At 38.2% G+C, this 243793-nt stretch overlaps 1 protein-coding gene across 2 annotated transcripts; it reads right to left on the bottom strand.

The window, feature by feature from the left end:
• Positions 1-973: 973 nt before the first annotated feature.
• VWA8 (von Willebrand factor A domain containing 8) lies at positions 974-190602 on the bottom strand. Of its 2 annotated transcripts, XM_040054627.2 has the most exons (46): positions 190443-190602; positions 178439-178516; positions 168638-168768; positions 166402-166512; positions 152088-152255; positions 150086-150250; positions 149637-149686; positions 149209-149317; positions 146248-146352; positions 139016-139147; positions 137588-137722; positions 137430-137507; positions 132679-132839; positions 131413-131526; positions 123973-124141; positions 123600-123677; positions 120527-120642; positions 119465-119571; positions 117456-117562; positions 112739-112810; positions 102359-102435; positions 90096-90171; positions 89339-89474; positions 87893-88012; positions 85813-86018; positions 77816-77967; positions 69054-69162; positions 67972-68110; positions 66159-66361; positions 59404-59517; positions 58868-58932; positions 58640-58765; positions 57914-58023; positions 55700-55854; positions 53768-53969; positions 47228-47309; positions 45088-45292; positions 29839-29947; positions 28894-29050; positions 26088-26196; positions 20281-20406; positions 18252-18410; positions 13099-13197; positions 11674-11912; positions 9240-9382; positions 974-1122 (listed from the first exon to the last, which is right to left on the bottom strand). In XM_040054627.2, the coding sequence occupies exons 1-45, from the start codon at positions 190585-190587 to the stop codon at positions 9274-9276; spliced, it is 5715 nt and encodes a 1904-aa protein (XP_039910561.1). In that variant the 5' UTR covers positions 190588-190602; the 3' UTR covers positions 974-1122; positions 9240-9273. The 2 variants fall into 2 exon arrangements, with proteins under 2 accessions (XP_039910561.1, XP_039910560.1); XM_040054626.2 differs by lacking the exon at positions 974-1122 and having other exon boundaries at positions 7465-9382.
• Positions 190603-243793: the final 53191 nt, after the last annotated feature.

Here is a 243793-nt window from a genome sequence, read left to right as displayed (position 1 = left end):
AGCCAACATGTTTGCCATGCCCACTAGGAGAGGGAAGAGAGCCCCCCAAATCCTCTGATAGCTCTCTTCCTGTTATTTTTCTAAAAATATGCATAAGATACAAATAGCATAAATTAACAAAGCCCATCAGCCTAAATGAAGAGACTTATCTTCAGGTGGGCCTGCAAGATGGAGTTGGACTTTTCCTAGAGCGCCTTGTTGCAATTAGATTGTGTCACACCCAGTACAAACATGTACCATTGTCTCTGGTGGTGCAAGGGTTAAGGTGATTCATAGGATGTTTCATGCTTTTAAGTTTTTTCCATAAGTAAATGATCATCACAAATCTCTTGGTATGCTTTGCAGCAATCACCAACAGATCAAATAAATATTAATAAAATAACAAGCTTTTCTGCAAAGAGTTAAACCACACTACCAGCTGTGTCTTCACAAACACCACAGCATCTGAACTGCAAAAGTAATGTTCAAACCCCATCTCTAATGGAACAAGTTACTTTTATGCCTATGCATAGAATTTCTGTCTTTGACTCCCTGAGGAGTTTGCTTCATCTTTGCGTTTTTCAGTGTTAACCAAGGCTCCACAGCTGATGGATGCTTGGGAGTTTCAGTTACTAGAAAGGGATACTCAAATACTTAAATATTTGTATGCATTAGCCCTCGTTAAATTAAAACTGTTGTAATCATGGGTTTGTTGCAAGAATCTTAATTCCTGTCTTGACTTAATGTAATCCTGTACCATAATACTTTAACGCTGAGAAAGCCTCTGCCTGCTCCATTTTCCACCACCCTTTCCTGCTTGGGAGCGCATTGGCATATCCTCCTTGGTGTCGACAAGGCTGGCTGATTAACGTGCACGAGAAAACAAATCATCAATTAGGTTAAAACCAGCAAATTCTTCCCACCTGCAGTGATCCTGCTGAAGCTGGAGATAAGAAATGGGAAGGAATGCTGTAGGATGGGAGCTGTTACCCTAAGGCAGTGGAGGACAACCTTAGTGGCTACATCATTTATTAGGTGCGTGGTGGAAAGTCAGCAGCAGTGAGTAATGCAGCCTGGAGGGAACTGGAGATTCAGGCCTGGAGACTGCTCCCTTATGGTTTGGATCCAGATCCACCTGAAACTCTGGAGATTAAAAAAAAAAATTAAGGGCTGAAGAAATGGACAGGGTGTAAAACTTGAGTGATTCAAAGGGGATTGGTTAACTTTTTTTTCCTAAAGCCATGAAGTGTTGAATTCCTGTTTTAAGGAAAAATTGACTAAACTTTGACCTTCATTGCCTTGCCAGTCTGAATTTCCCACATTCAAAAGCATGCTTTTCCTAGAAGAAGTCATCCAGAGGAACAACGTGCCTTTTGTTAGGAGCAGCCGGCTGAGTTAAATAATGCTGATTTCAGATCCCTCCACGGCACAGAAAGAGCTCAGTGCCCTTTTGGTTTGCTGTCTCACATTATCTCAAGTTAGGCTGGGCTTTGCAGGCTGTGAGTCGACAGACAGAAGGTCCCAAGCCCTCTGAAGAGGTGTGTTTGTTTTCTGAAGCATGCACTGAGCAGGTCTCAGCTGAAAGCCCAGGGAGATGCTGCCCTGCAAAGCTTGGGCCTCCAAAGGGCTGCTGGGGAAGAGCTGCTGGGTGGGACGAGGAGACACCAAGTCTGGAGCCTGACACCTATTCAGAACCACTCTCCACAGCACTTGAGAGGAATAGAGATAGAAAAGAACTCTTTTTAGGATATCTTCTGCCTCAGTCTGTGCCTGGGCATACTTATTCTTGGCCATTTGCTTTTCTTTGTGTCAGCTTGACTTTGACTTGTTTTGTGCCTCCTTCTAGCCAGCCCCTCATATCTACTTCTGCTCTCATTTATTTTAGACAAGTAACTTCTCTCCTGGTTTCCCTCTTCATTTTAGGTGGTGGTGGTGAAAGGAAGGATCTTTTCCCTTTTTGTTTTTACAGAGAATCACCACTGCTTCCTGTTTTTTAATTTTTGTTTCACCCTGCAAATGAGGCACACTAATGAGGGCACACACCAGTGCTCGAGAAGCAGGAAGTGTTTAAACCCTCCCGTGCGCTGGCTCCAATTTGTGTAACGGGTTTTGGGGCAGGTGTGCCGTGTGGAGGGTGCAAAAAACGCCCCAAAAGGCTCACGTGACACTTCTGTGCAAGGGTGAAACTTTGGTGTCAGTGCAGAGACCTGCTGCAGATGCTTGGTGTACATTATAGAGGCGTGCTTTAGCAAACCACTTGTGCAATCTTTTAGCCGAAACATCTGGGTGAGGCTGAGAAGGGAGTGCAGGGTCCCGTAGGGGGGACTTGCAGGTGCCAGTGGGTGAGATTTAACTTGTGTTAAGTGACTGTGCATCTGTCTGTCAATCCTGAGACACCCCGGTAGGGTATCCTTCCTGCACTAACAGGAAGGATGATTACAAAAAGATAAAGGCTAATGGGTTGTGAGCTGCTTTTGACCAAACACCGGGATCTTTCAGCTGCTTTGTAAATCAATCAGATGCATTTATGGAAATGTTTTGCTTCTATTTTGTGATTCCAAGTACTGGATTAATGGTCTAAGATGTTACTTTTAAATGATATTTTGGCCTTTGTTACTGTCTAGTTCTAACTGAATGATTTATCTGTGGTGTGCATGTGGATAAAAACTCACAGTTGATGAAGTAAAAAGCAGAGGAGAAAGGACACTCTATGGTTTCATTGCAATATAAACTCCTTAATGACTTCAGAGCTTTACTACCACGTGATTAAAGCTTTAATAAAAGACTTCTCTGCAACCAGTGCACAAGCAGCATTAATGCTGGCCCACGTTTGGGCACGGATGCTGCAGTTCAGGAATTGGCTCCTGAGTGTTGGGGCGTGGGGCTTCTGCTGTGTTAATCCAGATCTTGTGTATTTTAAGACCTTCTGCTTCCAATCTGTCCTGCCTGCAAAACACCAGATTCCACAGGCTCCTTGATCTTATAGTACTTTTTGCAGCAGAGAGAGGAGTGATTTGAGGGGATGATGGTATTTTTTTCTGCGCTGGTGCTAAAGGAGAGGAGAGTTTTGAGGTCTTAAATGCATTATAACACAGGGAAATCTGCTGTTTTGTGGGCACGGAGACCTTCCTGAGTGCAATGGCAATTGAGATGACTTTAAAATGTAAGAATGTGTGAGAATAAGGCAGCTTCTCAAAAATTCTTTTCACCGGCACTTCGAGTGACTGCCCCCACTTCACTGCTCCATCAGTCCATGCCTATTCAGTGCTCAGCTACAACCTTTGCAGCAAATTTTTGAAATCACAGCAGGAGCAGGAAACAATCTCTGCCCTCTTCAAACAAGAAGATAACAGCAGAGGAGGAATCAGGGATGACACGAGGAGCAGCTGCAGCGTGGCAGACCCATGTGTTCCAGGTCAGCATGGCCCTGGGCGAGCATGGGCTCCACTGCTTGCTCTTCCTAATACGACTGCTGCCCTCAAGATACCAAGCTGACAGCCAGTTCAGAACAACTCCTCACCAGGGGCTCGTTTGCCAATCTGTGCCTGCCTGCTCAGCCCTTGTCCCATGAAATCTGTGCTTAAACATAAATATGGTCCTTCTCCAGGGTCTTAATTGCAAATGGACTGATCAATATGAGGTCCTTTTCCTCTCGCATCCAGCTCGCTCTCTGGGAACTGTGCCACATTGAAAGCGGGTCATGTCAGAAAACTGAAGGGGTGAGGAGGACTATGGCAGCTGTATCACTACTCTGATTTTGCTGTTTTGGTCACATTATATGACTTCTTTCTAAAGGGATGCAGTGGGGTACTCAGTCCTCAGCACAGCAGAGAAGGAGGACAGAGTCTCAGTGTTCCCTGTTCACCCCCCTGAAAAATGTCAAAGGAGCTGGAGACAGCAGGGAGTGGTGGAGCCCTGCAGAGCAGTTTCAGATAATTCTGATGGAAAAAAATATATGGTCATTTTGGTGCATCAAAATTCTGCCACACGTTCTGCTGCTGAATGCAGCACTCAAGGGGAGCATCCTTGCTTCTAACAAAATGCATTTCCTTAAAAACCTCAAACTTATTTATAACTATCAACTGGGAAACCAAAGTAGGTGACCTTGCAGATGTCGAAACAATCCAAGCTGAAATGCAGATGTTGGTGCAGATGGCATGGCGTATGATTTAGTTATGACGACAGCAAAAAGATGTGGGACACCATTCTTTATATCACCCTTCAGTATAACACATTTTCCTAACCATGAATGTTATTTGTGGACTTTTTCCAGACCACAGTCTGCATATAATATTATTATCTTACTCAGCCTAGCCGGAGTAGTTCATATAAAATATACATTTAATGATTTGAACTGAAAAGGCTGTTGCTAAGAATGGGCTTTGTATCAAGTCCTGATATAAAAATAACTTTTTTTTCTTCATATTTGTGAGATGTGTTTAGTTTCTAAGTGCTGAGTGAATATTTCCACCCTCAGTAAGAAGTTCCAGGGACGAGTGAATTTTGGCTTGTGCTAGAATGAACTTGTACGTATTTAAAGAGAAAGAAAGCTCCTGCAATTTGTATGCAGGGAACATAGACGATGTATTCTAGCCCCATGCCCCTGTTCCATGAGGTTAACAAGCCCCAATTCGTTCTGAGCACGTGCCTGGGAAGTTTATTTGATGCCTGTTGCTGATGAGGAGGCTTAAGCACAAGGGCTGAAGGCTGAGGCTCAGCCCTGGTGGCTCTGATGTGGCACCGACTTTGGCAGCTGAGCTCCATCTCTGAGCCTGCCCATCCTCAGCCAGGGTGGGTTTGTGCTGCTTGGTGCTCACAGCAGGGCTGGGCCAGGACATGGCAGCATGTCACTGCAGCTCTGGGAGCCCAATGTGCCTCCCTTGACCACCCTCTCCCAGCCTTGCACTGGGGGTTTCTGTGGGGGTAATTTACTGCTGTGGCTGTGCCTGGTAGATCTTTCTGGCTGCTTCATCTGCTTTTCTCTCCTCCATCCTGCTCAAGTCAAGCCAGTTCAGAAAGCTGAGCAGGTTGAAATTGAGGATTTTGTCCTTTTTTCTCCTGTCTGCTCTCTCTTCTTATGTTTCTTTTGGAACTGAGGGAACTCTGGTGCCAGATTACACCCAGCTGATAGGGATCCACAGCTTCAGGCAACCAGGGTCTGGGTCTAGTTTCCAGCCCAACCGGGATTTGCACAGCTCAGCTGGTCCAAAGAAAAACTGTATGTGATGGGTGGAAAAGCCAGGGTCAGTATCTGAGATTTTTTTCTTTTACATTTCCAGCTCTCAGTGTATTTACTGCAATGAGATTTTTTTCTTGACTAGGATCACAGTACAAGTGTAGTAATAGATCTGTGTTTTGATACACAGAATTTTTCTGCATGCAGTCACACCAGATGTTCAGACTAAGGATGTTGTGAGTAATGTTAAAGTATCTGTTTTTTAAAAATAGATTTTCATTTTCATATGCTTAATTGTCCTGTCAAAAGGTGGATAATAGATGGTCATGAACATGAAGTTATTCAAATTTTATAATTTTGTCCTTGTCTTTGAAAAAACTCCACTATCATCTTCATCCTGAAGAATGTCATATCTCTTCTGCAATCTTCCTCCATACACTTATCTCCCAGAAACCGTAGTAGACTTTAAAACATTTTATTCAGTGACAGTGCTGTTGACATTGACACAGAAACCTCAAAAATAAAACCAGTTCTGAATTAGGCAATTTGTTACCTGTTTATTTTGCTGGTGTAGAGCCTGTCTCCTAGAAGAGGAAATCCCTCAGCTGAACAGCTTGCTTTGCAAGCAATTTTTTTTGAGGGGAATGTGTTTGCTACAAATTGTTGTAAACAATCTCACATGCCTGAGTGAGACATCACTTGCATTTGCTCTGATTGAAATCTCATCTGCCTGGACTTTCTTTCTTCTTTTTTTTTTTTTTTTTTTTTTCCCCCACCAAATTTAAATAATAATCCCAAATGACTGTGTAGTGTTACTAACTGGCTAGTGGGTACGAACTCATTACATATAGAAACAGAAATAGACCAAAATCTGCATTACAAGACGTAATTAAAAGCACTACTGCTGATGTGACTAATGCTATTAAAGCACTAGTGATAGGTCAGGCCCTGCTCCGACTGGCAGCTCTATTCATTTGCCAAAACAGGGCCTTTCCATAAAAACTGACGAGTGCAAAAATGCCTTATTAAACTGAGAAGAGTTGAAAAATACCTTAGCATGCTTTCAGAGGGGATGAGTGACACACAAAGCTGGTGCCTGCGTTGCAATGGGAGCAGCCGCTGGTGCTGCTGTTAGCCAGACAACCCCTGTTACTCTTCAGCATTCAACTAATTAAAAATAAATGCATATTAGGAAGCTCTGCAAATCCCAGGAACATGAAAGAGGAGTGTTTGCTGAATTTTGAGCAGTAAAATAACACTGCAAGTCCTGGTGAGAAAGGGAAAAGCACAGTTTCTGCTTTGATTTCCCTGGGGTAGCGATGGGCTTTAGAGCAGGTGAGAGATGTACGGCCTAGGGAAAACTTTGCCCTGAATTTTTATAATTTAGAGAGATGCTGTCAGGTCAAATATGCTCTGCAGTGAAATGTTATTAAAGCCAAAAACTCAAATTCTTTCCCTCTGAATTGAAAATGTAAAAAAAGGTTCACTCATTTCTTCTCCCTTTCTCTCAGAATCTACTGAAGTGCCTCTTCCCCTCCACTTTTGACAAACTCCACCTACAGTGCTTCATCCAGCTCTGGGCCCCGGCAGTAAGGACACGAACCTGTGGCAATGATTCCAGGGCACGGACGCAAAGATGGTCAGGGGGCTGGAGCACCTCTCCTGCGAAGACAGGCTGAGAGAGCTGGGGTTGTTCAGCCTGGAGAAGGCTCCAGCGAGACCTTACAGCACCTTCCCGTACCTAAAGGGGGCTCAGGAGAGCTGGAGAGGGACTCTTTACAAGGAGATGTAGCAATAGGACAAGGGGGAATGGCCTTAAACTGAAAGAGGGCAGGTTTAGAACTTCCAGCCACTCCCATGCACCCTCATGGCCATGCCTGGCCCTGGACATGGCTCTATCCTATGGGCCCACGGAACAAGAACTGAAACACAACAGACATGTCCTGAAACAAAGACTAAAACCAAACGCTACAGAAAGGTAACTGTAAAGGATGTAACTGTAATGAAAGGTAACTGTAAATGATACTTATACATGAAGTCTAATTTAGAGGCATAATCAAACAAAAGATTAAAAATGGGATTGATCATGGTTTTTCCCTTAAATAGCACTATTTTTTAATGACAAAGATAACAGTATTTTACTGCATGTAAATCTGGGGTGAGAAAGTTTATCCACACAAGTCACGTAGAAAGTGTATAGTGCATGTGCTAATTAACTGCAAGAAAAAGCTTTTTTTTTTCAGGACTGCTGGCAATAAAGGCAGACTTGCTAAAGGAATTTCCATGTAAACAGACAATTAGTAAGAACCTTATTAATATATCAATTCTTTATTGCATTTAGTATTTCACCATATGTTTCAGCATATAGAACCAAGATATTTTTATTTTGAAGCACACTTCCCATTAGCAGCATCTGTGTGTATGTGCATACACGTGCATTTGTCCCAACCAGGGATAACATTCTCAACCTTCTCCTCCCAGTTCCCTTCTCTCCAAACAGGAACTGCATCTTCACTTTCTTTGTTTCCACATATATAGTTATCATAACAATGCTAACAAGACTTTGAAAAATGTCTTCCGTCCCCTCTTGTCATAAAGAGTTTGCAAGCTGACCAGACATTGAAACGCATCCCAAAGAGGGGACATTTCTGATGCTCTGGTGAAGATTTTTGCTGCAGGACTGATGGAGTAAAGAATGACCACCATAAGCTGGACTTTAAAAAAAACAATGGTTGTATTTAATGAGTCCAAATTAATCTGCCTCCTCCTTTCCAAAGATACTGCTCAAGGTGCAGCCTGATCAACTGCAGGACTAAGAGAAATATTAAAAGAATGCAATTCCTCCTTCGGATTTTTATAAGCACTCTTTCTGAATGTTCTTCTATTCAGTTACCCTCTAATTAATATCATCAGAGTATCAGTGATGATGCATATCCTCTACATCAGCTTAATTAAATAATACATTCAATTCAACGAGTTCCCAATTCACTGTTCCCAAAGAACAACAAAATATCTCTTCTTCAGTAGACAAAGAGGAACTATTGCCTCATGGGACAAGCCAAACGCCAACTGAATCATACAAACCTTTACAACTAACTTGGATATTAAATACATTCTAACACATAGATCTTGCTAAAATATTTTTCCTCTTCCTTTATAAAATATAACTTACTTTTTCATGCCTAAATCTCTCCTCCAGTTTCACCTTCAAATGACTCAAGAAGAACAGACCATGAATACACTCTAGCAAAGCACAAGTAACCTTTTTGTCTCCTGATTGAAGAGCCACCCCCATGAGCCGAGGCCATCCCAGGCATTCTGCGTCGCAGCGCAGTGGGTGCAGCAGCGTTGGATGTGCAAAGGAGACATGGCAGGAATTCCCTCCTTGGAAACGCTGCCTCTTGGATTCTTTAGAGCTTGGGTTCTTTAGGTTTTGACCCTTTCCCTTTACTTTTCATAGGCAGAAGGGAGCTGATCTATTTTTGTGCTGTTTTGCTTCATAACAGCCCCTTTCTCTGGATCTGATAACGCAGAGCACCATGCCTGATCAGACAATGAACGTTTACATGTGACTCAGTTTGGAGTGTTTCCAAACTGCTCCATTGTTCCCAGCGTCAGGGTGAAGCCCCGATGCCCATCAAGACAAGAAAGCAGGAGAGGAAGGAAGGATTTCCTGCCTGGCAAGAGCAGTCCTGTTTAAATCAGAGATTCAGTTAACCACCTATTCAAACATATGCATGTGAAACACTGACACAGATTGCCTGGCTCTGCCTTGCACAGGATTACCAAATCCCAGTGAACCATGTTTAATGAAACAGGGTGAGATGATTCCATAGTGCTGGCAACAAGGCAGGCAGAGGAATGATCACAGACTGTCCTTTGTTTGTTTGTCCCTCCAGAAAAACATTCATTCTGTCGCCATCCTCTGCCCCAATGCAGCTCTTTGAATGCGCTAAGGTGCTTGAGAGATTCTGGGGTTAAATTTACAGCCTGGCCATCATATAAATTTTAGTTGCTTGGCTGATTAGAGAAGGGTATGTATCTCATTAATAATTGTGTTCATCCTCAGCTTTAGGGTTTGTACCTCCAGCAGGAGTCCAGTGACATCCGTGACATGCTTAGGCACTTGACAGCATGGTAGATGTGAAGATCTGCTGCAAAATCTGAGGGATCTCTTTGGTATCCATGGCAATAAAAGACCGACCTGCTGGCAGCGTCCTCTGCAGCCTAAGGAGCAGAATGAGGGACAAGACACAATTACCACCTCAAATTATCTTCCCTACCACAAGACAGGACTACTCACATTGCTGTCACCATGAAATCAAAGGTTTGGGAAAGCAATAGAGGGAGAAAACACTGAGAGCAGGTAGGGCACAGAGCTCCTTTCAGCAACACAAAGAAGAGTGTTTCCAGAGATTTCTATCCATGTCCTCTATGTCAGAACTCCATTTTGATCAAGGCACCAGTGATCCCGTGAGGTGTCACCACAACTAGTTTGCTGAGGACAGCTACAGATTTACACTGGAAATGAAGGTAGTTATCCTAAACTGACTACCATGAACTCACAGTTCTTTCAGTTCAACAAGTCCAGTGATTCTATCTGTGTTCTTTGTATTTCTTCCTTGACATTGTTGCAAATTACACAGAAATGTATTCTTCTGTCAGTATTAACAGCTTAACCCTTAGAAGCCAAACTAGATGCATGTTACAAACCCCATCTCCCTCATGTCCAGTTAGCAGGCTTGGGATTTATTTTTTCTCTGCTTTTTACATGAATTTTTGCTCTAAACTATTCCTCCAATGCTAAGTAAACTTTCACTTTTAAAATTAGTTATAGAAAAAGCTGCAACAGAGAATTCCCTTCTCCTTCCCCCACAGCAGTCACAGGAAGGCTTTGTCTATTTCTGTACTTTCACATACATAGAGATGCATTTCAGTGGCAGCATTGTGCGCATTTTCCACACCCAGTGAACTAGGCCATTATCTCTCATACAGCAGGATATGGTCAAAGATTTTTCTTTTTTTAATTCCTATCAAAAGTAAGGGGACTTTCTGTAATTATAATCTTTCAGAATGGATTCTCTTTTCATGAATAACACAGCTCTGATGTACAGACCTGCAGCCACAACTCATAGTGTCTAAACAGTTGTATCTTTGAACCCCTTACTGCTTAAAATGATCTACTGAGGACCAACTCCCTTTCAGATTTCTCTCATTCTCCTCTAGTTGAAGATTCAAACAGAAAAGACACTGTTGATATTTGTGGCTATACCAGTTTTTTGCTGCAGGTACTGGTCCTCAGTGGATGTAGAACCTGGAAGAATACCTGGGACAGAATTTCTTTTTTTCCTCTTGTGCGCAAACATTTTAAACTGAAGTTATGTAGTAGAACTAAACCCAGGCACTCAGACACTCCAAAGAATTTATGTCTCTAACACAACGGGGAGTATTTGAGTCAAATTTTTGGCTGTTTGGAGGACCTATTAAGTCCAGCATCTTCTGTTTTAATCTCTTTTCTGAGGCCTACACACATTGAAATCATATACTGGGCAATAACAAAGGCTCCACAACTCTATTATGATTACATGGTGACACACTACATAAGGGTATAGTGCACATCCTGCAGCTGGAGGATGGCATCAGCTGCTCCCTTTGAATGCACAGGATGCTCTGAACTTGATGGATATTAAAGGATGTCTGCAGGATCCACAAGCCAGTCTCTTCCCTGACACCACTCAGGAGCTATAGCATTAATAATGACAATAGTAAAATAAGGGTGAAAACTTGGACATGACCCATGAATGGGCACTTGCAGCCCAATTGTACCCTGACTTGCTTTCATCAAAAGGTGATTCTGCCCCTCTACTCCACTGTGGTGAGACCCCACCTGGAGTGCTGCGTACAGCTCTGTGGTCCTCAGCACAGGAAAAGACAAGGACCTGTTGGACTGGGTCCAGAGGAGGGCCACAAAAATTGTCATCAGGATGGAGCACCTCTGCTATGAAGACAGGCTGAGAGAGTTGGGGTTGTTCAGCCTGGAGAGGAAAGTCCAGGGAGACCTTATTGAGGCCTTTCAACGAATACAGGGAGCTCAAAAGGACATAGTGAGAGTTTTTACTGGGGCCTGTAATGACAGGATAAGGTGTAGCAGTTTTAAGCTGAGAGAGGGTATATTTAGACTGGAGATATGGAAGAAATTTTTACAATGAGAGTGATGATGCCCTAGCGCAGGTCATTCAGAGAAGTTGTGTTTGCCGTATCTCTGGAAGTTTTCAAAGTTGAGTTGAATGGGGCTTTGAACAATGTGTTCTAGTGAAAGATATTCCTGCTCATGGCAGGAGGGTTGGAATAGTTGGTATTTAAAGGTCCCTTCCAACCTAAACCATTCTATGGTTTTATGATATTATCAAAACCTCAGTGCAGAACAACAGCATGGGCAACTCACTGCAATAAAAGCATAATTTAGATTCATGCTGAGTGAAAGCAAACAGTACTAGGCACAAACCAAACACACTTACCTATCTGCCTGGTCTCCCAAGGATCCTATAAATATGGCAAAAGCATTGACTTGAGTGTCGGTGGTCAAGACCTTTGCAAACCTCGATGGCTGAATTCCGTAACGCTCAAGATTTGCGTCACTTAAGACGATAACAAAATACTCGTCAGCCTCCTCCTTGGCGATTTCCCGAATGGCATGTTCTGTCCCCTCCAAGGTGTGGTCTCCACTCATACAGAACTGAGCGTGGGCATGCATGGTCTGTGTGCACAGCATAACCACATGGAAACACGTTAAGACGACTTCGGGAACAAGCATTCATTTCAGCTAGCACAAGAGGGAGGAAATATTCTGTACTGCTGTATTAGGGGATCCATCAGAAATGCAGACAGTGCTCCAGGTACAAAAGAAGATGCAGCTCTTTGTACAGAATATGTCATATTTTAAGACAGGCAGCACTTCTTAAAAACCCAGCTGGTCAAATAATCAAAACACACACCAGGACCTAATTAGACTGGGCCTTAGGGAAGGTAAAATATTTTGGTCAACTGCAGTGTGAGTAGGTACATTCTCACGTATTTTAGGAAGAAAACAGGGCTTAGTTTCCTAATGCTATGAACAGCTCCTGCATGTTCATAATTTGCACTGGGCTTCCAAATCCTAGTAGTGTCTTAGTTATTACCAAATATCTGATTCCTGACAGTGGCAGGCACATTTAAAAATGATAAAACATTTTGTTTGAGCTGTTACAAAATAAATACACCATATTAATCAGTTAAGGTGTTACCTATGTAGAAGGTCAGGAATTTCAGATGTTATTAAATCAGCTTCTTCTAATCAAAGGAGCTATTTTAAAAATAGTTTTTAAAGGAAGCTCAAATACATGCTTCTAGCCTATCAAGCTGCCAACCAGGTAAATTCTACAATATACTAATTCTTTTCTTCATCCTACTACGGAAACATTTTGGTGAATACAGTCACCTTGCCATGAAATTTTGGCATGTTTCTAATTTAGCATTGACACATTTTCCCAATGCTACTGTGATGCATAATTTCTTGAAGGTACCAGGCTAAATCACTGACCTGGGATCCCTCTACAGTTTTGAATGAATCACTTATGCACTAATAATATCACATGATCTGGGCAGAGCTATCTATATCACTGTATAATCTTTGGAACTTCCTTTGATAGGTAGTCAAAATGACACATTTAGGGTGCAGCAGTCCAGAATAGGCATACCCAACTTCTACTGCTCTGGCACAATTTGTTTTCTGCCATGTCTCTGAAAGGTCCCGTTTCAATTTTATGCAAATACACAGATTTTTGCTTTCTTGTCTTTCTTTTATTTTACTAGCCTCATGTTTTGCATTCTGTGACCTGCCTACAATTTTATCTTTGCAGTCATAAAATCCTTAATTACCAGCATCACTTATCAGTAGGATTTACCTTAAGAATCTCTAATCTTTGCTTATTGTTCTTGGGAACTTTGTCACTCTCAACCAAGCCGATGTTGAAGCCATCTCCTGAATGTCCAACAATGTCATACTAAAAGAAAGAAACATCATCAGTCACCTGTTAGTCACAAATAGCCCTTGGCTCACAATGACTTAAGACAGATCAAAGACAATTTGCAATTTTCGACAAAAGACCCCAGTACTGTTCCTGTTTCTGTTTATGAGCTACTTAAGGGAAGTACTTGCAATTTCTCATAGACACAAAAACATAGGAAAGAATTGCTAAATACCAAAATTAAGGAATAGTTCCTTATTTCCATGGTCTGTTTTTCACATCATCCCACCAACTGCACAGCGGTGATGTGTAAGATCAAGACCTTGCCCTCTCATGTTGTCCATGTATTTCTTTTAAAGCAGCAATTTTCATCCTCTTGAGTCTGACAAACAAGAAGCACATTGTTTGAGAGTAGCTCCTATGTTTGATGAATCTTTTCGGTGACCTCATTCTGCTCTAAAAAAAAAAAGTATTACAAGTCCCCTTTCTTGAAAATCAGCACTCCTTATTTTTGTGCATAACAGATCAAAGCCATTGCAGAAAGTATGTAGTGAAGAGAATTCCAAGAGCCCCTGTGTGTTTTCAAAGGAGATGGTGTGCACATCATTCTCCTGTGAGACGCTGCAAAACTGACGTGTAGAACCGCAATAGTTCAAATATCCTGTTGAACAAATAACACAATATTGCAAAGGCCTCTTCTTATGTGAGAGCTTCATTGTTTTACATGAAAACCAAGACAAGCTGAGTTATGGCAAGGTCCTGACCTGCCCTTTGTGCTGTGGATGTGGCAGTCACCCCAGGGAGAATTCATGAGCAGGACAAAAATGGCTTTAAGAGCTGTCTACACCAAGCAAGAGAGCACAGTGTACAGAATCTGAGCCCAGAGAGACCTGGGCTGGCAATTCCTCAGCATGAACATGCCTGTATTTCCCCCTACCTAGCTGGCACAGATCTGCCTTTACTTGACAGGGAGCCCTGATGCAGTATTTTACCTTTCTGTTTTCTTTTTTTCAAGTACTGCTACAGGTTCCTGCTGGGTTCACCATCCCTATTTCCCACATAATCGTTTGGTAAAAGGCAGGTCTATTCCTCAGAGTTTTTCTGTCTTTTCTTTCCTATTAAAAGACACTTTATTTGGTGTAAGTCAGGTAGGTCCTAGAGAGAGAAGAAATGGCAGTCCTTACAGACAAAGCTCTTTTGGTTTCCATGTCCCTAATTAGCTTAAGAATATACCAAAAGAAAGCTAGAGCAGCTTGAACAACACTTTTAAAGGTGACACCTCACTCTGTAAAAGAGCAAACATGCCACATACTGTAGATTATTTCACCCAGGGTCAGACTAATTTCTGACAGCCCCACACAAAGATTTCCTCCCCCTAGGAAATCTTTATATATATCTAGTCCCCACATAATCCCATTTCTTTCTGCTCTGTTGGCTTTTCCCATTTCTGCTCTCCTCAGCCCTCACATGCCTAGCATTTGCTACCCAGCCTCATGTAAAGCTTTCAGTCTGCCACATGCTTTCTCTTCAACACCTATTTCTTAACACAAATAATGCTTCAGACTCTCTCTTTCTTGATGGATATGAAGACATGGCAAATGAAAATACACAAATTTTGAGAATAATGTTGAGGTTACATTCAGCATACTTCCTAAATAAAACAGGAATATATTAAATAATATATTTAATAAAACCTGAACCATGCACAGGGAATGTGTGCATGACTACTGTTTTAAAAAATTAGAGACTATTTAAATCAGAGGAACTAAATAAAGCAGAGGTTTAATGGAGCAGAAAATATACAGTGCTTGTGGTTCTTACGCAATGTCAGAAATGCCCACACATCTTCAGGGCAGGCTCTTAATTATGAAACCTTGCACATCCTCTGCTGAGCAGCTTTGCATTTGGTATCACTTCTAAATCAACAACCTAACTGTAAAGCAAAATGCTGCCATTCTCCTGTGTAAAAAGGCTGATCCCTTCGTAAAAGGCTCCTTCCTGGCTTCCTGGATATTGGCTGTCCTTGTGTCAGCTCTGCCATACTGAGTTCATGGGAATAGGCCAAACTTTGCTGTTTAGGAATATCACTGTGGCTCTTGATATGCACCAGAACAGACCAAGCTTTCACCTCAAACAGCTTGAGTTTAAACTCAGGGTGACAGCCTGTGTAAGGGGAATTGCTGTATCTCCTAGATGAAACACCAGATGTTGACCCTACAGCAGGGCCCCCTCCACATTCTTGCACAAGGCAGGAACAGACAACCTGGGTACAGACAAGGTGAGGCTGAAACGATCTGAGCAAACTATTGCAGGCACAGAAAGGCATCCACCTGGGAACATCATGTGCTGTCTGCTCTCTGTTCACAGAGCTGCTTATTATTCTTTGTGTGTGCCCATGCATGCACCTGATACGTATGCTTATCTTTAACAGATGTTATCAGTTTCCTTGTTTCTTTGCTGACAGCTTACTACGCTATTTGTGATTTAAAAATGTTTGGTGAGGCAGCAGGGAAGAAGTAGCTATTTGATTCATCCTGACTGCTGCGTTCTGGGTCAAGTAGGGCTTCCTGAAAAACAGAGTGAGATCCTGCTGCACTGTGGAAAAGAGAAGCTGGGCTCAACAACTCTTGTGTGCTGGTCCTCATGGTGCTCTGATCCCTCTGGAAGCCAAGTCAAGGACCAGGAGCAGACAAAATCTAATGAGTGTGAGCTTGCTTTTGGGAAGCTCACCTCCCCAAACTGTGAGGCTGGACGAGTTCACAGCAAGGGAATGTAGCTGCACTGATTTGGACTGACTTAAATCAACATAAGACTTGCAGGCTGGGAGACCCTCCCTGGGAGGGGGGTTGAGAGTAGGCTCACAGCAAAGCTCTAGAGGTGACAGAAGGGAGATGTTTGCCCAGGGGAATGTAAGGAATCTGTCACAACTTAGGAAAACAAGGTTTGGGACAGGAGCAAAACTGGAGCAAAAAAGCTCACTCTGAAATGGCAAAGAATTAAAATCTCTCTTGCAGAAGATTATTACCTCCTCCTGATTTATGTTCTAGTAAAAGAGCCCTTAGTGATTTCATATCATCTTGGTGCACTTATTGTAAAGAAAAGGTGCAGACAGCTCCACAGTCTTGGTCAACTGGGAACCCCAAGACATGCAGGCACATGCAGATTTTGTCAAAAGCAGTTTCAATCCTTTGTGGTAGCTAAAGACAAGCACAGAAGGGCCTCCGAAAAGCAAGAATCCAATCTGATGTTATTTTCCCTATAAATTCCCTAAGAAGGATTTATGAGGATGGAGTTACAAATGAGAAAAAACTGTGATACAATCTTACTTGGAACTGACTTTGGTTTTGTTTTTCAAAATTGCAAGCGAAGGCTCTCAGGACAAATCCAGCAGCAAAATACATTTGCTCTAGTGCAGCTTAATTGAAATAATAGATTATTGTGGTACACAGGAACTTGTTTTCCAATAGCCTCAGGTACACTGAGACAAGGGCTCCTCTATTCAGGGTACACAACGTAAACATGTATCTTGAAATAGCATCATTTTTGTTGAGTTCTTTCATAGGGAAATGTTAAAACAATCTCTGTTCCACAGTCACATTTTGCACTGAATGGATGGTTGCTGCTCCCTAAAATGGGTAAAATGGAAGACTTTGTCTTCTGCAGCTGCCATGCCAAAAGGTTTCATTTCTGAAGGCATTTAAAAAGCTGAAAGAAGATGTGTGCTGAATGTAAAAGGCAGTGTGAATTAGACTCTGCTGGAGGGCTAGATCTTTATAAATTCATCTCTTCTTTGGACAACACTGAACATTCTATTTTTCTGAATTGATTTCAAACCTTTTGTTTGTTATTTAAAAGAAACTATTCTGCCAAACATGTGGACCATTTCTTCTTTTCCTGAATTAGCAGTACTGCCTCCAAAGTAAATTTTATAAACACAGAATGCTAAAAGAGGCATATAAAATCTTCAATATCCCTTTAATACAGCTGTAAATAACAATTCAGGCTTTTTCTACCAGTTACATAATATGCTATTTATTGAGTCACAATATTTTTAAGGCTTCATAAAATTGCTGTTGGATAATTTACTAGATATGCCTCCTCAAACTGCCAGTATGTGTGCAAATCACAGTAATCTGGGATGATATAAAAACATACAGTTTTTGACAGATGTAGTACTATCTCAGATTAAAAAAGAGAACAAACTGCCCTTCTGTGCATTTTCAAACAATTGGCACCTAAAATGGGATGTTTAGAAGATGGGTATCCTGTTTTCCCCTTGACAAGGAATGATTCACTACCTGAACTTACGGGAAATAGAAGTAGGGAATTATGTTGTTGGAAGAACAAGGTGAAGCAGACCTGACTGAGTTAATCTGGACTAAGTTTCTATTAACTTTGTTTAAGAGATTTTACATTTTGTTCATATGTATTCTAATTCTTATGTTTGATATGCTCTTCAGCAAAGGTAGTGAACATGTCTGTTCTTCTGTTAAACACAGGGTATGTCCAGAATTAACGGGAGACTGCCATTCCTAACTTCTTTATGGCTAAAGAAACATGGCCTAGACCTTGTTTGGGCTTACTGAGACAAAAAGAGTGTTATATTTATTTACATTTCATTTGCAGGCTAACATTAAATAACATTTGGAACATAGCATGTTTCAGTACAAGAAATCATTTCTTGCTTTCAGTTAACTAGGAGAGAGAAGAGACAAAGAAGTCTGGTCTCCTCCCATGATCAAGTACTGCTGTGTGCATTCTGGGTGGATGGAAGGACGTGGTATCTCTGCATGTCCTGAAGCTCACATTTACTCAAGTGTTTCTCCTCAAAGAAACAGATAAAACCAGAAAAAAATCCAGCAAATCTCACTAAATCAAAATCTTAGATTGAATACTCCCCTGCTGAAATGTGTAATGTTTCTTACCCTTTCATAGCATTCTTTTTCAGGTCGCTAGAAATAGATGAATGTCTTTATTTCCTTGTGGGAATGAATAATATTCTTTGGCTAGGCTGACTGCTGAAACACTTTTTCCACTGCTGCACACAGCCTGCGCAATAACCACAGAGCTCCCAGCCCAGCTGCAATTACCTTGAATTTGTGCTCATAATTCTCAAAAGCTTCCATGACCATGCAGACGGCCTCCATGGAGCGCTCCAGCCGCCCATCCACCCCGTTGAAGCGGTACATGCTGCCGGAAACATCCACCACCAGGCGCAGGCGCTTGGGCTTCTGCTGCGGGCTCCCCAGCTGCCAGGGAAACGCAACACAACTAAGCCCAGTAGAAATGGGAAAGCCAAACACCAAGAAAGATAAAACATTCCAGAAAGAGAATCCAATGTACTTTGCAAATCAAGAAAATTTTGTCCAGCAAACATTGTTTGGTTTCATTGTGGTGGTGGGGTTTTTTTGTTGTTGTTGTGGTTTTTTTTCCCCAAGAACAAAAAACCCAACTATTTTTCTATTTCGAACCAGTTCTTTGACAGATAACTCAGCTCATTGTTTTCCCTCACCTTCAATGACTGGAAACAAAATATCTCAAAAAATTCCACGTATGCTTGTCAGGAAAACACTTTTTCTGCTTCAGTTTTGATTCTTAACATTTCATTTCAGTAAAGAAACTCTCAAATTTGCTTTTTCTGCCAATGTTCATAATGGAAATGCTTTTCCTTGGCATTCAGTACTAACAGGGACTGTATATGACTAAAAACTTGTCTCCCGAGGTTAACAATATTCCGAAAATGTTGGAAATCTTGTTCTGATTAACTACTAGTTCCATCTTCATTCTAATGCTGAAACCATTATTTTTTTTTCCTGAAAACAAATCCCATATGTTCTAACAATTTTTGGCACAGTATATTCAAGGGAGGTGCTTTATTTAGCATGCAATGAGATGTGTCTGGATTCAAGTATGAAGCTATTCAAGATGATTTGACAAAAAACCAGTCACAATATAAACAAATAGCCAAAATGTTCCTTTTACCTATAAAGGATTTGTGTACTTTATTCTTTTAATTATTCTTTTAATAGACTGTGGCATCCCTGCCCTCCCAGAAACAAAATAAGAGAAAGCCCATTAAATCCTACATTTATTTTGGTCATTATGCACACTTAAAGATGTCCTTTTTTTCCCTAATTGAATTATTTTTATAAAGCCTTAAAACTGATATATTGAGCAAACACATTTTGAAACAAATGAGAATTGAGGATTCAATCACTTCTCCCTTACTGATCTTTCACACAAGCAGTGCCAAATTCCATAAATCACTCAAAACAACATGAGGACCCAACAGCATAAAAATATTACCAGGGATTTAGCACATGTGGGTAGCTGACATGCAAAAGGATGCCTTACTCAGCCATTCAAAAAAAACCAACTTAGTGTACTTAAAAATTGCAATCTGTCATTAAGTATTACTGTTAAGTATTATGGACTAGCTCCACTAGTTGGAGGTTTAGTTTAGTTGGTCTGATTCAAGTGGTTTCTCTGTTGCTGCCTCACATAGGTCTAATTGCAAAGTCTTCTAAGGAATGGCTGAATCAGGCCATAGGAAAGTCAACTTTATCATATCTTAATGGCTTTTCCTCACACTTTTTTTTTTCTATCCTAGTTTTTATTCTTGTAAATCCAAGTATCTGTGGAAGTTGAAATTATTTTCATACTGTGTAATAAGGAAAATACATTTGTAAAGCACTTTAAAAAAAACTTCCCAGCATATTTGTTAACAGAAATTAGTTTAGTGAGAAAATATTTTCCTTTTTTCCATAAAAACAAACAAAATAAATGTTTTCTGCTTATTACCTTCTGATCATTAAAATATGAAATAAGAACATTAAAAACTGTTGCATTGGGTCAAAACTTAGCACTGCCTAGATTGGTGTCCTCTTTCTGAGGGTGGCCAACAGGAAATATTTATGCCAGACTGTATGAAGAAGTACAGCAAATTTTTCATCCTGAGGTTGCCTCTGTGTCAGAGACATCCCAAGCCAGAGATATTTTTCTGAGTTTCTCATCCATATAATGTACTCAAACTCCAAACACAGACACTGTACAGCCACTAGGAAATCAGCAACCTGGTTAAGCTCTTCTCCACCTTTCCGTTTCTTGTTGGATACTTACTTGTGGCTCATGTTCTCCACGTCGTTTATATATGGCTTTTTCTCCTGTCAGCCCATCAATGATTTTGGCATCATCTAGCTCTCCAACAGCTTGATGTCTCAGCCATTGTCTCTCTTTACCCTTGGCCTACAACAGAAAATAAATCTTCCTCAGTGATGGGAGTGTATGTTAGACAATTTAAGACCTACTGCAGATGATATACACATTCATTTCTTTGTAATGATGTGATGGCTTTGGCATAAGTCAAATCCAAACCTGTTCACAGCTGTACTGGTCTTCTTCTCTGAAAGAAAAATCAACACTGACAAAGAACATGTTCCCTCTATAATTTGGTCATTTTCAGTAGTTCCAGTATATGGGAGTTGAACCGCGAACTGCAGAAATGTTAACCTTTCTTCTTGCAAATATGCTGAAAACGTGTGTGGAAAGCCTGTTCAGAAATACATACAACTGCAGGGACACACATAACTGACCATTTGTTAGGTGTTTTCAATCCACACAGAACAAGAAAAAGCCATTAGGTTACTTAAAAAATGAAACAATATGCACTTTAACCACTTCAGGCAATGGTAAATGGTTGCTTTTGAAACAGTAAAAACTAATTACATATTAAAAAACCCCCCTACTTTTAAAATTATGATACTCAAGAGACAGTTCAATAAACACTTCTTTTGTTTTAGTTAAAAGGATATTAGTTATCTACAGCCTGACTTGATGAAAATACATTACAATCCATGAACTCAAATATTCATGGAACTCCTGTACACAGAGCATGCAGTTAAGATTGAATACTCAAGTGTTATAATATTTAAAAGCAACATATTTAAGCATGTTTTCAAAGGACAGCTTCATCACAGCTCGTAATATGTAAGATCCCTCTAAAGACAGCAAACTCTGTATATCTGGGGTTTACGCTTTATTTAATTTTTTAAAATCTTCTTGTTAAAATTGCTCATCCTAGCAGTAAGCCCAACAAGGAAAGACAAGTTTAAATTTGTATACATATAATGCTTTTGCCCTCTCAGCAAATTGCTGGTCAGCAACTGGAGGAAAGTCAAATATCCAACAGGACACAAACTGCCTTAAACATTGACTTTGAGTAATGAAAATCAATTCCCCTCTGATGAGCAGAAAGTCTTATATTACAAATCCTCAGTAAACTGCGGGCCTGAGACTTGAAAGGATAGTCTCAACCTTTACAGCTTTGTACAAGCAGGTAATGACTTCTTCAGGTTCAGAGAATCTTTGAATTTGCTTCGGACTAAATGTATGAGTTTTTGTTTCAGTGTGTAGAGAAGGAGATCTATACTTTAGACTATTGCCTATAATTACTCAAGATTAATGGACTACTGACCCACGAAAATAAGTGGGCAGAAAGACTACAAAGCCACAGAAAAATGTTTTGATTAACAAAAATCAAAAACTTTACAGATGCTTCTTGATGGGAAGCAAAAACAATGTTTCCCCAAAAGCCATGGAAACCTCAGCCTTTTCATAAATCACAGAAGTGAAAGTGGAAAACACTTTTAAGGTTGAGAATTCAGCCAGTTGTGTTCTCTGATACATTTCCATGGTGCTACAGTCAACTGGGCTTCAAGCTGCTTTGACAGTGGGGCATCCATGAGTTTGTACCACCAACTAGGAATTTCTATTACCATTAAATATGCCTGAGATGAAAGTTAAATCCCTTCTTCCTTGGGATCACTTATTCCTTAGGTGCCTTCAGAGCTGTGTAACATTATCTGTGAATTTCCAGTAACCTCTACATGTCCCACCAAAATGTCACACTGTAGGGGTTTTCCTGCTGTGAAAAGCCCAGAGGCAAATTTTAACACTCCAACTAACAATTAAAAAATACTCCTGGAGAAAATATGCTGCTGAGTAAACAAAGCCTCTCTAAAATGAATCATGCACCTTCCAGGGTGATGCAGATTGAGATGGCTTTGTTCCTTCTCATCTTAGCCACTCTAAAGGGTGGAACAGAGGTACATCCTTATCACTTCCTTAGTACTGGTGTTTTGTCAAATTTTTGTCAAATTTTTGTCATTTGCTTTCTTTTAGTAGGCAGGAGGGACAAACAACACAAGATTATAGACTCTGAGCTTCAATGAGCAAATTCTCAACTAGTTTCTAACTATTCTTTTAATTTACAATGCTTTATCTTTGCAGCTATTTGATGCTCAAGGAACAGCAGAGTAAGAAGAAAATGGCTTTTAATTATAGATGTAGCTAAAAACAGTTCAATACCCTTGGAAGATTATTCAACAAAAGCCAGAATTTGAGCTGAAATTTTATTGGATCAACATTGAGTTGACATCCTATCCTAAAATACAAAAGAATGCTGACAAAATCTCCTCTTACCTCTTTCCAAAATAATGCTAAAATCAGGCTACTTAGTGTCTGCCTCTTTCACACTGAATTACCAAGAATTTTTTTCCTTTTATGAATGTCGAAAAAAATAATCCCCTTAAGCAAGGGTGTTATGCAATGCACACATTTTGCATATTACAGGGAAACTTCAAATCCTGCTTCATAAGCAATTTTCATACATTTAAAACCAACTTAAGTTTAAAAGCGTTTACAATTTTAAGAGAAAACCGTAACTAATACATACACACCTTGTTTTGAAATTTGACTAGAAAGGACATACAACATACTACAATTTCAATATACTGCAACCATATTGATGGAAAAATATATTAATTGTGCTGCTTTAAAAATTAGAAAAATGTGCTAGATAGTGTATCTCATCAGTATGCCAGTGTCTGATCAGAGTGCACCACTACAGTAATTCTTTCCACTGGAAGATGTCATACATGTATTTACAAAAAATTACAGCTGTTATGTCTGTAAATGTCAGAGAAAAGGTTGTGTATGTGAAGTTGTAACATCTAAATATGTAGCTCATAATGGTAGAGGATGTATTAAACACTGCCAGTTGTGGTCAGCATTTGTTTCTGGGAAAACATTACACAAATGTTCCCTTAGCTGGTGAGATCACAAAACTACTACTGACAGGGCACAGGGCTTTTCATCCTTCCAGCTCTCCAAGCCATGCTTATTATAGAACTGCTAGTATTTTATTCTTGCTGCTATGACCAGAGCATTCCTACATGGTCAAAATCAGACAGTGCCCAGCAGGCTCAGTAACTCAGGCTCAGTTTGCCCAGTTTAAATGTAGGGGCCTAAATGATGCTCAGAAGCTACAGGAGAGTTTCCCCAAATTCTCTCTGCAATAATCAATAATGAGAGAAGTGCTTTCTGGAAAGCAAAGTCACCTAACATTAAAAAAGGTCTTTCTGAGTGACTGAGTGAATAACCTTCTGAATTTGGAGTTCAGACAGACAAGCTTCGGGGGAGAGAAGAAAGAGCCCATCAGTGACAGGATTTCCTGGACTTCTGGCATTGCTACTTCTACATAAGATAAACAAAAACTCATTATGTTTTGATAATGTTGTTCAAAGAGCTGACAGAGATCAGCAAGTTATAAAAAGCAAAATGAACAATGAAATGACATTCTCAGACTATGTTTATGTATCACTTTCAAGGATCTGCCTATTCCAAAAATCTCTTTCTGCTGCTACTAACTTTTGGCAAGCCATAGACAACCGGACCTTAATCACAGCCTCTTGATTCTAGAGAGATAAAATTTAATCAAATTAATATATTTTAAACAAACCCACAAACCAACAATAAAAAGGCATATACTGAAGAGAAAATCTAGGTTAAATAAACATGGGCAATGTGTTTTGATTATGTGAACACAGTTTGAAACAAAGCAAACTCGAACATTTTTAAAAAGGCAAACACGTTCTCTACTGAAAAGGTCATTCGGGATTTTCACAAAGTTAAAAACACAGAGACATCTGAGTTGCAAATTTTACTGCAATGAACTTTGCCATTGGTTTCTTTTTTGAGACAGGAGGAATGACTGACTGCTAACAGAAAGCAAACTGTTGAGAACTCATGGTGTGCACAGGACTATACAGAAAATAATGGGAGGCAGATGCACAGTGCTTCGTGAGGGCTGGATGAATTACCATGCTGAAGAATTCAAGCAACTTTTTTCCCTTCTCAAAAATATCACATGAAATGTGTTTGTACTCAGCTTCCTTATTAACAAAAGGCATTTTGCAACTAAGTAACTCCTATTATCATTTATCTTCATTTTCCTAGTTCATCTTCTAATAAAATTCCTACCAAAATCTAAAAATTCATAAAATAAAAATTTTTCTTTCACTATTGCTCTTATTCCATGCCTAGCTTTTTCAAATTCAGTAATCTGTTTTTTTCATCATAAATTACATTTCCTAACTTTGTGGTTAGCTGATACACATTTTGGAAGGAAGTTAGCAAAGTCTCGTAAAACACTGTGGCTTGTAAGACTTTGCCTCGATATTGAAATGACCTTTTTTAAAAAAACAAGAAGATATGCCTCCTTATATTAAAATATATTACTTTTTAAAATATGATTAACACAATCCCTAACATAACAATTTTGGCTCCAAGGGACAGATAAGGCAAAAAAGGCAAAAAAGGCAAAGTAAGGCAGATAAGGCAAAAAAAGACTTTGAACTGAAGATTCACTTATTGATTTCATACCCAGAGTGTGCTTCCAATAGCGTGTGTGATAAAAGCATGGCAAAACCCCCATCTAGATATAAATGTTGTAGAAAAAAAAGAGATTTACATCCAATTTTTTCTCAACAGAGACCTGTCTTTATAAGTCAAAAGTCTGTGTCCTGAACTGAGACATATATTAAGTGCATGAATCACCTAATCATGACCAGCTTAAATATTCATTACAGTAGGAGTTCTCTGAATTGGTATGTTCATAGTAAAACTGGCTAATGGTTCTCTGTGGGTATATGTGATTATAGTAATGCTGTTGTAGGTACAAAGGTTTAAAGGTATAAATAAGGCAAAGAAAATATTATCCTTCTTACTTGCAATACCAGGGGATTGGATTTCTTTGTCCAGGAGGAGGCTGTTTATCATACAGAGTGATTTCTTTCTGTATTTCAGCTTTATTCCTTAAGATACAGCACAGTGACTAATAAACTAAGGTATATATACACTAGTGGTTAGTAACCCTCAACAGAAATTTGATAATCAAATATGTCTTATAAGGAGTAAATCACTTTTCCTTTAATTTTAACTGAAGATTAGCAGATGCCTCCTAGAAACAATGCACCTACAATTTTATTTACCCTGTATATGAACACTAGTATCAAAAAACCCCAGAATAACCACTATGCCAGTTACCAGAAGAAAGGCAAACTGGTGGTTTAAGTGAGTTTCCACTTAGGAGATTTGGGCTATACCTATTTCTATTAGCTAGAGTTAAAAACAAACCTGAAAAAAATCCATGTTTTCAGCTGCATATGCAGTAAAGCTCCTTCCTGGAGTGGGAGCCTCTTTTAATACCTATAGTGTTTGCACTTCACAGCTGAAAAATACCCTTTTGGACTGGAGGTAGACAGAGACTGGGCTCTACACACCTTCACAAATTCTTTTCATATTGTGTAGTAGTATTTTCTGTCACAAAACTGTGCATCTGAGTAAGTAATCTCTGTAAGGTGTGGAATGGGAACACTGTAACTTGTAGAGATGAGCACTGGGTTCCACTTGTAGCCTGCCTTTTAAACAGTAATATGAAACTGTTTTTCCTAACTGATTATAACCTGAACATGCTTTTAGCTTTCAAAGATATGACCAGCAGATGTTAACAGAACATTAGCAGGACAGTATTTGGGGCCTAATGCAATGACCTCCCTGTGTTCCTTTATCAGAGAATCTAAGATTACCTGCAGATTGTCCAGGATGATGCGGAGTGACTGAACTTGACGTCGGACTGCTCCAGAGAACCTTTCATAAGTTGATGCATCATATTCACTCATCTGAATCTCTTTCAATCTAAAGGAAAGAACAAGGAGCTAAGAACAGTTTAGAAAACAAGCATATCTTCCATTTACTTATGCAAACCAGCAGTTTATTTACTTGACAACACAGAAATTTAGACTGCTACAAGCACACAGAAGAGAGGAATCCGAGAAGTGGCAGCTGCTCTTGTGAATTTTTGATAACGCAGATGTTCAACAATGTCTACAGGGACTGTATCACATTAAAACTTATTAAAGTTGCTAATCTATGACTTTCTCCTAATCTGCTTTAAAGTTTGAGAAGTAAATGAGAGGTTCTGAAAAACGTCATCAAATCTGAAAGGTTTTGTTGGCTCAGGTGTTGCTATCTGTACATAAAAGGATCATGAATGTCTATTCATTACTTCACTGTCAGGGCATTTTAAACATATCCTGAATCATGCTTCAACACAAAGGTTAAGTAAAGACACACTACAAAATCTGTCCTTGAAGACCTACAAATCGTAACTGTCTCAAATGCTTATCTTTGTGCTTCATTAAATAAAGAAAACTTGAAACAAAGAAGTTTTAAATGAACATTAACAAAAATGTACTCCCCCACAGAAAATGAGTCATGCACTATCTTGTCCAGAGGCCTGTAACAGAGAGCACACCTGCATCATGAAAACAGATACATGCTTTCTTTATAAGCAAAGATGTGTCCATTTCAAGTTCCGCATCAGCTTTTAAACAACATAGCTTAGCATAAAGGGCGAAATTGGCCATTGGAATGTAATTACAGAGGTCCAACAGTGAAGAATGAGCTAGGGGACAGGCAAACATGCAGGGAGTGCTCACTGTTCGGTATTTGCCATGACCCAACATCATGCAGAGAGGCAACAGCTGTCTACCTGCCCACCCCACCCACCAGCATGTGGCTGGGTTCAGCCCTGAGCTAAAACATCTTCAAACAAGCACCTTGTAACAGCATAATCTCACTCAAAGTGTTGAAAAAATACTGTGTTTTTAACTGAACTATAAATGGATAGTAAAGTATGTATAGGCTAATTTTATTTCTGATGGCAAATTTTATAACATTATCACAGGTTAATTGCCTGGATCATAAAGTACACCTGAGAACTGCTGTTTAGGCCAACCCTTTGAAGATAATATTAAAATCAATCATCAAGTCTTTGTTGTCTCTATCATGATGTCTTTTTCTATTTAAAGTTTTGCATACACGTAGTCATTATAGCCAACTCTTATTTATTAGAGGTAGGAAAAAGTAACTTTCAGTGATGCACATTTAACTTCATGAATCCTGCCCACAGAGTTCTGTATCTTCAGATCTATAAAAGAAACATGTTGTTTCAAACAAAAAGAACCTCACATGCTGTTTTACTTTGTTGCACTGTACACCAATAAAAAGAGAAAGGTAGTTCATAAAAATACCATGAAAAATACTGCATTTATTCCAGAGCAGTAGTTAATTTCATTTTTGTAAAATAGGGGAATTAAAAATGTTTACCACTAGAAATACTATCTAGCCAGGAAAGCATCAATAACTTTTATATGAAATCTCTCCTTTCTGTATAGTCCTGTATTAAACAAAGCAGTAAAATACACAGTTTCCCCCCTCTTTTTTTTTTTTTTTTCCCCCTCAGTCTGAGGATTCCCACCTCTATTCTTATCTGTTAGCTCCCATAACTATTCAAGCGGTACAGAATAATGATCCAAGTCAAATGTGGTTTCATAATAGACTACATTTGCAGCTGGTACATGCCAACCCACTTGGATTTTTCAGGACAGGAATTGTTACCTTATGTACAGATAGATAGATTTTGCAGGGCATAGCTGCACTGTTCCCACAGCATGTAGAATTACCCAGGAATTTCCTCTTTTCTCTATTTTAGTAAATCACCACATAGGCAGTAGAAACTCATCAAAGCATGCCAGGTGTGTGTATGGACATATGCACAGACAGATGTACAGTATCCAAGACCATACATATCCATTGTTTCTACTATGAAGCAGCTCAGAAGCAATTTTGAAGAGAGGGGATGCTTTTTTAAATACAAAGTACCAGAGATTTACTTGAGAGTTCAGCTGGTGGAAGAAATCTGAATCTCTTTGCACATTCTGGGAAAGAGCTCATCAGTAATCACACATTACACTCATGCCAGGAAGACCTGCTGTTCGTGTTAATTAGCTGCTGAAGCTTAATAGTTCAAATTACAGAATCACAGAATATTCTGAGGTGGAAGAGACCCACAAGGATCATCAAGTTCAACCCTTACGTGAATGGCTCATACAGGGATCAAACCCACAATATTACTAGCAACATGCTCTAACCATTTGGCTACAGATCTTTCAAACAGAAGCAATTTGCTTGCAGTGGTCCCTTTTGAAAGACACTTGTTAAATGATTAATTCCTAACAACATACAATCTATATTCATCATAACTCAAAGAAATTTTCATATAATCTATTTATTTTTAAAAAGATAAATATTTACCTCAATCTCTTCCATCTAGGTACGTTTTACTCTACCAAACCACACAGTCATTTTAACACTATGGCTTAATTCAAGAAAACATTCTGCACATCTTGTCAAGAACAGCTAAACATGTCTCTGTTAAGTGATAATGAACAGGGTAAGGTAGGTGATAAATTCAGTTAAGAAAATCCTTTTCAACCAATTTTTTTCAAATTCTCTGGGAAATGGAAAAGAAAAGAAAGACTTTCACATTACCTCCGCTTAAAGGCCTTTTCACCCATCTCTCGAGCAGCTCTCTTAACTTCCTCAGGAACAGCGTCCTTTTCAGCTTGAGATACTTGGTAAACCCTGTGGCCAGCGTCCAGTCGATACGGCCCACCTTTGCCACCTAACCCAGCAGTGTCTCTCCCACCTAAGATGGTTGAGATAAAAAAAACATTAGGAATATACATTTGAAAAAAACCCAACAAAAAACAAAAAACAAAACAAAACCAAAAGAACACACTTTCTTTAAAGCTTCCACTGTCTTCCATCAACATGTTCCAAAAACGTTGCTAACAATCCCCAGTTGAAATATTTATCACCAAAGGTTTTCAAAACCAAACAGCTATCATGGTAAAGAAGAACTTCCATGGAATACTTGTGTTTATAGTTCCTTGAGTCAAGATTCATAATGGTTTGTATGCCGTACAAAGGGGACCATAGAACATATAAATCTTGTACATCTCCTCAAAGTTTCTGGTCCCAGACTCTGTCTTCTCCCTAGAATTTGTTGGTTTACACTGCTTCTAAATCACTTTACCTAGTTACCACTATTATGACCAAGTAGAATTAGGAGGTACTTTGCCTGTTCTATGTACCTCTTGCCTACACTACCTACATTTTTGCAGCTACAGGGACGTGGGAGAAGAGAATGGCAAATTAATCAGCCTAGTTTCTGTGGCTGCAAGCTTCTTGTTGGCCAGTAAAAAGAAACAAAAAGAATATAATTGAAGAAGACATCTGCTACATATAGTTTCAATTAGACATTGCAAATACTTCCTTTCTTTTATTGGCAAAAAGCAACCCTGTATTGGGTAAAATAGCTCTAGGCAGAGGACAGCTTTGTATAAAACCATTTCTGACTGGCACAGCATCTCCCTTATATATCTGTCAATGATGCACTAAGAAACCAAACCAGAACAAAAAACAATGATAAACCTGTTCCACCAGCCCACATATTTCCACCAACATGTGGCATGTTGTGTGGATCCACTTTTCCATGTTTAGGGGAGCTGACATCCAAACCACTTTCCCTCTCAATGGTTATCTGTAAAAGAGAGAGAGATGTAAATTTCCCTTACAGTAAAGAAAACATCCTCACAACTGAATAACATACCAGGTGTGCTGAGTAGCTGTAGGACCAGCATTAGTTGAATAAATGCAACATTCCACCTCAGAACAGAGCAAAGTAAAACAGGGCTCCTGCGTGGTACATTAGACCCACACTCGAACTAAGACTACTGCCACATCTGAATCCCTCTGCATTCTGTTCATACCCACACTAGAAATTGCTTCCTGATAACTGCCCAGCACAACTCATAATCCCCTGTAGACAGAATCACCTGCAGTTCAAACACTTCTCAGAGTATTTATTGTGTATCCACAGCACTGCACTTCCATTTACACATTTCATGCGCTGCAGTCCCACATTCCCTACTGATGAGTAGATCGATGCTCCTCTCATGAACAGGGACCAAAGAGATGAGACTGGTCAGCAAATGGCCAGTTCAAATGACAGGCTCACACAAGCCTCAGCGTGGCTGCCTGGACCACAGAAGTTCTCCTGTGTTGGGTTTTCTAGACCTGTCCACTGACGGCACTTTCACCGCTGATTCACGGCGCAGCTGAACGCCCAACAGGTGCCAGATGGTCAGGGCTGAGACGCTTTAGCTGGGACTGGATTTCAGTGGGTGACTGAAGGCAAAAATACTCCTTCCCGTTATGAACTCTGAGTCATGTAGTAAATCAATGAATCATCTTTGAACTGCCCCTTACTAATCGTCTATAATTTAGTGCCATTTTATGTTGGGGTTGGTTTTGGGTTTTTTTTGACAAAACCCAATGACTGAGATGGAAAATTAATGTCTCTAACCACTTAAAATTAACTTTCTTCTTATCTACCATAATACATTTAATTCTCCAATGAGAGAGAGTGTTATGTGTCCTAATAACTACAATTTATTGCCTTCTCAGAAGTTCACTGGCATTATCAGGGTTTTCACTTAGAGCAGCTTAATCCTTGAATTCACTGTCTTGCAGACTCACTTCTGACATGAATTCCACACATGTTTTTGAACTGAAAACATGTGCTCTAACAACACTGTCCTGGCAGCTATTCAAAACATCATTTTCTTTCCCTTTACAGAATTTCTATCAATTCAAAGAGGTACAACACATCCTCTGTGAACCATACCATTAGTGTAAAATCAAGATCTAGTCTGATAAATTACATCCATTTAACATTTGTATAGGGAGAAACATGTAACCACAACAGCATGTTACCCTTAGGGTTATATATACTTTTTTGGTTTAAGGGATTTCCTCCAGAATAACCCATTCTTCTCTTTTTTTGCATAACTGGTGGCTTTAAAAACTATCAGAAACATTGGTTAATAAAAATTGCTGAGTTTAGTTATAAAACCAAAATGACAGTTCCAGCTCCATGAAAGAAACAAACAAAAATTATTCTATAATGAGAAACACAAAATTAGGCAAAAATTTTACATGTTCATGCTTACATACTCTTTATAGAAAAATATTCCTTCTGTAAAAGAAAGCTCTATGAAACAAACATTACTATAACCAGTGATGTAAATGTTGTATTCCACTTTTGTCAAGTTTTTCCATTAAAAAATTTCACTAAACACTTTGAAATACAAACATGTTTTAAATCTTCAGTGAAAAGGACTGTAGACAAAAGAGCTTTGTTGCTCATATATCTTTCTCAAGTATAAGTTGTTCACAAATAGTGTTTCTAGTACACATGCACTAGACAAGTTTCTAATAGAAACCTATTTTACAACAGTATTGATCTGATTAGATCTGATTAAAGTAGGTATTTGTAACTTTGAAATGGCATGTGGTTAATAGAAAACTTTCTATCTTATAAGGATTATTTTTTCTGTATCTTCTTAAAAGAACACCAAACATCCAACATTGAATTTCTGTAATTTCTGTTAAAACTTTGAAAAAAATTAATTGAGAAAAAAGAAAAAAAAAAAAAAAAAAAAACCCACAAGGGTTACAATCATAGCTTCAGAATGCAAGTACTTCACTATTTTTCTCATTATGTACAGTTAATGGCTGAATGGATAACACGGAAAATTCAATGATACTGAAATGGAACACCACCAGCAGATGTAAATGTCATGCCAGTGAATTGCAGCAGTTTTATTTACTTTTCTTTTAAGTATCACCTATGCAGACAAAAGGTAGTAGAATTTTGCTAAGTCTGAGTACTTTAACAACCAGTTTTTATTACCACTGGTTTGCTGGGGTAATTATTTTTCAAATTTCCATATACTTGGAAACTGCAGTATCTTAGCACACCGTACAATCCTCTGAAGAGAATCTTCTGGATGTACTTTCCTGGTTTTTCTTTGGCTCTTAGATAATTAATGCCCTTAGTGACTTGTCAGACTTTTCACCTTCCCATTCCCGTACCTATGGAAGGTAATTTTACAAGTTTCAAGGTAATTCTAAACAAAAATCTTGCCTCTATTCTGAAAGCATCTCTACAAACTAGGAGTTAGACTAACAAATACCTACGTTAGAATTGAAAATATATTTTACAAATAAATAAACAGTAAATCAATGAGCCATGACATGAAATCAGAGGGGGGATGGGGAAAAGACTGAGAGAAAAACTTTTGGACTATGATACATACTTCAACATGACAAATATAAAGACATGGAAGAGCCATAGGTAAACCACCCCTCTGAGGACTGGAGGAATTCTTGACATTAGAAACAATTGGAAAAGTAGATTTAAGGGCCAGAAATCAAAACTGGATGGATTCTGAAACCTGAGAAACTGAAGAACACTCAGCAGGAAATATCTAGTTTATCTGGAGTGAGAAGGAAGACAAAAACAAGTGCTAAAAGCAGAGAAGGGACTTAAGCAAACCTAAAATCCACACTAGCTTTGCCAAGCTTGTCTGACTGTAATTTCTACAATGAGTTTTTTATTACTGTTATGATTTATATATATATTTAAATATATAAATTATTTCCTTGCTTAAAAAGTTGACTTGTCCCCTCCTGAATACTTTCCATTTGAATCTAATTGCAAGACTTCTATGAACTTTGTTTCTTTCAACAAGTTTTGATCAATCAGCCCTTCTTGAGAGAAATCTGTGCTCTTCCTAGCTATACATGCACTGAAAGGCACTATTCATTACTGCATCATTGTGCAGATTCCATACTGCCTGGTGTGCATATTATGGCTGTGTGAAACAACACACAAATTCAGTCTTGCAGCCTTGAGCTCCAGCTATGACGCACAGGTCAGAACAGAATAGCTGGATAAACTGAATTTTTCCCTCTGAAAGTTCCTTTTGATTTCCACTATTTTCAAAACATCCAAGGCACACATGTTTCTATTGTCAATTATCTAAACTTGTTTATACATATTGGTGATTCACAATTAGAATGTGAAAGCACTTTTCCACTCCCTGTTTGGGCGGGTTTTTCTTCAAAGTCTTCATCACACAAGAAGCACAACTGCCATCCTCTCCTGGAATATACAATTCTTATTTTATTCTCTGTAGAGAATAAATGATAATTGTCAGTATTCATCAATGATCTTAATCTCTGGTTTCAAATACTTGTTTTCTCTCATTTTCTTTCTATATTCTCAGGCACTTACAGCAATAGGTAATGGGTACACTCATAAGGACTTTGTGATGCAGGCTCTGTAGGTCTTCCAAATTCAATTAAACATACAAAAAATTTGCATGAGAAGAATACGAACAGTTCAGGTCAGAAAGATGTCAATGGAATGTGCTTTTCTTAAGAGCCAATGGCATGAAAGAGTGCTGAAGAAAAAGGGAAATTAAGAAACAACCACAAATACCACGACTTGTTAATGCCTTGACTTAATTTTCTGGTCCTCCCCTCTTACACATCCATTAACTCCTGACAGCAAGGGTAGCCAGGCAGGAATAGAACCATTGATTTTACATTCAGTGAGAGGTAAATGCTATCTGAACAACTTGCTCTAGATCAGTTCCTTCTGAAATACATGAATGTACGCCAAAATGGTTTTACATATTCAGTTTGGAAAGTAAGTGATCTTATCATCCTTCATGAAGAAGATAAAGAGGCTCAAAAAAGTCTATTACATGATTTACTGCACTCAACAACACAGTGAAACCAGGTGTTTCACATCTGTGCCGTATTTATGCAAACACATACCAATCTGTAATAGCGGCCACTGGGAAGCTGAGTTAAAGGCTGGAAGTTTTGTCTAGACTTCAGCTGGTCAGACAAACTATTATATATTGTGTACTAAACAAATCTTAACTATTTTGGAAGTGGTTCTAGAACCACATTCATGCCAGTTAAGTGATTATGGGATTGAATTCTATTGAATTCTGATGTGAAATAATCTAATTCAATAACATTAACCCCTGGAGAGTGAAGAAACACTGGCATACTTTTGACACTTTTATAATCGCTCAGTAAGAGACAGAGGCTGTATTTGTTGAGGATCACACAGCTGACCCAGATACACTGTGCATTGCCCCTACAAGACACTGTCACAGCTATGGGAAGAAAAGAGCTTGCATGAACTCCTTAAAAAATAACCCACAATAAAAGCATGGGAATTATGAAGACTGATGCTGTCCTCTGTTATTAAAATTATTGATGCCCCACACATATCCATATTTCATTCTAACATATGAGTTATTTTAACTATACAGTACTTCCCTTTTGAGTTCACAATTAATTTTCTTACAATGTATTGCGTGAAAAATCTCTCTGGCTCTCTGAGTAAAGCTGAACAAAAGCATTATCACATTCAGCTTCAGCTGATTTTGTGGAAGTGATCTTGATGACATTTTAGCATCCAGTATTCTTAATCCTAGATTGCAGCAAATGAGAAGGGAAAAAAAAACAACAAACCCACCTTTAAAAAGAAAAATAGAATCCCAAGCAGCACAACTGTGCACTTCTGTATCTTAGCAAGGACTATTCAAAACACATCTGCATTGAATGTATATCAATAGCTCTTATTAACGTGTTTATAATAATATCCAATGTAATGAGTAAAAGACACTTAGCAAAGTCAACTGAAATGAATGTTTCAGAAGGTCTATTATTCAGTCATTCATGTTTCAAAGTATTAACAACATTTCCCCAAGTATTTTAAGCCATACATCAGCTTTTCTCTCTTCAAGTCTGTTACAACTAACTAAAGACTATAATTCCTCAACTTGTATTTATTGTGGAGACAGGGAAAGAGAGGGAATTTAATCTTCTCCTGTCTCGTCCCACTTGAAATTTTATTTGTTCCTGGCAAGTTTAAGCGAAAGATTGAGCCAACAGCTTTCACTGTCCAAACCTCCATTACAGTTGTGTAAAAAAAAAATAAATAATTACTCTCTAAAACATGGGCCAGAACATGTACTCAGAGTTAACTGCTGGCAGAAAGAGAACTCATGGTTACAGGTTAGGAAATACCTTTTAGAATTTGTAAGCAGAAATCAGACAAGCTTGAAAATATTTCTAGCTTTGAATAGAAAAGTAATCAATAAATGACAGCTTTCAGTAAAATGTGAAGGGCTTTTTCCTTAACGCCTACTGTGTAATTGAAATGCCGATTTTTTGGTTTTTTGGTTGTAGATATTCCTGCCCTGTAACTGACACTGCAGCACTGCAAATTGGCCAGAGAGTGGATGGTCTTTTAATACAGCAGCTTACTTTTGTATTCCGACAGGGTTAACTTCATTAAAATTTCTGAAGGGCGCAGGAGGTGTCAGTGCCTCCCATTCAGGACTGCTCGCCAGAAAGTTCTTTTGTGGGGCTCACAGCAACAAAAGCAAGTTTCTGCCTCAGGAATGGCAAAGAAACTCTGCTTTCTAATGGGGTTGAGCTGCCTCATGTACAGGGGAACAGACCTTTCACCTCTTAGCTTTATTTATCTCTGGCACTGACAGGGTGAACTCCTATCTAATCCCCTCACATAAAATGCAATGCTTATTTTAATACTCCAAGTACAAAAAGGTGGAAAAACCAGAAAACCCCACCTTGATGCCAGGCTAACATCCTGCAGGTGTAAAGGGATGAAATTTTTACTTTATAAAATAGTCTATGTTTCCATTCTTCAAACCTCCCCAAATCAAGTATTTCATATCCTTTTGGGAATGTTTAAGCAGAGCTGGGCATTCCTTACAGACTTTTAAACCTCCATAATAGAAATAAATGGAATTCCTCCTTGTTGCATGCAGTGACAAGAAATCAATCTCTCTACTAAGCCCTTTTAAGCATTCAGTGGATCATTCCACAAAGAACACATTTACTAAAAATGCAACTAGCATGATTTCATGCGCCACAACTGAATAAATGCATACAAATTATACAAGCAAACAGGGACACAGCCGCAGTATTTACAGCTGTAAAGAACATTTTTGGAGGAAAATCTTTAAGAAGAAAATTTTAGGTTGTCCAAATATTGTTTTCACAAAGCGCTTATTCTACTATTAGTAATAATACTGCATTACTGGTTGTGTCTTACTGTCGATCAGAAGAAAATAGGGAAAAGAATGTGTGCATTAAGATTTGAGGTAGAATTCAATTCGTACAATCCAGGAGCTTAGTTCAATGTAAATTAAGAAGGTGTGCATTAGCTTAATTAGTTGCATGATTAGACAGTCCTGGAAAATAGGCAGATGTAGGCTGGCAAGATCCCATACTTCATTTACATTTTTTATCATAAAGGAAAGAAATCTTCCAAGATCCAAATGAGAAGATATCCACTCTTACCGTAACATATCTGAGATGTGGAAGGAAAGAGGTAATCTGATATTTTGCCTTTTCTTTAACATAAAACACATTAAACAGGGCAGTTTCTAGTCCGTGAAGAATATAGGTTACTTTCCATAGAAAGCACTAAATTATTGCTGAAAAATATTCATTGTATGAATATAAATGCACTAGAAACACTATGAAGTATCTAAACTAGCTTTCTTCATTAGTGCTGTAGACAGACTGAGCATGCATCAGAAGAATATTGCAGGAAAAGAAAGGAAAACTTTGCACATTTTTGCCTTTGGGTGATTTGAGGGATGGTAATTTCTTTATTAAAATCAGTAAAAAATCTGCTTTCATTCTCATACATTATTATGAAAAAAGATTGACTTTGACTGTACCAAAACACAACTGTACTCCATGTGAAAAATGCATTAAGTAATCCATCCCACAGTGGCACAAAGGATTAGGAAATGTATTCCATGGAATGCAGAATGTACTTCTGCAGATGTGCAGAAGACTGATGTTTCCCTGAAGCAAAATAATTGCTTTTCTTTTATTCCTGAGCTTCTCCAACCTTAAACCTTCAATATTAACCTAGGTATGTTAAACTTTCAGTATTGTCCTACCTGCATTTAACAAATCACAAGAACATACCATCCTTTAACATATTCTTTATCAGCAGCATGAGTATATGCATTACATTCTCAAAGAGCAAAGAAGCTCCACATCAGGCAGATCACAGGCTAACCTCCCTGCTCCATTGTGGTTTTACACTCTACTGTGAAATTGATTCTACTAAAGAGAGAAAGAAAACTTATTATAATCTGCTTACACAAACTAGTGAGAGAAAGGCATAAACAGACAAAACCTCCTCTAATGGCTTCTATTATGTTCACTTGTACCATATCATGTACAGCTTTTTTCTATGTACTAAAAGTTGATAGCATAATTTCTTTTCACATCAACAGCACAAAATTGAGTCCACAAGTAATTTTTCCACAGAAAAGATATTCAGTCTTAGACAAGACAATGGAAATGTGTGAAATGCTCTGTTTCTTCAATTGTATCCTGAAATGAAAAAAACATTTATCGTACTGCAGTATTAAACTTTTAATATGTTTTCTTTTTTTCATTTTACTTCATTTTGATTTTCTATCTTGTTTGCAAAACTTTGCAAGAGTTCGGACTGAACTAATGAAGCTTCATGCATCATCTGACTCCTGTGAACATTTAATTCTAAAAGTAGCATCTAAAATTCATGCAGGCATTAAGCTTTTGTCTTGAATACCAGAATTATTGAAAGCATCATAACTTCGATGGAATTTTAGAAAAATGAATCTGGATGGGGAAGAAGTGGAGATTTGGAGTGAGATTTATAAAAAGCTGTATCTGGCTTGCAAATGAAGTTTATATACACCAACTAAAAAGACCAAACCACTGTACAAAATGCTGCTCTGGACTCTTTTCTGAACTAAATGCTGTCACTTGAAGAACCAACTCAGAAACTGCACAGCAGATGTATTAAGGTATTTTGCCCACAAATATACACTGTACAGCTTAAAAGCTGGAAAACAAAATAAAGTAATATGACAATATAATACATTTATTTCATCTAATGGATCTTCTGTTATGCAAACACCTATGTAAAGTCCATTTTCCTCTCATTATTTAAAATTCCATAGTCAATTCTATTGAATTATATGATGTGAGGCCATAATCTTTTTAGTATTCTAATCCACCATGAAATATTATCAGAGAAGACAGATAATGTCTGTCTAGCTTGGTTATTTATTATGATTATTATGCACCTCCAAGATCAATGAACTCAGAAAACACTGAATTTGACTTCTCCTGGAGTACTGTGAATAATCAACAGCTAGAAAGATGGGATAAGTGAACACATCATGTCAGTTTGGAAAGGTCCGGACTGAAGACCTTAGGGTAAAAAGAAAGTTGAAAAAAAATTATATGTGGAATGAGAAATGCCTGATTTTATGTATATCTCAGACCTTGTCAACATTGACCTTAAGAAGCAGAGGCAAAAGTTATTTAATATCTACTACACTGGTTTCTTTTCTAAAGGAAAGCCTCTTATAATTTGCATTACTGTAACATGTCAGATTATTTAGATTTTCCCTATGTTTGTCCTTTTGATAATCAGGGAGCCACTTAATTATTAGTATGCATTTGACTTGCTGGGGCAGCAGGATTTCACTGGTGGTAGGAGCTCCAACCTTTATGCCAGTAATGTGCACCACTGCAGACTTTTTGAGATCTTCAAGACGGTGTGTTGGGGTAATAATATTTTCTCCCATGAGAACTTTGGCCTTCTGCAGGAAGGTCAGAGGAAGAAAAGGGAGCTTTGTGCTGGATCTGCTCTAATAGAAAGTCAAGGTTACTTCCCTCCTGTTCTTTGTCTGCTCTAATTAGACTGGAAGATCTCCTTAGGAAAGGAGAATGTATTTTAGCCATGTTTGCAGAGTGCTTCTAACAAGGGCCTTACTCAAGCTGACAAAATTTACAGAAAAGGTATCTGACAGAGAGCCAATGATCCTTATCTGAGTTGCTTTATCCCATAAATACTTTCAGAGACATGCATTTATTAAGCTCTGTGAGTTTGCAGCTTTCCAGTCTCATGCTTCCCCATACTCAGATGCCTTAATTCAAGAGCTGCTACACAGCTGATAGTCCTCAGCTGAATAAATTACATGGTCCATGAGGAGGTCACAGACCTAAGCTGTGGATTTGGGGCTCACGGACCTCAGAACTGGAAACGCTACCAAACTGTACCTCGCAATCCACCTATTGACTAGACAACTCTGCAACCTGCAGTGTTTCAAGATTTTCAGGATCCTGTGCAGGTCTGCAGAATGCCATCATATGGTTATTCCAAACTTAGAGAAGCTCTCCGCTACACGCATTTCTCGTAATTTACGGCGTTTCTACCGACAGCATTTAAAAGCGGAGGGAAAACACTGTGATTAGGCCACTACTGCCCTCGTGTGGTCAGAAAGACGGCTCGGTGCAAAGCGGAACTAGAGAACGGGGCGCTGAGGGGAGAAGAAGCGGCCACTCAGTGCTTTTGTCTCGGTTAAAGAACTGTAGCTTTGCCCCGCTCAGTCTTAACATCAGGAAAAGGCTGGATTTTTGTTACGTTATTAAGTGCAATGTCATTTTTTAAAAAGAGAGAAAACCCCCGAACTATCAGTATAGATTAAAAGAGATTCTGAGCAGCAAACATAAGCGAGTTGGAATCACTGAAACTCCTGAATTATTCTTTAGATAAACATCCAACCTAAAAAATTATATTTCATCAGGTGAACTTGCATTAACCTGAACTTTAAAGTACAGCTTCAGAAAATAAGAAGAGGGGAAAAAAAAAGGATGCATTCAATTAAAAAAAAAAAAAAAAAAAAAATCACCTAAGGGGTGGATAATGTAGAGTTCTACATGATTAGCTGCATTGAATACAAATGGAATAAATGAGACTATTCAAGGAAGGGAATAAGACAATCATTATCCAAATCGACTTTCAATTCTTGCTCATTATGAAATACAGTCCCTGTGGGACTGGCTACATGCAAAGTTATGATGATCTCTTCAGGTAGTTCGAATTCAAGATAATCAATGCCTAGGTATGACAACTGGGGGAAAAAAAATAGCGTGTGTGTGTGCAAATATATACATGTAGCTACGTGTGAATACATACAAGATACACTCAGCTGTATGTATTTGAATACATACAAGATACACTCAGCTACATTTGCACACCCCTCACCTAATTTAACATGATTCTTTTAACAGTAAATGTGAGATTTTTTGGCATTACGAATACTTCAGGAATGCACTCAACTTTGAATCAAGTTCAACCTTTACGTCAGGTGAAGCCACAAAAGCAAAGTGAGGAAAAAATGGGAGAAAATGTTTCTAGGCTGATCCTTTTCATTGGAAGGGCCAGGTTTCATACTAAAGTGTCAGTGTCTCTCCTACACAATTCCTTTGGACTGACAGACCTACAAAGAAGTACACCATTTTTTAAGCTGGGTGTTGCCCATCTGTCTTTGGACTAGAGAGCTGGGATAACGTAGGTATTGTATTATTCAGGTTCTACACAGCACATGCACTTGCTCGTGGGTAAATGTACCTTGTCTGTTTTTCAACAGCTGGTGCCCACTCAATTCACACGTGCTATATCCTTGCTCGGCTCAGTCCTACACTCTCTGATCTTGACATCACATTGGCTGAATCATCTAGGAAATTCACCTGAGCTTCCTAGAGTTATAGGAGACATAAACCTGAGTCAAACGTTTCAGCTTTTTAAGTTTCTGAGGCAAAACACACATCACACCGAACACTTATGTAACAGTGGGGCTCTGTCACAGGCCAAAGAGAAAGAAGCAATATCCATCCTTGAAGAAGAAGTGTAATGCAGAACAAGCAGGCCTTGACCTTTAAGATCTGGGACATATCAGGAAATTGTGACCTTGTTTTAGGACAGCAGAAAGACAGGAAGATGGAAAGAAGTCTCTTTTTCTTCCTTCTTAACTATTCACTTAGATGTAAATATGAATTGATTTCCAATCAAGTACCTGAATGTTTATGAGGAAGGCTTCCTATACCAAATATGAGAGAACAGTCCATAGGAAAGCAAAATAGTTATAATCACAACTACCTAACTCAATAGGCCTTTATATATAGCCAAAAACAGAGGGCACCACTGCAATTTCTAAACCCGATCTCATACACTTAAGAGATGATACAATTACTACAGGTTCAACAAATACATTTAAAACCAGACACAAAACCCCCACCCCAACCAAATAAACCCCTCCAAAGTCTTAGTTTACAAGAACTATTATTTTTTTTTTTTTTAAATCAATCAGATTACTTCTTTGGACAATCTTGGTACTGAAATGACAGGACTATCCTCAGCTTTAGGAAAGGAAATTACTATCCTCAGCTTCAGGATGTCACTTTGCATGGTGATTATAACAGAGATCTAGACTACACCTGTATTTCAAAAAATGTTGTGAATTTGAGTTCAGATACATATTAGCATAAACTAGATGACAAAGCTTTTGCAATCTTTGACTAAGCCCATTTTTATGTGCTCTACAGGTTTGGATATATCCTGGGACTTTTGAAAATGATGGCAGTCTGAGTCCATAGCATGAAACATTTTGGACAACAATCTACAGCAGGAGAACATTTAGTGGAGTGAATACAGAACAAAACTATTTTTGCTAATAGCCACAGATAAATGCCTTAACATCTATTGAAATACCTCTAAATGACGCACCTTTTAATTACTTTTATCTAAGCATTGTACTTTATCTAAATGAGACATACCACTAAATAATGCTTACTGAAAGACAGTACCTGAACTATATCAGAATGTAATCAGTGCTGTTCTATTTAAATTCCATCAATAACCCTTGGATGAAAAAAGTAACACAAGCTTATCAATGTCTGCCTATTGCCACAAAACTTTTAGGGCAAGATTTTAAAACTAAATTGTCTTTCAAATTCTCTTCAGGTAATTGATAATGAAGTGACCTTTTCGTCAGAGACATCAAACAGTGAAAAATGGTTTTTGGAGTAGAGTTCACAGCTTTAGAAAATGCAGTATTTTGTTTAGATTTTGTGTTTTAGACACTCCATTTTAATAATTTCAGAATACTGTAATATTATTTTGAGTTTAAAACTTCAATAAATGACAAAACATTCTGACTCGCCTGTATAAATGCAGGATTATGTAAATACATACCATATTTTGATAAACTGATTTGGTAGCCTCAAGACTTCAGCAGTTTGAACTCTGCTGAGTATGTCAGCAATACAAAACAAATGTTGACTGTTTTGAAGATTGCCACAAATTATATCACGGGAGCCTAATTACTGATTACAAGTGGAACAGCTGGTTGTTTTCCTCTGTTTCATTGCTTATGTATATCCAGCCTCCTTCTCAGAGCTAATATGTTTGGAAAGCAAAAAAGCAGCCCTAGAAGATAGTACCAATAGTTCCAACTGAAGCCTGGTTAAAGATTTGATTCCAATTATTTGAAACGATATTTATATTGAAAGTCCTTCTTTTTTCTCTAAAGGGTCAGGAAGAGTCAAAGAATTTGTGCGTCTTTCTGCAGGTCAGTGGTTCCCAAACACACAGACAGGTCTTGGACTGGTCTAAGAACATCACCATGAAGCTTTGCTAAGCCTTGTGGCAGTTTTGTGGGATTCAACAATGGCAGTTTTAAGGGAAGGGGAAACTGGAGGTGGGTGGGTGATATGTGGAACACTGACAATTCTCTTAAAATGAGTCTCTGCTTACAAGATGATTGGGAATGATGGGTTTAGTCAAAGAACTACAGAAACCTCATTAGACTCCAAGTTACTTAACACAAGCATGCACATGAAACATTATACAAAAGAAGATAATTTTCATACACTTGAATGATCAAATCAATATATGGCTGCAAAATTTATCAAATTTTGAAAAAACAGGTATTAGGAAATACTTAGCTGCACCATTCTTAGCAAAGTAATTGTCCCTGGATCAGGAGACACGTTCTTGCTATGCTCAATTACACAGGAAGCTACATGAATATGTTTTTAAGGTAATAGGACCCTTTCATTTCCAGAAATGAATGCCTTAATAAAGTACTGCTTTTATGTCTAGGCCTATTGAGAAATTAAGTAGGAAAGGTGAAGGCCATCATATCTAATTAGCAAAATACAGAGTTTACACAGCAACTAAATATCTATTATCTTATTGGAGATTACATAAAATTAAAGACCTAATTCATTTCTTATTGCTCTGCAATGCCTTTGTAAACAAAGCCTTCTTAGGTCTCGTTATCATTCCATTCAAAGCAAAGGTGAAAAAATAAAGTAGGGAAACAGAAGTTAGTGGTAATCATGCAAATCAGAAGATCACATAGGAGGCTATTTTCAAGCCCTTCAGCACAAATCAAAGAGCATGTAATTTCAGTTCTGACAAACCACTGGTTTGACACAGGAGAAAAAGAAATATATTCTAAGGAGACTTTACCCTGGAGTGTGCCTAGCAGTGAGGCAGGCTGTCAGTGAAGAGAATTTGTACAGCAGATTTTGAAAACTGCTTTGTGACTGTGGGAAAACTTCTTAGCCTTCTTTAAAATGGCTGCTTGAGATTTCTAGTTAAATGACTTACATTTTCTTATGGCATGTACTTTCCAAGCCAGTCTAATAATTTGTTGTCTATTATTGATAATACAGTAATATTGTCAAACAGAGAACTAGTTATTTAAAAAAAAAAAAAAAAAAAAAAAAAAAAAAAAAAAAAAAAAAAAAAAAAAAAAAAAACAAAAAAAAAACCAAAAAAAAAACAAAACACCTATTAAAACTGGTCAAACTCCCTGGGCTGTAAACCATCTACATCTGACCATAAGATGGTGCTAGTGCTACTGAACTGGCAATGAACATGGCACTGGCAAAGCCACACGTGGCAAGCACAAAGATGCTACTGGGTAACAGTTTCCTTTTCTCATGAGTTTTATGAATGGCATTAGCTGAGGTCCAGTAACAGGAACATGTCAGTTCTTGCCCAAGTCTCTGTAGCCCACAAACATCTTGTAGAAAGGGAGCTAAGAGTGGGAAAAGAAAGTAAAAGACGTTTTGGCCTAATGTATCTCATTCACAAAAAAACCCATCCCAAACCAGAGAGAGATCTAATTAAGAATAGCCTCATTTTGTTTTCCTATTCTAATTAAAGATGCAACTGAATAGTCCTGAATGTTCACTCTGTGTTGCAATGGTGATCACACATACTAGCCAGTACATTAACACTCATATATACGTACAAACATACATGCACACACAGCATACAAGTGTATGCTGTGTATTTTCAGCATCTACCTAAACATTCCACATATATATATCCTATGTATAAATATCCTTGCAACTCTGCTCAGGCAGGAAAATTATCAGGATTAGCCAAAGGCTCTACTGTGAATTCAAGGCATTTTTCACCTAGGTTTCAAGTTTGTTTTTCAAAGTAAAACTCCATTTTTTTTTTCCGAGAATTTAAACTCTGGAAAAGTATATAATTTTCTTAAAAATTAATTTCATTATTGTACATTCTGAAAGCTGCAGTTAAAAAATCAGTAGGAGATAAAGAATTTATTTGCATTTAATTGCACCGGAATTTGGCAAAAATACAAACAGCGTAAGACAAAAAGTCTGTCAGTAACCATAATTACAGGGGTTACAAAGTGTTTTTAAATTAAGCTACTGTGCCTCTATTTTTCAGGAAAGAAGTCATTAAATTTTTCTCACAGGTGCACTTCTACTTCACAGAGTTTTTCAGCACAGCTCTCCCTCAACTCCTTTCCAAGCTGAAAACGCATCCATAGCTCATTTTGTGACATTTTCCAGTTGAGCTTTGTGAAGTCCTACCTGCACAGGACGACCATCTTCCTGGCCAATCATGTTCCTCCAGTCCTGCAGGGACTGCTGGAGGCTTTCCAGCCCAGTCTCCCAAAGCCTCACGCCTCCTCCCATGTCCACAGTAACCAAACCTACTTTGCCCAGCGGTGCCAGCAGGGCATCAGCATCTGAGATCTTAGAGAGCCAAGATGTATACGGAGAGAGAGACTGTGACCTGAAAAACAAGAATTAATGTGATCTTTCTTGAAGCTGCAATTAAAAGGGGTATGAGTATTGCTGCAGTTAAGGCACCAGTTAAATGAAATTACACCCTCATTTCATGAGAGACTATAACTAAGCCCTGTGGACCCATTAGTTTATTTGAAATTTTCACCTACTGAAACTGGACATAACCAAAAGACACCTGACTGTATAAGAAGCAGTATAAAAGAACAGGCTGAAAGGTAGTATGTTTAGTATGTTGCCAAAAGCACTGCTGTAGTTCAGATACATTGCTGTATCTGATCTATCTAAAATTAGTCCACCTTTAGAAAAAAACCAACCCATTAAGAATATAAAAAAGTAAAAAGACGCTACAGAAAAAAAAAACAAACTAAAAAAGAAACAGAGAGAACATGATCTGTGCACTGAGGAAAATACGTTTCCATCAACTTAGAGTAACACCTTTCTCTAGTGCTTTAATAAAATATTAAGATTTAAACACTCATTTAATGATGACAGCCTTATGTACAGAGAATTGTAGAACATTTTTAAACAGTCAGTTTGCTGACAAAAATTTACTGCTGAAAGACGGGGCCTAATGAGTACATGATATGAAGAGAAAATTAGACAATGTAGGGAAGAACTTATGCATTTTTCAGTACTGTTAATTACATGCATAAATGACTTGGCAACCTTACTGATGGCAAAATTAATAATTTTCAAAAATATAAGTAGGAGCAACACATATGCTTCTACCTACGACTGAAACCACCATGTACTAACTCAACTGAAAGAATTACCTCAGCATTTGACTGGGCTAAATTTGCCAGAAGGCAGGAAGGTTGTTAGATTTTAACAGAGAACTATTCATATATATAATGAAAACTTACCTTACTCATCAGTTCTCACTGGAGTATGTTTTAAAATCTGAATTAAACTTCTGTTCAGATCCATACACAGCTTAAATCCTAATGCTATTTTAAGCGTCCTAATGCTGAAATAAGGCTTTGTAACTTCTGTTATTTGCTATAAAATCCTAGTGAAAAATTAAGTGATTCCTTAATATTTTTATGGTAATGTCTTTCATTTTTGAATGACTGTGTAGGATGTAGGCCAATGGTGAACAGTGCAAAAGAATTCTCAATTAAAATTTTCCCCAGATTATTAATGAACTAGGATGAATTTAAGTGATAATAAGTACTGTCAAAATCAACATCAAGTGAACAGAATTAAAAAAAAAAACTTTGTGTGTGAGTTTCATACATGTGCTATTTAAATATGCAAAGTGGAGAGAGTGCTACTTAAAACATTTATTTTTATTATTATTATTACAGTAGAAAATGACAAATTGGGACTAAAATATATCTTGATACAATAAAATATTTGCAAATACTCTCTACAGTTGTGACAGACAGATGTTAAAACCAAACAGAAGCCATCAAATCTGGCTATTTTAATTTATCATACAAGATACTTGGGAATGTATACTTTCCACAGGGAGAACCACAGAAAAGCTCAAGCAATTTTCAAAGTGAACTTTATATAGAACCAGAACTTGATTCCCAGTTTCCTAACACTTAGCACTGGATCATTTTGCCTGTCTTTCTCAGATCCTAAGGATAGGGAAAAAGGAAAAGAAAATAAAGACTGCAAACCACAATGAAAGAGGGTTGAGAATAAGTTGTTGGAAGAGGGGGAAGGAACAAAGGGAATGAAAATCAGAAGAAAAAGATACTTTTCATATTTACTAATTAAGAGCTACATTTTCATCAGCATTACCTAGTAAAACCAGATAAATAATATTGACAAAATATTTTATGCTAGGTATGAATTAGTCTTACTTTCCACATCAAAAGAAATATTTGCTTATCCTGAAGAAATAATAGACACTAAATTCTCTTTGCTCTTCTTCTAAGATGACAGTGTTCTAATCAATAAAATCAGTTACCTAGGAATTGCGATGTATTTGATTTTCTTTGAATTAAGATCTGTTACTTCCAAGTATCCAGCAGCTGGTGGAGGAGTGACATCTGAAAACAAGCAAACGTTATTTTCCAGCTACATGATTAACTGGTTATTGCATTTGCATTTAGCAGATGAAATGTTAGCATTTTATTATACAGTACCTGTCAGAAAATGATAAGCTTTCACATTCAGTTCAGGAATATAACTTGGAAATAAGGAATTGTTTTACTACTATGACAGTGAGTAATCAGACAGTCACAGTTACAAAAGAACAATATATTTGTATGGCAAATGTCAAAATTACACACAAATATAGCTCTGCTCACAAAAGCACTATTCAAGCATTTCTGCAATCCCTAACTCACTGCTTTGATCTGTTACTGAAAATAATGTCAGTTGTTTATCTGACTTTAAAAGCGTATTGAGGAGCATTTCAAAACATTGTGTTTATGACTTTCATTTGAAAACTTCTCAATAACACTAACCTAACACTGTTTCCTGAAACTGTACCACACTTTTGCAGGCAGATTCTCAGTGTGCAGAGATTTTATAACTTACAGGCCCTAGACTATCAAGCATTAAATATTCTGTTTATGGACAGTTCAATGAATGCAACTAGTATATGGTCCTTCCCTCAGAAATAAATTTGTGTTTATGTGCCTACACTGGCTTTTGCCAATTTATGAGTACACTGTGCCTGGGCTCAGAAGTGGCTTCCAGTTAGGAGCTGACTTTCATCTGTGTGGAGTAATTGGAGGCAGTTTTTCAGAGAACAAACCACAGGACGGAATCACAGCGCCCAGCATGGATACAAAATGGATGAAAGCAACTCCAGATTCTCCTCTGAAACAACGTATCTTTCACCTCCTTGAAATGAAGGGATCTGACCTTATCTGTAGAAGTGCTGATGCTTGCATAGAATGCACACAGAAAAGACCGGTAAGATCAGCAGCATAAGGACATCGAATATACAAAGGAGCACACAGGATAACCCACAGCAGCACTTTATGCATATCCAATGTACTGAAATATCAATAGTATCCATGCCTACAGCAGCACATCTACTGACTTTACTCATCTTCATAAAAATGGGAATATCAAACACATCAGAAACAGGGGAAAAAGGTCTGGAAAAATGCAGGTTTGTGGGCCAAAGACCACCTTTGGTTTCCCCTACATTTTGTTACTGTTTTAAAATGTGCTCTCTCTTTTAGCAATGAAGAATAACACACACATTAAAAATTCTAATGAACATCTAGAACAAGGGCAGATACTGAACTAGAAAGCGTAGAACTTTGGGATAAGAATTAAAAATTAAGTTAATAAATTAGAGAAAGAACACAAATCAAACAAATTAAAGACAATAAAAGGACAAAGGATTGCAGAGTAGGAAGCCAACAAAAAGGCAATCAAATGTTTAAATGCTACACAAGAACTGCTAGCTAGGCCCCAGAACCGCAGTCAAGAATCTTGACGATGAAACATGAACATCAGACATGAACAAGTGCAGTTTTTTCTTCTTTTGCCAAAGCCTGACTGAGAAGAACGGCTATGCACAGCTCCAGACATCAAAAACCTTAAGGAACACAGACAGAGTGTTTAGTTCTGGGCTCCTCAGTACAAGAGAAACATGGAGCTCCCAGAGTGGGTCCAGTGGAGGGCTACAAAGATGAGGAGACTGGAGCAACTCTCTTATGAGTAAAGTCTGAGGGACCAGAGCCTGCTCAGCCTCAAGAAAAGAACACTGAGAAGGGACTTCATCAATGTCTGTCGGTATCTAAAGGAAGGGTGTTAGAGGATGGACCAGGCTCTGCTCTGTGGTCCCAAGAAATAGGACAAGAGGCAACAGACAGAAAATTATGGCCAGAAAGTTGCACCTGAACACGAGAAAAAACTTCTTTACTGTGATGTTGACCAAGCACTGGAACTGGATGCCCAGAGAGGTTGTATAGGTTCCCTCCCTGGAAAAGAACTATTTGGACACAATCCTGAGTAACACACTCTAGAGGACCCTGTTGAGCAGGGAGATTGGATTGGATGACCTCAAGTGGTCCCTTCCAACCTTACCCATTCCATGATTTTGTGATATGAAATAGTCCTGAGCGGTCAGAACAGATGGGTTATAAGGACAAATGCAAGGATTTTTTTTTTCTTTTTTGGCTAAACAGAGGGTTGTTTTTCTAAAAACACATCCAATGCCATTGAGACGATTGTGATAAAGAGAGCAGTATTATCCTGAGTGAGTGAAGTATTCAGTTTTGTTTAGAGAAAGAAAAGATGAATACCATGAAAAGCTTTTCTTCCAAGGAGAATGAAGCAATGCAATAGGCCAATTGTTTGACAAACATGAGTTAAGAAGAGACTAGATGTGTCATCCTGTCCCTATATAAACAGGTGGAGCAGATGATGTGTCAAGACTATTTTGGTAACATTGTGCATTACACTACATGTTGTTACAGTTACTGTCATATTCACAGAGATACACCCTCAGTAATTGGCTGTTATTTTATGTTCATCTATAGGAAGTGCTGAGAATCCAAGTAAATATTTGATCTCAAGTAATCCCTCATCTCACAGTCTTGTTTTTAGAATAAACATTAATTTTTCTTTGCTGGATTTTGCAATGATCTCTTTTCTGAGTTTATATTTTGTGTCCATACATCTATTTGGCAGTCTTTGGGGAAATTATTACTTGTTATAATTTGTTTTCAAATATAACTATCATTTGGTTTAGAGTTCCAATAAAACATATAGGCAATTATTTCTTTGCTTATTGTTCCTGGAACAGCTTCAGCAATACATATTGGAGTATTCTAGAGTTTGGCTGAGTACTTTTGAATTATTTATAGAAATGGAAGGCTTTATGCCAGAACTGACCATTTGTCCAAGAAAGAAAATCTGATGGATATGGAAACAAAATCAGAAATATAGAACAATTTCTCAAAGGCAACAGAAGACAATAGTGCAAGAACCTCAAGGGACTGGCACACACTTGATTTCACATAGCAGGATGCCTTTGCTTCACTTTACCATCTCCCAGGGAAGGACACAACTTTCACGGGTGACTACAGGTTTCTAATACAGAAACAACGGAGCACCATTAGAAATAAGCAACACTGAATTTCAAGGGACCAAGACGGTTAAGCAGCAATTGGTAGCAGTTAAATGTATATTCAATCAAATATTCTGTCAATCAGTGAGACTGAGAGGCAAATTCCAGAAGAAATAACAGCCCAGCAGAGAGGGTTGCAAGAACAGAATCTCAAATGCGCATCCTAAGGGCTACTACCTTACTATCGCACCTTCCAAGCGAGCACAAAGACACATGCTTCTTTTTCTGTCTTCCCTTTTTTGCTTGGAAATATTTTTGATTTGTGCCATAACAAGGGCAATACTGGGTCCCTCTAATCCAGTACCCTGTCTCCAAGAGAAGTTAGGTGCTTGAAATGTGTAAGAACAGACAAGTGCGCAGGGTATTTTCCTCAAGTCACCAACCAGCTCCAATTCAGGGGCTTCTTAAACTGAATGTGGTGTCTGTGTTTTTTTATCTATATATTTAGTTAACTTTCCAGGAGTTGGTCCAGTTTTCTTTTGAATCCACATTTCAGCATTCACAACATCGCTTTGGAAGCGGTTTTGCAGGTTAATACTCTATGAAGAACTACATCCTGTTTGTTTTGATGAAGTTCCTAACAGCTCCATTAGCTGTTCCCTAACTCTGGCACTGAGAGCAAAATTATTGGTTTTTTTCCACATCTCCATGCCATTCATGTTTTGGTAGAACTTGCTTTGTTTTTGTAGAATTTTGTAGAACCATATGTCCCTTTCCTGATCTTGCCTTCACATACTGAAGGATTGGCCAATGCAACCTTGCTCATCCTTGTTGTCATTTTCTGAACTTATCTCAGTTCAGCCATCTCCCACCCTGAGATGGAAGACCAAAACTGAGCAGTGTTATGGACACGTGGATTTGTACAACAGCACAAAAAAGTTCTCTTCTTTTTTCAGTTTCTTCTCTAGTAATTCTTAACATTTGATTTTCTTTTTTCAAGTGTTACAGAGCTTTGAACTGCTACCTTAATGAAGTTAAGATAGCAGTTCATCTATGGTGAAAGCAAAATAATGCTTGTAAGACGCTCTCATCATCCCCATCTTTTTTGATGTAGAATTAGGATTTTTTTCTTCATCCACATATTCATCTATACTGAATTTCCCCTGCTACTTCCATTGCATTCACAATTGTAGTCCTTCACATAATTCTTCATGGTAAACCCTTCCTAACATGTATAATAACCACTATCACCAGCAATGTTACCTCAGTGTTAATTCAATTTTCAACTTTTTTCATGACATACTAAATAGCACAGGTCACTGTAGGATTTCCCTCATAGCTCCTCCTCCACTAGAAAATCCAGTCATTACTTGATAAATGGAAATGTCTTGAAAAAGTCCTGAAAAAGGCTACGGTACAGAAAAACCAGAATCTTGCTCAGGTCCTATTTAATTGAAGCAGTAAGGTTACATTAAGCATGATTCAGTTAAAATTAGTCTTTGTAATGCATAAATTATAGCATCATTCAGAAAAGAAAAATCAATGATAACGATCTTCAAGGCATGAAATCTTTCAACTTAAATGGCCATAAAAGACTGTTTAAATCTCATACAATTTTCTATACATTTAAAGCCATCAATCCCTATTCATAAATACAGTTCATCACAGCTGAGAAAAATAATTAAACTACTTGGTCAGAAAGAAGCTACTTCTCAGATTGATAATATGCTCAGGTTACTGGTATCCTGGATTCATGAAGAATGTCCCCTGGCTTTTAATTATAACAAACTAGCAATACAAGGTGTTACACAGCACAGCAACTTAAAAGGCTTCTAGAAATAGCAGTCAAGATCTCAATTTAGATATCATTTGGAAGCACGGAGGGAAGATACCTCCTTCACTCTCAAATTAGCAAACTAATTTTAACAAAAGCTCAGAAGATCTACCTTCTAAAACACTTACTTCAGATTGAGATTTTTTTTTCTGTGAAGGCCTGAAAAAAGTGACCCAGTCTGACCCTTCTGCAGTTTATAAAGTATGAGAAGATTACAGCCTGAAGTCGTATAATTAGTTCCAAGATTCTAACTCCAACTAATTTTATTAAGTTTAATCTTTTTAATATTTTTAAGAGGCAATCTTTCCTTCAGTTACAAAACAAGGTAACTGAAGTTTTCTACCTTGTTGATATCCTTGACTTGGCTTCTTTAGTCAAGTAAATGTTTTATCCTCTTGGTAATAAATAAAAAGGTTTCTCTGCATAGGGAAGTTGATTCATGTTAAATAAGGACAGGCAGATTAGATCATTCATTCTGTTTGAGTTAATTTGAAAGAAAATGTTATTCTAGGACAGAGAGTTCACACAGAGATTAAATCAGGAATAACTTCTTGTGCTGATGAAATCAAGCCATTCTACCATACACAAATATTTTGGGCATTTTCTCTTTTGATAGTAAACTTTGGAGATTCCTAAAGGTAATTCATGCAAAACTCACAAATGCTGTTATTTAGCACTAATATGTATATTTTAATTATTGGCTGAAGAAACTAAAAGTTATAATGGTAACAGAAAGCTTGGCATGGCAGCACAAAAATGTCTGAAGATGTGTAGTCTACACCTGCTTTATTAATGTCAGAATGCAGGAAGGTTTTGCTGTATGTGAATGTTGTTCATTGCAACATTCTCTTGGACAGACAAACTAAGTGGTCTGGGTTCTTCAGTTTGGAGAGAAGGCAAGAGTGACTGAAGTTTGCCAAGTGATGAAGGTGATGGTTAAGGTGAATGCAGAACTGTTACTCATCCAAGCCTACAATGCTAGAAAATGGGGATCTGATAAACTGGGTAAGAGATCAGATGATCACAAAAGACCACGAACTTGTGAGATTGCTGTGAAGATGCACACGTTCAAAGAGGCACCAGATAAAGTTGTGGACAACTGGTTCATAAAAGGAGACTTAAAGACTTAGGCAGGGATGTCCTCTGCAACATCCCCAGCAAAACAAGTGCAAATATTGAGAAAGTATGAAGAGAAAGACAAAGAAGTGGACAGGCTCACATGCATTCCCAAAATAACCTCTCCTATTGTCCCTGCTGGGGATAGAATTCTGAGTTAGTCATACAACAGGTTTATCACTGCATCTTCGTGTGACACTGAGCAGAAGCTAGAAATACTGGTGAAGGACAATTGCTGAACTGGAATGGTCATATTCTATTACTGGGTTTCCTCTGCAGACAGGGGGAAATCCCATCTACTGAGATATCCACAGTGTAGACACCCTGTTAATTCCTCAGAAGTATAATTCAGCATGCTAATAAGATTCAAGTTAATTTTAAAACTAAGTGCAACTGCACTAATTTCTTCTCAAATACCTGTTCTGTGACTATTTAAGAACATTCTAGAAAAATTAATGAGTGATAGCAGATTACAAAACAAAAAACAAGTGTGTTGCAACACAAGCATATGAACCTCTTACCTTTTGGGTAAATGTCTTTCAGAGGCACATCTCCAGGTGCTAAAATTCGGACTATTTGATTAGAAGCCAATAAAGTAACACAATTGGTTTGTTTCGCAGCTCCTGTTTTCCTCTGGGCTCCATAATAAAATGGATCAGAAGGAGAAGCACGTTTGTGACTCAGAGAAGAGTTTCTTTTCCAGCTATATACTTCACTGGGAGACTGCAAAAGAGAAGGTGTCTACTGAAGAGAGCGTTACTATTATTAAATCTAAGAACAAACACTTCTTGATAAGTTCCATTTCTTATTTAATTTCAAATCCAATGTAGCTATCGTGGCCATTTCTTATGCTACCACATGACAAGGAATGACCTGGATTATTTTGTCATCAAAAACTCCTATAGGAGCGAAAACCAACAAAGCATCTACATGAGTTTTGGGCATCAAGATGTTCTGAAGATCTGAAATTAAATTGCCTTTTTTTGTTTGTTTGTTTGTTTTTACCTTGAACCAGGAGCAGAAAGCATTGAAATAACATAAGTTGGAATCAAACTGTGCAAAAAACGTTAGGTTTCCTCTAATATATAGACACAGGCAAACAGATATTTCAGTAATAAATTCAATAAGGCTGGGACGCAGCTCCAGATTCAGAGATTTAAGTGTAGGTCTCCACATGAAAGCCAGTGGCTTCATCTCCCACTGTGGTTGAAAGAGCCTGGAGAAAAAATCATCTCAAAGGTCTCGGTGTTTGGTACACTGAGCATTGCTATTATAAAAAAGAGCTCAGATACTTTGTTCATACGAAACACCTACACCACCAGCACTAAACACTGAATCAGAAGTTTTGCCCCATCACTCTTACATCCACCCTCAGCACTCCCTCTTTGAAATTCACATGGATATCTGAAACTATGTCTGAGGAAAGATGGTACCTCACTCTAAATCATTCCGAACCAAAAATGCTTCATCACCCACACTGGTGTCCTAGTATTGAAGTGTGCAGCTTCTTTGGTGTTCTCTACTCTAGACCACCTCCTTTTGCCAGCATTAAAATCACATCTATTATAAGTAATATGAAAAGCTTGAATAAACCATCTGGTAATATAAAATCAAACCAAGGAAAACTCAAAAGCTAATTGCAAAGACGAACTTATTGACAAAGACATATTTTTGAATAATTTTGAATTGCAAAGAATTTTCTTCTGTCATTTGGCTTTCCCAAAATTCATGTCTGTTAACATTTTCTAATTTGCCCTAATTTATCAAACAAACATGACATACAATTACTTATTCCATAATCACTACCCTTTTTACATACCATTAGGTGGAAAATATTAAAAAAAGTCCAAAGAATTCAACATACTGCTTGTATTTTCCCCGTGTTTGCCTTTATTCTTTGCAACAGCCCTAGTCATTAAACTGCTAAGTTTCACTTTCTTTTCTGGTCCTTTTCTAACTATGTCACGGCAGTGAGTACATTTACATGTTGTATTTACACTTAGTTACATCATTGAGTAGTGAAGAGGATTTATAGTTTTGCTATAATTTTTTGTATCTTTTATTCTTTTTCCTTAATCTAGTCTTGCACACTGGGCAGGTTCACATGGAACAGTTAAAAATGATAACGATATCCTTTTTCTCAGATATCATACTTAATTAAAAAACTGTAAAAACACATTATATAGAAAATATTACTCTAGTCAGCACTGTTCAGAGCTCACCAAAAGTGGATTTTACCTGTGCTAGACACTGTATTGTCCCATTTCCTACTACCTAAAATACCACTGACAACCCTCTAGATTAGATTATCATAACAAATGGTGTACACTACACAATTTGTCCCTTGCTGTCATTCTCTTATATTTCCAAATTATTTGGTAAACAGGTACTTTAACGGGTTACAGAATAAATGAGACCACATTATTTCATTGTACAATAATGCTGATATTTACCAAGAGGTCTGGGAAACCAATAACAATAGTAGCGTAATTATGCTCGTCTGAAAAGATCCTGTTGGGGGAGCTGATCTTTTGTCCCACAGCAGCACTGAGGTTTTCTGAAGATAGCTGGTCAGCTGAAACTGCATGAGGCACACACAGTTCTGACACTAAACAGGAAAATTAAACAAAATGAAAGTCATTAAATCCAGATGTGCAATAGGAAATTACATTAACTGTAAGAGTGCTGAGCACTGAAGGCTGGCTATTACTTTGAGCATAGAATAACTAAAAAGCAGAAGATCTGATTATACTATACTATAACACAGTGGAGAAGGAAGTAATCCTATTTTTGTAAAGTCAAGTACTTAAAATCAGGAAATAGTAGCTTTGTAGTTGTTTATACCACTTAATTTTGCCCTCTACTGTACAAATGAGGCAGGAAGCCTATGGAATAGAACAGAACAGCATGTGATCTCATTGAAAATTGTTATAATGCAAATGCACCAAAAGACAAAACACAGATTTGCACAGGTAAGTGTCAATGTGACATTTCTTGGTGACTCTATTGTCTTTGTAATTTAAACAATATTGTTTGTAATGCATTTCTGTTAAATAATGTTTTTCTTTGTCTTTAAGCTAAGAAAAACTGATTTTTATTCTGTGTATCTGTGAGAGCCCTTTACCTTGCCTTGAACTACCAACACAATCAGAACCTGCTATCTTTAGTTCTGCACTGTTTCCACTTCGATGGGCTCAAGACTATCTTGTTTGCATGGCAGTGGGAGAAAACCTTTGCTCCCTCAAAGGATAAATGGTCTGGGTCAGCAGTAAACCCACACTGGTCTATGTTTTTTTTAGTTCTCTTGTCACAGATTCTGCCTCAAAGAGCAGGAACAGGCTGAATATGTTACATTTGGGGTTTGCTGGATGATTTGGAAAAAGGTAGACAGGGGATATGATATTTCAGAATGGAAGAGAAGAAACAAGATAACAAATGATAAAAATAGCACAGAAAGCATGCAGCAATAAACTGCCCACAACTACTTTGAGACTGGAAATTATAATAACATTTATATCCATCTGAGGAATGATACTCCAGAATGTTTTCTAAATAAGGCAGTAAGAGGAAGGAAACTACTGTGCTCTGATAGCGCTTGATAAGTTGGTAGAATAAACTGTACAAAAGTTTAAAAGGATTCTGGATATTTTGGCTGTGGTTAGTTTTTGGTATCCACCTGGTTGCTGTTTATGTAAACAAAGCCCTATTACTTGTCAATAACATTAGTTTGTACCATGTTTACACTGTGTTAATCTCATTTTTCTTATTTACGCCAGCCACAAGAACCAGAACAAAACTTGTTCCTTCTTTAAGAGATAGAAAGTGGTTTCTGTGTTTGTTTCTTCTGTCTCTCTGATATATAATGACCAAAACCTATGAACCCTTATGTGGGATGCACATGTACTTCCAGTCTTATTAGACCAAGTAGAGTAAAGTTTTCATGCACTGTGATCAAATACTCAGTGTTGAAAATGCTATCAGATTTGAAGATAGACAGATCTTACCAGGCAGAATGACAACCATTGCAGATTTCTGCCTTACTGTGTAACTAAGACATGCCTCAATGCCTAGCACCATCTGGTAATTTTACTGATCAAATTCCCCCTATCTTTTAACACAAGTGTTATGATCCCAATGGCCTCCTGCACACTATCAACAGATCTACAGAAACAGAAACAGATCTACAGTTCTACAGAAAAATCTGTAGAACTGTAGAACCTACTGTTCTGTTCTAACAGTAGGTGGTTTGCATTTTTCTGAGGGTTGGGAAATGTTTTCTAGCTCATCAGAGTGTGAGTAGCAGACCTGCAACAGTCTACGGTTTGAAATCATTAGTATATTTGTTCCCTTCTATCCCTGTTTTAATTCCTGCCTAGTCATCTTTCTTCCTGTTCCATTCAACATGCTTGTCTGTTTGCTGAAAGTCCATGACTGAGGGTGTTGAACACTACAATGAAATGAAAATGATTTATTCAAACAACTTGAAGTTTGAGTATGGAAAGTGCCTTGAGAAAAGTTATTGTTATTAACAAACATGATAAGGGGGAAAAAACCAGAATCAGAGATGGTTACTCATACTTTTTAAAGAGTCTAGTTTATGCAGCTGCAAACAGAAATGAAAAAAAGAATAATAATAAAAAAAAACTAGCCAAGCTTGCATCCAGTACCTGTTGTTAAGCCAAATCCCATGTCAGCTGGCTCTTCACTCAATGCATGCAGCTGGCAAAACTCACTGTCTTGAGCTTCCATATGGGCACGCTTGGTTAAAAGAAATTTCCTGTAAAAGATATGTGTTTATAATAATTCCTGATTAAACTTGTCACTCTAAACAAGGACTTTTATCTTCTGAAACAGTGAAAACATTCTACATTTATATAAACAAGGTTATCAACACCTTTTGCTAAAACTAAATCGTGTATCCTGTGAGATAGGAAAGGATAGGCCAGCAAGCGGCAGATTTGTCTTCTGGTAACTATGTACACACTTTCATTTGCTGTGCATTTATAAAAATGAGACAGCAGAGTAACATTTCTTTCATGTGACCATGAAAGGAAGCAGGCACTAACTCTGGACAATATATCTGTATTTCCACAGATAGGTCCACCAACATCCTCATTTCTAAAGTATAATATCACCTTAGTAAAATTAATATTAACACACATATGATCAAAGCTAGTCTAGACTTTCAGAGGCCAGCACATCCTCTTCATTTCCTACTCTAAAAGTCTACCTGCATTTTCACCACGACAAATCTGCATATTAAACACCCACTTTTTAAGTCCATCCAGTTTCACAGACAGAAAAAAACATTTTGAGACCAGAAGCAAAACTCCTGAACACAAACGAGACACAAAGAACAAATAATGCCATCAAGAAAACTAGGCTGAACGAACTTATTTGTTTCATTTTCCACCAAGAGCCACCGGTCTTCAGCCACCAGGAAAACAGATTTCAGACAGATTGGAAGTGAGATGGTGTGAGTTTGACCCTCCAATACATCCAGTACAATAAGGTGGTTTCTATAAAATTAGAAGCCAAGAAAAGAATAATCAGATAGGGATATACACAAGGAGATCTGATATAAATCAATTTAATACAAGGATATAATTATTTACTCTCACCCTGTTTCTTTGTAGAATACCAGCCAGTTTTTGTGTGAAAACTCTCGGCACATTTTGTAGTTGCCCTGTATAGAAATAGGTCACAGGATAATTAGTATTTGTTAAGGTTCATCTGAGTGAGTTTCCTTTGACTCCTCTGAAAGCGTACTAGTTTTCTTTTTATTTAGAAGAATCCACAGCCTTAATTATCTCTCAAAATGCTATCTTGCTTGCCTTGTTTCTAGTCAAAAATTGTATAATAACATTATTAATTGTATAATAACATTATTTTGGACATAATTTGTTGTAACAATATGTTCCAGTTCCAGCCCTAAAAAGGGATATCTTAAAGACACACATCTACAAAATAAATTTATATTTTTATATCAATATTCCATAACATTGCTATTTCATGTGTAAGACATTTAAACATACATAAAAGTAAACAATTAAATGCTTGGGCTGTAAAACCAGAAAAAACTTAATGATCCTGTTTTTCCAGTACTGACATTTGCTTTTAAAAATTATAGTCTAATGGGGTAGGTGCTATTCCTCACCACATCTTCTTTGTTGCTCCACCAAGATGTTCTCTTAGGAGAGTCTTGAGCATCTGAGAGCAAAAGTCGGCGAAGGGCACCGTTGCTTGTATCCAGCAGCAAAACAACATTGCTCTGTAAATGAAAAGCAGATCCATTTACATCTCAAGCTCATTTAAGAGACTATAACAAATCTATCTGAAGCACTTTTGCAGCTCAAGCCATTTAGGACATTTTGAAAAGATTATCTAGATTTTGCTGCAAAAACGTAAGCTGGATTTTCTTGGTTCATTTCAAAGTTCATGGAGAAACTAAATTGAAGAGGTTAAGGACATGCAAGGGCTGGAATGATATTACAGCTTTTCCACAGCATTTTTTCTATACATCCAACATTCACTTTTGCATAACCTCTAGGAACTGGACTAGTATGGCTTACATGTCTAAGATGCAGCTACAGATAAGAGACATACCAATTAATTCTGTCAAGTCACTAAAATACTTAATTTAAGTTTTTATGTTTTCTTACCGATTTTCTGTTGGGCTAATTGCTTAAGTCCCACTGAAGGGGGAAACTGGTGAAAGAAGAAATGGCTTAGTACTTTCTCTCCAAGTTCATAGTTCTGATACTGTAGAGCCTATTAAATATCCCAAGGTGTGACAATCCTTCTGCACTCTCTCACAGCTTATAGTGTCACAGGTAGGATAGCAGGATGACTCAAAAGGATGGAGACCAGAAGCAGATGGGATGGTGCGAATCTCTTCTTACATCATGTGAAAAAGTGGTGTGCTAAATTTCAAGCTTTGTCAGATTTCTAATTTGTTACTCAAAGCCCAAGGGTCAACACATACTATCAAATGATAGGGGCTTTTTAAACATTTCTTTTTGTGAAGTACTATAGCTGTGTCTAATGTGTTTAACTAAGAATTCAAGACAACAGTCATTCAGGGTCAGCCTTAACTGCATCAAATGAGATTCAAAAGCTACAAAGGAATAAGTTAATTAAGCCTTGGGTTCAATTTTTTTGTTTGCCATTCAAGGAAGCATTCAGTTCTGCAAGGACATTAGGTTCTGCAAGGACTTACTAAAAGTAAACTGCCTACGTACAACATGTGCAATAACGCACAATAGACGTTAAGGAAGTAAAACATAAATTCCCACAAATTCCCCTAAATAAAACAAATACAAACAATCTGAGTCACAGCAGTTTTGTTCTTTTTGGGTATTCTTCATACTTTCGCTAGAAATATTTGTGAGAGTTAACTTTAAAAATGACAGTAATTTGAAACTAAATATGGTAAAGTATTTAAAATATTATCATGTTATTTGGAGCATTTGGGAATTTCAGTTCAAGTTCAATATTTCTAAAAAAAGAAACTTGCTTATGTACTACAAACAGATTATAGAAATATGGGTCAGAAAAAAAAAATAGGACATTTGCTTTGGATTTTGGTTTTCTGCCATATTTCATTTAGACAATTCTGAAACAGCATTAGCCTTCCACGTGAGATAAAGAACACATATGAATCAATTATATTCTTCCATTTAGTGTTAAATTTATGAGAGCAGTTGGTAGTATAAAAAGCTTCTCTACTCCACCCCTTTTGATGTTAATGGTTTCCTTCTGTGCTAAGTGACTGATGTATATTCTGTCTGTGTTTAAGAATAGATTTTTGCGTCACTTGTGAACACATCCAAGAGCAGCTCTGGCAGCTCTTCAAGTGGGCTGGGAGAAGACGTTGGTGTGCAATTCCGCTCTGTTTGTTCTTGACTGGGAGAAAAGTAACCTCTGGGCGACCTCCCGACCCCAGTGTCTGGAATTCCAAACCCTGGGCAGATGTAATAACCAATCTTGTGAAGTGGTGTGACTTTATTTTTAGTTACAAAGTTTCCCTTTCCTTACTGTTGTTTTTATTTTAGCTAGCATTTTCCTCTAAAAAGTTCTTAAACCAAACAGGGCTGTGACTTCATTTTGCTGGTATTGAAAGTTGTTCCTTATGGTTCTGCAGACAGAGTGGAGAGCTTGGGGAAGTTTCAGAGTGGGACAGTGCAAATAACTCAGTTTAATGTTCTTGTATTATTCTCCCCAAACTCACTGTCAGTTTTGATCTGTTCTGCCCTCAATGTTTATGTCTTGAGCAAGCAAGCCTGCAAACACACAGTCTGCTTCAGACTGGGGCTCTTCCTTAGCTTGGCAGGGTAATCATACAACCTCTTGCCTCCTGTCCCAGTTCTTCTATTAGAGCTACTCAAGGATCCCTTGAGTGATAGACACATAACAATCCTGACACTGCAAATATTAGGCACAGATACAAACATAAACACACTGTTCATCAGGTTCAACTGGATAAAGTCTGTGCAGGAATTTATGGTTTGGGGCTCAAACCATCACATCTTCACAGGTAGGGAAATGTATGCAAGCAGACTACTGGTGTTTAATTAACGCAAGTGGTGTCTTTCAGGTGATTTGGGAGACACTGTATTCAAGATTTCAGTGAGAACAACTAATGGTATAAGCTTTGTGCTCATGGAAAATGAGCCTCCTCCCATTCTACAGAAGGTGCACACATCTCTATATAAGCAGACCTTTACTGTAATGTGTACTCACAGAAAAGGAAAGTCTTATACAACACTAAAAAAAAAAACAAAAAAAAAAAAAACAAAAAAAACACCTAGTTCTTGAAGAAAATAAGAAAATACACCCTTTGTTCTGAAGACATACATCAGAATATCATGGGGACTGGAAGTTACAGAGGTTACTACTACTATGTTACTGTTATTTCCATATTCAGGTCCTCACTTGTGCTTCAGGCTAGATCATAATAATGTGCGGTAAAAAATGGCTGCCATCTCCTACATATGGTGAGAGAGGCGGATCTCTGTGTCAGTTTCTGTGCCACAGACTCCCTCACTCCCTTGTTATCAGAGAGCTTTGACAGAACTGCAGCAGCACGTGAGATGGGGAGAAGCATTTCCCTCCTTCCCCACCCCACTTCCTGACCAAGAAAGATAAAAGCAGAGTTAAAGGATGCTGGCAGGACACTGCCTGAACAAAGCCTGTTGTGCTCCCTGAGGTAGACTGTAGGTTACTCTGTTTGTCTGGTTGTAGCCTTTCAACACAGTAAAGAACTTGTAAAAAATTCTGGAAGTGTCCTGGTTATTTATGGGCAAATCAATTCTCCATGTGCAGTTTGCTCCTACAGCCCCATATAAAATCAAGCATAAAAGTTATCAAAATTCTTTTTTGTCTGTACTTGTTCTCCTTCTGAGCAGTAGAAGTGATAGATGCAGAAAGAAAAATGCATATGGGAAGGCACAAAGCTTTAGCAGGAAATAAGAGTAGGCCCTGAAGTATTTGTGGGGAGGACAGATGGCAGAGGCATTGCTTCTTTGAAAAGATGAATGCAATTCCCATCTTACAAAGAAGTTACTTGAGATTTCTGCAGAGTCCTTTCAAAGTATTTGAGTTTATTCTGAACAAAAAAGATGGAGTCAAAACAGCTCGCACTCACTGAGACACCAATGGCCACCATGAGAAATAAAATCAACCACCCTTTCTTCCAAGATCTAAATGTCGCCTAAAAGCAGATAAATCTCCCACTTGTGCCATTAAGTTAAATCCCTGAGGAGTTTACTTTCAGTAATTTTGTATTTAAAAGGACAGGAAGAAACAGTTATTTTTCATTTTATTTCACTGTAGGGCTCTTCTGAATCTAGATGGATGTCATCTGGGAACAACAGAAAACACACAAGCTTATCTGAAGAGCCACAATGTCATGATTTCATCTTTTACAATAAGGTTATTTATTGTAAAATTGTTTAATTCACTTAAAATTGCTCCTTTTTATAACTTATTCAGAATCATTAATCTCCAAAGACCTTTATTAAAAAAAAAAAAAAAAGAAAAAGCTGCTTTTGGTATTGTCTAATTAATTAATGGGTTATATTGACTATTATAAAATAGCAGTTGTCAAGTGGCCCTTTTATTTAATAAATGCAAGTTCTTATTTCTACAAATATTTTTAATACTTCTTAGTCTTTTTGCAACTAAACACAGATGAATCTCTAAAGCACCAAATATGTGATTTATATTGTTTTTCTTGTTTTGTTTGATGCACTCCAGCACAATTACCTAACCCTTGTAGCCCTGCCCAAAATGCAGATGTGCCACTAATCTACTCTTCTTAACACGTGAGTGCTGCAAGTTCTGAGTGTATGCTTGCCAGTGATCTTAGTGCACACAAATGTAGGCATCTTGACTATATGCCAAGCCTTCCTCTGGAGACAGTGGAAAGAGAGAGGCACTCCCAGAGGGCAATTAAACATGTTCTACTTTAGCTGAGTCTTCAGGTCACCTTTATTCTCCCAACAAATACAGAAGGTACTCAGGTGATTATCTCAGACCATATGCTTACCTGCTAACATCAATAATAATAGATTAAATTTCATACACACCAACATCCACCTCATTTCACAGGTGTACAGAGAACATGATTTTTCCATGGCTCCACTGCAGGAAGACATAGGAATAAAACCTAAGCTCTATGTGGAAAAATTAGACTGCTTGAGAATACCTCTTGTGATTCAGTGTGAACTAGAGATCCTAATACTTGAACTCCAACATAAGGAAGGATAGCAGTAGCTGTGAAGACTACAACAACAGCACTCATCTAACCTATGTTTTAGTGTCTCACTTGAGAACCAATCTCAAATAAATAACCAGTGTAGTCCATGGATACGAGCATGCAACATACAAGAGAATAATTTTTCTTCTTTTTCTTGTTTCCTGTCTAAGTTACTTGCTTAAGTTCTCAAGAAGTCTAAAATTACTTTTGAATGGTGCCCTAAGAATCAGACTTTTTGCAAACAAGTTTGTAATTAAATAAAACATATTTTCAGAAACAGTGAATAAGGTCTGCCTTAATGGTAAAAATATGAAAAAAGTCCTAAGATAATGCAAAACATTCAGAATATTTTAATTCTGTATTATTTTCCAGTGTAAAAAAGACTTATTTACAGACAAGTTGTAGTCACCTGTAGCACTTGCCAAAGAAGACAAGTCTGAAACTTCCTTAATATATTTTAGTTTCTCTAAAGGCTTCAATTCAACTCCTGTATCCTTCTCTCCCCCTGGGGAACCCAGGGGGACTTGTACTCCAACAGCAATATTTAAGCTTTGTCAGGGTAAAATGTGAGGTTACAGTGTGACTGAAGTCATCTGAAAAGGGACACTGAACTACCACAATCTCTCCACAGAATGAATTTTATTTCAGAGTCCAAAAAATGTATCTATCATACCATCACTAAAATGTATATTCCATGAGGACAGCCAAATCCAGACTCTTAGATAACCACCTAAAACTTCATGGAAAAACTTTCATTTCTGACACCAGATGCCACTGGGATTTGGTCAAAATCAAAATGTTAGGAATTTTTGAGATTTGGAATGTAAAGAATATTGCTGGCTGTATATTAAAAAGTGTGAGACATTCTTAACATTCTTAGATACAAGACAGACTGCCATCTGTTTTAGTTTCCTGCATCAACTTCGCTGAAGGAAGCCAAGAATTATTTAGAACCAAAAAAGTGCTATGTGCACCCCAAAATAGCCCAAATGGTATTTCTATAGCTGTTCAAAAAGCAGGTAACCTCAGAATAATATTGTTTCCAGTTTGCACTGGAAAATATCCAGTAGGCAGCTGCACTTGCATAGGCCATTCTACCAAAGGCAGAAGAATTGTGTTTCTCATAAGGCACTGAGCTTAACTGCAGCATCTGACACCAGAAAGTGGCATCAACACTTGACAAATATTCCTAGAACAACATTACTGCAGAAATACCTGAAATGACTGAAAACTATTACCATCCCAAATCAATGTAGGAAAAGTTCTTCTTAATTAGAAGTCTCTCACCTACGGAAAAACTGACAGAGGAAATTCAAAGAAAGGAAAAACCAGCCAACAATAATGACCAGATTTAATAATGGCCCATGTCAAATCATAATGACTGGAAGGTAGTGTAATAAACTATTATTAATATAAAAAAATGAACAGCAGCTGCCCGGTATATACTGTCGTCTCTTCCCACTCCTGGGCAAAGAAGTTTTGAATTGGAAATGTTACACTCAGCTCACAGATAGTAGGGGAAAGTGCAAAGTATGCAATAGTTGTCTTTAAAAAAGCATATGAGTAAAACCAACACTGAAATTGTTAGTGGTTCTCATTTTATATTGCTGATGTCAAAGCTTACCTAGTCTTCCTTCTAGTCTCAACACTTCTCAGGTTACAGAAGAAGAAATAAAAGGATTGACAAAACAAATACGGAGCAAATACAAGCAACATTTTACTTGGTGACTCAGAAAATGTCTCTTTTATAAACTAGTTGAAAGTAAAAGGGGGACAAGATTGGAGCAGAACTTAAGTACAAATAACACACTTTGTACTTCACAAACATATGCTGTTTGATGGATACTCTCAAACTTGACACAGTCTCCCTCACTCTCCCATAAAGCCAATCTTCCTCTGCCAATAAGAGAAGCAGGTAGAAATCAGCTTCAAGAATAGAAGAGGACATTGTCCAGGTAAAGACTGCAAGAGGAAAATCTCCATTTAAAAACTAAAGCTGAAGGCAACTCCCAAGCTACAAGTACAATAAAAGAGAGAACATTCAGCAGGAGGTAGCCTTGTCCAGTCTATAGAGGTAGAGTCCCCAGTGACATACCCTCATGATACTACTTTGTTCATGACTAAACATTTAGCTGGAATTTAATTTTTTTTACCTCCTCTTCATGTAGAACCACTTGACCTTTAAGTGGATTTCCCAGTGGTGCTGCTGTCACAAAAGGTTGCCAGACACTTCCAACTGTTCTTGGGAAGAGGTCATAAAGATCCACAAAGTATCCAGTCTTACTAGAAATGTTCATGAAGTATAAGGAAACAGGATTGCATGTAGTAACATAAAGAACATTTCCATGTTCCTCTTCTGAAATAAGAAAAAAAAAATAGTAGAAGGATACTGACCTTGTGCATTTCTCTTCTGGAAATAGATATGCCAATAAAACAGGCAGATGATATAGCAAAAAGTACTGAAAAATTACCACTGTAGACAAGGGAGATAAAGAGAAATGATCTCTTGATATTAACTAAATGTTAACAGGCAGAACCTTGCCACAACACTATTAATTCGAAACAAGTAGTCCAAGACACATTTGTGTAGGCATGACTGGAGTGTCTGCCAGTTGCTAGTATGTTCATCTGATTTTGTTTGTTTATAATCTTGTTTCTTCTTCTATCTCTATCCTATTCTCCCTTTAAATTCATGTATTTAATAATTAAACATAGGTTGAATACAAACCTTGTACAGAACTTTTCACATAAACCACCTTCCTGAAAAATTTCAGACAATTCTTGAAACCAATACAAAGCTACCTAATTTCTGCTTCTGCTGTCTAGTCTAGAGACTAGACAGAGTTAGAGAATAAAGCAGGTATTTATTAAAGGCCTTTAACAGATACACCTTGGCCAGTGCAAATGCCTTGCCGAGGCTATACCCAAGATGGACGATGGTCATGAGTTTTTCAGAGAGATATGTTTGGTCTGTTTGCATATCAGGGGTTAACTGTCCAATTACAGCTTCAGGTAATGAAGTAATATACCCCCAGTTTGCTTGCCCTGGCTCCCCATTCTGATTCACTTTTGTTTATACTTTTCGGGGTCTGAGGCCGTGAGGGTGACCTTGGTTCTTAGGTCTGGAAGGATTGTTTGTGTGACCAAAATGTGAAGAGAGCTTACTAGCACTTCACAGGGATTTCAGAGTTAATACACTAATGCAGTATAGGATCTGAAAAATATAAAAAGCTAAAAACTTAATTAAAAACATCAATGCTTAATGACGAACCCTAAAAACATTAATGAATATTTCCAATGTTGCAATTCCCTCTGGATATAAGCTGTAGAGGTAACTAAGGCAGATTTGGTCCAGTGAGAAAGAATCAGTAAGAGCACAGAGTAAAACAGCACAGAATGCTCCAAGTTAAAAGATTTGTATTAGAACTGAATTGAGAAAGGAAACAAAGATTTTTTTTTTGTCAAGTAATGCACTGTTAAACCCGCAAATTTATCAAACTTCTAATTTTGTGGTTGTGTTCTACTTTAATTATACTTCTTTCTCTTAGTTTGAGAAAGATACATATCCTCACAATGATCACAAGGCCTCAGTGGAATTATGCAACAATTTCAGTGGTTTATTTTTGTATTTCACCTACTATTTAAAAAAAAAAGCCGAAAAAGGTAAGTTACTCCTATAGTTCACTCCCATACTCCATATTTTTAATTCCATTAAAAGTTTTTTACAATCCCTAGTATTATTCCTATACTCTACTGCAAGCATATCTAGAAATGCACACTACTGTAAATGCACTGGAGTGTTGTTACTACACCTGAAATCCCCCATATTGCCCTTTTATATTCTGCCACCGGCTATTGGCAAGCACTTACAAAGTCAACAGCCCATTCCTTTGTCACCTTCAGGACATCTCATCTCTTTGTAATATTGCAGATCACTACAAAAGTCAGTAGCTTTTCTTACTGTACCTTTTGTTACCGTGACATCACAAACTAAGTTAATTTCATCTAAAGGCAGTGTCCAAAAAGCAAGTTCTTCTGTGAAACTGATGGACCTGGCTTCACGACGTTCCAGCGGAAAGCCTTGAATATTTAAGTACACAGGGCCCTAAAACAAAAAACAACCATGAGGGCTGCCTAAAAAATTCCACTCCACATTCATTAGGAAAATACAGAAGTCTTCTTCATGTTGTAATACTCTTAACAATAAAAAAACTACTAAATAATTTTTTATTTATTTCGAAACAAATTAAAGGGAAAAGGAAATGCCTTTTCTATAAACTCTCTGAATGCCTATACTACCATTTCCTTTATAGTATAGAAACCTCAGGCTTCTTCTCTTTAGTCTTTTCATGGTTTGAAAGCATTATCACTCAGTAGCACAAGGAGATACATGTACTGATAAAACACAGTTTATACAAGGAAACTACCAGAATATTTCTGTTCCAAAGAGATTGCATGGCAATTTCTTACTACATAAAGTTTAAATCTTATCCATACACCACATTAGAAGTAAAGGCTTTTCCTTACTCACTGGAGTAATAATTACTGAAGTTAAGCCAAGAACCCAGAGCTGAAAAGGACTTAGAAACTTTGGCTGCAGATGAAATTGTACCAAAGGTTCAGGTTCAAACTTGCCAGTGCCAAAGACCTGTAAGTCTTCAGCTGCAGGCAAAATAGAAACAGAAAACAGCTTTCTTTTCAGTCTCTGACCTTAGCCAAAAATTGAGATCTCGGGCCTGTAACTGGCCATCTCCAAACATCCAAAACAGCTAGAACATTTTTTCAGGAAAGGTATTTTCAATATCCTCATAAATACTTATTTTCAAGAACTTTTGGCCAAGTTTACTGATTTTCAAGCACATCTTGAGGGCTAGGTATCAAAAAATGGTAATTTTTCGAGTCAGTGTAAAATCTTCAAGAAGAAGTGACAAGGACCATGCCTTGTAGACACTCTTTTTCCTGAAGAAATTAATCACAGATTTCTCACATCCCAATACATAAAACCAATATTACGTGAATAATAATAAAAAAAAAATTAAAAGACAAACCTTTACATCTATTTTTTGAGTTTCGGATGAACACAGCATTTTCTTCTGTGCACTTCCTGGCTGATCGACTTTCCAGTACCCCATAAACTTAAGATCTGGTAATGGCAGTCTGTCAAATAATGTAGGAACAAATGAAGTTTGACATTTATTAACCAGTAAGTGATATGGAATAAATAATTTAGACAACTGCATTTTTCCAACAAAATATATCTGAAGACTCTCTTGCAGAAAGTGTTTCCTTGCTAAAACATTTAATTCCTTTTTAAATCACAAAAATTTTAGCCTTCTGGACTACTAATATAGACACAATCTAAGCAGTTTCATAAAAGAAGAAGCAATGCATATAATATGGCCTCAAAAGGAAAAGTTTTCCCATCTGAATTATGTGAGATATATCCAAACCATCTCTTTCTCTGCTTTATTCGGCAGATTTATTTATGAGGCAGGTTGTGACAGCACCCCTTAAAGGAATTCCTGTCAGTAGCTCACTCTTCTAAAACACTAGCAGAATAAGCACAGTAAGCTTATATTGCGGCTCATTAACCATGCAATAAAAGTCCTGCAAATTATTTCTGTTTATTTTACTACGGCACACATGAACAAAGGCAAAGGAGTATAGACATGAGAGTATCCCATTGCCTTCTGGCCAGTAAAATCTACAGAAAGGACAGGGACATCTTCAAAAGCCACATTTGCTTGCCTTGGTCTAATTTCCTCATTTCTGTGTCTTTTATCTAAGGAAAAACAAAACTCATTTATACAGGAAAAGAAAATGCTGATGTGTGATAATGTAGCATCACAGCAAAATACAGATAGCGCAATCCTTCTTTCTTTCTTTCTTTCTTTCTTTCTTTCTTTCTTTCTTTCTTTCTTTCTTTCTTTCTTTCCTTCTTTCCTTCTTTCCTTCTTTTCTTTCTTTTCTTTCTCTCCTCTAAAGGGATTTACAGCTGCTGATAGCAGTTTGACTACATTAACAGGCACGGATACCTTCAAGCTAACGAACTCATAACTTTCAGCTTCTTTTCTTTGGGCCCAGTCGCTCCTAAAGAGACCTCCTATCAAAACAGCATTCTGTCTTACATGCTGTTGCCCATTATTGTACAGCTACAGGACTTGGCAAGAGAATAGAAGACATTTCTTCTCTCAGTTTCTAAAAATATCTTCAAAGTCTATTTTAAGGAAGTTCTCTTACACTGTTTGTTAAAAGTATCTGCTTCATCTCTTCTATCCTGATGATGTTTGTTCCTACTGTCACAATTATTTTCCCTCTCCTCACCAACCAACACGGCACTTTTAGATATTAGAAGTTTTTAAAATTTCTTCTCTGTATTATTTTCAGAATAAGAAGGGATTTAAAAAAAAAAAAAAATCAGTTGGACTATATATAAACCACAGCATTTTAGTTTTATTTTATTTTCCCCCTAAGAACTTATTAGAAAAGTCAGGGAATGAATACAGATATCCCTTAATCTTTGCTACTCATTCAGGAAAGATGTCTTATCATTTCTTAATGGTACATTGATACCAAACCTCAAACAACTAGAAACCAGAAATCGCAGGCATTCACTCAGCCTCCATCACTATTCTGTGTTTGGACCATCTGCCAAGGCAGTCAGACAGCCAAAGACTGTTTTGCAAACAGAAAATGATTTGGATGCTATACACCATTGGTGCTCACAGATAAATAAATGGCCAGCTGCCAGCAATGTGCCATTGGGGCATGTAATGAGGAAAGAGTATCTCATTAATTCCCTCTCTTAGTCGAAGAACCAGGAAAGTCTTCATTGCCTGTTTGTTGCCTGACTAAAAACATCAATAGATATCAATGTTTGCAGAGTGATTAATTTTGCATTTTTCCTCACTTCATTCTGCATTTTTCCATTCCTACACCTAGCAAATATAGGCAAAATTCTGCCCAAATGAAGAAGTAAAATTAAGCCAGATTTAAAAAACCACCACAACAAAAACCCCCAAGTACATGGGGTTGTGTTTTTACATGGCAAATATTCAGCATCATCAGGAAAAAAACATTCATGATACAGTATTTCGACATATAAAAAATTCTTAGATACATTTATTCGCGCAACCAGAATAACAGGCTAACAGTCAAGTCACTAGACTAAATGTCAGTTCAGATGTCTATGAACTAGAATTTTACTTCAGGTTTTCATTTGGTTTTCTAAAGGATTTGTTGGCAAAGCATTGGTTATGTCTTGAACCACAAGTTGTTTTGTGTGCAAAAAGAGCCGTGGAGAAACCCTCTTTTTGCTCTATGACTCTGAGTAGCATAACCTCTGATATGCCTATAATCAGTTCTTCCCCATTAGCTCAGTGGAACATCAGCTCTCACAAAGATTTGGACTTTAGTTTTAATTCCTTACACATTACTCTCATGGACAACATCCTAGAAATCAACAACTTTACTAATGATCACGAACAGCTACTAAAATTTAAAACAAAACATATGTTAATAACCAGCTCTAACAGAATACCCTGCTTTTTATGGCAACAGAATTACAGATTGCATTCCCAAATAAACATTTCCACTATGTTTCAGCTTTCTGGAAATTTTCTTCGCTAATAGTTCCTCTCTTCCCTCATGAAAACTGATTTCTACTTTCTCCTAGATTTCTGAGGTTCTCTTCCCTGTTTCTGAATGATTTTTTTTCTCTGAGGCAGCAGAGAAAAAATAAATAGCAAAGAGGAGAGAAATTGAGATCTGAATTTCAGAATAAAACAGAAAGCAAAGTTCATAATATAAAGCTCTTTGTCAAGAGTAATACGGATCTCATTCTTCCAGGGCCTGACAATTTTTTTTCCTTTGCTACTGCTCTCTCATGGAAATCTGGTCTAAGAAAGACAGAGTATTGAAGAAGGTGGTGGCATTAAGGTCTTACAATCAATCAGCTTCCTGAATGACTTTCAGGAGGGAGTGAGGGTGCAGAATGGCTGGAACAACATATGCACACTGAACATGTGTATACATCTTAACAGCCTTCCCCTAGTGAATACATATGATACACACTGAAGTAAAGAAATTACCTTATTTTCCCAGGACTTATAATTATAACAAGCATATTTTGAAAATAACTTGAAGTGACAGGACTACTAAAAGCTTCACTAGATTCTCCTGCCACATTGCTGTATTTCAAATTAATTAACCAAATAGCATTTACATAAAAGGTAGATAGAACACAATGGAATAGTCAACACTGGCAAAAATCTGTAAGGCAAAGATAGGTATAAAAAAATGCAGTGGCTGGGTAAGAATGGTACTAAAACTTCATTGGTCTCTCCAAGCTGGGGTGTACCGGGTGTGAGCAAGCCATGATTTTTGCCTTCCTCAAAAGCTGGAAAGGGTTTCCAGAACAGAAAAACTACAGGTTGACTGCCTTATTCTTGTGAGAAATCCAAGATTTAAGAGCAAGTTCTAAGGAAGTATTCCTGATCATTTTTTTTATTATGGATGTGTCAAGACCTATTGCTTAAGGAAAATTCAAAATTGCTTTTACCTTTATTCACCCTTTATTTTAGATGCCGGTTTTCTATACGATTACTGCTGTCCATGAAATGTATACATAGGCAGGTAGTTTTCGGAAAAGTGGTTGCACAAGACCTACAGTTGATGGGGCAACTCTACAAAAAATTACTATTTAGCTTGAATTTCTGCATGCACAGCTGTCAAAGGAGAAATGATCTGTCAAAACATACCTCCCTTGTGCTGCTAGAAAATTTTTCAAAGTGACACGTATAGAATACAGTTTCTTTCCATTTAATATTTTTGATTTAAGAAAATAAATTCATTTTAGGGTATTTAAAAATAATCAAACAACAAAAAAAAAACTTAAATCACCAAAAACTGTGTTCAAAAAGTCAACAGAATCTGCTTTATGAAGTTATTTGTTCAGCTTTCAGATCTTCTAGCTATTGTTCATAGCTAGAAGATGGCTATGAATCTTGTAAAACTCAACTTCCACTGAAAGCAAATTCTTCACTGTCAGACATCGTATTAGTACAGCTGTGGACAAGAACTACGACAGACAACAAAGCTGCTTAATATATGATCTTGTAAACCAGCTCAGTGCTGGCACAGAATGTATTATTCAAGGCCTCCAGTAACAGCCTGTGCTCCATCTAGCTGAAAAGATTTCCATCCCACGTAACCTTTTTGGACTTAAGTAAGATACAGCTTGAAATCAGGAAAATTCCTTGCCAACCAGTTCTCCATAATTTATCCAAATGTATTTTGATTTGAATACATCTAGTAGACATTCTGAAGCAGACATTCAGAACAGTTGTATGTTAAAACTCCTGTTCCCTGACAATTCCCCTTCCTCAGCTGGCCCCTCATCACACAGGGTTTACAACAGATACGTATGTTATGAGACGTATCAAATAATTAACTACAGATTACCCGGGGGGAAAAGAAAGCCACACAAAAGAACAGTCTCAAGGGAAAAACAAAGCTGTTATAATTTACATATGTACATTACATATATACCACACACTTCATATAAAAAAAATATTGATGTTATAGGAAGAATCTGGAAGTGAATAGTGACAGGAGGAAAAATACAGAATGGCAATTTCATCTAGGATAAATGTCAGAATTAGGATTAAATGCTGTTTTACCTAGAAATTGCAGATGGTCTGAACTGTGCACGAAAATGGCAGATTAACATGAATTCAAAAAAATGTCATAACAGATGTCAAAGTGAAAAACAAAATGTAATTGTACACATAAAGAAAAATAATGAGTTAGTACCATGAATAATTCATTTTATCTACTATGTCTTGGCAAACCATCATAGACAATCCATCTGCTTTACATACAATACTGATAAAAATTATAAATTAGTGGACAGGTGGTAGCAGGAGACACAGACAGTATTTTAGCACCTGACAATACTGAATATGTCAGTGCCTTGAAGAATGGTTATCCCACCTGGGGAAAAAAAGACAACTGAAGAAAACAAAAAGACCAAGTAAAGCATTTCTTTACAGGTCTAATATATGATATTAAATTTGCTAATAAATAAATTAGATCAACAAATTAATTTCTCTTTTGAAAAAACAACTACCACAAGAATCATTCTGTAAATGGTCATTACACACCATCTGATCTTCCCTTCCAATACGAGGTATATTAATTCCAGAATCTAATCTAAAATTCCCGTAAGGGTCACTGCAAGCATCTGTACAATTTCCCCTGGATTTCAGTGATTTCAGCTGGATACATATCTAAATAATTCTTCTATTGACACTCTGTATTTTAGTCTGTTGCTTGTGTGTCTCGTGTTGTTTTTTTTTTTCCCCTACAACAGTTATGTTGCAACAGCGATTTAAATAATTCTGATTTATACAAGTTTTCTTTTTGAATCGTATTAGATGACAGACTCCTCCAAAGCTTATAAAGATAAGAATTCACAAATTGTTTGATCCAAGACATGTCAGATACCACTTGTATAAAGGAATTAGCATTTCACTATAACTGTTTTCCTGTCCCAGAATCTCCTGGAAATGCTTCTGTATTGCAAAATTTAATTGCACAGGATTTGTATTCTTATACAATGATTTGTTGTTGTATGACTAACATCCTCAGGCAGAGCTTGGTTTGGACTATTATCCCAGTTTTCATGTTACTTAATAAAACTGCTGAGCAATTTATTATGATAGCTAGTAAGCCTTTGAAGTCTACCAAAAAAAGACTGGGGCACAGAAGTCATCTGTGGGGATATGCTATTGTTGCTGCAACAACATAGAGATTACAACTTCAGATTGCCAGCTTGTGAGAGCCTAGAAGCAGGTAGGAAAACAAGCTTAAAACAGAAAGTGATCTTGACACGTCATAAAACCAATCTGAAAAAATCCAATACAGTAAGAAAAATGTAAGTGTGAAGAAAGTCGATCACATAAAGTGAAGACATAGTAAGAGCTATGGAGGGTTTTGTTAAAAGGATGTGGAGATTTATGTGTAGAAAACCAGAGATGAGTTAAATATTGCATTAAATGCAAACATACTGGGCTTTTAAAATGTCAATACATTTCTATTCTGTACTTTCATACTACTGTACTTGGCTCCAGCAAAAATGAACTTGACCAGTTCCACACCCAATACTTAATGATGGACACACATCAAATGAAGACAACAAGCATAAAAGAAAAATAAAACCAGAGGCCTTAAAAACAGGAAAGATTGAGAGGTGACTTTCTAGTGACAAGGTTACTTAGAAACAAGACTGACTTTCCTTGGGAGGTTATAGAACTTCATCTCTGAAGGTCTTCAGGCCTGAATCACAAAATAAATGAGGTAAGTTTTTAGAATAGCCTGCATCTTTTCTGAAGGAAGCGTGTCGGACTAGATTAACACCATTATCCTATTCTCAGATTGATGGAAAACAATAGAGAGGTCAGTACTCCAGTACCTTTTCTGCAGCAGCCCAAACAACATATACCCAATTACCTCCATGTGTCTGTTCATCATGGGAGCTTGCAATATGGGCTGGAACAGATTTGGAGAGATTGTCCCAATGTTCTTTAACATCATGACAGAATCAACTGTGCCTAAACCTGAAAGATACGGCTGTAATTCAAGGCGATCTACCCGTGACTTACAAGCTCCATAGGAGAGAATCTCATGACTAAAACGAAGGTTGTCTTACAATGGAGGGCTGAGAACCTGAAATACCAGCTGTAGTGGATGCAAGTGAGAGATCGAGACCAAGATAGCTAGATCATCAAAGCCAGGTGCTCAGCCCCGCATGGTGAGAGCTAAGAAAAAGTTGCTTCTATCAGTTGAGTGTGAACTGCTCCTGTAGTTTCTCCTCCCCTGGGCCTTAAGTGTACAAATTATGTGCTCACAGCTGCCTATCTAGTGAAGTTTTTGATGAGCATCTTGTGGGGATCTTGTAAATCTGTCATCCTTGGTGTAACCTGTCCTAGAAAACCTCAGTGATGAATTCAAAATGATCAGGTGATTATCTTTAATTCGATATAATTACATTTTTCTTTTAATCTTCTCACTTCTAGACTGAGCAGTCCCCAATTACAGCAATCTTTCTCTTATGCTTCCTAAAACTTTGAATGTCTCATTACTAAAGAGTCCTCTCCCACATCTAGTACTTCTAAAATTACACAAAGAGCGAATCTCTCAAAAACTATGACAAACACTGTAATTCTTTAAAATAGAAATTACCAAGTGATGTTCAGCAAAGAAATTATGGCAAGAATTTCAAGTGTGTTCTGTCAATTTGACAGGCTTTGTCATTGCTCAAATACTGGTTCCCCAGGCATGTAATAGTCCTGTCATCAATATTAAAAGGTACACCACAGGCACAACACTGCCAATCTTTTTCAATAGTTATATGTAGGATGTTAGATATGGTAACAGTGGTGCTGCAGCAGGAGAAACCTACACATGGACACTTAACATCACAGAATGCATAAGGCTGGAAAGGACCACAGTGGTCATCTGCTCCAACCACCCTGCTCAAGCAGGGTCATCCTAGAGCATGTGGCACAGGGTTGCATCAAAAGGTCCTTGAATATCTCCAGTAAGAGACACTCCACCAATTTGTTCCAGTGCTCACCCACTCAAACCAGAATCACCACCAATACATCATGCCATAAAAAATCAGTCCCTCCTTAGCAAATTTCAAGTATGGATGCCACGTGGCAACTCAGTTTTCCATATATCCATAAAGCTTTCTCCATGAAAGGGAAATATTTGTTTCTTCATAAATAATTTATATATTAGAGACACAGTAAGTTTCCTAATTGCTTTTTAATATGTTCTACTTAATCATGTTTTCTGTGAATTTTGGAAGAATGTATTACATTCATTTCACAGAATCACAGAATAGTTTGGGTTGTAAGGAACCTTAAAGATCATCTGGTCCCAACCTTCCTGCCCTGGGAAGGGACACCTTCCACTAGATCAGGTTGCTCAAAGCCCTGTCCAACGTGGCCTTGAACACTTGCAGAGAGGGGGTATCCACAACTTCTCTGAGCAACCTGCTCCAGCATCTTAGCACCCTCACAGTAAAGAATTTCTTCCTAATATCTAATCTAAGCATACCCTCCTTCAGTTCAAAGCCATTCCCCATTGTCTTGTCAATAAAGGCCCCTGTAGAAAGTATCTCCAGTTTTCTGGTAAGGCTCCTTCAGAGAGTGGGAGTTGACTTGAAGACAGGAGGGCATTAATGTAGCTGTTTAGATTCTTACCTCTGCAAAAGAAGTATATGGTGTAATATGTCAATGAGTAACATAATTAAAGCATAACAGTGAGTTACAGACACATACCAAAGTTGTGCTTGGAGCTTATATGCACTGCTCCACTCTGGAGAAATACTTTTACAGAGCCCTCTATGAGCATCAAAGGCAAAACCCAACTACGACTGAAGACAATTTTTTTTTTCTGCAGACTTAGGTGATAAGTAACAGGACAGAAGTGTACTGCAATTCAATTAAAAACACAGGAGAAGAAACAAGTATTTCCCTTTATTAGATATACCTGTTTACCTTACAAGCTATTAATATGTACATGGACATTATAGATTAAATATTAATAATAAGCAAATACTTGATCATGAAGTAATTTATATTGTTTTAACTTATTTGGAAGTTTATAAATTTGAACCTGTGGAGGATTGTCTTCCAAGAATTCCAGGTTGCTTTTAAATCACTTAGCAGCAAGATAACACACTATAAAGAGTGATCATGAGAAACGTGTCTTCGTAATATACATCTTATGTTATCCTTACTCCTTGGCCAGCTGTACATTGGTCGGTTTTGCTCCAATAGGTATCCCATATTTGTGCAAAGTGTTGTATAAAATTTCACGCATCTCATTGTTGTAGGCGTCAAAGTCAAATACGTTTCGAACAACATTTGCCAGTCCTTCAGATGGAAATTTCTGTAAAGAAACAGACCACAAATTTATTTTAGCGACTATTAAGTTACAGCATATCATGATGTACTTCTAAAATGAAAAATTGTAACAGTAACTTTGATTGACAGATAAATGCTGAAGTAATCTTTACTTTTCATCTCCAGGACATCATTTCAAGTCAGAATGAAATTACTGACGCTAAACTTGATTTAAACAAAAAAAGCATGTGACAATTATTTAACACTAAACACCATTAATGGTTTAAAGAATTACTTTCATTATACACATAACAAGATGGCATAATCATTGAAGAATATAATTAATACTAGCCTGTACTTTTAAAATTTGTTTTCTGTAAACCATGAAGATCTGACACAAAGACACATACCTATATAATTCACCCATATAATTAATTTAAGGATTCTGACTTCTACGTTGAATAATGTTGAATATAGAAAAGTAGACAATACACTGCTTAGTTAGCAAAAACTATTTTAGGTCATGATGGATTTGAGAAGATACAGAAGTTCACTTAAGAGTCACAATGTTGTTTTTTTTTTCTTAGGGAAAACGACTAGTTGCAATGTGCTATGTACATTTAAAACCCCCAAATATTTATCAGACTTTCATTAGTATCTTGAACACAGATTGAAGTTTTGTTACTGTGATGGACTGGTTATTCTAGATGAGGAAATAAATGGTTGGATGGTTGCATCCAGAGGGTAGTGACCAATGGCTTAAGGTCCTGATGGAGATGTGTGACAAATGGTCAGTACAGACCTTGGGAGTCTGTACTGGGACCAGGAATGTTTATTATCTTCATCAATGACATAGTGGCATTGAGTGCGCTCTCAGAAAATTTGCAGACGATACCAAGCTGACTGATACAACTAACATGCTTGTGGCATGGAATGCTGTCTGGAGGGACCTGTCTGGAGGTGGAGAAGTGGGGCCACAGGAATTTCATGAGGTTCAACAAGGCCATGTGCATGCTCCTGCACGGGGGTTGGGGTAACCACTGATATCAGCATAGGCTGGAGGATGAACAGATCAAGAGCAATTCTGACAAGGACTTGAGAATACTGGAAGGTGAGACGTTGGACATGACCCAGCAATGTGCACTTGCAGTCCAGAATGCCAAATGTGTCCTGGGCTGAACTGAAAGCAGGGTGAGGGAGGGGATTCTGACCCTCTACTCTGCACTGGTGAGATCCGACCTGCAATGCTGCATCCAGCTCTGGGGATCCCAACATTAAGAAAGATGTGGACCTGCTAGATTGAGTCCATAGGAGGGCCTCAAAGATGACCAGAATGCTGAGCACCACTGCTGTGAAGACAGGCTGAGAGAGTTACTCAGCCTGGAGAAAACTCTAAGGAGACCTTTTAACATCTTCCAGTACCTAAAAAGGGTTATAAGAGATAGAGAAGGACTAGAAGGGCATGTAGTGATAGGACATGGGGGAATGGCTTTAAACAGGAAAAGGGCAGATTTAGATCAGGTATTAGGTAGAAATTCATTATTATGAGGGGTGTGAGTCACTGGCAGAGGTTGCCCAGGGAAGTTGTGGATGCCTTGTTCCTGAAGTGCTCAAGCACAGGTTGGATGGGGCTTTGAGCAACCTAGTCTAGTGGAAGGTGTACCTTCCCATAGCAGCAGGGTTAGAACTAGAATATCTTTTGTGTGATCTCCAGCCAAAACTATTCTAGGATTCTTTAAGTTAAAACAAGAGAAATGAAGAATTTTTACTATCACAAAACCACTCAGAGAAACTGATGTCATTGATTAAGAAAGCAGCTGAGGTGGAGGACCCCAAGCTGGAGTAGGTATATGCCAAAAGGAGGCTGTGATCCCTGGCTGTGGGAAGCCCACGCTGGAGGAGGCTCCCGGCAGGACTGGTGGCCCTCTGGGGAGAGGAGTCCAGACTGGAGCAGGTTTGCTGGCAGAATTTGTGACCCTGTGGAAGGGCCCCAGGCTGGAGAAGTTCCTGCAAACTGCAGCCAGTGGCAAGGACTCACAATAGAGAAGCTCATGGGGGACCGTCTCCTATGGGAGGGACGCCGCACAGCCTGGAGCAGAGGAAGACAATGAGGAATCCTCCCCCTAAGGAGAAAGTGGTGGCAGAGACAATATGTGAAGAACTGATCACAGCCCCCTTTCCCCATCCTCTTGTGCTGCTGAAGGGGAAGAGATAGAGAAAGGCAGGAATGAAGTTGAACTGGGGAATAAGGGAGGAATAGGGGAAAGGTGATTTAAGATCTGTGTTTATTTCTCATCTTCCTACTCTGATTTGATTTGCTATAAATTAAACTAATTTCCTCAAGTGAAGTCTGTTTTGCCTGTGACAGTAATTGGTGAGTGATCTCTCTCTGGCCCTATCTTGATCTACAGGCATTTCATTTTCTCTTCCCAGCAGAGGAGGGGAGTGACAGAACAGATTTGGTGGGCACCTGACATCCAGCCAGGGTTAGCCCACCACAGATGTAAATGGAGCAAACCAAATAAAAAGAATATAAAAAAATAATTATCAACTTGCTGTATATCCTACTAACTGATTCATTTTATCCTTTTTTTTGGCAAGAGATGGGAGTGAGAATCTTTCTATTTAAAAATGTCTCACTCTTTCTCCACAGGCCTTTCATTCAAACACCAGATCTTTCAAGGACCTAAATGCTTCCGTCTCAGTATGGCACATTTACAGTGATGAACAACAACTTGAGTAGAGGTATTTTAGGAAGTTGTAGTTTTAACTGGGTTTTTTCCCCATTAGTGATTTAGGCTGGTACAGAGAACTTGAAAAACAGACTTAAGTGTCAGAAAAGTTTATAAATGTATTAAAATGCAGATATTTGAATCCTGATTAAAAATTAAAACAGAAGAAAACAGATTTTTTTTTGACATGTACTCTTAATCAAATATCAGCATTAGGAGTTTAATATTTTCCCAACTTTATAAATATCTGATCGCCGTAATAAAATACATCTGACATGAGCAGTACTAAAATTAGCTAGTCACTGTGTTAGACTAGAATACCACTGCTAAATTGAGCTTGTACAAACCCTTTTTTATCTGTGGTGCACATGGCATGGAATATTTTTGTACTAGTGTTGCTATAAAAGCATGTTAAATTATGTTCTGCTTTTTAAACCTGTCTACGAGTAACCTATTAGAAATTCTGCATCATTACAGCTTAGCAAAATACAAGTTATTTTGGGATAATATAAAATTGTTCTACAGCCTGTTCCGTCCTCATTACACTGTCCAGTTCTTACTGAATGAAACAGGTACTAAACCCATTCTCCCATCAGCTAGTCTAACTAAACACTGTATAAACATTTTACACATAAGGTAAATTGAAACGTTTGTGACAATGTTTAGTAGTGAAAGTGCTAACTTCTATATTTTTAATTGCACCTTGGAGTTAAAAGTAAGCATCATTCCAAAACATTTATGAATACTGCATTTTCTCTGTTCTTCTCAGTGCAAAGCACAACCAACACACTGTCACCAAGCTATCTAATTCACTCATGAACTATGCTTTCACCTGCACTAAGTACTGCAGAAACCTTGGTCAAGTACTTCAAATAATATCCAGTTTTCCTTAGAAGTCTCCAAGTATGTCCTCAGTTTTCTGAATCATTGTGTAACTTCTGGCATCAATACACTTTTCTGCAATGAATTGCCTCAATAGTTCCACGCCTCTCGTGTCAGCAGGACTTCATAAAAAAATTCCTAAGGTACAACAGATGGCTTCTGGGAACACAAGCCACTTGTACAAAGGCCCTCTACTTCAGTAATTAAAAAAAAAAAAAAAATCACAACTGTCCTGTTTCAACCAGAACAAATCCAATCCCTCTTTAATAACTACTTGGACAACTGCTTACTGAAGAAATGAAATTACAGTTCACTTAAAGGGGAAAAAAAAGAAAAAGACAAGAAAACCCCAAAGAGATTGAATGTTTGGGGTTTAAATTGAGCATTAAAAAAAAATCATTTGGTTTCTATTGATTTTTAAAATGAGATTACTAGAGATATTGATCTCTTATCAGTCTGTCTAGTTGTCATTCACTGTTTCTTCCCCTTACAAGTTACATTCTGTGTGTACCTTAGATTATTTTCGCAACTTAGATTCTTGGCTATTCTTTAAAATAGTAAGTAACATAGTTTTTTGCCTTCAGCAATTTTATATTTTTATTTGTATATTGTATGCTTTATTTGATAGAGAATTTGACTTGGTGAAAAAGCTGTATTTTTATGGATCTAACATTCCATAAGGATATGTATTGCTACAGTCTGTGTAAAACCCATGAGCAAAATTGTAATTTTCTAGTAGAAATTGAGAATCTTAATTCAAATATGCTATACCTATTGAGGTCTACTGTACTACTGCTGTGCTGAAAAGAAAGCAATAAATTATCTGGTATTCAGTCTGTAATGAGTCCAGACTTTTTATTTTGGACTTCTACCTTGTGTTCTTCCTAACACTTAGTTTCCTATGTATCTTGGGGTCTTTCAGATATCTGACTATTTTCCATCCTGCCAGCACCATCTCAAAGACCCACCTTGCACACTCTACCAGATCTCTGCCTGCCTGCTCAGTCCCCTGAGCTCTTGGTTTCCTCCTGCACCAACCCCTGATGCCCTTTTACTGAATGCTGCCAGCTCTCTGTGCCTCCTCAGTTGTCCTTCAGCAGGGGCAGAAGCACCATGTCTACGGCTCATCCTGAGTGACAGACATACTAATGGACTAACCAGTACTCGTGTCTTTAGTGGGCATCATCTACTGCCAAACAAAACAGCTGAATTCTCTCTCTGCAATTTCAATCAGTTCCTCCCTGTCACATAGCCACTGATTTTGATTAAACCAGCAGAAACCCAATTATCTTTGAAAACTGATGACTGAGATAAAATGGTGACTGGCCAAAAGGGTAAAAGGTTATTAGGCAGCAAAATGAGAAGATTATTGATAAGCCTATTGAAAAGATTATTTGATAAGCCTAGTCTCCCTTTGACATTAGGCTGAACATTTAAAAAACCCCGAAAAAACTCAACCAACCAACCAAAAGAACCCCAAAAAGCACACTATCTTACCACAAAAGCTTACTGAATAGGCCTTCAAACCTGAATAGATTTCAGGTCCAGAATGTTTCTTAGGCATTTACTGCTCGAAAACGGTTATAACTAGTGCCTACTATCAGGAAGCAATCTCAGACATAAACAAGATGACCTATAAGAAAAAAATCTAAGCTTTCCAAAACGAAAAAAAGAGTTAGTAAAAAAGCTATTGCTATTCTATCTAGACTAATGTGGCTTTCCTGATTAACATCTACCAAGGTCTCATGAAAAGCAGCATATTAGATTACAGAGAAGCACTCATAGCACACCCTGGTTACAGGCACCTTACGGTAACCCAACAGAGTAAGGGCACGGCTTCTGAGCTTTCCCATAAGCTCTATTAACATCAAGATTTTTGACACTGACAGTCTGAAAACAGGAGGTGAGCAAGACACAAAGGCTGTATCCAGGTCACCTGCCAACTAGAGCTCCTAGACCCAAATTCCTGATACAGTATGTGAGGAGGAAAAGTTGCAGCAATCAAGTTAGGTACCTGCATTAGACAACTCCTCCTATGCCTGCACTTTTGGGTCTTCAAAATAGTTTGGTGTCTCAAGCATCACCTAAGCGCTGAAGATCACAGTAAGTCAGAGATTAGCCTAACAATATGCTGATACCATAACAATCAGTATATTTTTAACTGATTAGTCCTGATGCTCAGATGTGCTCTCAGACAGCAGTAATTAAAAACAATTTTTTTCCTCCAAAACATCCAACATTTTTTTACACAAGCAAAAAGTCCCAAATTATGTGAAAGAAATCAACACAATAGTACAAAGAGAGCAGGGCTGTGGAACTGCTGTAAGGGAAATTGTTTAACAACATGACTAACTTCCCTCCTTCCTTCCTAAGGACCAGCAATTTTATTGACTCATTTCCCTCCTTCCTCTTTCTTCTCTACCTGAAGACCTAAAAGTTTCTTACTTTGGAATAATCATTATGTTTATATTCATTGTTTACATTTGGCTACTCCCAGTTTTTTATCAGTCAGATTGAAAAACAAGTTACAGTAAACAAAATGTTGCATTCTTGCTAGGAGAGTGGGATCTTGAAAATAAATGTTACAAAACAAGTCAAAGATGCATGTTGGAGATGTATTTGGATATTTTACACTTTGTAAGAGCAGAAAACTTAGCAGATGGGAAACTTCCCCACTGAACTGCCCCAAATGTCCACGCTGAAGTGACCGTACTAATCTGCTTAAGTGAAGGAGGCAGAAGCAGACAGTAAGAGCCCTTAAGACAATTAGCAATGCAGCTCTTTAAATCTTCAATTTGATGCTGTTCACACTCAAATAAAACAAGAATTAAGTCTTAGGTTTCTGTACAGGCTACCAACAGAACTCAGTACTGCTTCAGGTTACTTGGAGATAGATGATGAAGCAAAGAAGCTTGGAAAGAAAGTAGGAACAGCAGAAAGGTATGAAGACAAAAAGGAGTTCATTTAACAAACACCCTAAAAAAATCAGCTTCTCAGCAGCACAGCAAATATCCCTTAAGTCTGTAATTTTTCCACTCTCATTTTGAATGTAACTGTGTGTTTAGAGATCAGCATGTACATGTTCTATCAACTTGGTAAACAAGTACCTGTCAGATGGTAATGGACCCTAATAGGCTGTTTGCTTATGTGTTCTTCTGGATTCCTCAGCCTTTAGGTCTGAATCTTCTTAACCCTTAGCACAAAGTTACAGAGCATTATTTTTTCTTTGTGCTATTGATATCATAGTAGTACCAGTTTGTCTTAAGATCTTCTTGCACTTAAAGACCACAGAGTACAAAAACTTATCCTCTCCAGAAATCTAGATTATGATTTTTAAAAGTAGTAATTCCAACCTGCAGGATCGAAATGTCCATGTATATGGCTGAATGTGTGTGAATACGTTCATGATCCCAAACACAAAACTATCATGCAACCCTGCTATACTATGCAGTATAAAACATAGGAGCAGTAGGTCAAAATTTGTGAGAAATTATATTTTAATTGTATTAGTTACATTAATTTCCACTATTTTTTTAATCTAGGATTGGATAATTCAAGAAACGGTCTATAAATTAACAAATTACCAACTTTAGGATTATGAACAGAACAAAATAAAAGCACTGCTATTTCAAAGAGCATTAAGACACTTTATATTTCAAATAGTTCAGGAAAAAAAGTCCTCCAATTTATAAAGACAGAAGTCAGACTTTACTGTAATATTTAAAAAACAGATCATCATTAAATTAGAATTCACAGTTTTACAATTAAATGTGTGTAGGAAATGTGCTGAGTTGTTATCCATCTATTTTCCTTAGAAAAAATCCACTATGGATGTATTATTGTTATGCAGCAGGAATTGTTTCACAGGAAAGGATAAAATCCACAAAATTTATATCAGAATAAAATGAACAGTTGCACTATCCTGGAAGTATTATATGTTGAATAAGGAATTTTATAATGAGGGCCACAATGAACATCACGCACTGTATTCACGGTACGCCATTTTTTTTCTCACACAGTAGAAAAACAGACTTACAGGGTTTATTTCTATCTATAAATAAATACGCAGAAAAAATATCTGCCCATGTACATCTGTGATCCTTACCCTCTGACAGTCTGAACACCTGAATATTATGCTTCTTTCAAAATGTAAAGTGTTTCATAAAAATTAAATATAAATGCATGAACAATAATAGCATTTTTTTTCTAAAACCTTCAGGCATTAAAAAATTAGTATTGATGAACTCAAGTTTTCAATTAAATCTGATGTACTGTACCTGTAAATGTTTTACAATGTTCACAACTTCTCTAGTTGAATAGGGGTAGTTAATAATTCCTTGGTCAGCTAAGCTCCTGAGCTCTCCAAAAGCAGCTACCAGCTTCTGCAGAATTGCCTCTGGAACATTGGGACCATACTGTTTAAGCATTGCCAGTTCAGACTGTGGCTTGGGATTATCAACAGCATGGCAACTAAAGATGTCACCTACAAAAAAAGCACGAAGTTAAGTCATTTATAAAGAAGTAGTATCACAGCCCCTTTAAGTTTAATACTGCACCTTTAACAGAAAAGAGATGACTCAAAAGAATGCTGAGTACCAAGTTGCTAAAACTGTGAAAAATACGAAGTACAAGCTATGAAGAACATCAAGGTTTCTGGAAACACAGAGATCTCTCCTGTCATTTTAATGAAGCTGATATCATGAGGGAGAAATTACCTTCAAGAAGAAACACGAGTTAAAATGAATGCAGGAAAAAATAAGAGAAAAAAGACTTTAAGAAAACATAACTGCTTGAATGGAACTAATTTGTGAACCCCTTCAAAATGCCATGGAATGCAGGGAAATCTTGAAATGTAGGAAGGCCCTAAAGCAAACTCAGTTAAGAGGTCTAGAGGAAATATTGGATTTATCTTATCTTTTCTCTTTGCCTGTCTTGAAATATGGCAAGAAATTTGGCAAGATATTCTTTCCATACATTGGCATTATATTGATCTCAATTATATAACCTGTACATCAAGTTTATTCATAAAAATTCTCTGAACAGTTGTACAAAACTTTAAAGAAGCATGAACAGATCAGTAGAAAAAGAGCTTGAATTAAAAGCAGAAGAGACCCTAAGCTGGAAAAACAGTCTAAACAAAGAAACCCAAAACCTCAACAACACCTCTACCATGTGGATCAAAAGCAGTAAACACTGGGATGATCAGTTTTGTTTAAAGGGTCCATGTAAGGAAGGAAATTAGGCTATGAAAAAGAAATACACTACAATAAATTCTCTTGGGGCAACACAGCATGCTGAAATTCAGGGCCAATGAGTTTCAGACAGAGAATGGCCATTCAGTGGACTCACCCAAAAATCAAAGGACTACTAAGTAATATGGAATTGGGTGCGCACCTGCTTTCTTGAGTACGTAATTTCTTGCAGAATACGCATTATGGCCAAAGTTAACAGGCAAAACCACATAAATTAGGTTCCTGCACATAAATGGCCACACTAACATACATAATACAGTTCACAGCCACCATGTAACAACAATGCCAAAACCTTGCCAGAGGCCCGCTTAGACTAACATTGGACTATAAGGGCTAATGGATGCTTCACCACTTTCCCTGATGTAACTTAATTTCTTGCTTTTTGTTGTGAGATGAAGCTCTAAGGAATCTTTGTTGACACACAGATTTTCTGGGACCTACCACAAGCTTTCCAAAATAAGGCTTCTGTTGATATGAAAATTGTTGATGTGATATTTGGACAGCTGTACCTAACCCTGAGATGAATTCAGTAACTTGTCAAATATATGTATTTTACAAAGGCTATCAAACACAGCTATATGCATGGAGAATCAAATTAGGATTATGAAGCAGGTAGCCCAGTGCTAGCAGCAAAAAACATAGTAGCCTTTACTGCTGAAAAGAAAGAAAAGAACCATTCATCACGCTACCATCTCTTGTACCAAACAGGACAACACCTGAGCTCTGGCTTGCTTGATATGGGGAAAATAAATAGTGAGCGGTTGGGAGAGATGTCAGGTGTCAAGCTTACAGTTAATTTGTTTGCTGTATTTGTATACTCTATACACTCATTAACAAAGATTTCCCATAACCTTCTGTCTGCAATGTCCGTCCAGATCCCATAAAACAATTTTAACAGAGATGATCACATACAGCTTTTCCCTTCAGGGCAAGTTTGGGTACATTTATTAAGATACATAAATTTACGCGATCGTCTTAGTGTCTTATGTGAAACAAAGTACCAATATGCATAAGGGGCCCTTCTCCTCATGACATATAATTAATAAAGATAGATTGTCTATTAGTCAAGTCTATTAAAGATCATAAATGAATATGAATCACTTACCTAATGTGCCAAAAAAGTCATTACCCAGGAAAGGAAATCCAGGCCTATTTGCCAGAACTATCATTCTAAAATCAGGATGAATAACTATTACATTTTCTCTCCCCTCTACATGAGCATGATCTGGAAAAGAAATAAAATATATTACTTGCATATTTAAGGTTTGCAATGAATGAACATAAATAGATTAGGTGAAGAATTCTTAGAATTAGAAGAAAAATTCTTCTAACTTAATTATATTCTTAGAATTAGAAGAACAGTTAGGGGGAAAAAAAAAAAAAGCTCAATAGCTTCTTACAAGTCATTCAACTGAGTTTTCTAGGTTGCATTTTAAAGTTCCATAATTTGTTTCACAAAAATCTAACCAAAGCGTTTAATTGAAAAAACATAAAAATGCATCCACTGTTCTTGGGGTGCAGGCTACCTGTTTAACTTCACATTAAATAATTAAAATGGTGAAGGCAATGGTGAATAAAATGTGATTTTATATAGGTCTGACATTATTTGATCTGGGAAAATAGGACTGAAATTCCTCCTGGTTACTACAAAAACTTGTGAGAAGACAGATGCATTATTTAACACATATGAAGACTCTGGTTCTCCAAAACTACTCAGACTGGCCCCATTCAGAACCTTGTTCCCTTTCAGCATGATTCCAGTGGTACATGGTGTCTAGGACTCCTTTATCTGCCTTTAAAAAACTACAGTAATAATTAGCAAAGTATTTTAGAATAAGCCCACCTAGAGTTTATAAGGACAAGTAAAATTCAGGTGTGCCATGTGAGTGCTGAATGATTGCTACACTCAAACATTATTCCCAATATTGTTAAAATGAAACTAATTGAACAAAGTATGGTGTCTTGTACCATCAAGAGAGACCATCAAATATGGTCTTTATTTGAAAAATAATGAAAAAATACTTATTTCCTGAAACTCAGACAAATAAAATTCCATCAAATTACAGACAGAGTCATCATGCAGGATATATTTAAATAATGAAGTAAGCATATAATCAAGTAATCATATGCGATACTTGATTAGATAAAACCATTAACAGTTCAACCCTAGATATACTCATACCTTCATTCTAGACCTGATCACATGATTCCCCAACTCTCAAGATGAGCATAACCAAGATCATAATTTTCTCAACTAGATCTTTATTTCTTATGGTGAAAGAGAAGCAGAGAGGTCAAGTTACACTTTGCTGTGTTCAGGGGTTTTTTTTAAGTCTTCAGCAAAATTCACAAGAATACTAATTTAAGTAAAACTTTGTGGCTATTGCAAAAGTAGTAAAGAAAATTACTAAATTCTTTAATTGTTAACTTTTTAGCAACGAACAGTTTACCCATTTGGACTGTTTTGTGTTGCTACTGAGCAATGTAATTGCTGAAAACCAGCAATGTTACATTTTACTGTAAACAATGAAAACGCTTTCGCTCTACTTACTGGCAACAATTCGCCTTCCATCTGACAAAACCATTTCCCCACTTTCTACTAAAGTTTTTAAGATACAGGTAACATTTGTTGGTGCTTTGTCCGCCTCATCAATTACCAAAATATGTCCGAACTTCACTGCTTTTACCTAGAAGAGAAAGGAATCATAACATCACTACCAGCCAAAATCCTACAAGGAACTGCATTACTGACTTCTCAGTGAGCAGCAGTGACACCTCGGTGGCACTAAGACAAGAAAGGGACTCAGAACAGGGATAAGCTGCGACCAAACCACAATAGAGGGAACGGGAGGCAGGTTTGGGTGGTTCCATTTCTCCCGGATAGGGATGGAAAGGGGTATGAGGAGCCTGACTGTGAACGACTTGGAGTGCAGACAGAGAAGCGCAAAGCCAGTGTTCATCTAGATCGTCATCATGTACCTAAAAGAACTGAAGGATGGCTGCAACAGCTGTGTGGAGCCCAACTTAGCATGTAGGTGTGGGGTGCTACAAAGGAGAAGGAGCCAAATACCAGTCTACCAGTTAGAATGTGTCAGGTTAATACTAAATTATTTTCCATACTCATTTTCTGTGCGGGGACTCCCAAGATTATCATCTTATTCACATTTGGGACAGCAAATGTGTCAAATGTGACCAAATAAAAATAAAAGGTTTGCTACTGTATTCACTCACTGTGCCATAAAAATCAAATCACCAACATTATAAATCAAAGACATTTCCAAATATAAAATCCAAATGCTACTACTGACCAGAGGTGAATCTTCATATATAATAAGACCATCCTTTACAGAAGGTTGTAGGGTAAGGCTTTGTACAGTGGTATCCCTGAAATGTGGAAAAACAGATGGTATTAATTAAAAATACACAGGAATTTTAGTTACAATAAAATGCAAAATGAATAAATGAAAAACTGAATGGTCTCTTTTTCCTAAGAGGAACAAATATCTTTTTTTAGAATATTTGAGTAACTGGGAACAACAGTGTGCCAGCTTAGCAGTCAAAAGTCAGTATCCCTGCCTTTGCCAAGACTTTCACAGTAGTTCTCCATTTCTCATAAACCCTGAAAACAAAACCACTAAGAGAATCAGTACTTTTTGTATGCAGGCACATTATTGATGTTACTATTTCTAGTTAAGTGCTGAAACTGTCACTTATGTGACAAACAGGAATTGTTACTGTTTAGCTGTTCTTCTCCACATATCATCATGCAAAAACCCTATAAACAAAGAAAATCCAACAACTGACCATGTAGAATTATTAAAAACAATTATTTTCAGTTCTATCTAAGCTCTTCTCACTTGCTACATTTTATATCATGAACAGCATAAGCTCTTAGATGGGACAGAAGCTTTAGAAGCAGAATTTAATTTTGAGATTTTATTTGTGTTTGAATTGCTCAATTACCTTGTCTTCAAATTTAAAACCGTGCTAATTAAAATCTGTAATGAGAATATTCCTTAATCTTCACTATTTTCATCTATTTTAACCACCACCGGATGTACAGACAAATAAAAAACACTTGCAATTCAGAAAGGTGAAGCAACAGATATTACCACAAAGGATTCACCTACACAAATTATGTCAATAACATAGGGAAAGCCCCTCCTGATTGTAAAAAATTCTTGCCCAGATCTTTGTCAAGATCTCTATAATCAATCCTATTTACTTTGGGGTTCAGAGGGATCAAAAAGATAGAGAATAATCCAGAGGTGGGTCATGACAGAAGGTCCCTATGACTCCCACACTTTCACAGGCAACCGGAAATTCAATTTCAGAGCAAGTTGGTCTTGCCGTCCCTTTTCTCATGTATTTCAAAATTTGGATAAGTCTGTGTCAAAAGAATGATGGGCTGATCACAGGATAAAACCCATCAGGAGAACCTCTCTTAACGCTTCTTGAGATCCACATACTGGTCTATTGGTAAGGTTGGTAACCTTTGCACTGTATGTAACATTTGGTGCAACAAAAATCTCTTCTTGCCTTTCACAGCTGTGCTGGGTAACAAAACTGTTTGCTTAAGCCTAGCTGACTCACTCTTCCAAATATCCACTTAGTTCTATCTTTAATTTTGCAACACCTTGTAAAAACCAACAATTCTGATAAGCTCCATGGGTACAGGAAATCAAACAGTACTGTTTGTAGCACACTATTAAGTGGCCAGCTTCCAATTACAGTTTTAAACTGAGAGCATAACTTGCACATTTCCTTTATTTGACACTGCTGTTGGCAGGATTTCTGTCCCTAATAACTAATAATTTCTTGGTTAGCTTTAAGCCCACAATTGATTTAAGCCCACAGTTTCCATGCACAGGAATAAAGGAGAGGGCAGAAAGAGAGACTTCTAATGTTTATCTACTTCATCTGAACTTCAGTCCAGAAGGGGAAAGGTTACAAAGATAGGACCACCTTCACTTCATTTAACCCTGTCAGGAGTAGGCAACTCTGCCCCAAATAGTTATATTAACATTGTATTCACTTGCAACATACAAATTTTTAAATCACTAAAATAAACAGTAGCATTAATCTATTATCCTAGAAATCCTACCACGGGCACAAAAACAAAGCTTCTACTGTCACCCTGTGTGTCTAACCAATTTATATACTGGGAAGAGAAATCAATAATGGATCCAAAAATAACAAACCAATGGTATTTGTTTCTTGCACACATTATTTAGGCACCAAATTCTCAGACTGTATGTATCAGTCTGCCTCCACTATCAGTTAACATTTCTGATCTGCCTATACAATTGCAGATGCAGAAGAATTTTAAAATGTGTAAACCAAACACTAGAGTATATGAAAGTCACAATCACAGGTACTTATTAGTCAGAAATAACTCTAGGAAAAACCTTCTGAGGAATCAATACAACGTAAAAAGGGGAAGAATTTGTCAAATTTGAACTGTGATCTCTTTAAAAGTAATAGAAACATGAGAAAATGAGAGGACCCAAGGATAGGATAAGCCAAGAATAATGTAAAGGAAGATGCATTACAGGCGGCTTTACAGATCATAAATTTGCACTTAGGAGATAATGTATGGAAAATAATAAAGTGAACAGAACACATCAGGAAATTAAGATACCTGGTGATGTTGTGGATGGTCACAGGTGATGACACAAGAAAAGACACAATGGTGTTTTACCGTAACATGAAGCAGTATTTTACTTTTGCTGAGTGAGTTAATCCTCTGGCTCTGCAGAGATTACTTGCGACCCCTTAATATGGAATACTAACTTGCGCTTAGTATTCCATAATAATCACCAGCCCACACAAATCCTTCGGTTGATCTCATTCTTTGGAGAAGAAAGAATTGCCATATATTTTTGGAACATAAACACTGCAAGAGTTTACTGTTCATTTAAATGCTATTGCAAAAGTAGCATAATCAGAAAAAATATAGAAGTAAAATAAAAAATTGACATCCTGTATCTATCTTCTATTTTTTTTCTTATTTTATCTTCCTTCTGCTTCGTTGATAGTCAATCTTAATATTTAAGGAAATATATTGGGGGATTTGCAATGTATTACAGAAGTTAAATGTAAGTCAAATATTAATTCTATTGGCTTGATAACTTAAGAATGAAAAACTCCTGTATTTACTTAGGCTATTACATTCAGACATGTACATAAGAATGATTTTACAAGGGTTATTACAGATTAATGTTATTTTCCTTTCAGAATAATATGCTATACACTTATGTATCATTAATTTCTTTTATTCAGAAACCTACCATGACCCAAACACAGTAAAGAATGGCTAAAAATAAACTGTATCCTTAGGGTTTTTTTCTGAAATTTCCACTTTGTAATGAATTATGTAAAGGCACTGAAATATAGAAAGATAAAAACACACTATATATGAAATAAGCAGCAGCCGCATTTCCACAGCAAGCAGCATTTCCTAAATGTAAAATATGTCTGGCACTCAAAATTCCCACAGGAAAGGAACTAAAAACTCCAATTCATTTTCACTTAGAAATAGCAGCACCTTAATATTAACTAACAGGCTCTAACAAAGACATGAATACCAAACCCTCCTAATTTCATCACATTTAGCATGATGAAAGTAGGTCTGACACAAAGAAGCAAGACTGTAGGAATGTAGAAGTGAGTGAGAAAAACTGTCTGACATACTGTCACCTTACTCAATTGAACTGAATTTGTCTTCACCTGATCGTAAAGGAAAAATACGAAAAGCTCACTAATGTCTTTCCTAAGAATGTACTTCTACTTTTATCAAGGAAGCCATTCTCAAAGGGCTCCATTTAAAAAGGATGGGAAAAAAAAAATACTACTGAAATACAGCAACTTCTCTGACAGAACCACTCAATTCATAGTAGGACTTCTGAGGATTTTTCTCATGTTTTTTATTAACTCATATCACTGTCTTGGATGTATTTTTTGCTACTGCTGCATTATTTACCCTAAAGGCAGCTATTTCTGAGGTCTGCAGACTGACTCAAACATACTACTGTGACAGTTCCTGTTCCACTGACAGCAATGCCTTCCTTCTGGAGAAGAACTATGAACTGTGCCAGGAGAAATTTCCATCAACCTCAGACAGTTAGATGTTACCCTCTAGTTTAACAAAAGGTGTTCCAAGGCTTTAATTTAAGATTTGAGTCCCCAGGAAGGCTTACGCCCAAATACAGGACACAATGTCAGGGCCTCAGCTAACATCACAAACATTTTACATTCCCTGGAATTACTCCATCTTGACAAGTACAGAAGAATCCAGTCCTGGCTTCTGTATGTACTTCCACTGAGGCTAAAAGGGTAAGACATTATTTGTGCAAGGCAACCTTGTGTTTTAGGGGTCCCTACTCCTGGTAACAAGGTTACATAAACCAAGCTCGGGCTTGGCCTCTTCTGATTCACCAAATGAAACTTTACGGTAGTTGAAAGGAAAAATCAGAGGTGTATGCTCTAGAAATTCTTCTTCGTTTCTGCGAGGCATCTCTTATCTAAATACCTATGTACATAGATATGTATTTCTTCTCAATTACATGTCAATCGGATGTGAATATACCCATCCTCTGTGACCTAATTTTAAAGGGTATTTGAAAAATAATTAGTCCAAAGGCCATTTGAAGCTGTTAATTGGTCAGTTAATCTACTCATGGATTATCCTGATGAAGAGCAGGCAATCCCAACACAAAGAATCAATCTGCATGATTTTGACATTTACAAATTAATTTCTTAAGCCAACCCCTCACAAAGCCATTGCATTGCATGATCTGACTGCTATGTTTAGGAAATTCTGAAATATCTGAAAAGCCAACCAGATGTCTCATTGCTCTGTTAAAAATGAACCTGTAAAGGCTTTTTGACTTATTTGTATGCATGATAATTAAATCCACCGTTGTTTGTGGGTTTTTTTTTTCCTGCTAGGCTGTTACAGCTACTCAGCAGGACATAAGTTCATTTAAAATGCAAGAAATTATTTTGACTATAAAGGTAATCATTACTTAGTATGACTGCAGGTGGCAGAAGAGAGGTCAAAGGGAATTATGTTTAATTCATATGATATGCTTAAATCTGAAGTTACACAATTACTTGTATGTGATCCATCTGCCAAAACTAGATGCAAAATCCACTCACACTAATTTTAAAATACATAAATAGAGAAACATGACACCCTGCAGCTTCCATTATTGCTTGTAAGAATATATTTAATTGAGTAAACAGTGAGAAACTCTTAGCTCAGCTTCAGAGGAAAATGAAACAACAGGGTCTTCTAACCTGAGCTATTTCGCCATAACAGCCATGCAGCAGGATATTAAAGCTGAATTCAATTCCTACAAAAAGACAAATGAAGTAGCTTTCTAACACCTAGAATCTGACAATTTCATAAATCAGCCAGCTTATGAAAAGCTAACGCTGGAAACAGGGACCATTGGCTAGCATGAAATCTTGGAAGCTTTGCATTGCAACTCTGTATTCATTGAAAATGTATTTAAGAAAACAAGTAAAAAACAAATAAAAAACCATGAAGACACCTATTATATAGTTAATGCACTCAGTACTTCACAACATAAATCTTCACGACAAAAATGTGTCATCTTTTTACTTATTTCCAAACACGAGCTACATAAAGAATAAAGCACACACTATAAAGTACAAGATTAAAAGAAAGTAATCTAAACATTCATGACTCATGAGAAAAAATTACCTAGACTTTTGTTTTGTGGCTGCCAACAAACAAAAACACAACACCCCCACCCCCTGCCTTTGCTGTGTTCAAATGAAATAAACCAGTACAGCTACAGAACACCTCCTTCAACAGCCCACTACAGAGATAGCTTTTCTGTACTGTTCATTTTTAAAAACAGACCAGCAGAGCTGTATCAGCATTTAAATTATTTCATGTGGTCCTATATTCTTTCAAGAGATGATAATAAAATGCAATTCTGAGAACGAGTACACTATAATTCTAGTATCCACCTGTGTCTTGGCCAAAGGAAGCTGTTTCTTCTGAAACAACATTTTAAATTGGAATTTAAAAAATCTGAAGTCAATAAAGCTGAAAGGGTACTTTTAAATTATCTCAATAGGAGAAACAGATAATTAGATTTTATACTGATTACATGTGCTGAAAAAGAGGGAAAGAAAATTAAGATCTAAAGATTAATGCACAGTTTGTAGTAAGTATTGCTTGTAGGGACACCATAAGCTCATTTTCCTACCCCAAACTCCCCATTAATTTGATTGTTAAAGATCACAGCAAAATTACATTTGTTTTGAAAAGGATAACATATGCAAACTCAGGTAAGTTTTGGAAAAAAGAGCATCAGATTACAGTAATTTATTAGGGAACTAGAAAAGGCACAACACGAAAATCAGTTTATTTTTAAAATAAACCCTGCATCACACTTTCCAATCATCATTCACTAGAATAAATATAGTAACTCTTACAGGAAGATGTGATACCAAATCAAGATGTGATAAGCAAATTCTTTGGAAAGAAATGTATTGGGACACATAGAACAAGGTAGTTCCATATCTTGAAAGAGAACAGTAAGATCATCAGATACAAAACAGAATTTTAATAGCAGTTAGTATTCCACTGACAGTGTCAAATATCACATTTACAACAAAGAGAAATTTCTGTAGCATATATATAAATGCTTAGAAAAATAAGTTATCTCAACCTGTAAGAAAAAAGATATCACATGGAGAACTAAGACGACAAGGCTAATTTAGGGGTAAAACCTGTTTTATCAAAAGTTAAAGAGGAAAACTTCCCACATTCCCTATTTTCATGAAAAAGCAACACATCATATTTACAAGCCGTTCTAACATTTTTTACTTCATAGAGAACAACCCTCATAACACTAAAAAACATTCCTTCTTTTTGTCATATCACTCTATGAAGATTCATATTATCTTCTTCACAATAAACTATTTTCCTAGAAGATTATTTTCTTTATGCATAGAAGGAGAACAGTGGAACAGAACTAATAATTTCACATCTTCTGCAGGTTCACTGAGGTTTCGAGCAGCAGAAAATCCATTCATAGCCATCAATAAATTATTGATATAAATTACACTGCAGTCTACACATCAAAAGCTTCTATTTCTGTAAGTGATGGCGATGCTCTTATGCAGATCTATACACTGAAAACATTAGAGTTGAAGTTGACTAGCTCTGCGTATCATTACTTCAGTGGCCGCATCTGTAGTAGCTCAGAGGAGGGATCCAGTTCTCTCACTAGCTAAGAGTAACCAAGTTCCCACCATAACAGAAAAGGATCAGTACTCTTTAATCCTGATAATTTTCAATTGTATAGAGGAATGTCTGTGATAGACAGTCTGCAGAGGAGATTGTGGGCTCCAAATTTTGCATTTGCTACAGCTAATCTGTTGCTGACACAGCATGGAGCTGGAAACATATCTGAGAAACTTCTGTCTAACAATCACGCATTATTTACATGCATATCATAACTTCTAGATCATTTATTTACTGTTATCAAATTTAATCTCATAAACACACTGTGTTCTGAAAACAATGTTGAGTCTGATGCTGTTTGTTAATTCTCACAACTTTAACTACTGTTCCTACTAATACATTTGAGCATCAGGTAAGGACAGTGCAAATGGTCTCCCCCCATGCAACAACCACTGCTGGATTATATAATTTTATGAAGGTAAGATAAACTCATTTTAATCTTTTTCTTTTTTTTTTTTTTTTTTTTTTTTTAAGACTACAACATTACTACAACATACCTAGAACAAGAACGAGCTGCGATCATGCAGCGGCTACCTTGCAGAAATTGCTAAATCAGAGTGGTTGAGGTTAGAAGGCACCTTTGGAGGTCACTAAGTCCAACCCCCCATTAAAAAGGGCCACATAGAATCAAGGTACTCAACACAGTGTCCAGTGTCCAAATTTTGAATGTATCAAAAAAATCAAGGAGCACAGTGTACACCAAACTTTAAAGAAAAGGTTTTGACACTGGAAAAACAAACTTCATGCCTTCCTGAACCTAACAAACTCATTTCTTAGAACACAGATGTTCTGTAATTAATTTTTTGTAAAGGCACTATCAAGACAGAGAGGTTTTTGTTTGCTATCAGAGCGGTTAAGAGCACAATTCATGATGGCAGATGATAATTTCAGAGATTTCATGTTACCAGTAACTCTTTTTGGCTGAGCGACTTAAAGCAAATCCAACACCAGCACAACAGAGATGACAGCTCTCACAGGTCTTGAGGTGACGCTGTGTTCTCCCCAATATTTTATCAGTTGTTTTTAGTTGCCTAAGTTAGTATATTGAATAAACTACACATAAATATTTCTCTTTTTTTTATGTTTTTGTACTAAGCATAGCAGTACAAAAAAGTACTTTGATGATCACATAATATAAGACTCCAAAAACTTGATGCATATATATTAATCCACATGCCTACACATTTAGCATCTCATTTATACCACCAGAAACTACCATAAAAATTGTGTCACTAAAGTTTACATCTTCCTAGTCATAACCTAGGCTTTTAGGAAACTTTCTATCAGAAGTCTCTTCACAAAACCAAAAAAAAAAACCAAAAAAAAAACCCACCAAAAAATCCTTCCAAAATCCCCAAACTGGAACAATAAATCAAGCTTGCACTGAAAAAAAAAAAAAGGATAAATCCTGTGGTTATATATAGTCATCACAAAAATAGTAACTGCAAGGAGAAAAAATTATTCTAATTGAAATATAAAAAGCAGCTTGAGAGTATGACTTAATTCCAAATAGATGCAAACTTAAATGTTTAAATGACAGATAAAGAACATCTTACTCCAGAAAAAACACTCTTTGTGTGAAATTAGTTAGTAATTTGATGCTAAGAGAAGCAAAATTGATCTTTTTTTTTTCTTTGATCATATCAAAGGAGACAAGAATTTAAAGTTCATGGTATTTTTTCCTGACATTTTTATGTCAGGAGAAAGTAGGGAGCTTACAGTTTTATACTTATCTATAAAACTTAAACATATATATAGTATAAAACAGTTTTATACTTATCTATATAAACTCTCATCAGTGCTAAGAAGGATTCTACAGTCTTAACATGGAATATGTCCTTGCCTGAGTCTTCTCTAAAGTTTTACTTTTTTTTTCTTCTTTCTGTGGAATCTTCTTGGTTTTAGAGGCTTTGTTATTCAAAGCAAGGTATTATCATGAGGGAAAAAAATATAAATCAACATAAATATACAATAAAGAAAAATATAGTAAGATATCCTCATGAGGGCAAGCAGAGGAGCATGCACTGATCTCTTCTCTGTGGTGGCCAGTGACAGGACCCCAGGGAACAGCCTGAAGCTGTGTCAGGGGAGGTTTAGTTTGGATATTAGAAAAAGGTTCTTCAGCCAGAGGGTGGTTGGGCACTGGAACTGGCACCCCAGGGAAGTGGCGGCAGCATGTCTGAGCTCAAGAAGCATTTGGACAATGCTCTCAGGCACAAGGTGCAACACTTAGTCCTGTGCAAGGCCAGCAGCTGGACTCTGATGATCCTAGTGGTTACCTTCCAACTCAGCACACTCTATGATTCTGTGATTCCAAATTTCCATGAAAAATATTTTCCTGATTTAATGAAAAGCCAATTTAGTCTACCAAATTTCTGATTCAGATTTTTGCGTAGAACCACTAGTAAATTCTTTCCACATCATTCACAGGAGAGGTAGCAAAAGTAGTAACAGAAAGGTTCATAAAATAATGAGGCTTTCCAGAGTTCACTAATTTAGAAGCAACACAAATACTTGACTCTGTTACATTAGTTGAGAAGACATTGAATTTTCTTAGAGACAGTTTCTTAGTTACTGGCTGTAAAACCAGTACATGTTTAATTTCTATAAAGAACTCTTAAAAGTTCTTTAATATTAGACAAGGTAAACCTGTTGTTCATTCTGTAACATGTAGCTGGTGTCCTGGATAAACAAAATGGAGACAACCATGCCAGGAGGATAAACAAGATCTGGACTTTTTCTGCTGAAACTTACTCTTGTAGGAAAGGAGTGACACGGAAATCGTGGCAGATGAAAGTTCTTCCTTAACACAGAAAAGCAGCAAAATGCTTCATAAGTGCAGTTCCTAGGAAGAGGCTGTGCTGAGCCTGTGCCATATTACCTGCTTCCATAACCCCACAATTAATGCAATGAGAGAGAGCTGGTCAACTTCCGATCAGCTGCTAATATTAGGAAGCATGCAAGAGAAAGTAGCCAAATTTTAAAATAATTCATAAGCACACATTTCTTCTTAATTTCTGTCATTATTGAATCTAATTGCAGCTTCCTTCCATTAAGATTTTCTGCTTTATGGTACTGAAATGATTCATAAGATTTACAAATTTCAAGAATATAAAATTTTTCAATGAGATGCTCTATGAAAGGTTAAGGGAAATGATTTATAACCTCCATAAGCAATCACTACCTTTAGGGCAGGCTGACCCTTCCCATATGAGTAAGTTGCAGAGCAAGTAAATACAGATGTCAGAAAGGAAGTTTAAGGAAAAACACATTCCTTTTTCTGTCTTGTATTTCTCATCCTCTTGAAGGGCAAGACATAAAATGGGAGATTTCAAAATTACTCCTGGTAATAGCTTATTGCCTCTAAGATAAATACTCCGCGCTTGAATGTCATTGAACATATGTAGAGATAGAACAGCAGAACCCCTTACACTCCTTCATCAAGACAGTAAAAAAACCCCAAACCAACAAAAAAACCCACCCTAACAAATCTGTCAAGTTCTGCAATTCAGGTATACAAGCACCGTTAAAAGCATTATATTTAGAAATACTTTCCTTGGCATCCTTTAAGGTACTTACAGTAGCTAACTAGGAAATTTGAAGAAACACACAGGGCTATCAAAGATGAAGTGCACATTGTAGAATATTTTCTAATAAAGTACAACTAAGCCATGAGCTACTGACTGAATCTCCCCCACAAAGCACGTAAAAATTTACTAGGAAACTGTTTGTGTTTTTTGTAAACTTGCTCTTACTTTGTTTTGAATCCAGAAGAGTGCACTAACAATACTGTAATCCTTGTTTAAACACCTTGTAAAGTATAATCAAAGTATTATATAGACTTTGTTCTCCACATAGTATTTCAAAATGCAATGCAGGAAATAGAAATTTCTGATTTTTCTATATTCACAAATTATTTTTGTAAAACTGCATAGGACTGCTCATCATTTTCTCCTTCATTTTCTACTTCAACCTATTTCTAACCCCCTGTAATCATAAGCAGTATCTTATCGAGACTATAGAACACTGTATTGGCAAGACAATAAATACACATTTTTCTTCCTCGTGATGTCTCAACTAGCATGCTGCAATTTATACATTCTACAGCCACATGAAAACCCCAAACATGGTGCTTATACAATAAGCTCTGAGCTATATGAATTCATATTAAAGCATTGTTTGGCTTCATTACATCTCACTGGAGAACACATAAAAGGACAGAAACACTGTAGTACTTTGTGACATAATCGGGATTTGCAAAAATCCCAGTGTATTTTATCCAGACAAAATGGACGGCTCCTCCAAGTCGGAAAGTTAATGCAAAGCTGAAAGTAGGAGGTCACAAAAGCAGTATTTCATATAGAAGTGATGGAAATCTAGAATAGGTAGTTTAAAGGAAAACAGCAGTAGAAAAGTAATGAGATAGAGCTATCCAAGTATCAGGAATGCAAGTACAAGACATTTGAAGACAAAAATCTGGGTGAGAAAGTGAGAGAGAAAGTGTTACAAAGACTGCATTGTTAATGAGCAAAATACCAAAGATCAAAATTTCTATTAGCACTATTTAAAAAGCAGAGATTTTTGGAACAAGACAAGGTGATGAAGCTAGGAAGTTGAAGACAAAGAGATAAAGATTAGGAATGGAGCTGAAATGGGATTCAGTTCAATTGAAAATGAGTCTTCTAGACATATTTATCCTGTATTTCCATTTATTAGTTTCAAGTTCATGTCATAAAAACCAGGCATATAATTTCCTATTATTTCAGCATTTCAATTGTTTTCAGTTGGTTTACTGTATTGAAGTCTGGTTTTTTAGTTTATGATGCAATTTTCTAATCCAAACTTTTATGGATAAGAAAGAAATACATGCACTTAACGGGAGTGCCAAAGGAAAAAAGCCAAAAATGCTTTACTATGTAAAATGTTTCTTGTCTGATGAGTGATATATTCAAACACCCTTCACACAATACCTCATGCTTAGGGAAATCTTTCCAGAAATGACAGCAAAATATAACTTGCTTTTGAACAAAGTTTAGCATCAGCACACTTTGACTTCTACTTCTTCATGCATCAAACATGGTGATTGCATCACATTGTTGTACCCACTCCTCCACCTGTCAGCTTATTGCCTCTGCCAGACACATTCCTGTGGTCTGTGTGCCACTTACCATAATAGGGGGTCTTTGATCAAACAGTAAGACATTAAACTTCAGAAACATGAGTTTTAATAACATGAGAAATTTGACTAAAAACAAAAAGGATGGAAATCTAACACATTCTTACCTATGCAGCTGTAAATACTCTCTGGGTCTGTTTAAAAGGTGAAGGAATCTGTCGACAACCTTGTTTTTCCCAACACCCTGCAGTAAACAAATATGACATTAAGACATAATACAGAAGTACATTTTTAAGAGTTATAAAGACAAAAAATAATTTGCCAAAATGGTTAAAATACTCTCCATACTCTGTCATAGGAAAATACAACTTCAATCTATTTCAGAAAATTCTGAACACAAATTGATTACATGGAATTTATTTTATATATATATTCACAAAATACTTATCTGTTTTACTTGAAATAACCAGAAATAGGATTGTGCCCCTAGAGCTATGTCACACATGCTGAGCATCCTTTAACTAACACAAGTTTTTCCAGCATTTTTATTCCACAAAGTTGCCTTGCACTTAACAGGCAAAGTTAATTCTTCGTGGTCGTAGGAAACACCCTTTAACTGTCACATCGAATTTGGGCACAGCCTTGGTAATAGCTACCGATCCCATTCCACTGGAGTTACAAAAAGAGACCCAGATGGAATCAGAATTCAGCTGGAGATAAAACTGATCTATAACTCTAATGAAGGATGTCTGCATTAGCAAACTATAGAAAATGATGACAGTTAATTAGGTGTTGTCAACACCCTGCTGCGTCCTATAAAAACATTTTAGGAACTGGTATTTCAGTCCAGGTCTACCCTGGTCCCTGGGAAGGAATTATCAAAGAGCACAAATTAGGTGGGCTGCTGGGGAACATCCTCCACTTCATCCTCATCAAGAAAGGTGAGTATGTACTGAACTGCAGTAAGGAGATTCCCTTCAAAAATACATTCTAGAACTGGTCTGAAACGCTAATGTAGATGCAGACCAAGATGACAGCTCAAATACAGAAATTCTTATCCCTCCTGTAAGGAGGTGGCTGCAGACTGCAAAGAAAAAGGTAACAATAGAAAGGAAAGCTCAATTATAGACCAACCAATAGCTATTTGACAAGACACTATCCCTCTGCTGAGATTCTCACTCTGACTGCATGAATGTATCTAGTAGTCTACACCAGTGTAAAGAAGATAAATATAACCCAAAGAAAGATTAAAGAGATTAGATTAAACCAATTTGAGATTCACTAATCTATTTCACTTGGCCTTAAAACACAATAGGAGCCTTCAGAGCTGCAAGTTATGACATTTATGACTGTAAGCTCTAGCTGAGTGATGGTAACTGCCAGCTGCAGAATTGCAAACTGTTTAAGCTTCTTAAAATGGGACCACATTATACACAGTCTCTGACTACATTTGTAAGAATGGAGAATCATGCACATATGTATAATGAAATCACAGAAGGAGAGTTCTCACCATGAGAGCAGAGGAAAAAATACTGCAGAGGAGACAAAAATAGAACTACCTACATTCTACTGCAGACTTGACTCCCACACAGAAGAGCCAACTCTGTTAGTGTTCTGCCACATGCCTCCTCACAAATCTTCTTCCATCTGATTTTTCAGAAGAATCTACAGCTTTATATAGGTGTAGTAAGAAGCTGCAACACACTTAACACCTTTCACCAGTAGTTTCTGAAAACTGTCACCTGAAACAATTCTCCACTGCAGTGAACAGGGGTGAAATTGTGCTCAGAGGTTCTTGCAGGAACTTATAGGACATACTTACTTGGGAGGAAATATGCAAGTTCAGAAATTTTATCAGTGACGTTAAAAGTAACCAGAAACAGGCTAAGAATCCCCTAGTGGTGCACACAGACAGTTTTATTCACATATGTTTCCTGCTACTTGCAGTCAGATCATAAATGGGTGAATAAACAGGAATATTTCCAATGTCAAGCACAAAACACCCATGCTGAAAGCAGCTTCCTTTCCTAAGAGAGCTAAAGATGGCTGGGCAGATGTCTGCACAGAGTTTCTGTACCGATCCCAAGCAGATTGCATATCCTGTTTCAGAGCAGAGTGGGACTCCAGCCAGATGTGGCAAGTAGAAAGATGATGAAATATATCAACATACTGAATCAATGTAAAACATACTAAATATTAAGCAAAGTCGTTACTGTAATTAAAAAAAGAAAACTGGTGTTCACGTGCATTAACAGAAAGAGCATGTGGTTTTTATGTTTACGATAGATTCTTAGAATTATGCCTGAAAAAAATATTTTTTCCCAACTACAAAATAGTACTGCTAGTGTTTTTCTTCTTCTCCCACTCCAGCAGAAAGAGGACCAAACAACTGCTTTTGCGTATTTGTTGTTACCATCAGTAAGTGTGTTAAGAGGAGAGCACCTCACTTCTAAGAACCCTCAGAGGACACAAGCATGGTTGAGGGCTGCTGCGGAGGAAGGGAAAGAGCACAGTTACCAAAGTAACCCAGTGAAGTCACTGGGAGCTGTGCCGTGACCACTCTCACCCCTTCTTCATTTTAATCTGTGCATCTTGCCACAGTCTCCAGGTATCTCCTTCTACTTAAGTATACTTCAATTTCAGAACATCATACATTTTTTAAAAGGTGCATGCAGTATGTAAAAGCCAAAAGGCATTCCCACCAGGTTTTAGCTATTATAAACAAGTTAACATTGCCCAACTTCCAGACTGAACTGCTTTAGAGGGTACACTGTGTGCCTTCACAGAGGCTGTGGTGTACCACATAAAATCTTTGGTTGGCAACAGTAGCTGGAGCAAAGTTCACATCAAAGCTTTTTTGATTCCATCCCTCTACATTCCTACTTCATGACAAGATACCATTCCTCTTGGTCTCAGCTACTACACTGAGAAGTCACAATATAAAAGAAAGGAAGGAAGAGACCAAAGATATTCAGAAGGCTCTTTAGCACCATTAAGAAACTGCAAAAAATGAGAGCTTGGACGACTTTGTTCCTTAAGTACTATGCATTAGTGTAAGGCCAAAAAGAGCAGGTTTGTTGCAAATTCAGCTGACTTCCAATGGATAAAGAATATGTGTAGTAGTCTTCAAGTGAACAAGACGTGGAAAATGTTAACACATTTTGGAAAAACAACTGACCAAACCAACCCTAGTTACAGGCACTTAAGAAACAAGAAATTACAAAAATGGCAACAAAGTCACCATCCTTTGCCCTGACTGCTGAAGATCAAGCTGGATCTTCTGGACAGACACTCACACAGCTAGCAGTTACCTATTTAAACAGGAATAACTTGAATTACTTTTCACATGAACATACTAAAAGACTGAGCTGAACTTGGATTGGATTCAGAACATAATCTCATGTAATTTTGCAATCATTGCAGCCTAAGGTAATGTTCAGAGGACAAGCCAGTTTGACATTTACACTTGCTGTGTGCTATTTATATACACACTATTGCAGTTACTTAATTTAACAGAAATATAAACATATGCTAATTAGAGAGAAAAGAACATCTGTGTTGGTGTTTCAGCTGAACAGAATAAAAATACTTCAGAAAGCAAATATTAAACAATTTTTACTCCATCAGACATATGGGATAACTGAAATAGAAAAAATGGGAAGTAAATATCTGCACTAATGAATAACAAACAAGAAATTATGCAATTAGAATGGAAAATAATCCCTTAGCTAAAAATCCTTCTAACCGACACTGTAAACACTTGCTACCAAGGATGAAATGGCTTAATTTCCTAGTAGAAGCTGCAGTTTCAAATATAAACAAAGTTGTTATAAGTCCCAGGAGGCATTTTGCAATTCAGGATGCAGACCTGACAAGCAGTAGTGGGACAAATTTATCCCCTGCACAGGTCAAATAAAGACAATAAAGTTATAGTCCAAAGGAACTGGACCCAAGTTTTTGAAATTAACAGTCTGCCTCTTAGAAAAAACAAACAACAAACAAAACAAAACAACAACAACAACAAAACCTAAACCATGCTGCCTCATTTTTATTTTCTTTTAAATGATTTGCAGGTCATACTGAAGCAGCTAAAGAGGTTGCCATGTTGTGCTCTTCAGTACTGCCCTTCAGCTGAAACATTGCAATCACACCTTCTCCATATCAGAGCACGTTTCATTACAAAGAATGAAACAAATTTTGAAACTGGTAAAAAAGCATTTTATCACTTTTTGACCTTAAGAAGTTTCATTTTAAAACTGCATTTTTAGAGAATGAAAGACAAATTCGAGTTAACAATTTTAGTACACAGAACCTTCATGTCAGACTTCTCAGTTTCTAATGTCATAGAAAGTGTCGTATTATCATTTCCACAAAAACTTTTCGCTGAACAATGAAAAAAAATAAAGAAAGTGAAAACACTTTTGATAACATGCCACTTCTAACACTGGGTCTGGCACCAAACCACCTTTCATGGCCACAGCTTGCATGCTTCTGTCAGCAAAGAGATTTGTAACATGTATATTTTGGCAGAGGCTGAGATTTTTAGACCAGAGGATGTATCTCTGTTTTTTCACAAAATGTCCTATTATCAGCAAAGTAACTTGCAGCACCTATGCAGAATTATTTCACACACTCCAGGTATTGAGAAGCCCTGCTTGGAACAAATGTGAATAATGCATTTTAATAACTGCAGAAAGTGTGCCACCAACAGATTCTAGACCTTGCTACCAGAGGACCACTGCAATCAACCCTATCATGGCTACCTTACTTGAATGACAGCACCAAATTTAAATAATTGTGCAAAAGCAGTGGTGATTTTAACTCTTGCCCCAGCTGCAACGTACATACTTATCAGTTACAAAAGTAAGTGTTCTGTGGTTTAGTACCACAATTTTTTATTACAAGTTTATCATCTGGAGCACACAAAAATTATAGTGACAGCAAAAGAAGAAAACACCATATGAATCAACTTAATTCTCTGATAGGAATCATGAATGGAGTGCTCTGGATACACCTCTGACTGTAGTTCTAGACAAGCTTATAGAGTTTATGCCTTTTTCTGACCTTAAGTACAACCAGAGCCTTTCTACCCGGAGCCCTGTCAGGCTAAATACAATCATTGCATTTCCAGTGAGGTAAGACAACTGTGGTCTAATGGAGCGGAGCATATGAAAAGTTTATGATGGAAAGAAAGACAATAAATATCCAAAAGAAAAGTCAATTAACTGCTTATTTTTAAATTCTCCAATTTAATGTGTAAAGGCAGAAAGCAATACCGTAAGCAGAGACATATTTAAAAAGCATGCCTGTTCTCATATGTGTACACACTGACTGTACCAAGACGAAGAGAAATATTTTCTGTGTTTTCTACAACTGTCATACCTAATTCCCTAGACAAGAAATATCATAGTATTTGGCCCAATTTAGCTCATTTGGAGCTCAGTTTCTTCATGCTCACAATAATAATAAAAAATTGGTTTAGGATAGTACATTCTTGACTAGAGGAAGCTGTCTATTTTAAAACAAGTTTAAGCAGGAAAACAAGACTTATTTCTAGAAAAGCTGAAATGCCAAGCAATTGCAGTTTCCAGTTTTTTGATGACTGATATTATTACACTCTCAGTTTGTACTTAATTAAATTTTACAAGAAGTTAGGAATATAAATATTATATTAGAAGAAAAGATCTAATCAAGCATGTAATTTTAAATATCTTTAAGAAAGGCTCAATCATTTGTCCTACTAAATTCTTCAAGAATAAAATAAATTCCTAGTGTGAGCCCAAGAATTCATGTAAGTTGATCTCCCAGTTAAAGAAAGGCAGCAGAAAGGATGAAATTACATTCTTCTGTCAGGGAAATATATTAGCAAATGTACCAGAATGCCATTACATTTCTAAGTTATTTTAATCACAGTATAGTTGGGATTGGAAGGGAGATCATCTAGTCCAGCTGCCCAGCTAAAGCAGGTTCACCTACAGCAGGTTGCACAGGATTGCATTCAGGAGGGTTTTGAGAATCTCCAGGGAAGGAGACTTCACAGCCTCTCTGGGCAGCATGTTCCAATGCTCTTTCACTTTCACAGTAAAGAAGTTTTTCCTCAAATTCAGATGGAACTTCTTGTACTTCAGTTTGTGTCCGCTGCCCTTGTCCTATCACTGAGCACCACTGAAAACAATTGGGTCCCATTGTCTTGACATCCACCCTTAGAGTATTTGTTTACATTGACAAGATCCCCTTCCCCAAGCTAAACTGCCCCCACTCCCTCAACCTCTCCTCATAAGAGAGATACTCCAGTCTACTCATCATCTTCGTAGGCTAGACACAGCACTCATAATTCATGTATTTCTGATAGTCTACTTACTGTGGGTTCACATCAACACATTTAACGAGGGCTACCAGAGGTTCTTCCAGATTATTTACAACATTTAGCACCTTCATAGAATTCTTCATTCTGCTTCTGAAAAGCTCACTCAATATTATCATGGCAACAGAATAATGCCAAATAAAATAACTTCAATTTTGCCTAACATGTTGTTTGGTGTTTTAGAATTTGAAGGCAATAAAACAATTCAAAAGTGAAGGAGCTGTGAGTCTTCTCTATCCAGAAAGCCACATATCCTATGTAACTATAAGTACTATGTTTGGTATTTTCAAAGACAGCCCATGGTTGCCAAGACCTCACCTATGTCTAGAAAGATGAAAGCATCCAACACATCTCTTTACATAACCTCCAAATGCAACAATTTGGGAAATATTATATTTAACATTTAGATTTGTGAGACAAAATAAAATTATTTCAGCCAATGCTCTTTTCCAACTTTTTCCACTTTTTAACATAGTTTCTCTTGCATTTGCCAAAGAAAATCCAAAGAGACAGTAAAAGACAGCAAGTAGTGACCAATCCATGAACTGCACACTGTCCATCAGGAAAAATATCACAAAAACACAGCCTAAAATTTTCCTAGGTAGTAAGAATCACTACTCCAGTATGTTTCATGAAGGTCAAAAGCCACTGCAAGACCTGTATTTAATAAGTCCATAAACAGTCACTGCAACATTTGAAATAACTGAGGGCTCTTGCTCTTCTTTGCCTGCTGGTGTGAGAATAATATGCAGCTTCTTACTCTCAGCCAAAGAAGAAGACGCTTGGCAGGTGCTTTGAAAAACTGTAGATGGTCATGGATGGTCTCATTCATGCTCAGACTACAGGCTCATTGAGGAAGCAACATTAGAACCCAGTTAAGGCACTGGCATGTCCTTTACTTGGAAGCTGTTTCATAGCTGAAAATTCATATCTATCCACTGAACTCAAAACAACCTGTTTGTTTGTATAATAAATGGAAACACAGTCCAGTTAACATCCAAAGTAAATAATCAATCACTGTAAAATATTTATATTTCACTCATGTAAAAACTTCACATACTGTGATATTCTGGGTCATATAAGCCCCAGGGAACAAACATGAATGAAGTATTGTAAAGTAATTTACTTTAGACGCCGAGTACGTCTAAAAATATCTGCTGGCATCTAACACTTGTCTTTAAACTCTCCTCAGTTTCATTAAGCAAGCCAGTCCCTAATATCCACAAAGATAATTTAATAATAATTTACTGATACTAATCGTCAGTCTGTATCTTCAAAACAATCTTGGTGAAAGGACTCTTATCACTCAGCTCTTAGATTTATAGAAGAAACTACATTTACAGACTTCGAAAAGACAGAGGCCTTCAGCTAACAGGAATTTTGTGTGTGTACATGTGCTGGGCAAACAAAAGAGGCAAAGGTGGAAAACTACATTTAGTCAACCAACCGAAACCAAATCCAGACTCTAAAAGAAAGACTCCAGGTCAAGCCTTGCACGTTAAATCACAGTTGAATGGAGATACTCACTTACAGAGTCATCATTTTGAAAGATCAAACTATGTCCTAAGGTAAATGCCAACTCAATAAAATATTTAGGAAATGACACAAGCATTCAAAGGGATGTTAGTCCTATGTTTTGAAATACCCAGGTTCAGAGAATTTGAATTTTCAGTTATTACACTGAATTTCCATGATTCACTCATTCACTAACAAGAAGTTTAACAGAAAGGAGCTCAAAAGAGTACTTTGTATCTCCTCAAAATCATTATCTATTTCTTCCAAATGGGAAACACGAGTACATACTAATGTATATATCAAAGAATCACAAACCCCTAGCTTCTTATTCAGACTGAACTGATAAAGGTAACGGAACAGAAAAAAAAACCCCAAAACCCAAACTTTTAAAAAATCAATTTGTTTACAAAAAATGGATGAAAAGTCTAATATCTTCAATGAGGTATTTGCACATACCGCATGAAAGCACAATTGATGTAATATGGTTGCTTTTAAAGTAGTTGAATGATTCATCACAAGCTGCACGAATTTACAGTAAAATATTTAAGGAACTAGCCAAGGAATTTCTAAATGGTTAGTGATCATTCCTGAGAAATGAAGAATGACGGCTGTGGTTCTGAAAGACTGCAGAATGGCAAATACAGCATCTCAAACTTAAAAACAGTATTCTGAAAGGAAAAAGCCTGTTGGCCTCTTCTTAGGCACACATAAAAACTGTGGAATGAATGCATAAAGAGTAAACCTGGAAGTACTCAAAAGTATGTTAGCAATTAAAAAACAAACAAACAAACAAAAACAACTGTATTGCTGATTTGCCAAAGAGAAAGCTTAGCAAATCAACCAATTTTCCAACTTAATGGTATAGCTGAGCTGACGTCTGGAATCAGAGCAATATGTTCCAATACTTCAATCCAGTCAAATCTTTTAATGCTCTCTTCAATTAGAGACTCAAAAGATGGGGGGAAAATGTGGCACACGTTAAATTATTAGATATGAGAATACAATTGCCAGAAAAATACCTTATATCCTATTAATTGTACTTGCATAGCCTTCAAAATTTTCTGAAAAATGAGGCATTTTTCATTTCATGAAAAATGAGGCTCTGACTGTACCACTGGTCTACACAAGCTCTTTCCCCATGCCTATGGTTTTACTTGTTGGTGTTGAAGGTCAGCTCTGACATGGTTTTCCTGCCTTGCCATGGTTCATTTTGACCCCCATGTCTTGGGAGCTTCATTTACATTCAAATCCTTTCCTTGGTTCCTTCCCAACCTGCATTGTGGTGATGACGAGCTTGGCCCTGTTGTCTTGCTCATCCCAGCCTGGACCTGCCGACTTGACTTCCCAGCTCGATCTCAGACTAGCCTCATTCATCATGGACCTGTCTGGCAGCCACTGAGCACTTGGAGGACCATGGCTGCTGTCCCCAGACCTGCTACTCTTGCTTTGGCACCGAGGGACTACAAAAGTTGTCCTTAAGGACTCTGTCCCTGCCTCCATTTTCCTGTGGTTCAGCCCACTCCTGCTATTCCTTCACAGCAGGTGCTGCAGGCAATCTGTACTACATAACATTTTCAATATCAGCTTGGAAGCAGGCACAGACAGCACTGTTTATCAAATAGAATAAACAGATCTTGTTTCATTTATGAAATAGATCAATTTCTATTTATGAAGAGATTAAACCTTTTGGAGAAGCTGGCATTATCCAGGTTTCAAATACATCATATTTGTAAATTCGAGTTGATAACAAGGATGCTAAACAGATGAGACCATACTTCAATATGTCAAAATGCACATTAATTATAACTAACATTTTATACTCATTGCCATGTTGGTTAGATCATTATTGCTTTGTAATAGACATTTTCTAAAGACTATTGCAAAACAAAAAGAGAAACATCTGCTAAAAAAAGTATTGTATCCTTGGTAAGGGACAGCTAAACTAAAGGGGGATTACTTTTTGGGAGAAAAAACAACCTCGCCCATAAAGTGTTGATCAGCAAAGATACTAGTCAAAGAACTATACAAATATGTTACTCTTTTAGAGAAAATTAATATTTAGCTATCAATAAGATTTAGGTAATTCTAAAGCGTACACCTCTTACCTACCACTGGAGATTTTAAAGGAGTGGCTTGATAAGTCAAAAAGGATAACCAAAGCCATTAACTGAAGATTTTAATTATAATGATGAACATATAGCTCTTAGTATGTCAGGAGAGGTTTAGACTGGATATCTGAAAAAGGTTTTTCACCCAAAGGGTGTTTGGGCACTGGAACAGGCTCCCCAGGGGAATGGTTAGGCCTGAGAGTTCAAGAAGCATTTGATCAATACTCTCAGGTACAGCATATGATTCTTGAGGATGGTCCTTAGCAGGACCAGGAGATGTACTTTGATAATCCTTATAGGGTCCCTTCCAACTCAGAATATTCTGTGATTAATGCCTTGATTTTTATTCTGACAGCCATATAAAACACATTTATAGCATTTACATTTTCCACAAATGTGTGCCCATAAAACCCTTGGACACTGTTAAATAAGGAATTGAAAAACAGGCCAAATACCTCAGTAGTAGAAATGAATGAAATTACAAAGAAGCAAAACAAAGATTTAATTTCATTATTGAATAACGAGTTCATTCCACGCATTGCAAGAAATATTTAACTCACCTGATTGCCAACTAAAAGAAGATGTTCTCCCAGCAGAAAGTCCTTGAGCATATCTTCCATTACCATCATATGCTAGAGAAACAAAACCGCAATTTTCACGTGATTTTATGCTCTCAAGTTTATGCATTCACTAATGACAGTGGTACAATAGAATCCTAACTTCAAGGATTTGGGGCCAAACATTTCTGAATTTTATACTTACAGGCAGGAGCCTCTCAGCCAATAACAGCAGAGGCAATATATCCAGTGACTAGAACAATGAAGCATTTACATCCTCTGCTCAAATTCATTCTGGGCATCTGATTTCCCTAAATACTTTTAATTAACTATAATCATTCCTTGTATGCTTCCTTTTATGCTAGTTGAATGCCTATCACCCAGAGTGGAAGAACTTTGTTTTTGTTTATGCCAATTTTCCAGCAATATCCTAGCAGAACATTACAGAAACCAAACAGAGAGAATAAAGGACACGTGTTAATTATTCACATATATTCTATTAAACATTAAACACCAGGTCTAACTTAATAACAAATATACTTTTTCTGTTCTAATCAAACTTTATTTTCAAGGAAAATAAAGATAGGAAAATGCATGCTCAAGTCTGAAAGTGTTTATATGTGTCTTACATATGTGCCTAACTATTCAATTTTTATTAATTATTAGTTCATATGTGCCTAATTGAAACCAAAATGCTGGAGGTATATTTCTACATATATCCAATATCATAAAAGGTAACACACACTGTACATTATTTAACCTTGTTTCTCACAAATGGTTTGTTTAAAAGGATATAAAGGATTTCAGGATAATGTGGCAATGCAGACTACTTTACTCGCAGTAAAGCAGTGTATATTTCTCCACTGTATCTAGTAAAAATAGGTCATCTGTAAGTAGGTCAGTCAACCTACTTAGAGAAACGAATGATTGTCTTTAAATAATCACAGTCTCATCTCATCTCTAGTACTTGATTAAAATAAAAAAAAATTAAAATCAGCAGCTTGCTTATAATTTCTGAGCATAGAAACCCTCAGTTTCTCTGTGAAGGATATTTTAAATTTCCAAATCTCTCTAGAATGCAGGCTGGGGGTGGGGAAAGAAACTCTTGTAAACACAGCTTAATAACATGAAATCCTAACCAGGCATTTCAAAAGACTACTGAATACTCAATATATAATTTGAGGAGAGCACTTAAAGGCAAATTATTCTATTTTTTGATATGTGTGTATACACTAGAAATTTATAACTGAGGAGAATAAATTTGACCAGATGCAGGACAAATTCTAGGAAGTCCATTTATGACACACACTGATTACATTTTTAATTTTTATTGCTAAGGCACAAGTACATCCTTCTGATGACTTTTTTATCCTGAATTGAACAAATACACTTACATTATGGTTCCCCTGCAAAACAGCTTACCCACAAGAAATACTGTGTATTGATACTTCTTTGTTGGCTTTTTTTTTTTTTTTTTTTTTTTTTTTTTGGTACCAGGACTTAAATTAGCATTGCATTATGATGCATGCAGACATTTAATATTAGCTATTTATGCAAAGGACTTGTCACTAGACACATCCATCACCTTCATCAATCCATGTTCCCCAATGCCTTGTCTGAAAATGGCATTTGGCATATTAGATAAAAAAATTATTCCCATCCCTATGCCACCTGTTGTGGACAACCGCAATGTTCCATGGCAATATTAAATTTCACTGTAATGTGAATTGTTTCAAGACCAAACATAAAAAGGCAAAAATCTATGTGTTTCATTACACTGTGCAGCACTGCAAAGGGCTGAGGGCAGATATTTTTCTCTGTTTTCAGTTTATTTCTGTAGCTTTCAGGTAATGAAGTACTGCACTAAACTCAAATCAAATTCGTTCTGCAGCAGGTTTTGTTAAATGATCGTTACAGCACTTGAATGACCAAACTACAAACTAACAATAAAGAAAATAAAAGTAGAATTAATTTAGAAATTGGAACATCTATCCTGACTGGTATTTGGTTGCTGTTTCTTTCAGCATTTAGCAGGCATAGCTATTCAAGGACAGATACAGAGCAGGTTGTTCTCTGCATCAGTTTTAACAGAGATTCCCCAAATAAAATCTGAACACAGTTTTGTCTACGGTTTTCTGAAGCTATAAGCAAGAAGGTGGAAAAAGCAATATGGGTGTTAAGTGCTAGGAGAACTCAGGATTTAATTTCCAACAGACACAAATTATGCCCTTTATCAAAATGGCAACACAGAACAAAATCTCACATGAAATGTTAGCAAGGATGATTAAGAAGTCTGTCATCTGTTCTCTTAGCATGGGTTGTCATCACCTTTAATATGTGATACTCATGTAGCATAGTCTTTCTGGGGCAAAATTTTAAGTGAGTTACGAAAAAATACTAGGAAAAGAAAGAATGGAAACCCACTACTAGGCCCCTAAAAGCAAAGCATTTCACAAGATCACGCTCTGAGTGTTGCCTTTCAGTAGCAAAATATTCTAAAGGGAACCAAGAGAGTTAATCTCTTGCTAAGGTTACCTTCGTCTGACAGTTTTGAGGCTTCCATGCTAGACAGAGAAGAAAGCTGCTCTACAAAAGGGATGCTGGAGAAACAGAAACCAAAAGACCCACAGTCATAAAGCCCTTCCTCTTCCTTGTATTCACTAACCACTCTTTACTATTACTACGAACTAATTTACATTAATGTCTAATTAATAAGTTAAAATATTTAAAAGAAATAATTAACTACTCCAATAACTAATTTACTAAGTACTATTCTCCTAGCTTTTCAAATACGCAATATTAATTCTAATGCAGAGGAGTGTGTTGGGTCTGGCTGAGATGGAGCTGGTTCATGGGTTGAGCACGAAGGGTTATAATGAATGGGGAGACATCAGTCAGTAGTGGGGCTCCATAGGGCTCCAACTTAAGCCTTGTGCTCTTCAACATCTTCATAAATGACCTGGAAGGGATTCTAAAGAAACGGAAGGGGTAACAAGCAAGTTCATGGATGATACAAAACTGGGAGGAGCTGTTGACTCCCTTGAGAGCAGGAAGGCCTGGACAAATTAGAGAGATGGACAATCTCTCTAATTTTTAAGTTTAACAAGAGCAAGTGCCAGACTCTGCACAGGGGTGGGCAACCCTGGATGTACAGACAGACTGAGGAATGAGAGGCTGGGAGCAGTGCCACGGAAAAGGACCTGGGGGTCCTGGTTGATGGCAATTGAACAGGAGTCAGCAGTGCCCTGGCAGCCAGGAGAGCCAGCCTTGTCCTGGGGTGCATCAGGCACAGCACTGACAGCTGGGCAAGGGAGGGGATTGTCCCGCTCTGCTCTGAGCTGGGGCAGCCTCTCCTCAAGGGCTGTGTGCAGTTTGGGGTGCCACAGTTTAAGAAAGACATTAAACTGTTAGAGAGTGTCCAAAGGAGGGCAATGACAATGGTGAAGGGCCTTGGGGGGAAGCCCTACGGGGAGCAGCTGAGGTCACTTGGTCTGTTCAGCCTGGAGGAGACTGAGGGGAGAGCTCACTGCAGTTACAACTTCCTCATGAGGGGAGAGGCACTGATCTCTTCTCTGTGGTGACAGTGACAGCACCCCAGGGAATGGCCTGAAGTGGTGTCAGGGGAGGCACGGGTTGGATATCAGGAAAAGGTTCGTGAGGATGTTTGGGCACTGAAACAGGCTATGCAGAGAAGTGGCCACAGCATGAGCCTGACGGAGTTTAAGAAGTGATTGGGCAATGCTTTCTGATATATGATGTTATTCTTGGGAATGGTCCTGTGCAGAGCCAGGAGGTGGACTCAGTCTTTTTGAGCCCTTTCCAATTCAGCATATTCTATGACTATGTGAGTTCACTTTCTCCTAGCAGCCCTCACAGTGCAGTGCCTTGCACTGGTAGCTGGAAAGGTGTTGATAACACACCTTTGGCTTCTGCTGAGGAGGGCTGGCACAGCATCAGCGCTGTCTCCCCAGTCCTTCGTCTCCTCAGTAGTCTGTGGTAAGCAAGATCCTGGGACAGGACACACCTAGGCCAACTGACCCAAAGTAACCACAGCTATATTCCAATACCACGACACCAGCTCAGATACAAAAACTAAGAAAAGGAGTAGGAGTGGGGACCTTTGTTATTTAGTATGTTTTTCTTCCCAAGCAACCACCAATGTGCTGAAACCCACAGCTTCCTGGGAAGTGGCTGAATATCACTTGCTGATGGGAAGTAGAGAATTAAATGGTTGGCTTTTCTTTTTGATTGTGTATACACAAACTCCAGCTTTTGCTTAATAAACTGCCTTATCTCAACCTATGAGTTATCTTCCAGCCTATTTTCTCTCTCCTGTCCAGGGGAATGATAGACTAGCTTGGTGGGCACCTAGAGTTCAGTCAAGGTCAACCCACCCCAGGGAGGTACAACTTTATGCAACAGGCCTGTAAAACACCATTTCAGGATGCAATCTACAAACCAGCCCTAAGGGCGGACCAGTCTGGCAGCAGTAAACACAAATAAAATATTCAACAGGATTGTTACAATCTCTTCACACGGGAATGAAGACGTGTCTGAAATGACCACCAAATGTTACAAGAAAAATTTAAGACTAAAGAAGCTTCTTCAGAAATATATCCTTAAAATTTAGTTAGTACATTATTTACTACACATATGAGCATACCCATTAGTACACATTTAACAAACTTTTGTAACACAGAAGTCAGAGATTTGTACTTACTTGTGCATTTTCATAAAATAAAACATCTGGCACTTTCATTTTCTCAGTTGAGTTATAAACTGGCATGGTCACAGACCCTATCTTCAGAATCCCATTCTTTATTTCACCTAGTCGTTTTTCAGGAAACAAGCAAATGCATTTCTTACAACATCTTCTAACCAGATATGCAATAAATATCCAACAACCACAAGTAACGATTTACAAATTTTAACAAGGCTGTGGTTTGCAGTAAATTATTTCTATCTAAAGAAAGAGAACACTTGGAAGAGTATCCATTTACAAAAGTTGCATTATCATCAATTTAAATTCTCTTTAAAACTGTAAAGTATATTACAATAAATGATGAAAAGGTGATCTTCCAGGAAAAGGACCATAAGAAACACCAGAACTTGTGACCACTGCCTTTGTCTAATTTCACACTCCCACTGTATTACTGGAACCTCATCAATACCGTTAGGCTACATTTCCTCAATCCACAAGATTTAACACTTCCATTCTTCTGTTGTGTTCCCCTGTCCCACTGTGGAGTGAGGTGCAGAGGTGAGGTAACAAGTGGCTGAGTGGGTGCTTAGCTGAGAGGGGGAACACACCCACCACAACAGTACAGAGCCACTGCTGATCCTCCCTTTCAGCATTGCATAGTTGAGCTATCCCTCAACTATAGCTCTGAGAGAAAAAGTACATTAAAAAAAAAATTCTTAGCTCAAAAGAACCAAAAATTCATACTTAAAAAAATAACAAATAAACAGTAACATAAGCAATTTTTTTTTGCTACTAATTTCTTAATCTAGCATGGTATAAAACTGAAAATACTCTTATTTCTAGACAGGTGTTTTTAGCTGTTAGCCTTTATGGCATGAAAGAGAGAAACAGAAAATTCAAGGGGATGTATCTAGATTTAAAAAGAAAAAAGTAAGCAGGTGGCATCACACACCTGGGAAGAGTTCAAATTATGTTGTATACACAGTTTTATATGTATATAAAATGAGAAGAAGAGATATAATAATACATAGATGACTGCAGATATATATGTATACATATGGCTCCATAGAAATTTGTATATAGTTACATACACATACTGCATATAATAGAAACTGTATATCCATTAATATATTACTATCTACATATGTACTTCCATATACACACACATTAATAAATTCATAAAAATAGAATCCACATGAATTAAAACCAAAGATGTGTTTACCACTGCAAAGATCTAACAGCAAAAATAGAGAAATCCAATACATCACACAACTGGGAACAAACATACAGAAGAACCAGAGCAGAGAACACTGGTGAAGCAGACGAAAGGAAAAATGTATTGAATGAAAAATGGCAAATTGCTCACAGTATGCTGCCTGACAGAGGATATGGAAAGATATACAGCTAGCATGAAGGGGGTCACAGAGGAATGAGAAAGTAAAAGTGAGAAAAATGGCAGAAGCAGAAATATATGCATAGCCCTGAAGGCTACTACAAATGAGTACAAGTTGGATAAGCCAAAGAAACAAAAACCTGGCTAGATAAAGGTAACATGCAACTACTACAGCAATTTAAAGAGAATAAAGAGATAAACAAAGAAGTGTGTGCCAGAATGAAAGCAAATGATATCACAAAACTTTTACAATAATCTCAATCTCAAAAAACAAAGGTGATTTTAATGGGAGAGAAAGAAGCAATGGTAAAAAACCAGAACAGAGAAATGTTAAGATCAAACTAAGGCTGTAACTGTACAGAGGACTAGCTATCAGTGACTAAAAGCCTGAGACTATGGATCTTACAGAGTGAGAAACACTTAAACAGGATAGGAAACAAAATTACATGAGCAGTGAATTTAGCAGGCAACACAGCATACTGAGAGCAGCAATGCATTCTGATAGAATGAAGTCAGAGATATAACTGAAGCAAATTACATTTAATTTTGAGGATAACTAACACACCTTTAAACATCCAGCAATCTGAATAACATTCATGCAGAGCAGAAAAAAAAAAAAATAGCAGAAGCTTACATGTGTAATCCTTTCCCTCTAATTTCTCTGTGTCATCTGGACTTGTTTCAATACCAGAATCCTGCAGATTTTTATGTAAAGCTGATCTGGCGAGGTTTGGTAAAAATCTACAAGAAAGAGAATAATAGGGAGGTTGTATTTTAAGGGGGTTTCGTTTTAAAGTTTGCAGTATTTTCTGTAATCTAAAAATCTAAATCTAATGTAATGTGTAATCTAAAATCTAAAATGAAGATTCACTTCCACCTCCAAACCCTGAATGTCTATTCCTTTCATAAAAAGCCTTCCACATTTCAGCTGTCCTGAAGGAGAGGAATTAAGCTTCTTTCATAGGCAATGAACTACACTTGTGATGGTGCACTCTTTTTAAAAGGCTTCAGTGTTATCAAATATTGCAATAGGATTGTAACGTAGGGTGGTTTAGAACTGGAGGCATGTAATGTCCTCATTCCATTGCAAGTAAGAACCACAACAGAAAGTTATTTTTTAGAAATACCTTTTGTCTTTACTCAATTCACTTGGATCTCAGTTTCCAGAGAGAAAGATTAAGCTCTAAGGTGTCTAGAACTAGACCCTTTCAGTTTTCCAAACCTTTTGGTAACAACTTACTTTCTTTTGAAAAGGGGAAAAAAACCCCAAAAATTCCCCAAACCACAAAAGCCCAGACAAACCAAAAGCCACAAACAAAATTCCAAAGCAAACAAAACCCTCATAACTTTTCTAGATACAGCTTTTAGAATTGAAATCAAGTGTCTATGAAATGTAAGTCAAACTAGACATTAATATGGCTCCCCTTTGTGTGTTTTTAGACAGTGAAACAATGCTGATAATGGTGACCTAATTTATATAATATAATGTATCTTTATAAAGATGGAAAAAGTGTACCAAGTCCTTTCTGCTTACCTTCCAGGTTTGAGAATACCACTGAAATATTTTTAAAGAAACTTCTAACTTCAAGGAGCAAGACAGCAATTGCATTATTTGCTAAGACACATTAAAAGCTATCTTGCACGTTAGCCACTGACCAGGCAACTCTTGCACTTCCACCAAAACTAGCAGTTCTACCTGGAAAGGCAGGCTTTATTAACAGCATCATAAAGGCTTTCATCTGGATGTTGTGACAGTCGACGACAAATTCGCAACAGTTGTCGAGTAGATAAAAACGAGGCCAGTGACTGTGCCTGTCAAAAAATACAGGGTAATTTAATGATTTAGTCCATGTGAGGGATTTAGAGCGAACGAGTCAGGAGAAAAACGTAATCCAGAAGGAATTATCTCAACTTTTCTCCTGATTCATAGACGCTTTGTGCCTTCTACAGCAACTCATGCACTTTAATAGGCAAGCTTGTAATTCTGTATTTTTTGCAGTAAGTCACTATCATAGAAATCATTATGTCATCAAAAGATTTGCCTTAAAATATCACTTGATAAGCAACAGGAAGAAAAATGTGCTGTGAACTGAATTTTATGTGCAATATAAACCCTAACATTAATGCCAGCAATAAAAAGCAGGTTAGCTACTGTGAAAGGATCAATGTGCTAAAAACTCATCTGCTCTTCACAAACTGAACATGAGCTCCACATGTAATGCTCTGGCAAAAAGGTCTGGCAAGATTCTTAGACATATAAACAAGACAACACTGGGCAGCAGTATGGAGATTGTATCACCTCTGCACACGCCTTCTGGGCAGGCCATTACTGGAACACTGTGTCCTTTGCTGTTGTCTACATGTTAAAACAAATGCTAAAAACTGGATATGATTCAGCAAAGATTTACAGAAATCATTCAATGCTAGGGAAGGCAGACCTCAAACAAACAGCAAAAGTTAAAAAAACAAACAAACAGAACCACAAAACAAGCAACCGTGTATTTAAAGAAAGGTCCAAAGACTGAGAAAAAAAAATCATTCTATAATTGTATCTACCGGATGAAGGTATCTAATACAAATAGGTTCCTTATTTTAGCAGGAAACACACAACAATGAGTGTGATCTGATAAGTCACGCCATGTTTTGCCTGGATCAAGTGAAATATTTTAATTAGGTAATTTCAGAATGTTTTGTTTGGGTTTATACAAGTTTATATAAGGTTTCTAACTGCATTAAAATTGTCTTAATATATGATGCTGTTTCAATTGGAAAAAACCCCAAAATTTTGACATTTGAAATCCAGGGGAAAAAATAGAGAAAAGCAATGATTAATGAATTTCACAGCCTTTTTTCCCCTTTATTAATTTTTTAAGCATGAGAAATTCCTTAGCACCAATTCCTTCCCCTGAAAAACAGCAGTTTTGACAAAAAGGCATTAAAAAAAAAAAAGAGTCAGCTCTATGAAATCACACAGAACTCTCAAGTTATGAGAAAGGAAAGAATAATATTTTTAGCATACCTCTGAGCAATGAGCAAGAATTATTTAGATTGGGCTAACTGTAAAGATTACTACTCCTGCTCCTCCGTCTTTCACTGACAGAAGATTATGAAGAATCTTCTGAACAACCAGTTTACAATCTAGTACTCTGGACACTGTGATGTAAATGAAGGCATTTCATGTGTTACTTCAAGACCTACTCAGTCATGACTGAAGCAAGGGCAAAAGGGAAAGGTAAATGTTCTATCCCTACTATCCATACAGGATAGGACCACCGAGGAAAAGTTGTATCACATCTTCTGAGTATTTCCAACTGGTAGCTGAAAGTATTGTCAACAGAATTTCCTCTTCTTTTACCTGATTTGTCTGGGGTTTTTTATATTGAACATCTGCAAACTCAAAATTGTATTAGTGACAATTTTTTAATATTTATCTATGAGACATCTAATTCAACAGGATCTTGATTGTGGTCTCCAGATTCCATTGTAAATCAAGCAAACAATTACAATGACGCAGACAACGCCCACAGAGTGAACAGACTACAGGTATTCTATTGTTAACAAAATCACTTTAAACAACGGTTAATATTTCAGGATAATCTCTGGCAGAGATTTATTTACTTAGACAACTCTATAAATAGCCTAATATACATAAGGCACACATTTCATCTCTCTGCACAGGTGTGCTGTTCCAAACATGTCTCATGTCACCGCTGATCTACAAGAATCCTCTTTCAAACCATACTGTGATTCACTTCTCATTCAGCATCACATAATTCATTTAGAAACTTCATAGTTCTACAGATATCCACAGATTTGGAAATGATTTTTGTGATGCTCTATTCAGGCACGGTATGTCTCCAAATATGTCAAAACTGATACATTTATACATTAGATGTAGGAAGCTCAATCGATAATTATAACAACTGTCCCAACAGTGTACCTAGAAGTCAATTTTTTACTTACTTTTTTAAGCTCAAAAGAACATAACAGCCCCCCTCTCAGCTTCTTAAACAGTAAAACTATAAAAATTATCACCCATGTTAAAATCAGGAAGACTAAGGACCATGGATTACATTTGTGTACCAGTTAAGCTGGTACTGCTGGATTCCATCAAAAATATTCTACATTTTACTTACAAAGGCATACTGTGTTTTAGCTGCTATAGCAATTTCTTTTTCTTTTCACCATGACTTAACTGTGTATTTTTAAAGAATTCTGTGGTCACTTTGTCAGCAGAACTTATTTTTCTTGACATCACTTCTTTAAGAGACTAGCCTATAGCAACCATGCAGTTCTGGAGTTTTCTATTTTCTCTGCTGCTGCTCATCATATTTTTAAAATTACTACATAGCTCCCATTGCCCAAAAAGCCCCAATAACTTCAGCTATCAATTTTCCAATTACTAAATCAAAGTAATCAAAAAATACCTGAACATATGTGGTTATATACATATACATTCAAAAGACACCTCAGCATATTTCACTGTGAGTCACATACCTGAACTCACTGACACGTGTTCTATTCTTGATTCTCTGGGATGTGTGCAAATCCCTAAAACTTGGAGATTCCAAATACATACACCATAAATCAAAGAAGTTTATAGTATGCAGCACAGTAATTGCCAGCAATAGCTTTCTGGGGCCAGTTTTCCAATCAGGCAGCCTTTGAAATAACACTAGAGCTTAGCACGTTTCACCTAGCCTTTGTTAAGACATTTGCAGCAGGAGAAAGTAAATTCAAAGAGAAAAAAGAAAAAAAAAAGGTCTCACGGTGGCATCATTTGTCTCCCGAAGCTTGTGTGTTACTGACAACAACTTTTCCACAGCAACACTGGGTGCATTTGGAATCTGGTCGAAAGAAAAACAGTATTAATCTTACTGCAAGATATCCAAGTTCCACATATGCAATAAGCATAGAGTTGCCACAGTTGCTCTAAGACAAAGAGTATTTTTTTATTACAACAGAATTTAATATTAAAATAAGAATTATGCCATTAAAAGATAAGCAGGTATGTTGCTTTGATAAGCTTTGAAAATCAGCTCCTTTATGCTACACTGAAATAGCAATATATTTTACATGTAACAAATAATCCTGTTCAGTAAGCAATAGCCAGTAAGTGCCTAAAGTACTGAATGTACTTACCATTTGTTTAATAACTTCAATTTCTTCACTCTTGCTTAAAGATCGAACATTATGAAAAAGAAATAGTGTCAAAAACTCTGGACCCAGCCACTGTTGGGTACTACTTCCAATGACAGGAGGTTCTGCTAAGACCACTACTCTGAAAGAAGGATGGATAGGAAAGATAGACCTGCAAAAAGTAAAAGAGTTTAAAAATGCATTACCTGGTTTAAGGAATGAATATCAGATTTAATTTTTACAATAGATGAAAAAAAGATAACTTATTGTACTGAAACGTATCATAGTATATTCAGATCATTTGCAATGCAACTTTATTTTTTAAAAAAAGACACAAGCTGCATAAAGTGACTTGACATTTTTAAAATTACACATTTTTTAATGCTCCGAAGTGTACCCAAGTCTCTTCATCTGCAACAGGACATGCAAGCCTTAAGAAGGACAAATATCACCAACTAAGCTACAGTCTACTGTGCTGTATGTCTGAAATGGGCACATCTCACTCATTTCGTGGACTTTTACAAGTGCTTTACCTAGAACAGGGTGTGTCACAGGCAACTCAGGGACAAAAGAAGACCTACCAGAGCTGTGGTAAAGAGTAATTTGTTTTACTGAATTAGACTGACAGAAAGGATGACACAGTAGAGATCTGCCTAGATACTGTGAAGAGCTGAATTTATTAACAGTTTAGGAACATTCCCTTACATATGCTCTTTGTGGTCCTTGGATTAATATGTCTAACTTGATAACACTCCTAAAAGTTATGCTTCAAAGACCAAACTAATCACTTCACCCTTGGCTCATTTTAGAGCCAGCATGAGGAGACAGGTCTCTATAGCGGAAGATTAAAATATACAAGAACTTCAGAATTGCTGTCCTGGCTCCTTAAATCAACCAAGCACAAAAGTCTAGCCACAAACAGTAGTCTGTCCATCTCATATTCTTTCAGCATCCCCAAACCATAACTTCAAAATATCATAGGATAGATTTTTATTTGCCTTAATTTCTCTTGGCCCAAAATTTTTTTCTAATGCCGTTCTGAACTCCCCTTCTTCATCCTACCTGCTTCCACAGCTTCCTGTGAAAAAACACACAGTTACCGGCTGTAAAGGGTACTTTTATTATTATTATTTTTCCCATCTTTAGGGGACTGACCTCCTAACTTAAGTTAGTGTTCCCCAGTTCTCACCTGAGGATTTGGTAACTAAGAGTCTTGATTCCACTGAAGATAATGGAATTTGTAATACAAACTTAAAAATACAACTTTTAGATGTGTACGTTAGGGCACTAAAAGACTACTGTCTTGGATTTTGATATCTTTGCCTTTTTCACATCTTTTTTATCCCTTATGTCTGTTTTATTTTCACCTCCTCTGACTGGGCATTCATTGGTACTCATTAATTAGCACACCTGCAAGATTGCAGCATCACACAGAATCAGTGAATAGTCTGAACTGAAAGCAATCCAGAAAGATCATAAAGTCCAACTCTTAAGTGAATGACCCATACAGAGACCAGACCTGTGACCTTGGTGTTATTAGCACCATGCTTTGATCAACTGAGATGATCTCTGGAAGCAGCAGAAACAATGGAGTAACACATCAGATAAAAAAGCCGGTCAAATTTTGTGCAAGAAGGGCCTGTTCCCATCAACTAATTTTACAGTAATCTTATTAAAATAGAGGATATTCATTTGAAAAAAAGCAAGTGAAATTTGATTAGGCAGCTTATATTGTTGTTACCATGTAATTTTCCATACAAATTACTGAAGACATAGATTGACAAACCTACTGCATAGTTGGCTCATCTGTACATCACAACAGTAAACCTGTGATACAACTGGGCAATTCCCACAGTCTCTTGTATCAAAGCAAACAAAGGCAGTGGTAGGAATTATTCTCAGCTGAAAGTCATAAGCCTAGAAACTACTCCCTGACTGATAAAAATAGAAATATATGTCTGAGAACATCACAAAAAAGAGGAACCAATGGGAATGTCACTGTCACTAAGCATAAAAGCAGGTCAGGGAAAATTAGCCAACTTTATTATAGAAAAAAACATTTCCTATATAGGATAAATACATATACTTTCAGACTTACCTTCCCTAACATTACTAAAGAAGAAAGCAACCCTCCCCCAGACATCCATCAAATTCTGGCCTTTTTACAATACCGTAAGAGAACACAAGAAGAAGTCAACTTTTCAGGTGAAGGAATCATATTTCTTTTGTGTCACCTCCTAGTCACTGCCCTCAAAGGGCTTGGTGGGGACAGCCAGGGAGGGCACAGAAAGAAGTGGGAGGAGAGGAGATGCAAAGTGAGGGCAAGCTAACTTGATGATATCCGTTCACTGACGTACTCTCTAGAGTTGGACAACATCACTGCTGCAGGTTTCCAGGTTGTAAATATGAATAAAACTATTTGGCTGTTTCAAAAGCCTATTGTTTGGAGTGATGTTTGCAATGCTGAAAATGTCAAGCTAAGTGTATTATTAAACGAATACCATAAATGACTCACTTCTAGAGAGCTCTGCAAGTTCCCATCTTCCATCAGCACAACTGAAAAGCTTCCAAGTTTCATCACATTGCAGATCAAGTCTCAAAAAGAATACAATATGGAGAGCTCCTACAAGGAGCTATACTTCATAGAAAAGAAATCTTTGATATGACAAGAAACCTTGTGGGTTTCACAGATGAAGGCAAAGTAAGTGAATCTTCATAAAAACTTGGCATCTTTTAAATTAATGAGCCTCAAACACAGTGGGAAGATTTGATGTTAACTGATTCATGCAGAGTCTCTATCCCTCTCTCTATTAAACATTCACTGACAATACAGACAGCAAGACACCCTCCTAACAAAATGAGTGTCCTTCTTTTGACATCACTGTTTAATTTCAGCCAAGGATTACCACCATTGCTCTTACAAAGAAAATCACACACATTGATCAAGGTGCTTTTAGGGAAAAAATTTCTTGTTATTGACCATGGTTCTGAACAATTGAAGCTTCTCATTTAAAAAAACAAATTAAATTAAAATTAAATAAAATGCAGAATGCCGCTTTTTGTAAGACCAAGCTATTTTTGGTTATCTCTTCCTGTAACATGATTTAATAAATCTCATTTTCTATCAAATTTTGTAAGTTGGGAATTACTGTAACTCTAGGACCAAAACGACCTATAGTGTTTTTTTCTTGCTGTTTCTTTTGAATTTCACTACAGTCTAACATTAACAGATTACTTTTATCTTAAAATTCACTAAACTGGAAAAAAGCCAAACCCCTAACAACAAATGAAGTATAAACTAAAAAATGTAAGCAATTAAAATTTCTATTACTTGTTAAATTCACTCCCTGCCATGCTTCATATTTCTCTCACCTACTATGCATTCCCTTTCAACCTAAGCACATGGAAAAGAATCCACTGTCTGCAAGGCATTAAAACCACCCATGAATTATGAGAGCCTTTTTAGATTTTGAACTAGGCTATAATGTATCTACTCCTAGATTTTGCTGTAATAGCTGCCTTTCTGCTCACCACACCAACAACTTTGCATCTGTGTGCGTTTAGGGGGTACACCCACACAAACAGGTTAAATATTGCATCCCAAGACAAACAAACACTTCACTACTTGATTTTTACTGTAAAGGCTGTGTGCTACCTTTACAGTAGTTGTCTTGGTGAAGTAATGGATGATTACAGAAGAAATTCTATGCAGAAATCTTGGATATGCACACTACTTGGACATTCTTTCTCTTACTCTCTGAACTTGTTCAGGGGAGTGAATCATGCAGTCACTAAATGAGTAAGATATCAACAACTATAATTTCCTTCTATGTAAAATATCTTTAAGGACCATCTGTCACATTCTCAAGGTCAGCTTTTTTTCTTCTTCTTAAACTCATAAACATGAATTCTTAGTTTCCTCAGAGGAGTGAAATGTTCTATGGCTAACTTCACAGCCAAACTGGCATAATAAAGAATATAGGAAAAAGGACTCTGTGGCCACCATTAGTTACTTTGTAGCTTAGAGGCTTGCAGCAGGCCAAGGAGTATCCCAAAATGTCCCGAGGGCAATGCATCACATGCACTTGCCACTCTTAAAAAGAGCTATTGTACCCACCAGCCTAAGGCCCGTCTTAGAAAAATGAATTTTTTTTCTACAGATGTAGAAACGTAATGAAATAATAATGAATATATTACTCAATGACAATAATTAACCTCATTTAAAATCAGAATATACTCGATTAGCTCTTTCCAAGTAATAAAACTTGGAAATGTTGTCAAAAATATAAATTATGAATAATAGTTCTCTACTCTACAAAAATTGAAAGCAATCTGAAAACCAAACCATACTTGCCTCTTTGTCCAGCACCTCAAATAACACTATCATGGTTTAAGCACATTCACCTTCTCTACTGTAATACTGTTTGCATTTGTGGACAGAGGTATGTGATTTTTCTAGAACACAGCATGATCTGAAATACCATCCCTTTAATAAAAAAACCCAAGCAAACCTTTTGATCCTCTTCTTCTTTCTCTTCTGCTACACATATGAGTATTCTGACTATTGACGCATTAAAGATTAAAGGCACTAAAATAGCAGGAACATATTAATATTCCCTTACTAGAAAATTAGGTAGACAATGTGTCACTCAAACATTGCAGATCCAGTCCCAACAAAAATGAGAATAACATCATATATTCCACAGGCCTGGCAAAAAGCAGTAGCACTGAAATTACTTTAGTAAAATCGAGAAAATCAGGATAAGTAAAGTTGTCTTTTATCTTCAGAAATCCAGCTAAGGCCACCAGTGACAGTCATTGGCATGCACCAAGAGAGATGTCTCTCATCAATATGGAAAGCATCTCTCAGTTGCAATTTAGATAAGAATTTGCCCAACCAATCTGCTAATAAATTCATATTACAACATACTCTATTTAGTTTCTCCAAAGACAATATATTGCAGGCAAAGGAGGGATGGTGAGCATTGTTGTGATTAAAATCTGTGATTGAATCAGGTGTCAGTACCTCAGATAGGATTGGATGGATTAATTCTGCTGGATTCTGCAACACTGGAAGGTACTAAAGTTTGCAGTGACAGGTAACTACTGCTGAAAAGGATGAGTAGCAAGGATGAATACAGTCCTGGAATCAAACAGCAATTATTGACATTGTGTCCTGGATTCAGTTAAAAGGCAGTGATGTTTTCAGAATATGGAAGGCACCAAACCAGGTGCGGTCCTGGAACACCTTCAGTTCCTCATGGGCTGATGAGAACAGTACCCTCTCTACAGAGGAGTCGTCCATCATGCCAAAGAAGCCCAAAGCCAAACCCAAAGAAGCCATTACATGCTTGCATTAGTTTAACTTAGCTTTTTTTATTAAATCATTACAGAAAAAAGGGCAGATTGAACACTTCACCTAGGAGGCGAGGATTCTCAGCAAAATGGACTTCAGATAATTCAGAAGCAAGAATATTCATCTGCATCCAATGGTCATACTGAGCTTCCTGAGATAAGTACGCCTACACAGTGGGGTATCTGTTTCTAAGACCAAGTACTAATCAGAAATGGATTCTTGTCTAGTACAACAGACACCCTTTACTTATGGATGAGAAAGTGAAAGCTCACTGATAGTCAAACAGATAATTAAGAGCTTAGCAACTCAGAAACATCATATTACAAAATATTGAGGTGGCTAGATAAAAGCAGTACACCAAGATCTAAAGGAAAGAGAGACAGCCTTTCAAGAAAAGCAAACAAACCCCCCCAACTTTTGGAGCCTCCAAAGTAGCCAAAAGCAATGCACAATTACCACTGAACAGCTGAACCAAAAGGTTACTTAATGAGGCTGAAAAGGAAAGTAGATACAGAGGTGACACAAAAGAGAAGCCTGTGCAGAACAATCATTAAAGAAGACAGCTTGGACAGTGCTCATGGGTCTAATGGATAATGAAGATTAAAGGGAGCCACTGTCAAAACAGCCGTTGTTAGAACAAAAAATGACATGCAGGATCCAGATGTATATTTCTATTCTTGTGAGACAGATTTGATCCACTAAGCGGCAGCTCTGAAGATGAATGTGTGATGAACTGTCCAGGTTTTTGGAGTATATTGGAAGTGTACTAAAGGGTACTAGGCAAAACAGTACAGCCATTGCCATTCTGCCTGAAAGCTCCTTGGACAAGACCATGAACACAGCAGGGAGGAGACTGGCACAACAGATATATTTTGTAGCACAAAGTCTGATGCAAAGTTGGGATACCATCTGAGATGGGCCCTTAGAGCATTTTTTGCTGCTCTTTTCAAAGCCTGTGCTTAAAATTCTGATAAACAGAACACTTCCCTGATATATAGTTCTTCACTCAAACAAAATAAATGCAGGAAATTACCATCTAGGTAGGTGTATGGCCTCTGCAGACTGGATAGAATTTGCAACAATTAGGCTTAGAACGAGGTTTGAGTTTTTTGTTGGTTTTGTTGGAGCAGTTCTTGCCCCTTTTTTTTAAACCCACTGTATTTTGATCAAAAAGGGAACCAGAAATACAGAGACAACTAGGAAGTAAAAGAAGAGCAGTTTTCTAAAGGGTGGACTATGGAGGTCAAAGAAGAAAATCTGATGCACAAGACAATTGAGAGAAAACGTGTGGCACATCATGAAGGCACCCCTGCTATAAACCCATCAGGCCTCTTCAAAGTTTGGACACAAGCAGCATAAATACGAAAATGGATGTCTGACATAAAACTTCAGCTGTCTTTTCAGAGGACAGATCCATTTCAGAATCACAATATGTTTAGCTCCTTACATATTACTGAATATTAGATTGCATTTGTTCTGACACAACCAACAATATCCCTCCCATTAACTAAAATCAGTCAGCAGTGTTTGATCATCTATCAAGTAGGGCCTCAGAGGACTAGAAAACATTTCTATCTGGGGAATGTTTCCAGCAGACAAGTGGAAGTAAAGGAACAAAAAGAATAAGCATAATGAGTCCCAACCCATCCTTAGGATTTCCTGCCCCATATTAACTGTAAATTAAATACCAGCTTTCGAGCTCATGAGGCAAAAGAAAGTAGCAAGTAGTATTTAACTTCAATTTTTCTTTATTTTTCAAGACTTTAAATAAAATGTTCCAAAATTAACTACTATATACCTTTATATCTATTTCTGTACTTATTTAGAGTTTATCTTCAATTTCTAACTCCTTCTCTTAAAGGATATTGAATGTTTTCCTTTTAGTTCAAGCACTCTAAACAGGATATAATTTTGCCATACCACAAAAAGAAATAGAGCTCAGGAGGAACCTGATGTTTAAAAGTGTTTCTCTTAGCAATTAGAAGGAATCAGTTTAAGAGAAAAGCATTCTGCAGTTTCTTTATTAGAAAAAAAATTTATAAAATTGAAATGTTGTTTGCATTCTATAGTTGTAGCTCATACTTTACCTTTCCTGTAGTTTCTCATCAGAGAGCTGCAACTCTTCTTTTAAGTTTTGGTATCTATCTTCCCTTAACAATCTGGTGCCATCATAGAGAGTCAGTTCTCTGTCATGTATTAGTCTGAAAATAAAGAATAAGCTCTATCTTGCCTTTGATTAATTTTTATAATACATATAACAACTACGAGTGTTTTTAAACGTTATCTCAGTTAACATATGCCTCAGTAAAAAGAAAAAAAATATATACAAATTCAAGATGCATCCAGGCATGGAGTTAAAATAACATACATAAGTTCTAGCACATAGTCAGTCAACTTAGTTTAAATCCATATGGTAAGAATATGAAAAAAAATAACCTCTCACCAGTGGAATGTGCATAAATGGCATGAAACTGCTTTTTCTGTTATGCTTGTACCAAGTAATATACTTTTATTTATTGAAATGCTATCTTTCAGCTGGCTTTAATGATTAACATACATACAGACACAGCTTTTATTATGTGATATGCAGAAGTTGATTAGCTATAATGCATGCACATGTCAGAACTAAAAATCAGAAAAGAACACTAAACAGATGAAAAGGCAAAAACACAGGCAAGTATAAATCTCTGTTCTGTCCTTCTGCATGTATATATAATAAGACAAAGAAGAAAATACTTTTACTACATGCTTTGAAATCTCGTGATGTCCTTTGATTTGTAAAAGGCAGTATATGATGCATGCATATAAAAATTTGACCTAACAGTATAAATAATTATTACCATAGCATTTTCTATTACTGTATGCTGCAAAGTTTAATTTTTTTATTGAATTATGAAATAATGTTTAGAAAGAGATCTTTGTAATCAACATAAAGTATGCTACGGAACATATATTATAACATCCTTGTTTAGAAGCAGAATGCACTCAAAGTGTTACAAATGTTTTCTGACATCTTGCATTTTAAAACTGTTGCACAAATATTACTAATCTTTAGATTTCAGCATTCTAGAATAAAATCTAGCTCATTCCGAAACTCAGACTTACACTCCATATTTACAACAGGATGAAATTTCCTGTATTATTTCAGGCTTACAAAAAATTCAAGAATTAATTCTGCTCTTAAGTAAATAATGAGCACTACATACTCTATGAAACTTCAATGCTCAGCTTGATCTTTACAGCATTCCTGAAGTTCCAAAGCCATATTCACCAGCAGCAACTTAAGGTCTCAGTAGGCATGCACTCAATGCACACATCACATGCACCCAACTCATCCAAGCTCACGTCCTGACCTTTGGAGCACAGCTAGAGTGCCGGGGTTAATTCGATGAATGCCATCAAGAAGAACAAGCTTTCCTTCCAGAGCTGCAGTGACAAGCGGCGACGGTCTCCAAGCAGTGTCTCCATTCGGAAGAGTGTACCTTTGCTGTAGCAAATCTCTAGCTGTCATATCCTGGAAGTATCAGTCCATCAGAAGAATATATTTATGATCTATTCTCTTAATTTACAAGTACAGCTTTCTCCTTAAAAAACTGCATTCTTTTCTTACCAAGAATATAGGAAGATTAGCAGGAAATCTTCAATTACTTTTCCAGAGTTTTAGAAATACACATAAATCTGCTCACAAAAAAATGCTAAATAGTCTTTGGAAGTTCTAGATTTGCCAATATCACCTCTTTGAAACAGGAACAAAAGCCTTTCTCCCCCCTTCCCCTTTACCAAACATAAGCATATGACAACTTTTACACAGCCCTTCTGCGTACAGAAGGGGGCAGCAATTTACACCTGGAGCAAACAAGAATAATTCCTTTCATATGGAAGCCATCTGAAAGAGCAAAGATTTTATCATTAATCTTGAACACAAACCAGCATGACATTCCACCTCTCAGCAGGGAAATGCAGTGGAAGCATCAGAGAATAAAAGGGTAAGAAAGAAGCCCATAACACAGAATTTATCAAAAGTACATAGTCTATGACAAAATAGACAAGGAATAATACCAAAGACAAAATCTAGCATATCCTCCAGCACACATATTTTAGATGTTCCATTACAACAGGTAAGCACCAGAGAAACAAAGTTAGAATAGTAATTTTGTGACCTGGAAGACTAAATTCCTTCCTCAGGCTGCGAACACAACTTAACCCAAAATCAGATAAAAACATATTTTCTATTGTAATTGTAGCTTTTGCATATGTCTTTTTCACAACTATAAACCCTCTGAACTTTAAAGAATAAAAATAGAATACATTACGTCAGATAACCTGAATCATTTCCTTTTTCTACATTTCCTTAAAAGCCCTAAAATAACAGGACAAAGTCTGATTCCTTCAGTGCTTCCACATTTATAAAATTTAAAGTCTCACATTCAAATCCACAAAACCATACCATCTTTTTATTGTTGTATTTCTATTGTTTTACTACTGTGTTCATGCTTTCCTATTTTATTAATGCATTAGACATGAAACATTTTTATAAAAGAGAGAGAAATATGTGAGTTTAGGACTTGCTTAAGAACTGTGCATTCAGCAGATACTAAATGCTGTAATGAATAATTAACTAACACACCTTTGGATAATTCACCTCTAAAGAAATTAAACAACATACAGTAAGAATTGACTGGGAGCCTGGTATGCTATACAGCATGTCCATCTCTAATTCCAGCAATGAGAACCATGCATGAATTTTCTGCAGATAAACTCAGAAGAGTATTTGGTGCAGAATATTTTCTGAAATATAACATAAATATAACATTGTGATTTAAATGGTTGAATGAGATTCAATTAAGGGATGATTAGAAAGGAATACCATTGCTAACAACTGCAGTTTTTGTAAGGAACTTATTTTATGGCTAAGTACCTGCCCAGTGATTTACTGTTGTTATTTATTTAGTCTAATACAATTTTTAATAAATTTTATTCAAATCACTTAATATATGATACTAAAACTAATCTTATAGTACTCTAATGCTAAAAAGGCCTCCCTTTGGAGTGGAGGTAACTGAAGTATAAGAATTAATTATTCCTCTTATTTTGGACAAAGCAAAGGCTTTGTCTGTCTTGTGTAACAAAAAGCTTATTTTAATTTGCAAAAGTCATTGTAACTTATGTGTTTTAAATTTCATTGTTTATTTCCTAGAGTGGTTTGCATACAGGGAAAAAAAATATGTTTAGGAGAAAAACCAAGTAGGAAAACTTCTGTTGCGCTCCCTCTAGCAGCTATACCAACATAAGCCTCCAACCTAGCCATTTTTCATGGCTTGTAGTACTAATCATGTTCTTGGCAATTATGAGGTGAAGAATCTATGTTTCCTGCTTTTCATGCCAATTTGGACTCATCATTTGTTAGTATTTCACAAATACAAAACTGGAAGGATTTGGTAAAAAAAAAAAAAAAATCCTAGAAACAAAAACATCACAGTACACAAACAGTACTGATGCACTTACAAAACCGTTTTTGCTAGGGAAGAAAAGGAGCAAGTTGCTGGAAAACTGTTATAACTTCACTTTGACTGTTACTTTTTTCCCCTCTGAAATACTGGAGGGAGAAAATATTTTATTTTAAGCAACTTGGAATAAAAGTTCCCTAACTACAGTCCACAAAGCACTAGCTGGCTACTGCTTCTCATTTGCTATTGCTTAACACCTTTAAGAGGCAACTTAAAACCCAAGCTTTCCTAATCAGGATGAGTTTCCTTTCTCAGCAATTCACCTACGTGGAACTGCATATAATGAGAAATCCATATAATGATTTCAGATATCACAAATGAGACAGGAACTGCTCTTTCAGTCAACTGTTAGTAAAAGAGATGATCTATGTTCCAAAAGGTTTGCTTTAGGAAAATTTGGTTCTCACTTCAAAACATAAAAGCTTTTAGAGTTGTTTTTTTCTGTGAAATCAATATAGAGAGATACACAATTTCACATTATTAATCAACTTCAGTTGCAAATAACAATGAAGCAAATATTAAAAGTTGAGACTATGTATACACACACACACATTAGAAAAAAAAAAAAAAAGGCAAGAATTAATTTCTTCAGTTAGCCTGAGGAGAAACGATGCTATTGCATCAGACCAATGGTAAATGTCCCTCGATACATTTTTGTGCCTGCAAAAATTATCAGAAAGTAAATAAGAACCATAAAACAAAGAACAGCCTCCTTAATTTTAGAAATGGATTCAGGACAGTATGATGTTCTCTCTGAAAAAAACCCCAGAAGACACATTTTTGAATGAAAGTAGAAAAAAATGCTGTCACACTTTTCATAGTCTTCACTGCTGAATTAGTCTATGAATTTAACATTTGTTTCATCCTTAAATTATCCTAACACTTTGCTATGCAAAGCCCCTGATAGGTTATATATTTTAAGAAAAACAAATGCATTCTCAAATTCTATTTATAGCTCAGCTACATTCAATACTATTTTTATACACTGCTTTTTGTAAAAACTTCTGCGTTTATGTAACGCATTCTACATTAGGAAAGATTTATATGTATAGATACATATGTGGATCTTACCTAGGCTTGGCTACTCAGGAATTTACAGTGAGCAAGGAGCTCTCAGTAATTTATTTGCTTTATTGATACTGTTTTGATATCACCAAAAGCCTTTCTATAAAACCCCTTTGTCCTCTGATGTTGATCAAACCTTGGTGAAACCAAAGGAAAAGTTTCCTTCAGTGGGAAATACCCTTTCCTAGATTTTATTTTTACAGGATTTTACAGGAATTACAGATCCCTTTCAAATAAATATGCTTACTAAATAAATGGCAATTGTCAGCTCTGCTCATGTGACTTCAAAAATGAAGCTGCCTGCTCATATTCATTGAAGCCATATTAATTAAAGGTAGGAAGCTGAGAAACAGGGGCCATGCCTTTAAGCAAATAATTATCTAATTTTGCTGGTTAATACCAAATATCGTATTGTGCGCAACAATACAAGACTTGTGCTTGCCCTTAAGCAGGTTCGTCAAGCAGCAGAAGTTATTTTTCTGGGAAGATTTAGAACTATGTTTACAGTGACAAGTACAGAGAGAAGTATGCAGAGTAGCTGGACACAGTTCTGGCTCAGAAACTATACTCCTATTTTAATAGGTCACTATACAAAAGCTAGTAGGCACTGCTGGGAATCCTATATTATTATGGGAATGCTGGGAATGCTATATTATTATGAACACAACATAACACCAATGAGGATATGTAGCCCTGGAACCCAAATCTGCTCACACTCAGCCATGTTAAAGCATAAGAAAAGGGCAGAAATCATCCATGTAACTCCAGTTATGCAGACAGTGTTTCAAAGTCTTCACCCTTATTAGCTGAAGCCACACAGAGGAGGAAGGAAAAGCGGTGGGATCGTGACTGGGGAGGTTCTCAACAGTGCAGGAAAACATAAAATGGACTGTCTTTTTTTCACCATCATTTTCAGTATTTCTCTTTTCTATTTTCCTCTCACTTTTTCAACCCTTCAACCTCATCACCTATCTCTGTCAGTGTTTCTCCCCACATGCCAGTACACTTTCAAATCAGATGCCACTGCCATTTTTTCCCTTGGAGGTCTCCATGCTGTCTCAGAAAAAAATAAAGCAGAGAAGGAATCGAAGAAAGATACCAGCATATTGCATTGAATCTGATGCTAATGTTTTCCTGCAGCATTGCCAATTACCACTTAGAACGGTAATTCCTGTTATGTTTGGTGTATTTTGACTCATAAGGTCATAGGAGACCCTTGACTTCATATTTAAGCACTTTCATTCCTCAGGGTTATGGAGAAAACCTTATACATGTGATCTCTGTGTGAAAAGCTAGCTAATTAATTAATTCTACTTTTAAATCTGGTAAATTTTACATTTATGTCATGAGGTTAGAGTATACTACAACCTAATACAGACTATTCTTTTAAGTACTGAGTGACCACTGGCTATGACATTGCCCTTAAGCTTGACAGAACTTGGGGCTTGCAAAAACACCCAACACCTCTAGTGCTGTGAGAAAGTCTCTGAGATCATATTTAAAGCATGACCATCAGCAGATAGTTTCTTTACCTGGTATAGCATGATAGGTTCTATGCTGTATCCCAGTATATCAGCAAACTCCTTTGCAATAACTGTTTTGCCACAGCCCTAAAAAGTTAAAAAATAATAATTAGATGACATTGTAAAGGTCACAGGGAAGAAGGGAGAATAGAAATTTAAATTCTTACTTTTCCTCCAATTAAACACATATCTTTAACCATATGGGATTGCATCATTTCTGCCAACAGTTGATTATGGCTGGAAGTCCTTATGAAAGTATCTGATCGAGAATGATTTTTTAACATTCCAGTTCCAGCTGGAACCTGTAAGAGAGAAAAAGTAAATCAAAATGCCAAATAAACTATACAGTGATAACTCTAAGCTTCATGTGAACTACATTATGCTTGTCCAAAACTACTGCACTATTTTTCTGATACTTGTCATCCATCAAACTTGAAACTGTCACTGTCACAAAATTAAAACACCTCATTTCTAATAGACAGACTCCCCCACCCATTCTTCACAAAAAAAATTTTAACGAAATGTGAATCAATACAATTACAGCATTGAGGTATGCAAAGAACTTCAGACCGTACATAAGAGACAAATAAAAAGTCACCAATATTCACTGCTCATCAGAGAAACATGGAAGAGCTAGAGCAATTAGTACTGTGAAAATCTGAAGGAACTATTTTGACCTGAACTTTGGAGAGTTTCAATAGTTCACCACATTAAGGCACTTGCTCTACACTTCCACTTCCGGCTCTAGTCTAGAAACTGTTTCATCTGCAAACTCCTAATGCCCTCCTGTTCAGAAAGCCTAAGAGATTCTGCAGAAGTACTTTTTGAATGTATCACCTATATGTCAAATGAAAACAAAAAATTTTGCTTCAGGAAAGAATTTAATCAAGTTCCTACAGACTCCACTCTTCCTGAAAAAATCCCATTTGCTGTTATTCCCCTTTTTACTTCGTTATGGTACAAACTCTCTTAGGATATTTCTCACCAATGTTATAATCTCTCTGACTCCCACTAGTTCACCTTCTTTACAGACTCTCTAGACTCTCCAAATTCAACATTAACCTCAAATTCTCAGATCAGCATCTGTTTCCTGATTAAGAACTTATTTCATCACCTAGCAGGTCATAAACTTCATTGGAAGAAACTCAAACTAATCATTTTGGATGTGATTACTTTGTTCCATTTTCCCAACATCCTGTGTCGGAACATTACCAAGCACTCATTAGATTTTATTTGAAGTGTAAACAAAGACAGACTTGTTTTTACAAAAAGAAAAAGGGAAAGCAACATTAAGAGCATCAAAAGTACTCTCTGCTATTCTAATCCAATAAAACAACAACAACAAAAAGAAATTGAAAGGCTTTTCTTTTTCATCCAAACTGTAATGATTCACATGGAGAAAACAATGAGTTTATCTATAAATAAAATCATGTGTATCCATAAACTAGTATTACAGTATCTAAATGTGTCTCCAATAAATACCATGTGCTATTCCACCAAAAAAAAAAAAAAAAAAAAAAAAAAAAAAAAAAAAAAAAAAAAAAAAAAGTTCAGTGCAAATAACTTTTAGTATTGATGAATATATAAATTCATACCTGGAATGTCACTTCTTTTTCACCAATTTGGACAGTTACATCAGCCTTGAAGGGTTTGTTTCCATGTACACATTCTACTCGAGTAATCTTCCTGGGAAACAAGTGTTTTTCTGAATCTTGAAGTTCAAAGCGCTGTAAAATTCAGGGGTGAGGAAATTAATTATTAAATACAACTTTCTGGTTTTAAAAAAAAAACAACCCTGTTCCTTCTAAATTAATGCCAGAAGCATATTCATGATCAATTTCTTGTGAAGTCCTAAATTCATTTACTCCAACTTTTACTGCAGATACCTGTGTTCATATTCTTGGTGGCCTATATATTTTACATTTAAAACCAAAGCAGAGAGATTGTATACCAACTACTTATTCAGAGTGTAGTGACAGACAAAGTGTAAATGTCACATGGTGACTTTGCCAAGTCTTAGCCTGACAGTCTAAAATAACATAAGAAATGAACCATAGCCTTTAGCACGTGTAGTAATATCACCTATCTCTGCAGCTCATTAGAACCAGTTGTAGATTTAAACATCAGACTACCAATAGAAATAACCAGCAAACACTGCATTTACTCAGTTATATAGCTGCTACATAAAATGAGATTTGAGGACAACCTGTACAAATTAAGCCTCCAGCATGCTCTGGGTATATCAAGGACATAAAACAGGACATATGTTTTCTCTATCCTCTTTTGAGCATTATACCCTTTATTTTTGCTGTACATTGAAAGCACAAAAACCATTTAAAAAATGTTCAATAAGCAGAGTCATAATGGAGACTTTATACACAAAAAAGCCCCAATAACTGGAGCTACTGAATTCTTAGAGCCATTTTATTCAACAGAGTGAAAGTTGAGTAAACAAGAGAAAAAGGCATACTGTTCAACTTCTTATAATTCTTAGAAAATGTGTTTTAAACAGAAGTCATTAATGTAAAATCACTCCTAAAAGGCATACAGTATTATTACTACTAGGATTCATAGCACTGCCTTACTAAAGTTCAAAAAGAAAACTGAGATGGATTGCCACAAAAACTTTTCCTCTTCATCACTTTTTAAATTTCCACTTTGGAGCAAAAGCCTACAAAAATACTACGTTTAAACATGTATTTAAGATAAACACGCTTTAGTAAATGGCTGCACCAAATTACATTCATATTGCAACAGCTGAGTCTGTTTCAGATACCATTAAATTCTTAAACAACAAGACAGGATAGGAAGGCCTACTGAGTACTATCTCCAAGTATGATTCTAAGAAACACTCCAACTGCGATTCTGTGAAAACAACTACTAAATGTTCTCTCTCTTTCTTCATTAATAAATTGCAATATTCTTACTAAGTTAATGGTATTTAGGATAGAGTCAAGTGGGCTTATATACAAAATTGCCAACTGCTTGTATACTAAATCCCCTACCAACAAGAGAAAATAACTGAGCAAGATTACCTGCACCAGCAGACACTGGATACTGGGTAACAAGGATTTAGAGACAGCAACAACAGAACTTTGTGTACAAAGGTCTTGGGAGTTTAAAATTTCTAAGGGTTTTTTTGATTGGCTGGGTTGTTTGTTTTTTTTTTTTTTTTGTTTTGGTGGCATTTTCTTTGTTGTTCTTTATTGTTGTTGAGGGTTCTGTAGTATTTTAGACATTAAGTCAGGACAGTGAAAGAGGAACGTCTATGTGTAAATTGTTACTGAATTTAGATGAATTAATCCGACTGAACTTGAATTTATCACATGTAATTACATAGTTGCTGAACTGAATACTCAAGTAATTAAACAACCTCACTCCTCTAGTAAATTCCACACTTACGCCTGAACAGAAGCAGTAAGAAAAACTGCCTGTGGCTTTCAGACCAAGGCTGGTGTCTTTGACAGAGTTCTTCACTGAGAATTATGACAGGCATAAAATGAATATACATCACATTAAACACTTCTGCTAAGCCAGAAACAACTTCCTCTATAAAATGTTCAAGCTGATAGCTGCAAAGGAAGAAATATTTGTGGTTTGAGAGAACAACTACCAAGTACATTCAGTACCAGAAAATTCAAGAGATGCTTGGAGAGTCAGAAGCAGGCAGCCCCATCAACTCAGAGGAAAGCAAAAAGAATAGACCAGTCACCAACAACCATGGAAGTGGTTTGGCACCTCATAATCATAAGGCCACATTCTGCATGCCTAAGAACATGTGAGAAAAGACAAACTGCAAAAGTTTGGGGGGGAAGAAAGGAAGAGGAATTCTGACTACTTGGAAGCATCTAATGATCGGCAACATCTCAAAATGGAAAATGCAAAGAATACACCAGTAATCCAGCTGGCCAAAGGAATATAGAGCTTAAATGAGCCATAGCTACAGATGACCACTTGGCTGAACCCACAAGGCAGCCAGACTATTCAGAAGAGGCATCCAAAGGCTGGAAGATTCTCTGCATGGGAAAGAAGAAGAATTCTCCAAAGAACCAGAGGACTGAACTGCTTCACAAGGAGCAAAATAGGAAAGGCAAATACAAGATAGGATGGATTGATAGACCAAGTCTGACAGATTCTACTACAATGGTATTTATTGGCACTAAGAGCATCTATTAATGCAAAACTCCAAAGATTATAAAATCCTTTGGAAGGAGTAAGAGAGGAACAAATCCATCCTTAGAACAAAATTTGCAACAGAAATATCTTAGAAGAGAAAAGAACTCAGAAGAATTCTTTCTTGTCTAGACATGAAATAGATTTCCAGTCTTACAAGCATTCCTACGTACTGTGAGGCAAAGAAACAGTTTTCAATGAGGAGGTCAGGTAAGATTCAAGTGTGTGTGCAAGCAATACAAAAATTACTAAAGGCAACAAAAACCATTTTATTTTATATAAGATCAAGACAGTAAACACAGAATTAATCAAAGCATGAAAAAAATGAAGAAAAATGATAGGGCTTTAGAGTGAAGCTAAAAAAGGATATAGGCTAAAAGTGACTTGCTCATTTATTAAGACAAAACCACTCTGTATGTATTTTCTAAAATCTCATGGAAAGATTCTCCTGATGAGAAGGTAAAAAAATCCAAACAGTGGGGTGTTCCCAACATTGAAAAAAGGCACACAATAGGTATGTGAGAATTAAAAGAGTAAACCCAAAACATCCAATGAACCTGGAGTAAAATACTAAAAGTTTATGGGACAATGAAGGAGTAAGCATGGAAAATGTGGAGCCTCTCATTCACCATTATGCTCAGTCTAAATGAAGCCAATCAGTTTTATAAAAGCCTCTCAGCTGCATACAGAAAACTCCAGTGCAGTGGGAAGCACATCACGCATGCTCAAGTTTACTCTTTGACAATGTTTAACTAAAAGCCGTTTTCCTTGAAATCAAGTGATTTCTCCATATCTCAGTCTTGCAGAGAAAAACCTTAAATACTTTTAAGTTCTACAATTATATTTCAAATGTTCATCTGTCAGTCAAAATAATTTATCAGTATTTCATGAATGCACAGAGTAATTTTGAAGGCAAAAATTCCAACCAACTCATATTTTCCTTTGTCAGATCTTCTAAGTTAAGGATAATCTTTAAGAACCAGAATACAAATTGATACAGTTGCCAAAGTGCAGAAACTTTAAATAAGGGTAAACAAAGGCATCATCAGCAAGTTTATTTCGGTACTTTTGTCCTGTCTGTTGCAAGCTAGCGAACTAATGAATGCTGCAAACTGTAGCACTTGTACAAATGTTTTTGTATGTTAAGCAACTCTAAAGACCACTGCTGATGCTGGATTAGTGTGCAACCTTTAAACGTCTTTTTTTATGCTAACTAGTTGGAAACAAGGAGTTACATTCCAATCAAATTAAAAAGTTGATTGATAGACATCCTTTTTTCTTCAATTATTCCAGATGGGGTTTTCTTCAATTATTCCAGGTGGGGTACCAGAGAGGAACAGAGGGGCAGAATCCCCGCTCTCAACCTGCTAGCCAAGCTGCTTTTGATGCAGCCCAGAGGACAGCTGGCTTTCTGGGCTCAAAGCTCACATTGCTGGGTCACGTCAAGTTTCTTATCCACAAGCACTCCCAAGAAACTACCTTCGCTCCCAGGGAAGGTATAAGTCAATATGTCACATTATTGCATTACTGAGAATAAGAATTAAAAGTAATGCCTAGATCTTGGTGTGGCCTCAGTAAGCAAAGTGTATAAGGAAAGGATTTCTCCATGTTGAAGATAACATTTGGGAAGACAGTGCCTTAAGAACATGATCTCTTCAGGAAACATGCACAGCACAGCATCTAATAGCTGCCAAAACAGGCAGTTTGGCATAACCACTGGCTATCTCACTTCTCAGCTCCAAGAGCTGACTGGAAGGGAAGACATCCTGAAATTAGGGTATGTTATCAGCTGTATTACTATATCCCCATATCTGCCTCTGAGTCTGATACCTAAACATTACATTCCATTATCTGAAATCTGGGGTTTTTTCTTTAAATGTTAGCTGCTGTAAAGAAGTGACTGAATACACAAATGAATCCATCAATGCCAACACACTTTCAGTATTTTTTTCAACTCTTGTTACCACCCAGTTAAGATTAACATTTCCTTTTACATAGAAAGAAGTATTCAGAGGCAGTTATTACATGGACACTCTTAGGAAACGCATAGAAAAGGGAAGTCTTGCTTCTGCTAGACTCCTCTCCCTCACCATTCTTATAGAACAAAAAAAAAAATCTCTTACTAAAACTTATACAGTTCTGGAGCTGCTATTATTATAACATCATTATAAACAGGTGGTCCTCAATACAACCAGTTATTTTCTGTGTTTCTTAAGGTTCACTGCTTAACAAGATTTGTGGTGTGTAAATAGAATAGAATTCCTAGTAAGATTATATGTACTTATTGACACAGTAAGTTTGTGAAGGTAATGGAGGAAGATGTTTTTAAAAAAGAGGAAAAATTAACACAGAAAAATCTATAAATGAGGTATTTAAAAGTAGATTATTATTGAGAAAGTAAATTTTATGAACCAAATCAATCTGTCTTACACAGCAGAAGCAAAAGCATGTCCAACACAAAGTTAAAGAAAAGAAATAAAAAATTAAGCTGATTGTATTGAAACAAAGACATGCACCTTCTGTAACTGAAGGAATAAACAAAATGACAAAGTATTTGAAATAAAGGCATATTAAGATAGAAGTGACTGTTACTGCTCTGCTAACAGATAGAAGTCTATTTCCACAGGGACAATTGTTTTATAGGCAACTTCAATCACTCCAAACTGTGGTGGAAGGAAAGCATGACACAGAACCACCGAATGGGTCAGGTTGGAAGGGACCACAGTGGGTCATCTGGTCCAACCTCTGCTCAAGCAGGGTCATCCCAGAGCACACGGCACAGGACTGGGTCCATATGGTTCTAGAATATCTCCAGCGAGGGAGATTACACAATGTCTCAGGGCAACCTGTTCCACTGCTGCGTTACCCGCACAGTAAAGAAGTTCTTCCTCACATTCAGGTGGAAGTTTCTGTGCAACAGTTGAAAGCAAGTGACAAATGACTTCACGTCCTGGACTTCAGGCAATATTGGCTTATTCAGAGAAGTGGTAGGTAGGACACCACAGGAGTCAGCTTTGACAGTTCAGAAAAGCTAGCAAGTCATTCAGGACAACCTCCTAATCAAATGTAAGGCCTGTCCAACCCAAAACTGAGGAAGACGAGGAGGAGAGCAGCCCAGTTACATAGGGAATACAGGACCGAACTCCAGTGCAAAAAAGAGGGGGGAGAAGGGGAAAAGAACACGTCAATAGGGATGAGCTGCAAACATTTCCCTGACACACAAGCTTGGTTTCAGGGAAACCAAATATTTGCGAGCTACAAAGTTTGTTATTTCCAACCATGAATATAGAAATAATATCTAATTTTCAGGACTGAAAGAGCTGAATAAAACGCTTTAATGCTAATTTACAGCAACATATGTAACTCCAACAAAATACTAAAAAGTTAAAGACAGCTGACGCTGTGCTTAAGTTTTAGAAGATAAATTAAATAACCCATCATAATTAGAGGCTTTGTAAGCTACTATTAAACATGGACAAACCAACAAAACAGACCTGACCAACAGCAAGCAACAAAAAATAGCACAGACCAAATCCAGAGACTAATACAATCTATAATCATGCAACCGTGGATGTATTTTGTGCGTTTGATATCTACAGTCTTTCTTAATTCTTCTCTTAAACGTCAAATGCCAGAGGTATTTTTTAAGCATTTGACTACCTTAACCATACAAGTAACTACTTTCAAATTAATTAACCAATTATTATACAATGAGGACATTTCTGTAGTCTTTAACTGAAGGTCTAAATATTCCAAAGACTCTAGAGGTTTCACCTTTCACTATAATGAAATTATCTAGTTTATGAGGGATTTTTAAATACTGCTATGAAAGTTTTAAACATCAGCAATAATGTAGCCATTTAATTTACCAAAGATTTCTGGTTTTAGACAGAGGTAATTAAGTACCATGTTCTGAGGTGACGTTATGATGCTGAGGTGTATTCCCAATTGTCTGTTTAGCCCAGAAATAAGTTCAGCACCTTTAAAACCAGATCCAAGAGCGAAAGGAGGGAGAAGCAGTGGCGCACAGTTCGTGTGTGCAAAAGCTTCATTTCCACTGTCCTGCATTCCTCGCTCTCTCGGTGTGTCTTGTGTGCAGCATGGACAGCAGAACAGAGCTCTCCTTTGCTTTTAGTTAGTTTTTTAGCTAGCTGAGGCAGAGAATTTCCCCAGACTGTGGCTTTTTTTTCTTTTTCTTGGAACTCTTCAGCCCTGCCCTGGACTGAAAACCCAGAAAACCACTGGGAGCTCACACCTGTGACCCACCAGGGCTCGGGATGGGCATTTTCCAGTGCAGGAGGGACTGAAAAGAGACTGAGCGAGCTGAGCTACCTCCCACAACAAGGACACTCTCTCTGAATTTACCATCTCTTCAGAAGAGAGAGAGGTTCCATTGTTTAATATTATTCAATTTTCCAAGTTTGTGAGTGCTTTACTTGTTAAATAAACAGGTTTTTCCACTTCTCTTGAAATAGGTTTACCTCCCAAACCAGTAGGGGGAAGGGCCCCTTGAATTTGCTTTCTAGGAAAGGCGATTTCTGAAGTGTCCTCCCAAAATTTGCCCTAAACCAGGACATACCATTAGTCAGGAGAACTACTGCCACAACCCATCACGCCCTGGAATTATAATATAAATATATTGTGCAATACTTACTTTTAACATGTCTTTGACTGCAGTCCTGCCTTCCTTTCCGAGGAAAAGATTATAGGGGTAAAGCCGGTCAATAATATGCTGGACTGACATCATAGGAAAGGAATCCTAATTCAAATTAAAAAAAAAAAAAAAAAAGAAAAAAATACTGGCTCATTTTGTCACCAGCCATTAACCCAAAATTCTGCACCACTTAGAACTTTAGAATAAGACTCTAAGGGCAATATACAAAGGCAATCCAAGCAGTATTTGACTAGATGTTGAAACAGGTACTTCTCAGCTATAATTCATTACAATTTAAATGGCCAAAGTAGATTAGAAGAGCTACGTCCTAAAAATTATTTTCTTTCCTATGCATAAGTGATTGGCTCAAATACCTAAAGACAAATATGGCCAAGAGAGACAAATCCCACTATAGGAAAATGAGTTTCAGAGTACTACTAGAAAAGAAACCATATGACAAGAACTCTGTGTTTCAATAATGATCTACAGATCCACAGCAAATTATAGTATTTAATTTTGATTCTATTATATAGTACCAATTCTACTTAACAAATCAGTTCATAGAAATTTCTGAACAGTTTGATCAAAACTGTCTTGTTTTGAAAAGAACAACTAAGTATGCTTGTGCTTCCTACAGAAAAAAAAAACCCAACAAATTTTTTTTTACTATCTTCTTGTTAGATTTAAGGACTAATTCTTTTGTCAATTGCTGCCTGAGCTATAAAAATATTTGACTATTTTTCTGCAGCAATAAAGAAAGAGAAATACATTTATGACTACTATGCACATCCTTCCCTGGCAGAAAAAAGGTGTTTCAAACTCTAAGTTAATTGATTAAGTATTGATTGTTCACTTCAAAAATGACTTGCAAGTTTTTAAGGACTACTTGCGTGTAACACTAGTGGAAAACAGTAATTTGACTGGCACTATCTTTTTAAGCCTTCATCAAAGCAAATAAAACTATTCAAATAAAATGAACTGATTTTCAGTTATACACTTGGATTTACATAAGCACACAACTGAAAGAAGAGTTCCTTGGAAATGAAGCCAGGTAGTGCATATTTTATGGAATGCGTAATTCAATTTATAAGCAATAACACTACATATAATGTTCCACATTAAAAAAATCAGTAAAGACAAAGCATTTATTGCACCATAGTAGATGTAGAGCTTCAAGGATCAGGGAGCCCTTTATTGCATTTTAAAAGCTCTCCATCTATATATAAGAAATACCATGTAATTTTTCCACATTATCTCAAATAATGTAATAATTACAATGCAATGTATAAAATTAGCCTCTTCAGAACAAGACCCTACAAAAAAAATTCCCTTTTGTCAGGCAGGAGTTCTCAAACTAAGAAATTATGTTTTGGGAATGTTCGACTCTATGACAGAAGAGTCTCTATGTTCACTTTTAAACAGTTAGACTAACTAAATTAAAAGCAGAGTGTGGCACTGACCCAGCATACAAAGGGAGAATGATGTAGCTCGAAATCACTGAGCACAGCTCAGAAATCCAAGTGATTAAAACTAATTCTAAAAGAAACAGTTTCCATTTACATAAAAAAGACACTGTCATACAATGGTAACACTTCACATTCTCTAATGTAAAATAAAATGCTTCCTTCCCTCCATAGTTTAGATATGGCTTAGGGCTCAATTTTCCTTCTGTTACTTTGAAAGCCATCTAGCTTTCATTTAAAAATAATTTTTCACTTTGTGGCTCAAGCAATAAGAAGTTGCAATTTGTTTAAAAATCCAACAGTATTTTTTTCCCAAAGCCCTCCAAATACGACTTCATTTCACTGAACTTGAATTTTCATCACTTCCTAATATCTAATGTAGGACCCCTAATTCAGAAAATGAATTCTGCTTGTAAGTATCCAGCACAATTGAGGGGATTGAGCACCACAGGAACTCAAGTAAATTATATGCTTTAATGTATACAATCCAATAAAATATGCAGAAAGTGATCTGCTGCTGAGCAGTACCATAGGCAAAATGACTGCAAATGAGACAACAGAGAATTATCCAGAGTTCCTTCTACAGACACCTGCAGCTTGGAGAGCGGGTCTGAGAAACTCTCCTGATATTTTACCCTCCTGGGTTGATCATACCTTCCTGCATGCAAAAGGGCACCAACCCCTCTCTCTTTATACCGATCTCATGTCCCTGACTTCCTTCAGAAAGCACCTTCCATGTTGTCTTTGACTTTTTACCATGTAATTATAAAGTCCAAGGGACAAGGGACTATCCAGGAAAGCAAAAAGACTGACTCAGCTTTAGTCCTGACCTGTCACAGTGAACTCTGCAGATGTACAATTCCTATTTCCCTCTGGATGTAGCTGTCAGGAAGCACTGAGTGCACAGCCTGCATCTTCACATAATCCTCTAATTCTCTTTATTCTAAATCCACCAGTCAGCTCAAAGACATAACGTAGGCTTCATCTCATACAATTGAACTGTTTCCTATGCCCACATTTGTTTTGAGTCCTTTTAAGGTGTCAGTGGAGAGCAACAGGTGTCTTTGTAATGCAATCAATATGATTTTCACGTGTAAATTTAAATCCAAAGTACTTTTAGTTTGTGTTTTTTATTTCTCTCCACTCACTACCTCAATGCCATCGCATAAAATGTAGATGCCCTGAAGCCAGGCAAGGTGATTTACCAGAGGGAGGAAAAATAATAAATTGAGCACTAAGATACATTTAGTAACAACACAGATCTTACGTCATACCATACTTTGTTCTTCAGTATTATACGATATGTTTGGTTAAAGTATTATCCAGAGATATCTGACTGAAACTTCTCTCCCTCAAACTATTCTTAGTTTTTTCAGAGTTTTGTTTTGTTTGTTTGTTTTTTAGTATTCATGCTAATCTTCTAACAACATGAATAAACCAGATCTAATTCTGAGAATTTTTAAACCCATACAGTTTCACAGCACGTGTATGCACATACCAAAATCTGAACTGCAGCAGATAAGCTGTCTAAAGGAAAATCTGGAAGTCCCAATGTAGAAGATTCTTGAGAGCAGAGAGTTGTAGCAAAAGACAGCAGCTGAGATATCCTGCATATAAAAAAGTAATTACAGAGTTTTATACATGCTATCTGTACTTAAAATACTAAAGCATAAACAGTTAAATATAGTAAAAGATGCTGAAACTCATTCTGAGTGCACACAAGTAAGGTGTGACCAAAGCTCTAAAGCACTAAGGATTCATTATATGAGGGCTGCGTACAAAAAGCTGTGCGAACCTATGTCCACACATATTATAAATTTCTTCACTTCTGGTCTCTATGCAGCGACAGAGACAAAAATAGCATGGAATCCTGAAAAGACATAGCTTCATCATTCAGTTTTGGTTTTTTTAATTATGAAATATTACCTCTCTGTGGAAGTGTTTGATCCAATTGAATATAATAGCTGAAGATGGTCCTGGAAATAAAACGCAAAATCACAGAGCAAATTAATTTTGGCATCATACTGCAGGTCACAGGTCACAATATGAAGCATTTTCTATCTTTCCCTCTAATTTAAACATGAAGATTCTACTCACTCCTTGACACAGAATCAATTTTATTTAAGGAAAAAAAAATAAGATCAAATCCTTTCTTTTAGGGCTATGTTATGGAAGTTACTTTTCTGCTGCAGCATTCCATGGCAACTCAGACTGCACGTCAGAAATTTATTATGCACTATGAAAATATGAAAAATGCACTTTAAGATAAATTTCTTACCCAAGAATTCTTTTCAGAGGTGAGGTAAGTAAAACATAACATCAGAATATTATCTCTACTCAATACAAATGATCCAATCTTCTGCTACCACACTCACCTTAAAGGGCAGATGATAAACATCTCTAGCTTGAAATCGAGAGCGAAGGGGTGGATCCAAAGGGTTACCAGAGTATTTAGGAACTGGCAGGCCCAAGGCTATCACTCGAAAATCTTCACTAACCCGAACAATCTTCCATGCATCTAACTCTGATTTTGTATGCTCCTAAATAAATTAAAACAAAGCACCAGGAAGAAAAAAACCCACACTGTGTCATTAAAAACTTATGATGGCTAAGCTTCAGCTCAACTAAAAGCCCCAATTCTTCAGCCTAAATGTGGTGATGTTCTCAAATGTTCTCATCTTTCATGCAGAGTGACTAGAAAGACTTGAACTGGTCAAATCTATGGATCATAAAACCTAGTTTTTGTAAATGAACATAGGAAAAATTACTAATTAGGTATAGCTTGCAGACCTGTAGCATACTGACCAAAATCCCTAGAGATGATGGTGCCAGCTGCAATGTTATCTTACATTACATTTTGTGAAAACATACAAATACAACACTCTTTTTACAAAGAACAGAAAATAAACTGACCACAAAAGATATTTTATTCTAAAATATTAGAAGTGTGTTACAATGAACAAGGTTTTTTTTCCTCTCTTATAAGTGTAAAGGCAACTAAAATCTCCATTTTAGAAGCTTCATTCACAACTTGTACTTTATTATATGAAATAACACAGAACTAGTCTCCTTCATGAGGACATTAAATGTTGTATTATGGCAAGCAAAGGATTCTTTGCATACAGAAGTGCTCTCTATCTATCCACATCACAGTTAAGTCCTCCCTGAAACTATACCTGAATACACTTCCTTCAGACCTAAATGCACAGCAATTATTCACACAGAAGCGAAATTGAACATTAGTTCGTCTAATACAATAGTCCCCAAACAACAAAGTAGAAATATTAGATTTAGTATTGTAGCAAGAGATTTAATTCATAAACTAGTATCAATGTGCCTGAGGCACTCATTTTGAAACATTTAATCATTAGAAAAGTGTTTAAATGGAAGAGAGATGTTTCACAACCAAATCTAAGTTTAAATTCTCATTTTTTTTCTTTAAATACAATTACATTTTAAAAGCATGTTTTTGAAATAATAATGCTTCCAGTAACTGCATTTAGTAATTAAATATCACTTTTTTTTTTTTTTTGAAAAGGCATGGATCAGAGGAAATTTAACCACAGATGAAAGGCATAAGATTCAGAAATTCACTATGGTACTTCAGCACAGGTGGCAACTTCATACAATCAAGATCAGTGACTGAAGGCTTATTGGAAATTTCCTTGCTGTGACACATGGGTTTGAATCATGCACCTAACCAAGGTGTGAAAAAGAAACATGAGTTTCTGACACACAAGCGGGTGTCAGATACGTGACTGGAAACTACAGCACATGGAAGCAGAGATGCAAAGTGCTACTGAAACTGTCAAAAAATCCTGAAGAGCATCCACCCAAGCAGTGGGACTCAAAGTTTAAAGAAATCAAAATGGCTCAAGCCGTAATGACAACAGATGCTAAAATCCCATTTCCACTCAAAGGAAAAGCCTCTAACCATTTTCTATAGTTTAGACTGCTGTTTATGTATATTTCTGTAAATTAAAGGCAAAACAGCACCAATATAGTGACTGAACATAGAGATACTCATCTTGACTTCACTCTTGGTATCCTAATATTTTAAAAGCTTAGCAACAAGGCTATTGCCATGCTGAAGCATTATCTAAACTTCATGGCAATAATCTCAACTTAAATATCTTTTCACAAGGACATTTGAGTTATTCTCACACTGTGGTTTTCACATTTTCGAAACACGCAAGCTTTGTGCAAGGTTAACATGGACTACTCTTTTTCCTATGTAGGCAACATAGACATGAAAAAAATAATGAAACCTTGGTGAGATTTCCCTCATTTGACTCCGAAGTACGCTCTCTTTCACAATAATATCCCAGCATTACCAAGAGGAGGGGAAAAAAAAAAATCCAAATAGCATTTCCATACCTGCAAAAGTTTGTCATAACGATCTGCAGACATGAGAAAACGACCATCTTCAAGTTGCATTTCCCTATTCTCCAGCAAATTGTTTAACACTGGCAGGACATTCCGCTCAGCCTTCTCCAGTCCTTCCAGAATAAGGATTCTGCCTTCAGTAGCTGCACGAACTGCACACTTTAAAAAAAAAAAAAATAAATAAAGCCCCATAACATTTTAATAGAAATAAAAATTGCATAATCAATTCAATCCTGCTGAAAAAACCTCCAAGTTCTTCCAAGGACTTTCCCAAAACAACACTTATTTCTGCAAGATTTAACATGACTCTTATCAGTAGTGATCAGGAAGGGTGACATCTGAGCACCTTTAACAGTGCTACACATTCATGACCTGGAGTTTTACTGCCTAAGTATTATGGGGACTGACAGAAGTAAGTTCCAGTACTTTGTACCAACAAAGTTATATAAAACCTTGCAAAATTTTAGACTAAACACAGTATATATAAAAATATGTGGCATCCTTTCTTTTTGATGGCACATAATATTCTGCATTTCCGGGTATTTTAACACCATGAGACAATTCTGGGATACCATTTTTAACAGAAAACATACAATCAGGGTAGTTTTACCTATCTACAATTATATTAAGACATTTAGAAAAAAAGCCCAGTATTCCTTTATATTTTTCTGAATATGCACCAGCCTAATTCATCCTTAGTACATCACTTTAGTTTGATTAGAATATAATATATTGGAATAATATAATATAATGATGAAACCAAACATGGATGATAAAAGCAAAATAGTGCCACAAATAATCAGATTTTTTAAAGTGTGATAAAATTAAAAGGATTATTTTAATTTAAAATTATATTCCCTGACTGAATATGGTCTTCTACAAAACCAGAATAAAAATGCAGCCATTAACTTGATAATCCTTTGGAGACTTATGGTTAGAAAATGGTTTCTTTTCTACTTTATTGGTTGTTTATATATGGCTGTTTCTTAACGTGGAATCGAAATGTAAAACTAACCTCTGGTGTCGATGGCTTTGTGCAGTTTTGTTACAATGACATTAACTCAAGTACATTAAGTACACTTGATATCTAATATTCATAATTACTGCCCAGTAAAAGACCCTGAAATACAATGCATTCTTGCCTTCTTCCAATTTGCAGAAGTTTAAGCTGATAATAATGTGGCAGGTTTGGGCACACGCAACATTTAGAGGCACCAGAATCTTCCTTTGCATTCCTATCACATTTGAACACAATTTTAGACAGAAGCACAGTTGCAAAGGGAGAACAAATGAAATCTTTTCCCAGCATGTCTCCTATAAACTCCTACAGAAGAACCTGTCATATAATACTACATGGAAATCTCTGATGAATACAATAGATGCCAAAAAAATAGGTCAGAGAGAAAGAAGAGAGGAGAATAATGAAGAAGCACCAGAATAGAAAAATAACCCACCAAAAAATTACATATGAAAGCAGACGTATAAAAGACAAATGCATACGGATAAAGTAGGAACAAAGATGAGTTCAGCACAACAAATTAATTGCTGCATGGGTTTAAAGCACCAGCTGACTCAGACACCCATCTGAGGAGATACAGAAGACACTTGCCCTGGTTTTGGAGAGCAGTTGGAGCTCAAAGCCACATGGGCACGGCCAGGCTACTGTTCTATACCACACAGGTCATGGCTTCAGGAGAAGCAAAGGGTGAGCTCACACCAGCAGTGGGACAGCCTCCACTTTCTCTCTCTGGTAGAGGATGGCAGGACCAGGCGTGTGGACCCTGCCCTCCCTTGCACCTGCCCACCCCTTCCCATCTCTCAGGAAAGTGTGGCTGTGGGTGATGAAAGCAGCTGAGCCCAGTGGAGCGTGGCAAGGCGGTCTGGAAGCAGAGTTGGCACAAAGTCAAACCTCAGCAGAGCCAGTGTTTTATGGTGCCAGTGTGGGAAGGGAAGGCTGCAGGGAATGAAATGGAAGCAAAACCAGGGCAAGAGGAGCTCAGCCCAAACCAAGTCCAAGAGGCACAGACTGGTCAAAAGCAGCAGTGCCACATGGAACAGAGTCCCAGCAGAGCTGTCCAGAAACAGGTGGCATGGCGCAATGTGACCTGGCTTTCAGGGGAATGTCCATCATTGCTTTTCATTGTCTTGGCGCTAGGGACGGGAAGCACTGACTGTGGGAGCACCCACCATCTTGTCTCTGTCTGGGGAAGCCAGAACTAAGCTGAGGTGGTGAACACTTTTTTGTGTGTAAAGTACTTTTTTGGTATACTTGCGTTGTTAATATTGCTGCTTTTACTGTGCATTTCTTATGCCATTACTGTTTGCTTTCAGTAAATTGCTATCTCAACCCATATCTTGGGCTTCATTCCTTTCTCACCAGAGGGGAAGGGGGAAGGGGAGAGGCTTATTTGCAGTTTAATTTCTGGCTGGTGTTAAACCACTACAACATTAAACAATAAGACTAATTAAGATGAAACAGTAAGACTAATTAGGATGCTTCTGTGCAGTTTAGAAGCATAACTAAGAACTGGCATATTAGGCACAGATGGAAACAATTCCTAATTACTAATGTATCTAATCTGGACTCAGGCAAACATTACTGAAAAAAAAAGCACTCCTAAATCCTGGTACAGCTCTCCAGATCAAGCTTCCTTCTTAAAGAGACAATATTTTTATATCTAGCCCCATAATCAGTATCAGAGGAACCTGGAATAAGCCCCTTAAACAAAGACTAAACCTCAGATTATTTCTCTTCCCCTGAACCACAAATTCTTTAAAAAAAGCAATGAATTTTTTTCTTCATTCAGGACATCATACATTACCTAACAGGCAACATAAAATACCTCTCTCCTCATTCCATAAAATATGTACAAAGAACGAATTTTCTACTAACATTCTTCCCTAGGAAGGTCATTGGTCATGTCAAAAATCTGCTCCAACCTGCTTGAATAGAAAACCTGAGTCTCCAGCAGACAGTCCAATACCTGGCATGAACAAAATGCTATTTTGTCTAAATGCAGCTTGGAGACACAGCCAGAACTTGCTTTAACAAACAACTTATTTGCCAGGCTGGTTGGATTCTGCATATTATAAGTCTATGAAGACTTTATGACTGATTTTTACTAGCCAGAGGAAAATACGCATTCTGTTCATATGGTTTCAAAATATTTTGAGTATCCATAGAATCTTGTTGACTCATGTTAAGACACACACACTATGGATGTGCTCAAGTAAAAGGTTTCCAGTACTAACAAAAACCTCTCTCTTGAACTAGTATATGAAGAAAATCTGCTGTAGGAGTAGACAGCAAATACTAAGAAGCATATAACAATCATTAATTTAGAGAAAGAGAATGCTCTTTCTCTAAATGCAATGCAATCCTGAGAAGCAGCTTACTATGTACACTGTGCTGACAGCTGATTGTCAGCTTACAGGATCAAAATTTAAAAAGTATGGAACTTGGAAACTGTTTGAAGTTTTTATTCAAAATTCTATTTCTCAGGAAAATAAAATTTCAAAATATCTTTACCTACATATATGAACCTTTTACAATCAGATTCAGGAAATGTTGAAAGACACCTCATAACAGTGATACCACCACCACCACCCCCTGGGCACTAATTTACTCTGATGTGCTTTCTTCCATCTTCAAAGCATACCTGAATACTGGAAATTGTTCTCTAGAATATAATGAAATAAGTACACCTCTAAAGTTCCTGTGTTAAGTAGCATAAAGTCTGCTCTTAAGACAAGAACAGCTGGTAATACCTCTCAACATCTCTCACTGAATTATGCTATTTCTGCATTCTGGTTGGTAATGAGTAGTAAGTTTTTTCAATAAGCTAGGCATAGTACAAGGCATCCTCTGAAAACATTGGTTTTAGCTGTGTATTGATGGACTGGTATGGAAGCTAAAATGCATTTAAAAAATCAGAGGAAGGAAATTAAGTTTGCAATCTGTTGCTGAAAATAATTTTAAAAATTGCTTCCAAGAAACAAATCTTCATAACTCTATAATGAGAACTCAAGAGTTGCACTGATCCCCCTCTATCATTAGTTTTGTTCACTCTAAATGTCTAACATAAACCACAAATTTGACAGGGGGGTTTATATCATATAACCTTGTCACTAAATGTGAGATTAAACATATTAATTCTTGTTAAAAGGGCAAGAAGGATTTGTTAAACATTTACTTTCAGATTTATTGTCACTGCAGCAAGGAGACTGTTTTGCTCATCAGAGGACAGATGCTGCTGCCTCCCACCTGTGCTCCCAGAGCTCTGGAAGGATGGTAACCTGGATACCTGCTCCAGGGAATACCTGCAGCTACCAGAGGCTGGGAGCAGAAACACTTCACACAGCACTGCTCTCACTGTAGTGCCTTTATGCAACAAATATATTACGCAGAATGCTTACAAGGGTTTCACACTGCACCTACAAAAAAATAAATTTTGTCTTTAAAAAAAAGGCAAAAACACTTTAGGAACAAGACAACCCTTTCATTGATTTTCCTATAGCTGAACCACGGCAAGCAATGCAAAATACGACAAACACATGAAACTGTAAACCCCAATTTTGACATAAATCACAGTGTATAAGCATATAGATGAAGTTATATAGTGTCAGAACAGGAAGAAGGACAGAAAAAAGCTCACCACAATGCACACACTGAAATGTAAAAACATCAGAGAAAGGAAGACATTTTTATATAGCTTACCAAAATAGTTTGTAAAGCCAAAAGAATTTTAACAGTATAGTTTTCACATACCAGAACTGAAGTGGCAGTTCTTTTCTCTCAGAAAAATGCTTATTGCACACCAGAAAAGCCTGGTTGTCCTGAAATCTAAGAGGAAGGTTCTTGGGGAACTCCAAAGGACTTTTTTCAAACCTGACCACCATTCAGAATATGAGGGACAGGCTGCATTTCAGAACTGTTTTATAATTAAAAGGATAGAAATTGCTCAACAGCAATCAATAACTGTGTCTTTTACAGAAGCTACCTCAAGGTACAATTTAGGGTTTTTTTAGATGATGACTTGCCCCTGCTCTGAAAACTCGATCCTTGTAATGACATCACAAGCACAGCAACCATCAGAATGTACAAGCAGCTCAGTGAACACAAGAACTAATGAGGTAAGGATTCTCTGTATCACATCCTACATTTCAGATGTCCCTTCCAATGCAAGATCTTGTTCCCACCACCCGCACAATATCCCACACAAACTCATCCACCCAATTCTTTCCGCTCATTTCTGTAACTTATAAACATCTCAACAATGTATTGTCCAGATGTCACTTATAGTGAAAAGAGTTCCTGAACAACCATCTGGTAAAGACAACTCAAAATTTTGGCTGGTTTTGAGCTAACACAATGCAGACTGGCTGCAGCAGGCTGACAAAACTAGGACTGTTAAATACAAGGTACAGTCTATCTTCCATAGATCAGAGGTCTGAGCTCCTGTAGCCTACCATGATAACAAACACCACAAAACTCAGAGGAAATTGGTATCTTCTAAATTAATTTCCATAAGTCAAATCCAATTAATCAAACCTTTAAAATGCAAATTGTTAAAACCACCCAACAAGTAAAAGCTAACAGGAAAAGTAATGGCAGAGAAGAAGAATGGAATATAAGGAGTTTTTACTGTCTCCTACTGGGGAAACTAGTTTGTTAGACTTTCGAGACATGTCTAATGGTATGTCTCTATCAAAGACTATATTTCAAGGTATTTGTCCAGCTTTAAGGCCTCTTAATTCCCGAGCTATTGTTTTCCCTCATGAATTGAGCAGACTAGAAACCTGTTAAGCCACACTAAAATAGATGACTACTTACTGGACTGAAGTAATAGAATCCTACAATCACAAATTTGCTCTGACTGTTCTTAGAGATAGGTGGCACACTTGCCTATTTCCACCCACCTGAGACTTCCACAGTTGACAAGGACTGCTGGTAAATGACTGAATAAGAGAACAGGCTTTCTTCAAAATAAAAGCATCAGCAAGAACTGCGTAGTAAGATAAAGGCCTGCTAAAGCCACATCCAGCCACCATAAAAGCTAAAATGTCACCTTTTAATGAAAACTTAATGTTATCTTTTTCCTTAAATATTTTAAAAATCTTATGGTAGTTGTTTAAAATAAAACGTATTTAATAAAAGAGTTATGAACATGTACAATGCCATTTTAAGATGAGATGACAAACATGCCTACGTTTCATCCAAAATGTATATTCATCAAAAATTTTGTTACAAAATTTTTCACTTTGTAGGTGATAAGCTACAGTTCTGCATTTTTCCATTTAGGCCACAAATATGCTGAGTTACACATATTCCAAATGTGATGTCCATATTTAATAAAAATCAATGTAATAGTAACTAATATTATTAGTCAAATTAAAAATGTAACTTAACTAATTCAACCTTTTTCTCCCATTGTAATGGAGCAGGGGGCTACATCTTCACTATTCAGCCTACCTCCCCACTGAGTTAATTAAGTGTTTTCTGGGTAGGTTTTACAGCTATTTTTCTCCTGAGAGTTTAGCAAAATTACAGAGCAGATACCGTTATTCACTCCTTTTTTAATTTAAAAACCCACAAAAGACAGAGAAATTGCAGTATACCAGAGTACTGTCAGCCAGGCTAGCTAGTATCCAAAGAGGGAATCCAGCCATCTGCAGTAGTTAGCGTTTCAGTGAGGGTGAACGGCCTGAACTGGTGAGTATCTATTTCATGATGCTATATCATGGCTCAGAATGAAAAGCAGCCAAAGAAATAAACTCTTGAATTTATTAGAGTTTCAAATCAGAAAACTTGGCTAGAAAAGTTTAACCTAGGAAGTTAATCAACACATGATGAGAACATAAATATGCAAATGTGACAAGAACTGGAACAGTCCTTCATTTCAGTCATTGATCTTTGCTTCCCCAGTCACTGATTTCACCTTCCTCCACACAGTTTTATCTTCCATATTTGAAGTACGGTGCGTCAAGTGATCTGTTTTTACTTCCATTACCCATTACCCTAACACGACAGTCAGGTGTTTTTGCAACAGTGCCTGCAAACTGTATTTACAAGAAACTATGTCCCTGCCTTGGCAGGGTCCAGCTATTTTAGCTGTTTTACACCAAGTATCTTAGTATGAGAGCACAGTTACATGAGATACGTGAAGCATCTTGCATCGTGGCCAGAAACCAGGCCCAGCAGGAAGCAAACTGAGATTCTTAACATAATTATTAGTAAAAATACCTACAATGAAATAAACCTAGGCAAGGTTTACCTTCCATACAAGAATAAGGGAGAAGGGCAATTTAAATTTTTCTTCCTGATGAGTAGCAAAATAAAATGAAAATTAAATAGGTGACAGATATCTAAAAACTATGAAGTTAGTTATCACTCTTAAATCACTTTGACTCAGAGCACCATCCATCAAGTCCATATTGCCTACGGATATTATGACCCCACATATTACAAAGTATTGCTCCTTTCCCCGTAGTAGGAAATAACAGCTGAAAAGGAAGTGGAATATACATGTAACAGACACAAACATAAGAAAAAATAATCTCAGGCTTTTTATAAGGAATTATAAATACATGAGCTTAATCCTCCTCACATTACATCACAGACATTCATCTATATGCCCTGTACATCAAAACAAGATATCAGAGTCTGAGGTGCTAGCCTAACAATTCCAGTTAAATGCTGACACTTCAGGAAGCATGAATGAAGTATTGTAAATGATTAAACCAAAATCACTTCTACAAGTTAAGAGGGTACCATATAGGAGTCTTTAACATGCACTTTTCTTTTAGGTAAAAGATAAATTATGTCAACATCAACAAAGATTAATTTCCTCCAAATACTGTTGATTTCTACATACCATTTCCCTCCTTGTCTCCAGTGTAGGAAAAAATAAGAAAATTAATAAGAATATTCACACTTTTGGAGTGCATTGCTTGTCTCTTCTTTCAACAGACTTCACTATCTCACTTCTTGTTCTAGGTACACAGATAATGGATTGACTAACACTGCAGTAAGTTATACTTTGTGACTGTGGTTAACTTACCAGCACATTAAAAACCCACTGTCACCTCCAAGGCAGTAAGCTAGTAAAACACAGAATCACACAATCTCCACTCAGTAGTTAATTTTTGTTAAAAGCTGAATCATTCTTACACATATCTTTAGGAAGATATAGAAAGTTTTTTATCTGTACACACAAACATACATACATATGCACACACTCACAAATATTATAATTACACTCTCCAATATGATCATAATTTCATCCAATTAATCTCACAACTTATTATATAATTCCCTTTCTAATCTGCTTTGATTAAAAGAAGCCAAACTCAAGTCTGAGTAGTGCTTCTGTAGGGGATTTCATGTTACATACGTTTTACAGACAGGATAGTTTAAGCCATCATTTCCGTCACTCTGGGTGTTTAATTGTTTACTACGTGAAGTGTTTCAAGCCATGTCAGAAGATCATTCTTCTGGTATCTTGACAATCAATTTTACATTTTACCACTGTATAACTTATGATGCTGATGCAGTTAGAGATGTAAAACTACAGTATTAAAATAAGTATATTCACATAGTTCAAAGACACCGCAAAACGGAGTCCAATTTTGTACAGACAGAAATGACAGTGATATACATATGTATCCACTCAGTGGATGCGGCTTAATCAGCAAATCTTCAATAACATGACACCATATTTTCAGTTTTTCAGCACATAACCATATGACATCTTTCTACTTATTCCAGTTTCAGTCAATTTGAGTGTCTTGAATAGAAAAGAGTGTACACTTTATTACATGGTCTGTGTTTGGGAAGTTTCCTTCATTTAACATAAATGCTGGAGGATAAAATGTAAACAAAAATGGGCATTCTGGACAATGTGGTTTGCAACACAATCCTGGAGCAATACACCTCTCAAGCACTAACAAAGTGGCTTAGCTGCTCTCCCAGATTCCCCTGCTACATTAAAATAATGCAGGATTTCCTTGGATGTAATAATTATTAACGTAAGAATCTGCAGGAATTAGTTTAAACCAGGGATGTGACTTATGTAGCTGTACGCACAAAATAAAAAGCAAAGATACATCAGAAGTGGGGGAGAAAAAAAGACAAAAAAAAAAATCAAATGTAATTCCCTAATTTTTGAAAATACAATAGGCTATTAGTATCTTGTTACTGTTTCGATGAAGTTGACAGCTTAACTGTCAGAGTTATAGAAGCAGAAAACCACTTTGCAAGACAAGCTCTTCTATCAATAAAAGTAAAATTTGAATATTTATGTAATATAAAGTAATTCTAACTAATTACTTGATATACAATATAATCAACCCATTCAATAAATTAGAGAATAAAGCCAAAAGGTTACTTAATTAGCTCACTAACAGCAGTAATGACATTTTTGAGGCTTTTAACAGTGAATTAACTGCTGAAAGCCAAAATTAATGACCCAAAGTAAAGACAAGAAAGCAGAATTTTCTGCTGTCAGTACATGAATTAAAACAAATAATTCATCACTATCTCATCATAAGTTCTTTATTTTACATTATTTTAATTGGCAGTGAATTTGACAATTCATTGTTTATTTTAATGATCTATTTCTGAGGTAAATAAACCCCTTTTTTTTAATGCCTTCATCAAATATCTCTAACTATCTAACTCCAACACCCCCACTTGATTCACTCTAATACTAAGTGTCTTGGTTTTGAAAGACAGCTGTCTGCCAGGGAAAGCTTAGAGCTTCCCTTGGAATGGAGAATGTAAAACCCTTCCCTCCAAATTATTATAATTTTGCCATTAGGGGCTTTCAGGCAAAGATATGGGAATAGGAGTAACAGTTTTTTACTAGGAATATATTTAAAAAAAAAAAAAAAAAAAAAAAAAAAAAAAAAAAAACAAAAACACCACAAAAAAAAACACCAAAAAACCCCCACACCTACAAATGTAGTAGTACAAAAAAAAAAAAAAAAAAAAAAAAAAAAAAAAAAAAAAAACAACAAACAAACAAACCCACAAGCAAGCAAGCAAACAAAAATCCTGGAAAAAACCCTGACAGAGTCAGAGTATGACCTGACACCCTGGTGGTCAGGGTGTTGGAAGCAGTCCAAAAAAATCCTCCTGGAGTAACAGATGTGGTTCTGTGGAGTAGAGATGGTCCTGTAGAAAGTCCAGTGGTGACAAGATGGGTCCAGTCTTCCTCCGGGAATCCAGTGGAAAAACCAGATCCCTTGTGTCCTTCAGTCCCAGTTTTTATCCAGCTAGGAAGAGTTGGCTCCTCCTCCACTGTGTGGAGAATCTCACAATGGGGTGATGGAATGTGTCATGTCATTGGTGGGCCCTAATGGCCCAGTATCAGGAGATGCCCCGCTGGAGGATGGAGGGGTGGTGAAAGAGATAAACACTGCCCCACCTGTATTTAATGGCTGGGCCATTATCAGAAGGCATTTGCCCTCCTCCCCCCTTTGTGTCACAAGAGATAAGGAAAAAATGTCTCCCCAACAGCTTTCAACAGATGAAATAGAATACACATTTTTTGGTTACATAACCCAAGACACTAAGAAATGCTGATATGCAAGAATATTTGATATGCTGGCCCTTCAACATATATTTCAATATGGAATTTCAACAACTGCTTCCAAATCACTGCCTCTCAAATATATTTTAAATGAGTAACTGCAATCATATTCTGTAACTTCCTATTAAAATATAGCCAATGTTTTGAAACCTTGGAGATAATAATTTACAGCATTTAACCTGTCACTATTAAATGTGGAGCTATAAACAGCTACAACATCTTAACAGTCACTCAAAGACAATTTTGCAAACCTTTCTCTGTCTGCAAACCTGATGATCCAATAAATTAACATTCTTTCTGGTCACAAGATGCCAGATTTTAGTACAGTATATTATTATTCAAAGTGTAAAATAACTACATGACTATATTTTGACTTGCTTTCAAAGAGCCTCATATATCTTAAGCAACAGATAAGTTTTATTGAACCTGTAGAACTCAGACTTTCAGACTTTGTTGTCTTCTCTTGGGTGACATGAAGAGCAACCATGAGATCCTACAGGAAAGGAAATGGGATAAAAATCTGAAAAGCAGAGTCTACTATCTTCAGTCCCTCACATGAATTCACCTTCTCTTTGTATCAGCTATGCCAGCTGGAGCAACCCAAGCTCTTTAAGGAATATTTTGTTAAGGCTTCCTACTGATACCTTTCTCAGTTAATGGTTTGTAGTTTAAAGAAGAGTAGTGTCTGGCTTTTGTAATGCTCTGTATTAGTACAGCATCTGCAAAATCATTAAATGAACTCATTGAAATTCAGGCACCAGTGTCATTTGTAAAACTTTATAGCTCAATAATAGAATGGAATAATTAGATCTATGATGGTTCTAAACATAATTATGTACTATATTTTATGCATCTTTAACTAAAATGCAGGATGAGAAAACTTCAGCTGGAACATCACTATCTATGAGATTCATCTTTCATGTCTCCAGTAAAAAAAAAAAGTGCTCATCTAAATACCAAGTATTTATTTTCCTAAGTTCCATTCAGAGCTTAAACATACATTGGTTATAACACGATGAGTAAAACGAGCTCAGGAAAGACGTAACAATTACAACTGATTTTAGTACTTTGGTATCTTGCTAAAGGAAATCTTAGTCTGAAGTACTGCTTGTGCTGGATTCTGGCAAAAACCTTTCAATGATTTTAGAAGTAGTTAGAAAATTTCTAACTTGCCGAGGAAAACCTTGTGAAGACCTAAGGAAGACCTTAAACCTTGATCTTAAGAAGCAAATTTTCCCAGAGCATTCATGCTGGAGTAAGATGACAAAATAGATTGTACAAAGTGAAGCTGTCTAATACTTACACTGGGATCAAAGTCTATAGACAAATACAGAGGTAACAGAACACCTCATATTTTGGTGAGCTTCTTACAGTCCTCAATACAGTGGCTCTTACAAATGTTATTTAATTAATGCTCTTACACCATGAGGGAATTACCTTGACTATCCTGTAGCAAGTGTGAGGATTAAGGCTGTCCCATAACAGCAGATGGGTGTGGAACTGACATTAGTCCATGAGTTAATTCCACAACCCACACAAATGCTCTTATCCTCTGGTAAATGAGAAGCCATTTGCAGACCTAATACGTAGTACAGTGCTTCAAATGATCTCCTATTGTGCAATCCTTGCATTTCCAGGTAAGCATGAAATAATTTGAAATCCTAGAAGTATCTAAAATATACTTAGATTAACTGTTAAATCCTCATTCTGAGGATCTTCTGCTCAATGCCATTTATTCTTGTTTCAAGAAAATCTATTAAAAGGTTTCTTGAAAGTTTGGAGGCTGAAAAAGAGATCACTGGGAATTTAAGGAAAAAAAAAAAAGTCTCTTTAAAAGAGAGAACAAAGCTTCCAGTTTTCTCTCATGAAACACCTGTATGACAGTGATATCAATAACCTCTACAGAGGTTATATATAGTTTCAGATAACTATATATCTATATTTAGATATCTAAACTATATATATAGTTTTAGAAAACTCCTTTGAGTTCTACTACATCACAGTATGAACTCATCCACCCTATATAACTAGATACCTAACTTCCATAAAAATTTCAGATATCTAGGAAAACACACATTTCACATGAAGTGTGTATTTTACCTGCAGAATCAAAAAGGAAACATGCCACTTATAACTTATGAAGAGAAATCTTATGTAACCCAGCTCACTCTATGGCATTGCTAAATCGGCTACTCCTCTGGGGCAATACAGATGGCAGGAGTGTTTAAATCATTATTTTATTCATTGAGGTTTCAAATCAAATCTCCCAATTGTCTCCCTTTACTGTGCTTGGGTTTCACAACACAGAGCAGTCATAAAACACACGAACTAGATGCTTTTACAATTAAAGTAGATCAGAAGATTCATTTCAGGAATACATCTAATGTGCTGCAAGTGTTGAAGAAGAGACATAGCAAGGGCAGCGCTTATCTAACTTGCACAGAATGGATCTTACTCTTATCAAAAATGGTCAGTCTCAATCAACCCTGTAGTACTCTTAAGAGAAAAAGTATCTTAGATTTGTGTGGCGGCTCTCTCTCCCTCAGAGCCCGTGCTCCATTTTTGCCCCGGCTAGCTTGAGAGAGAAACCACACCAGAATGAATTTTCCTCCTCAGGGTCCCAAAGATCCCAGGAAGGCAAATCTTTTTCTTTAGAGAGAGCAAGTGTCCGTCAATGGCAAAAGGAAAGAGTCTGCTCTTAGTCCGAGGGGGAATCACGGCTTTATTCTGGGGTCCTGCCCCCACAGAGTCCAGAGCTCAGTCCGGTCCCTGTCCCAGAGCAAGAGAGGGCTCCCCAGGCGGTCCCAGGGCGTTTTCCCAGGGGGAAGGGGCTAGAGGCAGGGACAAACCACTACCCAATCAGAGACAAGGTGGGAGTGGAACAGAGTTGGAAGATGGGCAGGATGGAGCTGGGACAAATCCCGTGATACATTTTACAAGGGAACAGGGTGGTACAGAAGAAACCATTACAAAACCCATTATAAAAATGAAATACAATATAAATCAAATTAATGCACTACAACAGATTTGGATAAGGATGACTGTGGGAACTCTAAAAATCCCCTCTGGGAAACTTCCAGGCTTTGCCCTGGAAAGATTTATCATAGAGTTCTCCCTGCCTAGGCTGAAAGAAAAGACTTCCCCCATAGTGCGCTGCAGAACTATTGCCAATCTACCTTAGGCTGCTTCCCTCATTGGTCACTTAACCCTGCCCACCGCAACTGTTCATCCCTCATACCCCTCTGTAGGGGTATGATACATGTGCTGCCCTTTGTAACACCCCTGTGCCCTCAAGTCATTGGCTGCTGACTCTTTACTTAACCCGAGCCCCACATGGTCTGGGTCCTCTGTCCCTGGTCCCTTCAGCATGCTGGAATAAACTTCTGCTGGAACATATTACACAGAAGGCCCTTCCCGTTTTTCCTCTGCTGAGCTATCTGTGGGGTGCATGTGTGCATGGACCAGAAATGGCTGCTCCTGTGGCCTCCTCTGAGCAGCTTCTGAAGGAGAGGCTTGGAGAAGGTAGCAGCATTTCACCATCCTGCCACATTGTTACAGATAACATTTATGATAATAATGAGATCATTGTGCAAGAGACTTTCTACTTGGATTAGAAACATGTCAATCCACGTACTGATTTTTCATAATATAAATCATTACTTCCTTCAAACTACTTGTGATTAATGACTAGGTGGTGTGTGACTGCAACTTGCCTGGTCCAGATAAAAAGCACTGCCATCTCGGATCTCTCGTCGCTGTTTGAGGTCAGTTTCTGTGGTGTCCCTTGACAGTGCGATATATTCAACCTCCCGCTTTGTCAGCTCCTGCGGACAACAGTCTAAAGTTATTGCAGAAATAGCATTATAACGCAAGTGACTGAGCTTTAAGAATGCGCCTAATGGTATAATCGGACAAAAAAGCTCTAGGCAGCAGCACGGTGATCTGAAATAACTCTGAACAAAATCTAATATCTCTTATTTTTAAAATGCTAACAGTGTGTTCTGCCTCAAACAAAATGGTTTGAATAAACCATAATCAATAAACTCAATAAACTTTTATTTTCCCCAATTCTATTCTAAAAACATAACAACCAGCTATATACTCTTTCCTCTGAACATCTGTAACATCTTGTAGGTTAATTTTCTGGTTCCAGACTCTAAAAAAGAGCCAGCATCTACAAATCACAAATAAAATTCAGAGGTTTTCTGTAAAAGATTGAAGCGTTCAACTCTCAGAGTTCACTAACACTTAAACTGTGATGCAGCTGTGATTATTACCTGCACATGCTTTGCCAGTACAGTGATGAACAATATTAAACTATATTATTCTTATCCTCTCTTCCTTGGCTGTCATGAGATGCACTCTGCATCTGTAAAACTATACACTATTCAAAACATGAGAGCCCTATTATTTTCCTTATTTTGATTCAATATGACATATACTTAGAATTTTCTAACTCAAAGAAATTAAAACCATTCCCCCAGGTATTTACAACAGATATTTCTCCTACTTCTGTATCTGGGTTATCATGCGTTCTGCCTAGGAAACAGATTCATAATGAAGTGCTCTTAGCCCTTACTCCTCAATTAAAGATGTCATTGATTTAACAGACCTCTCTTAACAGGCAGCTTTCAACTACAGTTGTATGAAAAAAATAAAGCAAAGATACAAAACACAATTAAAACTATTTCCTTTCCACTTTTTCAGTGCCTATTGGGTTACAAAGCCACCAATTCCTTAATGTTGCAGGTAGATAGAGTTGCACTTTCTTTCAATTAAAGAGGGGAAAAAAGAGTGTTTTTCAACAGTTAGCCCTGTCTAGGAATGCATAGTAGCTTTCAGCAACAGCAAACAGAAGTTTTCCAGGTTTTTATATATTTTCATTAAAGGCACCACAGCACGTATTAGCTCACATAGAAATACCAGCCTTCAGATAATTTTTTTTTGGCATTGAATCGGTAAGCTGCAGCCTTTCTAATAGATCTCAAGCACATACAGTCTGTGGCATAAATAACAAGGAACATTCTATATCCTATGCCTGAATATCAGGTGTTTTTTCAAGTCCCCTTTAGGTTATACCAAACTCTTATAATTTATTTTAAGGAACGCATCAAACCGTCAAATAACACATCTGGTTTGCTGAATTAAAATCTTTTCTCTCCTTTACAAAGTACAAAATCTTGCAGCTTTCTCTTCTATGCATTACCTCAGACACCTAGTCTTTGAATTAGCATCTTTTGATTTTTAAAGTAATGTCAGATTTTTACGACAACTGCTTATATGCCTCCATTTGTGATTGCTCTGCTCAACCAGATTCCAGATACAGCTCATGGCAGACCAAGTCCTATCCACAACACTTTTCGGGGCAGACATCACCCTCCTCCTGATCATCTAAGAGCACTGACTTTTAAAATGCGAAATTTTGTACATGGTGCTGCCATGGTTCATGCAGATGGCTGTAGTCACGTCCTTCCCACATTCCAAGAGAGGATCATACACGCATCTACTCTTTCTAATCACTCAGAATAACTGTTCCCAAATGTTACTCAGAACACTTCTCTCCCAAACCCCTTCCTTCATTTCTTTTTTTATGTAGTGAAGCAAAAACTATTTGTTGTCTGTAGCACGAGGCTGCTATCTTAATCTGCTAAACATACATAATGCTGAGAACAAACTGTTTCTCCATTTGTGATGGCATATGGTAACACAGTTTTCCGACTCTTCTTTTTCCCCTGGAGTTTAACAAGAAAAACATGTATTAAAAAGTCTGTACTTCCTATTTGTCTATAACAAAAACTGAGCTTTGGAAAGCACATTTATGGAAAAACTTATTTACTTCCTAAGTAGTTTGCTATAAGATTTTCTAGGACTGCCTTTTACCATTTGTCTAGTAATAGAATGGCTGACATTAATAATGATGGCTCCAACACATTTAACCAACATGCTCACCAGATACTGCATGGCAATGGATCGTCGGAGAGGCCCAGGAGGCCCAATAAGAAAGACATCTTGGCCAAGAAGATCCTTCTGCATTATCCATCTTAAATGGTGGACTACAGACTGGGCCAGAGACTCTGTCACTTTGAAACGCAAAGATAAGAACATGTTATTAAATTTTGAAGTGTTCGATATCTGGCCATTCAACACTTTCTTTGAGCTTATCTGCCAAATTAAAATACACAAAGCTGTACTGCCCTAATCTGAACAGCTGAAAAGCAGACAATTCCACACAGAGCTTATATTAGACCACTTAACTTACACATAAAAATTTATACATCTATCTTAGCCATTGTTTTTTTCTCTGCACAACTTCATCCTTTCAAAAAACAACTGACATAAACCAGAAAAAAAAGTTGTGGATTTGTATTTCACATTAAACTGATCAACATAAAGACTGCTTTTTATTACTCAATGTTGAGTGGACTACCCAGCATCAGTTAATATAATATAAATACATTCTACATTTACGCAATATATTTACAAAATATAATATGTAAAATATTTATCCAGCCTATATCCCAATGTTTCTGTGAATCGTGAAGCTCAAATAAACCCCAAAAAACTCTGATTGCACCAGACTAAGATTAGTGTTCAGGGACAAACTGAAATTGTTACTTTTTAAAAAGAAAACTGCATTCTTGTTTCTACTTTGACACAATAAAGCACAGAATTAAACTATGAAGGAAATCCAAACTTTGCCCTATCACTACATTTATACCATACAGCTTCCAAAATCACAATTAAAAAACCAAATTAAAGCAGATCTATTTACTTCCATTAAAGAAATATCATACACATTAATTTGAAAGGCAATAACCTGATGATAATTAAACTAAAACTTTTACTACATGTATACAAGTAGGGCAGCACTGGAAAGCATCTGCAGAAACAGCAGACTGAAGGAGCCACACGTCACCCTATCCCCAGAAAAGTCATTCACATACCCTGCCACAAGCCTGGCTCTTTCTCAGCAACAAGCTAAAATCACTTGTGCAGGAGGAGAAGATGAACATAAGCAAGTCAGGAGGGAGATTTATGGATGTATGTATATGTATGGTTGCTTTCAGAACAGTCTGACAAGGCCAATGATGAGGTTTGAAGCTGGAGGCTGAAGGGCAGTGACTGGGATGCTGAAGTGCAGTAAGAAAGTAGCAAGAGGCCATGAAATCTCCAAATTAATACTTGGTTATTTGCCTTTTTTCAGTGTGATTATTGGGTGCAACTAAAAGCCAACATTTATAAAAACAAGCCCTGGTGTTACATATGATACAGGGGAACCAGTATGTGTGTCCTTAACCGGAGTTAAGGACACTCAGTTCTGAAGGGGTCCAGTTCACTGCTGAATCTTTGCAAACCAGAATTAAAATCCAGTTTTGTAAGACCCATAGAAACAGCATTAAATGAGAATGTGTGAGGATCAAGGAAGATTTTTCAAGCATAAGGGAGATTAAGGAAAATTTCAACAAAAAATAACGAAAGGTTTTGGTCTGCACTCAGGAAATCCATTTGAAATCATCTGTTTCCAGAGAAATTTACAATATCCTTACTACCAATGTGAAAAGAAATAGCATACACATGCAAGCGAGCAATCTATGCATTAGGATTATCAGATTAATTTCAAACAAACATTTCAGGTTTGCCTTATTGTCTAGTTTTGTTTTCTGAACAACTGTCATTACTGTGTCCAGGACTAGCTTTCATATATGGTGTGATGAGATCATGTGAATGTAAAATGTTTTCTTCTTCCCCGCTGAAGTACTGTATTCCAAAAGCAACACATATCGTACCGCACACAGCTGGCCAAGTGCAAATCAGTTTCTCACAGAGAAAAACATGTTCCTTTCCATAAGATTTTCAAGGAAATTAGGGAAATTCCTACTAGATATATTCTTTGGGAAATAAAGGGTAGTACATCAGACCAGAATAACTGCTGTGTCCAAACTTAGGTACTGGACAGGAATGGAAATTCGAAAAGCACCACACAAAGAAAAAGTATTATCTTACAGCTAAGATTAAAAGTTTAGGACAGAGCTCACATTTCTTATTACTTCTACCTGGATGAAGCCAATGTGCCTCTAGAGAATTTCTACAATAGCTGTCCTCAACAGATGAAAAGTACTTTGCTTGCAGTGGAAAAATAAGCTTGGAACTCCTTCCTGTCAAAATTCATGCATTAGAAGCACAGCAAAACCAGCTTTGACACAGCCTGACTACAAATGCCTCTGGCATAATTCTCATTAATATGTGTAACTATCTTTTACATTTTTAGGGTGGTCTCAAGAAAAAACTTGGCACACACTTCAAAACAGTACCATAAATAGCAACAGGACTTTAGAATGTTCAGCAGCATCTCCAAGGAAAACTATCATGTAAAAGACAACACAAGTGTACAGCATTCAAAAAAATGTAAAGTCTTAGAACATGATCCCCATGAAAACCTTAAGGAATTTAAGGGCACTTATTGTGCTTAACCAGTCCAAACATACTCTGAAATAGAAATATAAAAAAATACAACTTACTGTCTGAGAATTTCCTGCTTTTTTTGAGAAAAGGTCACAGAAGACAATTCCTTATTGATACATTTCATAGAAAAAGGTTTCCTTGCTTCCCCATTCACACCATTCTCCTCACAAACAGATCCCATCTAGATCAATTATAATACATGCTTTCAATCACAAAGTAGCACACTGACATCTGCAAACTCACTCAAAGGAAGCCTGCTACAAATGACACCAACAATTCCAAGCTAGCATTCCCTAAGGTGAAGTGTCGAGAGCAGCTTCCACTTGTCAGTTCATTCAGTTCTAACATGTAATAGCTGTATATTGTTCAGATACTAAACCCACCTCACCTTCCCAGTTGCCTTTTTAAAATTAATAGAATGTAACATCTTCTTGTACATGCAGCCTGTGCTGCAGTTTCCAAAGCACAGTATGCTTTTAAAAAGCAACCCCAGATGCACATACACAGCATTTATATAATTTTAGAGTTTTTGTACTGTGTTTTCTGCATTGCAAGACTTTGAGGTTTTTCTCTAATATGACTTGAAAAAAACCCAAAAAACTATCTTCTCTATTAAAGAGCTGTGTATCAACTTTACCACAAATACCATATAATAATTTTCGATGACATTTAGAAGACAGGGAAAATTCACTGAGGAAAGCATCAGCAAGCATTTTTATTAATTACCTGATGAGTCAGATAGCATCTAATGCAAACTGGGATTGCACAATCTGTTTAGTGGCACTCTGCTGATTTGCAGCAGTTAAATAGTAGGCCCTATTTTCTTAATCTGCAGGATGGTGCATAGCAAGCCTCTGCAATGTATTCTCTAAGACACCATCTGGCACATGCAGAAGAGTAGCTGGTGCTACAATTTGCTACTCCTATGTACCAAGGACAGACAGCAAAAGAAATTGCATTCTATTGTTAAGTGACAAGTAGAACAGCACCTAGCAGAATCTGTGCAAACATTCCGTAAAGTGAGCAGCTGAACCTAAACAGAGAAATCCCCAAATAAGAAAAGCAGAAAATGCTTTAGATAGATTTTGAAGCAAATGCAGCAGCTGCTCCTTTGATCCACAAATCAGCTTTTGATAAAGCCAAGACTGAAACGGCTATGCTAGCCTCAGAAATATTCCAGTTCACTCATACTTGAATTTTTGGCACATTCACTGAAGCCATAAGATTCTTTGGAGATACCAGAGAGTATCTGCTGGCAAGTCCTTGTGTTCCACCTACAGAAGAAAACCCATAAATGAAGGAGACACGTAACTCTTCCCACTGTTCAGACAGTTAGGTAAACTGATTCCCAAAAATACCTATTCCAGATGTGGTACAAAATACAGCAGAACTGTCCCTGTATGACTCTGGTCTATCACATAATAACCAACAGGCACTTAGAAGACATCAATATACATAATTTCAGCAGAATAAAAAAAGACCTATGCATACCCTGAACCTTCACTACAAGGCATGCTCAGAGTCTGAAAATGGCTCCTTGTTTCAGGAGAGCTAAAAATTAATGACAGGAACAAGATGTCCCTCCCATCTGAATACCTGTTGCTGTCCATGGCGGTCTGCAGTACATCCAACACAGGGAGCAGCAGCCATAAAATACAGCTAAGGGAGAAGGGACAAGGAAGGAGGTCCTTGTCTAAAACATAAGTACATTTCAAAAAGGGAATTTTTATTTTACTTTTTAAATGAGCTCACTGAGACTTACTTCACAACTTGTTCAGGCTGGAGGACAACCAGGAAAGAGAGTGAGTTGGCCAGGACAGGGTGAAGGAGGCAGCATGGCCAAGGTAGAGGGAGGCACTCCTATGTGGTCTGCTTTCAGGTGTTGCAGTTTAGCAAATAAAACATTGCTGCTCTTCCCATTTTATGCTGATGCACAGAATCCAAAGAGTTTTCAGTCTCATTACATGGTTACATCACAGACAGTTTTCACTGGAATACTATTTTTCCTCATAAATTTTTCATGGGAACACTCTTCATTCCAAAAATTTTTGGTCTTGTAGTGTTAAGGAAACAAGTTGCAAGTTTTTTCAGGGGCTTAGAAAGGGGGAATTTACTTCTTGGATGAGACTGTAAACTCATTTATCAATTCCTCTGAGTTGATAACTTAACAGGAAGGTATTATGTAAGTAGAAATTAAAAAATAATATAAAGGAAACATGTAAAATCTAATAGCTTTTTGGAAGAAACCCTGAACGGGATTCTGAAGAATAAGTTTCTCCCTGTGACACAAACATGGAATAATTGAAACTACTCCTAGCTGAATGTACTACTCAGAAAAAATATGCAGAGCAGTTATCCATAGCTCAGACTCCAACTGGAGGAGCATAGTGCGTCTGTGTCTGCGTTTGAGCACAACAGCTCAGGCCAGCACCAAAAAGTATGAGAGAACCCAGGACAAAAAACCAAAAAAATTATCATAAGTTATTTGAATTGAGTCTAGAAAAGAGATAACTGCTTTCCAATATGCAAGACAGAAGCACCATGAAGAAAAAAAAAAATCTCTGCATTAAGGTTATGCTAGATAGAATAAACCCCTGGCAACTAAAAGTACGTCCAAAAAACCTTAAACATTCCAACAAGTTTTTGTCACAAAAGAATCCCTAATTACTGGAGGAAAGTGTGCAGAGAAGTTCTGAAATCTATATCAGGAGCACATTTTAAGAACAAGGAGGACAAACATCTCTCAGGAGTGGTTTGGATTCAGCTGACCTTGCTTTGAAGGACAAGGAACAGTGTAGACAACTCCCTGAGCTCCATCCAGAACTTCTCTGTAGGTTTCCATGTCCCCAAGTATGCCTGTGTCTCACTCATTACAGACAGAAAGGGGATAATGACATTAAACATCCAGAGCTCTACTGACAAAAAGCCCACTATTTCAGATTCTGGATGAGGTGCTAACACCCAAATAGTAGAACAGTTGGAAGCCTACATGAAAACTCTAACCGTTGAAATAATTATCATCTCTGAATGCAGACACCTCTCCTGAGGCTAGGAATGAAGAAATGTAATGGCTGAAGTATTTGTTAGCACGAAATTACAGTCATCCTGCAACACAACCTGTCTCTAGAAAGTGTTGCACTCTGACACTCAGATGTAAAGCTAACACAAAAACCAGTGAGCACAAATTCCAGTGAAAACCTGAGCCTACTTAGAGTGAACACTGTATACCAGTCCCAGCTTCAATATGTGGCACATACCATCCTGTGAGGAGACAGAGATTACTACATGTGCAAATGTTCTGTCTGAATTCCTCACGATAATTACTGTTTCATGTATTTCAACTGAAAAAACCCTAACAAAACTCATCACTTAATCCCTTGTATCATGTCACTTCTGATCACACACTAAGGGGGTACTCAGATTGAAGACATCTGGCAAAAATGAAAAACTTTGAAATTACGCTTCCACAATTCAATGCAGTTGCATGTAAACTCTCACAAATGCCCTTGCACCGTTACAGAGCACCAAAGCCCTGTTGAAAAAAAAAAAATCCCTTTTCCTGCCCTAATGACGACTTGCCATCATTGAACAAAATGTCCTGGAAGAGCTGTGTTAGGAGTCATTTTGTCAAGATTAATAAATAGCTAAAATGTCAAGTACATTGTCATTTTCATAACATTTCCAGAAACCATTAAGGAAAGCAGTACACTGTCACGAACACCTCCCCCCCCCAAAAAAAAAGTGCATTCTTGCAATTCAATTTTAGATCTAAACTATCACAGAAAGTCATACAAAGTTTCTCCGAAGTATAATTAAAGAAACGATCGAGCTTTCAGACATGGTGAGACTTTCAAAATGTAGAGCTTGTTTTTACTGATAAAAGAACACGCAGTGCAAAAATAAGTGCCCTCTTTCTAGAATGTGTCAGACACAGTTATGACAGAAATCCCATTAATAAAATTCCCTTGTGCATGACTCATTTTTACTTGTCACTTACAAAAAGAACTCAGATTTTATATACCTTTAATCACTGTCTTCCAAGAAAAAGCCATTTGCCAGCAACAGCAAAACAAATTAATATTTCACATTAACACACAAAATGGAACATTTCATAGAGAACTTACTAGGGACCTAGCAAAAAACCTGAAAAGCAAAGACATGGAAACATAGGGCAAGCAGCAATACCTATCCTATCCATTTCTACAGAATGCAATAAGGTGTAATAAAGGAGTTAAAATCAGTCTAATTTGGTACAAAGAAATATTTTGGTATCAATTATGTGACAAAATGACAAATGCAAAGTTTTGTAAGTACTTAATGCATTTACATTCTTTATTGTGTTACAAATTTTTTCAGATTTTTAAGGCTATTTTTAAGCCTAGAAAACAATGCTGAGTTTAGAGTATTTTATAATATACCCAAAATTTGCTGCAAATTATAGATATGCACTTTCAACATCACCACATGTTAACATGGCTTTTATCTGGAAGAAGAGCAAAAGCAGAAACATTCTACTTTACACAAATGATGAGCTAGAAAACAATATCATATGCAATACTACTAAATGAACCGCACATACTTCAATTCCCTCTTACTAGTTCTTAGTCCGCTACAAACATTGCAATGTCAGAGACTTTCTCAGGGATATTTCCCACTTAAGCAAATGATCTAATTATTTCTAGTCCTAGTTTCAAAGAAATCAGGTAAGTACACCTTTCATTTAAATTTAATAATTATTTTTAAATTAATTTTCAAAATATATGATACTTTAGTTTATAAATTAGTATAAACATGCAATTATTTCCATTTGGTTTACACTTGTATCTACAGCAGTCATTCACCCAGCAAAAAGAGAAGTGCTCTTAAAAGAAGAAAAAAGTATGTTAATTAATACACATACACTCTCTAAATATTTCACAACAAGATGATAATCAACATGAGGTCAATTCAATCTACTTAACTCCACTACAGGAATACATCTTTGTCCTCCATAGTAAGATAACCAAAGAATCTAAACACTAAGGGTTAAAAAAATTCTTAAGTTTAAATACACAAAGAAACTGCACTCAAGTATTTGAAATCGATTTTCTGCTACAAAATACATTAGTATTCTACCTTAATTTTAACTCATTTGATATTTAGGTTTACAAGCAAAATTTTGTACCTTAAGTAAGCCTACCTTCAGTACATGACTACTGTTGAACAACAGTATCCCAAGCATGACATAGGCTCCTTTCAGTCATGATTATTAAAATTTAAAAAAAAAAAAAATCGAGAGAAACTACTAATAATACGTATGTTCTAATAAGTGTTACTATTACCTGGTATCAGACTTATGTTAGTAACAATAATATTATTATGTGGTATCAGATTTTAGCAAAGATCTCATTATTCTGTACAGTTCCATGCTTAATAACTTTTTCCTTCTTATAGTCATTAAATAGAAAAATCTCTCATTTGATTCTACCAAATGCTTTCCTTCCAAATTTCCTTTTCAATGCTTTCCTTTTCCAAATTCTCTTACCTTCTAAGTACAAAGAATTGAAAGCGATGCTCTTAGATTAACTTAGAGTTAACATTTTACTTGATGAAAAGCGCAGGTTGAACAAAATATGTCATAGTGACTGGTAAAGCATTGTAATAATCAGGACATTTGGTACCGCACAGAAAAGGAGAAAGCAAATCAATCTACCAGAATTATAAATAAGTGAAATGGATTAGCATAGAAACTGATGTCCTTGATGATCAAAATGAGAAAAGAAGCATACAAAGTAAAGGATGAAAAGCAAAAATCTATTGTTTAAGGAGCCGTAAAAAGTAATAATATAGTGCAGCATTTCTCAACTGTTTGGCTGCGCTCCCAGGGAACCCACAGGAGGAATGGGAAGTGTCATTACAGTCTAAACAAGAAACCCTTTCCTCATAGGCTACCCTGTAACAAGGGCTGGCGCAGGGCACTGAAAATTTTTGGTTCCTTAGATCGCCTGGTAGGAAAGTGACAGTGTGATGTCTACTGAGTTATGAGACTTCAGCAGCCCAGGTGCAGATCAGTGATCTGGCCCACCAGACTACTGGCAGAGTTCACACCAGTCAAATAGTCAAAGCAAACAAAATCTTCCTCTTCATACTGCTCCCTCAGCAACTTGATCTATCTGAAGATGTCCCTTCTCTTTGCAGAGGGGATTGGACTAAATGATCTTTAAAGGTCTCCTTCCAACCAAAACTGTTCTATGATTCTGTATTTCTGCTACATCTCTCCAAGAGAAAATATTTCAGACTAAAAATTGTGTGACAAAATAGAGATAAGAAACAATTATCTAAACATGCTGATATTAACTATCCCAGTTATTACAAAATACATGTCTACTATCCCAGTTACTACAAAATAAGGAATCACAGAAACACAGAATGGTTGAGGTTGGAAGGGACCTCTTGATGCCAGCTTGTCCAACCTTCCTGCTCAAGAAGGACCACCTAAAGCCTGTCTGATGAACTGCAGCACAGTTACCTAAGAAAACAATATACACTTTTTATATTGCCAGCTGTGCAATGGCAAGTCTACTGTTGATATTATCAATGTCATCCTTCTAAAACATAAACAAATCCAAACAAACAAAAATACCAGTGCCCCAGGAGTTTTCTTGATTCAAAATGCCATGGAATGAATTTAGACATACTCCTGGAAAGAACAGTCAGAACAATGCAAATTAATTTTAGTTACATGTGCGTGCATTGTTAATGTGCATAACTGGCTGCGTATTTTTGATTTGGCAGCATTTTTCATGACTATGCAACTGACTTCTCATTAACTTGATGGATCGCAAAGATCTGTATGTTTGACAACAATTATGTGATAATCTGGGAATACTAAACATCACAGTAGAAAAACACCACACATCTGCAAACACCTAGGACATGTAATCATATTGCAATTGAATGATAATTCTAAACAGCCACAGTTTTATGAGCAAACAACTTGAGATTATGTTTAGAAATAATCCCTGGAAAAGAACCCTTTTTAACAAAATAATTAAACATACACAAACAATTCTCTTACTGTCCCATTGACCAATGAGACAAGTTATATTCAAAGTTAAGATTCCTATACAACCAGGTGAACCAGAGATATAGTGATGAACTAAGCAAAGACAGCCTCCCCCAAAAACTGCATGCTTCTTCAAAATATATTTCTTAGATCTTTTCAGTAAAGTCAGTGAGGTGATAGAGTGAGTAGAAAATTTTTGAATAAAGCCTTGAAACTCCTTCAAAAGGAAAGCAAATCCTTACTGTAGTTCTGTGGAACAAGTTCTGGGTTCTTCGGTGTTTTGAGTTTAAAAGACACATCTCCAATAGTGACAGTATCACCTAAAATAAAGAAAATAAGTCTTTTAGTTCTTACATACTTAGACACTTAATTATTTAAAGTCCTTAAAATTTAAATCATAGGCCTGCTGTGGAGAGGCTGACTATGTGTTCACAAAGCAGTCTCTAATGTGTTTGTGTTTACTAATTAGGCTCTGCTGCTTTTCAGTCTCTTTTTTCATTCCCACAATATTCCTTCTTCAATCAAGAACAGGTACCTGGACAGTTTACATTTAATTAATATCACTTTTTCCAGTTTTTTCTTTTATTGCTGCTCCTGGAACCTTAAGCTATTGGGAGCTATGGAAATCAAGTTCCAGTGTAGAACACAATTCCAGCTACCACTGTTGACTTACTAACATTAAAACTTTAGCATGTTTGCCTGTAGAGCTACCAGCAACAAACACTTGTAGGGATGATGATTTTCCCACACTTTCAAGCAGCCTGGAACAGTATCTGTTGGAGGTACAAAATGACACATTCATACCAGTGGGCCCTTCCTGCACTCCCTGACTATAGAGCTGCAGAACCTGGCAACTTCCAAAGTTCGAGTGGTCCCAAGAACTTCTTGCTCGGGGTTTCAACAAACCTAAAGCATCTTGGCAATTTTGCTTAATGGTCTCTTCAGTAGGACCTGCCTGTCTCATCTATCTTTCTGCAACCACCAGCTTGAATTAAATTGCAGGGCACGCCCTGTGCACTTTCTCATGGAAAACAAGTTTTCCAAAGTTTCCAAAACCAGGAAAATGAGGTTTGGACTAGTAAGTACACCAAAGCTTATTTTCTTTCAAAAGTTTGAGCCCCACAAATGAGTTCACAAGTATTAAGACCATGAAACTAAGATGACTCTAGCAAAATGACATTTTTCCCATTACTGTTGCTAAAGATAACACCACCTGCACTGCACTGTAGCGCGTGCGTGAGGATGGAGAGGATTGCTGGAGTAAGACCGCTGCACAGAGGTATAGTTTAGCCACAGCACTGACTATACCTCCTTTCCATGAACTGAGGCCAAGTTTTGGAACTGTCTCATGTGTTTATGCTTTTCTCATAAGTGAGATGCAGAAAGTATAGAGCCCACAAATAAGATCAAACAAGGATCCAGTCCTCTTGTAGACCTGCCCCTTGTCTTACTCCAATCTACAGGACCCAATCTACAGCTGCCCATCTCCAGCACCATGAAAGACACCAAACAGTTTGGAAGACCAATGCTGGAACCAGAAAGGGAGATGCTGGAGAAGCAGCTTGCCCAAATTAAAAGAAGCAACAAAAACTCCCACACATGCAGTAGCTCTCCTTTCAGACAGCCATGACTCTAGTTTTGCACTCAAATGCAGTACTCTTCCAGCACACCCAGATGTTACTGCTCATTTCACAGGACTGAGAATACCCAGGTTCTGACATGGCTCACACAATTCATGGGAAAGGACTAGATTTGTAACAGCCAGAGTAGAATCACCTACAGTAACAAACAGGAAGAAGTGAAGAAAGGATTATAGCTGATTTCCTGCCAAATTGAAGGGCTTGACTAGAATGCAGAGACTGGGATTCACAGCCTGACATACATGCTTGCACATGGGTCTTTATATCACTTCTAGAGTCTAAATAATCAGCCCTCCATTCTTCCCTAAAATATTGGCGAAAGGTAGTAAGCTGGTGATTGTTCCCACATTTTATGCAATACAATATAATACATTTTATGCACCAGTACAGTTGCAGAAATACAGTGCCCCAATAGCTTGCAAGAAAGTGGGACCCAGGCAACAGCAGTACTGCCATATAAACGGCAGACAAGTATTCATCCCTGGTTCTCAGGGCAAGCAGAACCAAGCACTTCCCACTCACCATGCTAGAACTAAGCACCCTTCTTTGATTGTGCAGGAGCCTAGAAGTGGAACGGTTCCAAACAGAGCTGAGCTAAGCTAAGAATTAGGTAATTGTCTAGGCCTTTTCTGACCCCTGATGAATTTTCCTTTCAAATGCAGCAAAGAGTATTGTGCCCTCTCCAGCCTGAAGCACTCAAACACAGTTCAACAGAAAAGTCCTGCAAGAGCTTAGAGCCCTGGTCCTGACTCTGGGAACTCTGACATAAAGTCACTGAACAACAGACACAGGTACTGCAGGGACTAAAATCTAGTCTTTGGCTATCACAGTGTTTTGCTCATTTCTCTGAGTTTTAAAGTAAGAAAAACTATTTTACTGACTAAGCTCCCTTTCCCTTTCTTCTACTGCAGTTCCAAGCTTGCTCTTTCTCACTGGGGAACAGCTAATAGGGATCATGGCAGGGCATCACCATTTTTGCCACCACACCTTTTTAATCTGGGCTGCCCATGGTGATGGGATGAGGGGAAGCCATGTGAAGGGTGGCTGAGGTCACACGACTTGCTCAGCCCAAAGAAGAGACTGAGAGGAGAACTCATTGCAGTCTGCAGCTTCCTCATGAGGGGAAGGGCAGGGGCAAGAACTGATCTCTTCTCTCTGGTGACCAGAGAGACATGAAACTGTGTCAGGGGAGCCTTTTCCTAAATCTCTTCAACCCAGAGTATGGTTGGACACTGGAACAGGCTCCCCAGGGAAGCGGTCACAGCCTGGCAGAACTCAGGAACTGTATTTGGATAACGCTCTCAAGCACATGGCGATATTCTTGCGGCAAATTCCTGTGCAGGGCCAGGAGTTGATGATCCTTGTAAGTTCCTTTCAGCTCAGGATATTCTATTAATCTATGGTTCCATGAAAAGACCTCCAAGTTGATGAAAACACCCTAGAAGCCCACTGGTTCCTCCAAAAGTTGGCATCTCCCTCATTAGCTCAGCCTGGAACAGTTTGAACCTTCTAAAATGAGCAGGTTGCCTTACATATCCCTAAGAAATTAGTGACAGTTTATTTTCTCAGAATTCCCCAGCCAACACGCAATGAGACAAGAGTATATGATTAATTAGCTCCTAGCTGAAATCACCTCAGCTCAAGAGTAAATACTATTTCATGCACACATGCATTTCATAGTCTTCCAAAACCCAGTAGGGCCAAGATGGCAAAACAACAAGATGTCAAATTTTTTCAATACATTGGGATGATGATACCATCTACAGGATAGAACTCAAATTTCCTAGTTTATTAACAGAGTATTGAAAAGCCTTAGTTGATTTCCTACACTCCCTTAAAAAAACCAAAAAAACCAACCAACAAAAAACACAAAAAAAAACCCCAAAACAAAACAAAAAAATCAAACCCAAGTTTTGTCTAGGTGAAAAATGCATCACTTCTGGTGGTATTAATGTCAGTCTATATCACACTAACCCTTAATCAACACATCTAACCATGTTCAAAAATCCTACAAGTATTCCAGACATCAATGGACCCTACAAGCTTTCATGAAAAAAAGGACTGGGAGAGAACTATATGTAGGACGTGGTAAGAGCTGAGCACACAGTTGGGGTATTCAGCTTTCAATTGGTCTGTTGCTGCCCGGAGACAAATGTTGCCTTCAGCTTGCATCTGCCCAAAAAGCAAAAAATATTAGCAGTGTTTAATAGAACCTTAAGCAATAATAAACCAAGACAGCAGAGTCCATTTTCCTAGCTAAATGAGCACAGGGAGGATTAGACCACTAATCTTATCACACACTTCCACCTGGGCTACATTTTCTCATCTCAATTTGTTTCTTCTGTACTTGTTTAAAAACTCATGTTTGGTTACTCCATTTCCACTGCCATTTCCAAACCCCTTGAACAGAGATGTCATTCCAGATAGGTTCTTTCTAGTGTTTCACCAGCTGGCAAGGAACAGACAACACCCTGCTTGGTAAAATGGTGGTGTTAAATCAGCAAAACCCATAATTTGAGCACATGTATCCCAAATTGTTTGACCACATGGCAAATTAGGGAACAGCCCATGTATACTCCAACCCATTCCACAAGCCACTACCACACTATTGTGGACAAGAGCTATATCCACAGGATTTTGTGATGGAGACTTTGTAGTCTGTATCAGGCTTGCTTGGGAAAGCAGTGAAGACATGCTTCTGCTTTCTTGTCTCCCACAGTCTTTGGGGGAAACAGTGGGATACAAGCAGTGCATAATGTGCACAAAGAAACACGGCTGCTGAAACAAAACAAGGGCCACATTGGCCAGAACCCAAAAGGTAAAGGGGACATCCCATTCACGGGGCAGACAGGATACAGATACAGGCTTTTTGAGAGCCTGGGCAACAGGGATCAAAACCAGCCTCAATACCTGCAATGAGCTCTTTCTACTGCAGCTGAGGAAGACAGGTGCAAATTGCACCCCTGGCAATATGGAAATCCACACATGGACATATAGCTACCCGGTAATTGCAGAGCACTGAATGATACAGTCTCTTCTTTAGACCTACAATTTAGACAGAAAAGTATTTTTGTCTGTATCTGTTTTTTACAGTAACTGAGAAGAGCTCTTCAGACAAGCAGGCCTTGTCTTGCCTACTCAGTCTGAATAGAAAGGCAGCACCCTCCAGCTCCAAGCCCTTGAGCTGCACAGGAGGCAGCTGGAGGCTGGGAAGGCACCCCTGCATGAACTCCCAGTGCTTTTATTCTCCCCCTGCAACTCCTACTCACTGTTGGCCAATATGGAAGAGTAGGTTTGAGGGACCTTTGTTCTGACCCCCTGTAGATAATGAGATGTTACAATCTCAGTGAGAAGGCTTCCTGAACATGCAGCCTCATTGTGCGCTTGGCATCTTTGATCTCAAAAGCTAGTAAGTATCACACCAACTATCCCTTCTCACCTCTCTCCCTCCCAAGAAGAGAATATTCCCTAATTCTACTATTTATTCCCGCATGCTGAAAAGGCCACTGCTGTTACTATTTACAGCAACACTGGTCATATATAAACAGATTGCCTATCAACTATTCATTAAGAACTTACAAAGTAGAATGAAGTTTTATTCTACTTGCCATTTTTCTGGTAAAATAACACATTAATGAAAATAAAATGATAAATTTGAAAAGGCTATTTTAAAATAAAGAAATTAAGAAATCCTACTGTAAAAGAAAACAACCTGAAGAGATCTGTGCATGAATTTAGGTTTTTGAGTACAAAACACAAATCATTCCAATCTCAGGCGTAAATCATATTAGTATTATCTGTGTTCTTGTAAGACACTACAATGAAGTTTCAAGAACATTATGTTTTTAGGTTGATGAATTTATTGCCTTCTGGCCTCTTTAGTCCTGAAAAATAGGTGAGATTAACACATTCTCCTTAGTATATTACACATTCACTTGTACACAAATGACCCAACTGGTTTCAGAGCCTGAAACAGCAAGAGCATATTAAAACTGTGAAAACACTAAGCTCTGCTAATAATAATTTCTATGTGATAAAACCACACCTGTTAAACGAAAAGTCTGAAATCTATATAATCCTGAAATGTATATTTCCAGGTCTTAATTTCATTCTAATGTGAAGGAGGGGAAAGAAAATACGTTTTGAACTGGTATTTATTCAGCACACTTCCATAAAGAAACAGACAAGACTGTCAGCTCTTACTAATCCTTGAAGAGCTGACTTATTTTGAAGAAACAGAAGTTATACTTTCCAGGTTTTTTTCTTTTTCCTTGACTTTTCCAAATACACTATTCAGGGATGGAAAAAAAAGGCAGCTCTGTAACTTACTTCTTTTTTTACATTCCGCAGCAGCTCCTATTGGCCATCTTCATGGCTGCAAATAGTACATTCATTGAGCAACACTGTTTCCTATTCTTCACCTCATATCAGTATTGGAAAGCTCCCAAATGTCTGTATGATGGACAGAAACCTATTCCCTGCACTCACAGGATTTAGGTTTGTTCCTTGATCACACATAGATGAGCTGGAGCGCAGCTCCTGTCAACAGGACACTGCAGTCCGACAGCTGCTGCTGAGTGAAACAGATGAATGTTTACATGACAAAACCCATCTCTGAGCTAAGCAAAAAAAATCCTCTAAAGTTCTGGGTTTTTTATGGGCAAAAGGAAATCTTTCCCTCTAAAAAACCAAAGCAATTGCTTCAAACATAAAATTTGAATATTACTAAATCTCTACTCTATGTTCTTTTTAGACATCCTATTTTTTTAATTTTCAGGTTTGAAGCTAACTAGATTTTCCAATTGTCTGTTTTGGGCTGGCTAATGAGTGTTTTTACTGGTTTCAGTTTGTCATGAAACCAAAATCTTGGTATTTACTATTTACTCCAGAAAGATAACACTTTTGTTCATTTTTCTGCATTAGCAGAAGATCAACAACATGAACTCAGAATTTTATCTGACATTGATCTCTGCTCTCTGGTGATCAGTGATAAGACTTGGGGAAATAGCCTGAAGCTGCGTCAAGGGAGATTTGGCCAGGATATTAGGAAAAGGCTTTTCACCCAGACCATGGTTGAATCCTGGAACAGGCTTGCCAGAGAAGTGGTCATAGCACCAAGGTTGACAGAGCTCAAGAAGCATTTGGACAACACTCTCAGGCAGACGGTAGTGTGACTCTTGGGGTGCCCTGCACAGGGCCAGGAGTTGGACTCAATGAATCTTGGGGGCCCCTTCCAACTGAGCATGTTCTATGATCCAGCCATGCAGGAAGCATACAATCTTGACTTAGCAAGAGCTATTATTTGTTCAGTCTAATACCCTGAAAGTAGGGAGTCTGATAATGCTCAATTACAGATCTTACAAGATGAAAAGTCAATTTTAAATGTTTACTTACTATGATGATCATACACAGACTTGATAAATTCCAGAATATCTCTTTGTAATACATTTACCATGTGAGAGAGGTGTTAAGCTGCCCATTTCATCAAGTATCAAAACACTGCAGAAACACTGGTCATCTTCAACCTCAAAATCACTTTAGCACCAAGATGAGACCTGATGAGCTGTGGCTCAACTCAAAAACCTTCAAGGATGGATGTTCCACAGCCACTCTAACCAATCTCATCCCCTACTGTATTCAACCAGACATCACTGCAATCCCACATTCTTTCCACCAAAGCTGTTCCTCAGCCAGTCCCTTCCCAGCAACACTTTAGTCCACTACCAGATCTTCATACTTCTTAAACGTTCTGAGGTTTCCATTGTCCCAGTTCTCATGTTCATCAGGGTCCTTCTGGACTAAATGTCTACACTCTGGCAAGATGATAGGGAATTCGTCCCTACATACTATATTGCACTTTTACACTCCTGCTGTCTGTCCTTACTTGCACTTTTGTATGTTCCCTTTTTGTGTTTTTGGTCACTGAGAAGTTCTCTGCTTGGCCAAACAGGCCTTCTGCTACTGCTTAATGGTTCATTGCTGAGCTGCCATTAAGTTTTCTTTAAAAATTTTTGAGCTCTCCTGCCCACCTTCTGTCTTCACGGTTGTTATCCAAAGGATTCTACCCACCAGTCTCCTGAATAAGCGAAAGCTTGCAGTCCTCAAGTCCAAGATCCTAATTCTGCTGCTCACCTTCCCAGCCTTCCTCCAGATGTGCAACTCAGTCATGTTCCAGTCACTGAGATCCAGGCTGCCGCCTGTGACCAAACTGGCCACAGCTCTTCCCTTCTTGAAAGCAGCAGACAAAGTGAAGAGTAAACCCCGACTCTGGCATCTGAGTTACACATTTTTACCAACACGGCCTAGGGGGTACCAAGAGTGCACACACAGTACCAGATTGCCCTCCTAGCTGATGTCTGCATGGCTGAAATCCTCATGCTCGTGAGCACGGAAGCTCATGTATGGGAGGTTACTGCTAGCTGTCTGTAGAAAGAGATATCCATCAGCTCCTCTAGGTCACACGGTAACAGATGCCCACCGCATCGCCAGCGCTCCCTTTCAAATCTTCTGTGGCCAGTGCTACTTCTGTGAAAAATTAGCTCAGAGTGTTTCAAAGCTGTACAAAGATTTCTGAAGTACATTTTGCTCAGCGGAGAAAAACTAGACTATCTATGCTAAACTGAGCTTAGTTACATTAGAATTATGTTAATATAATTTCAAAAATGTATTTCAACCAAAAAGAATCTACAACTGAAAATCAACAGAAATGTTTTTGAAATTTCACATTTACTGAAAAGCTATCCGAAATTGACAAAACAGCTTTGAAATTAGCTATGGCATTGCTTACAACTATCCTGAGTCTCTGAGTATGCCAAGCAGGTACAGCTTCAATCTTATGAATTAAGCTGGGCACAACTTGTAGAACACATCAACACAGTGACAGCTCTTTAACATAAAAAATTAAATTTCAAACAACTGGCAAATATTAACACTCAGAAACTACTGACATCCAGTCCTGTACCAAAAGTGAAGCCCTACAGAAGTTGACCTGACATTTCCCCCCTTTGTTCCAGCTACATCAGCATGTCTAATAAAACACACTTTTTTTTTACCATAAACCTTTTCTTTTCTAAATGTTAGAATAATTTGAAATAACCCAGGCATAACTCTGCAAACTTTCAGACAACTGGCTTTGAAAATTCCCATCTCCATTTGCTGCCTTTTGAGTTATGCTGACGCAACAGCCATACACAAAACTCACCATAAATCAAATCCCTGGAACCATTTCAGTCACCATAATGCAGCCCCCTAAGTACAACTACAGAGGCAAGGAACAATTATAGAATGCCATGGGAAAAAAGAAAGAATGAAGTCTCTTTATAAATAGGTTTTGTCAGCGAAAAAAAATATTACCAGAAACATGCTCACAGCTGTCAACATGTAAACTTCAACAAAGATAATGACACAGGTAAAATTGGAAAAGGCAATGTGCCAGAAAGCATTTACACTCATCATCAACCAACTCTTTAGTCTTTGGACAATGACAAACAGGGGAAAAAAAAAACCCACTTATAAACACACAAATTCATAGTCTTCTTTCAGGTTCTCAATTTTACCACAATCATTTAGATCCTGTACACTAACAATGAACATTACAGAATTCTGAAGTGTGATGCAATTTTCACGAGTGACTGTGTTTTACTCAGCAGATACACTTGTATGTACTACTGAGATCTTTTAGGCTTTAAACACAAGTTTGATTAGGAGCTAGAATTGACCTATAATTTCATATAAGGAAAGTAGAAGAAGTGAACCTGGACAGGCAGGGCTGCAGAAAACAGCAAATGTACCTAGTATATATTTTGGTCTACACAAATGACAAAGTATAAGTTATTTTATGTACACTGAGCAGCAAAGTACACAAGACCTTCCTTTGCCTGTACTATCTGACTGGCAATGGTTTTTATTTTTCCAGCTCTTTGGTTTACATCAAATACAGCATTTGTTCCCTCTAACCCCTTAAAGCAACTCCAATATTGTATATTCTGTCAGCTTTTCATAAATATTCATATTACGTATAGATTAAAATAATTAAATAACAGATAACTGAGTTATGTAGAACCCCACTTTATTCAGCTCATAGTGCATTTAAACTAATTCATCACAAGGAACTCCACGGTCTACAAAACTTTGATACTTTTTAGTCTTTTAGAAGGAAACATGAAACCCACATTAAATATTATTCTGGCAGTCAGCCTTCTACTACATTTGCTACTATAAATTGTTTCCCTCATTAATTGTGAGACCCCATACCCTTCCTAGATATTCCCATTACCCTTTTGTCACACAGTCTACCACTTGATAGCTTCAGCGACTCCTCCACAGCCCCCAGTGAACCAGCAAGCCACATTCACTCTGCCCTGAGCTGAAATGCTAAGAAAGATGGCTTCTTCACATGTAACAGCACAACATCAGGCAACAGCTCCTCCTTTACACTCAAAAGGTACCAGGACAGACAGTAAATCCGACCTGGAAGGGATGTCACATCCAAATTACTGCATACACAACGATTTGCTGTTTAGTTGACTCTTGACAGCTTCCAGCCTTTTAAGACGCATTTTGTTTATTTATGGAAGAGACATGCAACCTCAACGCCACTTACAACAAGAATTGTAATTACAGCAGCTGCACAGAAATAGCAAAACCACACATGGCAGAAAAAAATTCAGATCATCCTTTGTAACTTCAGTAATCCTCAAAGAAATGCTAGGGTCTGCAAGAGGACATGCAAACATTTAAAAAATTAATTTAAAAAACACCCACAAAACAAACCAAAAAACCCCAGTATTCTTAATATCAAGGTACCAAATTCACAGAAAAACGGGAAACACAACAAAGAATGAGATGGCTCAGGTGCTGGGAGAGTAAATATCCCTAATATTATCGACAAGCTCTATCTACTAGAGCTTTGTGACTTAAATCTTTCTACCAAAACTCCTACTATCACTGACTGTAACTGGGAATACTCCTACTATTCACATATATACAGAGTGTATTCACAAATATTGCAGAGTTAAACTCAATTGCATTCCACAGCACATTTAAAGTGATGAAATATTTTTAGCAATGCTGCATTTGCTACCACTTTACACTGCTAAATTCTTCTTGTTCTTAAGGCTACTCATCCCAACAAAGGGCTGAAAAGTGCTCAGCTACCTTCTCCAGGTGCTTGTTTTACTTGACTCACTACATTGCTAACTTGTTTTTTTTTCACCTTAATTTGTTTGATGCTAAATAACTCTTGTCTTTTAAGTACTTTTCCCAAATAAAATATTATTTATTCACAAATTTTGGAAGGAATTTTATGACTATTAATTCCTGAAAGACTTTGGTCTTGAGTAAATTTTCAGAAACTAAATGAAGAAATGAACCGGTCAACTAATAAACAGATTTAAAAATATTAAAATGGAGAGAAATGGGATTAAAGGGGTGTAATTGAGAGCTTGAGCAAATACTCCCCCATCAGAATCACTTGCAGATCACTACTCGTCGCTCACTCTGTACTTATGAGCTTTGCTGCTTTTGGCATTCATCCCGAGAAGCGTCAGTTACCACAGGCATATGTCACCCTTTCCAGACACCACTCTGCACAGGCCCATCACCTGCCTCAAAGGTCACCCGAGGATACACTCCAGGGCAGTTCAGGTCATCCTCCATGGCACCCGCAGGCTCAAGGTCAACCCTCTATCTCATTACCACGTGCTGCCGGCACACTCGGACACGCACCAGCCCTGGCGGCAGCCCCCGACACAAACACTGAGGCTCTGCCCCAGCCGAAAAGAGGAAACCATGTGATGCGGGCACAGAAAGCATGGCGAGATGTGACAGACGCTCTGCAGAGCAGGGCGGCTCTCAGAGGCACGAGCTGCAGGGCTGCCCCTCGCTTCACTGCGGCTGAAGCGCCTGGATCAGGAGCTATCAGGAGCCACAGTAAGTGTCCCTGCAAGCCCGTGACTGAACTCTGCCCTTTCCCCTCATGCCAGGTAGGAATCAATCAGGTTAGAAAAGACCTTTGAGATCATCGAGCCCAACCTATGACCAAACATCACCATGTCAACCAGACCAGACCACGGCACCACGCACCATGTGCAGTCGTTCTTTAAACACCCCCAGGGACGGTGACTCCATCACCGTCCCTAGGAAGCCCATTACAATACGTAATCACCCTTCCTGTGAAGAAATCCTTCCTAAAGTCCAACCTAAATCACCCCTGTCACAGCTTGAGGCTATGTCCTCTAATCCTGTCAGTTGTTACCTGGGAGAAGAGACCGACCCCCATCTGGCTACACCCTCCTTTCAGGGAGTTGTAGAGTGGTAAGGGCCCCCCTGAGCCCCCTTTTCTCCAGGCTAAACGCCCCCAGACGCTCCTCACGAGACCTGCACTCCAGACCTTTCTCCAGCTCCGTCGCCCTTCTCCGGACCCCCCCGCACTCACGGGCATGACACGGAGGGGCGGCAGCGCAGCCTGGACAAGCCCGCAGCCCACGAGGTGGTACCGGCCTGCCGGCCTCCCCCCGGCCCGGCGGCAGCGCCGGGGCCGTGGCCGGAGCAGGAGCAGCCTGGGGAGGCTGCGGGGGCCGAGACACCGGGGGCCGGGGTAGGTTACCTGAGCTGTGCAGCGCCCTGACCTCGGAGCGGCCGTACCGCGCCGCGGCCGCGCCGCCGCCCACCACCTGCCGCAGGAGCAGGCGGACCCTGCGCGCAGCGGGACCCCCGGCCCCGCCGCCCAGGCACAGCACCCGCGACGGCATGGAGACCGCGGGGAGACGGGCACGGGCAGGGCACAGACACCGGCACCGCCGCGGCCCGGCCGAGCGCGGGGGAAGGGAATCGCCGCCGCACAACGTCCCGCCGGAAACCAGGGCCGGGCGGGCGCGGGCCGGCGCCGCCGGGTGCGGGGCCTGCCGGAGCGGGGCCGTGGCCCCACAGCCCGGGGCGGCCCCTCGGGAGGGTGGGGGCTAGCGTGTTTTCTTTTTATATGACGGGGCTGAACTCCACAGCTGGAAACGTTTGAAACAGCCCGGAGAGCCAAGCGCGGGCAGCGGCGGTGCGGTGGATTCGTGCGCCGAAGGTATTTTCTACCTCTGATGTCTCCGATGCTGCTGCGCTCACGGCCCCAGTGCCGCCCCTCGCCTGCGTTCTCGGCGTTCGGGCATTTCGTACTTCAGGAGGAATTTGAGTTACTCCGGAGTGACGTTTGGCTTAGATGTGAGATTTTTATAAAAGGTCACGTTGCAGAAATAGACTTCAAAACTGGCTTATTCTAGCTAAAGGTAATGCTCTTGGAGTTATGAGAAAGCTCGAGAGTAGATTTCAGAATAATTTGTGGGAGGCCGAAGCTTTAACGCTAACTAAGCCTAATTCCAAGGAAAATCCAGTTGAGACATGGATCTCAGTAGAAGGACGATGAGGGACCTTTGTGGAAGTAGAAGCCTATAAAGCTACCACCTTTATCAGGTTTTGGCTGTCTCAGCCGGGAGGATTTTGCTGCTGTAAACCTCGCATTTCCTGCATGTTTCCAGCACTGAACAATTATCCCAAAGGAAAGTCATTAAAGTGGGAACTAAGCATCAATTTAAACATAGACAACCTAGACTTCTAAGCCCCCATAAGATACTACGAGCTAGGAATGTTGGTCTCCTCCGAGTCGTTCGTTTCTGCAGCTCAGTGTTAGGTGCATTAAACACGAGAGCTGACATTTCATGATCTGCATTTCCTGTTGGCTGGGGTATGGGTTTGGTATAATTTCTATTCTTAGTGCCTAATATAGGTCTGTGAACCTGTTTTCTGGGTCTAAGGCAGGATAAACTAAATTGAAACATCCTTTTATGGATATTGCCCTAATTTCTTGTAAGCTGAAGATCACAAATGCTGTAGGCTAAAGCTAGGCTAAGTAACAAGAAGGTCTGCTGGAACAGACTAGAAGGTCAGTGAGGCAAAATAACAGTGGAATGGTTTATGAATATGTCTTAGCAATCAGATATTAAATTAGAAGACTACATTTTTCATCTTTGTCATAGCTATATAAAAAAGAATAAATAGCAGCAGATACGCAAGCAATTAAATGCATCACCTGAACTGAATGCTGAACATCAGACATTTCAGTTTTGTACGGATTCACGGTGTTTTTACAGTAATTTCACACTGTGAATGTACAAAGCCTCCTTTTACCTCTGTGTGTGTATATATATATGCACCTGTCAAGCGAAATGCTTTAAATTTCAACCCTTTCTGAGTCATGTATCTATAAAATGTTTTTCTTTTTAAAGCATTGTCTTAAAATTCTGAATTAATCAACTTTTCCAAAACTTCAAATTCAGCCTGGAGTTCAGCCTCCAACTTTCCATCTGCAGCAGGAGAAAACTATACTTACTGATTTTCAAACTGTTGCAGTGAAAGATATAATGGAAACATTGTTATCTCTGTGCATAATTATGGATACAGTAATTCTGTTGCATGTATACATGTATACACAAACAGATGCACAACTTGAATGTTGCACTGTCTTTAGGCTATACACTCAGTCCTGACAGCACTCAAAATTTAATGTAATAGTGTGAATGTATAGAATCAAGCTTTTTCTTGTATACGTGTGAAATTTTATCTAGCTGTACAATATTAAATTATTGCTTGAGTACTGCATCCGCCTCACTTGCTAATCTTAACTGATGCATACAGGCTTTACATATCTGGTACTTGCTCAATCCTCTCTGTGGAAAGCGTGATTCCGTCAGTGGTTCGGTGCTGTCCTGAAGTGGAAGGATTTAGCAGAGTCTGCATCTGGTGTGTTTGTGAAGACTTTCAGTAAGATTTACAGCACCGGTAACAAACAGCAATTTCATATTTTCATTCCCTGACTTAACAGCACTCTTATTTGGAATGTCAAGTTTCTTACCAAAAATTCTTTTCCTTTGATTAAACAGAAAAGAACTTGCTCCAAAGAGTGAGAGCTCTAAAAGCATCTCTCTGAGCTGACAGTTTCCAGACTATTCTCTCTAGTAGCTGTCGAGTACTTCGCTGTGTAGCTCTAGCTGCAAGACTAAATTAGACACAGGTGCAGACTGTAAAGAACAATGCATCATCATCTCTGCCTAGTTGTAGTCAGTTCTCCTACGCATGAACAGAGAAGCTGAGATGAAATCCTGGCTTTATCTGAACTTCGTAGGAAATCTCCCACTGAATGCACCCAGGCCTGAATTTTACTAAAATGGTCTGGCTGGACTGCAGTAATAGGAGTAAGTCAGTCTTCATTTACTGTTAAAGCTTTGTCTAGAGGGTAGGTCTAACATCAAACTCCTTTGAAACGATGTCCAGATAATGTGATGAACCAAAAAAGGGAAGTCTCTCAGAGTTTATACAATTCCCTAGAGGTGTGGGTTCCATCTGGTGATACTAACAGAGAAAGTCAAACCATTGACACAGGCCTTGCTTACCATTCGTTTTCCTGAGATCAAGAGATACTTCTGTATAATTTCTTTTCGGTTACGCAAAATTAGACTCCTTCGATTAAAATTTAGAGTTGTTCTCCCAAATTAGCTGTAGCCACTGATGTCTTGCTTTAGAGATTATATGTAGAGAGAGCCAGACTTGTTTTCTTCTGTTGTGTATCTATTTTGAACAAATAAAACTATTATTTCCATGAAACCACCCTAATTCACTATAGTGAGTCTTTGATGTACCAGAAGGTGCTCCTCTTGTATGAAAATTATTTGTAACAATATAAATCAAATAAAAATGGAAATCATAGCTGTTTCTTTGTACACTTGAATCCTAAATTTGTTTCCTAGTTTAATCCAAGTTAATATTAAAAATAAATTGATCCACCAATAAGACATGAAGGTTCTAATGTAAAGTGTCTTACTGCTTTATCTTGCTAAACTGACATTCAATGAATTTCATTCATTGTCTTTTTCTGTATCTAATGGTTATTAGAATAATCACCTCTTTCCTCTGTAGTCTTATAAGCAAGAGTCAGTGTTATAATTTGTTCTACAAATTATGTTTATGATCAGTTTCCCACCCCAGAATGTATAATTGCTACCTTTTTAATTAAGGTTTGAAAGATTTTTGCTGTCTGTTTGTATGGCAACTGCCTTCAAGAAATTTAAATCCACTTCATTAGCTTTCTTGGTAACTGTTCAGACCCCTCTGTCTCTGAGTTTTTCTGTACTGTTTGCACTGTTACACTCTACTGAAACAGCGAGTAAGGATAAAGTCATTATTGATTTTTGTAAGAAATAATGACATGGAGGTAGGGAGGTTCTTGCCACCTGATGTCTGAGTGGAAGGTTGACCTAATAATCTCTAGCTACTTGGAAGGGCATTTTGTGAAGATCAGTATTACAGCCAGAGAGCCTGTGTTTATTTTTTTAAGGAACACAGAAGGTAAGAGAAAGGAGAACTCTGCTGAGTGGTAGTGCACATTTGAGTATGTGTTACAGTATAAATGCTTAGAGAGTATAAAGGCCATGAGTGATAGCATCTGTAATTTCTTATGCCAAACTCCATCTGTTTTCAGTAGTTTGTTACTCCACCATTCTTTAATAATTTGGGCAGAAATTTCTCATGTTGGATTTCTGCCGCAGGCAGAACGCTTCTTTTGAAAACTTGAACAAAAATAGCTTAGCCATTTTTCAAAAAAGAAAAGACAATGTTTTACTCAGGAGCAGCTATAAACCCTATGTGACTGGGAAGGCTGCATGGCTAAGCAGCAACATCTCGTGAAGGAGATGCTTACTGCTTTCCCTGGTATTATTGGAGAGTGGAGGGGAGAATAAAAATTAAAACCTTTGTCCTGCTTGATAAATCTGCATCTGGTTTTACCCACATGAAAACAATTCTAAAATTAGATACTTCACCATACATGAGCTTTAGATCAAGGAGTAGAGTTCTGCTAAGAGAGTCATTCTGGTTTCAGAAAGATGCTTTTTGAAGACACCTTTTTTTGTATGTGTGAATCATGAGCTTCTAAAAACTGGGGAAATATATAATACTTTAATATGTAGGTCAACATATTCTGTTTATATGAAGGATTATCTACAAGAAGACTGCACTGGTTGAGCCAGACTTCCCCCTCTTACTTCTCCTTCATGGCTGGAGAGCACTACAAATGTACTCTCTCATATACTTTCTGTGCCTCTTAAGAGCAGAGGGATTAGGAGCCAAGCCTAAAAGGACAGTTAGAAAATGGTGAATTAAGCACAAGGAACCCAAAGGGGAAGGGGGCAGGGGAGCATGAAAATATTACATGGATGTTGGGTGAAAGTAAAAAGTTATCACATAAACACAAAATAAGATAAGTTGGAAAGGATCCTCAAGGATCATCAAGTCCAACTAACTGTCCTGCACAGGACATCCCCAAGTGTCCCACCATGTGCCTGAGAGGGTTGTCCAAACATTTCTTGAACTCTGCCAGGCTCATGCTGTGGCCACTTCTCTGCATAGCCTGTTTCAGTGCCCAAACATCCTCAAGAACCTTTTCCTGATATCCAACCCGTGCCTCCCCTGACACCACTTCAGGCCATTCCCTGGGGTGCTGTCACTGTCACCACAGAGAAGAGATCAGTGCCTCTCCCCTCATGAGGAAGTTGTAACTGCAATGAGCTCTCCCCTCAGTCTCCTCCAGGCTGAGCAGACCAAGTGACCTCAGCTGCTCCCCGTAGGGCTTCCCCTCAAGGCCCTTCACCATCTTTATTGCCCTCCTTTGGACACTCTCTAACAGTTTAATGTCTTTCTTACACTGTGGCACCCAAAACTGCGCACAGCCCTTGAGGAGAGGCTGCCCCAGCTCAGAGCAGAGCGGGACAATCCCCTCCCTTGCCCGGCTGTCAGTGCTGTGCCTGGTGCACCCCAGGACAAGGCTGGCTCTCCTGGCTGCCAGGGCACTGCTGACTCCTGTTCAACTTGCCATCAACCAGGACCCACAGGTCCCTTTCCATGGCACTGCTCCCAGCCTCTCATTCCTCAGTCTGTCTGTACATCCAGGGTTGCCCACCCCAGGTGCAGAGTCTGGCACTTGTCCTTGAACTTCATATGGGTGGTGATTGCCCAGACCTCTGATTTGTCCGGGTCTCTCTGCAGGGCCTCCCTGCCCTCAAGGGAGCCTACAGCTCTTCCCAGTTTCATATCATCTGAGAATTTCCCTTCCAGTCCTGTGTCCAAGTCATTTATGAAGATGTTGAAGAGCACAGGGCCGAGGATGGAGACTGAGGAGCCCCAGTAGTGACAGGTCACCAGTCTGATGTCACCCCATTCACTACAACCCTTTGTGCCCACCCTGTGAACCAGTTGCTCACCCATTGCGTGATGTGTTTATCCAGCTGTGAGCTGGACATTTTATCTGGCAGGATCCTGTGAGAGACAGTATTAAAAGTTTTATTGAAATCCAAAAAGATTAGATCAACTGGCTTGTCTTGATCAATCAGGTGAGTTACTTTGTCATAAAAGGAAATCAGGTCTGATAAATGGGACATTCCTCTCATGAAGCTGTGCTGGCTGTGACCAATGACTGCATTGTCTTTCAGGTGTTTTTCAGCTGAGGGATGAGGTTAAGACAGAGGCTGAAAGGCGATGACCACTGTGTTTTACATCTCCTGAGCACTATTGGAACCCCCAGTATTCTTCTGTTGACAAAAATAGTTGTGAAATCCACTGAAAATATACTGAACTGTTTCACTCATGCTGTTTTTCTGAGTGGTGGGGGTATCTCTGCTCTTCTGATGATGCATTATTCGGACTTTGAGGCAGGAGAGTTGTTTTTATTTGATTTCTGTAACTGTTATTTCTTTTAACTCTAGAAAAACTAAAAATGCTACAATAAACTAAGTAGCAGTTTAGTGATTTCAGAACTGCATGAAGTCAAATGTTCAGGAATTAAATACTAAAATGGTATTGTCACATTAAATATAACAATATTGTTGATATATAACAATATGTGTGAAATATAACTATATTGTTCTCATTGCTGTTGATACAAAATTTTCTTACAGAATTAGTAAGATGACCAGACATTGGGATTTCTTTGGCTTCACAGATATTCATAGATTGATAAAGCCTAGCATGCCTTGACAATGCTCATGTATGAGTTAATGGATTTTAGGGACTACCTAGAATAGTGTTACCACTTCAGATGTTAGCACTTCGGCAAAGACAATGACCCCCTCAAGAAGAAAGAGACAGAAAATCCACACATTGACATCCTGCTGCTGTCTCACTTTCCGAAGAGGCCAGTACCTGGATAGTGACTTCTACAATCTGAGGAACTCAGGGATGTGTGTTTTAGAATTATAGACTAATTTAGGTTGGAAAAGACTTTAGATTGAGCCTATCTCTTAACACTGCCAAGTCCAGCATTAAACTATATCCCTAAGCACCACACCTACATGTCTTTTCAATACCTCTACCTCCCTGGACAGCTGGTTCCAAGGCTTGTCAGCTCTTTCTGGAATAATTTTTTTTCTAATATTCAAACTAAACCTCCTCTGGCACACCCTGAGGCTGTTTCCTCTTGTCCTGTCACTGGTTACTTGGGAAAAGAGTCCAACCCACACCTGGCTACAGCCTCCTTTCGTGTAGTTGTAGAGGGCAGTAAGGTCTCTCCTGAGCTTCCTTTTCTCTGGGCTGAACAACCCATATTCCTCAGCTGCTCCTCATAAGACATGTGCCCCAGACCCTTCACCAGCTTTATTGCCCTCCTCTGGACATGGTCCAGCTCCTCAATGTCTTTCTTGTAGTGAAATACCCAAAGCTGAATGCAGGATTCAAGGTGCAGCCTCACCAGTGCCAAGTACAAGGCACAATCACTGCCGTTGTCATGCTGGCCACACTATTTCTGATACACATTAATCATCAATGTACGGTATCAGTTCACTTATGTTTTGCTTGATTTATATGTAGCTCCATTTGCTCACTGCCACGGGTGTCTTTCCTGTGTTCTTCATGGCTGTGGTGATCCTCTGAAACAAATCTGGTGTCCGCTTCACCCACCTCAACACTGGTGTAAAATATCTGCCAAATTCACTGGTTTGTGTTTAGTGTTTGACTTTATAACTGGAGTGTTATGCAGCTGTACACAAAACTGGTTAGTAGAATGGACAGGTACTATCTGGGTAAAATACACTAGTTCCATCCCAGTATTTTGTGCCTATATTCTAAACCTTTTCCAGACACAGCCCACAGCTCAAAGGCAGCTACAAAATGTTAGGGGAGTTGTTAATACATTAAGAGCTAAGCAAAATCTGATCAGTGATTACCTGAAATCTTTATCCCTTTTCATGTTGAAATGGTAGGTTTCCTTTTTCCTTAAGTAATAAACAGTTTGGCTTTTCCTAATGATTATGTCTCGATGGACTGCCTTTTGCTGTCTACAGAAGATTGCACTGAATAACCTCCAAAGTGTCACTGGTGGCATGTGCCATTGAACCAACATCATCAGTAAAATGCCAGATTTCCTGAAAACAGAAATAATGTTGCTCCCCTATAATTCAGCGTCATCCCTGTGAAGCCCAGGCTAATTCCATGTATCACAAAGGTTAAATTTCCATAAACTGAGTGGCAATCTCACAAGCTCATGTTTGCTGTTAATGAATACAACTTTACCATACTCTAACTGCAGAATTTACAACATCAGGGCAGTAGAGCCTGAGGCCTTTTGTGGGGTTTACATATTCCCAAAAGGAGAAAATACTTATTGCCTCATTCTTGAACCTTTCACCTCTCTGTAGGCATTACTTTTATGTAAAATTGTCAACACATCTGGCTGGCCACAGGGCAGAGCTGTGAATGGCACATAGTGAAATATTTACTCCAGAATGAAAGCTGAGGTGAGTACCCAACCATTCCATTTAGACATTAATATCCCAAGTCCTTGCTTAAGGGAGCTGCCAGTGAATTCCCTGCTGGCATATGTTCTGGGTCCATCTAACAGGAGAGTTCACAGTCAGCAGCCTGATCCCTCGACCTTGTCAATGTAAATAAAATACACGAAATTGTGACTGCTGTGCCATCATCTGTGGGAAGATGCATTGTGGCCTGCATGTGTTGACTGCATTAGCATTACATGAACACAGAATGAAAACCTGCATAGGCTATACATATATAAAAATGCAGATTTAAAATAGCTCTAAATGACCTGGTCTGAGATTTGAAATCCCACAGAGTTGTATTAATGTAATCTCTCTTGTATTTAATATAAATTAGAATGAATGAGATTACTTTTTTTCTGGGAATTTTAAACCGAAAATTGATTAAATCTGTTTTTAAAGAATGGCCTAAAAATTAGGAAGAAATTAAAAAACAAAAACAAAACCAAAACAAACAACAACAACAACAACAACAATACAAAATGCCAAGCCAGCTGTCATGAGACCATGATAGGATTTTCTTTCTAAAAGAAAAGACCTTGAAAATGTTTGTCATTCATCTCTCAAAGTTTACATCTGAAGTGAAGTATGATCTTTACTTTCTTAGGACAAGACTATATAACACAGGTCCTCCAGGGAAACTTCAACTTCATTAGAATTCTCTCAGTGTTTTTCATACAGCAACATTATCTTTTACACAATAGGCAAAAACAAGCCTTTAATAATCTGATTGTTGTTTCAGCTCTTTGTTTTACTTTTCCATTACATTCAGCTGAAAGAGTTCAAATGGAAAATTAGAGACATTAACTTCATGGACCAAGGAGATACAAAAACCTCTTTCTTTTTAGGTCAACCAGAATTTCAGTGTGTGTTGAGTATGAAACTTACTTTCACTGGTTCTTTGATGTACTGTAGCTAGCTGTATAATTTTATCAGACAGTCTGTCTGGGAAGATTCAATTTTATGACAAGTGAAAGAAATGTGAAAATGATCATTATGAGGAGAATAAAATACCTGTACCTGGCTATCTCCTACATTAGGAGGTGGATTTTTTGGTTTGTTTTACAAGTGGCAGTATGGTAAAAGAAACACTTTTCAAGTTCACAATGGAGCCTCTCGAACAAGAAAAGACTTCAAATTCCTCTGAATGTATTTTCAGAATTGAAATATTATATCTGTCTGAGCTGGACAGAGTAACCCAACCCATCTCAACTTTCACTCGCTGTCCTCAGCAATGGCCTTTTTCTGTGCTAATATCTTAAATGGATTAATGTTCTAAGAATGCTTAAATGGGATTGTGGAGCTTTTGTTTACACTTGGGACAATATTCCTCTTCATTGACAAATTTTCTCTGAGTGTTCATTATTTGTTCTTTTTGAAGGTCAGTTTAAGGACATCTTAAAAGCCTTCCTCCGTTTCTGCTCTTATTTCCTTGCTTCATAGCGTGCTGAAGTAGTTCAAGAGCAGCACAAAGCACGTCAGATGCAGTTTTGTCTTCAAAAGCTCAGAATTTAAGGGCTTAAGCCCGTTTGCATGCAACTAGTCAATCATACTTTGATTTCAAAGAATGAGTACAGTTATTCAAGTGGGTAGGCGTTAGCAGAATCAGTACAAGGAGAACAATTATGCAAGTTCATGGGAGAGAGGATTTTTTTTTTTTGTTAAAACTTGAGAGTGCTTTGGCTGTGTTTTCTATTGCACAAACAGTGGCTGACAATCTAATTACCACTCTGTTGTGTGCTATGGAAGCAGGGAAGGAAGGGAAGGTACTAATGCCCTCTTACACAATTTTTCAATCCAGATCAACCCCTGAAATCCTTTCCCAAGCAGACATAAAAAGAGGAGTGGGAATGGGTATGAGCTCCTCTGTCTGCTCTCTAAGCTGGTGCAAGATGAATCAGCTCACTGCCACGTGAGGCAACGGGGCCCAAGTCAAAGTGTGGTGGCTTAGTATCTCAGTATGCAGGAACGTGACAGTGAGGGTTTTTGCTGTTGTCCTTAATTATTATTCCCGTAAGTGTTAGAAGGAATTTGAAGAAGGGAAGGTGGGAGTCCAGAGAACAGGGAGCAAATAAACCTAGGTGTAACTTCACAAGGAGTTATGAAGTGCAGCTCACACCACTTATCTAACTTCAGATTTAATTGTGCAGCCAATTGCTTAATTACAACAGAATATATTTTATGTCCTACTTGAACAGAAGTGCCATCTAGGATGAGCACAAAAGGAAGGAAAATCAACAGTATAATTTGGATGTGTTCGCAGGAATAAACTTCAGCTCTGGAAGAGTTGTGCCCCTTCAGACACAGCATTATCAGTGGTCATGAGATTTTCCTTCTTCAGATCTATGTTTGTAAACCTGAAACCTTTTCTTTGCCTATAAAATACAGCAGTCACAGAGATGTTTGGCAGCCTGTGATAATAATGATAATCATCATCATCATCATCATCATCATCATCATCATCTGTGACTGTTCAACTATAAGTTCTTACTTTCTTCTTCCATTCCTACCTTCTCTTTGCCAAGTCCTCTTTTTTGGCTGCCCTATGTTTTGCAGTGTAAGATCTTTGAGGCAGGGAAACAAGCCTTTTTGCTGTGGTTTATAGATGTTAAATACAGAAGGGCTCTGATCTGCCACAGAAACACTAAGATCATCATGCAGATGATACAAATAAGCCCAAGACAGATTCTGTGCTGGTTATAATTAAATATATTCTTCCCCAAATTACATATGGTTCCTTTGAAAAATAACACTAGGCCACATTATACTCACCAAGCAATAGAATATATCCATGTTGCTGAAAGATGATTCTTGCTGGAGGCTTAGGCAAGGCTTTCCATATTTGTGACATGATTTGACTAACTGTGCTTAGCTTTATTTTGTTTCACCTGGTCCTTTATTTTGTTTCACCAGACCACTTAAAAGGCTGCTTTATATAGGCCTCTACTGATCCAGTCCCTGAACTCATCCAGAAGACAGAAGAACGACCAAAAAGCAATAAAGAATAATTGTACTTTTTAGATGAGAAGAGGATTGAGAATACTTTGCATGAATTGTAGCCCAGACAGCTGATACCTGCGGCAACAGGAACAAATATAAGTTTAAATGATGCAGTCATCAGGAATGAAATAGAGTAATGGCTGTGTATAGATTATTCAATTATCTAATAACATTATAGCCACACAACGCCATGACGGAAAAATTAAAAATTGAAAATGAGGTATCTGCTGACACACAAAAGAGGTGATCCACTAGAGGGAGACAAACTGAAGGAACTATTGCAGTTGAAATCACCAAAGAAATTGAGTGGAACAAACAGGAAGTGTTTGGACAACTAAACATAGCAAACTTTTTTTTTGTGCGTGTGTGTGTGTAAGTAAATCAGCTTTTTACTTCTCTTACTTCCTTGTCAGTATCAGGAAATGTGGAATTTAATGCTAATTTCTTGCCAAGTGTGTTAGCTCAGGCAAAAAGTTGCCACTAAAAATATGACATCTGTATTTCACAAACCTTATTGCTTGGTTCTGTAAAGATTTCTCATTATTAACAAGTCCATGGGAAAGAGCCATCATTTAGATTCTTTCTGTTTCTTGATGGACAAAATGTGTAGTGCAAAATATGTTTAATGATAGCAGTATTTCAGATTTCTTTTGCAGCTCCCAGGGTTTGTAAACAATTATTTAGCAATTTTTTAATTCAACAGGTTGAGCAACATACAAAGTCCTCTTGACAAGTAGGTGAAATAAAGGATTTCAGTACAAGACTGACCAACAAATAAAGTCCGTCAGTCCCACTTTATGTGGTGGATTGACCTTGGCCAAGTGCCAATACCTACACAGATGCTTGTTTATCCCCTGTTTCATGGGAGAAGAGGATAAGTGAGTGGCTGTGTGGGTGTTCAGGTCTTGGCTTGGGTTCACTCACCACAGACCTCCCAGGCCCAGTACAAAAGTCTTCCTCATCTCAACGAGGTATTGATGCTTTTCGTGGTGACAGTGCATATCCTGGGTTGCCTAGTATTGCTCTAACCTGAGCAAATAGAAAGTTTGAGCAGCCAACAGAAGGTCCACCTTATACTCAGAGAATAAAGATAGCCTGAAAGGACACTTCCTCTTAACCTAAGGCAGGTATGGTTCAGATGAATTGTTACTTTATATGATTCCTTCCAGTGGGAACTTTGCCTCACTAGCTCAGTTCTGTATGGGTTACTTTAGTCACCCAAAGACATTTGAGGTGAAGCCAAGTAACTACTTACATCTTTGTCGGATTTCAATTACTCTTTTTTGCATGCCTTTTGAAACCTCTTCAGTTGTGACAATAGACATACCCTGTACTCTAGTTCCCCCTTATCCTAGAATTAAAGATCATCTCCTATTTTTGCTTTTATATTCTCAGTATTTTTTTTCCTGTGTTCTGACACAGGAATTTTTAATAATACATACCACTTACTTCAGTAGCAGTTATTACATATATTAACTGTAGCTTGCTGTACTGGTTAAGCTGTAGGTTGAGAAGGCCCAGCAAAAGAAAAATGCTGAAAATTCATCTGTGACCCGAGCTAAATTTTCTCATGCTTCTATGCTTACTTCCCCATTTCATAGCTAATCACCATATGTAGCTCAAAGTATTTGGACTCCTCTCTCTCTGCTGATCAAAAGAATATTTTTTATTGAGGAGCAGAAGGATGACTTTCCTTACTTTTTTGTCAGGACAAGGTACAGATATTTTCCCACTACTATCCAAAGAAATCCAATGAAAATGTGTCTCGTTGTAATGTTCTTTTAGGGCATTTCTTTTCATTGGGTCTTTTTGGCACAACTGCAAGCCCTAAAGTTTTGAAGAAATGGAACTTTGCTCAGGAGGAATTCAGCAATACCATTGCACGGCTAAATATGCCCTCCTATATTTTATATCCTTCCTTCCTTCCTTCCTTCCTTCCTTCCTTCCTTCCTTCCTTCCTTCCTTCCTTCCTTCCTTCCTTCCTTCCTTCCTTCCTTCCTTCCTTCCTTCCTTCCTTCCTTCCTTCCTTCCTTCCTTCCTTCCTTCCTTCTTCCTTCCTTCCTTCCTTCCTTCCTTCCTTCCTTCCTTCCTTCCTTCCTTCCTTCCTTCCTTCCTTCCTTCCTTCCTTCCTTCCTTCCTTCCTTCCTTCCTTCCTTCCTTCCTTACCTTCCTTCCTTCCTTCCTTCCTTCCTTCCTTCCTTCCTTCCTTCCTTCCTTCCTTCCTTCCTTCCTTCCTTCCTTCCTTCCTTCCTTCCTTCCTTCCTTCCTTCCTTCCTTCCTTCCTTCCTTCCTTCCTTCCTTCCTTCCTTCCTTCTCTCTCTGCCATTTTTCTCCTTTGTCTGAGCCTCCTTCCTTTCCTTGTTTGTTCATTTTCTCTTCCCTTCCTCCTTTTACTGCTTCTCTTCCAAGTCTTTTAATCTGCCAGTTGTTTTTTGTTTCCCATATAACCACACAACTTCACAACATTCTACTTTTGTTTATACTACCTCTGTTTCTTCTGCTGGACTGCATTATCACTGCTACTCAGGCACTGCACATTAGAAATCCCAAATCCAAGTCTAGTCAGTGAGGCTGGGTTCAAAATTTTTTGATTGAGGGCAGGGCTCCATCTCATTTTACTGAAAACAGCAGATTTAACTCTGCCTAAAACAATCCAACCCTAACACACATTTGAGACTCACATTAGAGTACTGCAGTAGGTTCTGCAACTTTTAACCTGAAAGGCAGGAAGTTACTGGAAAACAAGCTCCTGTTTTGCAGCCCTAGTGGATAACACCCACTTGGATGAAGTTGCCATCTGTTGTTTTCTTGGATTATGTCAGAATATGTGAAATAATCTGGAAGAGAGAGAAGCAAAATGACAGAAAAATGCAAGAGGGAAATAATGTCTGGAAAATTACTGTTGGGTTTCTACAAAGCAAGGCAAGGACACAAAATATTCTGGTTTAGGTCTGGAAAAGACCTGCTGGAGCAATAAATGTGATTGCACCAATCACCAAACTGGCTGGAGAATAAATAAATCTCCCTGGCTGCTGTAGATCAACACTGTTATTCGTTATTTCTTTTTTGTATAGTTTCCTAGGCATAAATGGACTGAATACTGTTAGTGGAAAGCGGGACCAAAATCATCCATTAGCCCATGGCAAGAAGGTAAAAGTAAAGAAGCAGTTAGAGTAAATAGCACGTGGACCTGATGATGGGAACTAAAAATGTGAGATTCCCATTAGCCTCTTCCTTCCAGCAAAACTGAATTATAATAAAGAATCCAGCCTGCACCTTATAGCCTGACTCCATTTACAAGGCAAAAAAGGGGACAATTTGAGGTATAGGTTTGCTATCGGAAATTTTGTCAGTTTGATGATACCACATATATTTTCAATTTAAATAAATTTACATTTTAAATAAAGTGATTTAGGATTCAAGACCAAATAACATGATCTCTGCTGATAAAAATGAAATAATATTGTTATCCTCAGAAGTTTTGTTTGTTTGTTTGTTTGTTTGTATTTTCTTCCCCCAGCTATCAAGGAATGCACACCCATAATATAATAAGAACATACAGATATATATTATGTGCAGTTTTGCACAAGACCCAAATTTGCTGTATTGTACAGAACATACATGTCCTGAAAATATTTTCAGAAATGTTTCATCAAGCTGTTATATCATGTCCTATATGGAAAGAAAAAGACTAACACAGAGATAATTAATATGTTAGCTTCTGAATTTAAGCAAACACTTAATATACCAGTGATATTTATTGTTTTTATAAAAGTTAGGCTTGTCTCTAAGTGGTATTTAAATCTGATTCTCTTGAGCTGAAACAGTTTTACTGACTCAATGACACAAGCATTTCCTGAAAAAGAAGGACATATTTCCTGTATATTGTTAATATTTGACAGCACCGATCCTAAACGAGTAGAAACATGACAGTGATTTGCAAGACAGGCTTTAAAGTACAGTTGAAATTCTGTATTATTGTATCTCATGTAAACTCATTTACCAAGCAACAGTTACATAATAAATTACATTTAAACCCAAAAATAAACCCTGTTGTCCTTATTTCAGTGATAGAATTAAGCAGGGCTAAAAAGGAGAGATGATCCTGCAAATGAGCTCTCAGCTGACAATATTTTGTGTCCGTGCACTGAGGTTTCCTCAGTTTCAGAGCGGACAATCTGTAGAAGTCAGCTCAATGCTTTGGGTTCCTCAAAGGAGAAGAGTTTTGCCCTCAATTTTTAGTTTGAAAAAAAAGCCCCCCGAACCCCAAGAAAACTTCTGAACTAATCATCACAGAAGAGACAAGGCTAACTTTGAGGTATTGCAAGTTTTTAATGTTAATACCAGTATTTGCAACAGCATTCTAGGTTCCACAGAGAGACAGTGGGAAAGTCTGGGATCAAAGAGCTGACAATTGCTTGATGATACTCAGCAGGAACATCTTGTCTCTGAATTTGCAGTTCATCAAAGCCAAATTTGTGCATAAACCTTCACAGGATAATCCTTAGTCTGAGGTTACATGTCTGTGAGCACACACACTAAAATAAGTGGATAAATAGAAGTGGAAAGAAACACATAAGCACTGTTTTCAGGAACAGGCTCCACCTTTTTGTCACAGCTTTCCTCCTCACTGGGGACACAAGGAGATCCTTTTACATTAACTGTAGCCAAAACACAAATATCAGAAAGGAGCCTCTTGGCCATTCTACCTCCAAACCAAACCAAACCAAACCAAACCAAACCAAACCAAACCAAACCAACCAACCAACAAACAAAACCAAAAACCAAACCAAAAAATCTCCACAAAAAAAGAAGCATAAAGCTGGAGCCTATATTAGTCAAGAGAGTAAAAAACAGGCATTGCTGTAAAATAATAACAACAACACAGTGGGCTCAATTTTCTTAAATGTTGCCTAACAAAAAGTTTGATTTATCTTGATCACGAATTCTAATTCTCAGTACATTGAATAGTGATTTAGTTGGAGTCTTTCTTCCTTACACAGAAATATGCCAGGAATTCCAATGATCAGAAATTAAGGCTAACTTTGATGGTGGAACAAATCATTCCTATTGTTTTGTAACCTTCTGATTGTTTTTTGTGAGTCTAGTGGATATTCACGGTGTTCAGGCCGGTGTCAATGCTGGCTGCTATATTATAGTGACTGTTGCACCAATGTCAGAAATGATACAGTTTCCTATTATACTAAGAGGATCAGGCTGAGAGCATATGTTCAGTCTCTAGCTTCCATGACCTCAGATGCTTTCCATCTTTCTTCAAAGTATTGTTTTGCACATGACTGCCCTAAAACTTCCATAGTTAGCTTATCAAATAGTTAAGAGGGCTCAAGCACCTCTATTCTGCAGTATTTGCTATTCCTGCAAAATTTATATCATCTGGAAACAGTTATAACACAGTATGCTTGCTTGCTTTGGAATAACTGATGATAGTGGAGAGTAACAGCAAATCCCTTTAGGACCTGAAGCAACCCTTTAAAGATAAGGCACCTTGCAATCAGTGGAGTTTTAAACCACTGATTATTATTTTAATTTTTTTATCGTTCTAAATTCTCAATTACCTTGCCAAGATATACCAGATCAGATGCCTTATAGAATATGCACACGTATGCACACTTGCTCTGTGAGCTTTTACTTTGAAGACGTCATCCCATATTATTTGTAGTTATTGTCTTGTTTCCCATTCTAGTCTCCTTAGAAGTGTGGAGAGTGTTGAGACATGAATTCATATTGACTAGTTCTTCCTAGGATCACATTTCTCTGCCCTAGTGGTGAAAGGATCTCTACAGTGCAAGGTGAAAAACAGTTTTCCATGGACTTTACTGCTGTAAAAGGGTTATCTAAAAAAAAAAAAAAAAAAAAAAAAAAAAAAAAAAAATTAAAAAAAAAAAAAAATCCAGACATTGTGGACTGGAGACAAAATAGAATGAGAAACAAGAGAATTGTATACTGAAACTATGTAACATTTATAATATTCAAGTAAATATATAAAGTTTTAGTATCCAAAAGTATCCAGTCTCTTTGAATCAGAGTCACTATTATAAGGTTGAAAACACCTACGTTTTACTCCAGTGCTATCCAGTAGTTTTAAAACAAATACTATGTATTTTCACAACAGTACCCTGTGCCCCAGATAACCAATCTAGATTTTCTCAGGTTAAAAGCTTCCTTACTGCCTGAAGAGAATAATGTTTGCAGTTTTGTACAAAATATTCCCTTTATCCTCCATATGACTTGAATCTGGCATTTTCAGTAAGACTTAATAGGTAAGGGCTTTGAAACTCTCTTGGCACCTCTTTAAATGCCACTTTAAACTGTCATGTTGTAAGAATAGAGTCCTTTTTCTTTTACCTCGCAGAAAACTAAAACTACTTGCCTGCTCATGATCCTAGGCATTATTCCTTTTCTATTCAAATTATCTCTCTCCTCCCTGTTTCCTTTCTTTAATATCGTCTCAACATTTCATTTACAGCCAAGGTGAAGTTGTTGATCAGTTGCCTGGGTAACCAGAGCCCATATTGCTACATCAGTCATGGGAGGACAAAGTTCCATGAGAGCTTTTTGCCTGCCGCTTTCTGGAGCAGGTTGTAAAATAGCCAATTCTGCGAATAATCTAATTTATACCTCCAAATTCAGCTCCACATTACTGCATATGTTTTCTCTAAATCCTTGTTGCAAAGATTTGCAAACTAATTCTTTAGGTTATTAAAATAGAAACGTTTCTCTCTATCAGTGCCTATGAAATAAAACCTTGGAAATCCCATTTTAAAGGTATACAGATTTTAGTAAAAATTAGTTATTCCTATCCTGTGGTGCTTCTATTGTTTTGAAATATGTATTTGTTTTGCAGGAAAGTAAAAAGTGAAATCACTTTGTGTGTAAACACCATGCAAGGACAGGGATAGTTTTAAAATGTGTGGTGATAGACGAGTAATGATGCAAGATAATGCCAAATTGCACCACCTACATCGTACCACTTGACACATAAAAGATATTTTTATAACATCCTGGTGAATAATAGCTTGTAGTCTCTTCCCTTCTTTTCTCCCTTGAGATCCACAATTTCTTGTGGATCATATTTCAGTTCTCACCAAAAATGTGAACAAAGAGACAAAACTTTGGTCACCCAGCACAAGTGTACCCAGACTGTCTTTGTACTTCTGATTGAGAAGATGACTTTTTCTCTTAAAAATATTCTCTCTTCAGTCTGCTTCTATGCCAAACAATCTGATAGAAAACATAAGTTAGAAATCCAGAAAGTCAAAAGGCGAGTTGTGTGGGTGTCTTAGCACTAGTGTTATTCTAAAAAAGAAATCATGCCTACATCAAGTGATGAAAAGCAAGCCTACTGCATGTGGGAGCAATATTAAAGACCACTAATTCTGTTTAATTTTGGTCTTTAATGAGATAGGACACTCTTTAATGAAAACTGGTTGGCTTGAATTTCTTCAAATTTGGAATGAAATTCAAGTTTCTCTGAAAAAAAAAAAGGAGAAAATATGATTTGTATCAAAAGAAAAATGCAAACAGGTAAGAATAAAAAATAGTTTTGTATGTTAAAACTGATTCAATGGAAGAGGTTGTTTCCGAATTTTTCCAAACAATATGTCAATTAACATCTCGCAGGCATTATCTTTAAAGGGAAAATTTGTCAAGGCAAAACAAAGGGTACAAAATAGTTTATGTGGCATTTTTCTTCTAGGTGAGCTGGGTGGCAACAGTACTGTGTTGCATCAAGGAGTGTTTTATTGTGTGGCATGAAGATGATGAGCTTTGACAAGTTAACATATTACGATGAAATAAAGGTGTTGCATTCATTTAAGGGAAGGAGATGAATGTTATCCTCCATATTTCCCTCAGCCTACAGAGGCAATACCAGGAACTCTGAGAGAAGGTATCACAGAAAAGAAATTAAAATAGACTGCTCTTGTTGAAATTACCTGTTGTCTTTATTTATCGTTTGTCAAATATTTTAAAATCACATTTGACAACCTATAATGGCAGGGGAAGCACCTTAAGACTATTGCTGTTTGTGCTGCCCTTTCCTTCTCTACCTGGGAGAGACTGCAATATGCATACTTAAATTAATGGCTAAATTCAAAGATATTAATGTGTTGTGCAGGTCATTTATTTATAGCAAGCTGGCCAACAAACATGGCTCGGAGGGGATGAAAATGCATTCTACATGCGTGAAAGGCAGCAGATGGATTTATTGACTTCAGATGCAGTCAGAGGACACAAAGTGACATTTATTTCTTAAGAACCAGACACCACAGAATTTACCAGTCTGTGTATCTACACTAACGCAACATATTGTGACTAAAAGGTTTAGCCTCCTTATGCACTTGTGTTTAATTTAAATCTGTCATTATTGTGTTCAGTGTTTATGTTTCTATCCTGCTAATCCGATTTTTTGGGGTTTTTTTGTTTGTTTGTTTTGATTACTTTGTAGGAAACAACCTGAATATGAACTCTGTTCCATATTAAGGATTGTTGATTTTCATTTGTCCTCCACCCCAATGAACTTCTTTTATTCCCTCAGGAAAAAAATCTAAGAATTGAGTCCATGTAAGTGTGATGTACAGTAAAACCTAACAGAAGGATGTCAGACATAAGCTAAGAAAGAACATAAGGTAGCAAGTTTGGAATGCCCATTATCTATCAGAAAGTTATCTGGCATAATGTCTCTTCTGCCTTTCGTGTCTCTCTGATTTTCTCCCGCCTTGAACAAATAAAAATGTGTATAATAACTTTATTTGTTCTTCCTGTACTACTTGGGCTAGCATAATTCTACTGTATATTTCTAAACTATTTTTCCAGCTTTCTTCAAATTTAGGTAATTTTAACCTTTCATCTTATCACTCTGCAAATATTTTCCACTTTTTTTTTTTTTTTTTCCCATAATAATTCCCTCATTTGTACTAAGATTTTCAATCAGATATTTCCTCAAGCTTGCAGAATAACCATGATCTAATAGAAGTAAACAAACAAAGCACCTCACCCTTAGGACTGAGCATAAACTATTTACACTGCATTTTATGGATGCCTAAAAATCACTACCCAATACTGTAATCCATGCATGAAGAAGTAATTTCAGCTTCATTGCCTTCTCTGGAGCTGCAGAAATGATACATTTAGTCTGACAATCCTATGAGTGTGAAAGAGTGTGTCTTTCTTACTTTCTCATTTATTTCAGTCTTCTTGTACTCTCTTACTTACTTGAGGTGGAAAGGAATGGTATGGTTGAGGGAATTAGAAAGCTGTATGTGAAAACGAAACCTATATACTCTTTTCAATTCTTTGTTGATGGGAAAGCTATGCAGAGGCACAGAGCACAACACTACAGCACTCTCTCTGCTGGATACATACCCTCCTCCTCTGTTCAGTCCTGTCTTCCCTTCCCTTTAACTAGCCTTCAGGAGATTCTCATTTGCATTTTCCCTCCTTTGAAATGTCATGTCCTTCCTGCTGCTCAGTTCCGCCAACATACCTCTCCTCATTACTTCCACTTCCCTTCCCATCAGGATAAATATAGCTGAATAACTGCATGCCTCCGCCACTTTTGCACTGCAGTCCCGGTCCCCTGTGATAACTCTCAGCAGCTCAGTCACACACTGCGCTCTGGAGAATTCAAAAGCACCAGCTACATGGAAGCAGGAGGACTTGTGAAAGGAGATGCCACTCTGCTTGAGTACAGAAGGTGAAGAGTGCTGAAATCTTGCCTTTTTATGGCAAAACAAGGGTCGAGGGTCGTAGTGATGGGACTGATCTTCCCATGCACACCTACGGCATGAACCAGATTTGAATGGATGACAGAGGTCTTGCACTTCCCCTCGCTTCTACACTGAGCAGGAGAGTTGATTAGAAAACAGAAAAGAAGCCTGATGCACCCTTGAGGGAAAGTTAGTTGCTAAAATCTGTAATGAAGTACCTTTCTTTTGCTGTTTGTCCTCATTTCATTTGCTAAGTGAGAATTTTCCTAGGTCTGTGTGGTGTCTTAATTTAAAAAATGTTCCCTTTTTTGGCAGCTGCAGCTTCCTCAGCCTCAACGATTCAACTTGTAAAACTGCTATCAGCACTAGGCAGGCTCTGCTTGCTTTTACCCTGTCTTTTTGGAGGGAGAATTATCAGGCGCCTTATCCCTGTAACTGCAGATTACTCAGGCTCCTGAAGAAAGTGGAGGCTACAGACAATTGTGGATAACCTTTGTAAACCGCTTCACTTCAAAGGAGTCATATCTGGGATAGCATGACACAAATAAGCAACATGTTTGATCTCATAGTAAACAACCAGCTTATAAAAATAGCAGTGGGGAGGCTTCTGCACAGCCCTGTTTGAAGACCCATTCAATATCATTAGGTAGAAAACACCAGCTCAGGGCAAAGCCGGCAGATCTCCTTCCCAACTCCAAAAAGCCTCCTCTCTCTCAAAGATACTGGACTTATAATAGGTTGGTAGAGCTTGTCTTCTTCACCCCCACAGAAGGTGTGTGAAAGGACTACTTCACCCCTTCAGAGGCCAAACAGAAAGATTGCAACAACCAGAGCAGTGGGTCTGAGGCTGCTCAAAGCTACGGTGCTATTTTTCTTTTGCCATTAGCTTACAGGGTTTGAGAGAGGGGGAAGGGGGAGGGATGTTTTGCCTATTTTAATGCTAAGGGAGGTTCTGCAAAGTTCTGCGTGTCAGTGCCTTGTTTGTCCCTGAATCTGTTGTAAGCCAATGCAAAATAGGCTATTTGTGTGGCTTAGGAAGAAGTCAAATCATACAAATTCTATTTATATACCTAGATGAGTCTATGAAAAGGGTTAACTGTATCCCAAATACTTGGAATCATTAATCACTGCATCGTTAATAGCAGCAGCACCACTTTGCACACATTTAGACATCTGTTTTTCCATTGATTTCTCAAACAGAATGTCTTTTATGCCCTCTTCAAAGGGTTTGGGTATTGGGAAGTTTTTCTGCAGCCTTGTACTTACAGTTGCTGCCTCATAGAAAAAACACAAACCGGTATTTAGATGAAAGTCTGCTTCTTCCTGGGACCCGTGCTGTCTGAAGCCAAGAAGGGATGGAAGGAGAGATATTCACTGGAGAGCTTTGGTGCATTGAGAAGCAGGATTTTGTGCTTTTCCCAAGAGAATAATTCCACCTGGTAGTTTAAGGTGTATGGCTCTAGAACAGATCAAGTTCTAGAGATCAAGTTTTCCTTCCTATGGCAGCTGTGAAGGGCATACTACGGGACGCAGGAAAACAGCTGGTAGCATCTGTAGCTTGGGTTGCATAATGCTTTCCACTGCTAGGGATCCCAGGGCCTTGTTGTTTGAAGAGAGGTTTTTGAAAATACGCAGGGGAATTCCTTAAAGTGTAGGTGATCTGAACACAGCTTTGCCACACCAGAGAGGGAACGTATGCAGAGAGGATCAGAGTCAATTTTGTTTGTCAAGTGAGCCATGTTCATGATGACTGACTTCTCTTTTTTTGGATGGCAAGTATAAGGCAATAAACCACTAAGAAGAGTTAAAACAAATGATGAATATCAAGAAACATCAAGTGGCTTCTCATCCACTGAGTAGCTGGATGTACCTGTAGCTGGAATGAATCAGGAGATAAAAACCTGTGATGAGACACTGGCTCAGACTAGGCTTTTGCACAACAGGACCATATTGAGTTTGCACAGAGTGCCTTGATTTTGGCATTGCCTACCTCTATGACTGCTTCGTTTTGTAGCCTCAACATTCTTTTAAGGCAATTATTCCACCGTATGCAGCGCACAGCTCATACTAGGAACTTATGCAGCTTATTTGTGGAGGCACAGTCTGTCACAGGAAATGTTGAATACCATTTGGGTTAAGGAACATTAAAGAAGAGTCTCTTGAGGGACACATGGGTGGTATTCCCTGGAAAGCATCCCAAAGTATTTTTAGCTATGTGTTTTCTCAATGTGGGATGAAAATAAGCCAAAAAAACCCAGGCAAGATTTATCCTATGTGCTGGATGAGTGTATGAGAGACTGTGAATTTGAAACTGCAAGAGAATGCAGCTCTTTAATCTCCAAGTAAAAGAAAAAGAAATACCATCAGGCTTTCTGCATATTTTTGTTAAGTGGTGCTTTCAAGAGTCTTCAAAAATTACCTAGTAGCACTGAATTTTGTGCTTAGAGGAGCTGACATGCTACTGTTCTATCTACCTGAAGGTTAACGACTCTTCATAAAAACATCAACATTTGTGAATTCACATAATAAAAGATATGTATATGTGAAATTCAGCAGATCGGGATAAAGCTCCCCTTTCTGGACTGTTCCATGCCCTGAAACAGATTTTTAAAATTAATTTTCAAAATGTAGAGCAATGACATAGAATCTGATCTATTACAGTTCATCTGCCTCCATGAAGATAAGTGGTCTCATTCTACAATTACACCACAAAGACTGTGCTCATTATCTGTCCAGTCTCTTTAAAGTCCTTGTTTCTCATGTTTCCTACATCATAAATTCTGATACTGTAATCCCAGCCTGGCCAAGGCATTTTTTCCTTAAAAATCAGTCCACCAAAGTCCATTTCTACACTGACCACACTGATGTTTGTATTGCCCGGGTTCTATGTGGAACGCTCCCTCCCAAGCGAATTTCAAAGCAGTTCTTTGTCACCACGGCTTCTTTTGGCTCTTAATAATAGTAAATCATCGTGACCCAACCTCCAACCTACTTGCCTTTATGGTTTCTAAAATTATTCAACCAGTTGACAAATAAGTTATTAATTCTTTTACATCATCCATTTACTCAGACTACTACCATCCTTAAAATTCATTGGTGTGCCCAGCTCACACAGCGCCCTCCCAAACCACAAAACTCAATGTAGGTCAGACTGGAGGGAATTTAACCTCTTCCAAATAATGCTCTACATCTAAAGACACACAACTTGACTTTAAAAGGACAAGTTCAAAGTAAACCATCCTTACCTCCAGCTCTTTTCCTGAAACTCTTCCTGTTATGGCTGAAGAAATTCCTTTCCTTTTTTTTTTTATTTCTTTTTCTTTTTTCCCCCCCCTTTTTTTTTTTTGTTTGTTTGTTTGTTTGTTTGTTTGTTTTTTCTTTTCAGAAATCACTGGCAAATTCAAAGGTATCCCAGGGTTTGGCATTTGTTGTTGGAGAGAAGGTGCAATGAGATTACTCTTTGGTATCTCTGTTTATGCTCTCAGTCCAACTTGGCTCTCAAGCCATGGTTTAACAGCAAAGTGAATCCATTTTTTGGGGAAATTAGCATCAAATCTCAAAGCCACTGTAATGATAGGAGTACATTATATAGGTGCAGAGTCATTCCACTGATTTGTTAGCAATAAATTGAAGAGAGAATTTTGTCCTAGCAGATTAATGTAGATTTAATGTGGAACAAGTAATTTTCTGTCTAGGCAACTTAAACTTCATGCTGTCTTCCTGAAGCCAGAATAAAATCAACATAAAACTGTAAAGTGAATGTAAACACTGTGCTGTGTGCTCTGGTTAGACCAACTGAAATGTAATCATACGCTCTTGCCTGATTTTTATCAGATTTGTACTGCTAAATGATGTACAACTGTGTTGAGCTGGTATGCAATGATCACAGAACTACTGTCTGAGTAGTCTACCAAAGAAAACCAACTCTGTGGCTAGAGAACCAAAGACATTTCATCTTAACATCTGCTCTTCACTGAGAATTCAGAATCACCCTTATCAGTGGAAGCTGTCATATCTAATAAAAAGACAGCTTCAGTTTGCTATCTAGGAGATCATTGGGAGAATAAGATGGAAGATGCAGAAAACGTGCATCAGCTGTAGAATTCTTAGTACTCTGGTTTTTAATGTGACCCAGATCTCCTTTAATGACAAAATATATTGCTTTTGTGACAGGATAAGGATATTTGTATGCCCTTATTTGCCATTATTTGCTCTAATAAAATAGATTTTTTTCATAACCTAGGGAAAATATATCATATTTCTGTGATTATAAACTCAGAAGATTTCCTACTGATTATCTGGTCAGAAAAGATTACACACCATGTATGCAACAGGAGATTTTACTTGCTGTGGTGGGTTGACCCTGGCTGGATGCCAGATACTCACCAAAGCCATTCTATCACTCTCCTCTGCAGCTTGGCAAGGGAGAGAAAATACAATGAAGGATTCATGGTTTGATATAAGGATAGGGAGAGATCGCTCACCAAATACCATCATGGACAAAACAGACTTGAATTGGGAATATTAATTGAATTTATTACTATCAAAATCAGAGCAGGATAATAAGAAGTAAAATAAACCTTTAAAACACTTTACCCCCAGCTCTCCCCCCTTTCAAGCTTACCTCCTCTCCCAATGGCTCAAAGAGACAGGGAGTGGGGATTATGGTCAGTTTATGACGTGTTGTTCCTGCCGCTGCTCAGAGGGAGGAGTCCCTCCCCTGCTCCAGTGTGGGGCTCCCCCCACGGGAGACAGTTCTCGACAAACTTCTCCAGTGTGGGTCCATCTCATCTCATGGACAACAGTTCTCTACAAACTGCTGAAACGTCGGTCACTCTTCCACAGGGTGCAGTTCTTCAGACGCAGCCTCCTTCAGTGTGGGTCCCCCTCAGGGTCACAAGTCCAACCAGCAAACCTGCTCCAGTGTGGGCTCCTCTCTCCACGGGTCTACAGGTCCCTGCCAGGAACCTGTTCCAGCACAGGTTTCCCATAGGTTCACAGCCTCATTTTAAGCATCCACCTGCTCCAGTGTGGGCTTCTCCATGGGCTGCGGGTGGATCTCTGCATCCCTGTGGACCTCTGTGGGCTACAGGGGGACGGATGTTTCACCATGGTCTTCACCATGGGCTGCACAGGAATCTCAGCTCTGGCACCTGGAGCACCTCCTGCCCCTCCTTCTCCCCTGACCTTGGTGTCTGCAGGACCGTTCCTCTCCTACTTCCTCCCATTGCTCTTCTTCACCCACAATTACATCTATACAATAACTTTTTTTCCCCTTCTTAAATCTGTTATCAAAGAAACGCTACCGCCATTGCTGATTGGGCCTTGGCCAGCAGCACGTCCATCCTGGAGCGATCTGGCTTTGGCTCTGCAGGACATGGGAGAAGCTTCTAGCATCTTCTCAAAGAAGCCACCCTGTAGCCCCTCACTACCAAAATCTGGCCATGCAAACCCAACACACACACAGAGAGAAAAGTGGCAGTTGATTATTTAATTCTCTATAAGGTAACCCATAATATATACTTGAGTTTGAATGAGGACTTCTTTCAAAACAACACACAGTCTTCTGATTAAAAATTTTGAACTCAAACCTTGGTATGTTATTCCAATGATTACTTTATTATTGGTTTAAAATCTGTCCTTGTTTTAGTGCTACTTTTAAACTTAAAGTAGATGGAGTTTCTGATGGCTCATACATAGAGTGAAGAAACCCCTTGCCTTCTTTCTTGTGTTGTGACCTCCAAGCTTTGACTTAAGTCATCTCTCAACTTCTCATGTTAATCAGGACAAATTTCCTGAGTCTTTAACTATAAAGAAAGTTTTGTGGTCTTTCAGGTGCTTTGCAGGCTCTTCCCTGCACCCTTCCTAAACAGTAATCATGTGTCTTGGACTGTGGACCACAGAACCAGAGGCCATGCTGCAGCTGTGTGTACCTCAGCGCCAAGTACACCAGCAATATTCCTCACAAGTACCAGAAATTCCACTCATTAATCCAATATATCATTTGATTCTGGCTTTAGAACTTACACAGCTGATTAATGATCATGAGTCCTATTACCTTATCAAAATGGAGATATGCCCTAAGGAATCCCTAATAAAGATATGTATTTCCTACAACATTTTTATTTCAGTGCAAAGTTTTGCATTTTTCTGTTTAGAAATATATTTGTTTATCTTCATCTAACCAGCCAATCCAAATAATTCATTTCAATGATTTGCCATTTTCATGGTTTTTATCATCCCCTTGGTCTTCATGACATCTACAGGTATTACCACTTAAAGCCTGCCCATCTCTAACTCCTTCTCTGCTTGTTTCCATGGGATTCAGATGCTTTCATCTTCGAAACTGTTTCCTGATAAATCTGTCTCAGTCTCTTCTAGGTTCATCAGATTGGTACTTTTCCATCCAAACCACAAACATTTCCACCTGGCATAGTTTCACCCACCAGGTCGCCAACATGAAGCTCCCTCTAAGTTTCACAAACCTCACACAGGAAAAAAAAGTTGCTCATAAATCATGTCACTGTTCTGACATTGTAGTAGTACAGAAAAACATAAAGTATAAAGCATCTTCAAATTTGCTATTCCACTATTCACCTGATCAAAAGTGTATTTGCTGGTCCCCATTGCCTTGCTCGACCATTCCTCACAAAGGAAGATTTAGCTCCTCGGGTACTTCACAGCCCGGCAGATCTGTTCACAGTGACATGAGCAAAGAGATCTGTCTCCCATGCTGCACAGCATCCCAGCAGGATGGACAAACCTGTCTTTCCCACTGCTCCACACCCTCTGTGGACTGGGCTGGCAGAACCCACCAGCAGTCTCAATTCTTCCATCCATGAGAGATTTCCACTTCTATGGGAAAAATCTCACTAGTCTTATTTCATCACACTGTGAAGTGAGATTTTAGGACCAACTAGGTTCTGGGGAATATGGTTGGTCCTAAAATATCGAGGAGGGAGTAGAAGTATACATGCCTGGATGTGCTTTTATTTGGCAGCAGTAATGCAGATTGGTAAATTCTATTAATAAACTACTTAAAGCTGCAGGTCCCTAATAGTAATACATACTTGCTCATTGCACATCACTGTAGTACTAATAATATAAAAAATTTAGCAATGCAAGTCTTCAGTAAGAAAATAAAATATATTTCCCCAAACCCAAACATTATTCATATGCAACTTCTGTGGTAAATGACACAACGATGTCCATGTTCAGGACCCACTCACCCCTGTACATTTCATCTTTTCTAATCTAAAACTAAGAGAAATGTCCTTTTTGTTTAGTTTTTCAGTTTTCTAAACTAGGCTTGGTTACATCTAACCAATGTTAATTTGGGGTTCTCCCATTCCCTACGGCTGTTTCATGGATTAAGACTATTTCTTTAAATTAGAAATGTAACTTAAGTAAGGCTATAGTAAAAAAAAATTATTTTCTTTTCTAGTAAGTCCTGTTACACCCTGTCTTTATTAGAAAGTAAAAATAGCTATGCAAACCGTATGATGGGATCCCTTGAAAGTAATGTGGGAAGACCATTAGAGCAATACCAGAATTTCAACTCGACGTTAATAGAATCTATGTAAAACTTCATGGAGCAATTTCTCCCTGAGATAATTGATTTTAAATTACAGGATTTATAGTAAGAATTACTTTAATCTTGTTATACTTGACTCAATTGCTAAAAGCATAAGTTTTACTTGATATTGGTCTTTGTGGAGTAACTAACTTATTTTGTTACTGTCAGAAAAATGTATCACCTTAGAAAAGTAAACAGGCACATCCTTCATTCCCTACTATTTGTCATAGACATCTTCCTTCCTTCTTTACATACGTTCTTTATACAGCAGATATTTCTCTTCTGAAATCTGTCAATTTGCAAAGTTCCCCACTGAGACTGTGTTCTTTCAGCATGTGCTAAAAGTGAAATAAATAGGACAAACTGCATCCTTAAAAGTAAACATATACCTCACTGGCTTGGCCACAGAAATACTCTGGTTTTCAGCACTATATCCACCAACTCTTGAGGTAGTTAGTTTTCTAGTTTTTTCTTTTCTGGTAGGACAATATTTGTCTCAGTATCCCCTAGCTCACTTGCAAAGAAGACCAGGACTTTGGATGTGAGTCCATCATGTTACTTATTCAGATTGGCCACACAAATGCATTCATACTCACCCATCACTTCCACACATATAGTTGCCTCTTCCTTTCATTTGTGCGAGCAATAAAACTGGGGAAAATCAGTCTCTTTCTTCTATTAAGCAGGGGAGTTGGTGAAAAAAAAATCCTGTTTTAATTTTTATTTGAACGTGTACCTTGATAGACTTAGAGAAGAAAAATTACCAAAGTAGGAACTTTACATACTGATTTGCTGTAATTGGAAAGCAATACTATGCTTATTAGAACACAATAAAAGAAATGGCTCCATCTAAGTTGTTGGATGGGCTAAATGTTTCCTTTTTCCAAATAAATAATTTTACCATCTGTTTTCTTCTTTTTCAGTGTTAGGAGCAAAGCTCTTTTCTCCCATTCCTGGTTTTTCTTAGTTTTTTAGAGATTGTGTAACTAAACCCTCCACTTTAGTTCTGAGCATTTCAGAAGTAGGTGTGTGGTGGTTGTTTGTTTGTTTTTGTGGTTTTTTTTTTTTTGTTTTGTTTTGGTTTTTTTTTGTGATTTTAAAGTATCACATCAGTAACCTTCATGCTTTACTAGTAATTTCTCTTTCTCTTTTAGAATAAAAGTTTTTCAAAAAGTTGTATCTGCAAGGTCTGAATGAGTTTAAAGAAATGGATACAAAAGTTTGTGCCAGGCATCCCAAAGTGGGCAACCCCAAATGCAAAGCCCTGTCAGAGGTGTTTGGCTCATATGTAAAAATGAGGTTAGAACACATCCTGTGTTTAATAACTTCAGGTCTTGTATTATGAAGTGAAACTTTAAAAAAGGATAAGAAGAAGGAACTTGAGAATTACTGATCCATCACATAAACTTATATTCCTCACATAATAAAAATGAAATGTTTCTAATTTCTTTGAAGATAATAAGGAGGAGTGTAACTAGTACAGGCTTTTCAAGGACAAATAATGTCAAACAGATCAGGCCTGTGGATGGGGTAGACTCACTGAAGCTTTTGACACTGATGTGATATTTTCCTAGGAAACCCCATTTCACCCTGGTGCTCACAGATCTAAAGAGATGCCACCAGGAGGAAGTCCTGCTTTACACACAAACAGGGAGGATGTCTGAATATCCTTATCAGTGGTTGGGATGATCAATCAAGGAGTATGTCCGTCACACCTGGGCAAACCCAGGCTGATGTTATTTAAGGTAAGGACTCAGCCGGAGCATGGTGTCCAATGGGCACTGCATTTCAAGCAAGCCACAAGCAACATCTTGGAAGTGTGAGCTGAGAGGTCAATGATGAGAAAGAAATTAGGTTGGTTGAGAGTAGAAATGTGTGACAACAACCTCTAAACCCACCAAGAGTTATTAGTGAAGAAGCATGGAATGGTTTCCACATATTTATGGGGAATGAGATACAAATTGCAATCAGTAGGTTTAGGTCATTTACTAACTAAATCCTCTAGGAGGGATTTAAAGTCCTGGTCATCAGGGGTCTAAGAGATTGGAGTGAATTACTCTTCCCAAAGGTGCTTTAAGATGTAGAATGTCTTAAGCCTGGTATCAATATCCTTAAATAAAAGTACGTGGCCTCAGCCAGGAGCACTGGTGGTTAGTGAAGGTTAGCAGCGAGTGAAGTTTGAGCGAGCACCATCTACAGCCATGTGTTTTCATGTCATTTTTCTTCTGGCTTTCAGGGTATCTGTTGACTTCAGCAGAAAGTCAGAGCAGTCAAAGGGGTGGGATGACAAAAACAACCCTGCCACCCTCCCAGATGTCTCAGAATAAAGTCCATAAGGAAAATAGCATTCAACAACTTGAGTCCCTGATGTTGGCACTCAGAAGGAAGAGTTGAGGTGGCTTTCCATGCCAGCAGAACAAGCAGGAGGTGCTGACACTGGCAGGGGTGGGGAATTTAGAAGGGGAAATAAAAATGCTGGGGGGGAAATGGACAGTGGATTGTCCTTCCATGACTATGCTGCTTCTCCAGTAAAACACTTTTTCCTGAGGCTTTTTTCTCTGTGATTTCTTTCTTCCTAAAACACCTCATTTAGAAAATAACGCTTCTAGCTGCATAAATAATTTCCTACTTGTAAAACCCAAAAATCAAGGGAATTGTTTAAAAAACCATTCTGTTGCTTACAGGTAGGTATGTGCTGAAGCAGTTGTTAGATTAATGAGAGGAATAATGATAATGATAATGAAGAAGAATGCATATGTTGTAGGAAGTCCATGAAACAAAACTGGAGGCTAAAAACATTTCTCCGGTGCCAATGTGAGTTCCAGGCAGTAGGCCCTGCAAAGTGTGAGAACTGTAGAATTTGTTCAATAGTTTAGATGCTCTTACAAACAGAAAGTAGTGGATTTCAAGGCAACTATCAGGATGTTACTGAAAAAAATATTTTTTTTTTTTTAATTACCCATTTTGTTACTTCAGTTCTATCTGAATGATTACCACAGAGGTATGTACATTTTGCTCTGCTGTTAAAACATTTTTCATTTCAATGACCCACTGCAGGTTGTTACTACCTGGCTGGCTGGCAGGAACTACCCAACTACCATGTCGATGTAATCATACCTCCAATTGTTATGCAAAATTATTTTTAAATAAAGGCCAACTGGCATGTTTACAGTAAAGAGAATGAAGAACAACATTTCCTCACAATTAGGTTTGATACTATATGGCAAGTAAAGATGGAAGTTTCATGTTAGAATAAATTGATGAGAATTAGTATATACTTGCTGTGTCATATATGCTAAATGCAATGCTGGTGGAAAAATATAGAAAAAATATAAAAAAGCTCATTCTTTTAGTGCCTTTCTACCTCAGCTTAGGAAAAAAAATGAAAGCTCCTTTTTCTACCCCCAGAGAATGGAAATTCTTAAAGTGGTGCAGACCTTCTTGTGAAAGTTCAACCACAGCATTGGAATCAAAGTTCATATGTTTAAGTGTGTCCAATATATCCAAAATATTTTGCTCAGAAAATACAGGCTATTTTCAATTCACTTCCTGTTAGAAAAAGTCAATAACGAAACATTTGATTTGTTGTTCAAGTTTTTACTGAGTCATTGAGGGCAGGGAAACAAAAGAGACAGAGGGAGATGAGGCATCTTTGAACACAGTAGATAGAGTAGATTACTACCAAGAAATTTAACCCCAAATGTCTAGACTGAGTTGAAAAAATTGGAAAAGATTTAAAAAAACCCCCAAAATAATCCAAATAAACAACACGACTTGGAACAAAATAAAAAAATTCCAAAGGAAATGAAATCGACCCCCAGGCTGTGTTGGAGAGGTTTTGATGCACTTTGGTAGACCTGATAGGAGAACCACTGTCTGCTCCTGCTCCAGAAGTGGATTCTTCTCCCAGTACAACTTCCCATCTTCTCAAGGAAACTGTTGGTGACTCCTTGTTTTAGCAGGCAGCTCCTCTACCCCTCACTAACATACCTTAGGTGTTTTCCCTGTAAGGATGCATTGTCACATCCTTGCCTTGGACCTGATTTCAGTCCCTTTGGCCCTCTGTAAGTGCAGGAGTGTGCTCCCAAAAATAAATATCCCAATAATCCTGTGATTCTGACATCTATCTTTAAATTCTTTGTTGTCTTTGACAGAATTACATTTTCCAGCAAAATCCTTGGCCTGTGATTTTCAACCAGTTCAGTCAAGCAGCAGTGAGAGACCTCAGTCTCCTGAGGAACTGTACTCTTCGACTCAGTGAGCAGAGGGAAATCACACAGGGCAGGGCTCCTTAGCAAAGACAGAAATCTGTCACCCTGACAGAAAGAACGGAAAAATCAGATTTGGCATTCAGGAGCCCAAAATGGCAGAGGTGAGCTGAATAGCGTTGCATAGGTTGCACTTATACCCAGCAGGGTGTGTGCAGCAGCAGATGCCTGTCCTTATTCAATAAGACCTTGAAATACACCTCCAACCTAAGTGGGTTGCTATAATCTTCTGGGGCCTATACTAGTTTTCCACTTATGGAAACCGAGGTTTGAACTCCAGGGGATGAAATGAGGTGAACATAATTGCATATCTAGTCACAGGTATAAAATTCAGGGCAGATGAAAGAGAAAATGGAGCTGGAGGCACAGTAAGAATCTGAATTTCAGGGCAGAAGGGGACATATAGTGTGTGAACTGAAGAAGTAACTTCAAGACTCTTAGAGTTTTAAGAGACTCATTTTTTGTGGTTCAGCAAGCAAGGGAATGCGAGAGACTATATATGACATATATTCCATGGCAGGTGACTTTTGCCACGAAGCTCCAGCATGACCAAGGCTAAAGAGGCCAGATGTCGAGAGGTATAAACAACCATCATGTGAGATCCTCTGGTGCATCATGAGGAAAAGAGGGGAGATGACTAATCTTACTCTGACACTCCCTCTTAGTGTAAAGCCCTTTATAACATGACATTCCTCAGCAGTCTCTCATACTCACAGAACAAAGCGAAGGAGACCAGACCTCCTTGGGCCACTATTGTTCACCATTAGCTTTAGAAAGCTGCCTTCCAAAAACCAAAATGCTCTAAGTCATCTTGTTTTTTTTCCTTTTGAGGTTATACTCTTACCATCAGGGCAGTTCATCAACTCACTGCTGATAAACTTACTATCAACAAAAATAGTTCCTTTTTCTGTATCTGGAAGAAGTGCAGCAATTTCAGTTCCTCAAATGAGCTGAGCTGCTGTGGCAATTCTTTGGGCCTGGCTTAGTGGCACACCATCTTCATGGGAATATTTTAGAGCCTTAGTTAAATGAGTAGGTAAGATTCATCTTTTTGCACCAATAGTAGTCCTACATCTTTGTAAATAGATGTATTTTGCAAAAACTAAAGCTCAGGTGTCAGTTAACTTTTTTTTTTTTTGGGGGGGGGGTATGAAAGAGCTTTAAAACACAAAGAAAATGAAAATATATAAAAATATAACTATTACAGATATAAATTCCTTTATTTTTTCTTGTGAAATACAATTTCTTGTCCATGTTTGCACTTACCAAGTAGATAATCTGAAGATAACTTGTTTTAATCAAACATGCTAGCCGCAAATTCAAAAGGGCAGGCTGGAAGTGGAGTGAAAAACACTGTTATTTTGGATGGTGAGCATCCTTAATTTTTTCCCTCCCTTCTCCAGTCCTACTTTTTCACGTAACCCGCTATTCTACAACAACAGGGAGAAACAAATGAGTGGAAGTGTTGAGTTCAAAAGAGATACAACATCCACTTGAAGAGTTGTAATGCTTTATCTGGTGTTCAAGAGATGCTGGTATTTGGTAAACCGAGAAGGCTAAAGTGTATACACGCTGTGTATTAAAAGATGTAAATGAGGGCAGAGAAATCCTGCTGCTCCACAAGGTTGACGTGGTGGCCCCAGAAATTAGAACCCCCTGTGTCAGACATGGCCTACACATCCGTGCTCTGTGTTCCACCGCGGCTATGCTGTGTCCCAGCTCCCGGGAGTTTGTTTTAACGTGCCCGTGGGACCACCCGGCGCCGCTGTGGGGGAACGAGGTGCCGTTTCTCACTCAATTTGACAACCACAGGGTGTCCAAAGCGCAGTACCGCGCTCCCGGAACATTCACGGAGCAGCGGGGCCAGAGGGCTGTCCCAGCATCGGGGCCTTCACCCCGTCCTGGCTCGGCTCGGGGCAGGGCGATGCGGGGGCAGCGATGCTCCCTCCGGGGCGCCCCGCAACACCCGGCCGGGCCCGTCGGTGCCGCAGACCCCTCACTCAGCGGGGCCGGCCTGCGGGCCGGGGGAGGCGGCGTGTCCCGGCGGGGCGGGAGCGGCTCCCGGCGCACCGGGGAGCTTTCTCCCCTCGCCGCGGGGCGCATCCTCGCTCGCCGGCTCCGCCGCGACGCCGACAGCAGGAGCGGCCGTAAACCGGCTTACGCCCGAGGCGATTTGCCCGTGATCCGCCGGGCTCCCCGGGCGGGAGGGGGCCGGGCGTGCGGGGCGCCCGGGACAGCGCGGCGGGCGGTGTGCGGGGGGCGGGAGGCGGCGATGATGTGAGCGGCGCGGCAGCTGCAGGCCGGCTCCCCCGGGAGCCGGGGCTGAGCCCGGTGGCCGTGGGAGGGAAAGGAGCCGGGCGGGGAGGGAGGAGGGGGCCTGGACACAGCCGGGGGAGAAAAGGGAGGAGCGGGGCCGGGGTGGGGGGAGGACAAGCGGCGCCGGAGAAGCGCTGCCAGCCGGAGCAGCGGCAGCGGCGGGAGGGAAGCGCAGCCCGGCGGACCCAGCTCCGCTGCCCGTCGGCGCTCTCCCCGCGGAGGTTGGGGACCTGCTGCGGGGTGATGGAGGAGCATGGGTACCCTTCCTATAGCGCTCGCAGCCCCGCCTGGGAGGAGCTGGTAGGTACATGCGTGCCTTGCCGTTGCACAGGCGTTTCCTACCCTTTTTCCTGTCTGTATTGTTCAGCAGGGGGGTCGGGCTATCATCCTTATCTGTGCCCTCCAGCCTCCCCCCTTCCCTTCTTTCGACCCCGCTCCACGCCAGAGCCCGGCCGCCGGCGTTCGTCCCCTCCCCGCGGGGAGCGGGGGGTGGGAGCCATTCGCCCCCGCCGTGTCTGGCCATTTGTTGACGAGCTCGTCCCTCTGGGAGACGGGGTTCATTGCCCTTTCCGAGTTTCACTGCCCGGGTGGAAAGCCTGGGATTAGCACCGAGAGCCTTGCCTTCAACTTTGCCGAGGGGGGTGGATTGGATGTTAGCACCGCCAAACTCCTCTTAGCACAGTAAAAGCAACGTGTCCAAGCAGCGTTGGGAAGCAGTTTCCAGAAAGAGACGTGCAATTTCCCCCCCTTCTTCTTCTGGAGCTAGGCTGGGAATTGCTCCCATAGCGGCGGCAAAGCGGGACGGGGCTGGGGGTACCCTGCTGTCATCCTGCCTTGCGGGGTGTGGGGAAAGTGAGTGCCTTTGGGCCGCTGCGAAGGGAGAGGAGTGCTCAAGCTGGCCAGGAGGAAAGCTGCGGTGAGGTTCCTTTGCGGTTTGTTTAAGCAACTCGTAGACCCTCCTTCCAGCCAAAGGAAATCATGTCACCGGCATCCTCAGCAGGCGATAAAATCAGATTTCCCTTTTCAGGGCAGTCTGGTCCCGCTCCTGGGCTTTTCTCCATTGTGCAAACACACACACACACACACATCAGGCAGAGAGGGCTAAAAATAGGCTTTGGGTAGCTGCTTGGGAGATTTCAGGGTATCTAAGAGGTCAAGGCTAGGCTGCTTCTGGCCCTGAACTTGGCGACGCAACATGAAGCACGGACCCGTGCCACTGCCAAGCTCCCCTTTAGATGGCTGTACCATGTTTTGCTAACTCGTTGGTCCAGGTTTTACTCGTAAACCCAGTTTTAAAGAGCAAATGGGGGAGAGCCGTTCTTTGTGCGGCTTGGTGTGCGTACCCTCAGGAAAGCAGCAGCCGAGCCCTGGAGCTACCCACAACAAAATAAATTCAATCCCTTTCTCGTTAGGATTTGTGGCCCTCAAAAATATTTTTTTACTCTCCTAATTTTTGTTGTTAAGTTGAACATCCCCCTTTGCTGTCCTCTGCAGTCCTCAAGTCCCAAAACTGTTGCTGGAGATGCAGCTGTGATAGGGAAAACAGCTGTATGTGTGTTCTGGTAACACGGAGCTGACATTGAAAGGATCAGGCAAGGGAAACCCGAGATTTTTGCCTGGAGAGATGAAGACATCGTGGGAGGAAGGCAGCGAAGTCAATTCCTGCAAATGCGTTATCCTATTAAACAGTGACATTTAAATTGCTGCCATCATCCAAAACTCAGCTGAAACTCGGGAGGCAAATGGATTGCAGCTCCTCTCCGCTTGGAAATGCGGAGTCCTGGTGCATGGAGTCTGTGCACACGGCTTAGATAAACAAGGAGAACTTTTTTTTTTTTTTTTTTTTTTTTTTTCTCCTCCATTTCCCCCTCCCCCAGTAAGGGCCAGGATTTGGGTCATGTTTATAATTTCATTGCTGTATTTGTCAAAGAGTACATCCACGAATGCAGTTTTAAGGTTAACCACTGCACCGATTTCCTTTACAAGACTAATTTCAGCTGATCCACTCAATCCTTTACCTGGTAACCTGCTGGTAAAATACATGGTCTTTGTGGCAAGAGCCACATTGTTCTTTTCATCTGCTCATAAGCAGGTGTTTTACAATAATGGGGGCAAAGAGAGATTTAGGTGAAGACCTGAATGATGAAAGAGAAAACATAGTATACAAACCTCTCTCCCCTGCTCTTAGAACACAAAACAAAGAGCTGTAAAATAGGGAAAACTATTTTTTGCAGGCTTTGAATCTGTGCAAGTTAATAATATTTGTCAGATTATTGGGAAGTGCTCTTCCTATAGCTATTCTGAGAAATAAGTGACAGACATTAAATGCAGCCACAAGTCATTTGCCAATCAGGGTTGGACTTGTCTGTGTACTACTTCAAATTTCTATAAAGTCTTTTCCTTAACTCACAGCACACTTTTTAATGGAAAAGCTCCTCCTGAATCCAGTAAGATTGTGTAAGAGCCCATGATGGAGCTAAGTAAAAGTGACTTAAAATGAAGGCTCACCCTTCATTCTTGCAAGGGAGGTTTGGTGGCTTTGTAGTAAAAATGTGCTTAGGACATGACTCACAAAGCTCTAGACACAGCTTTCATGTTTTATATGAGACCTGAGTCTTGGCTTTACCTTACTCTTGAAACGCGTACATGAGTCCTAACACATTCGCAAAGCATCTGTTCACTTTTATTACCTGCCCTGGTTTGGACCTTTTCACTCTGAAGCTACAACACAGTTTAGTAGTTTCCTAAATATTGTAACCTACATGTTACAGGATTCCCTTGGCTAATCTCAAACCAGCCACAAGCGATGTAGTTACTTTAACAGTGGCATGGATACATGTTGTTGTATTTTAGCTTCCTCTTTGCTAAGTAAGGAAGTCAAGAAAGAATAGTATCACTAATTCGATCTGCAGAGGGAGTTCAGACAGGCAGATTTGAAATGAACTTGTTCAGAGTGAGGAGTCTAGTTAAAAACCACAGCTATCACTAACCACCAAAATTAGGCAAGATTCAATAAAATCTTTTAAACATGATGAATAATGCATTGTTAATCTGACACACTATTGATTCAAATTTCCTCGGAACAACTTTCTGAGGTAAAGGATAGAAAAGTATTACCCTCTGCTTTACAGATGCCAAAGTGTTTAAAAAAAGAAAAAAAGTAAAAATGCTTGTTACAAAGGGAATCAGCTTTAGGGCTGGAATCATATGGTGCAGTACTCTGTATTATAAACTATAATGTTCAGTGCAGCTAGAGTGCATGTGTATTTAGATTTTTTTCTACATTGCACATGCTTTTTAGTGACACATATCCTATTACTGGGACTCAATGTAGTTAAAATGTTCTCACAGTGTATATATGTATATTAAAGTATACAATATCACAGTGTAAACATGTATATATTGTATTTAAAGGGCAGCTCATCAGCTGATATTAATTGCCGTAGCACAAGTGATGTCAGCAGAGCTGTTTTTTGTTAGTAATATCTTCCTTTAAATGCCAACCTTTCGTCATGCTTTTTACTCCCTTGCTTCAGTTAGGAAATTTAAGGTCATTACTAAAAAGTGTGAAACTCTTAAGTGAAAGACACAACATGTGCAAATATTGTATGTGTTTTTAATGGCTGCATATAGCCCCACATTGTTCAAGAGCCCAACTTGCAGAAGTCCATGGTACCATTTATGCCAGAGTATTCATGGCTGTGGTCACTGAGCTGAAACGTGCTATCCAGTATTTCTCATCTTGAGTCTGACACCTGACCACCTGAGAGAATCCAGCTGTGAGATGAAGGGACAGAAGTCAAGTTGCAAGTCCTTATTGAGGTGAACTTCAAGGCTACTGCAGGCAGCTTTATCTGGGTAAAGGCTGGAACTGTACCCTGATTATCTACTAACACCTTTGAAAACAAGAACAAGTGGAAATAGTGATATCTTTAAAAATGTCTTTGTGCCTGGGCAATGTATATCTTTGTAGAAACAACGTTCTATACGAACATGAGTGAGTAACTTGTGTATTTTCAACAATGCTTAACACTTAGTTTCTCCATTTTGGAGAACTCTGTAAACATTAAACTGCAGACTTTAGAGCCTGTAATTTCACAGAATCCACTGCATACTTCATAGAAACCATGTTCTCATATTCTCACTGAACTGTTCTTGTGGGACATTTCCTATCATTTGCAGACTTAGGTTTACTTCACATTAAGTAACCTTAGAGAGCATTCCTAGTTGGTTGTGGTTTTTATTATCTATCTATTTATTTATTTATTTATTTATTTATTTTCATAGCACTGTGAAGTTTCCTAAGATATGATGAAAGACACTAGCTTGGAAGTGAAAGGCTAGTGCTTTCTTTCTTGATAACTTTGGTGTTTGGACAGTCAGGAGTGAAGAAGAGCCCACTGGTGAAGGTGCATGGTGCCCTCTGCATGGTGCAGAAAGTGTGCAGCACCTAGTGCTCATAGTTAAGCTGCAAAAATGAACAGAAGTTGAAGAATTGTACTTATCCTAACAGTAACTACTATTGTTCAGCCAGCACTATTTAATTCAGTTGAATTAAATGTAGTCAGTGTTCGTTGTGTTTCGTTAGCACCAAGTGTTTCTCAAATCACAGTTACTGTTATGTGCAATACAGTAGTGTTAATTAGGAAGCTATATCTTGTTGTCCCCTTGCAATATTCAAGTGACATTTACCTTCAAAAGAATTAAGGAATTATAGTAGGACATGTTCTGGCATAATTTGCTATTCCCAAAATTAAGATGGGGAAGAGGAAGAAAGGAGAGTGTCCATAAACATTGCCTTTAACTATCTTTCTCCCTAACTGTGCCCTAAATTAACCTACTGAGTGCAATGCATACTTGCATCTGCTCAAGTTTTTAAAAATGGAGAACTCCCTCTCAGGTGAAGAGTGAGATAAGACAGAATTTGTCCTTAGTTTCACAATCATTTTGAGATGTGGTATTAATGATATGATTTAGGCCTATTTTAATAGAGCATGTAGGTAATTTGATCAAAATTCCTTTAAAATACAACTTAATAGGTATTTTGAATTTTTAAATGTTAATTTTGATATTTTTTAAAATATAACCTCCACGACTGGTCCTGTGTGGAGATGGTTAGTAGAATTGTGTTTGAAGCATCTGGCGCAGTAACACAGAACTAAGCCACAAGAACTCCAAGGCTTCATGGAAATATTTGTATTTCCCTACACTGCTAGAAATAAAAACCCCAATAAAAGAAATGGGCTAGACTAAAAAAATCTCTAGACTATTTGAAATTCAGACTGTGGCAAGCTGTCTGTAGCACAGGATAGGTTGTACAGTTGTTTACTTTCCCTCATTAAATGCTTTGTATTTAGGTACTGTGGCATTATACGAGCGTGTTAAGAGATGTCAGTTTCCTTTCTGGAAATATAAATAGAGTTGTGGGAATATAGAAACCACAAGTATTGATTGCTTTCTCATGTTTAATCCGGTCCACGCAGCTAGGAGCTGTGTGTTTTATTTAGGATTGCTGCGATTTAAACACTTATTTGGAACACTGACTACATACAAGCTACAACAATTTCGAAGACCCACAATTCAGAACATGTGGTGACATTTCAAGATCGTGCGAGCTGCCAGATCTGAGATGAAAAAGGAAAACTGACCCTTTTTATTCTCAGAAGTAAGGGCTGCCCTTTCACAAAGACAAAAAACGAATAAAATAACATTAAAATTAAGCTAATAGGAGAAAATCATCGGAAAGCAATAGATGCATTTACTAAAACTGTCCAAGGCTTTGGCGCTGATGGATAGTTACCACGGGGTTGACCGGCTGGAGGAATAGCGTACAGATAAGGAGCCCGTCGCATCGGATGCCGTCCGTCCAAGTCCCGAAGAGACATCCCGCGCTCCCAGGGGAGAGCGGCACAAACCCCGGCCGGGCGGGCCGAGCAAGGACCGGGCCCGGCGCCGCCCGGTTTCGCCATCCTTGCGCTCAGAACTCGGCGTTCGCCGCCCTCCGCGGGTCACCGGGGAGCACAGCGCGCACGGGGGCGCCCGGCGGGGGCGAGCGGCGCTCGCTCCGGCGCCGCGTCCCTCTCCCGGCCACGCCGGGACACCCGAGGATGCCTTGGCAGGTGCGGGGCGCCGGGCGCCCTCCCCGCTCCCCGTCGCTCGTTTCGCCGCCCGGACCGGCCCCGGCGCTCACCTGCGGGCCCGGGGCGGCCCGGCCGGCACCGGCGCCCCCTGCAGCCGGCGGCCGTCCCGGGCCGCTCGCCGCCGGCAGGGGCGCGGGGGGCCGGGCCCGTCCCGCCCGGCTCCGCCCGCCGGCGGGTGGCCGTGCCGCGGTGCCCGGGAGCGGGCCGAGGCGGCCGGCGCGGCCCGCGGCCCCTGCCCGTGGTAGGGGGCGGCGGAAGATGGCGGCCGGGCGGGCGGCCCCGCTCCGCTCCGCTCCGCCGGAGCCCCGGCCGCCACCGCCCCCGTCCCCGCCCCCCCCGCACCGCCTCTTTCCCCACCCTCCCGCACCGCCTCCTCCTCCTCCTCCCCGGGGAGGGGAGCGGCAGCGGCTGCCCTGGCTGAGCCGGGCTCGTGTGCTTTCTCTCGGTAGGAGTCCGGGAAGATGGCCGGGGCCGAGTCGGGGATGAGCGGCGCCGGGATCCCGCTGCAGCCCCAGCCCCAAGCCCCGGCGGCGGCGGCGGGGCCGGCGGACGAGTCGTCGGACAGCGAAGGGGAGCACGAGGGCCCCCAGAAACTCATCCGGAAAGTGTCCACCTCGGGCCAGATCCGCAGCAAGGTAAGGGGGGCAGGAGCTGGCCAGCCCCGTCGCCTTCACGGCCGGTTTCTCCATCCCCATCCCAGAGAGGGGCTAGCCCGGAGCCGGGGACGGCCGCTGCATCCCGCCCGCATCCCCGGGAACGGCGGCGGGGGGAGGGGGGGGGGGGTGGTGAGACAGCCGTGCCTCTTCCTTCCTTTCCTCTCCCCTCCTCCCCGTCCAGCTGTTGCGTCCACATCTGTCCCCGGCTGGCAGGAAGAGCCCCCCGGGGCGGCGGGGCTCCGCTTGGCCGGAGGGGAAGCTGCCTGCCCCGGCAGCCGCCCTGCCCTGCCGGGCGTCCTGGGTGTGGGGGAAGCGGCGGGCTGCCTCCCTCCCTCCCTCCTTCCCTCCGGCTCCTCTTCCTCGGCGGCGGGCACCGCTGCCGCGGGGATCCCGCCCTGCCACCCTGCGGCGCGGGTGGGCTGGCTCAGCGAGCCCTTCCTCGCCGCTTTCCATACCCGCCGCCCACCCTCTTCGGTTCGCCCGCTGTCCCGGGGGCCGCTGCCGTGCGCCCCGCCAGAGCGGCAGGCACCGAGCCTGCGGTGGCACGTCGGGCTCCCCTTCGGGAGCGGGAGTGCCGCCAAGGAGGGAAAGGCGGCTTCCACTTTGAAAGGCACGTCGCGGAAAGAGAAGTAAACTTCTATACATCGTCGCTCGTGGCGCTGGATGCGTAAAGCAGCTGTCAAGATTTTAGGTTAATGCAGTTTTTTGGCTGTCTCGGGCTGCCGAAATTGTCCCAGTGGAATTAACTTTTTTTCGTGGATGGTGTATTCATTTAATCTTTTTCCCCGTGTAAAATCAACAGGCAGGCATTTGAAAGCATAAAAATAATGAAACAGAGTTACTTGCTATGTAGAAGGATCTCATGACTTTCTACAGAGTGTCGGTGATGGGATCTGTACAAAACCCCATTGGGGAGAGCTTATTGATGCAGTGACACGACGATCAGGGTTTTTCATGGACGTGTCTGTTTTGAGGGGCAGAGTGACTCCATGCAGGCCTGGACTTATTACACTTAGGGTTTGATTTCTACACAATAGGTCATGTGGTGTTTTTTCCTCTACAGGGCACCCGTTAAAGTTAGTAGTTTATGAAGTCCTGTCCGATTGGTGCTGTTCTTCCCTTGGGCTTTTGCTCCACGCACTACGTGCAAAAGGCAGCCACCTTTAAACAGAAAGCGTGGTTGTTAAAGAGTAATGTTACTCGGTTATGTGAGGTGGAAAGCGTTTTTTTCCTGAAGCCTCCTGAACAAGATGTGTCATTCCACTGTGTTGCTCAATGTTAAATTTGCATTTACAGATGTTAGGCCTGGCTGAAAGGTTACTATAGTAAATAATATTCAGTTTTTGCATTGTGTTGGAAACGTAGTTCTGCGCAAACTTTAAGCTTTAACACCCTTCTGTGTGGCAGCCTTCAGGACATTTTAAAAGTCACAGAACATGATGCCTTTATTGGCTGTAGTGGTATTAAGTGCATTTGAGTGTTTGCTCTCATAGAGGTTGATACTTGCATAAGGAAAACATGCCTCCTATGAATGTTATCAACACAGGTTTGTGAGTGAGATCCCAGCCAATTCTTACCAACTGTTACAGATGGGTGGGATATTCTGTATCTGAAGGCTGTGAATGAATGCTAAGCTGGGATCGCCTGAAGATCTAAGACAGCTTTGCAAGTCTTGCTTTTGCTTGAGTCCCAGTTCTATTTCTGTGAATCAGATATATATAGGAAAAACTGCTGACATAATTGGAGTTAAAATGTTGCATTACTGGTTGCAATTTACAATAACATGCAACTCCATGTATAAATATCTTTCTTTCAATTTAATTAAAAGTGATATGTCATTGTTAAAGATGAGACCCGTGTTAAATAATTCAGTAGCACTTTATTTTATAACTCACAATGCATTATTTAAAAGTAGCTATATTTAGACAGACAACTCCCATTTAGTTTAAGGGTGTTGTATGTTTGCTGTAGTAGTAGTTGGTGATCAGTGGTTACATGAAACCACTAGAGCAAGAAACATCAGGGAGCTGCTCTTTTACCCAGCTAGTCCCTTTCATTCAAATTAGATTTGTTAAGCTTCACTTACTTGGTGGATGTGTTTGTAAGCTAAGGTTTTAATTAAATTGATTGGGTTTGTCTTACATCTAAGAATAGACTTTTGAAAGAACCCAAAGCATGTATATTGCATTTATCATTGATGCTCGTGAGCCATTTAAGACTCTGCTATTTTTCTCCAGAGGTTGCTTATTTACTAACTTGAAGCATTTCAGCAGCATGGTATTGATTCCTTAGCTCAGAAGTATACCCAAAAGTCTCTGCTGGTAATTGTTTTTATTTTACTTAAGGAAGATGTTATTTTTAGATGTTTTGGTACAGTTGATCATTTGTGAAAGCTACCATATGGTGATACTTTGCAGACAGAATCACTCAGGAGTGGATTTTTTTTTAATGTGTGCGTAACAAGATTTAGGAAGTATATGCACAAGAACAAACCTCTTTCACTAGCACAAAAAGAAGCCTATAACATCTGTAGCTCTCAAAGGGAGTTTTCACTCCCTGCTCTTTCCTTCCTAAATAAAAGCAATTAATTACTTAGCTGAGGGCAGGGGGTGAATAAGAGAATGAGATGATGAAAAGCAAGAGTACTGTATTGGCAGATGTAATTACACTAAAGTTTATTGCTTGCTTGTGATATGCTAATGATTGGTTCACAGTTCTTTTTAGAATGCTGTTGTCCAGTTTTGCCACAGCTTACCCATATTGGATAGCAACTTCCTTGGCAAACTGCTTACTTGATTTCAGTGGAACTACTTTTACAGTCAGTTGCTAAGAGAAACAGATTGGTGATATGGCTGGACATCATTGTAACTTCTGTTATGGGTGTAGTTTTAGTTTATGCATTTCTATCTCTTTCATTTTTAGAATACTTTAAAGGCATATCTGTGTCAAAATGTGGCCATTGTTAATTACCCCAAACAGAAAACTTGAAGATCAACATGTGTTGGTGTCTGCCAACTCGAGGAGGAGGGAACAAGCAGTGGTGTAAAGGACCAGAGGACTGTTCTTTAGGGCAACATGTTGTTTGTCACTAGGAACTGCTTGCTAAAGCCCCATACTTGGCTGTAGAGTGACACTGTAGCAGTAGGTACCTTTAGGGAAACCAGGACCAAAACTGATTAGGACTTCTGTGAGATTAAATCCAGCATCTTTAAATGTCATCCTGGAAGCTTTTGCATCACTGCAGTTTATCTGTGTTCCATGGAGGAAATGCTAGTGAATAAATAGGTGACAGGTACCCTGTGAATTTTGAGCACTTCTGAGCCAAAATCCCAAATGGAAACAACTCTTGGTTTTGTAACGTCTACTCATCTTTCCCCCTCATTTTGGGAGACCTGAATATTTAGTACATAAAATGTGTCTCAGTAAAAAAACCAAAACAAACAACAACAACAAAAACCCAAAAGCAAAACATCAAATAACCCCCCCAACATTTTAAGAATATACATTTTGATTTTATGAGAACTGTGGAAAACTGTAGTCAGACAATTTTGAAGTAGTATATGTGATGATACTGGGTTACAAACAAGGTTACATTGGAGATTGAAGTAATGGAAAGTTCTCCATGTGTGTGTTAAATTTGGCTTCTTCATTTTTAAAGATGCTGGTTAAGACAGGTAGAGTCAGTGCCTTCCTTAAACAGATGACTTCAGTTCTTGGGGCTACAGCCTGAAAACTGCCTGTCATCAGCTGGCTTCTAGTTGCTTTAAAGTTAATTGCTGTGGTGCAAAGCATATTCCTTAAAAAGATTGCCTTGCTTCAGTTCTTTATAGTAGGAACATGAGAAGGGAAAGTTCAAATTAGAGCTCACACTTTTTCTCTTTGCATTCTTCTCACCTTGAGGATCAGCACAAGATTAATAAATGAAACAATCCCTGGGTACTTGGAAGTGTAGTTGTCAGATGAGCAGAGTTACATTTCCCACTCTTGCCTTGAGTACTCTGCAGAAAAAACTGGATATGAAGAGTAGCACTTTTATCACTGGCCTGACTTCCTATTTTAATGGGTCCATGTCCAGTTAATGCAAAAGCTCTGTTAGAAATGTGTTTTGCTTTCAAATCTGCATTGAGTATCTGGCCTGTGTTTATTTTTGCATGAAACAGACATTCTGGAGCAGAAAGTAAAATTTAGGAAATGCAAGAACACGTGGTGTATTGAGTAAGATAAATACACTTGTAAGGTATGTGGGACAAAGCTTTCTTCCTCTCCTTCAACCCCAGTGGTTTTTGTTAGTAATGAAATTGCTGTAACATGGGAGATGTTCAGAAGCATGACTGGGTATAATTAGTGGAGATAATATAGTGTTGTCTAGTTAAATGGCATGAGTTGTTACTTGAATTTTCTTGTCTGAGTTGGTTTTTTTGGGTTTTTGTGTTTTTTTGGTTTTTTTAGATCTTAAATCATTATGGAGTAATAAAAGTAAACTAATTAAATTCCCCACTGTGGTTTTATTTGCCTTAACACCAGCCATTTAGGAACTGAGCCTTCAAAATTTCTAACCTTTTCCATATGGTGACGTTTGACAGTGCCAAGTCCCAGCAGTCACTTCCTGTTTGTTTCTGGTATACATTTCTCTCAGTTTACCATAGCTTGTTAATTCACCTAAATGTAAAGTGCTGTGAGTGATACCAGGGTGCAAATGCATGAGCATCATTCTTTGCAATGTAATCTGCTTTTCCTTGTTTTAATGGTTCCCAATTTACTCAACTAGTAGTGGTTCATTCCTTTCTGGTTAAGGAAACATGATTTTTTATGCACCAGAAGTTCTCAGGTAAATGCCATGGTAGCAAAGTTTACCCCAGTGGAGATCCTTTATATGCGTTAGGACTGTGTGACTGCGCAGCTTCAAATGCATTGTAATTTGTAATGTATTCTGCAACTGCAGTAATATGAATAGTGTCACTAGCAAGGAAGTGCACAGCAATCGTCCTCAAGTTCTTGGCACCTGGCAGTGTTCACAGAACAGACTGAAGGGTGCTGCAGGATATCGGTCTGCAGCGTTCATATTTTCCATCATTTTCATTCTGCAATTAAATCGATGTACTGTATAGCCATCCTTAGCAAAATATCTCAGCAACTCTTTCTTTTCCCCCCCCCCACCAACTGTTGTAAAATCTGGCAAATTTGTTTCTCTTACCACATCCCAGAGACTTTAACCTAGTTTTAAAATGAAATATTTATTAATATATATTCTTGATGCCTGAAACATGAATAATGTATGCACAGGGCAATATATTTAAGTTTTGATATGGAGATATATATATATATATAGTATTCCATTCTAGAGTATGCCTGGACAAAGCAAACCAGTTTTTAGCATTAAATGGTGTGCAATATTTGTTGCTTCTTGTAAGCGCTGTGTGTCTACATAAACTTTCAAAATAGAGTCCATTAAAGGAAAATTTCAGGCAAAGACATGATATTTTGGGGAAGTTAAAAATGACTGAACACACTATGTAGAAGCAAGCAGGATTAGAATGGAAAGAGTTACACTATTTAAGGCACAGTGGTCATTACCACTCCAAATTCTGACCCATGTTTGTATAAAACTGAAGTGAAATCTGCTAAGGCGTTTTAGTGATGGAGGTATTGGCAAAGCTTAAATTGCCAGCTAAGTACCAGAAAGGAGGAGCTTGTAACATTTTTCAGTAGGTATTTGCAAGCAGGTCTTCAAAGAATGTTGCTTTTGAGGGTTTTTTTTTTTGTTGTTTGTTTATGTGGGTTTTTTTTTTGGTTGTTGTTGTTGTTTTTTTTACTTTTCTGGTGGTTTTTTTTTTTTTTTCATTTTCTAGACTCTTTAAAGTATTAATACTATTTTGTACTGTAGATTACATGAATTACCCTTTCCCATCTCCCCCCCACTGCCCCCCAGCCAGCTGGGTGAGCTGTGAAGGTGGAAAAAGGATAATCACACTTTCATCTTTAATACAAGATTTTGATTGTTTTATGTTTTGTTCCAAGGAGCTGGAAAATGCTTTTCTGCGAAAAAGATCGGGTGAAACACTTTGATGTTTATTTTATTTTTATAGTACTTTATATAGTACTTTATTTTGTAATTTAAGGAGAATTTGTTTTTTAAGAAGCAAAAGAGGAGACTTTTTCAAGAGTAAATGACAAGAGGGAATCCCTTTCCGAGATGCCTTATCTTGTGAACTTCACGTGCAGAGTCCTGGAGACACATAACAGCCATGCCAGAGCTCAAGAAAGGACTATTCTATAGCCGGGTCTTTATCCATGTAAGGCTATATAGATCATTTGCAAACATTTTGAATTGTTTCCAGCGGTTACGTCAGAATGCAGGATGCAAGACTGTTGTATGACTGCTGTATGACCACTGAATGACTAGCTGGACTAGCCAAATTAGTTTGGATATCTAAAGCAGAATACCTAGAATTGCAGTGGTTTTGTATTTGAAATAGTGATTAAAAGAACAGTCTGTCTAGCTATCACAAAGCCTTTTTCTGGAGGGAAGTATTGAAATCCTCTTGACAAGCCGAAGACAATAAAAGGCAGCTTAGACCAATGTTCTTGCTCTGGAACACTCCAAAAGGCTGTGTATATATATATATCTATATATATATATATTTAAAACAATGTTCCTCTCATTTTCATTGGACTCTGACCAGCCATGCTTCTTATAAGGGATCTATAGAAGAACATATATAGTTTGTAGACCTCAAAATCTCAGCACAGCAAGAAGGTAAAGCAAGAAGTGGATTCATTGATGCTCAGAATATGGAGCTTTGGGTTTAAAAGAATGCTCTGTAGTCATGCTGTTTTGGTTGTTTTCCTCTGGCAGGAATAATTAAGACATAGTTTGATGTCTTGTGAGAGTACTTCAGTAGCTTACTTGTAAAGGAACCACAAGACCAGTATTTTGTTCTGGTTGGCCATTACATTTTTGAGATTTTATTATTATTATTTGTAATACCAACAACTTCTTAAAGTCATTGACAGCATAGTCAAGGACTATGTTTTTTTTGACATTTTTTCACTCTGGTATCTGAACTTCGTCTTTATTAAGCGAGAGAACTCTTTCTTTCACCTTTGTATTTGCCACCTTTTTACACTGCTGTTTTATCCTTTCCCTTCTGACCTTGATCATTTGTGTTTTCCAAAATCTTCTTTTAAAAACCTAAGAAAAGGCTACAAAATACGTGCAGTAATCATAGCTGTATAATACTAAGTTCAAGCCATCAAGCCATGACTCTCAATTTGCTAGCAATGGCAAAAAAAAAAAAAAAAAAAAAAGCTGGTCTCCATATCACATTGGAAAAAAGCCTCATTCTTTCTTAATGTAAACATTGCATTTATCACAGCAAACAAGCTTGATGCTGACCCAAAACAAATATTATTTCATTGATATGCTAAAAATAAGACCTCTACATTAGATGCTATTTAAAATGAATTAAGAGATTTATTCTAGTACACCATTTGTGCAAAAAATGAAACACTTCAGTCACCCTGTACACTTTTATATGACTAATTACTTCTTAAAGTTAAGCTGGTGCTTAAGTGCTCATCAGATGTGGGTCATAAAAATTTTGTATATAATGCCAGATCATAGTTAACTTGAAAACTTTTACCATGTAGGAATTATCACGATATATTGCACAGTTATGAAGAAGGAGCAAAAAAATTTTTTTTCTAGTTTTTTGAATAATATCCCTGTTTAGGAATATTTCTCCACTTAGATACTGAAGGCACATTAACAAAACCTGAGCTTGTACTCTTGGGAAGAGTTAGCATTATTGTAATGAATTCAGCAAGCTTTTACATTTGATGAGAATTTATTTGTTTATTAGATGGGCAGCATGAGATTTATGATGATCTGGACGATTCGCTTCCTTGCCTTCAAGCGCTTGGGGCTTGTGAGTTGTGTGAGATGGCACTACTTTATTGTCACTTAGCAACCCGAATAGGGTTTTGAAACTGAGTAGTAGCTTGTGGGTGGCAAGCCTCCCTATGTGTTTTCCGGGTGGGAAGCAACAGAAGCCCCTCTGTGGGCAGCCACTAGGAGGATGTGTGTCCGGGGTCTCTCTAGATGCGCTTGCCGAGGAGAAACCAGCTGTGCCCTCAGTGTCATTTTGCACTTCTGGCATAGTTCCATGCTGGGAAGATCTGCTGAGGTTTTTCATGCCTGCAGAGATTTAAGTGGTTCTAAAGGACTGTCATGCTGCTCTGGTCAGTTATGTCCTGTTGTGTGGTTGCTTAAATTTAGTAACTGAGTTTGAACGGCTTCAGTTTGACTGCTGGTAGTCCTTACTGCTGCTGTGATCCTCTGGAGTGAGCGGAAGGTCGGCGGCTTCTCTGCTTGCAAGAAGGGTGGCTTGCTCCGGCTCAGTTTAGGATGTTAGAAGGGATCAGCATGGCTGATGCCCGTCAGGCAGAGACTTCTTTTCTCCCTGTGCACACTCTCTGTTGACCGTGAGGACGGGCACATACTTCTGTGTTTGTTTTAACGCTCCCATAGAGACATCTTGCTTTATGTTCTCTCCCTCCTTTCCTGCCTGCTGCTGTCACGGTTTCTTCAGGAGCTGGAAAAAAGAAGGGGTGACACCCCTATCCCTTTTCCTCGTAGTTTATGCCTCTGCAAGTTTTCTCCCAGTAGTTCCCACAAAGAGAGTATCTGCCAAAAACCATGAAGTTCCTTGGGCGTGGAGTCTTAGAGAGGGTGCAGATATATGAGTTTGCTTCTTTTATATAGTTTCACCCTTCACTGCCTCCTCCTTCAGTGGTACTGATCAATCCTGGGAGCAGATGGTTCACTGTGGAGCTATTGACTTGAAAATTAATGCACCCTTTTTGCTGATTTTTCGGCTATTGTCATTTTTTGCCTGAAGCGTCGGGGAGCTTCACATGAGTTACTCTCCAGACAAACATTGATTGGCCTCAGTCTCAGATCTATTAAAGTGAATAAAAAAGAGCACAAAGGGTAAAAGGGGGTTTGTGAGTCAAGGATCTGAAATAATATGGTTGTGTTCATGGAGTAAACAGGTTTTTTTTATTGTATATAATGGTACATTTATAATATGTGGATCCTGCCTGGGATGAATATAGAGGGAATGCAGATCTATAATGGGGAGCTAGTGTGATTTACTTGGGTGTGAGATGAAGAACCAATTCTGATTTCTGATTTTCTGAGTTTCTGATTAAATATGGACTTTCAAGGAAGTAAAAAATATTTTCCCCTTTGCACAGCTTGTCATTAAAGACAAAACCAGGAATAACCTTCAGAATCGTTTATCTCACGGTAAACTTGATTTTCTTTCACTTGAGTGAAGTTTTTTAAGCAAACCTTCATATAACGTAGAAGTTTGCACTATGAGGGTTTTATGGGGGGGAAACCAGAATTTAGGAAAACCTTTTCATGTAGCTCAGTTGACTGCATCTTTGATTTTTTTTTTTTAATTTGGTTATGAATGGATGTTGGGTGAATAAACATGATTCTGTGGCGCTTCTGGAAGCGAAGAAAGAACTTTTACCTGTCCAGAGTCCACTGGTTAACATTTTATAGAGAGAACATTGACCAAAATGTGCCTCAAAACTATGTGCAGGTAAGATAAAATTTATACATGAGATGGTTTGCTGCTTAGGCTGGTGGTCTCCAACCCTCCCTGATCCACTGGCAAATAATCTTTCAGAAATCTGAAGGCAGGTTGCACAAGTTAGGCTCTGTGTGTGTATCCTGTCTACTAGATGACAAGTTTTTCCCTTGCCCAACTTGGTAATTCTATAAAAAGCATTAAAAAAATCCTTCAGGCGGTTGTCAGGTTTCTGTCTATGCCACTGATGCTGCGTTGCAAGACTCTGTTCTGCTTCTTCTTCAGCATTTCAAAGGAACTGAAGATATTGGTAAGTACAGAACTTCTGATGAGCTCCTGTCAAAAGCAAGCCATTAAATGTGCTGGCAATGTCAAGCTGTATGTTTAAAGACCTGTCAGTGCTTTTGTGTATTATCTCATGTTACCTGCTGTTGCCAGGTAAATCTCCAACTGCAGCGAATGGCTTTTTTTTTTTTTTTTTTTAAATATATTTTTATTCCAGCTTCCTTAAGCTTTGCATTTTTCCACAGTTGTGATCATATGTGTGCTTCAGATGATCTTACTTCTTGCATAGAGAACAGTATTTAGAGCCCAGTAGTTTTGTGCATATATGTCTGTCCATGCAAACCAGTACTTTTTTTTTTCTTTTGCTTACACTGTTTAGGATAAAAAAAGGAATTTTTTTTTTTTTTTTTAATATGGTTGCTGTGTGCACCATTGAGGAGGAGATAAAAGGAGTTAACATCATAGGTTCTACTCCTGTGTCAGCCAGGGATCTGCTGCCAACCATTTTACAAAGGGTTCATATTTCAAATTACCCTTTGAGATTTTGATAAATTTGTGTCTCTGAGAGGTTGTCTCACAGTGAGGTGTTGGAAATGACAGGGAAATCTTATATTTTTCTGTTTGAGTAAAAAGAAACAAAAATAAGTCATAGCCAGGGCAAGAGGCATATGAGCTTCTGCTGAATTTTGTTACAGATGATTATACCTTTTCTTTGAAATATACCCCAAGGTTATTTGTAGTTGATCGACAGTTTAAACTACTGTGTGTAGGTGTGACAGGTTATAGAGAGGGACTTTTTATAGAAAAAAATATTTATGAATGTTGTTACAGGATCATAATAGTAATCTGGGTTGGAAGACACTTGGGGAGGTCATGTGTCCCACCCCTATGCTCAGAGCAGGTTAATTTTCAAGGTGACATTTGGTTGCCCAGAGCTGTGTCTCTGAACGTCTTACAGATCGATAGAATGTGATTCCTGATTTATTGCAAATTAGGTATTCTCTCTTCCTTTTACACAACTGTTGAGGTTAACCTGTGTCTGCTGAGGAAGATTTGTCAGTATTTTAAAGGCATGATTAAGTACCTTCAGGAGCAAAAAAAAAAAAAAAAACCCAAAAAACCCAAACCAAACCCCAATAAACCCCGCTTTCCCCTCAAACAAAGCCACCACCAAAACAACTTTAAGAAAGGTCTTAAAAAATGAAAGTGCCTTTTTTCTCCCCTCCCATACCTCATAAAATGGGGCAGGAGTGAAATGATGTGGTTGCTCTCTATTTATAGATGCAGTAATGTGTGGTGTACACTTACTACATCTAATTAGGAGTATTCTAAATAACTTGTTGTTTGCATTACAGATACAGCTATATGATTGCAGATCAATGGCATGGAATTATGTCACACCTTATCAAGGTCTAAACTCTTTCTCCTCTCTCTAAATTAAACCTCCCTGTCCTGATTGCTTTTTTTGAGAAGTTTCTCTACTATGGCTGAGATTTATTTGCTGTGAGACTGTTTTTATGCTGATT

This window comes from Hirundo rustica, chromosome 2, assembly GCF_015227805.2.
Source record: "Hirundo rustica isolate bHirRus1 chromosome 2, bHirRus1.pri.v3, whole genome shotgun sequence".
Classification (NCBI taxonomy): domain Eukaryota; kingdom Metazoa; phylum Chordata; class Aves; order Passeriformes; family Hirundinidae; genus Hirundo; species Hirundo rustica.
This window is presented reverse-complemented; position numbering and strand designations above follow the sequence as displayed.

Coding starts and splice junctions, on each gene's coding strand:
- VWA8 (XM_040054627.2), bottom strand. CDS start 190,587: ATGCCGTCGCGGGTGCTGTGCCTGGGCGGCGGGGCCGGGGGTCCCGCT. Junction 166,513..168,637: donor CCATTGCCATGCAGTATCTG/GTGAGCATGTTG, acceptor TGTTGTCCGCAG/GAGCTGACAAAGCGGGAGGT. Junction 102,436..112,738: donor TTCTTTTAGTTGGCAATCAG/GTGAGTTAAATA, acceptor TGTTTACTGCAG/GGTGTTGGGAAAAACAAGGT.